Genomic DNA, 288,358 nt, shown 5'->3' on the forward strand with positions numbered 1-288,358 from the left:
GAGCTTGGGTAAGAATGGAAAGAGGGAGATGGGGCGTTATCTGAATGGTGCAGTGGGATCCAGAGGGTGTTTTTTTTTAGGATGGGGAAATGTGGGTGTGTTTGAAGGTAGAAGAGAAGGGCCCAAAAGGAAGTGAATAGTTGCAGATGGTAGTCAGGGAAGGGAGCGATTAGAGTGTTTTTTTAGTGAGAAGGAATGGGGTTGGAATTACAGGTAGAGGCGGTAGATTTTTTCAAATCAAGCAGGAGATTTCCTTTGAAGAGATAGCAGAGGATGATGGGGGTGGGAGAGAGCTGGGGATGTGAAGGGGAGATTTGGGACAGCTCTTACCTGATGATTTTGATTTTGTCAAGAGAGTAATTGGCAAGATCATCAGGACAAATTAAAGACCTGGATTAGTTCGTGGGGACAATGGGTATAGAAGGCTAGAATCTGACATATTGAAAACGTTACTTGAAACTTCACTGTCTGTGGTTCGGTAATCGGATTTTCCAAATTTCTGGTGAATTTGATCCCCAAATCTTCAAATTGAGCTGGGAACCACTCATTCTCAGGTTTGTCATTTTGAAAGGGTCTAATCTAATCAGTTCTAAAGTGGTTCACAACTTTGTCAAAATCAGCAAAGCCTAGGGGAAAGACCTCAGTCCTGGGAATCAGAGGACCTGAGTTCTAATTCTGGCTCTGCCACTGGTCTGCTGTGTGACCTTGGGCAAGACACGTAAGGCCCATTTCCTCCAAGAAGCCTTCCCTGACTAAGCCCTCCTCTCCTCTTCCCCCACTCCCTTTTGCGTCTCCTTAACTTGCTCTTCATTCATCCTCCCTCCCACCCCCCAGCACATATTTATATATCTGTATTTATCTATAATGTATTCATTTATTCATTCATTTATAATAATGTCTGTCTCCCCCTCCAGACTGCAAGCTCACTGTGGGTAGGGAATGTGTCTGTTGTTTGATCTTATTTTCCCAAGCGCTTAGTACAGTGCTTTGCACACAGTAAGCACTCAATAAATATGACTGAATGAATGAATGAATTTAGCTCCTCTGTCCCTCAGGTTTCTCATCTGTAAAAGAGAATTTAATAAAAGGGAATTTAATACCCATTGCTCCTCCTACTTAGAATGGGAGCACCATGTGGGACAGGGATTGTGTCCAACCTGATTAATTTGTTTCTACTCCATCACTTTTTTTTTGGCATTTACTATGTGCCAGGCACTGTACTAAGCCCTGGGGTAGTTACAAGCTAATCAGGTTGGACACAATCCATGTCTCACATGGAGTTCACAGTTTTAATCCCCATTTTACAGATGGGGTAATTTAGGCACAAAGAAGTTAAGTGACTTGCCCAAGTCCCACAGCAGATATGGTGGGACCAGGATTAGAACCCAGGTCTTTCTGACTCCCAGGCCCATGCTCTATCCTCTAGTCCATTCTGCTTCCCATGCTTAGAACAGTGTAAGCACTTAACAAACCATATTCCCTTCTTATAGTAACTCATCATCACCATATTCCCTTCTTATAGTACCTCATTTCTTCCGAGGCTAGCACAAGATTACACGAGCTCCCAAAATCTGCCCTTTTTTAAATCAAATCCTGTCGCATCTTTTTAATTCATTCTTAAAAATATTCACTGCTTTGTCAAAGGCTTCCAAACTGGTACATTTTCCTCAGAATTACTGCAAGAAGGCCTGCCCAGAGAGACCAACTGATGAGACAAAATATCCTTGCTATAGCACCCCAAATGAAGAACTGTAACAGAAGCCCTCCACCAGTTGGGGAATTTCAAATGAAATAACTGAGATGCAGTATCTGTAAACCCTGCATAAATCTTTTAAAAAGTTGGGAGAGAACTTCCAAACCCAGTAACCCAGATGGAGCTCACAGTCTTATTCCCCATTTTACAGATGAAGTAACTGAGGCATAGAGAAGTGACTTGCCAAAAGTGGTGTGGTATTCTCCCAAGGGCTTACGTAGCACAGTGCTCTGCACACAGTAAGCATTCAATAAATACCACTGAGTGATCTCCTAAGGGGAAAATTCAGATGTCAATCACTTTGTTACCATGGGTTAGACTGGAAGACAAGAGAATGGCTCCACTGCCAATGAAAGGGAATACGACCAAAAAGGGTGAAATGGGAGTCATGGCTTTGACTATCATCTATACGCAGATGACACACAGATCTACATCTCTGCCCCTGTCCTCTCCCCCTCCCTTAAGGCTTGCATCTCCTCCTGCCTCCAGGATGTCTCCACCTGGATGTCGGCCCGCCACCTAAAACTCATCTCCCTCTCAAGCCCGGTCCTCTCCCAGACTTCCCTATCACCATGGATGGCACAACCATCCTTCCCGTCTCTTGGGCCCGCGATCTCGGTGTCATCCTTGACTCGTCTCTCTCTTTCACCCCACACATCCTATCCGTTACCAAGACCTGCCGGTCTCACCTTTACAATATCGCCAAGATCCGCCCTCTCCTCTCCACCCAAATGGCTACCTTACTGCTACGGGCTCTTGTTATATCCCGGCTAGGCTACTGTGTCAGCCTTCTCTCTGATCTCCCTTCCTCCTCTCTCGCCCCGCTCCAGTCTATTCTTCACTCTGATGCCCGGCTCATCTTCCTGCAGAAACGATCTGGGCATGTCAGTCCCCTTCTTAAACACCTCCAGTGGTTACCTATCAACCTCCGCTCCAAACAAAAACTCCTCACTCTAGGCTTCAAGGCTTTCCATCACCTTGCCCCTTCCTACCTCTCCTCCCTTCTCTCTTTCTACTGCCCACCCCGCACGCTCCGCTCCTCTGCCGCCCACCTCCTCACCGTCCCTCGGTCTCACCTTTCCCGCCATCGACCCCTGGGCCACGTCCTCCCACGGTTCTGGAATGCCCTCCCTCCTCACCTCCACCAAACTAATTCTCTTCCCCTCTTCAAAACCCTACTTAAAACTCACCTCCTCCAAAAGGCCTTCCCAGACTGAGCTCCCCTTCTACCTCTACTCCCTCTACTGCGCCCCCTTCACCTCTCCTCATCTTAACCCTCTTTTCCCCCCATCTCCCTCTGCTCCTCCCCCTCTCCCTTCCCATCCCCTCAGCACTGTACTCATCTGCTCAACTGTATATATTTTCATTACCCTATTTATTTTGTTAATGAAATGTACATCGCCTTGATTCTATTTAGTTGCCATTGTTTTTACAAGATGTTCTTCCCCTTGCCTCTATTTATTGACATTGTTCTTGTCTGTCTGTCTCCCCCGATTAGACTGTAAGCCCGTCAAACGGCAGGGACTGTCTCTATCTGTTGCCGACTTGTTCATTCCAAGCATTTAGTACAGTGCTCTGCACATAGTAAGCGCTCAATAAATACTATTGAATGAATGAATGAATGAATGGAGTGACAGCCCCAGCCATGAACACCCACAGATTGTCCCAGATTGTATGGTTTTTGGCTTTTTGTCTCAGGTCTTAGAACTCTTATTTGGAAAGAACTGCACCTTTCTTAATTGCACTGCCCAGTCTGTGGTGAGTAACTCCTAGTTTTCAACATTCAAACTGTCTAAGACTGAGCTCCTTATCTTCCCTCCCAAAGCCCGTCCTCTCCCTGACTTTCCCATCTCTGTGGACGGCACTGCCATCCTTCCCGTCTCACAGGCCCGCAACCTTGGTGTCATCCTTGACTCAGCTCTCTCATTCACCCCACACATCCAATCCGTCACCAAAACCTGCCAGTCTCACTTTCACAACATCGCCAAGATCCTCCCTTTCCTCTCCATCCAAACCGCTACCTTGTTGGTAAAATCACTCATCATATCTCGACTGGATTACTGCATCAACATCCTTTCTGACCTCCCAACCTCCTGTCTTTCCCCACTTCAGTCTATACTTCACTCTCTGCTGCCCAGACTATCTTTCTACAGAAACGCTCTGGGCATGTCTCCCCCCTCCTCAAAAATCTCCAGGGGTTACCTGTCAACCTTCGCATGAAGCAAAAACTCCTCACTATTGGCTTCAAGGCTCTCCATCACCTTGCCACCTCCTACCTCACCTTCCTTCTCTCCTTCTACTGCCCAGCCCACATACTCTGTTCCTCTGCTGCTAACTTCCTCACTGTACCTCATTCTCGCCTGTCCCGCTGTCAACCCCTAGCCCAAGTCCTACCTCTGGCCTGGAATGCCCTCCTTCCTCACATCCGCCAAACTAGCTCACATCTCCCCTTCAAAGCCCTACTGAAAGCTCACCTCCTCCAGGAGGCCTTCCCAGACTGAGCCCCCCTTTTCCTCTGCTCCTCCTCCCCTCCCCATCGCCCTGACTCCCTCCCTCTGCTCCACCCCCCACACCACCTCATAGTACTTGTGTATATATGTACATATTTATTATTCTATTTATGTTATTAATGATATGTGTGTATCTATAATTCTCTTTATTTAAATAGATGCTATTGATGCCTGTCTACTTGTTTTGTTGCCTGTCTCCCCCATTCTAGACTGTGAGCCCATGGTTGGGTAGGGATTGTCTCTATATGTTGCCAAATTGCACTTTCCAAGCATTTAGCACACAGAAAGCACTCAATAAATATGATTGAATGAATGAACGAATGAATTGAGATAAGCATTGCCAGAGGGTGAGCTTTGCTGAATTTTTACAATCTTTCCTCCAAATGCTTGATATTTGTTATACTATCTTAGCTCCCCATATCTCAGCTATTATTCATTCTTCTTAAATCCTACTCATAGAGGTTGTACTGAGGTAAGCATCACTTTGACTCTTAATAGATAAATGTATTAGTATTAAAATATTTATTCATGCCAGTTTTCAAGTGGTATTTGTTAAGCACTTACTAGGTGCCAGACATTGTTCTGAGGTACTGCCAGACACTGAGGTACATATAAACTAATCAGGTTGGACACAGTCCATGTCCCATTTTACAGATGAGGTAGCTGAGGCATAGAGAAGATAAGTGACTTGCTCAAGGTCACACAGCAGATGTGTGGCAGAGCTGGAATTAGAACCTGGGTGATGCCATGTCAGTATTTTTGAATATATGCTTATTCAATTGTACATTCCTTTATTTTGACTATTGTATTTGAAGGTATCTTTGTACCTCATTCTCCACTTAAAGGGTAGGTTCATTGATTATTGAATTAATTTTCTGTTTAGATTATCCAATCGGATCATTCTAGGTCCAAAATCCAGCCACATCTCATTCTGCAAAAGTGTCCCTGGGCCTCTACTTTACGCGCTATCACAAGGATCCCAAAGGCAAGGCTTTGTCCTTTCATCAAAATTTCATGAGAAATAACCTTTGCTTTTTATGCAAGGCTTTCAAAAATGGAAAGCATTTCATTTTGATTTCCAATGTAAGTAAGAGTTGCAGGGGTTCTATCCTTTCACAACATTTCTAGAATCAAGCCCTTCCTCTTCATCGAAACTGCTAGCATGCTTGTGCAAACATTTGTCCAAGCACATGTTGACACTTCTGTCATCCTCCTCACTGACCTCCCTGCCTCCAATCTCTCTCTTCTGCAGTCTCTGCTGCTCAGCTCATTTTTCTAAAAAATCATTTTGTGCACGTCTCCCAGCTCCTCAAAAACCTCTGACGGTTGCCCTCGCATCTCTGCATCAGAGAGAATCAATCAATCAGTGGTATTTATTGAGCACTTACTGTGTGCAGAGCACTGTACTAAGTGCTCAGGAGAATCGTTTAGACGATTCCCTGCCCACAACAAGTTGACAGTCTAGGCGGGGAGACAGATATGTTCATAAGTGCTATGGGGCTAAGGGAGGCATTACTAAAGGGTGCCAATCCTAGTGCAAGGGTGACGCAGAAGGGAATGAGAGAAGGGGAAATAAGGGTTAGTCAGGGAAGAACTCTTGGAGGAGGTGTGCTTTTGAAGGTGGGGAGGGAGTAAATCTCTGTTGGGTATGGAGAGGGAGGGAGCTCCAGCCCAGATGCAGGACATGGATGAAGGGGAGGTAATGAGATAGATGAGATCTAGGTACTGTGAGTAGTTTGGCATCAGAGGAAAAGGAGCGTAGACTGGGTTATAGTAGGAAATCACGGAGGTGATGTAGGAGGGGTTAAGGTGATTGAGGGCTTTAACGTCTTTGGTAAATTCCTTTCCTTCCAATTTGTCACTCAGTCAGCTTTTCCCTAATCTCCTACTACAACCCAGCCTGCACACTTCACTCCTCTAACACCAGCCTACTCACTGTGCCTTGATGCCTTCTCTTTTGCCAATGACCGTGCTCACGTCCATCCTCTGGACTGGAACTCCCTTCTCCTTCATACCTAAAAGATTCCAACTGCGTTATATTGTACTTTCCCAGGCCCTTAGGACAGTGCTCTGCACACAGGAAGAACTCAATAAATACAATCGATTAATTGACCACCACTCTCCCCATCTACGTAATCCCCCTAAAATCATATCTTCTCCAAGAAGCTTACCCTAAACTTTCATTTCTGGATCCCTTCTGCATTATCTTTGCACCTGGATCTGTGCCCGCCCCTTAAACACCTTGATGATCACCTCATTCATTCATTCATTCATTCACTCACTCACTCACTCATAAATATTTATATTTATGAATTTATGAATATTTATGAATTTTTGAATATTAATAAATATTCATAAATAGTATTTATTGAGTGCTTACTATGTGCAGAGCACTGTACTAAGTCTTTGGAATGTAAAATTCTGCAACAGATAGAGACAATCCCTGCCCAATGATGGGCTTACAGTCTAACCGGGGGAGACAGACAAAAACAAGACAACATAATCACAACACTCCCAGCCCCACAATGCTAATCTACATAACCTTATACTCTGCTCCTTCCCCTGCCTGAAATTTCTTTTAATGTCTGTCTCCCTCATTAGATTGTAAGCTCCTTGAGGACAGGGATCATCTCTTACATACTCTCCCAAGCTTTTAGTTTAATGCTCTGTGTACACTAATGGCTCAGTAAATGGATTGATTGATGGCTTATTGGAAATCTGTTTCATGGCATCCAGTAGGCATTTGACTCAGCACCCAGGACTCCACTACCCCACACTGGCAGGGATGTCCTGGAATGCCATAGACTCACTGTAAATGACCAGGGCTTGTCTTGCCAGTGGGGAGCAAAGTTCTGTAGTTACCCCTGGTCCACACTCTGGGCTATTTCTATAGAGCTAAACACTTTTAAGAGGAGCTGCTTGGGCTAGGGCACCATGGGCCTGATAGTTGCAACTATCAGGCCTAGGTTCTAGTCCCAGCTCTGTCACGTTTCTGCTCCGTGACCTTGGGCAAGTCACTTAACTTCTCCATGCCTCAGTTACCTCATTTGTAAAATGGGGGATTAAATACTACTTCCTCTGACTTAGAGTGTGATCCCCCTGTGGGACAGGGACTGTGTCCAAACTGATTAACTTGCATCTACCCCAGTGTTTATAACAGTGCTTGTCACATGGTAAGCATTTGACAAGTACTGTTCTTTTTATTATTATTATAGTATTTAAGCACTTACTATGTGCCAAGCACTGTTCTAAACACCAAAGTAGATATAAAGCATTCAGATTGTCCCACGCAGGGCTCACAGTCTTAATCCCCATTTTCCAGATGAGGTAACTGAGGCCCAGAGAAGTGAAGTGATTCGCCCAAGGTCACATAGCAGACAAGTGGCGGAGCCAGAATTAGAACCCACATCCTCTAACTCCCAAGCCCGGGCTCTTGCCACTAGGCTTTGCTGCTCCTCTTAAGACTGGATAACAGTACAGAAATTAATATTTATAATAATAATGTTGGTATTTGTTAGGCACTTACTATGTGCAGAGCACTGTTCTAAGCGCTGGGGTAGACACAGGGGAATCAGGTTGTCCCACGTGGGGCTCACAGTATTAATCCCCATTTTACAGATGAGGTAACTGAGGCACCGAGAAGTTAAGTGACTTGCCCAAAGTCACACAGCTGAGATGTGGCCGAGCAGGGATTCAAACCCATGACCTCTGACCCCAAAGCCCATCCTCTTTCCACTGAGCCACGCTGCTTCTCTTAATTTATGTAATTATAATAATCACAACCTGCTCCTTTTCTGCCTACTGGTCAATACACATTGGTTTCCCCCTTGGTCTCTTCTCTCTGGAAGGGAGTAAAGCCTCTTCTGGACAGAGGCTGAGCCTCTGCTCCTAATGCTTATGGTCCTGTTTGGGCCCTGGGACCCCTTTCATCAGGTGGTTGACTATTTTGTACCACGTCTTAGCACAATGCTGGCTTCAGCTGACTTAAATTGGCCCCCTGAGCAGTAAACAATTCCTCCAGAATCCTCAGCTTTTCTTGGTGCCTTAGATGTCAGTCTATCTGCACGCCTCTTAGACAAAAGGGGTCTAACTGGAGACCTTTTAGGGGATTCAAAATCCCACCAGGCTCCAGAAGTCCTCCGATTTTCAAGGATGGGGCAAATACCATACTCACTGGGTGTTTTAGCAGTTATCTTTGGCCATGCTCTCTCCTTGAGATTACAAATCCTGAGCTGAAGGCATTGGTGAAAGTGCGAGCTTGAGGTGAAGAGTAAAGGTGATGTGGTGGGAAAGAGGGAGAAAAGAGTGATGGGAAGAGGTAGGAGGAAGTGAAAGGGAATAGTCAGTGCAGAAGCTTGCATCTGGATCTGTGTGGGACAGGTTCCACCTCTGATTTTTACCCACTGCCTTTGATATTTATTTCTAGCTCTTTATTCATTCATTCATTCAATAGTATTTATTGAGCGCTTACTATGTGCAGAGCACTGTACTAAGCGCTTGGGATGAACAAGTCGGCAACAGATAGAGACAGTCCCTGCCGTTTGACGGGCTTACAGTCTAATCGGGGGAGACGGACAGACGAGAACAATGGCACTAAACAGCGTCAAGGGGAAGAACATCTCGTAAAAACAATGGCAACTAAATAGAATCAAGGCGATGTACAATTCATTAACAAAATAAATAGGGTAACGAAAATATATACAGTTGAGCGGACGAGTACGGTGCTGTGGGGATGGGAAGGGAGAGGTGGAGGAGCAGAGGGAAAAGGGGAAAATGAGGCTTTAGCTGCGGAGAGGTAAAGGGGGGATGGCAGAGGGAGTAGAGGGGGAAGAGGAGCTCAGTCTGGGAACGCCTCTTGGAGGAGGTGATTTTTAAATAGGGTTTTGAAGAGGGAAAGAGAATCAGTTTGGCGGAGGCGAGGAGGGAGGGCGTTCCAGGACCGCGGGAGGACGTGACCCAGGGGTCGACGGCGGGACAGGCGAGACCGAGGGACGGTGAGGAGGTGGGCGGCAGAGGAGCGGAGCGTGCGGGGTGGGCGGTAGAAAGAGAGAAGGGAGGAGAGGTAGGAAGGGGCAAGGTGACGGAGAGCCTCGAAGCCTAGAGTGAGGAGTTTTTGTTTGGAGCGGAGGTCGATAGGCAACCACTGGAGTTGTTTAAGAAGGGGAGTGACATGCCCAGATCGTTTCTGCAGGAAGATGAGCCGGGCAGCGGAGTGAAGAATAGACCGGAGCGGGGCGAGAGAGGAGGAAGGGAGGTCAGAGAGAAGGCTGACACAGTAGTCTAGCCGGGATATAACGAGAGCCCGTAATAGTAAGGTAGCCGTTTGGGTGGAGAGGAAAGGGCGGATCTTGGCGATATTGTAGAGGTGAAACCGGCAGGTCTTGGTAACGGATAGGATGTGTGGGGTGAACGAGAGGGACGAGTCAAGGATAATCACTGAGTCATATTTTTGAGCCATTTTTGTTTCAATGAGCAAACAAACTTGTCAGGTGGAATATGAAGAAACATAGCACTCGCAAGGTTGCCAAGACCCATAGTTGACTATAAAGTTCTATGAAAATTTACCACCACAGCTCTTAAATCGCGTCAATATGATTAATGTTAATGACACTCAAATATGCTTGACAGGGATGGATGTCTGCACACAAGGCCACCACCATCTTAGCACTTTCTCCTGTCATTTCGTCCTCCTTCGACTTACTCTGCTCCTTTCCTGCTTGTAACCCCCCACCTGACTACAGCTGTGAGGACCTGTGAGAAGCTTGAGAGAGGAGGACCTGAGTGAATGGGGCGGGGTGGTGCCGTCTCCTTTCCTCCTAAGCCTACACTGCTGCCCAATCCACCCTGCCACAGTCCAGTCTATGGACTCAAAACCCCACTGTTGAGGGATGGGGCGAGAAAGAGACACCACTATAAGGAAAGGAAGACAGGAAAGGGGGAAGGCCAGCAGGATGATACCGGCTGAGAAAAAATACTGAAGCATGGGACTTGGGTGTTTGTTTTTTTATAAAGGGTATTTGTTAAGTTCTTACTATGTGCCAGGCACTATATTAAGTACTGGGGTAAATATAAGCTTAGACACAGGGGTAAATATAAGGTTAGACGCAGTCCATGCCCAACTGGGGCTTGCAATCTTAATCCTCATTTTACAGATGAGGTAACTGAGGCACAGAGAAGTTTAGTGACTTGCCCAAGGTCACACAGCAAACAGGTTTGTAAACCACTTTCCATGAATCTATTAAAGATTTTCCTTCGATAGCCTAATGTAGTTGGGTGTAGTTATGGTGATATCTAGAATTTGAATCCAAGGTACCGACTGCCAAACTAATTCTTATTCTATATTCTCACTCCAAAGAATGATCATCCTGTTCCTTGTCTTTTACCAATTCCCAATTTCCTCCTCCATGTGCTTACATTAAATAAGGAAATATAGATCAGAACTTTGCTCTGTGGACTCTAAACCATGAAAAGACTTTTGTTTATGGCATCTATATTTAATTAAGCAGATCAGCTGCAGCCCTTCTGTGAATGCTGGACTTTGTTTTGGACACCTTAATGGCAAATTGGCATCCAGGTCCAGAATGTTTTGCTTTTTCACACCTCTCCCTCCCTTTTCAGCCCCTTCCCACTCCCTCTTTCATCATCCTCTTCTCTCACCCCTTGCCTCTCTCCACTTCCCAGATGGCTCAGGCATCCTACCTCTAACACATCCTTCCTTCTCTGGGACTGCCAAAGCTATTCATGGACAGAATTGGTAGTACAGTAGAGGAAAAAGCAGGGTAGTTGAGTTTTTTGAGGAGGCTGTGGGGGATCCTCAGGAGTGGTAGGCACATTATAACTGGATGAAACAGCCCAGACCAGGAGCAAGAAAAATCTGCCCCAAGTCGAGGGGTGCAGGCCCTTGAACTCTCAATACCAAGGCAAACCTTTTCCCTGAAAATAGTGATAGATCAATCAAGAAAAACTAACACTAGGGACACTGTATGGGTGACCTCTCTTTTAGCAATAAAGATCAAAAGGCTATTCTTTTTCCACATGGTGATTAAGTAAACAAATATATCAACTCCGGAGGGGATGTGTTAGGACATCAGACGTGCCAATTTAGGTGGGACAGTCCCTCAATTTTAGGGTCTCTCAGGGCGTGAAACAAAGCAAAAAACCTAGAATGAATTCATTTAATCGTATTTACTGAATGCAGAGCACTGTACTGAAGCACTCAGAAGAGTACAATAGAATAATAAACAGACACACTCCCTGCCCACAACAAGCTAGAGTTAATAAAGGCCGGCTGATCTAGGTGTGCATTTCAGCCATTGGAAGGCGTCGTATAGGAATGATGAATTCCTATACTTAGATTGGGGTCGAGAGGTGGGAAAGGAGAGTTTGAAGGGAAGAAGAGAGAGTTTGCAGTCACTGAACCCCATGGGCTTGGCTGTCAGAGCAGCTGCAGTTGTCTGAACCTTGGCTGGTGTTGGGCGGTTGGGCCTGAGTGCACGGCTTGAAGTAGGGATTGGTGCTTGGGAGCCCCTGTGCTCTGGGACTCCGGTCTCTGTATTTTTTTAATGGTATTTCCTAAGTGCTTACAACGTGTCGAACACTGTTCTAAGCGCTGGGGCGGAGACAGGTTAATCAGGTTGAATACAGTTCCTATCCCACATGTGGCTCACAGTCTAAGTAATAATAATAATAATGTTGGTATTTGTTAAGCGCTTACTATGTGCAGAGCACTGTTCTGAGCGCTGGGGGTAGATACAGGGTAATCAGGTTGTCTCCCATGAGGCTTACAGTCTTCATCCCCATTTTACAGATGAGGTAACTGAGGCACAGAGAAGTGAAGTGACTTGCCCACAGTCACATAGCTGACAGGTGGCAGAACTGGGATTCGAACCCATGACCTCTGGCTCCCAAGCCCGGGCTCTTTCCACTGAGCCATGCTGCTTCTCCGAGCTAGTACTAAATCCCCATTTTGCAGCTGAGGAAACTGAGGCACAGAGACGTTATCCCACATGGGGCTCACAGTCTAAGTAGGAGGGACTGAGGCCCAGAGAAGTTAAGTGACTTGCCCAAGGTCACACAGCAGACCAGGCCCATGCTCTTTCCACTAGGCCGCCCTGCTCCCAGGCTATGGAGGCTCCGCCTCTGGGCCTTGAGAGAAGCAGCGTGGCGCAGTGGAAAGAGCACGGGCTTTGGAGTCAGGGCTCATGAGTTCGAATCCCAGCTCTGCCACTTGTCAGCTGTGTGACTGTGGGCAAGTCACTTAACTTCTCTGTGCCTCAGTTCCCTCATCTGTAAAATGGGGATTAAGACTGTGAGCCCCACGTGGGACAACCTGATTCCCCTGTGTTTACCCCAGCGCTTAGAACAGTGCTCTGCACATAGTAAGCGCTTAACAAATACCAACATTTATTTTTTATTTATTTGAGTAGTACAGAGCTCTCTCCTCCACCCATTATTTCTCCACCCTTCTGTTGACATTGTGGCACTTCCTGCAGCTAGAGAAGCAGCGTGCTCAGTGGAAATAGCACGGGTTGGGGAGTCAGAGGTCACGGGTTCGACTCCCACCTCTGCCACGTGGCAGCTGTGTGACCGTGGGCAAGTCACTTCACTTCTCTGGGCCTCAGCTACGTCATCTGGAAAATGGGGATGAAGACTGGGAGCCTCACGTGGGACAACCTGGTCACCCTGTATCTACCCCAGCGCTTAGAACAGTGCTCTGCACATAGTGAGCGCTTAACAAATACCAACATTATTATTGGAGCAGTGGAAAGAGCACGGGCTTTGGAGTCAGGGCTCATGAGTTCGAATCCCAGCTCTGCCACCGGTCAGCTGTGTGACCGTGGGCGAGTCACTTAACTTCTCTGTGCCTCCGTTCCCTCATCTGTAAAATGGGGATGAAGACTGTGAGCCCCACGTGGGACAACCTGATTCCCCTGTGTCTCCCCCAGCGCTTAGAACAGTGCTCTGCACATAGTAAGCGCTTAACAAATACCAACATTATTGTTATTATTAATGCAGGAGCCCCCACTCCCCCGCCTCCGGGGAGCAGTGCGCCTGCGCGGCCCCTTCGCTCCGGCTCCAAAATCCGGCTCCGGCTCTTCCTTCCATCCCTCCGCCTCGCCACCGTCCTGCAGGAGCCCTCCCCCCACCCCCCGGGTAGTGCGCCTGCGCGGTCCCTTGGCTCCGGCTCGCGCTCCGGCTCCGGCTCGGGATCCGGCTCCTGCTCCGGCTCCGGCTCTTCCTTCCTTCCATCCCTCCGCCTCGCCGCCGCCCTGCAGGAGCCCCCCGCCCCCCCACCTCCGGGGAGCAGTGCGCCTGCGCGGTCCCTTCTCCCCCGCCCCCGCCCTCGCTGCAGCATCTTCTGGCTGCCGGGGCGGAGCGGCCGGGCCTCCCGTTCCATCCTCCGTCCGTCCCCGTCCTTCGTCCCGCTTTCGGTGAGGATGGCGACGCCGCTGACGGACAGCGAGAAGCGGAAGCAGATCAGCGTGCGGGGGATCGCGGGCTTGGGCGACGTGGCCGAGGTGAGGAAGAGCTTCAACCGGCACCTGCACTTCACGCTGGTCAAGGACCGCAATGTCGCCACCCCCCGCGACTACTATTTCGCCTTGGCCCACGCCGTGCGCGACCACCTGGTCGGCCGCTGGATCCGCACCCAGCAGCACTACTACGAGAAGGACCCTAAGGTGAGTTCCGCCCTGCCCTGCCCACCATCGCCCTTGCCCCCCGGCCATCGTCCTTGCCTCATGTCTCCTTTTCCCCTTGCCATCGTTCCCTCCATCATCATCGTCCTTGTCTCATCTACCCCTCGCCCATCTCTCCCCTTGCCATCGTCCTTGTCTCATCGTCCCTCCTCCACCATCTCCCTTGTCTCATCTCCCCCTTCCCCTTGTCATCGTCCCCCCCTCCATCATCCTTGTCTCATCTCCCCCTCGTCCCTGTCTCCCCTTCCCCTTGCTATCGTCCCACCCTTCCCACCGCCCCCGGCCATCGTCCTTGTCTCATCTCCCCCTCGCCCATGTCTCCCCTTCCCCTTGCCATCGTCCCCCCATCATCGACCTTGTCTCATCGTCCCCCCTCACCATCATCCTTGTCTCATCTCCCCTTCGCCCATCTGTCCCCTTCCCCTTGCCATCGTCTCCCCCATCATCGTCCTTGTCTCATCGTCCCCCTTCACCATCGTCCTTGTCTCATCGCCCCCCAATATCGTCCCTGTCTCATCATCCCCCCTCACCATCATCCTTGTCTCATCTCCCCCTCGCCCATCTCTCCCCTTCCCCTTTGCCATCGTCCCCCCTCCACCATCGTCCTTCTCTCATCTCCCCCTCACCCATGTCTCCCCTTCCCCTTGCCATCGTCTCCCCCCCCCACCATCGTCCTTGTTGCCCCACCCCTCGCCATCTCCCTTGGTCCCCTCCCCATCGCCCGTGTCTGCCCTTCCTCCTGCCATCTCCCTTGTCTCCCCCTCCCCTCGCCATCGCCCTCCTTCCCTTCCCCTCGCCGCCGTCCTCTTTGCTGTGCGTCTGAGCCTCTCCCATTCCCCCGCCCCCCCTCCATTCCCCTGCTCCCCCAAAGCTCTTCTTCCTCAGATCCCTTCTCCTCCCCCGCCCTCCTGCGCGAATCCCATCCAACCCATCGATGCCCCAAACACCCTTACTGAAGGCACAAGCCTTATTGAAGGCCCATCTCCTCCAGGAAGCCTTCCCTGACTAAGGCCTACTCTCCTCTTCTCTCATCCTTTGTGTCACCCTGACTTGCTCCCATCTCCTCCAGGAAGCCTTTCCTGACTAAGGCCTTCTCTCCTCTTCTCTCATTCCTTTGTGTTGCCCTGACTTGCTCCCCGTAGTCATCCTCCCACCCATCCCCACCCCACATATGTGGGTGTATCTGTAATGTATTTATGTATATTAATGTCTGTCTCCCCTCTCTAGGCTGTGAGCTCATTGTGGTTAGGGCATGTGTCTGTTGTTATTGTACTCTCCCAAGTGCTTAGTACAGTGCGTTGCAGACAGCGCCGAACAAATGCGATTGAATGAAACACCGAACCCCCAGTCCATGCAGCTCCTTTCCCCCACTTCTTTCTCTCCTGCCACAGTTTCCCAAGGACAGCCAGCCAGGAAGTTGGCTTTTCCCAGGCTGTCTCCTTTCTCCTGCACAAAACTCTGAAAATGAGGTTGTCCCTGCCAAGATTAGAAAAGCAAACAAAACGCTCATATGGATCTGTATCAGAAACTAGAGGAAAGAGGACTGTAAAGTTGGTTGCAATTGCTCCCCAGGGGTAATCTTTCTTTAGGAACATTTATCTCTCTGTCCCTCCATGTCTCTAGCCACTGAAGTGCTCAGGGCAGTGCTAACGGGAAGCTTCCTTGAACCATATCAGCCTGTTCAAGGGCATATGAGTAGAGGAGAGGAAACGTTTGGGGATGGATTTTTAAAAAAATTTTTTGAGGGGGAAGGTGACGGTCCCTGGAAAGACCTCGTATAGGGACAGATGCTCTTTTTAATCCCACCCTTTTCATTTTTCTTAGTGCTATCACACCTGGACATTTTCTAGCTGAAGTTAAAATGGTCAGGGAATGTACCTGCTAACTCTGTTATATTGTGTTCTTCCCCAGCACTCAGTACAGTGCTCTGCACATGGTAAGCGTTCCATAAATATGATTGATCTGTATTCTGTGGGCTTCTGACCGCACTCCAGAACAGGTCCACCAATGTAGTTCCTTCCTCATTGTGCCTTCCTTCCCATTTTCTGTGGGAAGTTTTAAGGGAAGCATCCAGGTATGGGCGAACCCCTTAGGTGAGCGTGATGACATGCACAATCCAATGGGGTCTTTTGGCAAAGTAAGCAGAAACCACTCCTTCCAAAATTCGTGAATTACCAGCTAGGGAAGAGGACCGAAAGGAAATTGAGGAAGGGGAAATAGGAAGGTTTGTTTTCTTTCTAGGTGGCTGAGGTGTATTCCTGAGTAACTTTGCATCGACATTGATATGTTTTTAAAGGATCTGTCGCACTGACTTAGTGAAAACCAGTGAGGAAGGACATCCTGAAAATGAGATGTGGGAAGCCCCGCATATTTTGCAGTTCCAGTCCTGAAGTCTCTCTGCAGAGATTTGAAATGCCATGACGCTGCACAGAAAGAAACTGCGCATGGGCGGTCAAACTGTCCTCCTCCCCAGAGAGGAGCTTGTGCTCTTTTCAGGCTTTGGAGGATAGTGGGCTCAGTCACATTTTCCCACTTGTGCTTAGGGTGAAACTTTTGATTGTGGCCTCAGTCTTATCATCACAGAAGCAGGTGCCCAAGAAGTTGGGGTGGCATGCAGTGAGTTGCCGAGACATTTATTTGGCTCTGAAATAGGAGACTGAACAAAATGGGGATCCTAAAAGCAGTACAGATGTCAACCCCAAATCTTTTTTTTTTTTGTATGTGGAAATTAGGTTTTCCAGTCTGTTAAATGAGAAAAACCACTGCCCGGAGTCCCTATTTACTCTAATGTAGATTTCTTGGGGCTCTTTCTTTTCTAATTTGAAATGCCTTGAAAGAGAAGGCTCCGTGATGGCAGGTATCTCCCTTCTCTCTTAAAGAAATATCAAAGTCTGAACAAATGTTTCCTTTTGAGTTCAAGGGGAGGCAATTTAAGAAAATGGTAGATATGAACTCAGTGCTTTAAGCCTGCAAATCAAGGAAAGAAATTAACACACATGAATTTTTGCTGGAAGTGAAACCTATGCTCTTTTCAGTAGTATTGCATATGGTACGCAGTGTTCACTTGGAATGAGCCCAAGAGGCAAATTTAAAAGGAGTGGCTGCTTATTCAGTGAATTATGTTTATTGAGCACATACTGTATGCAGAGCACTGTACTAGGTGCTTGGGAGAGTACAGTATAACAGAGTCGGTAGGCACATTCCATGTCCACAAGGAATTCACAATCTAGAGGGGAAGACAGACAATATGCATAAAAAAAGAAAGATATATACATATATATGTGAGGCTGAAGTAAGGGTGAATAAAGGGTAGAAATCCAGTGCAGAGGGTGACAGAAGGAAGTGGGAGAAGAGGAAATGAGAACCTAGTCAGGGAAAGGCTAATTGGAGGAGGTGTGCTTTTAATAAGGCTAAGCTGCTCTTTTAGAACAACTAAGAAAGGACCTCAAAAATGAGATGTTAATACTTGTAATGACATGCTATAGTCTTCAGAGTTTTTGTGAAGCTACTGGGAAAGGTTAATTTTCTCCAACAGTTATGCCGTTTTCTACCTCTGAAGAAGCTAAAGGTTTCATTTCTTTTCCCTTCCCTCCCACTCAGGAATCCTCTCTCCCCCACATCCAATTTCTATTCTTCTTTACTCCTGCTAGTACTTGACTGCACGAATGCAGTGAGTCACCTATAGCTACACTAATGAATTACCTGCAGTAATGAGTACCTGCACTAATGAATGACCTATAGCATTATCTGTATCCTTGATTGAGCTTTTAATTAGCTGAACTCTAAATTATTTTCATTTAAAACTGGGGAAGGTCATTGAGGTCACTCAGAACAGGGAAATGTTCCACTCAATCCTTGTCCAGGATAAGGTGGTGGAAACAAGATATGTTTATCTTTGAAGATTTAGCGTTGGTATTGTATTCTTGCTGCTATTCCGTGGTGTGGGTTTTCAGGAAAAACTGAGTTCTGTGATACCTACTGATCAAAATTTTGCTGAGCAGTAAATTGGCAAATATAAGCACAATAGCCTAGTAGAAAGAATGCAGAACTGGGAATCAGGAGACCTGGGTTCTAATCCTGACTCTGCCACTTGCCTGCTTTGTGACCTTGGGCAAACCACCCCCTAAAGCACTTAGGTACTCACCCCACTTCTCTCCCCCAGAGTACATATGAACATAGTGTTTTATTCATCTGCCTCCCTTACCTTAATTATTTTAATGTCTGTCTTCCCTGCTAGACTGTAGGCTCTTTGAGGTCAGGAGTCAGGTCTATTTATTTTAGTACTTAGTACCCATCCTCTCTGCAACCGAATGCACCCTGTAAATATATGGAGAAGGATTCTCCGGGCTGGAAGCCCAGTGTAGGACAGGGACTGCGTCTGATCGGATTGCATTGTATCTACCTCATTGCTTGGCACATAGAAAGCACATAACTAATATCACAGTTATTATTAATGATTGTTGCATATAAGGATTAGGGACTGGATGATACTTTTAAGGAGTAGGCAGAATCTGGTAGCTATTTGTAGTGAGAACAGAATGCAAGATTGAGGGTCAAAACTGAGATATTGTGAAAATAGAGAAATAGGTACTGTTAGGAGAAGAGGGAAATAGGAATATTCATTCAGTTGCATTTATTGAGCACTTACTGCCTGCAGAGCACTTTAAGAGTCACATTCCCTGTGCACAGTGAGCTTACAGTCTAGAGTGGGGGAGAGAGACATCAATACAAATAAATAACAGATATGTACATAAGTGCTGTGGGGCTGGGAGGGGGGAAGAGCAAAGGGAGCAAGTTGGCAACGCAGAAGGGAGTGGGAGAAGAGGACAAGTGGGGCTTAGTTGGGGAAGGCCTCATGGAGGAGATGGGCCTTTAATAAGGCTTTAAAGTGGGGGAGAGTCATTGTCAGATTTGAGGAGGGAGAGCGTTCCGGGCCAGTGGCCAGACACGGGCAAGGGGTCGGCGGTGAGGCAGGCGAGATGGAGGCACAGTGAGATGGTTAGCACTAGGGGAGTGAAGTCTGCAGGCTGGGTTGTAAAAGGAGAATAGCGAGGCGAGGTTGGAGGGGGCAAGATGGTGGAATGCTTTCTTATTTCTGTCCTTCTGTTTGTACACTATTGTTGTACACTGGTGTTTACATCATTACCGATCATTTTCCCACATCCTCACTTTGGCCTGGAACTCCCTTCCTCTTCATATATGAAAGGGCATGTCAGAGAGAATATGTTTTTTATTCCTGCCCTTTTGTTTGTACACTATTATTGTACACTACTCTTGACATTACTGTGGATCTTTTTCCCCCATCCTCCCTCTGGCTTGGAACTCCCTCCCTCTCCACGTATGCCAGACCACCACTTTTCCCCACCTTCAAAGCTGTATGCAGCTCATGTCTCCTCCGAGAGGTCTTCCCCAGTTAAGCCTCCCTTTTCCCAACTCCCTCTCCCTTCTGTGCTATCTATGCACTTAAGATCTTAGAGGTATTTACCCTCTCCCCCCATTAACCCCACAACACTTATGTACCTACACATATTTTATTTCTATTGTCTGTCTCCCCCTCTAGACTGTAAGCTTGTTCTGGGAGGGGAATGTGTCCACCAACTCTGTTGAATTGTACTCTCCCAAGTGCTTAATTCAATGCTCGTGGCACAGTGAGCACTCAATAAATGCCACTGATTAATTGATATTTTTGAGTGAGACTCGCACTTATAATGTTCAAAATGTAGGCAGTTAATCAAAAGGGTTAGATAGCGGGGATGCCAGTTCAGATAGTGAAGTGAATTTAAGTCACAGCACTTCACTCTGCTGCATGTTAGGCAGAGGAACCGTCCTTCCCCCAAAAGGCATCCCCCTTCTGGGGACATGGAGGTCAAAAGAAAAAGGACAAATGCAAAGCAAGAGGGGGCTTATCCTGCTTGCTGGCTTTCCACTGCTTAATCCTGGGACTGGTTAGTTATAAATATATAGGCCATGACACAATCCAGACAGCTATTCCAAATTCATTAGAGACTGTCTAATCAGACCATGATAAGGCCATTTTTTCAATTGCAAGACTTGTGTAGAGTGACCAGTGTTTCTTTTTTTTTTTAATGGCCCTAGAAAATGACATAAATTCTCATTTTAGAAGATTATATCAAGAAATAACTCAATCTAGTTACCCTGGGTATAAAATTACTTATGTGTATTTGACATTTTAAAAAGTGGTAGCCTGGAGTAATAATCATAATAATAATGTTGGTACTTGTTAAGTGCTTGCTATGTGCCAAACATTGTTCTAAGCACTGGGGTTGATACAAGGTATTCAGGTTGTCCCCTGTGGGGCTCACAGTCTTCATCCCCATTTTTACAGATGAGGTAACTGAGGCCCAGAGAAGTGACATGCCCTTGGTCACACAGCTGACAAGTGGCGGAGCTGGGATTAGAACCCATGACTTCTGACTCCCAAGCCTGGACTCTTACCACTAAACCACACTGCTTCTCTAGTCATGCAGCTAGAGATCTGAGTTCTAGTCCTAGGCTTGAGCGAGAAATTCGAATGTATTGATTATAGAACCATGGTTTGTAAATCCAGTTTTGTGGTGGTGAAGATACCTTCACAGTGCTCTTTGCTTTTCTATCCTTCAATCTCCTCAACTGTGAAATGAGGACAACAATAACAGTATGCCCCTTCTCAGAGGTGTGGTAGCTATGTTTTGCCTGCCATTCCCATTGCATATATACTGTTCATGTCTCCCTGCCTCCACCTTGAAACCAGGGACCATATGTTCTACTTTTATTGTATCATTCTATGGTATTTATTGAGCGCTGTGTACAGAGGCTCTCAAAGAAGTACCATAATTATTGTACTGTGTGCTGTCAAGCAAATATCATAATCGTTATTGTAATTGCTCTTTTCCACAGTAGGCACTCAGTAAATACTGATAATGGTGATGTGAGAATTAATACAAATACTTTGGCAAACATCTGGCTCTGGAGAAAAGTTGACAGAGAGGTACATCTGGCTCTGGAGAAAAGTTGACAGAGAGGTACAGGCTTGGGGAAGTGGTGGGAAAGACCACATCGAGTGTCCTTAGGTTGTGCAATTCCCCTGCTGCCTATCCACTATCCACTATCCACTATTGGTCAGCGGTCTTAAGAAAAAGGAGGTATTATCGTGCAGTTGGTAGTCTGTTGCATTTGGGATTAAGTTCATGGATACTTGCAATGGATAACAAATTTGGGCTGTCTTAAACAGAAAAGTTAGAGGTAGAGCCCTCTCCTAAAAACAGAATGGCTCAGTGGAAAGAGAACTGAGCTCCCCTTTTCCCTCTGCTCCCTCTACCCGCCCCCTCACCTCTCCACAGCTAAACCCTCTTTTCCCCCCTTTCCCTCTGCTCCTCCCCCTCTCCCTTCCCATCCTCTCAGCACTGTACTCGTCCGCTCAACTGTATATATTTTCATTACCCTATTTAGTTTGTTAATGAGATGTCCATCGCCTTGATTCTATTTATTTGCTGTTGTTTTAATGAGATGTTCATCCCCTTGATTCTGTTTATTGCTATTGTTCTTGTCTGTCCATCTCCCCCAATTAGGCTGTAAGCCCGTCAAAGGGCAGGGACTGTCTCTATCTGTTACCGATTTGTACAATCCAAGTGCTTAGTACAGTGCTCTGCACATAGTAAGCGCTCAATAAATACTATTGAATGAATGAATGAATGAATGAATGAATGAATGAAAGTCAGCAGCTGTGGGTTCTAATCCTGGCTCCATCACTTGTCAGCTGTGTGTCTTCGGGTAAGTCACTTAACTTCTCTGTGCCTCAGTTACCTTATCCATTAAATGGGAATTAAGACTGGGAGTCCCACCTGGGATAACCTGAAAACCTTCTATCTACCCCAGAACTTAGCATAGTGCTTGGCACATAGTAAGCGCTTAAATACCATAATCATCATCAAATAAATATAGACCCACGATACAGGACATATCAATTGCTTAACTGCACCAAGTTTTTCTGTAATGTGAAGGTGGGCTTTTTCAATAATGCAGAAATCCTTGTTCAGGAAAATTGGAGGACTCGTGTCTGATGCTATGTGCATGTATTCATTGTTGTGCTGTACTCTCCCCAGCACTTAGTGCAGTGTTCTGCAAGTAGTAGACATTTAATAAATACGACTGTTCTCCCTATACCATGTAGCATTGTATCCAACCAGCTTACATCCGAAGTGGATCTCTAGTTTTGCCGCTGCACTGTGTGGATGCTGTGTAGTGTATATTTGCTTTTGAAGCAGTGTGGCTCAGTGGAAAGAGCACGGTTTTGGGAGTCAGAGGTCATGGGTTTGAATCCGGATTGGCCACTTGTCAACCGTGTGACTGTGGGCAAGTCACTTCACTTCTCTGGATCTCAGTTCCCTCATCTGTAAAATGGGAATTAAGACTGTGAGCCTCACGTGGGACAACCTGATTACCCTGTAAATCTTCCCCAGCACTTAGAACAGTGCTCTGCACATAGTAAGTGCTTAACAAATACCAACATTATTATTATTGTTATTAACTAAGGGTATTTCTTTACCGATAGTGAACTGAGATAATAGTGTGAAAAGAGGGAAATAACAGGTACACTGAGGCGAGTAAAATGTCTGCAAGTTCTAAAGCTAGCATTCAGTTCTGGGACATTAGGAATCACTTTGTGATCATCAGTTGTCTTTATTGAGACCTTTCTTGAGTGTGTAGCACTGTATTAAGAATTTTGGAGAATACAACCAACACAAGATACAGGATTGTGGTTTTCCTGGAACTTTCAGTGTAGTGACAGGCAACTGAGGTGATGTGAGACCGGACCACTTGTTCTCTGCTAAATGGTTTTGAGAGACAGTATCAGGATGCTTGAGATTATCTCTCAAAATTTCATAGAACTCCTTCGACGAAAGCCACTGTGTCATCAGACAAAGCTGCAAACAGTCAAAGTGGCCAGCATGGCTTTTGGAGACTGCAAGATGGAATGTTGAAAGTCCAAGACTGTGAGTCCTACGACAGAACATGCATCTAGTTTCCTGGGCAATTGCACCAGAAACAAATACGAATCAAACCCAACATCAAATGGCAGGGTAAGATTACCAAATAAGGAAGTCTTGGAACATAGTCAAGATAACCAGCTTTGAAGCAATGCTCGCTGCAGTACAGTTCTGCTGGACGGGACCTGTTAGAAGAACAGATGACAACAGGACACTTGAGCAGCTGCTCTATGGTGGCATATTCATTCATTAGTATTTATTTAGCGCTTACTATGTGCAGAGCACCGTACTAAGCGCTTGGAATGGACAATTCGGCAACAGATGCAAGCTGGGAGGTCATATAAAGACAAGCATAGTCTCAAACATGTCAATTTATTTATTGAGCACGTGCAGTGCAGAGTACTGTATTAAGTCCTTTACCCACATTTCTCTCATTTAACCCACATATTTGATCCGTCACCAACTCCTGCGGGTTCTGTCTTCACAGCGTCTCTAAAATACGCCCTTTCCCCATTATCCAAACTTTGCTATGCTGATCCAAGCACTTATCATATCCTGCCTTGACTGCGTCCTCCCTGCCTCCTGTCTCTCCCCACTCCAATCCATTCTTCACTCTGCTGCCTGGATCATTTTTCAGGCCTTGTCTGTCCACTTATCGAGACCCTCTAGAGGTTGCCTATTCACCTCCACATCAAACAGTAACTCCTTACTGTTGGCTTTAAGGCACTCAATCACCTTGACCCCTCCTACCATACCCTCCCTCTGGCCTGGAACCCCATTTGTTCATTCACTCGTATTTATTGAGAGCTTACTCTGTGCAGGGCACTCTGCTAAGCTCTTGAGAGAGTACAGTACAACAATAAGTGGACACATTCCCAGCTCGTAACGAGTTTACAGTCTAGAAGCAGGGAGACCGACATTAATATAAATAAATTACAGATATGTGCATAAGTGCTGTGGGGCTGGGAGGGGGGAAGAAAAAAGGGAGCAAGTCAAGGCCATGCGGAAGAGAGTGGGAGAAGAGGAAAGGAGAGACTTAAGGAAGTCCTTAAGGCTTTGAAGTGGGGGGAAAGAGTAATTGTCTGTGGGATTTGAGGAGGGGGGGCATTCCAGGCCAGAGGCTAGTAAACTAAAGAACAATGGTCAATTCCTGCTTAGGGAATGTACCAAGCACTATCTTGTGGTCATTTAGCATACTGCCAACTCTGTTGTATTCTCTCAAGTGCTCAGTACAGTGCTCTTTGAACAGTAAGCACTCAATAAATATGATTGATGAGATAAAAGATATCTTGGTTGAATTCACAAGTCTGAACAAGGACTTTTCATCACTGGGTCAATCCATCATGGTATTTTTTGAGCATCTGCTGTATACAGAGCATTGTAATAAGAGCTTGGAAGAGAACAATGAAGCAGCAGGGACAATCCTCCTTTAAATGAGTTTGCAATCCTTCCTCAATTATTTACAAATAGTGGGAGCAGAAGGGAGGACAAGGATATAACCAATAGTAGGAAGAGTATGGAAAGCATATGGATAATAGATGAATAACTGAGTGAATATTCATGAGGGCTCAGAAGGGTTTATCATATTGTAGCATAGGGGCCGGGAAAGCATAAAGTAATCAGGCATGGAGAAGAGGTTATATTGTCCATTGTTTGCTGGAATCCAAGCCCCCACAAATAGTATAGCTAATATATTGAAAAATATATGTTTCAGAGATTGGCTCCTAGGAAACATCAATTGATTAATTCAGTCAGTCGTATTTATTGAGCGTTACTGTGTGCAGAGCACTGTACTAAGTAGTTGGGAGAGTACAATACAGCAATTAACAGACACATTCCCTATCCACAATGAACTTTCAGTCTGGGGCAGGGAGACAGACCTTAATATAAATAAATAAATTACAAGTGTGTACATACTTGCTGAAGGGCTGGGAAAAGGGATGACAAAGGGAGCAAGTCAAGGTGATGCTGAAGGGAGTGCGAGAAGAGGAAAGGAGAGGCTTAGTCAGGGAGGACCTCTTGGAGGAGATGTGCGTTCAGTAAGGCTTTGAAGGGTGGGGGAATAATCATCTCTTGTATATGAGGAGAGAGTGCATTCCAGGCCCGAGGCAGGACATCGATGAGGGGTCAGTGGTGAGATAGGTAAGATCGAGACACAGTAAGAAAGTTGGAGGAGCCAATGGTGAGGAGATTTTGTTTGATGTGGAGGTAGTTGGGCAATCACTGGAGTTTTTTGAGTGGGGAAACACGGCCTGAATGTTTTTGTAGAAAAATGATCCAGGCAACAGAGTGAAGTATGGATTGGAGTGGAGAGAGACAGGAGGCTGGGAGGTCAGCAAGGAAGCTGATACAGTAATCCAGGCAGGACAGGTTGAGTGATTATATTAACGGGGTAGCATTTTGAGTGGAGAGGAAAGGGCAACTCTTAGCGATATTGTGAAGATGGGACCGACAGGATTTCGTGATGGATTGAATTAGAGAGAGGAGTCAAGGATAATGCCAAGGTTACGGACTGGTGAGACAGGAATGATGGTGGTGCCGTCTACAGTGATGGGAAAGTCAGAGGGAGGATAGGGTTTGAGTTGGAAGATAAGGAGCTCTGTTTTGGATGTGTTAAGTTTGAAGTGATGGGAGGACATCTAAGTAGAGATGTCTTGAAGGCAGGAAGAGACTGGAGGGAGGAAGAGAGATCATGGCTGGAGATTTAGTTTTGGGTATCATCCGCATAGAGGTGGTAGATGAAGCCATGGGAGCAAATGAGTGCTCTAAGGGAGTGGGTATAAATTGAGAATAGTAGGAAATCCAGAACTGAACCTTGAGGGACCCCCACAGTTAGGGGGTGGGAGGCAGAGGTGGAGCCTGCGAAGGAGACCGACCAGAGAGATAAGAGGAGAACCAGGAGAGGACAGAGTCAGTAAAGCCAAGGTTGGGTACTGTTTCCAGGAGAAGGGGGTGGTCCACAGTGTTGAAAGCAGCTGAGAGGTCAAGGAGGATTAGGAGGGAGTAGAGGCCATTGGATTTGGCAAGAATGAGATCACTGATGACCATTTGAGAATATGGTTTCTGTAGAGTGAAGGGGCCAGAAGCCAGATTGGAGAGGGTCAAGGAGTGGAATTTGAGACAGCAAGGGTAGACAACTCTCCCAAGGAGTTTGGAGAGGAATGGTAGGAGGGAGATAGGGTGATAACCGGAGGGAGCCATGGGATCAAGAGAGGGTTTTTTTTTTTAGGGCAGGGGAGATATGGGCATGTTTGAAAGCAGTGGGGAAGAAGCCATTGGAGAGTGAACGGTTGAAGATGGCTGTTAGGGAAGAAGTGGGGGGCAAGTGTTTTGATAAGGTGCAAAGGAATGGAGTCTGGTGTGCAGGTGGAGGAGGTGGATTGTGAGAGGAGGAAGGAGATCTTTTCTAGAGATAGTGCTGGGAAAGATGGGAGAGTTGAAGAGGGGGCAGGGGAGATTTTAGGAAGATCATGCGAAATTGATAATGTCAATTTTCTTAATAAAGTAGGTGACCAGCTCACTGAAGGCAAGGGATCAGAGGGGTCGGGGGCTTGACCAACTTGTCTAGAACAACTGGCGAGGGCAGTGGGCATGGGTGTCAATAAGGGTGGAGAAATAATTTTGCCGGGCAGAGTTAGAGCATGCAAGGATAAACTTGAAGTGGCCCAAGTCAGCCTGGTACTTAGATTTCTGCCAGCAGTGCTTGTGGCTTGTGCAGGTGATCCACGGCTGTGGGTTAGTGGTATGAGACTGACAAAGGGATAGGGGATCGGATGAGTTGAGTCCAGTAGAGAGGGTGGCATTGAGAACATCAGTTTGGTCATCGATACCTACAAGGAGCTCTGCAGTCATGTCACTGCAGTCCTGTTGGAACTGGAAACCAATGTAAATAATAAATGGGCATTTCACAGGTGGCCGTAATTTCCGCAAGGCCACAGGTCTGGGATCTAATGCTGACACCCCCCTGGTAATCTTAACTTCTCTGTGCTTCAGTCTGTAAAATGAACTGGGGCATCATTACCTGTTCTCCCTCCTGCCTAGATTGTGGGGCCCATATGGGACAGGGACCGTATCCGATGTGATTACCTCAATGAGTAATGAATAGTGAGTAAGTGTTTGGCAGGAAGGAAAAATATACACCATTGGGTGGGTGCAAAAAAGCAAGGCACATCAGGGCTCCAAAGGAACCCTCCAGGAGGGTTGGAGCTAAGATTGACTAGCTTTACTCCGTGAAGCCTAACTTCAATATATTAAGTAGGGTCCACATCCTGATCTTTCTGTGGAAACCAAAAGATGAGATTGTCGGGATTTTGGCATTCAAGGATTTAAAGACTGGCCATGATAACCTGCAGGAGGACCCTGAGAAAATCTCTTGCAAGGCCTTAGTTTCTCATTTGGAGTTGATGGTGACAGAAGTGCAAGGAGAAAAGGCACTGGGTTGGGTTGAAGAAAGCAGTGTGGCTTAGTGGAATGAGCACCGGCTTGGGCGTCAGAAGACCTGATTTCTAATATCGGCCCCATCACTTGTCAGCTGGCTAATCTTGGGTAAATGAGTTAACTTCTCTGTGCCTCAGTTACCTCATCTGTATAATGGGGATAAAAACTGAGCCTTTGGTGGTAAATGGATGGTGTCCAATCTGATTGAATCTACCCCAGTGCTTAGTACAGTACCTGGTGCATAGTAAGCCCTTAATACCATTAAAAAAAAGAATTAGGAGACGTGGTTTCAATCGATTAATGGTATTTGTGGATGCCCACTGTATACTGAGCACCATACTAAGTGCTGAGAAAAAGGCAATAGAAGAAGAAGATGACATCATGTCCATATTCCCAGTTTACAATCAGGTGGGGTACACAGACATAAAATAATTTACAAGTAGGTAGGTGTGCTAAAATAGTATAAAATGCAAAATGATATAGATAAAAGGATGACAAAAAGTGAGCCAGGGGTTGGAGGTAAAAGAGTAGAGAACAAGGCACTAAACACCAGGATTGATGCAAGAAAATCAAGTTGGGCACAGTTCCTGTCCCACCAGAGACTCACAGTCTAAGAAGGGAAAACAGTACCTGAAACGTGACTTTAAAGATGAGGAAACTGAGGCAATGGTCTGGAGTTTCTGTTTGATGCAGCAATTAGTGGGGAACCTTAGAAGGTCTCTGAGGAGTGGAGAGATAGGTGCAGAATGACATTTTAGTAAGATGGTCCAGGCAGCAGAGTGAAGTGTGGACTGGAGAGGAGAGAGGCTAGAGGTAGGGAGACTAGTGAGGAGGTTAACAGAGTAATCAACAGACGTACTGTGAATGTATGGACCAGTGAGTGTATGGCTGTTAGGATGGAGAAGCTAGGGCAGAGCTGGGAAATATGGAGAAAAATTACACAGGATTTAGTAACAGATTGACTCTGAGAGTTGGAAGAGATTGAGGAGTCATGGGTAATGTCAAGATTATAGGCTTTAAAAATGGAAAGGAATGGTGATGGCGTTGCCAAAAGTGATGGGAAAGATAGATGCACAAGAAGATTAAACAGGGAGGATAATTTAGTTTTTGACATACTGAGCTTGAGGTACCAGGTGTTTGCAGACAAGGGGACATGCAACAAGGCAGGTAAGAAGAGAGGTCAGCACTAGCTCCAAAGGATACCTTGCCCTTGATCTTATGGCTTTCACTCTGTGGCTAAAGAGACAGATGCCCAAAAAAGTGAAGGTATAATTCCTTCTGCAAGGGCTGTGCCCCTCTCAGGATCGCACCTGGAGAGTTTCCAGTACTCTACCAGTCTCGACTATGGGAAGGAGAGTCAAGCTGCGGCATACCCATCTCATTCCTAGCTTGGGCAGTGGCTAGCGAGTGGAAGGCTATTCGCTACAAGGCAGACCTCACCTGTGCTGGGCAGCAGTGGCATGGGAGAGAGTCGAGGGCAGAGACTCAAGTTTACTGCACGGAAGGAGTCAGTGGCTAAGCACTTCCATATTTTTGACCAAGAAAACGCTATGAATTCACTACTAGAATGATTTCAGATGAAGGTGGGCCCTTCTGGGAGAGATGTGTCCATGGCATCGCAATGGGTTGGAAATAACTCAAGCCATAAGACGAGACAATCAGGGCTGTACTTAGGCAATTTAGAGAAGCAGCATGGCCTTGTGAAAAGAGCGCAGGCCTGGGAGGCAGAGGTCCTGGGTTCTAATGACCTTGGACAAGTCACCTTACGTCTTTGTGCTTCAGTTCCCTCAACTGCAAAATGGGGAGTCAAGCCTGTTCTCCCTCCTTCTTAGACTGTAAGCCTCATGTGGGACCCGATTATCTTGTATCTCCCCCAGAGCTCAGTACAGTGCTTGGACCATAGTGAGTGCGTAAAAAATACTACACTGTCACAGGCTGCTTAGAATGCACAGCTCACTACAGTTTCACAGCTCTGTGGTATGTTCAGGGGAGAGCAAGGGAGCTTCCGTGAGGCAAATGACATTTTATGACCTGTCTTCATCACTTCTTGACATGCCCTCTTGGCATGAGTCCTTTTCGACACCTATTTTTGCTCTTTCTCAGACTGGATTGGGTCTAGGCAAGGAAAAAATGTCCTGATGGCACTAGGGACCTGCACTTCTCCCTCTCTTCTACCCCTTTCCATTTCAAGGGTACTCAGAGTAGCAGAGGAGATGCTTTTTATTTTCCACAGGCAGCAGGAGATGCCATTTGCTGCACTTAGAGAGGTCTGCCTGGATCAGTGTAACTCTTATATGTTGGAGAAATCCAGTATCGTACAACTATGCAAAGGATTTCTTAAGCAGTGAAAGCAGTGACCCAAGAATGATGATTTTAAAGCCATCTCTCAAAGTAAGGGTATCTGGAACGAGGAAGATGAACTGTGGAAACTAGATGTTTTTCATTTCTTTTGTTCAGAACTCAGTGTTTTAGTTTTGGTAAGTGATTTTTTTACATCTAAGGGTTTTTGATTGCTTTTGCCAGTAGCCTATTGTAATCACGCTGTGCCTTGCAGCACAGATGAGTTAGAAAAGGATTCCATTAAAGGACATTACTAGTGCTGCTCATTGAGGAGCTAAAAAAGGTCAGGCATGCTTGTATTGGACAAGAAGGTTGTGTTCTCTGTAGGACTCTCCTGTAACCCCAAGGGAGACTGGGAGTGGGATTGAGAGTTCAGTTTCTTAATTACCTTCTCTGGCATAGGTTACCGAAGGTTCAGAACAATAGGAAGGATGCCCACCTGCCTGCCCACCCCCAAGCCTGCCCTGGAATGACTTGGTCATAGCAGTCTGTAGTTGAAGATGTTTGGGGATTTTCGGGTATAAAATCTTATTCAAAATTTGGAGGAAGGTATTCACAAAGTTTGCAGTGTATCCTTGAATGCTCAAAAGCAGTCAATCATTCGTAGTTCCTGAGTGCTGACTGTGTGCAGAGCACTGTACTAAGCACATTATAGCAGAGTTGGCGACATGTTCCCTGCCTACAATGAATTTACAGTCTAGAACGGGGAGGCAAACATCAATATAAATAACTAAATTACAGCTATGTACATAAGTGCTGGGGGGCGGAGGGAAGGGCCAGGGTGAAGCAGAAGGGAGTGAGAGAAGAGGAAGTGAGGGCTTAGTCGGGGAAGGTCTCTTGGAGAAGCTGGTCCTCCAAGAAGGCTTTGAAGGTGGGGAGAATAAACATCTATTGGGATATGCAGAGGGCTTTGCATGCCAGAGGCAGGACATGGGTGAAAGGTCAAGGACGGGATAGACAAGATCGAGGTACAGTAAGTAAGGTTTGCATTAGAGGAGAAAAGTGTACAGACTGGGTTGTAGTAGGAAATCAGGAAATCAGGTAGGAGGGGGCAAGGTGATCAAATGCTTTAAAGTCAGTGGTAAGGAGTTTCTGCTTGGTGCAGAAGAAGTGGGTGGGCAGTCACTGGAGGTTATAGAGGAGTGGGGCAACATGGAAGAATGGTTTTGTATAAAAATGACCTGAGTGAAGTATGGACTGGAGTGGGGAAACGGAGGAGGTGGGAGATCAGCAAGGAGACTGATGCAGGAATCATGGCAGGATAGGATAAGTGTTTGGATTAAGGTGAGGAAAAGGTATAATTTAGCAATGTTGTGAAGAGTAAACCAACACCTCAATCTAATCTATCTCGCCACGCACCTTTTGCCCATGTCCTGTCTCTGGCCTGGAAAAGTCTTCCTCTTCGTATACAACAATTACTTTTCCACCTTCAAAAGCTTAATGAAGGCACATCTCTTCCAGGAGACCTTCCCTGACTGAGCCCTCATTTCCTTTTCTCCCACTCCTTTCTATGTCACCTGGATTTTCTCCCTTTATTCCCCACCTCTCTTAGCCCCACAGCGCTCGTGCATATCTGCAATGTATATATTTATGTCAATAATAATGTTGGTATTTGTTAAGCGCTTACTATGTGCAGAGCACTGTTCTAAGCACTGGGGTAGATACAGGGTAATCAGGTTGTCCCACGTGAGGCTCACAGTTAATCCCCATTTGACAGATGAGGGCACTGAGGCCCAGAGAGTGAAGTGACTTGCCCCCAGTCACACAGCTGCTGAGTGTCAGAGGTGGAATTCGAACCCATGACCTCTGACTCCCAAGCCCGGGGTCTTTCCACTGAGCCACGCTGCTGCTCAATGTCTGTCTACCCTTTTAGACTGTAAGCTCCTTGTGGGCAGGCAATGTCTGTTATGTTATTTTTGTACTCTCCCAAACATCTAGTTCAGTGCTCTGCACACAGTAAGTGCTTATTAAATATGATTGATTATTGACAGGTTTTGGTGACAGGTTGAGTATGTGGGTTGAAGGAGAGAGATGAGTCAAGGATAAAGCCAAGGTTACAGGCTCATGAAACAGGGAGGGTGGTGGAGGATCTACAGTGATGGGAAAGTGAGGGAGAGGACAGGGTTTGGATGGGAAAATAAGGAGTTCTGTTTTGGATATGTAAAGTTAGAGGTATCAGCCGGACATCCAAGTAGAGATGTTCTGTAGGCAGGAGGAAATGTGAGCCTACAGAGAAGCCAAGAGATCAAGGATGGAGATGGAGATTTGGGAATCGTCCGCCTAGAGATGGTAGTTGAAGCCATGGGAGCAAATGAGTTCTCCAAGGGTGTGGGTGTAGATGGGGAGTAGAAGGAGCCCAGAATCGAGCCTTAAGGGACTCACAAAGAGGGTGGGAGCCCACGAAAGAGACTGTGAAGGAGTGGCCAGAGAGATAGTGGGAGAACCAGGAGAGGACAGTGTCATTGAAGCCAAGGTTGGATAATATGTCCAGGTGAAGGGGGTGGTTCACAGGGTCAGAGGTAACTGAGAGTTCGAGGAGGATTAGGATGGAGTAGAGGCCATTGGATTTGGCAAGGAGATCCATTTGTGATATTTGAGAGGGTGGTTTTTGTGGAGCGAAGAAGATGGAAGCCAGATGGGGAGGGTCAAGGAAACAATTGGAGGAGAGGAAGTGGAGTCATTGGGTGTAGACAACTTGCACAAGGAGTTTGGAGAGAAGTGATGGGGGAGATGGGGCTATAACTGGAAAGAGCCGAGGGGTCAAGGGAGTTTTGTTTTTTGTTTTTTAGAATAGGGAGACAGGAGCATGTTTGAAAGCAGTGGAGAAAAAGCAATTGGAGAGTGAACAGGAAGGGAAGAAGAGAGTGTGTGGGGGGAAAGTGCTTTGATAAAATGCGAAGGGATGGAATTGGAGGTATAAGTGGAGGGGATTTTGAGAGAAGGCAGGAGATATATTGAGGTACTGCTGGGAAAGATGGGAGAAATAGATTTTAAAGTGGAGAGGGAGCTCATTATGGGCAGAGAATGTGTCTGTTATATTGTTCTCTCCCAAGCTCTTATTGCAGCACTTACTACTTATTACAAGCTCTTATTACTTATAATACGATTGACTGACTGAGAATGCAAAGGAATAGGAAACTAGGTACTACTGCAGGGCCCTAGGAACTTGAGCTTTCTGAGGTTTCTAGTTTATGTAATTCAGGTGATAGTGGGTTTTTGGCCATCCAACAGTGAGTGCCTCCTGGAAACATCATTTACTAATGATTTGCACTTCCTCAGCAGTTAGGTTAGGGTCAGATGTAGTGAGAGGATCAGCCAGATCCCTAAAATTAGGCCCAAATCTTGCTGGTAAATTAATCACTTCTTCCCTACACACCTTTCCATTTCTGCTCCCCACTGTTAGGAGCAGCGTGGCGCAGTGGAAAGAGCACGGGCTTTGGAGTCAGGGCTCATGAGTTTGAATCCCAGCTCTGCCACTTGTCAGCTGTGTGACTGTGGGCAAGTCACTTAACTTCTCTGTGCCTCAGTTCCCTCATCTGTAAAATGGGGATGAAGACTGTGAGCCCCACGTGGGACAACCTAATTCCCCTGTGTTTACCCCAGCGCTTAGAACAGTGCTCTGCATATAGTAAGCGCTTAACAAATACCAACATTATTATTTTCCTCCTCCCTGCAGATCCTAAATTCACCACTCCCTCTTTCTCTCCTTGGGCCTGCCCCTCCTCTCACCAATTTTTTTTTCAAATGTGCACCCCCCTCCAACCAGTGTTACTAGAGTCTTGGCTCAGATCCTCCTGGTGGCCGGAAGCCTGGGTCCCAACCTCACCTTCTTGCTCAAAGTGGCGGGGAACTGGCTCGGCTGTAATCACCGAGTTTGCACTCGGTCCCCCAGGATCTCAAGTTCCTGGTGGAGCTAGACATTTGTAGAAATGTCAACCCATTTGCATCAAGACCTGGAGCTCCTAGAAGACCCAGGGGAAGGGACTAGTCAGAGTAGCCCAACTCGGGGATTGGGGAGGGGGCTCCATAGACTGAGCGTGTGTGATTGGGGGTAGGAGGTTGCAGCCAGGTGGAGAATAGTGAGAGAGAAATAGCTCAGTTAAGGCAGCTCCAAGTAGTCTGGCCTTGGGGAAAGAGCATGAACGTGAGAGTCAGGGGAGCTGGGTTTAATCCCTGTTCTTCCACTTGCCTGCTATATGACTTCGAACAAGTCACTTAACTTCCCTGTACCTCATTTCTCTTGTTTGTAAAATGGAGGTAAAATACCTGTTCTCCTTTTCCTTGATCTTGTGCATCTCATGCCACTTGTCAGCTGTGTGACTGTGGGCAAGTCACTTAACTTCTCTGTGCTTCAGTTACCTGATCTGTGAAATGGGAATTAACTGTGAGCCTCACGTGGGACAACCCAATTATCCTGTATCTACCCCAGCGCTTAGAACAGTGTTCTGCACATAGTAAGCGCTTAACAAATACCAACATTATTATTATTATTTGGGACAGGTACTGGGTGTGATCTGTTTTTACCCCAGCACTTAGAGTGCATGGTACACAGTGAGCTCTTAACGTAAACCACAGTTCTTACTCTATGTCTGGCCATCGGGAGTGTTGTAGCTGGGACTCTGTAACCTCTTTCCGCTGGTTGCAATGTGAGGTTTGAGTGGGGTCATGCATTGGTTTCCAGAGGAAAACAGAATACTGGAGGTGAATACTGGAGGTGAGGGAGGCAGAGCAGGGGAGGAGTGGGCTGGATCAGGAAAGCTTCTGTCCAGGAGCAGGGCAGGGAATGAGGCAGTAGAGGATGAAGAGGGGTTTACAGCGTGTGTTTTACTTACCAGTAGGGCTCAACTGTTGTGTCAGGGCTGATTCTGGAATGGAACGTAGCTAATTGCATGCGTGTCCATGGACACTCATACCCCTGGATACAGCCATTCACATTTTCCGAAGAATGTAATCTGGCTGTATTATAGGAAATGCCTTTAGAGTCACATAATAGAGAAGATTGCAAGTTAACTGTTTTCTCAGCTTCATTTATTGGCACATATTTCTAAACAAACACCCAGGTTAGGCAATTACTCTTTTCAGACTACCTGTTTCCTTCCTCTGTGCAAGGTCTAGGTCACACCCTGGACATGGCTTTACCAGAGGCTTCCTCATTCATTCATTCAATAGTATTTATTGAGTGCTTACTATGTGCAGAGCACTGTACTGAATGCATGGAATGTACACTCTGGCAACAGAGACAATCCCTGCCCAGTGACGGGTTCACAGTCTAAACAGGGAGACAGACAGCAAAGCAAAAGAGAACATAACAAAAACAAGACAACATCATCAAGATAAACAGAATGAAGGAGATGTACACCTCATTAACAAAATAAATAGGGTAATCAATAATATATACAAATGAGCACAGTGCCGAGGGGAAGGGGGAAAAACAGAGAGTGGGGGGGAGGGGGAGCAGAGGGAAAGAGGGGGCTCAGACTGGGAAGGCCTCCCGATATTGATATTCACATCAGTGTAGCACATTTGTATATCCAGAAGGAATTAAATTAAACTCCAACTTCTTCAGTTGGACACTTCAGACCACAGTTTGTGGTTTGATGGTTGGAAGACATATAGACCCTCTGTGATCCCTCCACTACACAGCTCCCAGTGTCTTCATCTTTCTTTACCCTACAACTCTTTATCTCCACTCTATCCACACCAACCTTTACAGCACTTAATCATTGATTGTTTTTTCCAGTCACGATTCCACAAATATGTCTGTGGTCCCCAGTATCTGGAGTGCTCTTCTGTGTTTACCAATCAAGCTCCTTTTTTGTCCCTCATTATTATTATGAATAATAACAGCTAAACACTTCCTATGTGCCAAGCACTATGCTGAGGGGGTGGGGGAGCTACAGATATTCATATCAGAAATAGTTCTTGTCCTACAATAGGGCTCACAAATCTGAGGTGGGGAGAGCAGATATTCTCATTTTACAGATGAGGAAACGGAGACTCAGAGAGGGCAAGTGACTTGCCCAGAGTCACTTGGTAGAGCAGCAGAAATGGGATTAAAACCCTGGACTCTTAATTTATGTTCCCTTGCTCTTTCCACAAAGCCATGGTGCCCCTCAAAGCTTATTTGATATCCTATCCCCTCAGAAATGAAAGGAAGTCTGTGAGGTTTGAAATTACGATGATACTCATCAAACCTTACCAAACACTGTGCTAAAGACTGCTGTAGGTATAAAATAATTAGACTGACCAAGTCCCTGTCCCACTTGGGACTCTCAGTCTAAGAAGTAAGACGAGCAGATTTTATCCCCATTTTACAAATGAGGAGATTGAGGCACAGAGGTTAAAAATTAAGTGTAAGATCACACATCGGGCAAATCTCAGAGCTGGGACTAGAATCTAGGTCTTTCCACTAGGCAATGCTGTGGATCCCAAATATTATTCCGAGGTCCTAATTGCAGAGGCATTTTACAGCTGCAGAAAAGATAATTTGAGACAGGTACCCTTCTGCCCTGCCTCACATGGTGTATTGATTGGGCTGGGCTATTTTAACCCCAAATCACCTGTGATTGTGTGACTCTGTGGCAGTCTTCTGCAGCCAAAGTCATCACGGGTCAGAGGAGGACACCCGGGACTTTCAGGCTTAGTATTCCATCAGGAATAGCTTCAGCTATTGTGCTCCAGTACTGTCATGGTCACCTGTGTCTTAATAGCTTTTACCCTCTATGCGACATGGAAGAAAACACACTGGCTCAGGCCCTGCCTGCAAATGACATCGTGCACTCTCAGAGCAGAACCACAATTTACAAGCACCCTTTTTTATAAAAGGAAGAATAGAGAAGCAGTGTGGTCTCATGGATAGAGCATAAGCCTGGGATTCAGGAGGACCTGGGTTCTAATCCTGCCTTTGCTTCTTGTCTGCTGGGTGACCTCGGGGCAGTCACTTCACTTCTCTTTACCTCAGTTACTTCATCTGTAAAATGGCAATTAAGGCTGTGAGCCCCATTTAGGAAAGGGACTGTGTCCAACTTGATTAATTTATGTCTACCCTAGTTTATATCTACAGTGCTTGGCACATATTAAGCCCTTAAGAAATACCTTAAAAAAAAAGCAAAACCAGATGAAAGTATCAAGTGTAGGAATCTTGATGCTTCCTTAGCATGAAGTATAGAAGTTACAAGCAGCAACAGTAGTGAGGACAGAAGGGATTTTTTTAGCCAGAATCCTGGATTAAAAGCAAACTGTCCTAGTCTGCCCCTGATTTTCAATTTAGAATATATCTGAGGTTCAGAGTTGATCCTTTTGGAGGATCCAGCAGAAGGACTGGGAACCAGGCCTCTTTCTTTTCCAGAAACAAATCTAGAAGAAAAACCTTTTTCTCTGCAAGCCTGTGTAACTTTTCCCTCTGACCTCTTCCTTTTCTTTCTCCCCTCCAACTCCACACCTCTGCACCACACCCACTCCAAGTTGCTTGAGCTCCAGCTAATGTCATCAGGTAGGGAACCTGAGTGATTGACAAGGTCTTATAAATGAATCTTCTCTTCTGAAGGCATAGTTCTGGGTCCCCTTCTAATTCTCCATCTGATACCCACTGCCTCAGAGAACTCACTCACTCCTCTGGCTTTAACTACCATCTCTATGCAGATGATGCTCAAATCTACATCTCCAACCCTGTTCTTTCTCCTCTGCAGTCTTGTATATCCTCTTGCCGTCAAGACATCTCTACTTGGATGTTTCACTGACACCTCAAAGTTAACATGTGCAAAACAGAAAGACTCATCTTACCACCCAAGCCCTATCCTCCCGGGCACTCTCCCATCAGTGCAAAGAGCACCACTGTCCTCCCTCTCTCACAGGCTTGTAGCCTAGGCATTATCCTCAAATCATTTCTCTCTTTCAACCCACATATTCAGTCTGTCACCAAATCCTGTTGGTTCCAATAATAATAATAGCAATAATAATAATTACAGAATTTAAGCACTTACTCCATTCCAAGCACATTACTAAGCGCAGATCCCACATAGGGTTCCCAGTCCAAGTAGGAGGGAGAACAGGCTTTGAATCCCCATTTTGCAGATGAGGGAACGGAGGCACAGAGAAGTTTAAGTGACTTGTGCAAGGTCACACAGCAGTAAGTGGTGGAGCCGGGATTAGAACCCAGGCCTTCTGATACCATGAGGCCACACTCTTTTCCAGCATCACTAAAATTGCTCTTTCCTCTCCATCCAAACTGCTACAACTTGATTCAGGTGCTTAACCTGACCTACCTCGACTACTGTATCACCTCCTTGCTGACCTCCCTGTCTCCTGTTTTTCTCCACTCCAGTCCTCTTTCTACAAAACCATTCAGTCCATGTTTCCCCACTCCTCAGGAACCTCCAATGGTTGCCAGTCCATCTCCGCATCAAACAGAAACTTCTTACCATTGGCTTTAAAGCATTTCTGTGCTTAGAACAGTGCTTGTCACATAGTAAGTGCTTAACAAATGCCATCATTATTATTATTATTCAGTCACCTTGCCCCCTCTTATGTTTCTTCACTGATTTCCTACTATAAAATAGCATGCTCATTTTGCTCCTCTGCTACTCACTGCATCTTGATCTTGTCTTTCTCACCTTTGAAACTTTCCCACATCTTACCTCTGGCCTGGAACTCCCTCCCCCTTCATAGCTAATAGACCACCACTCTCCCCCTTCAAAAGCTTATTAGAATCACATTTCCTTCAAAAGGCCATCGCCGACTTAGCCCTTATTTTCCCTACTCCCTCTCTCTTCTTCATCTCCCTTGCAGTTAGATTAATACCCTTATTTGGCAAGAATGGTCCCCTTCCTGCCAAATCTACCGGCCTCCACTCCATCCCAATCATTCACCATCTCTGAGCTGCCTTTGACAGTGTCAGCCACTCCTTTCTCCTGGAATCATTATCCAACCTCAGCTTCACTGACACTGTCCTTTCCTGGTTCTCCTCATGTCTCTCTGGCTGCTCATTCTCAGTTTCTTTTGCGGGCTCCTCAGTCTCCCATCCCCTAACTGTGGGTGTCCCTTAGGGTTCAGTTCTGGGTCTCCTTCTTTTCTCTATCTACACCCACTCCTTTGAAAAACTCAATCGCTCACTCTGCTTATGCTGATGACACCCAAATCTCCAGCTCTGATCTCTCTCCCTCTCTGCAGTTTTATGTTTCCTCCTGCCTTCAAGACATCTCTACTTGGATGTCCTCCCATTACCTTAAGCTTAATATGGCTAAAACTGAACTTCCTATCTTCCCACCCAAACCCTGTCCTCCTTCTCACGTTCCCATCAATGTTGACACCATCTTTCCTGTCTCATAAGCCCTTAACTTTGGCATTATCCTTGATTCCTTTCTCTGGTTCAACCCACATATTTAAGTCATTACTAAATCCTGTCAGTTCTGCCTTCGTTCACAACATTGCTAAAATCTGCCCCTCCCTCTCCATCCATATTGCTACCACATTAATGCAAGCAGTTATCGTATCCCGCCTTGATTATTGTATCAGCCTCCTTGCTGACCTCTCTGTCTCCTGCGTCTCCATACTCCACTCTGCTGCCTAGATCATTTTCCTTCAAAAATGTCAATGAGTGACATGCCCAGAGCATTTCTGCAGGAAGATGAGCCGGGCAGCGGAATGAAAAATAGACTGGAGTGGGGAGAGACAAGAGGAAGGGAGTTAAGAGAAAAGGATGACACAGTAATCCAGCCGGGATATTATGAGAGCCTGTACCAGTAAGATAGCCGTTTAGGTGGGGAGGAAAGGGCGGATCTTGGCGATATTATAAAGGTGAGACTGGCAGGTCTTGGTGACAGATTGGATGTGTTGGGTGAATGAGAGAGCCGAGTCAAAGATGACACCGAGGTTGCGGGCCTGAGAGACGGGAAGGATGATCGTACCAACCACAGTGATAGGGAAGTCAGGAAGAGGACAGGGCTTGGAGGGAAGATAAGGAACTCAGTTTTGGACATGTTGAGTTTTAGGTGGCGGGCAGACGTCCAGGTAGAGACGTCCTGGAGGCAGGAGGAGATACAAACCTGAAGGGAGGGGGAGAGTACAGGGGCAGAGATGTAGATCTGTGTGTCATCTGCATAGAGATGATAGTTGAAGCCGTGAGAGCGGATGAGTTCACCGAGGGAGTGAGTGTATATGGAGAACAGAAGAGGGCCAAGAACTGACCCTTGAGGAACCCCAACAGTTAGAAGATGAGAGGGGGAGGAGGAACCTGCGATGGAGACCGAGAATGAACGGCCGTAAAGATAAGAGGAGAACCGGGAGAGGATGGAGTCCGTGAAGCCAAGTTGAGATAAGGTGTGGAGGAGAAGGGGATGATCTACAGTGTCAAAGGCAGCTGAGAGATCAAGGAAGATATGGATAGAGTAGGAGCCATTGGATTTGACAAGAAGGAGGTCACGGATGACCTTTGAGAGAGCAGTCTCGGTAGAGTGGAGGGGACGGAAGCCAGATCGGAGGGGGTCCAGGAGAGAATGGGAGTTAAGGAATTCTAGGCAGCGAGTATAGACGACTCGTTCTAGGAGCTTGGAAAGGAAGGGTAGTAGGGAGATGGGGTGATAACTGGAAGAGGAAGTGGGTCGAGAGAGGGTTATTTTAGGATGGGGGAGACATGGGCATGTTTGAAGGCAGAGGGGAAGAAGCCATTGGAGAGTGAGTGGTTAAAGATAGAAGTTAAGGAGGGGAGGAGGGAAGGGGCGATGGTTTTTATAAAGTGAGTGGGAATGGGGTCCGAAGCACAGGTGGAAGGGGTGGCACTTGCGAGGAGGGAGGAGATCTCCTCTGAGAATACTGCAGGGAAAGATGGGAAAGTAGGGGAGAGGGTTGGGGTGGGGAGGCAGAAGGGGGAGGGGTGACTGGGGAGCTCAGACCTGATTGTGTTAATTTTTGTGATGAAGTAGGTGGCCAGATCGTTGGGGGTGAGGGATGGGGGAGGGGGAGGAACAGGGGGCCTGAGGAGAGAATTAAAGGTCCGGAACAATTGGCGGGGGTGATGGCCATGGGTGTCAATGAGGGAAGAAAAGAAGTTTTGCCTGGCAGAGGAGAGGGCAGAGTTAAGGCAGGAAAGGATAAATTTGCAATGGATAAGGTCGGCTTGGTACTTGGGCTTCGCCAGCAGCGCTAAGCAGCTCGAGCATAGAAGCCTAGGAGGCAGACAGAGGCAGTGACCCAGGGCTGTGGGTTAGTGGAGCAAGAGTGGCACAGGGAAAGGGGGGCGAGAGAGTTGAGATGAGTAGAGAGGGTGGAGTTGAGAGCAGTAACCTGATCATCAAGAGTGGAAAGAGAAGACTGGGGGCAAGGTGGGAAGAGGTGCTTTTGGAGAGATGGATGGGCTCAAGAGAGCAGAGGTCTCTATGGCAGCCATTCAAAGCACCTACATTTATTTTTAGCACTTATGTATATTTATTTGTAAATGCCAGTATTCTGGCATTTCATTCTGGCATTCTTTTCATTCAGCCCATTTAATTGTATTTATTGAGCACTTACTGTGTGCAAAGCACTGTACTGCATGCTTAGCACTGTACCAAGTGCTTATTCTACTTCCTACTGGATCCACGTCCTTCTTACTCCTTAAGCTATTGGTTAATATTTTGTATGTCTAGCTCCCCTATTAGATTGTAAACTCCTTGTAGGTAGAGAACATATGCCTTGATTTTGTTCAACTTTCCCAAGCCCATAGCAAAGTTCTTTGTACTTTATAGGTGCTCAGTGATTGCCATCACCACTTTTACAGATATACATATTGTTCCTTTTAAATTGTTTGTCTGGGTTGCAGTTTAGTTTGTACATTTCTAGAGGACAAGGAATAGGACTGCGAAGGCCAGAAAGGGAGGTCATCACAGGGCACAGAGCTAGTAGAATGGAGCTTTTTAATCTCCCTCTACGTTTTGCCTGAGTCTTCCTCCCCAACCCACCCCCTATTCTGCATTTTCCCAGTGTCTGAATTCAGTGTCCCTGCAAGCTGTTTTTTTAATGGTATTTGTTAAGTGCTTATTGTGTACCAGAAACTGTATTAAGCTCTGAGGTAGATAAAGTTAATCAGGTTGGACACAGTCCCTGTCCTACACTGGGCTCACAGTCTTAATCCCCATTTTTACAGATGAGGGAACTGAGGCACAAGAGAAGTGAAGTGACTTGCCCGAGGTCACACAGCAGACAAGTGGTGGAGCCGGGATTAGAACCCAGGTCCTTCTGACTCCCAGGCCTGTGCTGTATCCACTTGGCCAAGCTGCTTCTCTTTTGCAGTAAATCATTGGTCCTTTCCAAAATTCTTGCTCCAGCTCTACAGAACTAAGCAAATCGAGGATGGCAAAACTAGTGCCGGAGCCTGCAGGTGGGAGTTGAACCCCAAAGATGGAGGTGGCACCCTTCATTGAGGGTAATCCCTTTTCTTATCATTCTAGTTTCTCAACTTCTAAAATGGTGCAAATTCTTTTTTTTCCCCTAAGCAATGCTTATTAAGCAAGGATTTTCCAAACAATTTTACTGAAAAGCAAGCCATAACCCATAGTAGGAGAATTCTTAATTGCTGCTTTGGAGTAGTGTATTTGCAGATATTTATTCACAGTGGGTGGCTGTGTCCTCATATCAATTAGACATTCTGGCAGTTTAGAAAGCATTTTGTTCAGTTTCACTTTTCTTTACCCCCTAGACCATCAGCTTGTTGGGGGGCAGGGAACATGTCTGTTGTAATCTCCCAAGCACTTAATACAGTGCTGTCCACATAGTAAGTGTTTAATAAATATAATTCATTAATTTATTAGCCAATTTGTTAGTGACCTGGCTAAATCTAAATTGAACTTGTCTAACCTTGGCTTCACTGACTCCGTCCTCTCCTGGTTCTCCACTTTTCTCTCTGGCTGTTCATTCTCAGTCTCCTTCGTGGGCTCCTCCTCCCCCTCCCGTCCCCTAACTGTAGGGTCCTTCGAAGTTCAGTTCTTGGTCCCCTCTATTCTCCATCTACACTCAAATCCCTTGGCGAACTGATTTGCTCCCACGACTTCAACTACTTAGAGATCTGTGCAGGTGACACCCAAATCTACATCTCCTCCCCTGTTCTCGCTCCCTCCCCTCAGACTCGCATCTCCTCCTGCCTTCAGGACATCTCTACTTGGGTGTCCTCCCGCCACCTCAGACTCAGCGTGTCCAAGACAGAGCTCCTTGTCTTCCCTCCCGTCACTGTAGAAGGCACAGCCATCCTTCCCGTCTCATAAGCCCACAACCTCGGTGTCATCCTTGACTCCTCTCTCTCATTCAACCCATATATCCAATCCGTCACCAAATCCTGTCGGTCTTACCTTCACAGCATCGCCAAGATTCGCCCTTTCCTCTCTATCCAAACCACTACCACATTAGTACAGTCACTCATCCTGTCCCGACGGGATGACTGCATTACCTCCTTTCTGACCTCCCAACCTCCTGTCTCTCCCCACTTCAGTCCATACTTCACTCTGCTGCCCGGATTATCTTTCTACACAGAAATGTTCAGGGCATGTCAACCCCCTCCTCATAAATCTCCAGTGGTTGCCTGTCCACCTCGGAATCAGACACAAACTCCTCACTATTGGCTTCAAAGCTCTCCATCCCTGTGCCCCCTCCTACCTCACCTTCCTTCTCTCCTTCTACATCCCAGCCTGCGCACTCCGCTCCTCTGGTGCTAACCTTCTCACTGTACCTCGTTCTCACTTGCCTCGACGCCCACCCCTGGGCCTGGAACGCCCTCCCTTCTCAAATCCGTCAGTCACTCTTTCCCCCATTCAAAGCCCTACTGAAGGCACACCCCCTCCAAGAGGCCTTCCCAGACTAAGCCCCACTTTTCCTCAGCTTCCCCTCCCTTTCATGCCACCACAGCTTACTCCGTTTGCTCTCTCCCTCCACCTCGACCCACATCACTTGTGTATATATGTATATACTCCATTCATGTTGATGCCTGTTTATTTGTATTGATGTCTGTCTCCCTGCTTCTACATGTGAGCCTATTATGGGCAGGGATTGTCTCTCTTTATTGCCGAATTGTACTTTCCAAGCGCTCAGTACAGTGCTCTGCACACAGTAAGCGCTCAGTAAATAGGTGAATTGAATTTGTCAGTTCTCGAAATGAATTCATTGACATCTTCCACATTTTGAGGCAATCTATAGTTGGCTGGAAAGAATTGTAATATTAATCTCAAAGATTTTATTATAACAGTGTTAAGAAAAAAGAAGGGCAAATTTAAACCTGAATGTTTATTTAACATTTTCTTTAGGAAAACATTTTCCAGGATGGACGTGGGCATTTACAGCCTTTGTGTAGTAAATATGTGTGTTTGAAATAATGAAAGAATGATTCTCTTTTTTCCACAGCGCATTTATTATCTGTCTTTGGAATTCTATATGGGCCGTACCCTGCAGAACACAATGATCAACCTGGGTCTCCAGAATGCCTGTGATGAAGCTATTTATCAGGTATAATTAAGCGGACTCTCACTTTAAAAGATAATGGGAACTGGAAACGGTGACCCAGAGAAGTGCCTGAGAGAAGGGACGGAGGCACCAAAGAGCAAAAGAAAACAGGTGTAGACTCCCTCATTGACGACTAGGATTTCTTTATCTGACCTCTGAGAATGATTGGAGGGGCGTTCTCACCATAGCTTCAGTTGCAGGACACCACCTGAACTGTTGGGTATCTGCATCTCCAATATCCCCACACCTTCTGCCCGAGCAGAATTTCTATTAAAGGTTCAAAGGAGATTGTCACCGTGGTTGGGGGGTTTTGGGTCATGGTTGGAGGTGGGTGATGTCGAACCAAGGGGGTTGTTTATCTTTTCCCCATTGGTGCTCCTGACAGCAGTGGTGGTGAAGGCATTGATTGAGCACTCTTTTAGGTACTAGGATGAATGCACAGTCTCGGTGGGGAAAGACTGACATTTAGAAAAGAATAAGAAATTATTGACAAAGTCTGGACAATAGGAGCACACAGGGGACAAGGATAATAATAATAATAATGTTGGTATTTAAGCGCTTACTATGTGCAGAGCACTGTTCTAAGCACTGGGATATACAGGGTAATCAGGTTGTCCCACATGAGGCTCACAGTCTTAATCCCCATTTTAGAGATGAGGTAACTAAGGCACAGAGAAGTGAAGTGACTTGCCCACAGTCACACAGCTGACAAGTGGAAGAGCTGGGATTCGAACCCACGTCCTCTGACTCCAAGCCCGGGCGCTTTCCACTGAGCCACGCTGCTTCAAAAGCAAATTTACAAAAGGAAGGGCAATAAAAATGTTAATGAACATCTAAACAGACCTTGCAGGGAGCGGTCATGGTTCTTTTAATTGTGATATTTGTTAAGTGCTTATTGTGTGCCAGGAACTGTGCTAAACCTTGGGGTAGATATAGGATGAGCAGATCGGAAACAGAGGTTATACTTAGTGGAGGGAGCCTCTGGGTAACCTCCCTAACAGGCTAATGTTTCCCAAGGCTAGCTCTGTGATCTCAGGTCTTCCCAGTTCCTGAATGGGAAGAAGGAGTGAGGCACCAGCAGTGATTGGCAGGCAGACAAAGGGCATTTGTAAAGAGCCGGGCTTGGGAGTCAGACGTCATGGGTTCCAATCCCGGCTCTGCCACTTGGCAGCTGTGTGACTGTGGGCAAGTCACTTCATTTCTCTGAGCCTCATTTACCTCATCTGTAAAATGGGGATTAACTGTGAGCCTCACAACCCGATTATTCTGTATTTCCCCCAGCGCTTAGAACAGTGCTCTGCACATAGCAAGTGCTTAACAAATATCAGCATCATTATTATTATTTGGAAGCCTAAAGAGGCCTTCCAGAGGCTTGAGCACATGGCGGCCTGGCTGCTCCATTGAGGGTTCTTGCTGAGTGCTCTAAAAAGTTCTCAGCCCTCTTCACTGGAATTCACATATTCCTGAGGCTTATCTAATGGTGGGATATTTGGAGAATTGGGATTCCTCCAAAAGTTACAGCAGCAGTTAAGAAAATGCTGAAGCAGAGTGCTGACTTGATAAGAGTATATAAAACATAATAAAAAGCTGCTTTTTATTATCTGTATAACCTAGCATGATTTTCCAAGTCACAACTCTTGGAACAACCCACCAGATTTGGGTTCATTTGATTGTTTTGTATTGTCTTCAGCAGTTTGTTATATCTTTCATTATCATAATATCATCAGGGATAATGTCCTCGGTGCTTTGCACACAGTAGATATTCAATAAATAGTATTGGCTTCCCATTCGAAAGCCTTGTATTTAAGTGCTTTGACTCATTATTAATCCTTGATTCTCTTCTATCGTCCATCATATTTCTGTTTTTAACGTGAACTGTCGAGCATGTTGTAGATCATAAAATTAGATGTGATTTCAGCCAGCAACTTCAAGGAATATTTGTGAAATATATCCCTGAAGTTCTAGAGTATCTTTCATAAGTTTTTATTTTGCCCATTAAAATAAATTTGTTCTTTTAATTAAGCTCCTTGTGGGCAGGGGACAGATCTACCAAATCTGTTATCTTGTACTTTCTCAATATGCACCTTATGCAGCTCTGCACACAGTAAGTGCTCAAAAGATATGACTGATTGAATCAGACAAATATTACGTTTTCTGTATTTTGATTGTGAGACACTCTGCCCAATAAAGCTGTGAAAATCAATAATTTGCAATGTGTAGTTAAAATGAATACTCGCAGGAAATTTTAGGAAGAATCAGTGACTTAGAACAACTCCAGAAAGTGAAATTGATGGTGGTCACTTTTCTGTCCGCAGTGTACACTGCGTAGGTTTAACATGTGCTGGTATGTTACATACATTTGGCATGACCATTCAAGTGAGTTTCTTATTATGTAAAAGTTTTCATCTTTATCACTGCACATATGTGGATGCTAGGTTAAGGGCACAGATCAACTAAGAGTTGGACAACTCCTTCCCTCGCACAGCATCTAGCTGCTATTTGCTATTATTGTATCCCCGTTCCTTAACACACAATGCTACTGGTGTCTTTGGGAATTCAAGAGGTACTTACTAGCTCATCCCAAAGCCCAGCTGCTGGTGACTAATTCACTGTACTTGCTTTTGGCCAGCTCTTTTCCCACTGGATGTATGAGGAGAGAGGTCTTTGGCTCCACTGCATAGCATGGCCTCTTGGTTTGGGAGAGAGGTTAGGAGGGAATTGCAAGTGGAGCAGGAAAGGTGCTCCTAGCTTCCTGGCTCCCTGGATTCTACCCTCCATGGCATATCCAAACAAGGCAAAAAGCAGATGCTGGTGGCACACTACTGGATCACCTTTTAAAAAAAATAGGCTTTTAGAGTATTTTACCAGTATTCCTGAGAGACAGTCAATAATAATCTCCTTTTGCAAAAGAGGAAAAGGAGATGCATGCACTTTCTAAAAGTTAAAATAAGATGATAATTACAATTCTAATATTTATACAGCACATACTATACACAAGTTTTCTACTAATCACTGGAGTAAATACAATGCAGTCACATCAGACACAGCTCCGTCCCACATGGGACTCTCGGCCCAAGAGAGAGGGAGATCTCGGACTGAATCCCCATTTTACAGTTGAGAAAATTGAGGCACAGAGAAGGAAAGTGACCTGCCTAACAGCAGACAAGTGGAGACCCATATCTTCTGACTGCCAGGCCTTGCTCTCTCCGCTAGCCGCACCACCTTCTCTCTACTGACTCTTTTTATTGTACATTTACGTTTTTCATTTTCACTCCGTTCACTCACTATTACTGCTACTCTGCAGCTTGTTTCTTTCCTCCCAAGCTAATCTTCTAGATGCATCTTGCTCTTGACTCTTCTGCTTCTGCTCCCACCCTCATGCTGTTCCACCAGCCTGAAACTGCCTTTCCCCTCTAATCTGACAGACAACAGCTTTCTCTACCTTCAAGGCACTCATAAAATCTCTCCTCCTCTAATAAAGCTTTCTTCACTGATTCAGGAACGGCCCTTCCATTCATTCATTCAATAGTATTTATTAATCGCTTACTATGTGCAGAGCACTGTACTAAGCACTTGGGATGTACAGTTCGGCAATAGATAGAGACAATCCCTGCCCAGTGACGGGCTCACAGTCTAATCGGGGGAGACAGACGGCAGAGCAAAATAGAACAAAACAAAAACAAGACAATATAAGCACGATAAATAGAATCTAGGGGATGTACACCTCATTAACAAAATAAATAGGGTAATAAATAATATATACAAATGAGGACAGTGCTGAGGGAAGGGGAAGGGGGGAGTGGGAGGAGCAGAGGGAATTGGGGGAGCTCAGTCTGGAAGGCCTCTTGGAGGAGGTGAGCTCTCAGTAGGGCTTCGAAGAGGGGAAGAGAGTTTGATAATAATGTTGGTATTTGTTAAGCGCTTACTATGTGCAGAGCACTGTTCTAAGCGCTGGGGGAGATACAGGATAATCAGGTCGTCCCACGTGAGGCTCACAGTTAATCCCCATTTTACAGATGAGGTAACTGAGACACAGAGAAGTTAAGTGACTTGCCCACAGTCACACAGCTGACAAGTGGCAGAGCCAGGAGTCGAACTCATGACCTCTGACTCCAAAGCTGTTTGATGAGCCCTCTGAGCCCTTTCCCTCACCTGTAAAGGAGTGAAGGGGAAGAATGAAGACAGACACTGAGAGGAAAAAGCAACAATTAAAACCCCAGCAAAAAATGAAATGTCAGTAAGCACACAGTCCATAACTGCTAGGAGGGAACTGTCCAATAGTCAGAGCCATCCTAAGTCCAAACTCTTAGCAATGTGCAGAGTTTAATGGAGGCTCAGGGTTCTGGGCCCAAGCTTCTAGCCTATTACTTTTGCCAGTCAGTCAATCAGTGGTATTTATTGAGTGCTTATTATGTGCAGAGTACTGTACTGAGCACTTGGGAGAGTACAACAGAATTAGCAGATACGTTCCCTGCCCATAACAAGCTTACAGTCTGCAGTCTCCATGCTTCGTGGCAAATGTCCCTGATGATGACTGGCCGGTAGGGAAGGTAGCATAGCCTAGTGGAAAGAGCTTAGGACTTTTAGAGAAGCAGCATGGCTCAGTGGAATGAGCCCGGGCTTGGGAGTCAGAGGTCATGGGTTCAAATTCCACCTCTGCCACTCGGCAGCTGTGTGACTGGGGGCAAGTCACTTCACTTCTCCGTGCCTCAGTTCCCTCATCTGTAAAGTGGGGATTAAGACTGTGAGCCTCACGTGGGACAACCTGATTACCCTGTATCTACCCCAGCGCTTAGGACAGTGCTCTGCACATAGTAAGCGCTTAACAAATGCCAACATTACTAGACTGTGAGCCCCCGCCAAGGATCGGCAATTATGTCTAATTGCACAAAGTAAGCTCTTACTACTACTGGGAGTCAAGAGACCCACATTCTGATTCCAGCTCTACCACTGAATTTTTGTCTGATCCCTCTGAGCTTGTTTCCTCAGTTTCTTCAGTTGTATGGTTTCCTCATCTGTAAAATGGGGATAAGGTAGATTACAAGCCTTGTCATATCAGTCAGGGATTGTGTCTGATATGATAACTGTATGCCTATCCCAGCACTTAGGATATAGTAAGTGCTTAATAAATACCATGATTAGTATAGTGTCTGGCGGAAAATAAGCGCCTAACAAAGACCATAATTGTTATGATTATCCGGCAAGTTCGATTTGGCCCATCTGTGGGGGATTGATCAGCATAAGTGCTGTTCTCATTTCTCTTGCCACCTGACTTTTTAAAAAAATTTTTGTTTAAATTATTATTTTAATGGTATTTGTTAGGCCTTGGTTCTTTCTGCTGTGCTACACTGTTTATCTACTAACTGCCTTCAAGCATTGGGGTCACTAGCGGAAATGGATCCGGGCCAGAATGCCAGATCATTCAATCAATCAGTTGATTGATCAGTGCTATTTATTGAGTACTTACTCTGTGCAGGGCCCTGTATGACTTATTTATTTATTTAAGCACTTCCTATGTGCCAAGACCTATTAAGCTCTGGGGTAGATAAAAAATGCAGAGAAGCAGCATGACTTGTGGAAAAAGCTCAGGCCTGGGAGTCAGAAGACCTGGGTTCTAATCTCAGCTCCACCACTCGTCTGCTGTATGATCTAGGGGCAGGGGTGGGGACAGGCAGTGGCTCGCCTCTCGGTGGACCACCAGGCACTGTACCAAGTGCTGGGCTAGATACAAGCTAATCGGTTTAGATACAGGCTCTGGCCCACTTGAGAATCAGTCATTGGGCAGGGATTGTCTCTATCTGTTGTCAAATTGTATATTCCAAGCGCTTAGTACAGTGCTCTGCACATAGTAAGCGCTCAATAAATATTATTCATTCATTCATTCAATAGTATTTATTGAGCGCTTACTATGTGCAGAGCACTATACTAAGCGCTTGGGATGAACAAGTCGGCAACAGATAGAGACAGTCCCTGCCGTTTGACGGGCTTACAGTCTAATCGGGGGACGTGACCCAGGGGTCGACGGCGGGATAGGCGAGACCGAGGGACGGGCCCTCTCCTTCCCCTCCTTCGAAGCCCATATCATTCGCCTCTACCACGCACTCCAGTTACTTGTCGCCGTCATCTACCGCCCTCCCGGTCCCACCTCCGACTTCTTCAACCACCTTGACCCCTTTCTCACCTTCCTTCTCTCCTTCTCTCTGCCCACTCTGATCCTTGGAGACTTCAACATCCATACGGATGTACCCGACGACTCCTCTGCCGCCCGCCTGCTATCCCTCCTCGACTCTGCCGACCTCCTCCTCCACCATACCGCGCCCACTCACCGACTCGGTCACATCCTCGATCTCGTCATCTCCTACCGCTGCACTATCTCCTCACTCACCAACTCTGAAATCCCTCTCTCTGACCATAACCTTCTCACCTGCCTCATCTCTCACACTCCCTCCCCCTGCAAATCTTCGCTACTGCCCCACAGAGACCTCCGCTCTCTCGATCCCATCCGTCTTTCCAATAGCATCTCGCCTCACCTTGCCGCCCTGTCCTCTCTTCCCACTCTTGACGAGCGGGTCTCCGCTCTCAACTCCACCCTCTCTACTCATCTCGACTCTCTCGCCCCCCTTTCCCTCCGCCGCTCTCGCTCCACTAACCCACAGCCCCGGATCACCTCCTCCGTCCGCCTCCTACGTTCCTATGCTCGAGCTGCTGAGCGCTGCTGGCGAAAGTCCAAGCACCAAGCCGACCTCACACACTTCAAATTTATCCTTTCCTGCCTTAACTCTGCCCTCTCCTCCGCCAGGCAAAGCTTCTTCTCCTCCCTCATCGACACCCACGCCCGTCACCCCCGCCGATTGTTCCGGACCTTTAACTCTCTCCTTAGGCCCCCTGTTCCTCCCCCTCCCCCATCTCTCACCCCTAATGATCTGGCCACCTATTTCCTCACGAAAATCAACACGATCAGGTCTGAGCTCCCCAAAGTCACCCCTCCGCCTCTCCCCTCCCCCCAACAACCCCCTCCCCTACTTTCCCATCCTTCCCTGCAGTATCCTCAGAGGAGATCTCCTCCCTCCTCGCAAGTGCCACCCCCTCCACCTGCGCCTCGGACCCCATTCCCTCTCACCTTCTTAAAACCATCGCCCCTGCCCTCCTCCCTTCCTTAACTTCTATTTTTAACCACTCAATCTCCAAGGGCTCCTTCCCCTCTGCCTTCAAACATGCCCACGTCTCCCCCATCCTAAAAAAACCCGCTCTTGACCCCACTTCCCCCTCCAGTTATCGTCCTATCTCCCTACTACCCTTCCTTTCCAAAATCTTAGAACGAGTCGTCTACAATCGATGCCTAGAATTCCTTAACTCCCATTCTCTCCTAGACCCCCTCCAATCTGGCTTCCATCCCCTCCACTCTACCGAGACTGCTCTCTCTTAGGTCACCCATGACCTCCTTCTTGCCAAATCCAATGGCTCCTACTCCATTCTGATCCTCCTTGACCTCTCTGCTGCCTTTGACACTGTCGACCATCCCCTCCTCCTCCATACCTTATCTCACCTTGGCTTCACGGACTCTGTCCTCTCCTGGTTCTCCTCTTACCTCTCTGGCCGATCATTCTCGGTCTCCTACGCTGGAGCCTCCTCCCCCTCCCATCCTTTAACTGTTGGAGTTCCTCAAGGGTCAGTTCTTGGCCCTCTTCTGTTCTCCATTTACACTCACTCCCTCGGTGAACTCATTTGCTCTCACGGCTTTGACTACCATCTCTACGCAGATGACACGCAGATCTACATCTCCGCCCCTGTCCTCTCCCCCTCCCTTCAGGCTCGCATCTCCTCCTGCCTCCGGGACGTCTCCACCTGGATGTCGGCCCGCCACCTAAAACTCAACATGAGCAAGACTGAGCTCCTCATCTTCCCTCCCAAGCCCGGTCCGCTCCCAGACTTCTCCATCACCGTGGATGGCACGACCATCCTTCCCGTCCCGCAGGCCCGCAATCTCGGTGTCATCCTTGACTCGTCCCTCTCGTTCACCCCACACATCCTATCCGTTACCAAGACCTGCCGGTTTCATCTCTACAATATCGCCAAGATCCGCCCTTTCCTCTCCACCCAAACGGCTACCTTACTGATACGGGCTCTCGTTATATCCCGGCTAGACTACTGTGTCAGCCTTCTCTCTGACCTCCCTTCCTCCTCTCTCGCCCCGCTCCGGTCTATTCTTCACTCCGCTGCCCGGCTCATCTTCCTGCAGAAACGATCTGGGCATGTCACTCCCCTTCTTAAACAACTCCAGTGGTTGCCTATCGACCTCCGCTCCAAACAAAAACTCCTCACTCACACAAAAACTCAGAGGCCACACTTGAAAGTAGCTGTGGGTGCAAGGGGGGGAAGGGGGGAAGGGTGGGGGGAGGGGAGGGTTTGGATGGGAAGGAGGTGGCGGGGCCCTGGACGGGGAGAGGGGGATGAGGGGTAGCGGTGGGACAAGAGGACTGGGATGGGGCATGGGTGGGGAAGAGAGAAGGGGGGAGGGGGTGAAGAGGGGGTTTGGTGGGGGGAAGAGAAGGGGGAGGGGGAAGAGGGGTAGCGCTGGTAAAGTGGGGTTCTAGGGCGGGAGAGGGGAGGGGGGGAGGAGACGGAGGAGAGAGGGGGAAAGTGCTGAGCGAGAGAGGGGAAGGGGAAGGGGAGGATAGGAAGGGGCGGGAGGGGGGCAGGGGGGAGGAGGGACATGGTGAGGTGGGTGGCAGCACTGACAACAATAAACAGTAATAAACAAAATCGGTAATAGAGCAACATGATACAGTATGATACAATATAGTCGTGTTAATAAAAGGGGCGATGATCAGGGTTGGGGGTAGACTCGATTAAGGGGCGACCTGATCAAATTCAAAGTCTGATGACAATAAACAGTAACAAGCGAGATCGCTAATATAGCAACATGGTACAGTAAGGCACACTACAATAGTGTTAATAAGCAGGCGATGACCAGGGTCGGGGGACGAGCCGACCCTACCCGATCAGACTCAAAGTCAAGCGGCCAGCGGCCGAGAGAGTCCCAGAGCTCGTGACCAAATAACCCTGTGGCAGCGGGGGGGGGGGGGGGGGGGCCTGAGGTTGTCCGGGGTGGGTGGCGGCCGTAGGCGGCGGCTAAGGTAAGGTAACATGGTGAGAACAAGGACGTCGTCGCCCAGGGCGGGGGCGGGAGAGATGAATCACCTCAAGAGGGAAGAGGGAGTGAGGCCTTCCCAAAATGGCCACCTCAGGCACAGTGGGGGCTTCCCAAAATGGCCGCCTCGGGCGGAGTGGGGGAGCGGTTGGGGAGCACAATGTCCCCGGGCCCGAGCAGGGGGACACAATGTCCCCCGAGGACACAATGTCCTTGGGGCCGAGAAGGGGAGCACAGTGTCCCCAGGATCGAGAAGGGGAGCGCAATGTCCCCGGGCCCGGGGGTGGGGGTGGACTGGAAGCTGGTGGCTGGGGGTCTGTGGGGGCGAAGATCCGTAGTGTCGGAGTTCCCGAGCAGGGGTGCGGAGGTCCAGGTTGCGAAAGGCTGAGGTGGGCGCGGGTCCGGGCGGTCCGAGGCTCAGCTCCCCGGTGGAGGGGGAGGAAGCGCAGATGAGTCGGCGAGCGGTAGGCGAAGGGGGGCTTGTCGGGAATCGGGGCCGGGCGGGCCGAGGCTGCGCCTCAGGGGAGCAGAGATCCCGAGCCCACGAGGTAATGGCTCCAAGGGTCCGGGCGATGACAAGGCTCAGCTTTCCGGGAGAGGGGGGTGGTCTCGGCGTGGATGAGTCGGTGGTCGGCGGCCAATAAGCCGCTAAAGTCGGCAGTCGGTGGCCAAAAGGCTGCTAAAGAGCTAGGCTGGAAACGGGGGGGCAGGCAGCCCAAGGATCCACCGCCTGGAAGGAGAGCTCCAGAGTCCATGTGGTGGTCGATTCGGCTGGGAAGAGGGGGCCTGGCGGTCTGAGACTTACCCCCAGGGGAGCAGAGATCCCGGGCCCACGTGGTAATGGCTCCAAGGCTCCGGGCGATGACAAGGCTCAGCTTCCCAGGGAGGGGGGGTGGTCTCGACGTGGATGAGTCGGCGGTCGGTGGCCAAAAAGCCGCTAAAGTCGGCGGTCGGTGGCCAAAAGGCTGCTAAAGAGCTAGGCTGGAAACGGGGGGCAGGCAGCCCAAGGGACCACCGCTTGGGAGGAGAGGTCCCGAGTCCATATGGTGGTCGATTCAGCCCCAGGGGAGCAGAGATCCCGGGCCCACGAGGTAATGGCTCCAAGGGTCCAGGCGATGACAAGGCTCAGCTTCCCGGGAGAGGGGGGTGGTCTCGGCGTGGATGAGTCGGCGGTCGGAATATTATTGAATGAATGAAGTCTCCCCAGTGGCACGGAAACTCTGGATCTTATGCAGCTATTGCCCACCTTCCACACCTGCATAGGCTGAGGAGGATGGGCAGCAGTTTGCTCTGACTTTCAGGTGACCTTCCCTGAACTTTGGAGCCCTAAGAACTTAGGGGCCAGGAAGCTTGTTTCTTTATTCTGGGAAGCTTATTCCGATTGCATTTGGGCTGGCTGGGAGAGGTGAACCCTTGAGTTAAAACTGAGAGAAGAAATATTTCACACCTTGGAGTATTTGGTAATTCTTTCCAGTTATACTGAACAGCTCTTTTATAGATTCTGTAGCCAACTTGGAGCACTGTTAGCATTCTGTAACAATTGAATAGACCTCATTGTTTCCTCAATATTGTATAAGCTCTTCTCAAACAAAATGTATCAACTTGCTTTAATTTGCATCTCTGCTAAAAGCGCACTCACCAGACCCTAACTACTGAAAGGGTAATGACAACTGTTCTTGTAACTGCCTGTTGACAAAACTATCCTAACTAACCTAAAATAGCACATGAGTGTCTTCAGTGCCATTCTTACATGTCGGAGAGGTTGCCTTCACTAACTACCCCCTCCCTCAACCTCTCCCCCCATCCGAAACTCCCGTGGTCCCCTCCGTCATACCTCCGGCCCCATTTCTTCTCATCTTTTAAAACCAGTTTTCCTTAGTGGTTTGCCAACTTCAACCATTCTTTGATGACTAGTTCCCCTCTGCCTGCACGTATACCCTGATTTCCTCATCCTAAAATCCAAAATAACCCCAAAAAACTTCATTGAAAACCACTGCACCACCCACCTATCACCTCATTTCTTTCTTTTCATTCACGTCCACACTCCTTGAGTGGGAAGCAGATTTCACTGCTTCCCCTTCTTCTCCTCCAACTCCCTTTTTGATCTCCTAGAATCTGAACTCCACTGAGACTGCTCTCTCAAGGTCCATGATGATCTACTTGTCGGGTCTAACAGACCTTAGAATGTCCTAATCTTCCTCAACCTCTTGATGGCCTTTGATATCGTGGACCAGTCTTTTCTCCTGGAAACACTATCTAGCTTTAGGTCTCCTGTTATCTCTCTGGCTGATCTTTTTCAGATACTTTTGCTGGTATCCCCCACTTCCCACCCATTAGCTATGGGTGTCACTCAAGGCTCTGCTCTGGGCACCCTGGTCTTTATACTCACTCCCTTGGGGAGCTCATCTGCTCCTATGATTTCATCTGCCTCCTCTCTGTGGATGACTCCCAAATCTGTTTTGCTAGCCCTGAACTCTCTCTTCCTTTGCAATCTCTCATTTCCTTCTGCCTCCAGGACATCTTTATATGGATTTCCTGTTGGCACCTCAAACACAGTTCATCTAAAACTGAACTCATCTTCCCTCCCAAATCCAGTTTTCCCTTCACAGTTGACACTACCACTCTCCTCCCATCGCTCAAGCCCACAACACTGGCATTGTCTTCATTCTTGTTCAGTCCTCATATTTAATCGGTCACCATATTCTGTCCATTCTTCCTCCACAAGACTTCCAAGACCTACTACTTTGTGTCAGAACGGTCCCCACGCTGGACCAGGCCCTCGTCGTATCCTGGCTTGACTACGACATCATCCTCTTCACTGACCTTTTAGTCTCCGTTTTTCTCTTCTCCCCTCCATTTGTCAGTCTGTGGCCTGGGTCATTTTTTAATACATCATTCCTATGCCTCAGAGCCTTTGATGGTTACTTATTCCTTTCCACATCAACCAGAAACTTCTGACCCTTGTCCTTAAGGTACTTCATCAGCTCTTTCCTTATTATTTTTCCACTCCCATCCCCCTACTCTACAGCTCTCACTCTTCATTCCTTTCAAGGCAACCTACTCACTGTGCCTTGCTCTCATCTCTCCCAACTTCACTCCGTTGTTGTTGCCCTTCTGGTCTGGAATTCCCTCTCCCAGACCACAGCTCTTGCTGTCTTCAAAGCCCTTCTGGAATTACATCTTCTTTAGGAAGTTACCCCTGATTAATTTGTCTTTCTCCCATATCTATCCCCTAACTGTCATCTTGGCACTCTCGTGCCAGTTATGTACTCAATGATATACTTGTACCCACCTCTAACACTTAATGTATTTGCTTAGTTAGCACTTAGGTACATACTCATTTTTCCTTTCTCTTCTTGTATTTGTAAATAATAAGCTTTTGATTGCCTCCCCTGCTGGAGTATAAGCTCCTTGAGGGAGGGATCATGTCTTATAACTCTGTTGTACTCTGTCAAGTGTTATGTACAGTGCTCTGCACATAGTAGTTTCTCCATATATTTGGTTAACTCACTGCCCATTTTTCCAAGTCCCTTTAGTTAGAATCACCTCCCACCTGCTTGGCTGTTTCAAAATTAGTCCACTTGAATGGTTTATCAGTATGACAACTAGTATCTTTGAGTTCTTAAGGTGTGTATAAGGGTTTACAGTGATTTGAAATATCTTAAGACAATTTCTGAAGTTGGGACAAGGGATATTTGCATTGAATAGGCTATCGAAAAGAAAAAAAAATGCTGCTTTTTATTCTTTGCAGCAATGAGATTAAATAATTTTCTTCTTTCTTTAGATAATCTATTGAATTCAGCATTGTGTTTATTTCTAGCTGGGATTGGACTTGGAAGAACTGGAAGAAATAGAAGAAGATGCTGGCCTTGGAAATGGAGGCTTAGGGAGATTGGCAGGTAATTTATTTCTAAATCCTTCAGCAGGTAGTCCTGCTCATTGCTGGACCGCCAGACCCTCTCAAATAGATTTTGATCAAGCTTGACTGTCTCCCAGAACAGAGAGAGGAGGGGAAGAGGGATGGGCCAAGTCAGTCGGTGCACTTCTGTTTGTTCTCCAAGTCTCCAGAGCCCCCAATCCTACAGGTTCAGTGGCCCATCCACAAACTCCACGTGGTGCACTCATGTCACTATGATCATCGAACTTTGTTTGTGCCAGGGAGATGAATAGGACTCTTCTGCCAGCTTTCCTATTAATCATTTTGAGTTTGGTCCAGCCCATGGAGCAGAACAAATGCTAGAAAATGAATATAAGTCCTGTGGGGAGCATCTAGAGCAGTTGCAGGATATTTTTACTCAAAACATTAGGTAGATGGTCATGGGTTTGAATGAACTTTCATGGTGTAGTGGATAGAGCATGGGCCTGGGAGTCAGAAGGCTCTGGGTTCTAATCCCTGCTCCGCCACTTGTCTGCTGTGGGATCTTGGGCAAGTCACTTCATTTCTCTGTGCATCAGTTACCTCATCTGTAAAATGGAGATTAAGACTGTGAGCCCCATGTGGAACAGGGAATGTGTCCAACCTGATTAACTTGTAACTATCCCGCCACTTAGAGCAGTGCTTGACACATAGAAAGTGCTTAACAAATACCTTCATCATCATCATCATCTTTTCTTTAATATTCATGAAGTGGTCTGAATTTTTCTTTAGTCTACAGTGGGTGGGGAGGAGCTGATTTGTATTGGTCAATACAAGGCTCTCAAAGGAGAGAGTTTGGAAGTGTCTCTACAATGAAAAAGGTTTGTTGTCCCCAAATTACCTAGAATCCTCATCTCTGCAGTCAAATCTCCCCAAGGTCTTAGAGCCCTAAAAAGTAGCTCATAATGGCCTCCGGTCTCCCTCCTGCTAACCTGTTTTGCCTGCATTTCAGGGTTTCATTAACTCCCATAGTGATGCCGAAGCAGGAAATTCAGGAAAAGCCCAGAGCCCACTTCACTTAACTCTTCCATAATATGTGTTCACCTATGTATTTTGGATAGATTGCTGTTGGGGAACTTATCTGAATGGACTGTGATGTCAGAAGAAATGGTGGTGAAAGTTAAGTCCCATGTACTGTAACATGAATTTTCAAGGACTTGACAAAAACATTACCTTCGGTGTTATGGGACAACAGAGTGAATTCTAATTCCTGTTTTCTTTCTCCTTATGAAACTGCAACTAGAGGGGAGTGTGTTTGAAAGTTGCAGCTGCCGAGGGGCCAGAGGCCCTCAGATTTGTCAGCTGTAGGGAGCACCACACTGTTCAGTAAAAACAAAGCTAATCTTTTGAGAGATTCCTGGTTGGGATCGTCCCAACTTCGATCTGAGAGATAAGCTAGGTTTTGTCATTCTTCAGGTTTTTGGTTTTGTTTTTTGTAGTATTTGTTATGCATTCATGATGTGCCAGGCACTTTACTGAACTATGGGGTAGATATGAGCTAATCAGATAGGGCACAGTCCATGTCCCACATGGGGTTCCCAACTTCTGTTGGGTAATGAGAAACTCCTTTTGTTTTGCTTTATTTTCAGCCTGTTTCCTGGACTCAATGGCCACCTTGGGTCTGGCAGCCTACGGCTATGGGATCCGTTATGAATTTGGCATTTTTAATCAGAAGATTGTCAATGGCTGGCAGGTAGGTGGGGCTATGCATAATTCCTTGTATCTATTTCCCTTTGTTGTACAGAATCTGTATCTTAAGCAGTTTGCCTAATTTTCCTTCTCTAGAAACTTAATTACCTTCAACAAAATGGAGAAAGGCAGGTTGAAGATTTAGATATATTCTTGTTTCATTAATTTACACACACTGTTGAACTATCAAGTGGAAGCCACCAGTGCATATGCCCAAACATATATGGGCATTTATATAGACATTATGGACATTAGTTGAGGAATGTCTTCTGAAAGAGGTCGGTTCTCAGGAGGGATTTCTAGGCAGGAGAGAGGCAGTAGTTTTATTACTTGTTTTCCATATCCCTGTCTTTCTTCTCCTTTTTTGTCTCTTTTATTCTCTTGAACTCTGACTTTTTCATTCTTTCTACTCTTCTGTCTTCCCTCCCTTCCTTTGCCAATGTACTTTTCTGGTCCTATTTGTTCATGGGGTAGCTTAGGAGAGTGAAAATGAGGGAGGAGGTTTGGGAGGTGGGGGTGAAGAGTAGAAGGAGATTTGGGGAGGTTGGAGAAGGTGGTGGAGGGATGAAGTTGGTGGGGTACAAGAATGGCAGTATGGGGGCAGTGAGGGAGAGAAATGGTCCATTGGGCTTTGTCTTCCCTCTCCTTTCCTATAGACCTCCATTGACTATTGGCATATGTGCAAGTGGCAAGACAGCCAGCCATTTTGAAGTCACAGATAAATATTTTCCTGTCATGTTAGTGACCAAATAAAGTTTTCATTTTAAGCAGTGTTTGTGTTTTTTTCTCTCAACCGCACACTGTAAGTACTTATTGGGCTTGAAGGAGTCAACACCTGAGCCCCTGGCCAACATGTTGATTTTTTCCTCATCTCATGTTTAAGGGTGAACTATCTAACATTTCTAATGTTTCACTCCAGCAGCCCACTGGGGACTTCTTAACTTTATTTATCCAAACAGTTCTTAACCCCAGTGTTTTTGACCTGCACAGTTTTCTGGTGTTGAGAAATTTTGTATGCTCACCATCTGCTAGTTTTGTGTGTTTGCTTGTTAGGTTTTTCTGGCAAACATTGTATCTGTTTTTATATTCTAAGTTATTTTCTTCTTTAAAAAAAACCGCAAAACAAGAAGTTAAAAATAATTCATTACTACCTTAGCTTTCTATGTTAGTATTAACCCAAATTCTGTTTGACCACTAATGATTTGATTTATGGGTGGAATTTTTTCAGATGTGCTTAAACGTTTAGGCCCCTTAGCATTTTGTATTGCATTAACAACATGGTTGCTGCAAACAGGAAAGAAAATCCAGGCTGCTGATTCTCTCTGGGTTTGGCCTAATAGAGTGTAGTGTCTGGGTGTATTGGCTAGCTTCAACCTTTGACAAAATGCTGGAAATTTTGTGTCTTCTGATTTTTGAGCATGTGTTGATGTCCCAGCCTATTCCAGCTGTATCTGGCCAACCTTGTAAAGAGTTCTACGGCCTGATCACCAGTTGCTGTTGGTAACCTGAGGCCAGCAACCCTAACAAGGCTTCACTGTTTCCTGCCTACTATATCTTGCTTCTGCTGGCGGCTGGGAAGTCACACTCCTGCCAGAACAATTGTCCCTTGGGTCTACTCTCCCAGGCAACTATTTTAGGGATATTGAAGGTTGTTATGGATCTCTGATTGGGCTCTTAGTTAAAACCATTTAAATGTATTAGGCCTCGCAGACAGTTCAGTGAAGGAATTGGAACCTGCCCTCTAGGATCTTCCTGAATTATTCTTGTTCTTGCTGTTCTTCTAGGTTGAAGAAGCTGATGACTGGCTGCGCTATGGCAATCCCTGGGAGAAAGCCCGTCCTGAGTATATGCTTCCTGTGCATTTCTATGGGAGAGTGGAGCACACACCTGATGGTGTTAAATGGCTGGATACTCAGGTTTCAAGATCACTTAGCTCTTAGAAAGGAAAGGAATTAAGGTGGGAAAAAGGAGACCTGTTGATTTGGGCTTGAAAACTGGTCTTTGCCTTGAGAGGTATTGTCATTTCAAGGTTTACCTTTCCAGATCTACCCCTTCTCCTCCACCCAAACTGCTGCTATTCTGGTGTGCTTACCCTGACTAGGCTACTGCATCAGCATGGCCTGGTGGAAAGAACCTGGGCGTGGGAGTCAGAGGACCTGGGTTCTAGTTCCAGCTCTGTCACTTACCCGCTATATGTGACCAAGGGCAAGTCACTTCTCCGGGCCTCAGTTCCATCATCTGCAAAATGGAGATTCAATATCTGTTCTCCCTCCTACTTAGAATGTGAGCCCCGTGTGGGATCTGAGTATCTTGTATCAACTCCAGCACTTCGTCTAGAAGCACTTAGAGAAGCAGCGTGGCCTAGTGGATAGAGCACCAGCCTGGGAGTCCGAAGGACCTGCGTTATAATCCCAGATCCACCGCGTATCTGCTCTGTGACCTTGGACAAGTCATTTCATCTCTCTGTGCCCCAGTTACTTCATCCGTAAAATAGGAATAAAGACCGTGAGCCCCACGTGGAATAACTTGATTAGTTTGTATCTACCCCAGTGTTTAGACCAGTGCTTGACACATAGTAAAAGCTTTACAATATCATTGTTAGTATTATTATTACTGTGCTTGGCACATAGTAAGTGCTTAATAAATATCACAATTATAATTCTCCATCTCCACGCTGCTACTGCATTGATCATCATCACAAAGCGTCACTTAGGGCCCACATCTCCCCTCCCCTCAGAAGCCCTCCACTGACTCCCAGCAAACCTCCCTCCACATTAAGGAAAGAATCCTCACCGCTGGCTTCAAGGCTTTCATCCGTATCCCCCCACTGTACTTATTTGACTGTTTTAAGAGTTAGGAGAGTTGAGCTATAGTCTAATGGTCACCATGGCCAAGCTAGCGAGGATTCTTGTCTAGTTCCATTTTGAAGTTCCATGTGCCACTATCTTGAGGTCCTAGGATTTATACAATCACTTTAGTTTCCAATTGGGGTTTTTTTTTGGGGGTCCCTAGTAAAGTCTCTTCGGCTTATGTTTAAAAATGATCCTAGTACTAATAAAAAACACTGAGCTGCAGCCAAAAAAGTCAATCAGATTAGAAACAGTCTCTCTTCCTCATGGGGCACATGGGCAGGTAGGAGGGAGAAGAGGTATCGAATCCTCATTTTACAGATGAGAAAACTGAGGCACAGAAACAGAAAGTAACTTGCCCAAGCTCACACAACACACAAATGGCAGAGCTGGGATAAGAGTCCAGCGTTTTGACTCCAAGTCTTATGCTTTTTTAAAAGTCCAGGTGTTTTGACTCCAAATCTTATGCTTTTTCCACTAGGCCATACTGTGTCTTAGTTCATTTGAACCTATTTAGTGATTCCAGAAACAACAAAGATTCAAGAACAGGAACACATTTTCCTTGGAAAGTTCCTAGGCCTGATAAGATCTTTCCAGAAACAACAGGAAAAAAATGTATAACTACATGGTGGGTAGGAGAGGGAATTTTCAAGTTGACAATATGCAATCATTATTATGACAGTGTCCAAAATACAGGGCAGGAGTCCAAGTTTAAAGTAGTTAAAAGCAGTGAGGGAGTGTTTAAAGAAGAAGCAGCGTGGCTCAGTGGAAAGAGCACGGGCTTTGGAGTCAGGGCTCATGAGTTCGAATCCCAGCTCTGCCACTTGTCGGCTGTGTGACTGTGGGCGAGTCACTTAACTTCTCTGTGCCTCAGTTCCCTCATCTGTAAAATGGGGATTAAGACTGTGAGGCCCACGTGGGACAACCTGATTCCCCTGTGTCTACCCCAGCGCTTAGAACAGTGCTCGGCACATAGTAAGCGCTTAACAAATACCAACATTATTATTAAAGATGAAAACTGCAGACATGGAATACATCCCATTAAGAAATTCAGTGAACACTTAACCCCTTCAGACCTTTGTTGACTTGAATTTTTTTCAGCCGTGAACATTTGTATTAGTGTTAGGTTAATGTGTAATCAGAACCTACATCTCTCCTTGTGAAACAAGGGTCTTACATATCTCTGCTCTGTCCCAGTATCCATGACTGAGAAAGCAATTGAAAGTGGATAGAAAACCCTGTCCAACCTTTAGAATATTAGGACAGTTGTGGAAGTTCTCACCAAAGACTCTTTGGCCCGAAATGGTCCGTGGAAATTGTGCCCTCTTTTTTTTTTTAAATGGTATTTGTTAAACACTTACTATGTGGCAGGCACTGTACTAAGTGGTGGGGTAGTTACATGCCAAGCAGGTTGGACACAGTCCCTGTCCCACATGGGGTTCACAGTCTTCATCCCTATTTTACAGATGAGGGAACTGAGGCATAGAGAAGTGAAGCTGACTCACCCAAGGTCACACAGAAGACTAGTGGTAGAACCAGGATTAGAACCCACGTCCTTTTGATTCCCAGACCCATGCTCTATCCACTAGGCCACGTTGCCTTCTCCAAGTAGTGGTTGACTAACATATTTTACTAATGATATTTTAAAAGTGTTGAATTCTAAATCTTTTTTCTTATTAGTGTATATTTTTATTGTACTCTGTACCTGTCATTCTTCCCTCAGATTTTGAATCCCATGTATATAAGGAACTGAGTCTAATTGATCTTTAGGTATTCTTAGTAATAATAATAATAATAATAATAATAATAATAATAATGGTTTTTGTTAAGTGCTTACTGTATGTCAAGCACTGTTCTAAGCGCTGGGGTAGTTACAAGCTAATCAGCTTGGACACAGTCCCTGTCCCACATGGGGCTCACAGTCTTCATCCCTACTTTACAGATGAGGTAACTGAGGCACAGGGAAGTGACTTTCCCAAGGTCACAGAGCAGACACGTGGCGGGGCCGGGATTAGAACCCAGGTCCTTCTAACTCCTGGGCCCGTGCTCTACTCACTATTGCTCTCTACAGTAATGAGGATATTTTAATAAATACCTTTGATAGCCTTGATAGGGCATATTATGTGCCAGGTGTCCTAGGAGATACACATCATTTGGAGTTAACAGTCCCTGTCACATGGTGTAAGACAAGAAAATGAGGAGGGTTGTAGACACAGAGAAACGAAGTGACTCACCCAGGTCACACATCAGGCGACCACCGAGCTGGGACTGGAGCCTAGGTCCGCCTGACCCCCAATCCTGACCATCAGGCCACGCCGTCTCCTTGCCTCCCTGTCTGCCTTGTAAGCATTTAAATTTTAGGGAGAAAGCACCTCTTTCCTGGCTATGTGGTTGCTGGCTTTGCCTCTGGCACAAAAAACCAAAGGATTCTTTCTCCTCACAGGTGGTGCTAGCCATGCCATATGACACTCCAGTGCCGGGCTACAAGAACAACACTGTTAATACGATGAGACTGTGGTCTGCCAAAGCTCCTAATGATTTCAACCTCCAGGAATGTACGTCCCATGTCCTTGCATTCTGATACCACAGATAAACGTAACCACTTTGCACTTTCTTCTTCTCTCCCTGGGGTCATCCTGAGCTCTTCACCTGCATGATGACTTTCACTTCTTACAGGGTGAAATCTGTCTCAGTGACTCTCAATCCAGAGCTGGATGTTCAGAGCCCGAAGAGATACTCAGAATTTTCACTACATTCCTCTTTCTCGAATGGAGATTCAGTGAATGCCCAAGGGTACCGGATCCAGAAGGGATACTCCTGGTGACATTCCAGGGGCCACTCAGTCCTTCATCCCACCTGAAATAGGCCCTGGAGCCTCTTAGGAGAGTCGAGCCCTGCGTACTGTCCTTGGAGCCCTAAAACCCTCCAGCTTTTCCCTTCCAAGGACCAGTAAGATTGGGACTCCCCACAGTCTTGCACTCCTTTGACCGCTTCTTGTTCCGCAAATAGGCACCCCTCCAGAATGACATGGGGATCTTGCAAGAACCTCGAAGGATCCCTCCCCTCCTTCAGTTTCCCCTCGAAAACAGGTCTCCCCAGCTCCCTGGAGATGACTGACCCTGTGCCACAGACAGGTTGGTTTTGAACAGATGAGATGAAAATATCGTTGACTAGGCAACCAGTAGCACAGAATTCCAATCCAAAGCGACTTTCCCTTTTATCACTTTCTCTTTTCCCCAGGACCCTTTTTACTTAATAGTAGCAATACTACTAATATATTATTACTATTATCGTTATTGTTTCCTGTTAGCGCCTCAGGGCACACCTCATTCTGGTCTATTCCCCTCTTCTCCTGGGGATTCCCAGGTTCCAGTGTGTTACCCTCTCCAGAATTGCAGAATCTAGGCATGTTTGTTTTCTCACCTACCACCTGACCTCTGGACCCCAACTTGGAGACTATTTCTCCCATAACCTGTCTCTCCAGGATCATTTACCCAAATGTTATGCTTCCCCCATCTGCTCCTCAAATGGCTGAAGGGTTACTTCCCTAGGTAATAATAATGCTGGTATTTGTTAAGTGCATACTATGTGCAGAGCACTGTTCTAAGCGCTGGGGTAGATACAGGTTGGTCCACATGGGGCTCAGACTTAATCCCCATTTTACAGATGAGGTAACTGAGGCACAGAGAAGTTAAGTGACTTGCCCACAGTCACACAGCTGACAAGTGGCAGAGCCGGGATGCTTTCCAAGTCCTCCCTTCTTATTGGCTTTGTTCTAGGGGGAGGCACCTCATAGTCCCTGGTACTTAATCCTTAGGGAAGAGGTCCCCAGCAGTGAATTTCCTCCTTTTAGGTATCTCCGTAGTTTCCCCTCCCTATTTCCTTTGAATGTGGGCCAGCTTTGTGTGCCCTGTTGGGCTTGGGGGACAAAAATTAGGTACATTTTGAAGAATGTTTTTGAAGTTTACGACTCCCTTTAATAAGCTCTGTATAACTTTCTCAGGGCCTCCAGAAGAGAAGCCCAAAAGATGCCCAAATAAAAGCATAATAGTAATTATGGTACTTGTTAAGCGCTTACTATGTGCCAACCCCTGTTCGAAGCACTAGGATAGGTACAAGTTAATCAGGTTGGACACAGTCCCTGTCCCACATGGGCTCACACTCTTATTCCCATTTTACAAAGATTTTAAGTGACTTGCTCAAGGTCACACAGTAGACATGTGGTGGAGCTGGAATAAGAACCCAGGACCTCCTGACTCCTAGCCTGTGCTCTATCCACCAAGCCATGCTGCTTCTCACTATAGTGATAATTCTGGTATATGTTAAACGCTTACTCTGTGCCAAGCGCCGTGCTAAGCACTGGGGTGGATACAAAGTAATCAAGTTGTCCTAAGTGGGGCTCACAGTCTTAATCCCTATTTTACAGATGAGGCAACTGAGGCACAGAGAAGTGAAGCAATTTGCCCAAGATCACATAGCAAGCAAGTGGTGGAGCCAGGATTAGAACCCATGTCCTCCGACTCCCAAGGCTGTGCTCTTGCCACTATACAGGACCAGGTTCAGAGAAGTAGAGAAATTTCTGTCTAGAGGTTCAGATTGAGCCCCTATCTTTTAGATTGTGAGCCCCCTGAGAGACAAGGACCACGTCTAATTCCCACCTGTTTATTCTTTCCCAGTGTTTAGTACAATGCTCTACACATTTAATAACTACTGTGTTTAATAACTACTGTTATTACTTTTCCAAGTCATCCTGGATGACATAGAGAGAGGGCCATGCTCATGCCCTCACTCCATCCAGTTTGAACTCAAGTTCTAAGGGAGCCATCCCTCCTCCCCCTTTTCCCTCAGTTCTAAGTTTTTTGTGGGAAGGGAACTTATCCTCCAACTCTGTTATATTGTACTCTCCCAAGCACTTAGCATGGCGCCCTCCACACAGTAAACAATAAATATTATTGATTGATTCTGAAATATTTGGTTACCCATGGGGTTGAGTAACTAGAGTTGACTGGTTGTCCCACGTAATAAGATCACTTTAATGTTAAACAAAATCACAAGTCATGATGTTTCATGAATATGTGCTTTCCCTTTCTCTAGTTAACATTGGGGATTACATTGAGGCGGTCCTGGATAGAAATCTGGCGGAAAACATCTCCAGAGTACTGTATCCAAATGATAATGTAAGTAACAGTTTTCTTTAGTGTTTATGTTGGTCCTTTTTTATGTAGTGAGGGAAAGGAAATAGTGATTTAGTGAATGAAAATCAAGTCTGCCCTAAAAGAGAAATCTTCACGTCTTTAGAAACTTCTTTCCTCTGACGACAAGTAGGAGTCTGATTTTTTCACTTGACTTTTGTAAATTAAGATAAGGCCAGAGTGGCGGGAGTTTAATCATGCTGTTTGTAAATGTAGTTTCATGTGAAGATTTCTATCAGTGGGGTGGTCAGAAATCTGTTTCTGCTTTTTAGGAGCTGCTCCTCAAAATCATTCTCTATTAATTATTAATTATTATTATTATGATTAACCTATTAAGATTTCCTTCCCTTTCCTACTCCAGTATCTGACAACCCATGGCACAGATTCCTGTTGATGTGGAACATAATTGTATTGTTGAGCTCTTAAAATTTTTGGAGAGAGCAGAGGGCTGAGCTCTTAAAGGGCTCGGCCTCTAGTCCTAGCCCTGCCTATGACTTTGTTTTATCTCCCCAGCTTTAAAATGGGTGGTACTTTTAAACGGCCGTAGAGTGCCCCAGTGTTTTACATTGACAGGTGCCCTGGCTATGTACTAAACCGGATTCTTCAAGTAAGCCTCATGATCAGTTGTCTTTTGGGGCTTTTATTAAGTATTCAAAGTTTTTTTCTTATGCAAAATATCTAAGAGGTGGCCTAAAAGAAGTGTCTTCTATCTGACATGCCATTTTCTTTTTAACATGATCAGAGAGCATTTGGCAGGTTGGTGCTTCCATGATTTCCCTCTGGCTCCTTAATTAAGTGCCACATTAAGTGTCCCATCCTCAATGGGAAGACCTGGATTCTCAAACTGGTTCCAAAGATAAGGATTTGGTGAAGGCAAGGGACTAGGAAGATCCTGGAAAATAGGTTTGGGTCTTGGGTCTGAGTCACTTTATTAAAGGTTGATTGTTTTTCCAATATGAGTCAACAGCAGTGAGGTGAGATGTGTGTCCTTCAGGAATGGGATTTGGTGGGAAAGGGAGAAGGCCCTAAGAGAAGGGGAGTGGGAGTGAGAGTGAAAAAGTAGAAGAAAAATCCAGAAACCAAAGAATTATGATCAGTGACTACTTTAAACCTGAGTAATGATTTGGAGAGGAGGTCAAACCAGTCATTGAGGTTGAATCTGGATGAGCTTTAGAGCCTACACCACCTTGTCCTTCAGCTATTCCTGAGATTCTCTAGGTCTTGGTCTCAGCCCAGGTCCTCTTCCAAAGTCTCAGTCGGGTTCTTCATTTTCCTCCAAGTCATCCAAACTAGAGTGGGAAGAGTAGCGGGGAGAGGGTGGATGGGGGAGTTGGGGAGACAGGAAAGAAAAGCAAGAGCTATAGCAACTGTTGACCTTCCTGCTCATCCCAAAGTTGTCCCCAGTGGGGAAGGGTGTCACATGAGAAATAATAACGATGGCGTTGGTTAAGCGCTTACTAGATGCCAAGCACTGTTCTAAGCGCTGGGATAGATACAAGGTAATGAGGCTCTCGCACGTGGGGCTCACGATCTTAATCCCCATTTTACAGATGAGGTCACTGAGGCCCAGAGAAATGAAGTGACTTGCCTAAGGGCACACAGAGGACAAGTGGCGGAGCCGGGATTAGAACCCATGTCCTGTGACTCCCCAGCCTGTGCTCTTTCCATGCTGCTTTAGTTTCCACTAGGTCAAGGTGACTAACTAGACCGAAAAGACATTACACACCAAAGGGCTCTAGGACATATTCATCCCAGAGCAAAATGATTTTAGGTGCTATGTGAGAGGAATATCAACAGTTTTAACCCAAGGACCAAATAGTGCACTACTTCTCAATGCTAAAAATTTTTAACTTAGCCATCCTGCCCTTGTTGATTTTGCTCCCTGTTGAAATTGGAGATTGATGGGGGTGGGGTGACCTGCCTGTCTAGTTTTTTGAAGGCAAGGAGCTCCGGTTGAAGCAGGAATACTTCGTGGTGGCTGCCACACTTCAGGACATCATACGCCGCTTCAAGTCATCCAAATTTGGTTGTCGAGATCCAGTGAGAACTTGTTTTGAAACATTCCCAGACAAGGTGGGTTTTTGCGCACTCTGTTCCCTGAGCTCCTCACCGTTGGCTTTAAAGCACTTAATCACCTTGTCCCCTCCTACCTCACCTCGCTACTCTCCTACTACAACCCAGCCCGCACATTCCTCTGATGCTAACTTTCTCACCTCAGTCTCGTCTATCTTGCCACCGACCTCTCGCCCACATCCTGCCTCTGGCTTGGAACGCCATCCGTCCTCATATCAGACGGATAATTGCTCTCCCTCATTTCAAGGCCATATTGAAGGCACATCTCCTTCAAGAGGCCTTCCGTGACAAAGCCTTCTTTTCCTTTTCTTGAATTCTCTTCTGCGTCGCCCTGACTTGCTTCCTTCATTCAGCCTCTCTCCCATCCCCACAGCACATATGCATGTATCTGTATGTAGCTGCACTTTATTTACTTATTTATGTATGTATATTAATGCCCATCTCCCCCTCTAGACCGTGAGCTCACTGTGGGAAAGGAATGTGTCTGTTTGTTGTTATATAGCACTCTCCCGAGGGCTTTGCACACAGTAAGCGCTCAGTTAATATGACTGCATGAATGAATGGGCGGTTACTCCTGCTCCTGTTTATCATTTCTCTGATGACAGTCCAGGCTTCTAAGATGCACAGTTTATGATATGCTAAGTTGTAGGAAAACTGAAGGCTGTTTCTTGATCAATTGTCTTTTGCGCCTTTGGTTAGGTATTTGATGCCCCTTTTTTCTTATGCATAATAGCTAAGAGGTTGACTAGGAAGAGAAGCTTCTATCTTATTGTTATGATTATTGTATTTGTTAAGTGTGGGAAGCAGCATGGCTGGGAGTCATAAGGTCATGGGTTCTTAATCCCAGCTCAGCCACTTGTCTGCTATGTGGCCTTGGGCAAGTCACTTCAATTCTCTGTGCCTCAGTTACCTCATCTGTAAAATGGGAAGTAAGACTGAGCCCCATGGGGCACGAGGTCTGTTTCCAACCAGATTTACTTGTATTCATTCATTCATTGTCATGTTTATTGAGTGCTTACTATGTGCAGAGCACTGTATGAAGTAGTTGGAAAAGTAGAATATGATAATAAACAGTGACATTCCCTGTCTGGACTAGGAGAGACAGACATTAATACAAATAAATAAAATTACAGATATGTACATAAGTGCTTTGTGGTTGGAAAGGGGAAGAGCAAAGGGATAAATAAAATTATAGATATGTACATAAGTGCTCTGGGGCTGGGAGGGGGGAAGAGCAAAGGGAACAAGTCAGGGGAACACAGAAGGGAGTGGGAGATGAGGAAAAGTGGGGCTTAGTCTGGGAAGGCCTCTTGGAGGAGATGGGTCTTCAGTAATGCTCTGAAGTTGGGGAGAGTGGTTGTCTGCCAGATTTGAGGAGGGAGGTCATTCTAGGCCAGAGGAAGGACGTGGGCAAAGGGTCGGTGGCATGAAAGGCAAGTTTGAGGCACAATGAGAAGGTGAGCACTAGAGGAGCGAAGTGTGCAGACTGGGTTGTAGGAGAAAAGTGAGGTGAGGTAGGAGGGGCAATTAAATCCCCTCCTTTAAAGCTAATGGAGAGGAGTTTTCGTTTGATATGGAGGTGGATAGGCAATCATTAGAGTGTTTTGAGGAGTAGGGTAACTTGTCCAGAATGTTTCTGTAGAAAAATGATCCAGGCAGCAGAGTGAAGTATGGACTGGAGCAGGGAAAGACAGGAGGCTGTGAGGTCAGCAAGGAGGCTCATGCAATAATCCATGTGGGATAGGATGAGTGATTTTACCAACAAGGAAACAGTATGGATGGAGAGGAAAGGGTGGATTTTACCGATGTTGTGAAGGTGGGACTGACAGGATTTGGTGATGGATTGAATATGTGGGTTGAATGACAGAGAGGAGTCAAGGATGACACCAAGGTTATGGGTTTGTGAGACCGAAAGGATGATGGTGCCATCTTCAGTGATGGGAAAGTCACAGGGAGGAGAGGGTTTGGGTTGGAAGATAAGGAGCTTTGTTTTGGACATGTTAAGTTTGAGGTAATGAGAGGACATCCAAGTACAGATGTCTTGAAGGCAGGAGGAGAAGCAAGACTGGAGAGAAGGAGCGAGATCAGGGCTGGAGTTGTCGATTTGGGTGTCATCTGCATAGAAATGGTAGTTGAAGCCCTGGGAGCGAATAAGCTCTCCAAGGGAGTGGGTGTAGATGGAGAATAGAAGGGGACCCAGAACTGAACCTTGAGGGACCCCCAAAGTTAGGGGCTGGGAGGCTGAAGAGCCTGTGAAGAAGACTGAAGATGAGCAGCCAGGGAGATGGGAGCAGAACCAGAAGAGAACAGAGTCAGTGGAAGCCAAGGTTGGATAATGTTTCCAGGAGGAAAGGATGGTCCACATTGTCAAAGACAGCTGAGAGGTCAAGGAGGATTAGGATGGAGTAGAGGCTGTTGGATTTGGCAAGAAGGAGATCATTGGTGACCTTTGAGAGTGAGGTTTCTGTGGAATGAAGGGGATGGAAGCCAGATAGGAGGGTGACATGGAGAGGAATTTGAGACATCGGATGTAGTCAATGTGCTCAAGGATTTTGGAGAGAAATGGTAGGAGGTAAATGGGGTGATAACTGGAGGGAGCTATGGGGTCATGGGAGGGGTTTTTTTTAAGATGGGGGAGACATGGGAATGTTTGAAAGCAGTTGGGGTAAAGCCATTGGAGAGTGAACAGTTGAAGATGGCTGTTAAGGAGGGAAGAAGGGAGTGGGCGATAGTTTTGATAAGGTGCGAAGGAATGGGGTCCGATGTGCATGTGGAGGGGGTAGCTTGTGAGAGGAGGCAGGAAGTCTAGGGAATCTGCTGGGAAGGATGGGAGAGTTGAAGAGCAGGCGAGAGAGCGGAGGGACTGAGGAAGGGGCAAGGGCAATTTTAGGGAGCTCACACCTGATGGTGTCAATTTTCGTAATAAAGTAGGTGGCCTGATCATTGGGGGCAAGGGATGGGGGAGGCCAGGTGGCAGGAGGCCTGAGAAGAGAGTTAAATGTCTGGAAAAAGTGGTGAGGGCAATGGGCATAGGTGTCAAATCAGGGTAGAGTTTTGCCAGGCAGAGGCGAGGGCAGAGTTAAAGCATGCAAGGATCAATTTAAATTGGACAATGTCGGCCTGATATTTAGATTTCACCAGCAACGCTCTGCGGCTCAGGAGCAAAGTGGGCAGACTGTTTAGGTGATCCAGGACTGTGGGTTAGTGATACGAGATTGACAAAGGCATAGGGGAGTGAGTGAGTTGAGTTCACTAGAGAGGGTGGTGTTGAGAACATCTACGTGGTCATCAAGGGTGAGTAGTTTGTGTATGGGGGCTAATGCCTGGCATGTAGTAAGCACTTAACAAATACCATTATTATTATTACTGTTCTGAGGGCTGTGGTAGATACAGGTAAATCAAGTCAGACACAGTCCCTGTCCCACATGAGGCTCACAGCCTAAGTAGGAGGGAGAACAGGCATCAAATCCCCATTTTACAGATGAGGAAATGGCACAGAAATGTCAAGTGACTTGCCCGATGTCACACAGCAGGCAGGTAGTGGTGCCCATAATCTATATTAATGCCTGTCTCTCCCTCTGGACTGTAAGTTCAATGTGGGTAGGGCACATGTCTACCAATTCTGTTGTTTTGTACTCTCCCAAGCACTTAGTACAGTTAGTAAACCTTCAATAAATACCAATGATTGATTGGTGGGATTAAAACCCAGGTTCTCTGATACCCAGGTCCATGCTCTTTCCACTAGGTCATGCTGCCCCCGCCATTTATTCTAGAATGTTCTGTGGCCTGAGTCCCAGTAGTGTATCCCTACTTCCCAGATGCCTGGAATTCCAGGGGGTCTTGGCAGCCCTCGCCATTTCTGCTGGACGTGTGAAACCCCTTCCCTAAGAAGTGCCATCCCTCCCTGCAGCAGTTATGCATTATGACTCTAAGCTTCTTGAGAACAGGGATCATGTCTACCAATTATATTGTTCTCGCCCAAGTGTTTAGTGCTGTACTCTGCACCGAGTAAGCACTCAGTAAATACCTTTGATTGATTGACTGATTGGTAGTCTGTCATTGAGACCTCATCTGCTCACCTTTATATGGATGGTTCCCATATCTACCTTATCAAACCTGGTCTCTCGCCTGCCTTGTAGTCCATTAATGAATTAATCGTATTTACTGAGCACTTTCTGTGCACAGAGCACTGTGCTAAGTGCTTGGCAGAGTACAGTAGAGTTGATAGACATGTTTCTTGCCCACAACAAGCTTATGGTCTAGAAGTAGACTTACATCTAGTTAATGTAGTCTTCCATTTCCTTCTGCCTCTACCCAAACCTCAGTACCGTCAGTTCTGCTATAAAAACATGGGCTTTCATTACACAATTAAGATATAATGCGGTAGAAGAAGTAGGAAATGTTCTTCCCACAGTATTTGTCTGTTCTGGAATAATGACCCATAAAGTTGGCTCCTGTAGATTCAGGTTAGGAAGAAGTGGTTTTGCGTATGTGCATGATGACAGTCAAGATACGATGCTGCTATGCTTCCCAGCCTCTTTTTCAGCTTGCTGAACTGTATTGTACAATACTTCATGCAACTTTACAGTACTCTCCCATTGTGGATGATAACTCCACCATCTCCCTGACCCTGATGGTGCCATCTTTGAGTACTCTCCACCCCTTCCTTCCACCTTCAGCATGTGTCTTAAATCCTGCCGGTTCTTCCACAAAATATTTTCCCGAAACCTCCCTTCCTCTCCTCTTCGGGCCACCAGTCTAGTCCAAGCTCTTGTCATGATTCAGTATGGTTATTGTATCAACCTACTTAGTGATTTCCCTGCCTTCAGTCTGTCCCTTCTTCAGTCTCTTCCACAGGCTTCCACTTAGAGTGCACCATTCACCTCCTCAAACACATTCAGTAACTACCTTTGTCTCTCCAAGGAAACACCTGGCTGTTGGATTCAAGGCTTTTCAGAAGGAATCAATTGATTAAGCGCTTACAGCTTGCTGAGCACTGTACTAAGCATTTGGGAAAGTACAATACAATACTACTGGTAGATGTGATCCCTGTCCACAACAAGTTTAGCCTTTAGGGCGAGTTCATAGTCTAAATCTCCTTAGCTTCCCACTTTCTTCTTCTGCTCACACCTTTCACTTCTCCTAAACTAATCTTTTACTGGGACTAGAACCCACATCCTTCTGACTCCCAGACCTGTACTCTGTCCATTAGGCAAAGCTGCTTCTCAGTCCATATGAGTCCTTTCATCTTTCCGTAATGTATATTAATCACTTTAATGTTCACTATTAAACCAAAAGGTACTCCAGGGGAGGATTGCAACTTTTATTTCTGATTGTTCCCAAGTGCCTATCGGGCTTTGCTAAACAGTAGGTGCTTAGTATATCCTGGCATCTGCAACACTGATCCTGACTGTTGATTAATTCCAGGTTGCCATTCAGCTGAATGACACTCACCCAGCACTCTCCATTCCGGAACTCATGCGCATTTTGGTGGATGTTGAAATGGTGGACTGGGATAAGGTAAGAACAGACTCAATCTCTGGAGGCAGGAGGGTTTTGAGCTGTTTAATTTTAATTTTTGCTAGGAGTGGTGTCCACTCCATTCTCTCTTCCTCCTTCCTCCCAGAACACCCCCCTGCACCCCTGTACACATAAATACATTCAACCAACTTGCCCAAACAGCAACATTTAGCCTAACTCTCATCAGTTGGCTCAGCCCCACCTCATCGTCTTAGAAGGAGGTGTAATGAACTCAAAGCCCCCGAGAAAGAGACAAGAAAGGAAAAGGGTGTATGAGCATTCTGAGAAATTTTTTGATCCTTGGAAATGAAAAAGATATTTTGTCAGTAAACCAGGAAAAGACCATACGTATGCTTTCTCTTAATGTGCGTCTTTTCTACGTGGTTTGGAAAATGCTTCTAGAGAATTAGGAAATAGTCTTCCAATAATGCAGTCTAGTTAGAAGAGATAACAGGTTTACACAGAATCAGATATAGCTGTGAACTATAATGCAAGTTTTCCTTAACATGGAGTTGGTTCATGAAGAACATAACCCCCCTAATTCCAAGAGAACTGAGTAGATTCCTAACAGGGATGACTCGAGGTATCAGGGATTCTGACACTTGAGAGGCGGTCCTTTTAGGTGTTTTGTTATCAGATTATTCATTCATATTTTTTCATGGCCTGGTTCTTGTGATCCTAGAAGATGCTGGATTTTGGACTTTCCTTTGTCCACATAGCACTGAGATCACTTGAGTTAGAGAGGACATTGAATTTGCAGTTGAAAAGAATTGCGCTGGATGTTTTTTCTTTATATCTAAAAATCAAAACACCTATATCCACTGGAATGGTTGCAGATCTGTAGGCATTTGATGTTTATTATTGGCTCTCATTTAGCTATGAATTGCTGTAAATACTGTGGGTGGTAGGAGAGGGAAGAGATAAGGGACATTAGTACTCCTCTGTTCAGACCTCTGCCACTCGAGAAGCTGTTAAGTTTGGGAGGGAACCTCGAGGGAGAATTGACAGTCAAATGGGAAAACGGAAAGAAACCATTTCCAGGGATCTGTTGGTGTGCTTTGCTTTACTGAATCTTGACTTGCTTAGGCTTCTGGGAAAAACAGTGGTGCCTCAGGGAGAAGGGGACACTTCTGCTTTTGTGCCTTAATATGTCCAAAGCTAAACTCCTCATTTCTCCAACCACCAACCAAATTCTCTCCTCCATATCATTTCTCCTAGCCAGAATTCCCTCCCCCGTCATATCCGACCACGCACAATCCTCCCCATCTCCAAAGCCCTTCTGAAATCACATCTCTTCTAAGAAGGCTTAATCTCCACTCTTCCATTTTCGCCCCCATCCAAATGCCACTTCAAAGTTTCCTCAGCCCCAAAGCACTTGGGTACTCACGTCCTCTTGTAAGTAGCTGTATATTCTATCAATAATTTAGTTTTGTTCTGTCTCCCCCGCAATAGTGTAAGCTTCTTGAGGCAGGGATCATGTCTACTAATTCTTCCAAGTTTTTAGTACAGTGCTCCGCACACAGTAAGAGGTCAATAAATGTGATTGATTGATTTCCTAGGCCTGGGAGATCACGAAGCGGACATGCGCATATACCAACCACACTGTACTACCTGAGGCTCTGGAACGCTGGCCAGTCTCCATGTTTGAGAAGCTGCTGCCACGCCATCTGGACATCATCTATACCATAAATCAGAGACACCTGGATGTAAGCTCTAGTTGCTCACCCAGGCATGCCCAGGAGGCTGGGGAAGATGAGGCAGTCAAACAGCTGTTTTAGATGGGTTAAGAATGGGCTGAGCTAGTTGGTGAGTAGATGTGAGTAGATATGCCCTTGGGTCTGCCCCACGCTCCAAAGTAGGATTTGGATAGGGTCACTGTAGTCTGAGCTTGGAGTTTCCAGCCCTCAGCGGGTAGAGGATTTTATTTCTGGAGCTCAATTCCCTTTCATCACAGTTGGAGCAGACAGATGCTCCTGAAGGTTGTTATGAGCAACAGCACCTGAACCACAGATAGCTGTAGAAATTCTTGACTTTTTTCTGGTTTTTGTGGGGTAAGGGACAGGGAGCATAAAATTAGAGTTAATGTGAGCCTCTAGCAGAAACCCTCAGGCCCTATTTAGGGAAGAAGCAGAAAACCCTCGGTCAGCTCCATGTCCATGGAGAGCCTGGGGAGGTCCTCATCATTCTCTATTCCTGGTAACAGAATGTGGCTGCCCTGTTTCCTGGGGATCTGGAGCGTCTGAGGAGGATGTCCATCATCGAGGAAGGGGACTGCAAGCGCATTAACATGGCCCACCTGTGTGTGATTGGATCTCATGCTGTCAATGGAGTGGCCAGGATTCACTCTGAAATCGTGAAGCATTCTGTGTGAGTGTTCAGGGAAGTGACTTTCAAATTCAGATTTGTGGTCTTGCTCCTGAGGTCTGAAGGCTTAACATCTTTATGCCTACAACCCTGTCAATCTGACTGTCCCGTAGAGCCTAGATGTAGGAGAAAATAAACTGGCATTAGGTGCTGACTAGCTCATTGGGGACTAGACTTTGGGATTACTGGTGGCTGTGGAACAGGGCAGGCACCTTAGTAGAGGCAAGTACCAACCCATGTCATAACCTGAGCCTTTGTTCTGGGGGCAGGGGGATTGTGCTTTGGTGGGTGTCCTGGCTCCAACACCCTGGGATTGATGATCCTGGTGAGGCTGGGCCCCAGGCAGCTAATCCTTTTTCGGTTTCACCTGCCCCACCTGGGGAGAATTTAATACAAGACCAGGGAGTTTGCACTTGATATACCTTGATTTCCCTTCTCTCACCACACCCGTCAACAGCAATAATAGCACTTATAGGTGGTACCCCTGCCCCCCAAGTGTAATGGGGAATACATAGACATTAATTCCAGCATAGTTCCTGGCCCATAGGAAGCCAGGTATATCTAAGATAGTGGGAAGGGCAGAAATATTGAACAAAGAAAAATATCAGGACTAAAAGAAGCAAGCCAAAAATAGCAATAGTTAATAGGTTTATTGCAGATTAGAGTGGAGAGTCTTCAGACTTCTCAATGCCCCATTCCAAGTGTCCTTGTCCAAACTACTCCAACTCCAGCTTGTGATGGGCAGCAGATGTGTCTGCTAATCAGAGTGCTGGACAACAGAAGTTACCCACCCAAGATGCGATTCATTTGGTGAATGTATCTAGAGTGATGTTTTGACTAGACAAAGTTAATGTATCTCCTCACATGCTTTTCTCCCTGTCCTTCCATCCAGATATTCCTTATGATGGAGAAAGCCTGTGTCCTTGGCAAAATTGAGATCCTGTTTCCTCCCTAAAGTTCTGCGCCCCAGCAGTTCATTAAATCCTTTCTGTGAGGCCATGCTCCTCAGTGGTGCCTCTAGAAGGGAGCTGGTGCCCTTTGAGGGATTGTTGGGAAGAGGCCTTTATTCTCTTAATCATTGCACTCTCCCAGGTGCTTAATATAGTGCTCTACACATAGTAAATGCCCAGTAAATACCATTGATTAGAGTATTTGTCAAGCACCTACCGTGGGTCAAGCACTGTTCTAAGTGCTGAGGTACCTACAAGTTAATCCTGTTGGATGCTGGTCCCTGGCCCCAGGGGGCTCAAAGTCCACATTCCTCTCACCCTAATTCCTGTTTTTGTTACCCTAATTCCAACTGTGTGGTTGGAATTTCATGAATGTTTCAGTTTTAAAGATTTCTACGAACTAGAACCTGAGAAGTTCCAGAATAAGACAAATGGAATCACTCCTCGGCGTTGGCTTCTTCTTTGCAACCCTGGACTGGCAGACATCATAGCAGAGGTGAGACCCAGAGTATGCTAATTCACATAATTGGTTCCCCTGCCTGGACTTCCAGGGAAGCAGACTGAGAATGAAACATGGATCGGAGGAGGTGATTTAATCCCACTGGGATGGTTGGTCCCTCAGAATATCAACTGAGAAAAAGCTGAAATCGGGAAAAGTACACCCTTTTTATCTTTCATTTTTTATAATTTTTCAATTGCTGCTTTCAAAAGAGCATTGTACACATTGAAATTTATGACTTCTGTAGCAGTGATTGGTTTTGGAAGTAATTACAAGCCATATTATGAAGTACTAATCACAGATATTTTAGAGAAGTGAGGTTGACTGAGTCTCACATTGATTCTTCCCATGGGGTCAAGCACCAACTGTCCAATATCCCAGCCTGTCAACAGGCCCATCTGCTTTCAGGGGCTTGGTAGGGCTCGATAGAGTTCGTGAAAGAATCCTGTCAAAAGTTCTTGTCTGGGCATGGTTAATTAAAACATAGTCATGGACCATTTTGGGGAGGTTCTTTTTTATAACCTTTCATGTCAGGAAGAAAAGGCATAATGGCACTAAAATTTAATCACTTTTGTATGTCCCAAGAAAATCGGAGAAGATTATCTGACTGATTTAAGCCAGCTGAAGAAGTTACTGCAGTTTGTTGAAGATGAATCATTTATAAGGGACGTGGCCAAAGTCAAACAGGTAATGCAATTCTTTGTGGGTGGCCCCCATTCATTGGGCTTAGCTATTTTTCACTTTCATTCTCTTGTATAATTAAAGGTCCAAGGCTTAAGGATTTGTGGTTGCATGGTTGAGTGCTGCTGCAGTGACAACATAGGGGAGCGAATCACAGTATCTTCTCACGCCTCAGAAACTCCTAATGGTTACCCATCCCTCCTTGAATCCAGCAAAAATTCCCCACTCTTGGCCTTAAGCCACTCAATTAAATCTGTCCTTCATATTTCTCTACTCTCTTCTCTTACTACACCCTGGTCACAACCTTGGTTCTTCCCAAGAAAACCTATTCTCTGTGCCTTGTTCTCATCTCCACTGCCAAACTCTTGCTCATGCTCTTCCCTTCACCTGGACCTCCTTCCCCTTTCAAAATCAGGGGGCCACAGCTCCTCCCATATTCAAAGAGCCATGTTGAAATCACAGGAAGCTTATCCTGATTTTTATTATTCTTAGAGAATTATTATCATTATTATTATCATTATTATGGTATTGTGGAAAGAGCATGGGTTTGGGAGTCAGAGGTCATGGGTTCGAATCCCGGCTCTGCCACCTGTCAGGTGTGTGACTGTGGGCAAGTCACTTAACTTCTCTGTGCCTCAGTTACCCCATCTGTAAAATGGGGATGAAGATTGTGAGCCTCACGTGGGACAATCTGATTACCCTGTATCTACCCCAGCACTTAGAACAGTGCTCTGCACATAGTAAGCGTTTAACAAATACCAACATTATAAAGTGCTTACTATGTGTCTAGCACTGTTCTAAGGCCTAGAGAAAGTACAAGGCCTAGAGAAGCAGCATGGCTCAGTGGAAAAGAGCACGGGCTTTGGAGTCAGAGGTCATGAGTTCGAATCTCAGCTCTGCCACTTGTCAGCTGTGTGACTGTGGGCAAGTCACTTAACTTCTCTGTGCCTCAGTTATCTCATCTGTAAAGTGGGGATTAAGACTGTGAGCCCCACGTGGGACAACCTGATTCCCTAGCACTTAGAACAGTGCTTTTCAAATAGTAAGCGCTTAACAAATACCAACATTATTATTATTATTATTACAAATTAAGGAGTTGGACACAGTCCGTCTCACATGGGGCTCACAGTCTAAGTAGGAGGGGGAACAGGTATTTAATTCCCATTTTATAGTTGAGAAAATTAAGGCACAGAGAAGTTAAGTGACTTGTCCAAGCTCACACAGCCAACAGTCAGCCAAGATGGCATTAGAACCCAGGTCCCCTGACTCTCAGGCCTAGGCTCTTTTCACTACGCCATGTTGCGTCTCAAGATTGATCCCTATTTTCTCTTGCTTAGCTCCCGCCTGCCTTTCAGCACTTCTGTGCCACCTTTGTACTAAAGTACTTTGGGAGACTGAGTACTTTTACACATATCTTACATACTCTGTTACATAAGCAGTAACTCAAGTACATATCCCCTTTTCCTGCTAATATCTACCTTTATTTTAGTGTTCAACTCCCCTCCAGATTGTAAACTCCTTGAAGACAGGGATCATGTCCTCTAATTCTATTGTATTCTCCCAGTTGCTTAATACGGTGCTCTACCTGGTAATAATAATAATAATTGTGGTATTTAAGTACTTACCATGTGCCAAGCACTGTACTGAGTGGTGGGGTGGATACAAGCATTTCGTGATGGACACAGTCCCTGTCCCACACGGGGCTCACAGTCTCAATCCCCATTTTACAGATGAGGTAACTGAGGTACAGAGAAGTTAAGTGACTTACCCAAGGTCACACAGCAGACAAGTGGCGGAGTCAGGATTTGAACCCATGACCATCTGCCTCCCAGGCCTGTGCTCTGTCTACTATACCAGGCCTTCAGTAACTACTATTTGTTGGTTGGTTAGTTGGTTAATTGAACTGTCAGGACAGAGTCTGAGAGGCCCAAACAGTTCTTGTCTGCTCCTTGGTTAATGCAGGGAGAGAGAAAGAGCTATCACTTTTTAAAAGGACTGTGGTAAATGTAATTGAGGTGTTTTTTTCTAAGTGAAATGGTGCCCAACCCAGCGAAGACCAGTGTTAAGAGCAGCAATTTGTGCTATTTTATTTTTTTTAACGTGTGGATATTGTCTTCAAGTCCAACATCTTGCTGCTGTTCTGGCCCTCGGAGAAAGTGGAGCTCATTGAATTTGCAACCTTGCATGGTAAAGATCGGTTATGGCCTTGAAGTAAAACGTGATACTGACATTCTTGCTCTTCTCTGGCTTGTGGATAATTGCCATTAGATATCCTCTAGTCAGATTTTCCATCTCGCTCTCTCTCTTTTACCCCGACCCTCTCTCTCCCTCTCTGCATACTCTGGTCAACTTCAATTCTGTTTCCAATTTTTTTTTCTGCTCCTATCCTGAAGTTTTCAAGAGCATATAATGAGACTCACCATCAATATATCGTGTCATTGGTCCATCCAGACTAGGATTCTGTCTTTGACAGGATCACCAAGATGCTTGGAGGACCCACCTAATGGTTATAAAAGGGTCACCAATAAACTTGGAAGAATCAAGTGATGATTTGCCCTCCTGGATACCCATCTTCAGGGTTAGGGACAGACATCCAACACTCCAACTTTTCCCCTTAATAGCACATTATGTACCCTTCGTCTGTGACTAAGCTATCTCTTCTAGAACCAATAATATTTTTTGCCCATACCATGTCCCATGGAAAGGAATTCCATGAAATCTCCCAATGGGTAAGGAAGTGTTTCCTTTTGATTGTTTTAAAGCTGCATTTAACTCCACCAATGAAACTTCCAGCCCATATATTTTTTTTAATCGTTCTCTGCCCTTTTGAAGTACACTGACCACCAAGGGCTTTCTTATTCCTTTTGGATTTCTTAAATGTGTCATTTCACCAGAGGTGATGGGACACAGCTCCTGTTCTCTGGTCTAACTGGAAATGTCAGCTGGGGTCTTAAAATCTGCCAATGAGTAGTAGTGAGGTCTATTTAAGTTCAAAGTTGCACTTGCCTGACATAGGATTTTAGGAAAAAGTAAAACTTTTCTTCCTCCTTCTTTTCTAGGAGAACAAGATGAAGTTTTCTGCTTTCCTAGAGCAGGAGTACAAGGTGAAAATCAACCCCTCCTCCATGTTTGATGTACATGTGAAGAGAATTCACGAGTATAAGAGGCAGCTCCTGAACTGCTTACATATCATCACGTTATACAACCGTGAGTCTTTTCTTCCTGGTAGCTCAGGCCAGAGCAACAAAGTAAACCTACTTTGGAGTTAAAATTAACCCCTGGGCTTGTCTGGAAGTTCTTTGCTGTCCAAGTAAATGATGTGAATCCCTTTTCAGGTTTCCTCCTTAAATTCCCCTTCTCTCCTAATCAACCATTCATTCAATAGTTCAATTCAATTCATTTCATGAATAATTCAATTCATTCAACCACCCCCCACCAGTTTCTGTTCCTTTCCCTCCCTGAATTTTGATCCACTCTTCATCACCCCACCACCCTCCAGTCCCATAGCCCAACTCAGAGGGAGACCCTGGATCCTACTTAAATAAAGGATTCTGCAGAGGAGAAGCTTTCTCAACCTCCGAATGAAATCTCTTATAGATATCCTTATGGTGCCTCATTACTTCTGGAATCCCACTGCCTCTTGCCTAACCTTGTCCCTTCCCTGTCACCCTTTCTTGCCTGCCCCTGTCCTTGTCTCTTTCCTTTTCCTGCCTGTTGCTTTTTCCTGCCCTTTGCCTGCCCCACCCCATGCTATGGTGGAAGGCATGAGGGGAGGAGAAAGGGAACAAAAGAAAGAACAGACAGAAATATGTGCTATCTGTTAAATAATTTAATGAGTGAGTGAATGAATGAGTGAATAGGATGCAGAGAGACTTGCCTCTTCGTCCCTTAGTGTAGTCCATAGTTGAGTTATCAAGGTTAGCTTCAGCTGCAGTCCAACCCTAAAGCACTGGTGCAAGTTGATGCCATTAATCACCTACACCACCACCACCCAAGCCCCGTAAGAGTATCCGCTCTAGGCCTTGTTAAAATGGGGCTTTTGGGTTTTTAGGTATGCCCTTCCTGCTCTCATGGACCTCCCTAATCCTTTTCAAAATCATGGCTGTTTCTAACCATGCTGGAAACGCCCATCGACAAGCAGGAAGGGCTGGTTCAGTTGCAGTAATTGATGGCTGAGGTAGGTGGCAAAAAAGCAGATCCGAGATCCCTGAATCTATTTTAGGGTATTTAGGTCCCTCTCATAGTTCTCCAACATTGAAGGCCAATCCTAACAAGGTTTGAATACTTCCCTGTAGATAAGAGAGTCTTCACTAGACCCTACTAAGCCTGTCACATAGGACATTCATTTTCTTTTCAACCAGTGCATCTTCTATGTATCATCCTGGTAACAGTTTTCCCAGTCCATTTTCTCCTCAGAACTACACAGAAGTAAAAGAAGTACAATCACGGCATTAGTTCCACTCCTTGACAGTGATTTCTTTCCCTGGGCAAGGATTTAAGGAATAGCAGTCATTGCTGTAGTGAGTAGGAGCATTTATTGAGTGCCCACTTGGTGGGGTGCCCATTATGGGGTGCTTGGAAATAGTCCATTAACTACTTTGGCAATATTGTCAATTCATCCAAATTGTGCTAAATGAGCTTCAGTCTGATGTGGCTTAAGCCAAATTAGTAAATTGTCAGGTGTGTTTTGGTAATAAAATGTTAAAGAACAACTTTAAAAGGAAACTGTATTGGGTAAAGTTTCCTAAATCCGTACCCAACTTCTTTTTGAGGGCAAAGTAATCAATCGATAAGTCCCTCATCAATGGCATATTCACTGCCCACTGAGTGACAGTTTTTCTCAGTCTTATAGGCATTTCCTTTGAAGGGAGAGGGTTATGTTTTTTATCAGCTGTGATTTAAAGTGACTCTAAAACTCTTTTTCAATCCTGTAGGGATCAGGAAAGACCCAGGCAAAACGTTTGTACCAAGGACTGTCATGATTGGAGGGAAGGTAATGTGTTTATTTCTTATGGGGTCCTGGCCTTAGTGGGGTGCGCTGGCTTACATATTAAGCAGAAGCTTGTTGGGTACCCATGAGCACCCCATTTTATGACAGAATGATGGGCTAATTCCTGTTTGGCTCTCCAAGAAGCACTTCTTTTCTATAGTGGTTCAGAGGCAGTGCATCTTCCCTGCACTGTATGTCGAGGTGCCACTTGGAACACTGAGACCTCAGAGTTGCTGTGCAATTCAGAACAAGCTTCCCTCAGCCATATTCCTGTCCTCAAGAGTTATTTTAAGGATATTTAAATAGCTGCCTTCTCATTCAGCTGAGTTGTGACCTCCTCCCCAACCAACATACACACTCTTGTCCTTCCCCCCCACGCCCACCTGCCTTTCTCCTCTTCCCAAAATAGTTCAGGAAAAGATGCATCAAGCACACCAAGCCAGCCTACCACATAGCACTGCCATTGGGTTCAGTTTGCAACCAAAGTCCACCAGGGAGTTGGGTTTAGAAGGCAGCCTCTTTGAGACAAGCAGATGGAAGGCCTCCAGCTGCTAATGAGGGTCAGCTGCAGACTTCTGGGGAACTATAGCTCCTGCTGTACCTGAGACAAAATGGTACCCGGATATCTAGCCGTGAGCTACAGACTGGATCCCATCACAGATTAATTACTGTGCAGTTAGAAGTCTTCACTTTTTGCTACAACCCCTCTTCCCTTCATTTTTGCCACTGAGTGACTGCATTTCTAGACTGGGGGGAGGCTGCCTGTCTTTGTGGCCCCCTGATTCATGAGTTGTGTGGAAATTTTGGGAAGGGTATATATTAATTGGGACTCTGTTGAGCTGCTCAGGCAGTTGTTCATTTCCGAACATTTGGGAAGCCTCGATAGTTTGCTGGGGTGACTTGCCTTTGTAGAGGCTGAGGGATTGGGCCCAGACTTGGGAAGCATGCCCTGCCTTTCTTGTGTCATAGGGCTTCTGTCATATGACTCAGTTTCTTGGTGCTTCATTTTGACATCTGTACAAGAATATAGCAGTGCCTTCCCTCTAGAGCCTCCTCACCCAGTAAAGAATTGAGATTGAGAGCCCTAAAGCCATTTTTTAAGGAGTCGTAGTCCATGCAAAAAGCCCATGTACCATTTTCTGTTGAGCTGGTTGGGAAAATGATTGTGACAATTCCATAAAAGTCTGGGAGGTCTCTGTGGAAAGTTGCCGGATCCAATTGGTAAACCCATGGAGAAACTCTTCCCATACAACTCTTCCTAACCTCCCCTCAGGGCCAGCGCTTGCTCTGGTCTTTCCTTTCCTCAACCCCTATCCCAAAAACCAGGATTGAGTCCTTGGGGCAGAGTCTAGGCACTGGTGCCCTACTGTCCTTGAAGCATGCTCTTCTGGGCCTCCCTAAGGACTCAAGCTGGGCAAGATTTCATAAGCTGAGAAATACAGAACTGATTCTAGTTAGTACTCACATCCTGGTTCTTGTCTCAGTGAGTGGCTCGGAAGAGAGGGAGGAGACCTGGAAGGGAGCTGCTACCCTCCGGCCCAGGTCTGCATCCGTCCCCGGCACTTCCAATTCTGCCCTCTCTCTTCCACCACCTCCCCTGCCAGTTCTGGCTGAGGCCAGAAGAGGGAAGGGGGGCTACAATTCAGGGAAAGATAGTTGGGGAGGTGACCGTGGCAACCACTGACTTGAACATACAAAAATCAACAAAAGATGAAGAACACCATCCTGTTTTGTGTGATGGGCCAGTCTGACTAGATTGGGGAGAATGGGGAAAGGTGCATTTGGGAGCTGCGTTGAGCATACTACATTTTAAATAGTAAGAAAAGGCAAGAAAAGAATCATGGGTGGAGGAACCTAGTGTAGGGGAAGAGGAGTTCAGGAGGAGGGGCAGGAAAACCAGGAAGTAGTGTAGGGGGAGAGACTGACAAAAAAAATAATGACAATGATGGTGAGGTGTTTAAGGGTTTCCTGTACTAAGGGCTTAGGATAGATGCAAGATAAATCAAGTTGGACCTAGTCCGTCTACCTCATCAGACTCACAGTCTAATTAGGAGAGAGAACAGGTATTGAATCCCCATTTTGCAGATGAGGAAACTGAGGCACTGAGCAGTTAAGTGACTTGCCTAAGGTCACAGAGCAGGTGGCAGAGCCAGGTTTAGAAACCAGGTCCTCTGACAACCAACCCTGGACCTTTTCCACTAGGCCAAGCTGCTTCCTGGAGAATCCTAAAACCTGGAAAGCTGAGCCCTGGGAAGCAGCATGGCATAATGGATAGAGCATGGGCCTGGGAGTCAGAAGGTCATGGATTCTAGTCCTGGCTCTTCCACTTGTCTGCTGTGTGGCCCTGGACAAGTCACTTCACTTCTCTGTGCCTCAGTTACCTCATCTGTAAAATGGGGAATTGAGTCTGCAAAGCCCCATATGGGACAGAGACTGTGTCTAACCTAATTTACTTGTATCTACCCCAGTGCTTAGTACAGTACCTGGAACATAGTAAGCACTAAAGAAATACCTCAATTATTGTTGTTGTTGTTATTATTATTATCATTATTATCTTTATTCCACCAGAAAACAATTTCTGCCATACTTTTGGTGACCCTCTTTTCTGACCCAGGATGATGCATTTTTTTGGTGCATGAAGGATGTTCTGGGAAATGTCCCACATACTGGTGAAGAGTAAAGCAATATTCATTATGGTTACAACCAATTCCCAAACTCTAAAAATTGTATTCTGTGGGATTTGCTTCAGGAATCCTGCATGTCAGTATTTAGCAGAGTGGGAAGCAGCATGTCTTAGTGGATAGAACATGGGCCTGTGAGTCAGAAGGACCTGGGTCCTAATCCCGGCTCCACCACTTGTCCGCCGTGTAACCTCGGGCAAATCACTTCTCTGTGGTTCAGTTACCGCATCTGTAAAATGAGCATTAAGACTGTGAGCCCCATGTGAGACAACCTGACTTGTCTGTGTGTACCCCAGCACTTAGTACAGGGTGTGGCACATAGTAAGCACCTAACAAATACCATTAAAAAATTATCACCTTTCCAAATCCACTAAAATGAAGCAGAACCTCTGATCTCCACTCCCAACAGCACTCGAATAGGACTTGTATAAATCGAATGCAATATCTAGTAATAAAGCCAACCAAACCTGAAATCTCTTATAAATAGTCTCAAACTCTATGAGTTACCTTTCTGTATTCCCATTTCTGTCGTCCCACAGGCAGCACCTGGCTACCACATGGCCAAAATGATCATTAAGTTGGTCACCTCCATTGGCGATGTCGTTAATCGGGATCCAGTTGTCGGAGACCGGCTGAAAGTGATCTTCTTAGAGAACTACCGGGTGTCCTTTGCTGAGAAAGGTGGGTTTGGAATGTCCCGGTTTGATGCTCAGCTGGGGTCCCCGATTGTGCTGGAGGCTAGTTGGGGGAAGTGAAAGGCTAGTTGGCAGCCTGCACTACCATCTTGTCTGAGGCTGCCTGAGATCCTACAGTTACTTGCCATCCTCTTCCCTTTTGGGGAGTAGTGCTTTGGAGAGGCTGGTGGCCACTCTTGAAGCCGAGAAGGCTGGCAGTTCCTTTGGGACACTCCCTGCCAAGCAGTTCCTCTGGGTCCACGTCCAGGTCCCAGCAGCATCAGAGCAGCTTTTTGATTATGAATGATTTTGTTACCATATCAGCCCGAGTCTGAGCTGCTCAGGCCACAGAATTTTCCAAGGGTACAGTTGAAGTACTTGGAGTAGAAGCGACGTGGGTGAGAACCCACCAGAGGAGCAGACTGAAGCACCTGCTTTCCCAGCTTCCACGGAGCTCTCTTGATTGGGGCATCGGCAGAGAGCTGCTTGCAACTCAGTTGCACCCTGGTCCTTGCCGGCAGCCACCCTCCTGCCTCTTTGGGGCTTGAGTCCCGGCCCCTTCTGGCTGTTGCTTGCCCAGGGGTCATAAGCCTGGCCTACCACCTCTCTGGGGGTTCAGTGAAGGAGCAGTGTGCAGGGGACTGTACATTCGCTTCTTCATTCCTGGGTGCCCCCAATGTGAAAACCTGCTGACATCATCTCCGACCTCAGGTTGTTCTGGGACTCCGTCTGCTTGTGGGCTGATTCCTCTCTCTTAAAGCCTGGGGCAGGGAGATGAGGGGAAGCATCTTTCCTCTTTTTTACCGTGCCTTGTGACAGATGGAGAAATACGATGGGAGGGTCTGGGGCACTGGGCTGTCCCTCAGTTTCAGTTCTCGGCTTGTCGGCTGCTTTGGGTCACTCTTTGTTTTCACTGCGGCTGTCTGACAGCAAGAATCCACAGACCGCTTTTGGTTTAGCTACGAAAGGGACCAGATTTGCAAAACTCTAATCCTGAGCCCGAGCATTTTACTAGGAGAGGGATCCGTTGTGCCTCAGAGGCAGAGAAAGTCATTTGTGTCTGCTTGTCCAGGTGCCAGATCCTGGGGCAGGATTTCATGTGGGAGGATTAAGGTGTGAATGCCCTGCAGGTCTTCGCAGTTGGATCTGCAAACCAGTCTGGGATTATCAGCCTTTTCTCTGCCCGAGTGGCTGGCAAAACCCAGAAACCCAGGCTCTTTTAATAATAATAATAATAATGTTGGGATTTGTTAAGCGCTTACTATGTGCCGAGCACTGTTCTAAGCACTGGGGTAGACACAGGGGAATCAGGTTGTCCCACGTGGGGCTCACAGGGATTAAGACTGCTCACAGTCTTAATCCCCATTTTACAGATGAGGGAACTGAGGCACCGAGAAGTTAAGTGACTTGCCCAAAGTCACACAGCTGGCAAGTGGCAGAGCCGGAGTTTGAACCCATGACCTCTGACAGAGCTGGGCCTTGTCCTGGCCAAAGATGCCATCTTTGGACCTGATTTGGGAGCAACATGACCACCGTCTACATGGGGATTCTGTCAGGTAGATTGGAAGAAGCAGAAAGACTGGCCACTTTTTTCTCTTTTCCTTTTGCCAGTAATTCCCTCAGCGGACCTGTCTCAGCAGATCTCTACTGCGGGGACAGAGGCCTCAGGCACAGGAAACATGAAGTTCATGCTGAATGGAGCCCTCACCATCGGTACCATGGATGGCGCTAATGTGGAAATGGCCGAAGAAGCTGGCGAGGAGAACCTGTTCATCTTTGGCATGAGGGTGGAGGATGTGGAGGCAGTTGATAGGAAAGGGTGAGTCCCTCCTCCTCCTCCTCTTCCCCCACTCTTCCCTTCCATCCTTCACATCCCCCATTCCATAAGGTCTGTGATTAGGAGCAACCTGAACCAAGTCAGATGGGGTTACAGTAGGGTAGAGGACAAGGCAGCTATGTGGGCATGAGGAGGAATGAATGGTTGTTCAGAAAGAGACTCAGAAGAGAGCTGGTCAGAGACCTCAGATGGGAGATTAGGTACTTCTGGGAAACAAGAGGAAGGAAAGGATGAGCAAGTCCAAATGGCAGTGTCTGGTCATGCCTGTTGGCCTTTCAGGGCCCTGTTGTGCCAGAAGGTATAGATAAATCATTTCACGCAACTGAAGCAAGACGCTGGCTCACCTTTCTGGTAATTAACCTGTCCTCCTGTTTTGGGAATGGGTTTCCAATGATATCTGCCTCCTAAAGATAGAGGTCTATTTGAGTGTATTCTCTCCTGAGAGGTCTTAGACTATGACCCTAAAAGTGGGGCCCTCACAGCAGTTGAGATGACAAGTGTTCATTCGAGAGAGCGTCGTCTTGATTTCCCTTGGGTCTGTCCCCTCCCAATCCCTGTCCCTTTTCCCTGTCTCCTTTCTCCTTCTTGTCCTTCCTGTTAGCTTCAGAGTGGGGAGGGGATGGAGCAACTCCTCTCACCTCTTGTCCCCTTCCAGAGCCCCCTGAGGGGAGGCTGGGTGCAGGAGTTCCTTTAACAATGAATTCAGAGGAGAGCCAACATCCCAAACTAACTCTCTTCCCCTCTTCAAAGCCCTACTGAGAGCTCACCTCCTCCAAGAGGCCTTCCCAGACTGAGATTCCCCTTTTCCCTCTGCTCCCTCTCTGCCCCCTCCTTCACCTCCCCTCAGCTAAGCCCCCTTTCCCTCTGCTCCTCCCTCTCTCCCTTCCCCTCCCCTCAGCACTGTGCTCATTTGGATATATTTTTATTACCCTATTTATTTTGTTAATGAGGTGTCCATCCCCTTGATTCTATCTATCGTGATTAAGTTGTCTTGTTTTTGTCCGTCTGTCTCCCCCGATTAGACTGTGAGTCCGTCAGTGAGCAGGGATTGTCTCTACCTGTTGCCAGATTGTACATTCCAAGTGCTTAGTACAGTGCTGTGCACATAGTAAGTGCTCAATAAATAGTATTGAATGAATGAATAATAATAATAATGTTGGTATTTGTTAAGCGCTTACTATGTGCAGAGCACTTGCTGGGGTAGATACAGGGTAATCAGGTTGTCCCATGTGAGGCTCACTGTCTTAATCCCCATTTTACAGATTAGGGAACTGAGGCACAGAGAGGTTAAGTGACTTGCCCACAGTCACACAGTTGATAAGTGGCAGAGCTGAATTCAAACTCATGGCTTCTGACTCTCAAGCCCATGCTCTTTCCACTGAGCCATGTAGCTTCTCCTTGGCCAGCTTGGGCTCAGGGCCAGTTTATCTGAGTTGGGGGTAGGGTCAGGGCTCTGCCTTCCAATGTGTTGGCTTGCAGTCAAACTGCCAAGCTGGACTGATGGGGCTTTTCGAGTACACTTTGCTCATGGGGGCATTGGTCCCTTCCCTCACAGCTGGGATGTGAAAATGTATGTGGGGTGGGGGAGGGCCAGTTTCAGGTCTAGCAAGGTTGAGAGGGCAGAATGGTCTAGTGGAAAGAACAAGGGCTTGGGAGACAGAGAGGACTTGGGTTCTAATCCCCGCTCTGCCACCTGCTTGCTGTATGACCTGGGACAAGTTTCTCCATGTCTGTGAGTCTCAGTTTCCTCTTCTGTAAAAGGGGAGTCAGTACCTATTCTCCCTCCTCCATAGAGTGTGAACCCCGAGTGAGACGGGGACTGTGTCTGACCTGATTGTCTTGTTTCTGCCCCAGCGCTTAGTACCTTGCTTGACCCATGGTAAGTGCTTAGCAAATGCCACAGTTCTTGTGTTAACTGAATAATAATTCAGGCAGGGCAGCTCTATTCTCAGGCAGAGAGAAAAAATTGTTGAGGTTCAGGCTTCTGTCAGTCTCTCTGCCTGATCCTGAAGGTATTCTCAGCCACATAATAATAACGTTGGTATTTGTTAAGCGCTTACTATGTGCAGAGCACTGGGGTAGATATGGGTAAGCAGATTGTCCCACGTGAGGCTCATAGTTAATCCCTATTTTCCAAATGAGGTAACTGAGGCCCAGAGAAGTGAAGTGACTTGCCCACAGCTGCCAAGTGGTAGAGCCGGAATTTGAACCCATGACCTGTGACTCCCAAGCCCGGGCTCTTTCCACTGAGCCACGCTGCTTCTCTAAAGCAGCTTCTCTTCACATCCATTGTAGAGACAGTCCTCTCCTGAAGATGATGTGTCAGAAACATCTCTCTGGCTTTCTCATTTAGGTACAATGCCAGGGAGTACTATGACAGGCTTCCTGAATTGAGACAGGTGATTGACCAGATCAGCAGTGGATTCTTCTCCCCCAAGGAACCCGACTGCTTCAGGGATGTTGTGAACATGTTGATGCACCATGACAGGTAAGGACGCCAGACGGTGTTTCATTTTCGGGGAACCTGGGAAGTTTCCATTTTAACATGGCCACCTCTCAGCCCTAGTCCCTGCTCCCTCTTTCCCTATCTAACTTTGTAGGTGCACAATCAAAACACTTGGCAGTTTCTTGACTCCTCCTGGCCTTTTGTAGACAGCTCATCTCTTCTGCATGCATGATTGTGGGTTTCCCGCCTTTGTCTTTCAGTGAGTGAGTGCAGGTAGACAGGGCTGGGACACCCAAGAACGCTGCAGGGACTCCAGGGAAAGGGGCTTGGGCTGCTCTCATTGGCCAAGCTAAGCCTAGACTGGGCCCCTGAAAGAAACAGCCTTGGGTGAAAAATGGTGTGTTTTTCTCATAGACACACGTGTGCAGATGCACACACACATATACACACTTCTTCCCTAAAATGATCTACATCCAAGATTTTCAATCCTATAGAGGTTTTGGGTTTCCGCCCAACTCCCCCTCTTTGAGTACACATCACAGAGCAAGTGCTCAATAAATACCATTGATTGATTGATCAAGCTTGAGGAGATCTGACTAGAATATCCCCTCAACAACAACAGTCCAGGTCCCTGGAATCAGCCACTGCTGTCCTCTGCTTGCTTTCTATTAAACTTCACTCCCGAGCCCCCATCTCTGTCCACTTTTCCCTTTGTTGGCTTCCCTAACCCGAGTCAGCCCCAACCTGTCTGACATTTCTTTTCCCAGATTCAAAGTCTTTGCAGATTTTGAAGCCTACTTGGACTGCCAGGCTCAAGTGGACCGACTGTATAGGGTAAGCCATCCCCACCGGGCCACGAGGCTGCCTTCCGGGTATCTCTGTGATTCCCCAGCACTGCATCCTGGGCTCAGGACATATAGCCCTTTCTCTCTGCCAGCTACCGACAGCTCCTGGTGCTCCGACGACAACTCCCTCATCCAGGCTTTTTCATGGGGCAGACCTGGTGGAACTTTGGCCTTTCTGTGGCCTTACCTTTACTTCATCTCTCTCCCTAGGCCTCATCTTAGCTTGTCCAACTGAACTCAAGTGCTCCTAAAACATGGGAGGGAGATGGCACTGGTCATTCTCTTCCTCTGTTGTGTGGGTGCAAGGTGACATGGTGCACTGGGGATTGTGAGATGAAAAGAAAAAATTGCTCCTCTGAGACCTTTTTCTTAATGGGTTTCTGTCTCCTCTGAGTCTGAGCTGGCCTCGGGAGGGCATCTCTCCCTCCCGCAGTCTTCACTGCTCTCTTTGCTTACAGCAAATAGATTCTCTAATAAGAAACCCATGTAAAACAGAGGGCTAAAGTGCCTTGATAGGATGACATGGGGATTAGTGAAGGACTGAGGTGGTTTTCTAGGAAGCTTTGAAGGTGGGAAGGGATGAAATTGGACAGGTGTGGGACGAGTGAGTTCCAGGCACTGCAATGGCCATGGGGAAGTTCATGTTTTAAGACCTGTAGCTTACTAATCAAATCATTTAGGAGGCCGACCAAGTTTATAGAGGGAGGAGATAGGGCTGTGGAACGCCAGGAGAGAGTCCAAGGTCTGGAACTATGGCTGGGGAACCTGCGAGGGAGGAACAATAGGAAAGGCAGGGTAGTAGGATAAAAGGGCCCTTCCCACCTCCAATCACATACAATGGAGATAGATGCCGGTTTGGTTTCTCACACCCACAGCATTGCCAAATCCCCGGTCTTGGAAGCATGTTAACAGCAGAGGCAGGTCCCCAGGCTGCCTGCTGACTGGCCAAATAACCCAGCTGAAAGGGGTCATTCATCTTCCCTTAGTCTGAGCAGCTGCTTCAGCTCAAATTGGGCTTGGAAGTCTTTATAGCAGGCTGGGCAAACTCTTCTGAGTGTTCCTTGCACAGCCAGCCAGCCTCAGCTCGAGGGGACATGGGTTTTCTCCAGCCCTCTCTGAGGACCTAGGGAATGGACTGTGTGTTGTCACTGGAAGCCAAGATTCTGAAACCTAGCGGGTGGGCAATGGGTGTCCAGCATCGGGCTATGCATAAAAGTGGAAGAATGCCGGTGCCCTGGTGGAACAAGCTTCTAGGAACTTCACCGTGACCGTCGGGGTTGATTTCTCAGCTTCACTGCAGTGCCACGAGCTGCCGAGCATCTGGCTGCCATAGCTCGGGCCTGGCAGCCACTTGTCCGAAAAATTCGTTCCCAGGTCCCAAGTGGCCTCCTCGCTGCCCAGTTACAATGTGCCAGGCAGCAATATTAGGCCAGGGAGTCCTTCATCCCCAGGCAAGTTAGCTGGGGTCATTTGTGAGAGCAAAATAGGGAGGGGCTAGGCAGCTGCCGCAAATGGCAGGGATACTGGCCCGGCCATCTGTGCCGTCTCCCTCTGGTCATCCCTCTCCCTCCCACACCCCCCACCGGAGCAGGGATGAACTCCCAGGCTGGTGGGAGCGGTCCCAGGGGTGAAGCATAGTGCCCGCTCCTTGGAGCAGCTCTGGAAGAGGACTTGGAACCATTTACATGCCTGGGAGACTCTTGGGGCTGGCGGGGGACCTAGGTACTAGGCCCTCTTGGCTCCCCAAAACCCATTCCCTAATCCCAGAGTACAGGTTTAGCTGGATTATTCCCCTTGACAAACCCAGAAGCAGCTTGTTTTGACCCTGCTGTAGGGCTAATTCCCAACTCTGCTTCTCTCCCCAGAACCCAAAAGAGTGGACCAAGAAAGTCATCAAGAACATTGCTTGCTCCGGCAAGTTTTCCAGCGATCGGACAATAACTGAGTATGCCAGAGAGATCTGGGGAGTGGAACCCTCAGCTGACAAAATGCCTCCTCCCAACATCCCCAGGGAATAAGCTTCTCCATCCTACCCAAGGGCTCGTGGTGACTGCCCACCGTCCACATGGGTTCTGGGTTCAAGTGCTCTCTCGTTTCTAGTTGGCTTTGCACACCTGCAGTTTGCATGCATTTTCCTGCCAGTGGATGGTCTTGTTCTTTCTAACCGCCAGGGCCCCGTGGAGGGAAGGGCCGGGGGGGGGGGGGGTGAGGCAGGGGGAGAGGAGGAAAGGCAGGAAGTTGTGGGGAGAGGCTTCCAAACCAGAAGATTCAAGCTTGGACGTTGCTGACAGAAGCAGTCCGAGCCTATGGGCCACAGACAGTTCTCAGGATGTCCAAGCAAGCACCCCGACCCAGCGGAAACAAGCCCCACAGAAATGTACATTAACGAGCAGAGGCAGCGAAGACTATTCTGCCTATTGAGGTCACTCAAGTAGCCCAAGCCGTGGCTGACCTTCAGGGCACTTGCAGATTTGATGTGCAGTGGAAGAGCGGCCCTAAGCTGCCTCTGGGGATGTGAGAAAGGCCCAGCTCCAGCCCCTCCTTGAAGGGTGCGGGGGGACCTCTCCAAAGGCCGGGTCCTCTATGCTACTGTCTGCTTGGCTTTCCCACCCAGACTTTGTGGGTTGGACGCAGGCGGCCTCGTGAGCCTAGAGTTTTTTCTCCTCTCAGAGTCAACGTCCCTTCAAACGCTTGCTGTCAGGAAGAAACGAAACCAGCACCACAAAGCCCCCCTTTAGCCTAGCACCACTGACTGCCGAAACCCAGCTCTAAGGCTTGGCAACTGTAGGATGTGGGACCCGAGATGATAGAACTGGCAAAATGGTGAGGGCCAAGGCAGCTTGATCGGTTCTGCTTTTCTGCCCCAGAAGCACAGCGTATCCCAGGGGCCAGGTACTATTTGGGGTGGGATTCCAAAGGCCAGTTGGAAGAGAAGGAAATGAAAGTCAATTTCTGCCTCTGTAGCCCATTGGGAGGGTAGGGACGAAGACACTTAAGGCACTTAGGCTCCTTCCCCAAGGTCCTTAGTGCTGCCAGGTTCCCCATCCCATGGTCTCTGACACCTCTGCATCCGGCGGGGTCTTGTAGACCGGCAGCTAAGTTAGATGAGCCAGCCAGCCCCTTTGAACAGAGAGGCTGTTTGGGGGCCTGAAGCCTGCCTCTTCACAAGACCCAAAGGGAAGCGGAGGCAGCTGCAGTCCATTCCCATCTTGGCAGGAGCCAGGGAGGCTGAAAAGGCCCAAGATCCCACGGTCAGATTACACCACCATGCCCATCAGTCTGTCTCCGTGCACTAGACGTTTGCGAGGACAAGGCCATCTACTGGGAAGGGGTAGTTTTGTCTCCTTTAATCAAGAGCTTAAACTAGACGAAGCTGTTTCCTGCTCTGCCAGCCTAGGATGGTGTTCACTTAGAAAAGAGCAGTTGCTCGCCCTGACCCTTTTCTGGCCTGCCCAAATCCTATTCGACTCCAAGACCCCAGCAGGGCTGCTGCCTTCCCCACCTCAGGCTGTTGGGGAGTCCAGTGTGCTGCTGCCCCGAAGGAATAGCTAGAAAGCGACTGGGGTCCCAGCAGCTGTCAGCGTTCAGTGCCCTAGGTGTCCACTTCAGCACCCTGCCACGGTCGTCTTCGCGGGGGGGGGGGGGGGGGTGGTCGCTGAGAAAAGAACTGCCTCTGCTGGAAAATGAATTGCAGACAGTCCAGCGCCAGTCCGACCTGGCTCAGCACTCCAAGGCGGTTGTGAATAACTCGGCAGAGCCCTGGTGAGGCCGTCAGACCTCCCGCACTGTTCTTCGAGTCATCTTGCCTGGGGACATGCTTGTCTTTGCCATAGCCATACCAGAGGGGTGTCCCCCAGTCCCGCTGGGTGCTAACCTTCTCTCCCCCTCGTTGTTTGTCCGGGACTAGTTGTCTAGCCGCATCCCCCATCCGCCCGTCATAGGACCTCCCCCCCGCAGGAGTTTCTGAGGGGTGACCGCTAGGGGGCCGAGTGCCCGGGACTCCCGCCCACCGCCTTGCTTGGTTCAAAGATGCAGCAGCACCGACTCTATGCCTTGTGAGGCAGGGAGGGCTTTGTAAAGCAGCCCCTCCTGGATGTGTCCAACCTGTGTCCACCAACATGTATGCCCATTATCTCAGTCCAGCAGAATGTGTGTATATGTGTGTGTGTGTGTAACAATTTACCCTGTTGTGGATCACTGTTACAGCCCTGGGTGGGCAATACTTATTAAACAATCCAACCACTAGTGGGGTGAATGAGGACTCCTGGTTCATGTTCCGGACACTGCCTTCGCTGTCGGCGTAAAGTAGGACCGGTTTGCTGGGCTACCTCACGAGCAGGGCAGGAGGCCCGGGAAACATTAATGGTTCTGCTATTATCCAGCTTAAGGGTAGGGAGAGTGCAGCTAGAGATCAGGACCCACAAACCTTTGGCTCTTCTGATGGTGCCCCAACCCCAAAGAATTACCGAGGGCCTGGAAATGCCCACCTTACCCTGGTTAGATATGAGGAACTCGGCCTCTGCCTCAGGACCCCCAAGGGGCCTCCCCGTAAATGTGACATCTGCCTTTTCCAAACTCCAGGATTCTTGTTGTCCTCTTGACTTTAAGCCTAGGCCAAACATCCGGAAAAGTTGGCGAGTGACTCGTACCAAGAATTCCATCATTTCCTTCTTGAAGGTCCAGCTGGAAGGGGTGACTTGCAGCCCCTCCTCTGGGGGAGCAGAGTACAGGCCATCACCCCACCCAAATCTGACCGGCTATGATCCCTTCGGAGACTCCTGCCCCTTCTCCCTAAGGGCAGAGGTGGAAGTCCCTGGGAGATGGGGTAAGGACCTTTCCCAGTAGCTCCAAACTCAATGCGTCTCAGCAGCCTTGGCATACAATAGGAGTAGCCAGTACTGCTGGGGGACGGGTCACATGAAAAGGGTTAGGGGACGCGGGAGTAGGAGAAAGTCTGATAGGGCTCACTTAGGGTACAAACATCAACAGACTCGGTGTTCCCATCGTAAGAACAGAAACTGCCCCTGTCCCTTGGGCTTGTCCAGAAGCAGCCAATCCAGGATTCCACTCCCAGCTTTACTGGGAGCTGGGAAAAGGAGAGGAGCAAGGAATGGGAGAACACCAACAGACACTTTAAACCAGATGAGAAGTGGCTAAAGAGTGAGAGCACTCTGGGTTGGGAGGCAAAAACTGCCTGAGGCCCAGACAAGCAGGGACTTTGGGGACCTGGCTGGGTAGGTTCCAATCCTCTGCCCCCATCACAAGGCTCTGCTCTCCCCTTAGCTCAAACTGGCTGATTCTGCTTTGGGTAGGAATTATGGAACCGGTTTGCCTTTTTCACAGGAGTCAGTTGCAACACTAAGTAATGGCTTTTGCACCCCAATGGAGCAGAGCAACATTATACACTTTTCTGGGTAACAACTGCCCACCAAACAACCCCACTCCAGTGCAGCCATCTGAGATGGTGAAAACCAGTGTGCACCGTGTTCCTGGAGTCCAATGCTTTTAGCCTGGCAAACCCAGAAGCAACCTTCCAGTGCGCTTTGCCAGCTCCCCACCACAGACTGCCTGGAACCCAGTGAAATTAGCCCCTGTACCCCTATTCTTTGTGCCTCGTCAGGCATGGAAAACCGCCGGGGCACGACTCTCGAGAAACTCCTTTCCATGCTCATCCCGGCTAAGTCCCCGCCCCTTTGTAGGCAGCAATAGACAATGACACTGCAGGCAAGGCTCTCGGCAGGAAATCGAAAAAGTGAGAGAGGAGGTCTTGATCATAGTTCGGTGGAGCCTTTCCAAAGAACCCTGGGCAATCACGGAAGGGGTTCACTATTTCGTGCTCTCAAAAGGGCCTGGATTCTTGCCTTGTACTTTCCCGAAACAGACAAGGTGGGGGTGTTGGGGCGCCTTCGCACCAATGGAACAGCGGCCGACGGCGAAGCAACCCACATCAAATTGTTTTATTCAAATTACACACTTGATTTTTTGGGAACATAGCATTTTTAGTTCAAAGCACGTTACGGGCTTGGTGTCTGGAATGTGGGTGGCGAACAACGGTCTCCATTTCATGCTTTCTGAGGTTTAATTTTCAATCATCTGTGGAAGTTTTGGACAGAGTTTGTATTTCAAAATGCATTTCTGCAGGGGTCGGATGAGAGCGGCAGCGGTAGGTGGAACACTGACCTGTTTTTACAGAGAGCCGAATTGAGTTCCATCCGTTGTCAGTATGTGAAAAGGCATTGTGGTGGCCCAGTGAGCTCCTAAGAACAGGTTCCGAACCTGATCCCACCACACTTCTACGGCAGAAGCTTATTCTCGTATATTATGAGTCTGCAGTTAGAACTCGGGTGCATGCTGATATATCAGGCTTCTCGATCAACGCAGAAGTACGGAATTGAACCTCCGAGGCTAAGGCTGCCAGGGCCCTTTGTGAACACTGGTACCTATCACAATCAGGTCTTGAATGCGAGGTGAGGGCATCCCACTACCCTGCCAGGAGTGACCAGCCCAACTGTACAGAATAGCCTTCCCCAAGATGGACAGAAAGCACCTGCTGTCCAAGGGCGGGAGGGATGAGTTTTAGCTCAGGACAATGGAAGCCATAAAATATGGTGGGAGGGGTGGAGGAAATCCAGTTCATTACCACTTGGAAGATCCCAGCCTTGAACTAGAAGGGATTCTTCTCTTGAAGAGCCATCAAACTTACGTGTCGAGGGAGGACTAATGGTTTGATGAGAAAATGACATATCAACCCCTCAATTTTCCCCTTAAATGTCTGGTCTGGGCCCAGTTTAGTCTTTCCTTTAAAAAAAGTTTCATGAATTAGTAGAGGAGGCTAGGCAAGTACTTAGGGGATTGGAAGGAGAAGGATGGGGGGAGGACAGAAAGTAAATCTCGAATAAATCCTTCATTATTATTTCAAATCCTGATTTTTTTTTCTCCCCTCCCATGTAGGCTGTTCGAGACCTCAGTCTCGGCTACCCTGGTCTCCTTGACACAGCCTAGGTTGGAGAAGAATTGATTTTAAAAAAAAGCCCTTCCTGTAGAAGCCACAGCAAGATGAGGAGGGGGAAGGGGCCACATACTCAGTAATTGGGGTGGTTCTAAACTGCCAACATTCACTAAAGGAAGCACTCGTGTGAGGAGGAAGCAAATAAGTCTGCCTTGGTTTTCTAGGCAAGTGCATGTGTTAGCTGAGGTCTACTCTGTTCACCTGCAGCTGTTCTGAAACTGGCTTCTCCCCACCCTCACTTCTGGACTAAGTTACAGAGAAGTCAACTAGTTGGGATCCACCCTCTCCAAGGGAAACCTGTGGGCAGAGACCGGGAATCCTGTGTGATGCAGATGCTGGAGCTGAGGGTTCAAGGATGGCAGATTGACGACCCAAAGGAAAAGAAAGGGAGGGGGGAAAACCAGTCTCCATGCTACCATGCAGATGGTCCTCAATGACGACGGTCTACATGATGCTCGTGCTCAGATTTTCCTAGAAATTCCCTAGGCAGGAAAAAGATACTTTTTTTAATCCGACAGGTTCAAACAGCAGTGGGAACAAAGCAGTAGTGAAACACTAGTTGCTCTCTGGCTCCTGACATCCAGCAAGCATGCAGGAGGCAAGTAATGCTTGTAGCTCTGATTTTGGGGATCTTCATTTCTGTTCAAAATGTTATCAATTCAGGATTTTCCTTTAGGTGAACTTCAAAATCACCAGGCTAGCAAACTGCTTCTGCTGTTCCTTGAAAGACTGCTCCTTTCCTGGTTACACTTCAGCTAAGGCTTTCTGTGCTATAATGACTTGCTTTCCCTATTCCTGTGGGACGCAGTAGAAGCAGAAGAAACTGAGAAGGGGTTAGTTTCCCCCAGTGACCTGGCTTTTACAGTTAAGGGGGTTGGGATGTGAAAGGATTCGGGTGTCACCGATTAGCCACAGCTCCTCTAAAAGGTGCAGACCATCGCGGGCCCTGTCGCCGGCAGAGAGAGCATCCTGGTCAGATAATAGGATCGGGAAAACAACTAGCCCATGGAGTTGGAGTCTGCAGAACTGACTCAGCTCATCAGTCTGTCCCACCCAGGTCTTTAAAATGGTTCAGCAGAGCAGGAGGAATGGTTGACATCTTCTGTCTTCCTCACACTGCCCTGTGGACCCACTGGTTCAGGCCTGGTTGGTCCAAGACTTTCTAACAGACTGCCTACCCTTTAGAGAGTTCCTACCCCGGTGGCTTTCTTGCCTGGCTGCAGCTCCCAGAGAAGGGGGACTTTATTTTTCTTATGGTAATTGTTAAGCGCTTACTCTGTGCCAGGCACTGTACTAATCACTGGGGGAGGTACAAGCTAACCAGGTTGGACACAGTCCTTGTCCTGTGTAGAGCTCGCAGTCTCAATCCCCATTTTACAGATGAGGTAACTGAGGCACGGAGAAGTGAAGTGACTGCCCAGGTTCTCACAGCGGACAAGTGGCAGAGCCGGGATGAGAACAGAGGTCCTTCTGACTCCCAGGCCCAAGCTCTAACCACTGAGCCATGCTGCTTCTCAAGGGCACCAGGATTACAGGGAGGGACTTGCAAGGAGACAAGCCTGGGGCTACCAGTAACTCAAAACAGAGCCATACAGGAAGCAGCATAACAAGAGTGGGAAAGAGGCTTTGTCTACTGAGAGTTTCCACATATATTTATAGAGTACGCATATAATGGGGTGAACCACTGCTCCTCTCTGCCTGTTTTCCACACACATCTGTCAGCCCCACCCGCAGGCCTGCACAAACTCCTGCAGATACGATGTCCTTCCCTTCCTGCTTCCCTCTCCCCGCAGAGAGTAGAGAACAGTGCACCCTCCCTTCTCACCCAGACCTCAGCAGAGTTAAAGGTCAGTTTGGTCAGTTAGTGTCAGGATGCAGATTTGGTGCAGGTTGGCTGGGGCTGGGTGCAATAAGCGAGCAGCGGCCACCGTATTCAGGATATCCAGGCTAACTACTAGCCTCACAGATTGGGAGCCCTTCCAGGGGCAGGGTCTGTGTCCATTTTCCACTTATAAATCTTTCCCAATGCTTAGTACTGTGCTCTGCGCACAGTAAGGACTTAATAAATATCATTACTACTCCCAATCACTTCCTTGCTTTCCCCCACCTTCTCCCTTCTTCCAGTTTTTGCCTGGCCAATGCCAATTTGGCCCAAGGGGAGGATGGCAGGGCAACTCCTCACCACTGGCTTTAAAGCACTCAAATAGCTCGCCTCCTCCCGCCTCACCTTGCTAATCTCCTACTACAACCCAGCCCACACATTTGGCTCCTCTAGTGCTAATCTTCTCATTGTACCTCAATCTCATCTCTCTCGCCACTGACCTCTTGCCCACATCCTACCTCTGGCCTGGAAAGCCTTTGCTCCTCAAATCCCACAATTACTCTCTCCCGCTTCAAAGCCTCACTGAAGGCACGTCTCCTCCAAGAGGCCTTCCCTGACTAAGCCCTCCTGTCTTCTTCTCCCTCTCCCTTCTGCACTGCCCTCACTTGCTCCCTTCATTCATCCCCCCCTTCCACAACCCCACAGCACAGAAGCAGTGTGGCTTAGTGGAAAGAGCCCGGGCTTGGGAGTCAGAGGTTGTGGGTTCTAATCCCGGCTCTGCCGCTTGTCTGCTGTGTGACCGTGGGCAAACCACTTAACTTCTCCTGGCCTCAGTTACCTCTTCTGTAAAATGGTGATTGTGAGCCCCAAGTGGGACAACCTACTTACCTTGTATCTACCGTGGTACTTGGCACATAGTAAGTGCTTAAAAAATACCACAGTTATTATTATTATTATTATATCTGCAATTTATGTATTTATATTTAACATCTGTTTCCCACCCAGACTGTAAGCTCGTTGCGGGCAGGGAAAGTGTCTGTTATGTTATTATAGAGTACTCTCCCAAGTGCTGAGCACAATGCTCTGCACACAGTCAGCGCTCAAGAAATACGACTGAATGAGTGAACGAATGAAAAGGGTCTTGCAGTTGATCTAGCCTGTCCAGTGGCATCTGGGGCGTTGGAGAGAGGTTTTATGGGGAGTTTGAGGCTGGTGCATTTAGTAAACATAGTGTTCCTGAGGTCTCCACTGCGGAGCTTGACGCTGACGTGACGAAGCCTACCAGGGTGTTCCCGCTGCAACCTTCACAGCCCTGCACCCCCCGTGCTGCCCTAACATAGCCTCACCTCAATATCCGTGGGAGCTCAGGACTCTTGTAGATGAATTTGTGTCTGTAGCCCAGGTCCACATGAAACGGAACAAACTGGACTTTGAAGTCACGGAAACTCCGAGATGGGGCGGCAATGTTGTAAAGCTGGGGGCAAGGGGAGAGAAGGAGATGGAGGAGAGCAAAAAAGGAATGAGGAGTCCGGCTTCACCACACTTCACCGGAGCCCGCTGAGGTGCCTTTAGTGATCTCTCATATGAGCCCCCCTCCCCAGTGAGCCATCTTGTAGTTTATCAGCCCTGTCTTGAAGGAGCTAAAAGCACACCCCAGAAATTTCTAAGGAACCTCCTCTTCCTCTCCCTCCCACACTGGGGCAGGGCAGATGGCAAAGCTTGGAGGGATCTTGTCTGGACAGTGCTGCTGCCAGATCTCTGGAATGCCACAGCAAAGCAGCCCCAAATAAGGGATGGCTAGGACGGGGGCTGGAGGACTCAGGGTGGTCTAGAGTCACCTACTTTAATCACTTGCCCAGGAAACTCCCTTACCCACCCAGCTTCGGTAGCTATCCGCCGGCCACCTCAAGGCCGATGACCTTACCTCCACCCCTTGCCCTCCCTGACCTCTCCTACCCACCAATCACGGCAGGACCTAACCTCCAGAATCTCCCACTTGAAGTTCAGCCACAACTTTAAACACTTCATGTTTAAACATTCACATCGCTCCACCTAACTTTCCCATCTCAGTTGACACCACCACCTTCCTCTCTGTCCCAGAAACCCCAACTTTGGTGTCATCTCTGACTCCATTCTTTCAGTCCTCACATTCGAACACTTGCCGAATACCACAATATTCTCTCTCCACCTAAATAACAATGATCGTGGTTTACGTTCTCATTTCTGGATTTAAGATTACTGTTCTGGCAACCTCACTCGTCTCCCAGCTCCACTCCTCATTTCCACTATAGCCTGTTCATTTTCCTAAATACATGTTTACCACACACATCTTCTCCCCGGCCAAAATCTTCAATGGCTCCCTTCTCCCTCAACTCAAGCAAAGATACCCAATCTCTTCAAGGCTCTCTTTGAACTCTCCCCATTTTACAGAGCAGCTTTCTTCTGCTACTCCCCAGCCCACACTTTGAGCTCCTCCTAAACTAACCTTCCCACCATCCCTTGATCTCATTTCTCCCACTTCTCAGCCAATGTTCATGCCCTCCCTCTACCTGGAACTCCTTCTCTTTCAAGTCAGGCAGACCACAGTCCTCTCCAGTTTCAAAGCCCTCCAGAAATCCCACCTCCTCTGGGGCACATTACCCAATTCAATTCCAGCATCACAGGTCACCTCATCCCAACTGTCATCTCGACTCTTTCTAAATTCATCCAGTCGCAGTATTCATGTACATATCAAGTCAGGTACATGACTACTGAAGTGCTTAAGTCATTAATTTCCCTGTCAATAAATGCAATTTATTGAGCATGCACCAGTGCCGAGCACTGCCCTAAGCACTCCCCTTACCCTCAACCTCTCAATGGGGATGCTGTGAGGGGCGAGATACAAAAAGCTGAGTCTCAGTGCTTGTCTGACAGTCAAAGAACTGTCCAAGGGTCTAATGCATGATTGTTACCATCTGTCTGATCCACAGGCAGATGGAAAAGCAAGGATCTTGCCCATTTCGTTCACTCATCCTGACAGCACTCTGTGCAACACCTCACCCATGAGGAAACTGAAGCATCTTGGTTACCATGAAGTGTGGAGGGGCAGAGCTCTTGGAAAAAATGTGCCTTAGAAAACCGCACAATCCTCATCCCTAGAGCCAACGTTATTACTTGCCACCAACTGAATGCCCTGAGCATGAGGCAGAGCCCTGCATGCTGCCCTCGACCCCTGCTTGGCCTCTCTCCTGCCCGGAAAAGGCCAAAGAACTGCTCCAACAGTTGTCCGAAGCCAGACAAATGCTTTGAAGCCCCCTGGGGCACAGCCCCTCCTCTGGACTCAACCCCAATAAAGACCGTGGGTCCAGGTCATCTTCCAGCTCCACCCATCAATCCCCCTGGTCTTTGTTTCCCTGTAGGGGACTCGATCAGAGAAGTCCCCGGGGATAGCTTCCTAGTCAGTCCCTAAGGTCGTAGATGAGGAGAGACAAGCCTAGTATACATTCTTTCTGCCCTCTCGGCCCATCAGCCCATTTGTTAACTAAATGTCTAACTGAAAACGTAACCTCATGCAGCTCTGGTGAGCAGCGCCCAGTGCCAGGGTATACACATTCAGCTGGGGTTTTTCACTCCCATCTTTCCCCCTCTGCTCCCCAGTGGTACTTCTCAAGCCCACTGTGCCAGGCACTGTACTATGTGCTAGGGTAGATACAAGATAATGAGGTTGGTCAGGGTCCCTGTCCCTCATGGAGCTCACAGTAAGCCGGAGGGAGGACGATTTCATTTCTATTTTACAGAGGTGACTGAGGGGCAGAGAAGTTAAGTGACTTGCCCCAAGGTCACATGGCAGACAAGTGGCAGAGCCAAGATGAAAACCCAGGTCCTCTGACCCCCAGGCCTGGACTCTTACCACCAGGCCAAGCAGCTTCTCAAACCTGCCCGTGGGAGCAAATGAGTGCCCCCATCCCAGCCAAGGTCACTCACTGGCAAATAGGAACTCCTTCAGAATGACTCCCTCATCTACAAACTAGCCAAGCTTTTTGTATTGGGTTAGGCTTGCTGATGCATTACTTGCAAGCTCAGAGAGTTGGTCACTGCAGCTTGGAATGTGCCTGAGAAGAGGCAGGTTCCAACAATAATTCCCTTAATAAAGCAGCCAGAGTCAGTATCCACTAATTCAATACTTGTCACTCTGAACTTGTGATGAATGGTCATTTCCCTCCAGGTAGAACAGAGCACCTTTGGTTCCGGAAGGTCACCGAGATTTTTTTTTCTTATGGTATTGGTTTAGTACCTACTATGTGCCAGGTACTGTACCGATTGAAACCGTCTGGTACGATCGCTCTGAAATCTCCCCTCATCCTCTCCAATCTCTCCTTCCTTCAGTCCCTTTCCCAGCAGTACCTCAAAAGGAGATCTCCGCCATTCTTTCAAAATCTACCCCTTCCACCTGCGCTGTCAACCCCATCCCTTCACACCTTATCGAACCACTTGCCTCCTCCCTTCTTTCCTCTAATCAAGATCTTCTACTGCTCGCTCTCCAACGGCTTTTCCCCTCCCAGTTTTCAAACACGCTCAATGTCTCCCTTATCCTAAAAAACGCTCTCCCTTTACCCCACAGCTCTCTCCAGTTATAGCGCCATCTCCTTTCTACCATTCCTCTTCAAAGTCCTTGAGCGAGTTGTCTACACCCACTGTCTCAAGTTCCTCTCTTTCAGATTCTCTCCTTGACCCCCCTCCAACCTTGCTTCTGTCTCTCTTCACTCCATAAAACTGCCTTCTCAAATGGCACAAATGATCTCTTTCTTGCCAAATCCAACAGCCTCTTTTGTCTAATCCTTCTCAACCTCTCAGCTACCTTCAACATTGTCGACCACCCACTTTCCCTGGAAAATTACCCAACCTTGGCTTGGAGGACACTGTCCTTGCCTGGTCTCCAACCTATCTCTCTCGCCTCTCATTCTCAGGCTCTTCCCCTGCCTCCAAGCCCCTTACTGTGGGAGTCCCTCCAGGCTCATTTCTGGATCTCCTTCTATTCTTCATCTACACCCAACTCCCCTGGAGAAGTCATTCCCTACCACGGCTTCAACTCTCATCGCTTAGCAGTTCTGCACAGGGGATGCAGCATGGGCCAGGGAGTCAGAAGGATCTGGGTTCTAATCCCGGCTCTATCACTTGTCTCTTGTGTGACCTTGGGAAAGTCAGTTGACTTCTCTGTGCTTCAGTCATCTCATCTGTAAAATAGGGATTGAGACTGTGTGCCTCACACAGACCATGGACTGTGTCCAGCCCAATTTGCTTATATCCACCCCAGCACTTAGTACAGTTCCTGGCAAACAGTAAGCACTTAAACACCATTATTATTCTCAAATCTACATCTCCAGCCCTGATTTCTCTCCTATGCAGTATCACATTTCCTCCTGCCTTTCGGGCACCTCCACTTGGATGTCCTGCCGACACCTCAAACTTAACATGACCAAAACAGAACCCATCTTCCCACCCAAACCCCATCTTGCACATGACTTTCCTGTCACTGTAGACAGCACCACCTCCCTCCATTTCTCACCAGAACGAAACGCTGGCGTTTTCCTCGACTTATCTCTCTCATTCACCCCAAAATAAATCCTGTCACCTTCACAACATCATTAAAATCCAGCCTTTCCTCTCCATCCAATCTGGCTATCATGTTAATCCAAGCACTTATCCCATCTCGCCTTGGTTAACGCATCAGCCTCCTGTCTCTCCCCCTCCAGTCCATACTTCCCTCTTCATATGCGACAGACGATCACTATTCCCATCTTCGAGGCCTTACTGAAGGCACAGCTCCTTCAAGTGGCCTTCCCTGACTTCGTCTTCATTTCCGCTTCACTCCCTTCTTCATCGCTCTTGCACTGGGATTTGTACCCTTTATTCACCTCTCCCTTAGTCCCACAGCACTTGCGTACATATCTATAATTTAAATCAAACTCTGTCTCCCCCCCAGACAGTAAGCTCGCTGTGGGAAGCGAACTTGTCTACCGACTGTCTGTGCTATAGTACTCTCCCAAGCGCTTAGTACAGTGTTCTGCACACAGTAAGCACTCAAATATGACTGACTGATTCTAAGTGCTGGGGTAGATACAAGTGTAACAGATTGGACACAATCCATGTTCCACAGGGGCTCAGAGTCTTAATCCTCAATTTACAGATAAAGTAACTGAGGCACAGAGAAGTTAAGTGACTTGCCCAAGGTCACACAGCAGACAAATGGCAGAACTGGCATTAGAACCCAAGTCTGTGCTCAATCCACTAGGCTTCTCAAGTTCCTACTTTTGGACCACCACCTAGCCTAGGCTTTATCAAGAAAGATATTCCTCTTTCACAGAGCAGTGACAATTTCCTACCCGAGGGATGGCTCCTGTAAACGAAACTGATCCCAGGGTTCGAATAGCCCTGAGAGTTTCCAGCGCACACACCTTTCTCCCAAGATGAAATGGAACAACAGGATCATCTTCAGCGTGAAGAATAAGCAACGAGCACGAAATGTATTTCACACTGGGGAGAGAACAAAATCCACATTAACAGATCAAAAAAAAAGATCAAATCAGAGGGGCTAATTCTACACAATGACTACAAGGGCCATGGGGGACAGGGCTTTAAACACCCCTCCATCAATTCCATGGGGGTTTTTTCATAGCCTCAAAACTTCATAAATCATCTTGCCCGCAGATGGCAACACTAATTGTTCTCAGGAATTTTTCTGGAAATGTCCAAACAGTAACACCAGTTCTATCCCAGCCAGCTGGAGAATAACACATTTCATCTCTGGCCTGGGGGGGGGGAAGCCCCCAAAATAAAACTGTGTATTCAGAGTAACAATGTTGTAATGGAATGTTGTTATGTCCCCACATAAGCTTAATGTGGGCAGGGAACGTGTCTATCAACTCTGTTCTGTCGTACTCTCCCAAGTGCTTCGTGCAGTGCTCTGCACACAGTGAGCATTCAATCAATACCACTGATTGGCTGTAGCATTAGATTTCTCTTTGTTTCTTCAGATTTGATGACAAAACATCAAACTGTGAACACAGATTAATTGGCAAGTTGACACCTGTTAGCTCTTGTGAAGTACCTGTTTCCCTTTGTTACCATTTCACTATTTTGATTGTTGCTATTCATGGAATACTTGGACTCACTTGTGCAATTCGAAGGTGGATCTGAATATATGACAGGTTTGATTTGGAAAACGATGTAATACTGATGGCACATGCCCCCAAAGAAAAGGGGTTCTACTCTGTACACTCAAAAATGGACCAGCATCAGGTGATATAAGGACGCCAAACAAGGCTAAAATTAGAAACATTTAGTCTTCAAAGATATATGCTGAAGGTTGTGGGCAGGGAGAGTGCATCTTTCCCCCAAAAGTATTAATTGAGCACTTACTATGTGCAGAGCACTGTACTAAGCGATTGGGAGAGTTCAGTATAACAGAGTTGGTACACACGTTCCCTGCCCAAAACAGGTTTACAGGCTAGAGGGGGAGAGAGACATTAACACTCATAAATCAGTGCTCAGAACAGTACTTGCCACATAGTAAGCACTTAAATACCATAATTATTAAATAAATTACAGATATGCACATTAGTGCTGCAGGGCTGAGGGAAGGGTGAAATCCAGGTGCAAGGGAAACGCAGAAGGGAGTGGGAGAAAAGGAATTGAGGGCTCAGTCAGGGAAGGCCTCTGGGAGGAGATGAGCCTTCAATAAGACTTTGAAGGTGGGCTGGGTGATCGTCTGTCAGATATGAAGACCGGGGTTTCAGGCCAAAGTCAGGATGTGAGCAAGATGGACGAGATCGAGGTGCAGTGAGTACGCTGGCATTAGAGGAGTGAAGTATGCGGGCTGGGTTGTAGTGAAAAATCAGGTAGATAAGGTAGGAGGGGACAGGTGGCTGAATGCTTTAAGGGTGATGGTAAGGTTTTTCCGTTTGATGCAGAGGTGGATGGGGAACCACTAGAGGTTCCTGAGCAGTGGGGAAACATGGACTGAGCTGTTTGGTTAGAAAACTGATCTAGGCAACTGATTGAAGTATGGACTGGGGTTGTCGGGAGAGACAGGAGGCAGGGAGCTCAGCAAGGAGGTTGATGCAGTAATCAAGGCTGGATAGGATAAATGCTTGGATTAACATGGCAGCAGTTTGGATGAAGAGGAAAGTGCGGATTTTAGCAATGTTGCGAAGGTTGAACTGATGGGATTTGGTGACAGACTGAATATGCGGGTTGAATGAGAGAGATGAGTCAAGGATAGCACCAAGATTACGGGCTTGTGAGATAGAAAGGACGGTGGCTCAGGATGAGGGGACTACCACTGAACCTTGCTCATAGCAAAAGAGAGAGACACATCTTCACACAAGTTTGGTTTTTTTTGTTCTATTTGCCAGAGTACAGAAGTGTACAACAGGCCAAAAATATCGGTAGGTTCAAAAGCGGTATTGATAAATTCATAGACCACTACAGAAATTGGTGGTGGTTCAGAAGGGAAAAGTTAGGGATGCTCTATAGTTGATTCTGTATATAGGATCTTACTGCTAACATTCTCCTGTACACACCTTCCACCACTTTAGTTGTCTCCCCCCTCCCTCCAGGCTCATATCTCCTCCTGCCTTCAGGACACCTCCACCTGGATGTCCGCCCGCCACCTAAAACTCAACATGTCCAAGACTGAGCTCCTTATCTTCCCTCCCAAACCCTGTCCTCTCCCTGACTTTCCCAGCACTGTGGACAGCACGACCATCCTTCCCGTCTCACAAGCCCGCAACCTCGGTGTCATCCTTGACTCTGCTCTCTCATTCACCCCACACATCCAATCCATCACTAAAACCTGCCGGTCTCATCTTCTCAACATCGCCAAGATCCGCCCTCTCCTCTCCATCCAAACCACTACCTTGTTGGTACAATCTCTCATCATATCCTGACGGGAAAACTGCGTCAGCATCCTTTCTGATCTCCCAACCTTCTGTCTCTCCCTGCTTCAGTCTATACTTCACTCTGTTGCCCAGATTATCTTTCTATAGAAATGCTCTGGGGATGTCACACCCCTCCTCAAAAATCTCCCGTGGTTGCCTATCAATTCTTGCATGAAGCAAAAACTCCTCTCTACTGGCTTCAAAGCTCTCTATCATATTGCTCCCTCCTATCTCACCTCCCTTCTCTCCTTCTACAGCCCAGCCTGCAAACTCTGCTCCTCTGCTACTGCTCACCTCCTCACTGTACCTCGTTCTTGCCTGTCCCGCCAGTGACCTCTGGCCCATGTCCTACCTCTGGCCTGGAATGCCCTCCCTCCTCACATCAGCCAAACTACTCTCTTCCCCCCTTCAAAGCACTACTGAGAGCTCATCTCCTCCAGGAGGCCTTCACAGACTGAGGCCCCCTTTTCCTCTGTTCCTCCTCCCCTCCCCATCACCCTGACTCCCTCCCCCTGCTCTATCCCTCTTCCCCACTCCACAGCACTTGTGTATATTTGTACATATTTATTATTCTATTTATTTTATTCATGATGTGCATGTATCTTTAATTCTATTGATCTATTTTGATGTTATTGATGCCTGCCTGCTTGTTTTGTTGTCTGTCTCCCCCTTCTAGACTATGAGCCCGTTGTTGGGTAGGGACTGTCTCTACCTGTTGCCTAACTGTACATTCCAAGCGCTTAGCACAGTGCTCTGCACACAGTCAGTGCTCGATAAATACGATTGAATGAATGAATAAGTGAATGTTGTTGCCATTCATCTAAATTCCCTGCCTGTAGGTGGCTATGCTCGAGCTATCTTCTCCCTTCCAAGGGGCTGTGATAACGTATTCAGGTCCTTACGGCTTATAGAAACTATAACCTATAGAATCTTAAAAAACTTGATCTAACACAGTTGGAGTGATGTGGCTGTTCCTTGAACAATCTTTCATTCTTCCAGTGCCTAAAGCTGACACAGCTTGCTAGTTCGGAGGCCACTGCTCAATGAATTGGCTGTATGAGCATTGTGAGCTCGAAAAATACTGGGTGATAGTCAATCCAGACCATTCTCTTCACAAAGCTGCCAAGATCCGTATGCCCTTCAGGATTGCATAGCTCCTGAAATAGCTGATCCTAGGACTGTCTCATCCCATTTGGGCTTTAAATCCTCCTACTGCCTGGGAATACGGGTCCAATTGGTGGGCTCAGTGAGACAAGTTTTGCTAACTGCTTTATTCAGTGGTATCAGAATAGAAGCAGTGGTCAGCATAAAACCAAACACCCTCCCTGACTCCAATTCCTAAATTTCTAGAAACCAAGGAGTAGAAGAGCAATGAAGGGCAGTTTGAAAAGGAGGAGGAGTTACTTACTTTTCATCGTTTGCAAATTTAATTCCACTGCTTGTGATGGGATCGAGGAAAAACCAGTCAAATCCAGGAAAATATCTATATATCTGAATAGACCCAAAAGAGGAAGTTACTATTAGATTAATTTACACACCACCCACACCTCTTGGTGTTATTCCAGCACCACCCCCAACAAAATGCCAAAAGAAGGGCTTTGAATGGCCACTGAAAATCTGGTTTCTGAGGCCCTTTACCCAATCAATCAAATAACTAAATGAAGCCATTTCCTAGATGCACATAGTAAAGTTGGTCTGATTCTCAGCTCGCTTAAAATCACATAAAGAAAAAAAAACCGCCACAATGAGCTGCTTTGACTCCCACCCAATATCACTTCAAAACAATTCCTGATCAGCCAGGACTGAAGTTGGCTGGTTTGTCAGCCTGAGAGACCGCCTGGACCAAAACTCATCCCCACCACTGTCCCCTTTTAAAATTCTCCTCGGCTGGAACAATCAGTAAGGCAGAACCAGGTGTTAATGAGAAGCTAGTGGTCTCTCTAGGTCAGATTCTACTGGGGGCACTGCTGGGATGGCATGCAGATGAAACATCCAGCTTCTTGGCTAGAGAAGGAATTCCAGGGGCCCCTAGGACCCGCCCTCTAGATCGACAGGAAAATTCATGAAAGTCTCTACTTGCCACCGAAAACGGGTGACTCTTTGCTTCTTCACGGATATTGGTAAATGGAGATTCCAAGATCAGAGCATCTGGAGGAGTTTCTGAAAGAGGGGAAAGGGACAAACAGGAAACAAAGAGCAACCTAAGCCTTGGAAGATGAGGAATTAAAGATAGGAGTAGTAATCCTGGGATATATTGGGCAACCACTGGGTTCAATATATTTAAGCCGACAGAAAAGTAAAAAGAAGCCTGAGACATTATCCCCGCCCACCAGGAGTACAAACTCTCTTACAGGGAGATAGACCTAAAATATTTACAAATAGGGTAATTAGAATAATTTGTCTATTCAATCAACCATACATATATACACAAAAGTGTTATGGGAAGGTATGCAAAAATATGGTGCTAGGTGGCTGAGGGATTTGACATGTCTATGGATGTTAGGGAATTAATTAGGGAATGTCTTGTGGGAAAAGGTGGAATTTTAAGGCTTTTCTAGGTGAGAAAGTTAGGGTTGGTCAGTTAAGGGACAGAGGAATCCAGAATGGTGGAACAGAACAAGTGAGGGGCCAGAAGTGGGAAAGTCAAGAGCCCAGAACAGCTTGAAGACTAGCTTTGGAGGAATTAAGAGAGTGAGCTGGAAAATAGCAGGTAGAGGAGGCCTGATATGGAATACTGGCGGGCAGGGAGGAGGGGAGAGAGTGGGAAAGAAGTTTTTGCTTTGATGTGGATGGAAATGGGAGGGCATTGGAGGGATTTGACAAGTGGGGAGATGAGTGATGCTCGCAGAAGATGATCCGTGAAGTAGTGTATCATAGATTGAAGCACCAGCTATTTTTCAGACTTTCAACTCCCTCTTCCCTCTGCTACTCCATCTCTTGTCCCTAATTACCACGCTACCTATTTCATTAAAAAAATTGAAACCATCAGGTGTGATCTCTGTAAAATCTCCTTAGTACCTCTCCAGTGCCACTCTCCTCCTGTCCCCTCTTCAACTTTTCCATCTCAAGAGATCTCCTGCCTCCTAGTAAAATCAACCTCTTCCACCTGTGCCTCAGACCACACCCTTTCCTACCTCATTAAAACACTTTCCCCCCTAACTTTTTCCCTCCCTGACCATCATCCTTCCCTACTGCTTTCAAATACACCTACATATCCCCTATTTTTTTCCAATACCTTCCTTGACCCTATGATTCCCTCCAGTTATCACCCCATCCTCCCTCCCACCCTTCCTTTCCAAACTCCTTGAACGAGTTACCTACACCTGCTGCCTCCATTTCCTTTTCTTCAAGTCTCTCCTTGAACCCCTCCAAAATGGCTTCCATTCCCTTCACTCCACAGAAATGGCCCTCTCTAAGGTCACCAATGACCTCCTTCTTGCCAAATCCAGTATACTTTATTTCATCCTATTATTCCTAGACCTGTTAGCTGTCTTCGACATGGTGGACCACCCCCTCCTCCCAGAAACATGCCCTGACTTCAGCTTCCCCGACACTGTCCTCTCCTGGTTCTCCTCGTGTCTCTCTGGCAGCTCCTTCTCAGTGCTTTTCATAGGCTCCTTCTCCACCTCCCACTCTCTCTAACTGGGAGTTAGCTTCAAGGCTCAGTTCTGGGGTCCTTTCTGTTCTCTACCTACACCCCACTCATTGGGGCTTCAACTATGATCTCTACGTAGATGATTTCCAATTAGCCCTTCCAGCCCTGACCTCTCTCCTCCACAGTCTTCACATTTCCTCCTGCCTTCAGGACATCTCTACTTGGATGTCCTGCTGACACCTCAAACTAAACATGTCCCAAACAGAACTCCCTATATTCCCACCCAAACTCTGCCCTCCTCTTGGCTTTCCCATCACTGTATAGAGCACCAGTCAGTCATACAATTCATTCACTCCTTCAGTAGTATTTATTGAGCACTTACACTGTACTAAGCACTTGGGCATGTACAATACAACAGTAATAATAATGTTGGTATTTGTTAAGCGCTTACTATGTGCCGAGCACTGTTCTAAGCACTGGGGTAGATACAGGGTAATCAGGTTGTCCCACGTGAGGCTCACAGTTAATCCCCATTTTACAGATGAGGTAACTTAGGCACAGAGAAGTTAAGTGACTTGCCCACAGTCACACAGCTGACAAGTGGCAGAGATGGGATTTGAACTCATGACCTCTGACTCCCAAGCCCGTGCTCTTTCCACTGAGCCACAAGTAGTTACAGTCCCTGCCAATAATGAGTTTACAATCTAAAGGGGGGCAGACAGACATCAGTACAAATAAATAAAATTACAGATACATACATAAGTGCTGTGGGGCTGGGAGAGGGGAAGAGCAAAGGGAGCAAGTCAGGGTGATGCAGAAGGGAGTGGGAGATGAGGAAAAGTGGGGCTTAATCTGGGAAGGCCTCTTGGAGAGGTGCCTTCAATAAGGCTTTGAAGATGGGGAGAGTAATTGTTGGGCAGATTTGAGGAGGGAGGGCATTTGTGGCCAGAGCAAGACGTCAATGGTGAGACAGGTGAAATTGAAGCACAGTGAGAAGGTCAGCAGTAGAGGAGCAAAGTGTGCAGGCTGGGTTGTAGGACAGAAGTAAGGTGAGGTAGGAGGGGGCAAAGTGGTGGCGTGCTTTAAAGCCAGTGGTGAAGAGGTTATGTTTGAGACCGAGGAGTATGGGCAGACACTGGAGGTTCTTGAGGAGCGGGATATGTCCTGAACATTTTTGTAGAAAGATGATCCAAGCAGCAGAGTGAAGTATGGACTGGAGCGGGGAGAGAGAGGAACCTTGGAGGTTGACAAGGAGGCTGATGCAGTAATCCGGCAGTATAAGATGAGTGACTGTATTAACGTGGTAACAGTTTGGCTGGAGAGGACAAGGTGAGTTTTACCGATGTTGTGAAGGTGGGACAGACATGATTTGGTGATGGATTGAATATGTGAGTTGAATGAGAGAGTGGAGTCAAGGATAACACCAATGTTACGGGCTTGCTAGACAGGAAGGATGGTGGTGCCGCCTACAGTGACAAGAAAGTCAGCGGGATGACAGAGTTTGGGTGGGAAGATAAGGAGCTTTGTTTTGGACATGCTAGGTTTGAGGTGATGGGAGGACATCCAAGTAGAGATGTCCTGAAGGCAGGAGGAGATGAGAGACTGGAGAGAGGGAGAGAGATCAGGGCCGGAAACGTAGATTTGGATATCCTCTGCACAGAGGTGGTAGTTGAAGCCATGGGAGCAAATGAGTTCTGGAACTGGAACCTGGGCCCACATCTTCAGGGTCTAGAAGCTGTGGCCCATAAGGTTCTTGGACATCATCATGACTCCCCGCACCACACCCTCTAATGATCCCATTCCTGTCCTTCTTTCCCACCTCCATCATAAAGCCCCATCCCCTGCATCACACCCTGTCATTTTACCCCTCACATCAATCTCTCTTTGAGTCTCTCACTCCATCCAAATGCAGCCTATGGAAGCCCCACTTAATCAAGGACAATCTCCCTTTTACCCATGACCTCCTTCTGACTCACCTGCTCTTCCTCTCTGCCATTACTGAAACCTGGCTCAATCAGACGATACTGTTCCTCTCTCGCCAGTGAGTCTCTCCTACTCCTTCTTCTACTTCCCCCACTCACTGTGAAAGGGGAAGTAGTTGCTCTGTCTCCTGTCCCACAGTGCCCTTTGACACCATCCCACCAACTCCATTTCTCTCTTTCTATTCTTTCGAAGCTCACATTATCCAACTCTTCCACCCACATCAATTACCAGTTGCTACTCCCCAGCTCCACTAATTTGGAGGCAATTTTGATGCCTCCTCTGCTTCTCTCCTTTTCCAGTCCTACACTGACCCAAGGGGACGTCAGTATCCACGAGGATGTTCCGATGATCTCTCAACTGCCTCCTTCCTCTGGCATTGCTCAACTCTGACAACCTCCACCTCAGCCACTCACCAATCTGGACCCAAACTGAGTCTCATCACACTAATCCTAGTTGCTACCCTCACTAACTCTGAAATTTGACTCTCTGACCACAGCCTCTTTCCCTGACTTCTCTCCCATGTCCTCGGTCCCCACGCAGAGACTTCTCATCTCCTGAACCCCCTTCACTTACCCTAGGCTTCTAGGCCCCATTTGGACTCCCTACCCATCCCTCCCTTTTCCTGAGGCACCAATCGACGCCCTCAACTCTGTCCTCTCCACTGAACTCAAATCCCCCGCATCCCTGTCCCACTGTCAATTTTAACCAGCTAAACCCCAGCCCTGGATCAGTCCACATTCTGCTTCCTCCACTCATGAGCTCATGCAGCCAGTTTTGCTGGTGGAAATCTGGGCATCAGGCCAACCTCGTCTATCTTAAACTCATTCTCATCTGCTACAACTCTGCATTTTTCTTTGCTCAGCAACACTACTTCTCTTCCCTTTATTGACTCCCATGCCCTTTGCCCATACCAATCAGTCAACGGTATTGAGTGCTTACTGTGTGCAGAGGACTGTACTAAGAGCTTCTGAGAGTACAAAAGAGCTGGTAAACACATACCCTGACCCCAAGGTGCTAAGAGTCTAGAGGGGAGACAGACATTAAAATAAATAATGGGTAGGTACATAACTGCTGTGGGGTTGAAGGTGGGGTGGATATCAAGTGCTTAAAGGGTGCCCCTCTAGACTGTAGGCTCTTTGTGGGTAGGGAAAGTGTCTGCTATATTATTCTCTCCCAAGTGCTTAGCATAGTGCTGTGCACACAGCATTCAATAAATACCACGGATTGATAGATTACAAATCCATGTGCAAGGGTGATGTAGAAGAGAGAGGGAGTAGGGGGAATGAGGGTTTACTCGGGGAAAGCCTCTTGAAGGACAAATGACTTTAATAAGGCTTTGAACGATTTCAGACTTTTTATTCCCTCCATAAGCCCCCAGTGTCCCCAACTGCTCTACTCTCTTCCCTTTGATAACCCTACTTTGTCAGACAAAACTGAAATCATCAGGCGTGAAGTCCCCAAAGTCTCCAGCTCCTTCTTGCCCTCCCATCTGATCTCTTATGCTTCCTGGCTTGATTTCTCAGGAGAAATTATCATGCCTGCTTTTGAAATCTTCCCCCTCCATCTGTGCCTCAGACTACAGTCCCTTGCACCTTTTAGAAAAACTTGTGTTCACTTTCTTTCCCCCTTTCACTGCTCACTGTGATGGCTTCTTCGCCTCTGTTTTCAAACACGCCAACGTGTCTCCCATCCTAGAAAAACTCTCTCAACTCCACTGCATCCTCTGGCGGTTGTCCTTTCTCCCTCCTACCAATCCCCATCCAAACTTCTTGAGTGGACAGTTTACATCAGCTGACTCCACTAACTCCACTACCTTGAACCTCTACAATCCAGCATCTAACTCCTCCACTCCAATCAATCAATCAATCAGTGGTACTTACTGAGAGCTCATGGTGTACGGAGCGCTGTACTATACGGATGGAAGAGTACAATACAATAGAGTTAGCAAACACGTTCCCCGCCGACAATGAGTTTTACAGTCTAGAGAAGGAGACAAACATCAATATGATTAAGTAACATATAAGAAGCGCTAGATCACCTCCACGGTCCACTTCCTTCACTCCTGTGCACAAGCCTGCTAGAGGAAATCTAGGTATCAGGCCTAATTCATCCACTTCAAGTTCACCCTTGCATGCTTTTAACTCTGCCTTCTCTGGGCAAAATTATTTCTAATTCCATACTGACATCCATGTCCATCATCCTCGCCAGTTGTTTCAGACATTTACCTCCCTCCTCAACCCTCCTGTCCCTGCGCCTCCCCTATCCCTTGCCCCAGTGACCCGGCCACCTACTTTATTGATAAAACTGACAAAATCAAGCATGATCTCCCTAAAATCTCTCCTGCCCCTTCCCAGTCCCTCCCTTCTTCTGTCACGTCTTCAACTCTCCCATCTCTCCCAGCACTATCTCTAGAGGAGATCTCCTGCCTTTTCTTAAAATCCAGCGCCTCCACCTGCATATCTGATCCCATTCCTTCACACCCTTTCAAAACACTTGCCCCTTCCCTTCTTCCCTCCCTAACTGCCATCTTCAACTGTTTGCTCTCCAATGGCTTCTTCCCCACTAAGTTCAAACACGCCCATGTCTCCCCTACCCTAAAAAAACACTCTCTTGACCTCATGGCTCCCTCCAGTTATCATCCCATCTCACTCCTACCCTTCCTCTCCAAACGCCTTTAGAGAGTTGCCTACACCCACTGTCTCACGTTCCTCTCCTCCAATTCTCTCCTTGAATCCTCTCAAATCTCTTCCTTGCCAAATCCAACAGCCTCTACTCCATCCTAATCCTCCTGGGCCTCTCAGCCTTCATTGCTGACCAACCCCTTCTCCGCAAAACATCATCCACCTTGGCTTCACTGATGCTGTCCTCTCCCAGTTTTCCTCCATCTCTCTGGCTGCTCATTCTCGATCTCTTTCAGGAGCTTCTCCTCTGCCTCCCACCCCTTAACTGCGGGTGTCCCTCAAGGTCCAGTTTTGGGTGTCTATCTATTTCAACTACATCCCTCCCTTGAAAAAACTCATTTTCTTATATGACTTCAACTACCACCTCTACGTGGATGATACCCAAATCCACATTTCCAGCCCTGATTTCTCTCCTTCTCAGCAGTCTCGCGTTTCCTCCCTACCTTGAAGACATCTCTACTTGGATGTCTCGGTGCCACCTCAAACTTAATATGCCTAAAACAGAGCTCTTCACCTTCCCACATACACATACTGAGGAGGTATAGGGCGGTACATAAGTACTAGAGATGACTGATGGGTTTGTATGACTTGAAAGGGAGGGAATGAAACAAGCAAGGCAGGTTAGATAGGGTGTGCTTTGAGGAGGGCTTCTGAGTGTAGTCAGGACTGTGGCTTGCAGATTAGGGGAGGGAAGGACGTCCACAGGGATGGAAATAGGAGAGTTCAAAGTAATGAACAGTAGGAAGAACGACGACAGCAGGTTGGAGAGTAGCTAATCAAGAGAGCACAGCGGTAAGGGGGAGGGAGTTGGTGGAGTGCCCTAAAGTCGACTTTGAGGAGTCTGTGCACAAACGTGGAGGGACTCGGGATGCAAGTGGAGGGGTCTGATGAGTAGAGAATTGTGTGTCCAGTGATATTTGAAGCGATGATCCTCAAAGCAGCATGAAGTTCAGCTAGTACAGGACAGAGGCTGGAGGCAGGGAGACCTGAGAGGGAAGCTGATATAAAAGTCAAGTTACTCTAAGACCAAAGCTTGTCTTACAGGGTGGTGGGGGCTGAGTGGAGAGGGTAAATGCTCAGTGAATACCATCCATTGACTGAGGAAAGAGGTAGGACTGGGAGATGTATAGGAAGAACCACAGGATTTGGCAGCAGCACAATGAAGGGGAGAACAAAAGTGTGGCGACACATGTAAGGAGGTTGTGATTTTGTAGGACAGGCAGGAGTGCTGATTGTGCTGAGACAATTCAGAAGGGAAGATGTGTAGTTTGACTTTTAGACATGTGGAGCCATCCAAGTGGAGATGTCAGGAGTTTGCAGGTTAGATGAAAGCCCCAGGCTAGAGAGGGAAATGTGGGAGTCTTCAGCATAGAGGTGATAAGTGAAGCCAACGAGCAGGTGAGGTCCCTGAGCGTGTTGGGGCAGAAGGGGCAGAACAGGGGACAGATGAAAACCCTGACAGATGCTGACAGGAAAGGAGAAAGAGGAAGAAGAGGAGCCAGCTAATGAAACCCAGAAAAGTCAGTGAGATAGGAGGTGAATTAGGCAAATTCTGTGTCAGCAAAATCAAGATGTTTCAAGGAGGAGAATATAGTCCCAGGTGAAAGGTGGTTGAGAGGTCAAGAAAGATTAGTAGCATCCAGATTAGCGTCTTAGTAGCGTCTAAATCATCAATGACTTAGAGAGTACAGTCTTGGTGCACCAAAGAGGTCGAAAACCTAATTGAAGTGGCTCAAGAAGAGCTGTAGTGGAGAGGAAGTGAAGGCAGCAGGTGTGATCCATTACAGGAGTTTGGATAGGAATGGGAAGGAGATGGGATAATAGCTGAGGGAGTTGTGGGATTGGGAAAAGGCTTTGTAAACATGGCGGGGGCCGGGGGGATCTTGGGCATGTTTGAAGGCAGATAGGAAGGAGCTAAGAAAGTGAGAGGTTGAAGGTAGTGATGAAAGAGAGGAAAATGAAGGTAAATGCTTTTAGGAGAGAGGTTAGAGGGTCAGAGGTACAGATGGGTGGGGGGAGACCTCTTGAGAAACAAAAGGGAAGCATGAGAAAGGAAAGGCAAGAAGATTAAAATAGAGTTGTGAGGAGGTGATGGGAAAACTTTGAGATGTTCTCTCCTCATAGTAGCAACTTTGCCAAAAAATTATTATGATTAGTTTTTTATGGAATTTGTTGAGCGCTTTCTACATGCCAAGCACTGAACTAAGCACTGGGGTAAATACAAGATAGGGAGCAAGGTAGGTAAGGACAAGGGGGTGGGAGCACTGGGGGTTTCATGAGGGAGTAAAAAGTTGGGAAGATGATGGGGGATGTGGGCATAGGATTTGAGGGAGTTGGGATTTATGGAGAGAGCAGAGTTGACAAAGACACACACCACCCCCATCCCTTGCACTCCTCCACCCATCCTTAACCCCCTTCCCAGGCCCCCTCCTCCCCATACACCCAGGCACCTCCTCAATTAATCAATAGTACTTACTGAGCACTTACTGTGTGCAGAGCACTGTACTAAGCACTTGGGAGAGAGTTGGTAGACATGTTCCCTACCCACAAGGAGCTTACAATCCACAGGGGGAAACCAAGACATTACAATAAATTATGGACGTATTCATAAGTTCTGTGAGGCGGAGGGTGGGGTGAATATCAAATGCAGTCCTGGCTCTGTCACTTGTCTGCTGTGTGATATTGGCCAAGTCACTTCACTTCCCTGGGTCTCAGTTACCTCATCTGTAAAATGAGGATTAAGACAGTGAGCCCCATGTGGGACACAGTCCAACCTGATTAGCTTGTATCTACTGCAGGACTTAGAACAGTCCTTGACACAAAGTAAGGACTGAACACCACCATCTTCATTATCATTATTATTACTATTGCTAATAATAATGTCAGGTGAATATAAAATAGGCCTATGCAGTTACATATCCAGTGCATAGGCAAGACAAAAGGGAGAGGGAGGACAGGAAAAGAGGGCTTAGTCGGTCTCTTGGAGGAGATGGGATTTTAATAAGGCTTTGAAGGAGGGGAGTGTGGGGGTCTGTCGTCCGTGGACAGGAAGGGAGTTGCAGGACAGAGGGAGGACGCGTGCAAGGGGTGGGCAGTGAGGAAACTGGTGTTAGAGGAGTGGAATGTGCAGGCTGGGATGGAGTAGGAGATTAGACAGACCCTGACCCATAGGTAGTCTCACCCAGAGACACATACACAAACAATGCAGGGTTTAATCACAGCCTTGGAACAGTGAAATACATGACTCCATCATCCACCAGTACATGTCTGCCCAGATTTACCTAGCTCTTACTCTGTAGCACAGTACAATAGCAGAACAAGAGACAAGCAGCATATTTAGAGGTAAGAGACTTGCCAGTAGCCACGGTCACAATGCAATGCAGTCAGACAAGCATCCTCACCTCGTTCACAAAGCCGCCTTACTAAATTTGTTGCAACTCTGGAGATAAAGGAGAAAGAGTTTAAATCAATCATATTGAACAATCAATGGTATTCAACAATCAATGGTATTTATGGAGAGTTTACTGTGTGCACAGCACTTGTCTTAAGCACCTGGGACGGTAAGCTCGTCTCTAGACTCTACGCTCGGTATGGGCAGGTATTGTCCTTCTTTATTGCTGAATTGTACTTTCCAAGCGCTTAGTACAGTGCTCTGCACACAATACAAGTTCAAAAAATGCGATTAAATGGACTGGCCAAAGTACAGTACAAGTTGGTAGACACTTTTTCTCTTCCCACAGGGAGGTTACAGTCTAGAGAAAAATCCCTAGGGGAAGGCACAAGTTTTCTTTCCCGACTCCTCTCCCCGCTTACTCTCCTCCCTCTCTCTTTTTCTTTCACACGAAAGAGGTGTAACCTGGGACCTCGAAGGTGGGAGGCACTAATAGCGGGGAATTCAGGAAAAAAGTTAAATTTCAACAAAACGATTGGATTAGTCCTGAAATGCCTCTCTGTGCCTCAGTTTCCTCACCCCAAAATGTGGATAAAATATCTCCTCTCCTTCCCTCAGACTGAGAGACCCATTTGGGACATGGATTGTGTCTCATCTGATTAACTTGTATCTAACCCAGTGCTTAGGACAGTGCTTGGCACATAGTCTTTAAGGAACATCATTTATTACCATCAGTCCAACATAGCTAATAAACAGCACTTATAATAATGTTGGTATTTGTTAAGCGCTTACTATGTGCAGAGCACTGTTCTAAGCGCTGGGGTAGACACAGGGGAATCAGGTTGTCCCACGTGGGGCTCACAGTCTTCACCCCCATTTTACAGATGAGGTAACTGAGACACAGAGAAGTTAAGTGACTTGCCCAGAGTCACACAGTTGACAAGTGGCAGAGCTGGGATTTGAACCCATGACCTCTGACTCCAAAGCTCGGGCTCTTTCCACTGAGCCATGCTGCTTCTCTGCTTCAAATGACAGGATCATTAATAGAAAATGAGATACCAGAGATGGATGAAATTCACATAAATCTCACACTCTGGGCTGAAGTTTGAGATACTCCAAACACAGGATATATTTGCAAAAGTCAATAGTATTTACTGCACACTTGCTCTGGGCGGAGCACTGTGCTAAGTGCTTGGGAGAGTTGAGTTGGCAGACATGGTCCCTAACCGAAATGAGATTACAGTCTTGTGGAGGAGAGAGACACTAAATTAGAGGAAGGGGAGAAATAATGGAAAATTCACATTTGTTTTATACTTACATGCAAGCTCTCATTTTGCCTACTCCTTCCTTTTCCGTCGCCCTTACACTTGAACACGTATGCTTTAAGCATGTGATATTCACCCCACCCTCAGCTCCACAGCACTTATGTAGATGGCTGTATTTTGTTTTCATTTAAGTTCCTTAGGGCAGGGAACAAGTCTACGAATTCTGTTGTATCAGCACAGTGCTCAGCATACAGTAAACGCTCAATAAATACCATTGACTGATATGCCCAGTCAATTGCTAACCAACAAGTGTGGGTCAGTGCTTAAGTTCCAGGGAACTACTGAAGTAGTAGCTGGCGAAGACCTAAATGGGGGAGACGAGTGATTAATCGAGACAGGCTTTCTGGAGGAGATGTGATTTCAGAAGGCCTCTGACACCCAAAAGAACAGAAGTCGGCCAGATATCTGCCAGAGAGATGGCAGGGATGGATGAGAGAGTGGATGGAGGGGTAGGAGGGAAGTGGGGAGGTGAAGGGGAGGTTTTTGGTGAACTCTCCACCCCTGATGGTTTCAGTAATAGTAATAATTAATGATAATTATGGCATCTGTTAAACACTTACTATGTGCAGGCAAACACTGCAGTTGGATACAAGCCAATTCTGGTCTCAGGTGAGGCTCATAGTCTCGATCCCAACTTTACAAATGCAGCAACTGAGGCACAGAGAAGTGAAGCGACTGGCCCAAGGTCACACAACAAACAACTGGCAGAAGTGGGATTAGAACCCATGACGTTCTAACTCGCAACTCGTGCTCTCTCCACTACACCAGGCTCCTGCTTCTTCAATACTGCCACTAAGTAAGTAGTTGGCAAGGTCATCGGGGTGAGAGGGGAGGGAGGTCTGGGTATTTAAGGAGAGAGTTAAGCCCGGAACAATTCGTGGGAGTCAATACAGGAGAAGAGGTTGTATTGCTGGGCAGAGTTGGGATTAGGAAGGATTAGAAATTGAAAGAAAGCATGAAGGGAACAAGACTAACTGCTTATTGCTAATAGTCTAGGTGATAATTCGTGAAGAAAGGGATGACAGAAGGGCACAGCAGCCGCCCAGAAGTGTTTAATTGTGGATCAGACTGACTGCGGCAGAACAGATCCCCAAAGCCTCACAATGACAAACGGCAAGCACAAAAGCAAAGATGATAATTCTGATGCCACCTAAAGCTAACTGCAGGGTCAATATCAACTGATCAATCAACAGTATTTATTCAGCACTTACTCTGTGCAGGACAGTCTACTAAGCACTTGAGAGGGTACAACAGAATTACCAGACAAGCTTAGTCTAGAGGGGGAGACAGACATAATATGAATGAATACATTTACAATGTGCAATTTAAACATATATATATAAGTGTGGTGGGGTTGGGGTGAGAAGCAGCATGGCTCAGTGGAAAGAGCCTGGGCTTGGGAGTCAGAAGTCATGCGTTTGAATCCTGGCTCTGCCACTTGGCGGCTGTGTGACTGTGGGCAAGTCACTTAACTTCTCTGGGCCTCAGTTCCCTCATCTGGAAAATGGGGATTAACTGTGAGCCTCACGTGGGACCACCTGATTACTCTATATCTACCCCAGCGCTTAGAACAGTGCTCTGCACATAGTAAGCACTTAACAAATACCAACATTATTATTATTATGAATATCAAATGGACAGAGGTAACAGACGGAAGTGCATAAATGACACAGAAGAAAAAGCCCACTGGGGAAAAGACAGCTTAATCAGCAAAGCTCTCTTGGAGGAGATATAAAATAATGTTGGTATTTTGTATAGCGCTTACTATGTGCAGAGCACTGTTCTAAGCACTGGGATAGATGCAGGATAATTAGATTGTCCCACGTGAGGCTCAGAGTCTTCATCCCCATTTTACAAATGAGGGAGCTGAGGCACCGAGAAGTGAAGTGACTTGCCCACAGTCACACAGCTGACAAGTGGCAGAGCCATAACCTCTGACTCCCAAGTCCGGGCTCTTTCCACTGAGCCACGCTGGTTCCCATACTAAGATATGACCTTAGTAATGCTTTGAAAGTTACCAGATTGGTCCAGTGGTGTGGTGTACATGGAGGGGAGGGAGTTCAAGGCTAGGGGGAGGATATGGAAGAGGGCGTTAGCGGCGAGACAGTCTTACCAATCATACGTAACCCAGGACACACATAAGGAGGGTGGACATGCCAAAAGGGAAGTGACTGACATGGCACAGGCTCCCGGGCGGCATGCACGTGAACTGTAGGCACTAAGACTCCGGGCCGGGCTACGGGACACGCCATCGAGAGGACTCGATTTGGCCAGGAAGCCCGGTTCTGCGGAACCACAGGCTCCTTTGGCTGGCTCAGGGGAGGGGTCTTGGAAATCTGGGCTAAGAGATTTAGAACGGGGGAGCCTGAATTTTCCACAGATGAGACTGGCCTGGGTCTCTGCCAACAGATATCCATTCCAAGCATCAAACGGAGAAAGTGTACCGTGGAGGCGATCCAGGGTTGGGGACATCGATGGTGGGACAGGGATGCAAGGAAGTTGAGTTTGTCAAAGAGGGCGGAGTTGTGTATCAAGAGAGTCATGAGAGAGGAGGATGGGTAGGGAATCCAAAAGGGGCATGGTGGGCTGGGACAAGTAAAGGAGCTCAGGATATCCAAAGTCTCTGTGTGGGGACAGAGTGTGCGCAAGAGAAGCAAGGCCAAGTGGACAAGAATCAGTATAGAGCACCAGCCTGGGAGTCAGAAGGTCATGGGTTCTAATCCTGGCTTCGCCACTTTTCTGCAGTGTGACCTCGGGCAAGTTAGTTCACTTCTAAGAGCCTCCGTTACCTCATCTGTGAAATGGGGACTGAGGCTATGAACCCCATGTGGGACAGGGACTGTGTCCAACTCAATTTGCTTGTATCTACCCCAGTATTTAGCACAGCGCCTGGCACATAGGAAGTGCTTAACAAATATACTTATTATCAAAAAGACAGTTGAGGTCAGCGAGTCTGATTTCAGAGCTAGTGAGGTTAGCGATGGTAATGATTAATGTGATGAAACTCAGTTGTGTCCAAGTTGGTGAGCGGATGAGGTGGGGTGGAGCAGGAAGTCATCAGAGTTGATCAATGCCAGAGGAAAGAGGCCAATGGGGAGATCATCAAGAACATCCACAAGGATAATGAAGTCCCCAATGATCAATGTCGGAGTTAGGTGTCACTGGAGCTTGTCAAACATCACCAAGAGATGCATTTAGTTTCAAAATCTTGCAGGTACTAATTGTTGGTCTCCAGTGAATTTTGTGTGCCCCCAAGATCCTGGCCTTGGGTAAATGGATGGCTGAGAAATAAGGAGTTGGTCAGTCATAGAACTGGTTACATTTAAAAGGCTCATACTAAAGCTCCGATTTTACATTTTCAAATGGTATTCCTGCACCATTCAGCCATTAATGATAAATCATGCACCATAGCTAATTGGAAAAGCTGCCAAGTTTCCAGACTGATATGGACAGAATATCGGCCCAGGGAAAAACCTGTGCCCAAGGAAAGGTTATCCCTTAAACTGTACATTGGGGGAGGGGTCACCTTTATCAGCTTGCTCTGAGGGTGGTAGTCTTACCCGGTGCCCAGGGAGTGGCCCCATATATAGAGTGGATTGTCACCACTTCTTGCTTTTATCCAGTCGAAAACGTGGAGGGCATCGTAGGTCATTCCCCGCTCTGTGGGAGTCCCCACCGAATCTCCCCAGCCTGAAACAAAAATTGGGGGAAGGAGTGAGACCAAAATTGACATTGGAAGAGCTGCGCGTCTTTAAAACATTTGTCCAGAAAAATGCCTAAGAAGGTTTTAGGCAAAAATGTGAACTCCTTGGGCCCAGAGCAGCAGGGTAGCAGAAAGGAAGACGTGTGCTATGCACACAGTCGGGACCAAAATCAGTGCATATGGGGGTAGGGGAGGCATGATGAGCAGCCTGCCTATACCTCCAAATGATAGTTCCGGATAGGGTCCAGCCACCTCATAACCTTTCCTTAGCTTCAGTTATCCCACGCTCCTGCAAGCTGCCCAGCAGATTCTGTGAGTTTAGGAAACAAAAGACACAGGAGCTGGCCAGTGGCCATGGCCCTGACCACCCTCACTCGGGAATGTCGAATTCCAGGGGGGCCTCCCAGCTGTCCTTTTCAGGGTATGGAAATCACTAAGCAAAGGGACTGACTGAAAAGGAACTTCTTTCTCACACACTCACAGCAGCACAGAGCCTCTAGTTGTCCAAAGTTCCAAAACGCCTCTACCTCTTTCTGCTGGACTCCCTAGATCTTCAAAATGTGCCCATTTCAACTCCTTAGGGGAGCTAAACTTCTCAGTATAACTCCTTTTTTAATGGTATCTGTAAAGTGCTTACTTTGAGCAAGGCATTGTACTAAGCATGGGGATAGATACAAGATAATCAAGCCGGACACAGTCCACATTCCACATGCAGCTGACAATCTTAATCCTCATTTTACAGATGAGGTAACTAAGGCACAGAGCAGTTGAGTGCCTTGCCAAAGGTCACATAGCAAACAAGTGGCAGATTTGGTATTAGAAGCCAGGTCCTTTTGACCTCCAGGCCTGTGCTCTATTTCCTAGGCCATCTGCTTCTCAGATCTGGCACTCCTTGCCAGATGGTGGGGAGAAAAACCTCTCCCCCTTCCTGGTGTCTCTGTGAAGGGTTCCGTCCCTAAAAATTTGCATCCCTATTCACCCTTCCTTTCCCCACTCTCCCACCTCCTTTAATCATCATATTATCAGAGCCTAGAACATGCAGCTTCTGCAACACCCTAAGTCCTTTAATTTAATAGCATATAACAGCTCAGAGCAGATATCCGTAACCTGGTCTGCTTCTCGGTCTAACAGAATACCTAACTCTCCCCTGGGGCAACCGAGCCTGCTGGAATGCTAGCTGCTCCCAACCTGTTCATAAAGCCTATGTTAATGAAGACTGACCTATTACAATGAGTGAAAATGACAAAAATCAACCGCTCCGTGGCATTTATTGAGTGCTTACTATGGGCAGAGCACCATACTGAGGCTAATTTTAGCTCAGGTTTGGCCTGTTGACTTTCTTGCCTAGCACAATTGCTGAAGGAAAAATTATTTGACACAGGTGTGTGTGTGTGTGTGTGTGTGTGTGTGTGTGTGTGTGTGTATCAAACTGCTTTCCTATTTGGGATCCAAAGCACTAACCAACTTTCCAACGCTTCTAGAAAGGCAAGGAAGCTAGGCTGGTGAGAGAGGTGACAAAGAAGAAGGGGGCTGAGGAAAGGCAGAACAGGAATTCTATCTCAGCTATTTAATAAGTTCCTCACTAAAAGCACCATTGCAAGTATGTGAATAACTGGTCTCTATTACAGATAAAAACTCACTCAACTTCATGTTTAGTTACTATGGCTTTTACAGAGTAGCAAAAGTAAAACAAGTGGGGCTTGATTGACTTCTATAAAGAAAAAGGTAAAGTTGTGTGAGCCTTAAAGCAAATTTCTTTATCCTTCTCTCCAGAGCCATAAACAGACTCCAAGAGAGGTCAAATGCGGTTGAATTTTTGAGCAATTCAGCAATGAGTCATCATCAAAAGCTCCAAAAAAAGTCACAAGGTTTTGAAGGAGTTACGTAAGCTGCATTCACAGGAGTTAGTGCAGTAAAGCTTGCAAACTAGATTCTGGAATGGTGACAGGCATCCTACATTGCAATGGGCAAAGCAGCCTATTTATGAGCCTGGCCCAACAAAGGTTTCCATCAAATTCCCCATTCTGCCCTCAGCCTTTCTAGAACCTGACAGCCTGCAGGACTCTACATATGTAGTTGCGCTTAACGCAAATCCTACGAATGTCCATGGAAAATTCCATGAGAGGGGGTGGGAAGGTTATAGAGGCTCCCATCACTTTCAGGGATGGACCTTGGGGTTGGTCTGATTATTCAAGGAGACAGGGGAAGTCAAAGCAACTTACAGAAGCTCCACCATCCCCTCAATGGTGGGATGCTTCATTCCTGCAGGAAGAAAACTACGGACAGCCTCTGGAGTTTAGAGACATACAAAGAGTTATTCCCCTGCAACAATCATAAATAACATGCAAAATGGCAAAGCGTAGAGTATTTTCAAGGGATCACAGAGGGCTTAAAAGATGGCTTTAAATACATACAAACTGAGCTTAAACAACAGATAGACAAGGTTTTTAACCTTGGTTTGACTGACACTGATTTTCTCCTGGTTCTCCTCTCACCTCTCCAGCCATTCTAGTTCCCCTTCTCATCTCACTTTTACACTCATTCCCATTTTGAGTTTATCCAGTCTAATGGCTTCAACCATCACTTCCACGCAGAAGACTTCCAAATCTACCTGACTAGCCTCAACTTCTCACCTCCTCTGTAATTACATATCTCCCTCTGCCTTCCGGACATATCTATATGGTTGTCCCGCGAACACAGTAGGCTCACTGTGTCTAAAATTAGTCTTCTCATCTTCCCTCCACCAAATCTTCCCATCACAATGGACATTACCATCCTCTCTAGCTCTAAAGCCCCCAATTTTGGCATTATTATCCTCCCACATACCATCTACTGCTAAAATATGTTGGTTTTCCTTCACAATATTTCCCCAATCTGCCACTTCCTTTCCATCCAAACATCCACTACTTAGATCCAAGCCCTTACTATATCCTAGCTTGACTACTACATCAACCTCCTCCTTAGCCTCCCTGCCTTCAGTCTCTCCCTTCTCCAGCCCACACTTCTTTCACTACACTTCTTCCCACTCCTCAAAAACCTTCAATGGGTACACAGTCCTCTCTGATTCAAACAAAAAGTTCCAACCAGTGGCTTTAAGGCCTTCCAATAGCTCTCTCCCACTACAGCCCGGGCTCACACTCTTCACTGTTCTCAAGTTAACCCGTACCTTTGCTGTCATCTTTCCTGCTCACAACCTTTCTCCTGCCTGGAACTCCCAATCTGCTTCAAATGCACTTGCCCACGAGCCCTCTCCATCTTCAAAGCCCTTATGAAATCTCATCTCCTCAGAGAGGTCTTCCTCAATTAATTTTTGCTTCTTTCCAAGATACATCCCCTTAATTACAATCTCAGCACTTCTATGCCATCTGTACTCTTGTTTACATAACCATTTTTGGCATTTACTTATATATCGCCTTACTTATCCTATTCCTTAAAAACTCCTTTGGTTGCTGTCCCAAGGTGACCCTGGGGTAGTGACCATCTCAAGGCCAAATGCTATCTCGTGACCTCCTGGGCCAGCAGGTGGAACTCGGAAGTGAGGGTGGGATAACGGCCCCGCAACCAAAACTACTAGATTGACAGCCCAAGCTGGGAATACAGAAGGTGTCCCTCGCCCCCATGCCAATCGAATTAGGTATGGAGGAGGGGAGAGATTGGATAAACTGAAGCAGGAAGCTGGAATGCCTAGGAGCACAGGTAATAAATACGTGCAGCATCTGACCTTCTGGGCAGAGGATTGAGACGCAGCAGCCGGCAGTAAGTCGCCTCTGTCCAGAGTATCCCATCCAGCTGAACGTTCATAGGTGGGAGCTAGGGGCTTCACCATGGGTGTGTAACGCATAAGTGGATTCCCCTCAAGTGGGAAGTACTCGTGGGTGGGAGCTAGCTGCCTCACCATGTGCGAACAAACCGTAAGTGAATTCTGCCTGGGTGGGACCTGGGTGCTCTGTCTCATGCGAGTAACATACAAGTATATTCCTCCCGTTAGGGAAGCATTAGTATCACCAAATAATCGTATTCCTCCCAATAGGGAAGTTCAATTTGCTGCATCTAAATAATCAAATAATTCAATTCACCCCAGGGAATAAATTTTGTATAAAGTTATGCTTTCTACCCCGGTTTCTCTCTCTCTCTCCCTCGCTGCGCCAATTCCCGAATGAACCCGTCCCCGGGTGTCAGCTGCATACCCACTTTTCTGTCCCCATTGCTAGACTGTAAAGTCCTAGAGGGTAAGGATTGAGTCTAATTGCTTTATTGTACTCTTCTAAGTGCCCTAGTGCCTACTATGGTGTTCTGCTCACAACAGTTGCCCAAGAAATCCTTTCAATATCCACTTTTTTCCTTATTATAACAGTATCTCTTAAGCACTTACTATTTTCCAGGTACCGTACTAAGTGGAGGGGAGCAGGGGAGAGGGTAGATACATGATAATCAGGTTGGACACACTCCATGTCTCACAGGGGGCTCACAGTCCAAACCCTCATTTTACAGATGAGGTAACGGAAGCACAGAGAAGTAAAGTGACTTGCCCAAGGTTACACAGCCACCAAGTGGCAGAGCTGGGATTAGAATCCAGGTCTTTATGACTCTCAGGCCGGTTGCTTCTCAGATTGTACCTATCTAGAAGTTTCGTTCTTTTTTGTGAGCTTGCTAATACAATATTCATTCCACGTTCATTAACATGCTTATGAAGCGTAATTTCAAAGTGATGTCTGTGTCTTAGCTGAATCATTAATGTTGGTGAAACAGATGGTGCTCTTGGGCTATGGCCCATTGAAGAAGTTGGTTTTTTTTCTGTTGACAAAAGGAGTGCATGACATTTCAGAACTGCAAAATTGGTGATCCTATATGCTGCAGCCTAAAGCCAATGCCAACCACAATTGATTGGCAGTAAGTAGCTGCCATAAACTACAGCCATGCGGATGTTGGCCTCGTGCCATCATAAAGGATGCCCTGATCTAAAACCAAGAGGCTTTACTTGAGAAGCAGCGTGGCTCACTGGAAAGAGCACGGGCTTTGGAGTCAAAGGTCATGGGTTCAAACCCCAGCTCTGCCACTTGCCAGCTGTGTGACTTTGGGCAAGTCACTTAACTTCTCGGTGCCTCAGTTCCCTCATCTGTAAATTGGGGATTAAGACTGTGAGCCCCACGTGGGACAACCTGATTCCCCTGTGTCTACCCCAGCGCTTAGAACAGTGCTCCGCACATAGTAAGCGCTTAACAAATACCAACATTATTTATTACTTTGTCTCTCATGGTAAACAAAATCCTTCTGATAGCTTACAAGCTCCACTGCAAAATTTTAATCATTCTTCTCGAATCATTCCAGTCACTCTTTAAACCATTTTCAGAAACAGAAAATCACATCTCTTTCGGGACCAGAAAAATATGGCAACCTTCTCTTTCAGAAGGAATAACTGCATTTTCAAATATTCATCTGCCCAAGGGCATGGGAATCTCCAGCAAGAGGTCTCTCTCACACTGTTTGGTTCTGGTTTTTCATTGAAGAACAGATCCTGGTAACGGATTTTTGACGGTTCTGCAAATTTTGGTGTCCAGGGTTTTTCTTGCTTACATAGCATGAAATGCTCTAAATGTGGCAAAATATTTTGCTGAGCAGCCTGTGGGTGGGCTAGTTGATATTTTAGACAATTTCTAAATCCCAGTAAAAGGTGCCTGACTTGTTTCACTTAGAAAAGGAAGGAAAATGCTCATGGAAAGGGACAGAGTTGAGGAGGGATTCCTCTCTCTAGAATACACTTCCCTGGCCAGGTGGAATTAAGGACTGGAAAACAGTCAAGATTTGTAACAGTCACAGACATTTTAAACCTACCCTAAATATGATACAACTGAACAAACAACGATACAGCGCATAGAAAGAATTCAGTTTCTTATAATTGCTCCAGAAAAATGAGGAAATTTCCTGGTAAGTTCTTGCCCTCTTCACAAATTGCTTACTCAGAATGAAATGCCCAAAGTAAAATGAAATGTAAGAAATGCAGAGGTCTGGATTCTGAGAGAGTCAAACACATCCAACGGTTTTTATTTTAAATGGTATTTGTTAAGTGGCTTACTATGTGCCAGGCACTGTACTAAATAGATATAAAATAATCTGTTTGGACACATTCCCTGTCCCACCTAGGGCTCACAGTCTTAATCCCCATTTTATAGATGAAGTAACTGAGGCACAGACAAGTTAAGTGACTTGCCCAAGGTAAGTGGCAGAGCCGGGATTTATAACTCAGATCCTCTGACTCCCAGGCCCATGCTCTTCCCACTAGGCTACATTGCTTCTCTGATCTTCACAAAAGGAGCTCATTCTTAAGAGGTAAACAAGATAGAAAGTGATTCAAAATAACCATATTGGCAGGGTAGCTATGATAATGCAAAACGATGGCACAAAAGCCAATAAGGTAGACAGACTATAAGCCGTGGGCATTTAAAATTGAACGGCAAATCCATGGCAAAGAAGGGAAAGCTGTACTTCCTTTTTGCTGACAACTAAAATTTGACGAAGGTTTGGATGGCCACCATAGAAAGGATAGTTAGCGCTCAAGGTTCTGTCTTCTGAAAAGATTTTGGGTTGGGTTGCATGTAAAGAAAAACAGAAAAAAGAGTTTTCTACATTACCAATAATGCAGGCGGAGAATGCACAGAGTCCTGCAATATTGGTATTTCTACCCAAGGCTGATGCCCATTTCCCCCCTAAATGCAAACAGGTGCCTCAGAAAACCAAATCTAGACAAAGGCAATCTTCCCTGGGAGCAGAGAACGAGGCTATCAACATCAGACACTTAAACATTACTTCCAAACACATCTTACCTCGGTAATCAAATGTGACTACATGGTAACCAAGGGAACTCAGAACCTGCAAATTGAAAAGAAACATTTATGTAGATATCCAAGCATCTTTATAACAGCCTTTCCATTTACCTAAACTTATCTATAGTTTTCGTCTTTGTGTCCTGTCCACAGGACTGTCGGCTGGCTGACAAGATCCACAGTTCACTTCAAGCCTTTCACACTAATGCTGTCATCTCTCAACTGCCTAAAGGCGAGTGCCAAAATGCTAGTTATTTTCACCTCTGAGGAAGAGAAAAGAGAATGGCCTCAGATTCCAGTCCTCAAGTCAGAAGCAGGGAGGGCAGGGCAATGGGGATGATCTGGAAGGCCTCCCAATGGGCCACATTTTCTAGGCTCATGACCTAGAAGGCAATCTCATAACAGCTAATTGGGTGGACTGGGGGACAGAAAACATGAATTCACTGACACCTCATTTCTATTTTTAAATTAAGACTCAGCAATATTCAGAGTTTAGCTCCAATCACATCAAATTAGGACCAACTGTGCAGCAACCCACTGACAGCAACACAAGAAAACATTAAACTTAAAAACAAACGAAATACTGTCATATGGTCCCATTTTAAAGTAAAATTAGCACACACACACTCTATTTTCTTTCTAACATATCTAAACTTTCTCCTAGGAGAGGCAGAGAAAACAGAATTACTTATCTTTCCACCCAAACCTCGTCCTCTTGCTGACTTTCCCACAACTGGAGGTGGCACCACAATCCTTCCCAACTCATGAGCCCGGAACGTTGGTGTAATCCTTTTCTCCTCTCATTCAACCCACACCATTAATCCATTGCTAAATTCTGTTGGTTTCACCTTTACAACATTGCTAAAAACCACCCTTTCCTCTGTATCCAAACTACTTCCATCTTAATACGATCACGTGTCTTATCCCGCCTCGATCATCCAGACTCCTCTCTCTCTCCACTCCGGTCCACACTTCACCCAGATGATTTTTCTATGAAAGTAATCAGGACATGTTTCCCCACCCCTCAAGAAACTCCAGTGGTTGCCCATCCACTTCCTCCTCTCTCGCCCCGCTCCAGTCTATTCTCCACTCCGCTGCCCGGCTCATCTTCCTGCAGAAACGATCTGGGCATGTCACTCCCCTTCTTAAACACCTCCAGTGGTTGCCTATCAACCTCCGCTCCAAACAAAAACTCCTCACTCTAGGCTTCAAGGCTCTACATCACCTTGCCCCTTCCTACCTCTCCTCCCTTCTCTCTTTCTACTTCCCACCCCGCATGCTCCGCTCCTCCGCCGCCCACCTCCTCACCGTCCCTCGGTCTCGCCTATCCCGCCATCGACCCCTGGGCCACGTCCTCCCGCGGTCCTGAACGCCCTCCCTCACCTCCGCCAAACTAATTCTCTTCCCTCTTCAAAACCCTACTTAAAACTCACCTCCTCCAAGAGGCCTTCCCAGACTGAGCTCCCCTTCTCCCTCTACTCCCTCTACCACTCCCCCTTCACCTCTCCGCAGCTTAACCATCTTTTCCCCCCATTTCCCTCTGCTCCTCCCCCTCTCCCTCAGCACTGTACTCGTCTGCTCAACTGTATATATTTTCATTACCCTATTTATTTTGTTAATTTTGTTAATGAAATGTACATCGCCTTGATTCTATTTAGTTGCCATTGTTTTTACGAGATATTCTTCCCCTTGACTCTATTTATTGCCATTGTTCTTGTCTGTCTGTCTGTCTCCCCCGATTAGACTGTACGCCCGTCAAACAGCAGGGACTGTATCTGTTGCCGACTTGTCCATTCCAAGCGCTTAGTACAGTGCTCTGCACATAGTAAGCGCTCAATAAATACTATTGAATGAATGAATGAAATAATAATAATAATTATTGTGTTTGTTCACTGCTTTCTATACCCCAGGCACTGTACTAAGCACTGGGGAGGATGCAAGCAGATCGGGTTGGACACAGTCCCTCTCTCGAGTGGAGCTCACAATCTCAATCCCTAGTTTGCAGATGAGGTATTTGAGACACAGAGAAATAAAGTGATTTACCCAAGGTCACACAGCAGAGAAGTAGTGGAGCTGGGATTAGAACCCATGACCTTCTGACTCCCAGGTCCGTGCTCTATCCACTATACTTCAAACAAAAACTCATCATCTACTTTAAAGCACTCAACCACCTTGCCCCCTCCTACCTCACCTCACTACTCTCCTATGAGAAGCAGCGTGGTTCAGTGGAAAGAGCCCGGGCTTGGGAGTCAGAGGTCATGGGTTCGAATCCCGACTCTGCCACTTGGCAGCTGTGTGACTGAGGACAAGTCACTTAACTTCTCTGGGCCTCAGTTCCCTCATCTGTAAAATAGGGATTAACTGTGAGCCTCACGTGGGACAACCTGATTACCCTGTATCTACCCCAGCGCTTAGAACAGTGCTCTGCATATAGTAAGCGCTTAACAAATACCAACATTATTATTATTATTACTACTAGAACCCAGCCTGTAAACTTTGCTCCTCTAATGTTAACCTCACTGTACATCGATCTCGTCTATCTCGACGCCGGCCCCTTGCCCATGTCCTGCCTCTGGATTGGAACCCCCTCTCTCCTCAAATCCAATAGACAATTACTCTCCCTCCCCTTTAGAGCCTTTATTGAAGGCACATCTCCTCCAAGAGGCCTTCCCTGACTGAGTCCTCCTTTCCTCCTCTCCCCCCCCTTCTGTGTCGCCCTGACTTGCTCCCTTTATCCATCCCCCCTCCCATCCCCACAGCACTTATGTACATATCTATAATGCATTTAGATTCATGTCTGTTCTTTCCCTCAAGAATATAATCTTGTTGTGGTCAGGGAATGTATGTTCATTGTTATATTGTACTCTCCCAAGCACTTAGATCAGTGCTCTGCACACAGTAAGTGCTCAATAAATACAACTGGATGAATGAATGACCCCATTCACCCTTCCAGACCCAGAAAGAACAGTGTCATGTGATGACACACCTCACCCCTTCCCATCGATTCCTATAAGTGGGAAGCAGTATGGCCTGGGAATCTGAAGGTCGTGGGTTCTAATCCTAGCCCTGCCACTTTGCTGTGTGACTCTGGGCAAGCCACTTCTCTGGGCCTCAGTTACCTCATCCGTAAAATGGGGACTAAGACTGTGAGCCCCATGTGGGTCAGGGACTGTGTCCAACCCAATTTGCTTGTCTCCACCCGAGTGCCTAGTACAATGCCTAGCACATAGTGCTTAACAAATACCATAATTATCATCATTCTTACTATTAATTATTCTCCTTCTTCCCATTTTTGGTATTGTTTCATTTTCAGTTCATCAGCTTCCTGAGGCTAGGGACAGTCTTGCTCTAATTTTTAATTCCATATGTTTACCCAACTGTGGAAAGAAGGGATTCTGCCACACTAACTCTCTTCCCCTCCTCCAAGAGGCCTTCCCAGACTCAGCTTCCCCTTTTCCCTCTGCTCCCTCTCTGCCCCCCCTTCACCTCCCCTCAGCTAAGCCCCCTTTCCCCCCATTTCCCTCTGCTCCTCCCCTCTCCCTTCCCCTCCCCTCAGCACTGTGCTCATTTGTATATATTTTTATTACTCTATTTATTTTGTTCATGAGGTGTACATCCCCTTGATTCTATTTATCATGATTAAGTTGTCTTGGTTTTGTCCGTCTGTCTCCCCCAATTAAACTGTGAGCCCGTCAATGGGCAGGGATCGTCTCTATCTGTTGCCGAATTGTATGTTCCAAGCGCTTAGTACAGTGCTCTGCACTCAATAAATACTACTGAATGAATGCCCTTGGTTTGTCTAGAACCTATCACCTTCAGGTTTCTCTGGGGTGGGCGGGGGGGGTCCCTTATTTCTGTAATGTGGGATTTGGGGAAAAACTTCATGAATGCACTGTCTACACCCTCCATGATCTTGAAAGGGCCAACCCTGCTCCCTTAACCTGGAGAACCCTAACACATTTCAATTGCTGATGTCCAGTGGACAAGTTACACCCCTTGATAATGACTAGATTTTAAGCTTGTTATGGGCAGGAAACATGTCTGCTAACTACGTTGTATTGTATTCTCCCAAGCACTTAGTACAGTGCTCTGCATACATTAAGTGCTCAAAAATACCACTGACTCGTTGATCATGGGCTCCTCCTCTGCCTCCCACCGCCTAACTGTGGGTGTCCTCAAGGTTCAGTCTTGGGTCTCCTTCTAATCTCCATCTACACCCACTCCCTTGGAGAATGCACTTGCTCACATGGCTTCAACTACCTCCTCTATGCGGATGGTTTCCAAATCTACAACTCCAGCCCTGATCATTCTCCCTCTCTGTGGTCTCACATTTCCTCCTGCCTTCAAGACATCTCTACTTGGAAGTCCTGACATCACCTCAAACATAACAAGTCATAAACAGAACTCATCTTCCTATCCAAACCCTATCCTTCCCATCACTGTAGATAGCACCACCATCCTTCCTTTCTCACAAACTCAAAATCTTGGCATTATTTTTGACTCCTCTCTCTCATTCAACCCACACGCTCAATCACTAAATCCTGTCAGTTCAATCCTCACAACATCGATAAAATCCACCTCTTCCTCTCCATCCAAACTATCACGTTAATCCAGGCACGTATTCTATCCCAATTTGATTACTGTACCAGCCTCCTTGCCCACCTCTCAGTCTCTGGTCTTTCCCCACTCCAGGCCCGACTTCACTCTGCTGCCTGGATCATTTTTCTACAAAAAAGTTCCAGCCACGTTTCCGCACTCCTCAAGAACCTCCAGGGATTGCCCATCCACCTGCGTGGCAAAAAGAAACTCCTCATCGCCGGTTTTAAAAAACTCAATCTCCTTGCCCCCTCCCACCTCACCTTGCTACTCTCTTATTACAGTCCAGCCCACATACTTCACTCCTCTCACCAACCTTCTCACTGTACCTCGAACTTGTCTATCTACCCATCGGCCTCTTACCCACACCCTGCTGCTGGCCTGGAACGCTCTCCCTCTTCTTATCCGACAATTACTCGCTCCCCATCAAAGTCTTATTTAAGGTACATCTCCTCCCTCAAAAGGCCTTCTCCACCTAAGCCATCTTTTCCTTTGCTTCCAGTCCCTTCTGTGTTGTTCTGACTTGCTTCCTTTACTCATCCCCGCCTCCCCGGCCCCACAGCACACATGTACACATCCATAATTTATTTCTTTATAGAAATGTCTGTCTCCCCCTCTAGACTGTAAGCTTGCTGTGGGCAGGGAATGTGTCTGTTATACTGTTATACTGTACTCTCTCATGTGCTTAGCACAGTACTCTGCACACAGTAAGTGCTCAAAAAATACAATTGATTGGTTGAAGACCAGAACTACAAACAAAGCTAGTGATGATCTGGAATTCCAATTCCAATTTCCATCACCACCTCAGAAATGGTGCTGCTTAAAACCTTAGCTGCCTTCTAGAAAGGGGCCCAAAGGACAGCAGATCATGTAAGTATCTGAAGTATTTCAAGTATTTGAAGAAGCTGGCCAACAATGGCAAGTGAAGGACAATTAAAATCTATTAAAAAGTCTACTAGGGGATCATATTGTACCTTCTCCCTTCATAACTAAATGAATAACTGTACCAGAGATGGTCCCAGCTCTCTTGCTTGACCATAGAATTGGCAGAGCCAAAGGGAGATCACAACACGTGAAGGAATAAAATTATTCTTTCCCTAGTAAGAACACGCTCAACCTCTTGGTAGCTTTTCCCTTGTTCACCCTTCCCATTTTACTTAGGAATCACTGGTGATTAAAATTACAGCACAGAACACCTGATAAACATCAACAATCCCCTGAGGAGTTAATCTGTCTGTCTTGAATCAAAAGAATATCCCTATGCCTGGTTTACTCCTAATACATTTAAATTCCAATTCCAATTTCCAACACCACCTCAGAAATGGTGCTGCTTAAAACCTTTGCTGCCTTCTAGAAAGGGGCCCAGAGGGCAGCAGATCATGTAAAGTGATCAAGTTCTTCTGAGTCAATCCAGAAGTGGCACTTTAAGGGACCTAATGAGTGCTAGGCACCGTATTCAGCACCTGGGAGAGCACAACAGCAGCAAAACACACAGTCCCTGCCATCAAGGAGGTTAAAATCCAGTGGGGGACACAAACAAAATTATTTACAGACATTGAAAGCTACAGGAAGGGCAAGTACAAAGTTGGAATTAGAACATACTCCTTCAGGGTGAAATAGCTGAACAAGTAATTGAGTGCACAAATAAATATTTAAATAGTGTAGAGGTAAAAATATACATATATGCACAATTGCTGAGCATAGGGACTCGCAGGGATATAGATGTGAAGGGTGGGTGATGGCTGGACATCGATCAATGGTATTTATTTATTAAATGCACCATGGCCTAGTGGAAACAGTACAGGCCTAAGCATTTGATATTAGTCTCACCCTCAACCCCAGAGCACTTACATATATATCTATAAATCATATATTATAAATTATTTATTTATATTAACATGTGTCTCCCCCTGTAGACTTTAAGCTCATCATGGGCAGGGAACCTGCCTACCAACTCTGTTGTACTGTGCCCTCTCAAACGCTTAGTACAGTGGTCTGCACCCAGTAAGTGCTCTATTAATACCATTCATTAATGATGATGGGAGTTAGAGGGTCTGGGTTCTAGGCCTGGCTCTATCAGTTGCCTGCTGTGTGATCTTGGGTAAGTCGCTTAACTTCTAGGTGCCTCCAGTTCCCACAACACCCAAATGGCATGAGAGCAGATGAGTTTTCCAAGGAAGTGGGTATAAATGGAGAATAGAAAGTGAACCAGAACTGAGCCTTGAGGGATCCACTGAGGAGAGAGCAAAAGAGAGCAGCCGGAGAAGTAGGAGGAGAACCTGGAGAGGACAGTGGTAGTGAAAACCATAATAATGTTTTCAGGAGACGGGGATGGTCTACCGTCAGTGTCAAGGGCTGCTGATAGGTCATGGAGGATTAGGATGGAATAGAGATATTACCGTTGACTTCAGAGAGAGCAGTTTCAGTGGAACACAGGAGTTACATGGGCCTGCTTGATAGTGGAGTAAAAGCCACTGGAAAGTAAGCTGTTGAAGACGGTGGTTGAGAAGAAGAGAGGAGACAAGTGTTTTAATAAGGTATGAAGGGATGGGATGAGAGATGCAGGTGGGGAGAGTAGATTTGGAAAAAAGGTGGGTGATCTCTTGAGGGATGGATGGCTGGAAAGAATACAGTGTCCGGCAAATAGTAAACGCTTAGCAAATGCCATTTAAAAAAAATAAAAACAAACAAGAGAGTAGACAAAAGGCTGGAAGGAGACAGGATTAGGAAGTGAGGAGGTGTTAGGGAGTACGCTGCTTTATTGTTTTAATTTTGTCCATGAAATAGATGACAAGGAAAAAGAGAGGGAACTGGGAGTTTAAGGAGAAAGTTAAAGTCAAAACCAGTTGGTGCAGGCGAAGGGCTTGGGAGTCCATAAGGGAGGAAAAGTAGTGTTGCTAGGCAGAGACGAAGGACAGGATAGAGTTACAGCAAGCAAGATGGATGAGGTCGACCCGATACCTGAACTTCCTCAAGCAGTGCTCCGAAACTTGAACACAAGAATGGAGGAAATGGACTGTGGAGGGCTGGGGGTTGATGGTGGAAGATCAGTGGAGGAACAGGAGTGTCAACAGCTTACGTTTAGTACAGAGGGCGGCATCCAGGGCACGGATTTGTGCAACGAAAAAAGAGGTTGGATAGAATGACTAGAGGCATGATGGTCTGGGATAATTGGAGGGTGTCAAGGGACAGACTGTTTTCTGGGGAGGGGTTGTGTGGGAGAGAAGGCAGCTGCCAAGGTTGTGATTGGAGAGAAGAATTTCAGAGTTGGCAAGGTAAGAGATCAGTTCAAGTATGTATCCAAGTTCATGAGCAGGTGATGTGGGGTGCTCAGTAAGCTCAACATCATCACCAGTAGTATTTACTGAGTGCTTACTATCAATCAATGGTATTTTCTGAGCACTTACTATTGCAGAGCACTGTTCTAAGTGCTTGGGAGAGTACGATATAACAGGATTGGCAGGCACGATCCCTGCCCACAACAAGCTTACAATCTAGAACAGAATTGAGAAGTGAGAGGAAGAGGTTGGCTGAGAGGTAATGAGGAACATCCACGTGGCTACTGAGATCCCTGAAGCTCAGTGAAGGTATGGAGGAAAGGAAGAATGTGAGAAAGGCATCAAAATGGTTCAGAAAATTGGAGTTTGGGTCTGGGGAACAGTAGAAAAGGGTAATCATTAACTGGAGTGAATGGGTATGATAGAGGCAGATATGATATGATGATATGGACTTAAAAGGAAGAGAAAGAACATAGGTGGAGAACATAGGATGAAGCAAAAGTGGCTTTGGTGGACAAGAAACAGGTCAACTCCTGTGTCCAACTTGATTAACTTTTATCTACCCCAGAGTTTAGAAGAGTGCTAGATCCTTAGTAAGTACTTAAATACCATTTTAAAAAAAGAGAAAAAAAAACCCATTTTCCCCCTTTCCCAATAAGTCTTAGGGAGCAGGAGAAGATCAGGTCCCCTCAGGCCTCCTTATACTCTGCTGCTTCTATTATCTGCTTTTTTTTTTATTCGATCAATGGTATTAGCAGAGCACTGTGCTAAGCACTTGGGAGAGTACAACAGAATTAGCAGATACATTCCCCGCCCGTAATAAGCTTACGTCTAGATGGGAGACAGACATTAACATGAATAAGTAATTTGTACTATATAATTTAAAGATATGTACATAAATGCTATGGGGTTGGGGTTATATCATGTCTCTCCCCACTGAGATTGTAAGCTCCTTGATGGCAGGGACAGTGTCTACCAACTTTCCATACTGTTCTCTCCCAAATAGTACAGTGCTCTGTACACTTATACTCAGTAAGTGCTAAATCCCCTTAATTGATTGATTGAGAGAGAGGAGGGGGGAGACAGTATCATCTTGGGAGAGTCAGGAGGAGAAGGAGCAGGAACAGGTTGAAGATGAAGAGGAGTTTGCCAACACAGAGCCAAGAGGGTTCCAAAGAGCACATGGCTGGGGCTGGCAGGTGGGGGAGGTGACCAACAACCTACCTCTTACCAAATCTAATGGACTCGATTCTGTCCTAATCCTCCTTGACCTCTCATCAGACTCTGTCACTGGAGACCACTCTCTTCTGGAAATACTAGCTAACCTCTGACACTGTTTCCTGGTTGGGCTCTCACCTCTCTGGCCGTTCCGTCTCGGTCTCTTTCACTAGCTCTCCTTCTGCCTCCCAGCCCAACTCCTGGGCCCCTCAGGCTTAGTTCTGTGTTCTCTTTTTTCTCCCCTCAATTTATGGCCATTCCCCAGGGGTGCTCATTCACTCCCACTGCTCCAACTACCTCTCCAGCCCAGGCCTCTCTTCTTCCTTGAAAATCAGCATTTCCTGCTGCCTTGAAGACATCTCTACTTGGATGTCCTACTGAAACTTCACGCTCAACATGCTCAATATTGAACTTCTCATCTTCACTTCCACTGAATTCTTCATCTGTTGACCACCATCCTTCCCGTCTCTCAAACCTACCCTATCTTGGCTTTAAACCTTGGCATTATCCCAGACATCTGTCTCTTTCAGTCAACCCCCAAATCGTGTTAGTTCACATCTGTTCAAATCGTGTTTGTCACATCTGTAGAATCCAGCCCTTCCTCTCACGTCAAACTACCATCCGACTAGTCATCGCAGTTGTCGTTTCTCATCTCCACTACTGCATCAGTTACTTCACATACATCCCTGCCTCCAGCCTCTACCCTCCCCGGTCCATACTTCACTCTCTTGCCCAGATCGTCATTCCTCAAAATCCTCCATTTACTGCCCATTCCTTTCTGTATCAACATGAAACTCATGACCAATGGCTTTAAAGCAATCAAGCAGCCCTCTACCCCTATTTATCCTCACTCGTCTTCCACTACAACCCAGATGGCCCATTTCATCCATAATAATGACGATAATAATAATAATAATGATGTGTACTCTGCCTGACTTCTAGTTTTGTTATTTATCTCCCCCTTTTAGACTGTGAGCCTGTTGTTGGGCAGGGATTGTCTCTATCTATTGCCGAACTGTACCCTCCAAGCGCTTAGTACGGTGCTCTGCACACAGTAAGCGTTCAGTAAATGCAATTGAATGAATGAATGAATGTTTAGCGCTTACTATGTTGCCGGTACTATACTATGTGCTGGAGAAGATACAATTCAAGCAGATCAGGCACAGTCCATCCCATACTGGGCTTACACTCTACTACGGAGGGAGTACAAGTATGGGATCCCCACTTTAGAGATGAGGAAACTGAGGCACTGAGGAGTTAAATGACCAGCGCAAGGTCAAAGAGCAGGCAAGGAGCAGAGTTAGAATCCAGGCCCAAGATTTTTCCACTAGTTCATGCTGCTAATTGCCAACCTACTCGTTGCCCTTTGATCTCATCTCTTTCACCACTGATCTCTTGCTCATTTCTTCCCTCCTGCCAGGAACCCCCTTCATATCTGGCAGGCCCCTACTTTCCCCATCTTCAGAGCCCTACTGAGATCACTTCTCCTCCAGGAAGCCTTTCCTGGCTAACCTCTCATTTCACCACCCTATTTTCACCACCTACTGCATCACCTACGCACTTGTATTCTCACTCCCTAAGCACCTACTCATCCTGTCCCCTCCCCTGCACTAATGTACATATCTTGAAAATCTGATTTCCCCACCCGTAGCTCATTTTAGTGGGTCTTCCCAACTAAACTGTAAGCTTCTTGAGGGCACAAATTGTGCCTACTAACTGTACTGTACTTTCGCAAAAATAACTTCTCATCTTCCTACACAAACCCTGACATCCCAGTGAATTTCCCTTCACTGAATACAGCACCACCATGCTCCCCGTCTCACAAGCCCGTTCATAATTCACTCTACTGCCTGGATCAGTGTTCCTTCAAAACCATTCAGTCCAGGTTTCCTCACACCTCAACGGCTTCCAGTGGTTGCTCATCATAGAAACTCCTTACCTTTGCCTTTAAACTATTTTATCACCCTCCAACTCTGCCTACCACACAGGTCATTCCACTAATGCCAACATACTCACTGCTGAGTATGAGGGAGTGGGGAGGGGTAAGAAGGGAGTTACCCACTGGGCAATAATCAAGGGGGAAGAATCAGGAGACTCAAGAGCCAGGTAGAGTTAGAAGATGACCTTGGGAGGAACAGCTCTGGATTCTGTGTCCCAAGGAATCAGAGAGAACAGAGCTCCCCAGATACCACAGCCCACAAGTCAATTACCACAGGAATTGGGGAATCAACTAAAATTGAGGGCTAATAAAAAAAAATGTTGGTATTTGTTAAGCCCTTACTATGTGCAGAGCACTGTTCTTCAGCGCTGGGGTAGATACAGGGTAATCAGGTTGTCCCACATGAGGCTCACAGTCTTCATCCCCATTTCACAGATGAGGGAACTGAGGCCCAGAGAAGTTAAGTGACTTGCCCACAGTCACCCAGCTGACAAGCGGTGGAGTGGGATTCGAACCCAAGACCTCTGACTTCCAAGCCTGTGCTCTTTTCACTGAGCCACGCTGATCAAGTCCATACCAAAAGGCTATTGGAATCTTTGGAGCCTAATTTTTATATTGAAAAAAAAATACAGCCTTCCCAATCGATTAGGGAATAAACTCACTGCTTTAAATATTTCTGTCTAGATATTTTGTCAACATTTATCATATTTACTCTTTCATATTCTCAATCAAAGGATGCCAAAAATAATATCTTAGAAAATATAATTTTTGAATGAGTTCTCTTAGCTTCATGAAAGTCTACATATCTCCCACTGTTCTGGGAGGAAGGCTCTTACAAGTAAGTATTTTAGGCCTAAGATGTGTCTACCTACCTATGGTCATTCCTCTCCTACTACAATCCAGCCCACACACTTTGTTCCTCTAACATCAACCTAATCATTGTACCTTGATCTCATCTCTTCCGCCTTCCCTCCTATCTGGAGCTCCCTCCCCTTTCATATCTGATTGACCACCATTTTCCCCATCTTCAAAGCCCTTACTAAAATAATACCTCCTCCAAGAAGCCTTCCCTAGTTAACCTCTCATCTCCCCACCCTATTATCCCTCCCTCCTTTACCATCCATGCACTCGAAGCCCAACCCGTTAGCTTTCGGGTCTGTATTCTCCCCGAAACCCCACTCCCATAGCACGTACGTACACATCCTTGCACTCTGTTGCTTTCCCTACCCGTACTTTATTTTAATATCTGCCTTCCCTGATAGACTGTAAGCTCCTTAAGGGCAGGAATTGTGTCCTCCTGGTCTACTGTACTCTCCCAGGGGCTTTAGTACAGTGCTCTGCAGAGAGTAAGTGCTCAATAAATACCAGCGATTGAGTGTAAAGAATCAATCAGTGATAAAGAGGACCGTATTAGCCAGTCTGTGTTCTGTTTTGGGGGGAGCTTTGTTTGACTTCAGATTATCAAAAAAAATTGGGGATTCCAAAGATCTCCGGGAAAAATAAAATAGAAAGTGCTCTGAATTCATAATATATTTATATAGCTGCCACAACTTTTCAACACTCCCACGGAGAGGACAACTGATTATTCCCCAATGGCGATAAAAACAATTATTAGCTCATCTATGCAAATAGCCAGTCTACTCTTCCTAGAGAGAACAAATAAGAGTGCTTCTTACCTTGTAGAGCTCCACTCGGTGGTCCCCTCCTCTAGAGAGCAATTGTACAAGGGAGGGGAAAAAATTAGTAATAGCATATTAGCTTTTTTCCAAAGATTCCTATCTATAAATTATATACCACTTCTTTATATCTCCCCCTCTAGACTGTAAGTTTGTTGTGGGCGGGGAACGTGTCTACCAACTCTGTTGTACTGTACTCTCCCAAGTGCTTAGTACAGTGCTCTGCACTCAGTAAACACTTAATAAATACCATTCATTGATGAAGTGATGGTTCAATCTAATCTATTCGCTGCCTTGTTCTCATCGGTTACTCTCTTTCCCATGGCCTGGAATTCCCACCCTTTTCAAATCCAACAGACCACAGCGGCACCCCCGCCATCTTCCAAACACATCTCCTGTAGAAGGCCTTCCTTGCTTAAATTCTACTCTCCCAGGTTATTCGGGCTACTTCACCACTTCTGTCTCACCTAACCACTTAAGTACTCACAGCCAACGATAGCATGTATTTACATATCTTAAGCATCCATATCATTTGTCGGTAAGTTTGACACAGTCTCTCTCTTCCACTAGTCTCTAAACTCCTTGAGGAGCTATAACTTGGAGAAGCAGCGTGGCGCAGTGGAAAGAGCACGGGCTTTGGAGTCAGGGCTCATGAGTTCGAATCCCAGCTCTGCCACTTGTCGGCTGTGTGACTGTGGGCAAGTCACTTCACTTCTCTGGGCCTCAGTTCCCTCATCTGTAAAATGGGGATTAAGACTGTGAGCCCCACGTGGGACAACCTGATTCCCCTGTGTTTACCCCAGCGCTTAGAACAGTGCTCTGCACATAGTAAGCGCTTAACAAATACCAACATTATTATAACTTTGTCTGCAACTTTATTGTACTCTCCCAAGTGCTTCTTTCAGCAGTCTCCAGCATTCCTGCAAGGATTCTGAGGTCTAAATTTCTTAACCCAGATGCCAGAGGCTTATCCACAAACCTCTGTTTTCATGATAATGACCTTTGGTGACTAGGAAAATCTCCTAGCCTTAGTATCCCCCGAGAGGGGAGGACCCCAGACTCATCATGGAGGCTCTTGAAGTCCCGAGGAAGTCTGGGAGCCAGGCCCAGCTTCTGACATTCAGCCCGACGCCATCATATCACGCTGTGTGGGCACACCACATAACCCCATGACATTACTCAAAATATTTTGCACTCCTCCTTGCCCAGGTGCCACTGACCTACATCCTGCTATTGAATCACTTCCTACCCTCCACCACCCTGGAGGCAAGCCAGACAGTAAGGGTGGCGGGGCAGAGACACCCTTACCACAGTGGCTGGTGACCTGAGGCAAACCCTTACCTTGCTTAGTCTCAGACTGGTCCCACTGGAAGCCCTTGACAGTATTTCCCTGACCCAGTCCCAGCTAATTAATTCACAGCTAAGTTTCTGAATGATAGCTGTTACCCAGGAATATAAGAACATAAGAAATGTCATTATTGGATCAGACCCAGCCTAGTCTTCTGTCTGCAACTATGGCAACAGGTCATTTGGAAGGGACAGGTCAATGTTTACCTCCGGACATCACTAGTAATGTTTACGGAGGACCATCCCATCATGGCTACATGACCAACTTTCCTTTCAGTAACACATTTTGGACTGTTTGCCCAAGAATAAGACCATGACACAGCAATGCATTAAATACCAGCTGGCGATGTAGTTGAAAAACTGCTGTGGAAGGTTTCCGGAGTTTGTCTGCTAGAGTCTTTGATGGGCCAGAAATATGCGGTCTGGCATCACCATCAGAGGCTGCAAAATAGAATCCTAACGTACTCAGTTGTCACCTGGGCTGCTGCAAATCACAGTCCCAGGAGCTCAGGGGATAACCAAGTGAATAACCAATGTGATGCATGGGGTGCCCAAATCCAATCCCACTTTGTGCTAGATCCAAGTGGCCCCCAATTCTTAGGACTGGAAGAATGCACAGGCCAGCTCCTCTAATTGCATTTTTACACGTCTGAACCCTTGCTTTGTCCACCCGATACGGTGATAGAAGACGGATGATGGGGTCCTGACTACAATCCCTAAACAAGTTAAGCAAAAAATCCAAATGATAAGGTTCAATTCAGCCACCTCATCGTTGACTATGAATCGGATGCTCCAGTTGAAAAAAAATTAACGTGGAAAGAAGCTGACTATGAGTTTGGGGGAGGTGGAGATTTGGCAGAAGAAAGGACCCTAAGGATAGGTAATGCTTATGTTATGCAATTTGTCACCTAAAAAAAGAGGGGGATCTTTTTTTTGGTCCTGACTGATGACAGCCTGAAGAAAAGAAGAGGAGAGTCACATTCTTACCAACTATCACATTTCTTTTCCTTCTGAGTTGGTCTTGCTTGTCATATGACTAACAGTTCGTATGCAACTTCAATAAAATGCACACTTCCTGGAGCATTTTTAGAAAGCAGAAAGATCTATTTGTAGAGAACAAAAAAAGGGGAACTTCTGCAACTTCTCCAAGACAAAAGAGTGAAATATGCAGTGCATAGATGTTTAATCCAGCCCCCTAAACTCCGACCTACATCTCACCATGGTGTAACATCTACATTTAGGAGAAGGAGCATGGCTTAGTGGAAAGAGCACAAGCCTGGGAGTCAGAGATCCTGGGTTCTTATCCTGGCAAGTTGCTCTGCCAATCGCTCGCTGTGTGACCTTGGGCAAATCACTTAACGTCTCTGTGCCTCAGATTCCTCAACTATATAATGGAGAGTGCCCTTTTCTCCCTCTTATTTAAGACCGTGAGACCCCTAGCAGGACAAGGACTGTGTCTGATCTAATTAAGTTGTACCTACCCCAGGGCGTAGAACAGTGTTTGACACATAGTAAATGCTTAACAAGTGCCATAAAGCAAAACCATAAAACAAATTTAAGGGAGTGCCTGAAAGGGGCTAGGTTTTCAACTGAAGCACCATTTTGCGTGGACAAGCCCTGGAGGAATCTGGAAAAACTTGGACAGTGAAGACCACAGTGGCTGGTGGTTCACAGTGCTACCGCCCAGGGTTGGCAACCTACTGAAGTCACTCGTACTATAAATGGGTGCATACAAAAATCTTGCACCCTTCACAATGCGCTACACCTTTGCCCACCTACTCACCCGTAGCACTTTGCTGCACTAAATAGAAAGATAAAGGAGAAAGAAGCCCAGAAGCTTCGAGAGCAGGCAATTACTCTTTCTCACTGAGGAGAAAGCTCACCTACAAAGAATATCAATCCCTTATGACATCAGTTTAATCACAGCAAATTGCAGGAAAGGATTTGGGAAAAAGAAGAGGGGGTTTCCTAGGTGGGGAAGTCATTTCGAAGTATAGATCAAGTGTTATAAGGGTTAAGATGCAGAGCGCTCAGGCTTCGTTGGGAAACTTGGGGCAGGATCCAAGAATAGAGCCTGAGTTCCCCAAGAGGGTTATGTTCAGCAAGGGGAATATAGGCCTGGAAGCCCAGGAGGGCCGAGGCATGGGAAGAACCACAGAATAGCTACGTGCAGGGAAGTGCAAAGATTTCAGGGGAAGAAGTGGGAGGGGGAACAGGAGAGGTTACCCCTTGGAAAACATATTAACTTCAGAGAAAGGTGACTCGGTACCAGATCTAAGAGCTGTCACATAATCAGTTCAAGTGTTACTATTAAACCTCTAGGTAAGTGAAAGCAAGTTATTCCCACCTATGTCAGACCACTGCCCTCTCCACCTTTAAAGACTTGTTAAAATCACTTGTCCAAGAGGTCTTCCCCAACTAAGCCTTCATTTCCCCTAACTCTCCCTCTGTGTCACCTACACACTTGGATCTGTCTGGGGAGGGACCATGCCTAACAATTCTTTTATACTGCGTTCTCCCAAGCATTTAGTACAGTGCTCTGCACACAGCAAGTGCTCAATCAACACGATTGACTGATTTTCCCAAATGACCCTCAGCCCTACAGCACTTATTTACATGCCCGTAATTGATTTTAATGTCTGTCTCCTCTCTAGACTATAAGTTCTATATGTTCTAGACTATATAGTTCTATATAGTTCTAGACTATAAGTTCCCTGCCTGGTGGGCAGGAATGGGTCCACCAACTCTGTTATACTTTTCCAAGTGCTTAGTATATTCTGCAAACAATAAGCACTCAATTAATTCCACTGACTGATCACTTGTGTGACATGGGGTGGAACTCCCAAAAACAGGAGAAAGTACCTCAATGACAGTGGAGAGGGGAGGGATTGTTTATTCTCACCCAAGCCTCGGTAACCAGATCTGGGGAGCAGGAGTGACTAGATAAGACTCCGGATGCTTCTCACGCCGTTTGGAGGTGCGATTCTTGCCAGTTGTGGTACAGCAAATTATAGGGGACAACTTCAGGGGGACATTAGTGTGAGACCCTAAAATCACTGCTAGAAAAAAAACACGTAAGGGTCTCTGGGATACCTCTGGGTGTCCCCAAAGCAAGAGAAAAGGGTATTCAAGTCCTCAGGAAGGCAAGGGAGACCCCCTAAGCTGTCACAGAGCCTCAGTGGTATGTAACTAGTAGGGATGAGAGAGTGCAGGCTGCCTTAAAGAAAACCCATTGTCATTATCAACCAATCAACAGTATTTATTGAGCACCCACTATGTAGGAATCACTAAATTAAGAGCAAGGGAGAATACAATAAGAGATAAAAAGATACCCACTTAGCTGGGAGACAAACTCAAAATAAATTACATAAGAAGAAGAATGGAAAGATAGATACCCAGGTGAGAAGATAAGAAGATGGGCTTAAACAGAAAAGTACATAAATTGATATAAGGGAATGCTAACTCTCTTCCCCTCTTCAAAGCCCTACTGAGACCTCACCTCCTCCAGGAGGTCTTCCCAGCCTGAGACCCCCTTTCCCTCTGCTCCCCTTCCCCTCCCCTCCACCTTCTGCTCTTCCCCCTTTCCCTCAGCATTGTGCTCATTTGTATATATTATTTATTACCCTATTTATTTTGTTAATGAGGTGTATATCTCCTTCATTCTATTTATCTTGATGATGCTGTCTTGTTTTTGTTTTGTTTTGTTCTGTTTTGCTTTGCTCTCTGTCTCCCCCATTTAGACTCTGAGCCCGTCTCTGGGCAAGGACTGTCTCTATCCGTTGCCGAATTGTACACTCCAAGTGCTCAGTACAGTGCTCTGCACATAGTAAGCGCTCAATAAATACCACTGAATGAATGGATGAATAAGTGTGGAGGTGATACAAAAGGTTGTTGTTGAGAGAATATGCACTAGGAAGAAGAAAATTAATTGGGAAAAACTTCTGGGAGACTTTGAACTCCTCTGGAGCACTCATTCACTCCCACGGCTTCAACTATCACCTCTATGGAGATGATACCTAAATCTACATCACCGGCCCTGATCTCTCTCCCTCTCTCTAGTCTCGCATTTCTTCTTGCCTTCAAGACATCTCTACTTGGGTGAGCTCCCACCACCTCAGACTTAACATGTCTAAACCAGAACTCTATATCTCCCCACCCAAACCTAGTCCTTCCCCTGATTCTCCCATCACTGAAGATGGCACCACCATCCATCCTGTCTCACAATCCAGTAAACTTGGCCTTATCCTTGAATCCTCTCTATCATTCAACCCACATATTCAATCCATCACTAAATCCTGTTGGTACCACTTTCGCATCATCACTAAAATCCGCCCTTTCCTCTCCATCCATACGTTAATACTCATCCTAACCTGCCTGGATTACTGTATTAGCCTCCTTGCTGGCCTCCCCACTCCAGTCTATACTTCACTCTGTTGCTGGGATCATTTTTCTACCAAAATCATTCTGGACATGTCACCTCGCTCCTCAAAAAACTCCAGGGGTTGCCCATCTACCTTGGTATCAAACAAAAACTCCTCTTCGTTGGCCTTAAAGCTCTCCATCAACTTGTCCCCTCCTACCTCACCTCACTACTCTCCTACAATTCAGTCGCACACTTCAGTCCTCTAGTGCTAACCTTCTCGCTGTGCCTTGATCTCGCCTTTCTCATTGCAGGACCCTAGCCCATGTCCTGCCTCTGGCCTGGAACCCCCCTCCTCAAATCTGACAATTACTCCCCCCCAGTTCAGTCTTGTTGAAGGCCCATCTCCTTCTCCAAGAGGCCTTCTCAGACGAAGCCCCATCTTTCCTCATTTCCCACTCCCTCTGTGTCATCCCGACCTGCTCCCTTTGCTCTTCTCCACTCCCTGTAAGCTTGTTGTTGGCAGGGAATATGTCTGTTTATTGTTGTACTGTACTGTCCCAAGTGCGTAGTACAGTGCTCTGCACACAGTAAGCGCTCAATAAATACAACTGAATGAATGTGGAGAACCCTGTTGTGGCCAATTTGAATGGGAAAACAATCCCAAGCAAGAGAATGGGTGTGAGCAAGAGGTCTGAAGCTAGAGAGTCAAGAATGTGGCATGGCATAATAAGAATAATCATGATTGTGGTATTTGTTAAGTGCTTATTATGTACGAAGGCACTGTACTAAGCGCTGGAGTGGATACGAGCAAATTGAATTGGACACAGTCCCTTTCCCACATGGGGCTCACAGTCTCAATCCCCATTTTACAGATGAGATAACTGAGGGAGAGAGAAATAAAGAGACTTGCCCAAGGTCACACAGCAGACAAATGGTGGAGACGGAATTAGAACCCATGACCTTCTATCTCCCAGGCGCATGATCTCTCCACGGCCTCAGGCTTATCTTGAGAGGAGTAGAGAGAGGGAGCTGAGGTGAGGAGGGAGAAAAAATGAAAGACAAAAGAGAGCAGAGATGGCACCTTAAACCCAACAGTCAGGAGTTCCTACTTAATGTGGAAAGAAATGGCTAACCAGTGAAGATTTTGGAGGAGTAGCTAACGGCAGACAATGTTTTAAAAAAATGATCCTGGCAGTAAAGTATGGTCTGGAGAGGAGAGAGACTGGAGGCAGGGAGATCGGTGAAGGGGCTCATACCGTCAACATAGTGGTTTGGCCGGTATATAAAGAGGACCTGGGACAGGGTAGTGGCCAGAGTTTAGGTGGAATGGAAGGGCCGAAATACGCAATGCTGTGGAGGAAAAAATGCTATCTCAGACAACAGTAGTAGAATTTACATTCATTCATTCAGTCAGTCTTATTTATTGAGCACTTACTGTGTGCAGAGCACTGTCCGAAGCGCTTGGAAAGTACAATTCGGCAATTTGCTACTAGTATTCCACTGCAGTTCAACATAGAACTGAAAAGGCTCATGTTTAAGTTTTCTAGCCATGGTCATTTTTCATTAAGAATACGACCTCATTAATATCTTCTGCTTGGCTCAAGTGTACCCGTGATCCACAAATACGGCCCAGAGATGCTATACCTATTAAAGCTGCACTTCTCAGCCTGCTGATGGATACCTGGACTTTGGAGGCTGCCCTGAGAATCCTCCAGGATGGGATGGGTAATGTATCATTTGTACCGACTGAGCACTCTAATAGGGCTTGGGGAAACTTTAAAGGTAGTAAGAGACCTGAAACCTAATCTGAAGATGCATATAACTTGGAGAAGCAGAGTAGCAGGATGCCTCTGAAGCCTGGAAAAACTGAAATGTTATCCCTGAAGTGGAACTAAGTGGTACACATTTCCAAAATCATTAATCATATCTACTCAGAACAATCAGTCAATCCATCGATGAGACTTATCGAGGACTTACTATGTGCAGCGCATTGACCTAAATATGTCCTTGAGAGAGAAGAATACCACAGATATGGTAGGTAAAATTCCTGCCCTCAAGAGGCTTTTAGTCTAGCGAGGGAGACGCATTCAAATAAATGACAGCTAAGGGAAGTGGTAGAAAACAAATGCATGGACTTGAGTGCTGTGAGGCTGGGATGGGGTTGGGAGAATATCCAAGTGCTTAAAGATGTTATGGGACATGGGAGGGGGGAGAGAATCAAAATGCTTAAGGGGCACAGACACAAATGCATACGTGGTGACCCAGAAAGGAGGGCAAATAGGGAAATGAGGGGTTAATCAGGGAAGGCTTCTGGAGGAAATGTGATTTTAGTAAGGCTTCAAAGCTGGAGAGATTGGCGGTCTGTCCTATGTGAAGTGGGAGGGACTTCCTTGACAGTGAGACAGACTAGATCAAGGTACAGTGAGTAAGGCTGGTGTTGGAGGAGTAAAATGTGCAGGCTGGGTTGCAGTGGGTGATTAGAGAGAAGGAGCATGGCTTAGTGGAGAAAGCATGAGCCTGGGAGTCAGAAGAAACTGGGTTCTAATCCCAGTTCTGCCACCTGTCTGCTGTGTGACCTTGGGCAAGTCATTTTATTTCTCTGTGACTCAGTTAGCTCATCTGTAAAATGGGGGTGAAGACTGTGTACCCCACGTAGGCCATGGATTGTGTCCAACCTGATTACCCTGAATATACCCCCGAGCTCAGAACAGTGCCTGATACATAGCAAGCACTTACCGAATTCCATAAGGTAGGAGGGAAAAAGCTGATTAAAACAAATGATCAGTAATTTCTGTCATCTATGATGGATGGGCAAATATTGGATGTTTTTGAAGAGTGGGGTGACATGGACTGAACTTTTTTTTTTTTTAGAAAAATGATCCTAGCAGTAGAGTGAAGAATCAACTGAAGAGGGAAGAAAATGGAGGCAGGAAGGTCAGCAAGGAGGCCGACGCAGTAGTTAAGACAGGTTAAGATAAGCGCTTGGACCAGCATGATAGCAGTTTGGGTGGAGAGAAAAGGGCAGATTCTAGAGATGTTATGAAGGAAGTCTTGACAGGCTTTGGCAACAGACTAAATATGTGGATTGAATGAGAGATGAGTTGACGATAACAATAAGGAAACCGGCTTTGTGAGAATCAGAGGACTGGCGAGGTTGTCTACAGTGATGTGAAAGTCAGTGAGAGGACAAGATTTGGGTAGTAAGATGTGAAGTTCTGTTTGGGACATGAGGTCTAGGAGGCATATCAAGAGATGTCTTGAAGGCAGAAGGAAATGCGGGACTGCAGGGAAGGAGAGAAGTCAGGGCTGGAGGCGTCAATTTGGGAACCATTTATATAGAGATGGTAGTTGAAACCACGGGAGTGAATGAGTTCTCCACAGTAGTGGGTGTAGATGAAGAATAGAAGAGGACTCAGAACTGAGTCCTCAAGGGCTCCCACAGTAAGAGCGTGGGAGACAGCAGGAGCTGGAGAAAGAAGAGACTGTAAGCTCACTGTGGGCTGGGAATGTGTCTGCTATATTATTATACCCTAATCTCCCAAGCACTTAATACAATGTTCTGCACAAGCATTCAACTAATTATTGATTTGAGAAAGAACAGCCAGGGAAAGAGAAGAACGAGGAGAGGGCAGTGGCAGCGAAAGCCACCGTTTAGATGTTCACAGGAGAAGGGGGTAGCTTCAAAGGCAGCTGAGAGAATGAGGATGGAGTAGTGGCCGCTGGATCTGGATAGACGTAGGTCACTGATGAATTTGAGAGGGCGGTTTCAGTGGAGTGAAAGTGGAGGAAGCTAAAAGAGAACTGGAGGAGTGGAAGTGGAAGCAGCAGGCCTACAAAACTCTCTGAGAGAGTTTGGAGAGAAATGGAAGGAGGGAGATGTGGCAATAACTGGAGGGAGCTGAGCGCTTTTTTTTTGGATAGAGGACGTATGTGCATGTTTGAAAGGGATGAAGAAGAAGCTATTGGAAAGAGAGAGCAGTTGAAGATGGTGGTCAAGGAGAGAAGAATCCCACTAGCTGGCTTGACACTGGAGACTGGTTTGCTCCATGCTAAATACGGATCCAAATATGGAATTCCTCATGGAAATTACTTTAAAAAACTATGCCAGTCTCATGCACCTCAATTTGTCACTTCTCACAATTCTTTCACAGTAAAACAAAATGAATGACATCCTGGGTGAGAGCTTTAGCTAACACCTGCAATAAGGACACCAAAGAATGCTTGGAGGAACTGGATAACAGCTCTCCTTCTTGACATCCCTATTTCTGATTTTAAATGTACCTCTATCCCCTCAAAACCACCCCCTTTAAAAACCTATCATGGACCCTCAGTTATTAAATTATCCTTACTCCATTTGAACTGTCAGTTTCTGACTGAGGTAATGAATGAGCCACTTCTTGATTTATGAAAATGAATGTTTCTTTTTTTTGGAACCTCAAAGAAACATTTCTTATGTTTTAATGAGTTGAGATGACACTTTCAAATAATGACTGGAACATTTTGCCTATAAAATATCCATTTTAAATAGACACAGAACATAAGTTACCCATAATGCTTCCAAAGCAGATACTGGGCAAGCTGATATACTTAGGGACTGAACTGCAGAGGATGAATTACACAGTTTTTCGAGCCCAAGGCTGAAAGCCAGAAAAAAGTGATTCGCCTTGTTGCCGGTCTGCCTGGGACCTATCCTGAGAGAAAGACTTGGAGGCTGATTTTCCTTTGCATTTCAATAGATCATATTTATTGAACACTTGCCGTGCACTGATTCACTGAACTAAGCACTTGGGAAAGTACAATATAACAGAGTTGGTACACACTGCCCACCAATTCTGTGAATAAATTAAAGCTATGTACATAAGTGCTGTAGGGCACTTTTCCATTTCACTTCACTTATTAACTTCATTTTCCCCTTTTCTTCTGCATGCTCACTGTTCTACCTTCCCCTTCACGACACTGGTTTGAACGGCACAACCACCTCAGATTTTACCCTTGTGGGATCCAGCATGTATGTGGCCTGGATGTGCACAGACCTCTTTTTGCAGACTAGGTATGAAGACATATTAACTCACAGCCGGCATCCCCTACCCCAACTCCACATCATTAACGACAGAACTTAGTTCTCCCTTCAGTCTTTACCTAGTGCCTGCATTTCCATGTAAGTAGAGAATTATAGGATGATTGGCAGCCAAAGCATCCTCATACCACGTTTGGTCCTTTCCCTGAGCATCCTTCCACAAAGCTGCAGGAACTGTGTGCCTGGAAACAAGCAGAGATGGTGAGAAGTGAGAAGATCTTAAAAAACAAAAACAGAAAAACAACTGACTTGGTTTTATTTGGTTACTTCAAAGGTTAGTTATAGTAATGAGTATCGAAAACAACAAATTAAACATTCCCTCTTTACATTTCCTGGTACTTTAACAGGCCAACATTTCTAAATGAGGCCTCAATACCAAATCACTGAGTTACAACTTGGGGGCATCTTCTGTTGTTTCCGCTAGTGCGTTTGCAGAAGGCATTTTTCACCTGCACTTGATAAGAAACCAAATGAGAAAGACACTTTCGGAAAAACAGTAATTCAAAATACTCTGGCTATCAATCTCCCTCCCTGGCATCCATGGGTATTTCCAGTGGATGCCTTCTTGACAAAATGCGGAAGCTCCCAGGGACAGGCCGGCTGCTTCTGACCAAAATACATGACAGTGGTAAATCCACCTTTAGCTACTGTCAGAATTTTTTCTGGGAACATCCTTTAAATCAAAGCTAATTTGCTGGGATACTGTATCATAACAAAAGTTACCCAGACAAAACATGAACCAGGGAGTGTCTCAGCACACTTGATGAACAAGGTAATAAATTCAGCCATGTAAGGTTTCCAGAACAGCTGGCATTTAGCCTGAAGTCGCATCATTCAGTGAAACATGCATACATTTCCTGATGGTCCAAAGATTATTGAGGCAGAAAAGTGGGAGAACCAGTGCAAGGCATAAAAGGGCAGCTGATGGTCCATTCTCTGCTGGACAAACATCGGAGTTCCCTTTGCTGTGCTGTTGCATTTTCTATTGACCAAAACTGTCTGAAGATCAAGGCCGTGCTGTCAGTCAGCCTTCTGATGGTCAGGCTGCTCACGATTTGGCTTTCTGCTTCTTGGCCTAGCAATGCATCACTGATCTGCCTAGGTAACAAAATGGTATGAGCTGTTAATGCACTATGAATGTGCCTCACTATGCTACAGGGACATACAAATCTCAATTAAACATCTCCCGCTGTACCTGACCTGAAGTGAAATACTGTGCTGCTTCACACTGCTACCCTTAAACTGGCTTTGCCACTGGGTTTGCAAAGCACCACTTTTTGAGGCAATCTAGTTGTATGAACTTTCAATATCCTTCCAGCTTCTTTATGCTGTGTATATAGGCCTAGTTTATAGCCGAGGAAACCCCTATCCAAACGGTACTCTCCCAGTAACACCCCCAAAACAGATTTCTGGGACTTTTCTTTGTAAATAGATGTGAGCCTCCCTTTTCACCTGCAGAAGTGAAACAGTGTGACCACAAAGAGCAAGGGCAACAAAACTAAAATGCCAGAAATAAAGGGGAAAACAGGCTATATCTGTTAACTAAATACTTGAGAGACAAGGCAATACAGTGCATTATGTTTGGGCCAAAGTCTCCCAGAAGAATTCTTCCATACTTGAAGTACGTGTGAACAGTATAAACCTCAGCTAAGACTCAGGAACATCATGGAAACTGCTCCCGGAGTGCGTTGCCAATCCTCTCAATAGGAAGCATTGGATTCTCTTAACTGGAAATCTCTCCCCCTCATTCTCAAGTCTCATTCTGCCTAATTCAACAGAGGTCCTACAGGAAAAATGTCAAGGTTATCTCAAGTTACTTGTCAAATGCTCTTTTCCTTGATTATTTCAAGATGATATGCAGCAGAGTAAAAAAAACACCTAAGTAAAAGGACAAATAATGACCTTTGGCATTTAGAAAAAGGACCACAGTTAAGTTGCAGTATAGAAGATCCTCCCAGAGCTAAAAGATCATCTGCAGGGCTCCTGCTCAAAAACCATAGAGTCATATTATAGCTATTTCTTACCACACTCCAATGGTTACCTCCTCTTCAGGTTGTAAGTAATAATTGCAGGTATGATTTAGCCCTTGATCCTGTGGCTTTTTCAAGTCAATGAAATAAGGAACTCTCACTGTAAGAGACAAAAAAAAAAGGGTTTAGTGTGCAGGGAAGCTCGTAAACTTTGTTTACTCCTTCTCAATGGTCTACACCCTACCTACTTCTCCTACTACAAATCAAGGTGCTTGACTGGAGCATGCAATTACAGAAAAAAATTGAGAAATGAAAGGATTCTGGTGGAAAGAGGGTCTGGAGAAAATGAGGCCATTTGGCAAATGTGAAGTAGGCATTTGCTCATGAAATGGTTGTTGTGCAGATGGGACAGGGGAATGAAGCAAATAAATGATATGCATGTGCAAAGGGAAGGGAGGAGGGAGGGAGAAAGGAATGGAGAAAGGGAAGGAGGGTCAGAGGAAGAAATGAACTGAATTTACTGAGTGCTGTACTACGTGCTTGGGAGAGTGCAATATAACAACATAACAGACACATTCCCTGCCCACAACGAGCTTACAGTCTAGAGGGGGACAGACATTAATATAAAGAAATAAATTATGGATATGTACATGAGTGCTGTGGGGCATGGAGCGGAGGATGAATAAAGGGAGCAGGTCAGGGTGAGGCAGAAGGGAGCGGGAGAAAAGGAAAAGAGACCTTAGTCAGGAAAGACCTCTTGAACAAGAGGCTAGAAGAAAGACTGATGAGAAAGAGGCCAGCTAATCTGAGAAGAATGAAGAGGGAGAGCTGGGGTAGAGTGGGAAAAGAAAGAGAATAAGGAGACTGAGGACCTTAAAGCCAATGGTCAGATGCTTCTATTTAGTCTGGGAGCCCCAGGTGGGACAGGGCCTGGGACGACCTGATTATACTGTATCTACCCCAATTCTTAGAACAATGCTTGGCATATTGTAGGTGCTTAATATCACAATTATTATTATTATTATTGGGGAGAAATGTAAAGAACCACACTTGAAAAACTCACCAAGCAGCAGAACGAGGTACGGACTGAAGAAATCACTGGATCAGGGAAGGGGCTGAGTTGGTAGTCAAGGACAGACAAAATGAGTGCTTGGAGCAGCTTGATAGCCATTTGGATGGAGAGAGAGGAGAGGACACTGGAGATGGTTTGGATAAAAACTGAATTAGGGGGCTTTACAGAGAGGGAGGAGTCGAGGATAATGGACAGGGGTGTGTGCTTCGCAAACGGGGAGGATGGAAACAACGTGACTGGAGCAAAGGAGCAGCATGGCCTAGTGGAAAGAGCAGGGGCCTGGGACTTGGCAGACTTGGGTTCTAATTTTGGCTCCACCCAGTGCCTGCTGTGTGACCTGGTGAAAATCACTTAAGTTCTCCGTGCCTAAGTTACCTCACTGGTAAAATGGGGATTCAATATCTGTTCCCTCTCCTACTTAGAATGTGAACCCCATGTGGGACAGGGACTGTGTCTGACCTGATTATCTTGTATCTTCCCCAGCATTGAGAACAGTAAGCACTAAATGGATGCCATAGAGACTGATTACCAGAATTGGAAAGTTTAGTGGAGTTCTATGAAGGGACTCCTGCCAGGAATACTGTTTCAGGAAGATGTCCTGGTATCAGGTCTTCAAGAACATTTCAAGGGAACCTAGTTCAAGAATTCACAACCATCTGGATTAGCGCTACACCCACACTCATATCTACATATCCACTTTTTCCTCCTACCTGTAATTATTTTATGACCCTCTCCCCCACTGACTTTAAGCTTCTTGGGTGGGCAGGGAGAGTATTTAAAAAGGTAAGAGAAAATGATTTAGAGCACTTAATACAGAGCTTTCCACAAAACAGGGGATCAGTAAATATCAGTTGTTTACTGTATTCTAATGAACAGAGGCGAGGTGGGGGTGAGGGACCCCAGACTGCATTGGCTCACGAAGGGAGGGGAGGAGCAGCCCGACTCCACCCTAAGGCCAGAGAGCAAGGGCCCGGCCTTCCTCCTCCTGCCACCCCACTCAGAGGCTTTTGCCCCGCGGCCCAGAGGGCCAGAGGGATGAGACGAGGAGCCGAGGCTGCAGAGGTTGAAGCACCATCAGAACCCACGGCACGCCTCATTTATATCTTCGCAAGCAGGTGTCTGCCCATCCATTCCTGATGCCCCAACCACTGTCCTTCCCCTCCCACAAAGGCCACCTCTTAGTCCTTGGCGTCAGCTTGTTGAGGACTCTCCTCAAGGCCAAATGACCTACTCCTACATATAATGTTCTTGACAGTCTTGGTTCTATGTCTCTCTCCCCCTGCAGACTGGAAGCTCCTCATGGGTGGGGATCACATTAATTCACTCATTCATTCGTATTTATTGAGCGCTTACTGTGTGTAGAGCACTCTACTAAGTGCTCGGGAAAGTACAATACAACAATAAACAGTCACATTCCCTGCCCACAAAGAGCTCATGGTCTAGAGTGCGGGAGACAGGCGTCAATAAAAATAGGGCTGGGAACAAGGAAGAGTAAAGGGAAACATAAAATGACAGATACATATGTAAGTGCTTTGGGGCTGGGAGGGCAGAAGAGCAAAAGGAGTGAGTCAGGGCAATGCAGAAGGGAGTGGGAGATGAGGAAAAGTGGGGTTTAGTCTGGGAAGGCCTCTTGGAGGAGATGTGTCTTTTGGAAGGAAGGAAAAGTGGCTGTCTGTGATATTAGAGGAGGGAGGGGAATCCAGGCCAGGGGAAGGACATGGGCTAGGGGTTGGCGGCGAGACAGGTGAGGTCAAGGCACAGTGAGAAGGTTAGCACCAGAGGACCAAAGTGTGCAGGCTGGACTGTAGGGGGGGAGCAAGTTGATGGAGTCCTTTAAAGCCAACGGAGAGGAGTTTTTGTTTGATACTGAGGTGGATAGGCAAACACTGGAGATTTCTGAGGAGCAGGGTGATGTGTCCAGACGTTTTCGTAGAAAAATAATCTGGGCAACAAAGTGAAGTATGGACTGGAGTGGGGAGAGACAGAAGGCTGGGGGATCAGCCAGGAGGCTAATTCAGTAATCCAGGCAGGACAGGATGAGTGATTGTACCAACATGGTAGTAGCATGGATGGAAAGGAAAAAGTAGATTTTAGTGATGATGTGAAGGTGGGATGACAGGATTTGGTGACGGACTGAATATGTGGGTTGAATCACAGAGAGGCGTCAAGGATAACGCCAAAGTTATGGGCTTGTGAGACAGGAAGGCTGGTGGTGCCGTTGGGGGAAGGCAGGGTTTGAGTGGGAAGATAAGGAGCTCTGTTTTGGACAGGTTTGAGGTGACGGAAGGACATCCAAACCGAGATGTCCTGAAGGCAGGAGGAGATGCAAGACTCGAGAGAGGGAGAGAGATCGGGACTGGAGATGCAGATTTGGGTGTCATCTGGGAGCGAATGAGTTCTCCAAGGAGGTAGGTGTAGTTGGATAATAGAAAGGGACCCAGAACTAAACCTTAATAGCACCTTGTGGGATTCCAGGACAGAGGCAGCTGCAAAATTCCTGCATTGTGATAATGAAAAGTCCAAGGCTATCCACACTGCCAAGAAATCAAGAACATCTACACATCAATAGGGACACTGGTTCTAATCATGACATCATGAGATCTCTGAAGAGTGACTAGAGGCTCCAGCCTCTTCACAGACAAGAAGAGAATCACGAAGAGACACAAACGATATTTACAAATTCTCCTCAGCCTGCCTTCCACTGTTGAAGACCTGGGCCCACAAAACACAGAAAAAGAACACACCCAAAGATATGGCACTGGTCCCAGCTGTGGAGGACATCACCACAACAGAGTCCTGAAAAATGGCTGGACTCCAGACCCTGACCCACAAGCAAGGAGTGGTGCACTATATAGGAACTTACACAAAATCTTCTTCAACACGTGGAATGACGAGACGCCACCATCACGATCTTCAAGAAGAAAGACAAAAGACTGTCTGTGGCGACACCCATCAAGGCCTCCTCTGTTGCTCTCATTTCCTGGCAAGAATCCTAGCTAGAGTTCTTCTATACTGGTTTCTGACGCACGTTACTGCCCACATAACCTCAGAATCATGCTGTGGTTTGAGACCCCAGCTTAGTATATCGGACACAATCTTTGCAGCATGTTAAAACTGGAAGCATCCCCTGAGACTTCCACATGGTTTTCTAGACCTTGTAAAAGCACTATACCCTCCCTTGAGAGCTGGATTCTGGAAATGGCTTAGTAAAGTTGACTACTTTGAGAAGTTCATTAAGATTCTGAAACTGCTTTGTAAATGGCATGAACTGGTCACGTCAAAGATGGGGGTGTGTCTCCTCACTCCCTTAATCTGCTCCATCAGCACCACGTATGAACCACACTCAACATCAAGTGGTAAATTAGGATCACAAACAACAAAATCCCGGCCCTGAACTACATTTCCCTCAATCCACCTTTGCAAGTGGGACATGTGAGAAATATAAACATCAAAAAAAGGCCCATTTTAGTTGCTACTATATCAGTTGAAATTGGGCAGCTGAAAACAAAGCTGAGAGGAGAAATCGTTTGAGGAGGCAATAAAACAACGCTAACAATATGATGGCATCTCAGTTTAACACTAAGAGACAACTGTGGGAGACAAGAGCCAAATGGTGCACTGCAGTCAAAAAAAGGAGTGGTTCTTTTTTGAGAAAATCATTAGAGAGAGAAATCCAAGGAAAAATAGTGCCATGCCCTGCCAAAAATGAACACGAGAAACAACAAAGGACGCTGTGGTAGGGACTGTGGGTCCTGCAGCCACACACCCACCCCAAAAAGTGAGTTTTCTTTTTACTTGTGTTTTCAAGTATGAAGAACAATGTATATACACACACACACACACACACACACTCATATTCTTTTTCTTTCTGTCTGTCTCTCTCTCCTCCCCACCCCAACCCCCAGTAGTTCTGGATAGGTTAAAGATCCCAGGTTTTTCATCCCCAAGTTTCATGTTCTAAACCCACCTTTCTCACTTATTACCTAGAATGATCATTGGCAGCTGTACCCAGAAGGGTGAACTAAAGTGATCAAACTTAATTTTCACTTGAAATACCCACTCCCACACACCAAACCTGGATGCTTCTTTGCAAGTCTCATCTGAACATTTTCTTTCTCTCCGCTTTCTTTTTAAAAGCTTAAAACTACATATTAGGTTACTTCACTTTCCATACAGAATACATAGAACTGACTTTGGAAAAGGTGCACAGCATGCATATATAGTATCTTCAAAAAAATTAAGACCTTTTTCATTTTTTAAACTATTTTGAGCTCTTAGTATACAGAATAAAATGGGAATCATCAAGTACTAAATTTACAGTGTGTTGGTATGTCTCAAGAAATCATCTGGTCCAGTGAAAATTAAGTTTCTGGGGCATTTCTCCACTCTTTTTCTGCTCCAGCCAAAACTAGACCAACTGTAGAAACAGACATTTACTCATCTGGGAAAAACAGATGCACCCAGGCATAGAAGCATCACTTATTTATATGGATATACATTCAACTGAAAATAAAAAGTTTGATTATTTTTTTTTTTTTTAACAGAGCCTAAGCATCCTCCCCTGCCCCAACCTAACATTCTGATTTGGGTTTTTTTCTTTCTTTTTTATTCTTAAACAATGGACAAATGGTTGCAGGTTCACTCACCAAAATTTAAGAAAATCAGCTTGGCCTGGATCCCAGGACAAAGTTTAACAAGAAATGGAATGGCGAGATATAGTCCCAAAGACCAGATGAGCAGCTTTCGGAATCTGAACCACAATCCTTTCCTTCTGCAAAAGAAAAGCAATTAAAGCTTATAACACTCAAATAGCTGGTTATTAAAATAATGAAAAAATGATCAAATCAGACATTATTTCCCCATATAAAATGCTGCCGACATTGAACTCAGGTTTTTAGCTATGGGACTCAAAATAATGGATATCTGAATCAATCTTTCCATATTAAGTTTCAGTGGGAGCCAAAGCTCTTCTTCAACCTCCCAATATCAGTTCTAGCAAGCATGGGTGACAACTCCATGGGTCCAGGAGACTGGGGCGGAAGGTTTCTGCCCCATTGGTCATGGAACTAAGGAGGGGATGATGATAATAATAATACTAATGGTAATCATGGCTTTTAAGCACTTACTGTGTGCGAAGCACTGTACTAAATACTGGATCTAGACATAATAATAATAATTAAAACAAACACATTGTAGCATTTGTTGAACATTTACTATGTTCCAAGCACTGTCCAGAGTTCTGGGGTAGATACATAATAAAATAATGAAAATAAGAATAATGATAGTATCATTTGTTAATCATTAACTATATGTCAAGCACTGAGGTGGCTACAAGACAATCAGGTTGGATACAGTTCCTCTCTTATATGGGCTCACAGTCTAAGCAGTAGAGAGAACAGGTAGCAAATCACTACTTTGCAGATGAGGAAACTAAGGCACAGAAGTTAAGTGACTTGCCCAAGGCAAGTGGCAGAGCTGGGAGTAGAGCCCAGATCCATTAAGTCCCTGTCCCACCAAGAGTCCCTGTCACACATGGTGCTTCCTGGGCAGCTGACTCCACCCCTCTCAGCTAGATGGGGGCAAAGGTGGAACGCAAACTTGTCCTATTGCGCTGGCAGGGCTTCTCACATGCTCACCAGCTTTCAGGCCCGGGCCTGAGGCTCCGCTATTCCCCATCCTAGAGCCCAGCAAGAACAGGGCAGGGGTTGGACTGTGCGTAGGTTCAGTGCAGGGGCTGAGTGGTGGACGTAGGGCGTGCCAACGTCCATACCCAGCCACTGCCCTGGAGATGCCAGCCACAGCAATGGCAGTGCCTCTAGCTGAGCTGGTCTGGTGCTCAGCTAGAAGAGGTGGGCAGAAGCGGAAGGCGGATACATTCTCCCTTTGTCTCCTTCCTCCTCTCCGCTCCCACTCCCTCCCTATTCTCTCTCCCACTTCCACTTTTTCTTCTCTTTGTCCCCACAAAATTACCCATCTAAGTCAACACCATTCCATCCCAGAAGTCCACACACTAGTGTCAATCTAGAATCTTTGCTACCATCAAAACTCTCACACTAGGTCCACTGCCAAATCCTGCCATTTTTCCCTCAGACCTTCCCCTTTCTCTCTACCCAAACTGCTCCTATCTTGGCACAAGCTCTGGCCCCGCCATCGCTGGGCAATCAGGCTCCAGTCTCCCAGGCTCCAGTTTGTCCTGTTCTCCAATCAATACGACAGGCAGCTGCCTGGATCATCTTCCTGAGGCATCACTTGGCCCTCCACACCCCCTTCTTCATAACTCCCCACTAACTCCTGGGGTGTCTCTTCACAACTGGCTTCAAGGCTCTGGCCCTGAAGTACCTATCTCCTCTCTTCTCCCACTATTCCCCAACTTGCTGTCCTTCCGAGCCAATCTTCTAGCCATACCTCCATCTCAACTCCCGCACTCACAGCACCCCCTAGCTTGGGGCTCCCTCTTTCCACAGTTCTCATCGCTTTCAAATCCCTCCCTGAATCCACCTCCTCCAAGAAGCTCCCCCCAATTAATTTCCCCACACCCTGATCCCCATCATCCCTTCGATCGGCCCTAGCACTGAAGAATTTACACCAGCTTAAGCACTCGTGTATATGTCCACTTTATTCATCTTTTACCTCTCTCTAGCTGTAAATATCTTAGTTTGTCTTCTTCATTAGAGTATACACTCCCTGTGGGCCAGGAGTGTCTCATTCGTGTCTCATACAAGGGGCTAGTATGGTGAACTGTACTCCATAATTGCTAATAAACATAATTGAAGTATAATTGCTCCTGTTACAATTACCACCAGCACTAATCTTCTCTAGCAAACGGACTAGATCAGGGTACTGTAACTGATAGCTTAGGACCCCTTCTTGGCCCTAAATATCGCTCTTGAGCTGGGCAGAAGAGGTGAGATGTTTAAAGTCACCCAAAACCTTGGAATAAGGGGGAAGCCCTCCAAATACCCAACAAAATGCAGTGCCATTAGATTAGGAGCCCCTCTGGGTATCTTGTAGTTAGTCAATCATATTTATTGAGTGCCTACTATGTGCAGAGCACTGTACTAAAGCACTTGGGAGAGTACGATATAACAGTAAACATTCCCTGCCCACAACAAGCTTACGGTCTAAAGGGGGAAACAGATATTAGTATAAATAAATTACAGAAATGTATATAGGTTCTGTAGGGCTGTGTGGGAGGATGAATAAAGAGAGCAGGTCAGGGTGACGCAGAGGGAGTGGGAGAAGATGTTGTGAGGCTGTACCTCTCAGGGGTCAGGACAGAATTACTGCTTAACAAATTCCATTTAAAAGAAGAACACGGGGGAGGCGAGGGAAGTGGTTCAAAGGGTCAGTCAAGCAATTGTATGTATTGAACACTTAATGTGTCCTAAGCGCTAGGGAGACTACATTATAACAGACACATTCCCTGGCCACAGTGAGTTTACAGTCTGGTGGGGAGACAAACATTAATATAAACAAATACATTACAGATATGTATATAAGTGCTGTGGGGCTGGGAGGAGGGATGAATAAAGGGAGCGTGTCAGGGCGACGCACAATGGGGTTGAAAAAAAGGAAAAGAGGGCTTAATCAGGGAAGGCCTCTTGGAGGATATGTGCCTTCAATAAGGCTTTGAATGGGGGTGGGGGAAGTAACTGTCTGTCAGATATGAGGAGGGAGGGCATTCCAGGCCAAAGGCAGGAGTTGGACAAGAGGTTACCGGCAAGGTGGGCGATCTGGAGGTACAGTGAGATGGTTCACATGAGAGGAGCGAAGTGTGCGGGCTGGGTTGTAGGAGAGGTGAGGTGGAAGGGGACAAGGTGATTGAATGTTTTAAAGCCAATGGTGAGGGGTTTCTGTTTGATGCAGAAGTGGATGGGCAACGACTGGAGGTTCTTGAGGAGTGGGGAAACATGGATTGAATGATTTTGTCAAAAAATGATCCCAGCAGCAGAATGAAGTATAGACTGGACTGGGGAGAGACCGGAACCTGGGAGGTCAGCAAAGAGGCTGATAGAGTAATCAAGGTCGGAAAGGATAAGTGACTGGATTAACATGGTAGGAGTTAGGATGGAAAGGAAAGGATGGGCTTTAGCAATGCTACGACGGTTGAACTGGCAGGATTTAGTGACGGACTGAAAATATGGGTTGAATGAGAGAGAGGAGTCAAGGATAACACCAAGGTTACAGGCTTGTGAGACAGGAAGAATGGCGGTGCTGTCTACAATGATGGGAAAGTAAGGAGGAGACCGGGTTTGGGTGGGAAGATAAGGAGTTCTGTTTTAGACATATTAAATTTGAGGTGTCGGGAGGACATCCGAACAGAGATGTCTTGAGGCAGGAGGAAATGTGAGACTGCAGAGAGGAAGAGAGGTCAGGTTGGAGATGTAGATTTGGGAATCATCTGCATGGTGGTGGTAGTGGAAGCCACTTAAGTAAATGAGTTCTCCAAGGGAGTTGGTGGAGATGGAAAATCGAAGGGAACTCAGAACTGAACCTTAATAATAATAATAGTATTTGATAAGCAGCTATTATGTTACTATGTGCCAAGCATTCTACTAAGCGCTGGAGTGGATACAAGTGGATATTAGGTTGGACACTGTCCAACGTGGGGCTCAGAGTCTCAGTCCTTATTTTACAGATGAGGTAACTGAGGCAGAGAGAGGTGAAGTGACTTGCCCAAGGCCACAGAACAGACCAGTGGCGGAGCCGGGATTAGAACCTTCTGAGTCCCGGGCCTATGCTCTATCTACTACACCAAGCTGCTTGAGGGACAACCATAGTCAGGGGGTGGGAGGCAGAAGAGGAGCCCCTAAAGGAGACTGAGAATAAGCAGCCAGAGCGATAGAGTATCAGTAAAGCCAAGGTTGAATAATGTTTCCATGAGAAAGGAATGGTCGACATAGTCCAAGGCAGCTAAGAGGTCGAGAAGGATCAGGATGGAGTAGAAGCCACTGAATTTGGCAAGGAGATGGCTGGTGAATTTTGAGAGGGCAGTGTCTGTGGAGTAAAGGGGATAGAAGCCATATTGGATGGGGTCAAGGAGAGAATTGGAGGAGAGGAAATGGAGACAGTGAGTGTGGACAACTCACTCAAGGAGTTTGGAGAGGAATAATAGGAGGGAGATGGGGCCATGGGAAGGAGTCGTGGTGTCAAGGGAGGGGTTTTTTTAGGACAGGAGAAACATGGGCATTTTTGAAAGCAGTGAAGAAGAAGCCCCTGGAGAACGAACAGTTGAAGATGGCAGTCAGGGAGCAAAAGAAGGGATGGGGCAAGTGCTTTGATACTGCATGAAGTAATGGGATCGGATTTGTAGGTGGAGGGCATGGATTTTGAGAGAAGGCAGGAGACCTCCTCTAGAGATACTGCTGAGAAAGATGGGAGAGTTGAAGAGGGGGCAGGAGTGGGGAGGGACGGGGGAGGCCACTTGTTTGCTGTGTGACCTTGAGCAAGTCACTTAACTTCTCTGGGTCTCAGTTCCCTCATCTGTAAAATGGAGATGAAGACTGTGAGTCCCATGTGGGACTGTGCCCAACCTGATTGGCTTCTATCCACCTCAGTGCTTAGTACAGTGCCTGGCACAAAGTAAGTACCTAATAATGCCTCAGTTTCCTTATCTGTAAAATGGGGATGAAGACTGTGAGTCCCACGTGGGACTCTGTTCAACCTGACTGGCTTCTATCTACCCCAGTGCTTAGTACAGTAGTTGGCACAAAGTAAGTACCTAATAAATGCCATTTAAAAAAAGTCACTTCACTTCTCTGGGCCTCAGTTTCCTCATCTGACAAACAGGGATGAAGACCGTGAGTCCCACATGGGATAGGGACTGTGTCCAATCCGACTGCTTGTACCCTACCCTGGCGCTTAGCACAGTACCTGGAACCCAGTAAGCGCTTAACAAATACCTGAATGATGATGATGATGATGATGATGATGATGATGATGAGGGGCGGGAGAGATTTGAGGGAGATCACGCCTGACAGTGTCAGTTTTCTTTATGAAGTAGGTGGCCAGGTCACGAGGGGCAAGGGATGGGGTAGATGGGGTGGAGGGACAGGGAGTATGAGGAGAGAGTTAAAAGTCTGCAACAACTGGCAAGGGTGATGGGCACAGATGTCAATAAGAATGGAGAAATAATTTTGCCAGGCAGAGTGAGGGACGGGGCTAATATCTGCCAGTGCCAGCCTACCATGCTGCCCTCTTTTTCCTTCCCCTACTGCGAGAAACTGCTGTTGCTATGAACCAGCTGAATGACCCAAAGATGCCCCATGTCCTCTGGGGCTGTTAAACCAAGTAGTCCTGGGGTGGGGCTAATAGGGGAGAAGCGTTGGCCCAAGCCAGGCCAAAAGTAAGCTTACCCCATATTGCCCTCGGCAAAGCAACTGCTCAAAGATTTCACTTTGTTCAGCTCTCCTGCACACCCAAAAACAATGTCGATCCCTTGGCTAGAGTCATCCAGTCTGGCCTTGTTCCCCTGGCACGAATCCTGCCTTTACCTTGTATTATTAATAGTAAAAAAGAATAATAATGATAATTATTATGGTATCTACTAAGCGTCTATTAGGTGCCAACCAATGTACTGAGCACTGGGGTAGATACAAGACCATCACATTGGACACAGTCCCTACTCCACATGCTGTTCAAGGAGGAGGGAGTAGGACGTAATTTCTATTTACTGATGAGGAAACTGAGGCACAGAGGTGTTAAGTGACTTGAGAAGCAAAGTGGCTCAGTGGAAAGAGCCCAGGATTGGGAGTCAGAGGTCATGGGTTCTAATTCCACCTCTGCCACTTATCGTATCACTTTGGGCAAGTCACTTAACTTCTCAGTGCCTCAGTTACCTCATCTGTAAAATGAGGAGTAAGACTGTGAGCCTCACGTGGGACAACCTGATCACCCTGTATCTACCCCAGCGCTTATAACAGTGCTCCGCACATTATTCATTCATTCAATAGTATTTACTGAGCGCTTACTATGTGCAGAGCACTGCACTAAGCGCTTGGAATGAACAAGTCAGCAACAAATAGAGACAGTCCCTGCCGTTTGACGGGCTTACAGTCTAATCGGGGGAGACAGGCAGACTAGAACAATGGCACTAAACAGCGTCAAGGGGAAGAACACCTCGTAAAAACGATGGCAACTAAATAGAATCAGGGTGGTGTACATCTCATTAAACAAAATAAATAGGGTGGGAAAGATATATACAGTCGAGCGTACGAGTACAGTGCTGAGGGGGTGGAGTGGGAGAGTGGGAGGAGAAGAGGGAAAGGGGGGAGAAGAGGATTTGGCTGCGGAGAGGTGAAGGGGGGTGGAGGGAGCAGAGGGAAAAAAGGGGGGAGCTCAGTCTGGGAAGGCCTCTTGGAGGAGGTGAGTTTTAAGTAGGGTTTTGAAGAGGGGAAGAGAATTAGTTTGGCGGAGGTGAGGAGGGAGGGCATTCCGGGACCGCTGGAGGACGTGGCCCAGGGGTCGAAGGCGGGATAGGCGAGACCGAGGGACGGCGAGGAGGTGGGCGGCGGAGGAGCGGAGCGTGCGGGGTGGGCGGTAGAAAGAGAGAAGGGAGGAGAGGTAGGAAGGGGCAAGGTGATGGAGAGCCTTGAAGCCTAGATAGAGGAGTTTTTGTTTGGAGCGGAGGTTGATAGGCAACCACTGGAGTTGTTTAAGAAGGGGAGTGACATGCCCAGATCGTTTCTGCAGAAAGATGAGCCGGGCAGCAGAGTGAAGAATAGACCGGAGCGGGGTGAGAGAGGAGGAAGGGAGATCAGAGAGAAGGCTGACACAGTAAGGTAGCCGTTTGGGTGGAGAAGAAAGGGCGGATCTTGGCGATATTGTAAAGGTGAAAGCGGCAGGTCTTGGTAATGGATAGGATGTGTGGGGTGAGCAAGAGAGAGGAGTCAAAGATGACACCAAGATTGCGGGCCTGAGAGACGGGAAGGATGGTCGTGCCATCCACGGTGATAGGGATGTCTGGGAGAGGACCGGGCTTGGGAGGGAAGATGAGGAGCTCAGTCTTGCTCATGTTGAGTTTTAGGTGGCGGGCCGACATCCAGGTGGAGACATCCTGGAGGCAGGAGGAGATGTGAGCCTGAAGGGAGGGGGAGAAGATGGGGCAGAGATGTAGATCTGCGTGTCATCTGCGTAGAGATGGTAGTCAAAGCCGTGAGAGCGAATGAGTTCACCGAGGGAGTGAGTGTAAATGGAGAACAGAAGAGGGCCAAGAACTGCACCTTGAGGAACTCCAACAGTTAAAGGATGGGAGGGGGAGGAGGCGCCCGCGAAGGAGACCGAGAATGACCGGCCAGAGAGATAAAAGGAGAACCAGGAGAGGACAGAGTCCATGAAGCCAAGGTGAGATAAGATGTGGAGGAGGAGGGGATGGTCGACAGTGTCAAAGGCAGCAGAGAGGTCAAGGAGGATTAGAATGGAGTAGGAGCCATTGTAAGTGCTTAACAAATACCAACATTGTTATTATTATTAAGGTCACACAGCAGGTAGAAGCAGCGTGGCCTAGTGGATAGAGCACGGGCCCAGGAGGCAGAGGGACTGGGTTCTAATCCCGGCTCCGACACTTGTCTGCCGTGTGACCTCAGGCGAATCACTTCACTTCTCTGGGCCTCAGTTACCTCATCTAGAAAATGGGGATTAAAAGTGTGAGCCCCACGTGGGACAACCTGATTACCCTGTATCCACCTCAGCGCTTAGAACAGTGCTTGGCACATAGTAAGCGCTTAACAAATACCACAATTATTATTATTATTATTAGACAAGTAGTGGAGCTGGGATTAGAACCCAGGTCCCCTGCTTGCCAAGACCATGCCCTTTCCATTAGGCTACACCGCTTTCATTCATTCATGAATAGTATTTATTGAGCACTTACTATGTGCAGAGCATTGTACTCAGCACTTGGAATGCACAATTCGGCAACAGAGACAATCTGTACCCAATGACGGGCTCACAGTCTAATCGGGAGAAAGTGATTATGATTATGAGTCCAGAACAGTGCTTGACACATACTAAGCACTTAAATACTATCATTATTGCGCTTCCCTCCTCTCTGTCCAGCATGCACAGATACCCTGGGAGAACTAGACTCAGAGGCCGGTAGCCATTTTTGGGGAGGAAGATAGGGAAAGTCAATCTTCTAACACAAGAAGAATATGTTTCAACTAGCAAAAGGAAAGCACACTTTCTACAGACCCACACTTTACTCCATCACCAGCTACACAACTACACAGTGCTCCACCGTCTACTGCAAACCCACAGAGCTCCTTCAGTTGCACACCCAGTGTTCCAGCTTTACACGGGATAGTCACGGTTATCAAGCAGCATGGCTTAGCGAAAAGAGCCCGGGCTTGGGAGTCCGAGATCATGGGTTCCAATCCTGGCCCCACCACTTATCTGCCGTGTGACCTTGCAAGGCACTTCACTTCTCTGTGCCTCAGTTCCCTCGTCTGTAAGATGGGGATGAAGACTGTGAGCCCCACATGGGACAATCTGATTACCTTGTATCTACCCTTGCGCTTAGAACAGTGCTTGGCACATAGTAAGCGCTTCACAAATACCATTATTATCGTCCTCCAGCAGCTGTACATCCACAGTGCTCCTTCAGTTGCACACCCATATGGTGCTCTAGTTATATACCTACACAGTGCTCCATCACCAGTTTCACACACACTGCTCCATCAGTTGCAAACACAGTCTTTCACCCTCAGCTTCAGGCCACAATCTTCCATCAGCTGCACACCCACAGTGCTCAACCATCTGCACACACAGTGCTCCATTAATTGCACACCCATAGTGTTCTAGTTGTACACACAGTGCTCCTCCACCATTTGCACACAAGCAGTGTTCCATCAGTTGTAACTTTGGGACAGTCACTTCACTTCTCTGTGCCTCAGCTACCTCATCTATAAAAGGGGGATTAAGATTGTGAGCCCCACATGGGACAACCTAATTACCTTGTATTTACCCCAGCGCTGAGAATAGTGCTTGGCAAACAGTAAGCACTTAACAAATACCTATTATTATTATTATTATTATTGTTAGCACAGAGCACTCTACCATCCACTGCCCACCACGTAGCGCTCCACCATCCATTGCACACACTCAGGCAGCCAAGCTCGCATCTATTTATAACGACACTCGGAATTATTCCACCACCAAAACACTCGATGCCACTAAAATCAACAAGATCCTAGCTACGGGCAGGGAAAAGTGGCTGTTAACTCGGTCGTATTGTTCTCTGCACATACTAAGCGCTCAATAAATACCACTGACTGATTGATTGACTGATTCACAGAATAAGATGATCTAGTAAAGCTAATGTTCCCCTGCCTCTTTTGGGAAGCTATATCAAGTGAAATATTACCTCACCTTCCTTTTGCAGAGCAGCTGTTATTGGAAAATGTATACCTCTTATCTAGCAAGGTTCTATTTAACTGTAACCGGCTCCAAGGTACGGTGCTGAAGATCAGAGGGAGATAAGTAGGTTGAAGTTACTCTGATTATCAAGCAGCTAGAAACTATATATATCCAGTCTACCAGAATGCATATATTCACTATGAGTTTGGCTGGGACTCCAGTAGGGAGATAAACACACCTGACAATCAATCAACCAACTGTATTTATTCTGTGCTTACCACGTGCATGGCACTGTACTAAGCACCGGGGAGAGAACAATATAACAGTTGGTAGACACGTTCCCGGCCCACAACAAGCTTACAGTTTAGCGGGGGGGACAGGCACATATACAAATAAATTACAGATACATATATATGTAAGTGCTATGGGACTGAGGGTAGGGATAAATAAAGGATGCAACAGCGATGCAGAAGGGAGTGGGAGAAGAGGAAATCAGGAGGAGATGTGCTTTCAATAAGGCTTTGAAGGAGGGAAGAGAAATCGTCCCTCGGATATGAAGCAGGAGGGCGTTCCAGGCCAAAGGAAGGACACGGGCGAGAGGTCGGTGGTGAGATAGACGAGGCCGGGGTATAGTAAGTTGGTTGGCATTAGACAATCCCATCTGGAATGGAGCCTGGATTTCTGGTGTTTGCGAGAAAGGAACTCACGGGAGAACAAGGTCACGCTGTGGGCAGGGCACGTGTCTACCAACTCTGTTGTACCGTACTCTCCCAAGTGTTAAGTACAGTGCTCTGCACTCGGTAAATGCTCAAAAAATGCCACTGATTAACTGATTTCAGTGTCCTTCACCTTGCCTTGCGTGGAGGTGTGTTTGGTTGCCAAATGATGGATGACAAGGAGAGATTAGACAACAGGGACAGAGGAAGAGCACAGGGCAGGGCGATCACTTTCTTGGCTACAGCCTTATTTCCTCCCGTCTCTGCTGTGGCTTTGTAGGTCACAGGAACCATGTTTGAGGTGGGAAGATAAATGGATCAATCAAACCATCAAATTTATTGAACGTTTACAGTGTGCACAGCACTCTACTGAGCCCTTGGGAGGGTACAATATAACAGAATTGGTAGACTTGGTCCCTGCCCACAACGACCTTACAGCCTAGAGGGAGAGACACACATTAATATAAAAATATCAATTAGGGATATGTACACGGTGCTGTGGGGCTGAGGGTGGGATGAATAAAGGGTGGAAATCCAAGTACTAGGGTGACACAGAAGGGAATGAGAGAAGAGGAAATGAGGGCCTAACCGGGGAAGGCCTACTAAAAGAGATGTGATTTTAATAAAGCTTTCCGGATGGGGAGAATGATTGTCTGTCAGATATCAAGGAGGAGGGAGCTCCAGGCCAGAGGTGGGACGTAGGTGAGGGCTCGACGGCAAGGTAGATGGTGCTCCAAGGTAGATTGGAGGTAACCCAGATGAAATTAAGGTTTAGTTCCAAGATACAAGATACAGATGTGGTAACTTCGATTTCATTTCTTAAATCTCCACTGCCTAATGGCTGTTGCCGATTTGTTTGCTCCTTCCCAGGTAAGGGAGACTTAAGATGCTGACTCCAATATGCTCTATACAACCAGTAATTTTTTTAATTTCCTTTCTACAGAGAGGGTGGCCTCCGCCTTCTGTCTGAGCAAACTCAACAACTCTGGGGAAAGAGCTTTCTTCTTTAACTAGTGACTGAACCCACAGGGGTGCAGGTCTGCAGCCAGCCCCTGCTTCCCTTCAAAAAAAAAAGTCTCCCATGCCTCCTGGGGATTCAAATGTGTTAAAATGAGGGTTGGCAGCAGTGAATTATCTGGGTCATTTCATGGTGCACTAGTTGGAGCTAGCCAAGAAAGGATGGCAAGGCGAAACAAACTATGTCCCCCTTTTTTCCAGGAGAGGTGCCTCAAGGGGAAAGTTGTCCTAAAAAGATGTTTTCTGAGTCAGGGAGGTAATACCATCCATAGAATTTGAGGATTCAATCCCCAGCTGGTACTTGATCAAATCCTGTGCGCTCACAGGGCTGGGAGAGGCTCTACTAGGAGCAACAGTACGCATTAGCCGCCTATGTGCAGAGGACTATGCTAAGTACTGGGAAAGAATATTTGGGGGAGAATTGGAATCCAACTCAAAGGTGCCGCAAAAGCTCAAAGTCCTGGTTCCCCAAGGGCTGCCATGATCACCCCCTCCTGCTAGAGGTGTAAAAAGCTGGCTGAGGGAGCCACAGAATAAGAGCCACAGCAAAATCCCCTTGAAATTGACAAGAACCATCACTGCCATCCTGAAGCATCTGCACAGAATTCATTCAGGGAGGAGTCACTCCACGCAGCTTCAGAGATACAAAAGAATTTATCTCCTAAAAAAGTAATGAAAAACCAAAGAAACACTTTCGCCTCCCCAGAGCAACTGGTCATTTTCGAATCATTTGTTAGTGAACCAGAGAAAGCAAATTTGAGAGATCTCCAGCTCATTCAGGGAAGTCAGTCAAGGTCGCTGATTGTGGTTCAAATCCCACTCTCCCCCACTTCCCCTGCCCCCCATTTTTCTCTCTCCTTTCCCTCACCCTTCTGACCCCTTAGAGGGAGGGATTTTGGTCTGGAGTGGGTATTCTTTACCTTTCCCCAACCAGCCAACCCATCAGATCACCAAGTCCCACCTCAGAAGGGTGGAGGTGGGTTCGGGTGGGTTTTCCGGCTTCTGTTTCTGCCCTCTGAGTTTGTTGGCCCTCCATCACATGCTATTCCCACCCCTCAGTCTTGGAGGGCTATGTGGAGCCCAGTCTCGCTCTTCCACCTCCTCCACTCTTGATACCAAGCTGCATTTTACGTCGGGAGCCCCGTGTCGGACAGGGATCGTGATGCTCTCAGCACTTAGTACAGTGAATTTGTTTTAGTATTTGTTTTGAGCTTACGATGTGCCAGGGTAGATTTGAGCTAACCAGGTTGGATGAAGTCCCTGTCCCAGATGGGGCTCACAGTCTGAACCCCCATTTTACAGTTGAGGTAACTGAGGCACAGAGAAGGTAAGTGACGTGCCCATGGTCATGCAGCAGACAAGAGGCGGAGCCAGGATTGGGCACAGACGACACAGAAGGGAGAGGGCGTGAGGGGGATGAGGGCTTAATCGGGGAAGGCCTCCTGGAGGAGATGATGGTCCGCTGTGTGTGCAGAGGGGGACGGAGTTCCAGGACATCACTCTGCCATTGCACAATTCTGCCCAAACAGGGCCCACCCATGCTGTCTGCACCTGACAGGGAGTGCAGGGGACCCCAGCAGAGGACAGGAGATAAACAGGCTTCCCACTCCACTGTATTCTATTCCCCATACCAACTAGTATAGAGCTCTGCACAGAGGAAACACTCAAAAAGCATTGATTGAATACAAATGCTTAGTTAAATAAACTGTCCACTGAAAACTCTCAGGATATTAGACATTAAAATTTTTCATCATGGTTTGTTTGGGTGGATGTCCATTCTCTTTGAAACTTTGCTAAATATCTGGCAGTTGAAAGTAATTCGCAATCGTCTCAAACAGTCAATCAATCAAGTGCATTTATTGAGCCCTTACTGTGTGAAGAGCACTGTACTAAACCCTTGGGAGAGTGCTGTGAGGCTCACGTGGGATAACCTGATTACCCTGTATCTACCCCAGCACTTAGAACAGTGCTCTGCACATAGTATTCTCTTAGGTCACCAATGACCATACTCAAATTTGATGGGCTCTTTGTCCTAATTCTCCTTGACTTCTCAGGTGCCTTCAGTAGTGCTGATCATTCTCTCCTCCTTGAAACTGTTCTCATTTGTATATATTTTTATTACCCTATTTATTTTGTTAATGAGGTGTACATCCTCTTGATTCTATTTATTGCGATTAAGTTGTCTTGTTTTTGTCCGTCTGTCTCCCCCGATTAGACGGTAAGCCCGTCAATGGGCAGGGATTGTCTCTGTTGCCAAATTGTACATTCCAAGCACTTAGTACAGTGCTCTGCACATAGTAAACACTCAATAAATACTACTGAATGAATGAACATAGTAAGCGCTTATCAAATACCAACATTATTATTATTATTATTATTATTATTACAGTAAAGTGACTACACACAACCCCTACCTCAAGTAGCTTACAATCTAGTGGAGGGATACAGACATTAAAACAAATTAAAGGTAGGGGAAGGAAATAAGTAGAAGGAAAATATACAGTAGTTATGGGGATGGGTAAGGGATTAAATGTTCAGGGGATAGAACCAAGAGCGTAGGTGATGCTGTAGAGCGAGAAAATAAGATATGTACACTTTACTTGATGGACATACTTTATGGTATTTGTTAACCCCTTAATATGTGCCACACATTGCACTAAGCACTGGGGTAGTACATGCTAATCAGGTTGGACCTAATCCACGTCCCCCATGGGGCTCACAGCTTTAGTTCCCATTTTATAGATGAGGTAACTGAGGCACACAGAAGTGAAATGCCTTGACCAAGGTTACGCAGCAGATAAGTAGTGGAGCTGGGATTTGAACCCCGGCCCATGCTTCTTCCACTAGGCCACACTGCTTCTCTTGCCTGTGTTAGAGTTTATGCTCCTCCTGGGCAAGGAACATGCCACTTCATTATTTTGTGCTTCCCAAATACCTGATACAGTGCAATACACCAGGCTGGTGCCGCTAAAAAGCCACTTCTATTATCCTTCCGACCCTCAGCCATACCCACTCAATGCTCTGCCCCAACTGAAAGCTGACACCTCTCTTAATTATATCCTTATGGATATAATTTCTTTGGCTAATTCAAAGACCTTCCTGACCCCATCTCTGTGCCTCTTATTAAAGTCCTTTCCCCCCTCCCCTCTTCTTCTTTCCCAGACCGCTCCACCTCCAGTGGCTTTTTCCCTTCTGCTTTCACAAACGCCCATGGATCCCCAGCTGTCGCCCCATCTCCCTTCTGCCACTCCTTTCCGAACTCCCCGAACAAGTAATTTACACATTTTGCCTCCACTTCCTCTCCTCGACCCCCTGCAATCTGGCTTCGGCCTCCTCCGTTAAATGGAAGCTTTCCTCCCTAAGTTCGCCAAAGGCCTCCTCTTTGCCAAATCCAATCGATACTGCTTCATAATAATAATAATTTTTATGACTATTTATTAAGCGCTTACTATGTGCCAAGGACTGTTCTAAGCTCTGGAATAGATACAAGGTAGTCAGGTTGTCCCACGTGGGCCTCACAATCTTAATCCCCATTTTACAGATGAGGTCGCTGAGGCCCAGAGAAGGAAGTGACTTGCCCAAGGTCATACAGCAGACAAGTGGCAGAGGCAGGATTAGAACTCATGTCCTCTGACTCCCAGGCCCGAGCTCTATGCACTATGCCCTCGAGCTCTCAGCAGTCTTTGGTACTTTGGGCCACCCGCTTCTCATAGAACCGCTATCTAATCTTGATTTCACTGACCCTGTCCTCTGCTGGTTCTCTTCTTAACTCTCTGTCTCCTCCTTCTCGCTTTCCTTCACCAGTTCCTCTTCTGCTTCTCATCCCCAAATTGTGGGGGTGGTCTCCATGTACACCCATTCCCCTGGGGAGCTAATCCACTCCCACGACTTCAACTACCATCTCTACACGGATGACTCACAAATCTCCAACTCTGATTTCTCTAAATTCTCGCATTTCCTCCTGCCTTTAGAACATCTCTACTTCGACGTCCTGCCGACATTTCAAATTTAACGTGTCCAAAGCAGAACTCCTCATCTTCTCACCCAAACCCTCCGCCCGTTGACTCTTCCATAACTGTAGAAAGCACCACCCTTCTTCCTGCCTCAGAAGTCCACAACCTTGGCATTATCCTCAACTAATCTCTCTCATTCAACCCACACATTCAATCTCTTACCATATCCTACTGGTTTCACCTTCACAACAATGCTAAAACCCACCCTTTCCCCTCCAAACTGTTACCGTGTTAATCCAAGCGTTTATCCCACCGTCTTGATTACTCCATCAGTCTCCTTGCTGATCTTCCTGCCTCTTGTCTCTCCCCACTCTAGTCCATACTTCTCTCTGCTGCCCAGATCATTTATACAAATTAATCATGTTGGACACAGTCCCTGCCCCACACAGGGCTCACAGACAATCTCCATTTTTTGGTTGAGGTAACTGAGGTACAGAGAAGTGACTTGCCCAAGGTCATACGGCAGGCAAGTGGCAGAGTTGGGATTAGAACCTAGGCCTTTGCTCTATCCACTGATCCACGGTGCTTCTCAAGAAACTCCACTGGTTGCTGCTCATCCACCTTTGCTTCCAAAGACATTCCTTACCATTAAGCCCGGCCCACGTACTTCACTCCTCCAGCACCAGCTTGCTCACTGCGCCTTGATCCCATCTATCTCGCCAACCACCCCTTTTTCCCATGCCCTACCTCCTCCTCATCCTCTATATATGACAGACTACTACTCTCCCCTCCTTCAAAGCATTATTATAATCCCATCTCCCCTATTAAGCCCTCTTTTCCCTTATGCCCTCTCCCTTCTGCATCAGCTTTGTCCTTAGATCCGTACCCTTTAAGCACTCCACTCTCAGCTCCAGAACCTTCATGTACACATCTGTAATTGATGTATATTAATGTCTGTCTCCCCCTCTAGACTCTAAGCTCCTTGTGGACAGAGAACATGTCCATGAACCCAGTATTCTCCCAAATGCTTAATACAGTGCTCTGCACACTGTAAGTGTTCAATAAATAACACTGATTGTTAGGTAACATGGGGCCTGCCAACAATGAAAAACAGCTAGCAGTAGTCCTCAAGAATATTCAAAAATATCATTAATTACTAATTGAATGTTGCAATACCTGTAATTTCAACTCATCATGGAAACACCTGTGCTTCCCACACCTGTGCTGAACATAAATTAAATCAATATTAGTGGTCAATGGAATATGCAAGCACTACTATGACTTTTGAAACTTGGTCCCCCAAAGCCTCATCATAGATTAAACTAATTCAGAACCAATTTTTCATGAAAGGATTGGTTCCTGAACTAAAGCTCCAACTAAAGTCATTCATTCATTCATTCGATCCTATTTTTTGAGTGTTACTGTGTGCAGAGCACTGTACCAAACGCTTGGAAAGTACAATTCAGCAATAGCGAGAGACAATCTCTGCCTACACCGGGCTCACAGCCTAGAAGGGGGGAGCTGGACATTAAAACCCCAAATTTACATCTCCGGCCCTGACCTCTCTCCTTCCCTGCAATCTCGCATTTCCCCCGCCTTCAAGACCTATCTACTTGGGTGTCCTGCTGACACCTCAAATTAAACATGTCTGAACTGAACTCCTTATCTTCCCATCAAAACCCTGTCCTTCCTGTGTCTTTCCCATCTCTGTAGACAACACAACTATACTCCCGACCTCACAAGACCGTAACTTCAGTGTTGTCAGCTCATCTCTCTCATCACCCACATATTCAAACTGTCACTGAAACCTGTAGGTTTAACCGTCACAGCATTGCTGAAATCTGCCCCTCCCTCTCCGCCAAAGTGCTAATTCAAGCACTTATCCTATCCTGCCGTGGCTACTGCATCTGCCTCCTTGCTGACCTCCAGGCCTCCTGTCTCTCCTCACTCCAATCCATATTTCCCTCTGCTGTACAAATCATTTGTCTACAAAAATGTTCTGTTCATGTCTCCCTTCTCAAGAACTGCCCACCCACCTCCGTAAATGGAAACGCTTTACCATTGGCTTTAAAGCACCCAATCAGCTCACCCCACCCATCTCCTATTTCAACCCAGCCCACACACTTCGCACTTCCAGGGTCCGTTTATTCACTGGGCCCTGATCTTGTCTATCTTGCCACTGACCCTTTCCCACGTCATCTCCCAGACTAGAATTCCCTCCCCATCCATATACACCAGACCACCACTCTTTCCACCTTCAAAGCATTGCTAAGGTCACATCTCCTCCAAAAGGCCTTTCCCGATTAAGCTCTCTTTTCCCCAGCTCGCTCTCCCTTCTGCACCGTCTGTGCATCTTAAACTGGGTTCTTTAAACACTTGATATTCTCCCTACACGCAACCCCACAGCATTTATGTATGTATTGTTGAATTATATATTATAAATCACTTATTTATTCATATTAATGCTTGTTTCCTCCCAGACTGTAAGCTCATAATCGACAGGGAACGCATCTGTTAGTTCTGTTGTAATGTACTCTCCCAAGCACTTAATATAGCAAATAGTAAGTGCTCAATAAATACAATTGATTGATTGGTTTTCTCCCTTTTACTTATGCACTCCCTTCCCCCACCCCACCCAGAACTCATTTTCCTCTTCGGCTCACCTTCTCCCTATATCTCAATCTCATATTTCCCATTTCTGTCTCCTTGCTTCAGTCTTTTCTCCGGCCAGGAACTTTCTCCCCACTGCAAATCTGCCAAATCACAACAAACCCCATCTTCAAAGCCTTCATTCATTCGATCCTATTTATTGAGTGCTTACCGTGTGCAGAGCACTGTACTAAGCCTTTATGGAACCCATCTCCTACAGAAGCTTAATTTTTCTCTTCCTCCGTCACACAACTCCAATTATCACATACTACTTATATAACATACAATATGTACTACGTGTGTTGATGTCTATAAAATGGGTCCCTCCATGTTATTTTGTGCATAATAATGTTGGTATTTGTTAAGCGCTTACCATGTGCAGAGCACTAAGTGCTGGGGGAGATACAGGGTCATCAGGTTGCCCCACGTGAGGCTCACAATCTTCATCCCCATTTTACAGATGAGGTAACTGAGGCACAGAGGAAGTGAAATGACTTGCCCACAGTCACACAGCTGACAAGCGGCAGAGCCGGGATTTGAACCCATGACCTCTGACTCCCAAGCCCGGGCTCTTTCCACTGAGCCACGCCGCTTCTCTAAAGAATAAAGAATTCCCCCAAGGTTTTTTTTGCTTTTCAAAGAACTGAAGTAGCAATTCTCTGTATACAGTCTTGTTTTTTATCTGGGTTACACTAGGCCTGATTTTGGAAATGTTTGAAGAAAGTTGCCTAGATCAACTCCCTTATCTCACTCCACCCACACGCACATCCAACAGTGCCGAAATAACTGAGCCATTACGGAAGCACCGTGACCTAGTGGAAAGAGCATGGGCCTGGGAGTCAGAGGACCTGGGTTTTAATCCTGGCTCCACCATTTACCCACTATTTGATCTTGGGCAAGCCATTTAATTTCTCTGTGCTTCGGTTGCCTCGTCTGCAAAATGAGGATTCGAAACCTGTTCCCTCCTGCTTAGACTGTAAGCCCCAAGAGGGACCTGATTATCTTGTATCTACTCCAGCTCTTAGTGCAGTGCTCACCATACAGTAAGCGCTGAACAAACGCCATTATAACTATTATCATTTCCACTTTAGCATTTACGCATCACTTGTGGGCTCACAACCACCTTGTGTAAACACTGGTTTTCGGATTCTACTTTATAAGGCACTCACTCATCCACATATCTATTTCCCATTTTATTTTTCCTCCGACTTGCACTTATTCTGTGACTCTCTCTCCCACTAGATTATACTTATGAAATGGCTGGCTGAAATGCCAGATAGTTAATTACAGGAAACCTCTCCAGTTCACACAGAACTGCTTACAACAGAGTGTTGATGGGTATTGGGGAAATTTCTGTTGAAGTGTTCAACCTGTGCAGTGAGATCTAGCGTTTACGATGATATGACTAGGCTAGGCACTAGATTTCAGTCTTTAGAGTGGACGGTGTCCTTCAAAAACGTTCTTGTTGTCCTTGAGGCAAACTGCTGCCCCTTGGCTTTATCTGACATAGTTGGGGTCTTGGTACGCTAGACTTTTCTTAGTGGAGTTCTTGAGGTTGGCCTATGAATTAAGTTGATAATGTATGGTCTCTGGCATTTGCTGGGCCTCAATGTCATTTTCAATTAACCAATTTTGGTGTTTTATCTTGGTAAAGCCAAAATCCTTTGTAGCTTTGTGGTGTAAGGCATGCTCAATTAATGATCAATTGGTCGCAAGGTCAGAATATTAGAGTCAGGAGCCCAAACCCTTTTCTGGTCAACTCTCCATGTTTAGCCGCCAGAATCAAGCTCACGAGTTGAGCTTCTTGTAAGTGGTTTTCTATGGCAGAGCTGTAACCATTCCAGCTCAAATCTCATTCTGGTCAGGCAGCACGAACGTTTCTCTCATAGAACAAGTGACAATGCCATCTTGTCCATCGCACTACCTTGACGATGAGTCACCCTTGGGGAACAATAGATTATCCTCATCCTAAGACTTAAGAACTGAGTACCTGTGGGAAGGAACTGATTAGAGCCAGAAACGTTTTGCGGCAGCTGACACGACCATTATCCTTGCCATCTGTCAAGTCTGCAAATTTTGTCAAATAACATCGACTCTTCCCCCCTTTCAATCTGTTGCCAAATACTGTCTGTTCTTCCTCTATAGCATTTCCAGTACCTACCTCTTCTCCATTCAAACTGTCACTCCTCTGTTTCACGCATTTGCTGTACCCCCACTTCACTACTTCATCAGCAACCTCACTAACCTCCCTGCCTCCAGTTTCTCACCACTTCAGAACACATATCCCTTTACTGTCTGAATCATTTTTTCCATAATATCATTTTGCACACCTCCTCACTCTTGAATCATTGTCTATTCCTCTCCACAGTACTATGAAGCAAATCTGACTCTCTGAAATAGAACCACCTATTTGGCAAATTCCCCAGGAGGAGATGAGGTTTTCAAGGCTGTCTTACCAAGAGACTATATTCCCTTCCTCTACTGCTAGAGAAGAGGTGGTAGGGTGGAAGGAGGAGTCTGGGTGGGACTCCTTCTGTCACGGGGCTATCTACCCAGAGACCACCTATTTACCCACAAATTTTGTGGAGACAGATTACACCTATTTATCCCCAATTTTCCTGTAGCTGGAAGTAAGGAAAAAAGCCATGGGTGGAAACAAGCCAGTTAACTTCTCTGTGCCTCAGTTTCCTCATCTGAAAAATGGGGATTAAGACTGTGAGCCCCACGCGGCACAACCTGATTACCTTGTATCTATCCCAGAGCTTAGAACAGTGCTTGGCACAGACTAAGCACTTAACAAAACCATCATTATTATTCATGGAGAAGCAAAAGAAAAGCTGCAGAAGAAAGGCATATTTTCTGCTTTCCCTGCCACTTGTTTTACTGTCTACTTCAAAAGGTACTGAAATTCCACCAGCTTAAACTACGTGGGTCACCTCCGAACTGCTCTCCACCCCCACCTTTCACATCTTCTGATATTTCTTTTTCCAGAATTTTGGCTTTTGCTATGGAAAGATCCCGAGACTGGTAGTTAGGAGTTGTGAGAAACAGAGCACCTGCTGCCATGAGAAGCAAGATACAACAGATGTTGAGTGTCTATTAGTACATATTTCCTGGATTCAAAACTCATACCAAAGACTGGAACTCTCTTGCCCTTCACCTTTAACATATCACTGCTCTCCCCGTTTTCAAAGTCACATCTCCAAGAGGTCTTTCCTGATCTCCTCATAATCTGTCGGTCAACTGCCCGGTAATATTTCTACACCATCTAATCACTTGGGCTTTCACATATCCCCATAGCACTTGCTTGCATATCTTCATCTGATCTACAATTTATTTTGACACCCCCTCTAGATTGTAAAACTCCTTGATGGCAAAGAGCAAGTCTACTAGCTATGCTGTACTCTCCCAAGAGCTTAATACAGTGCTCGGCCCATAGCAGACACTCAAATATTACCAATTGAATCCTTTTTGAACCTCTGTTCTTTCCATCCTACACAATTTCCTGTGGTAAAGAATGACAAATGTTCCCACCTGCTGGGTGGAGGAATCTTCTTTTTGTGTTGAACCTTCTACCATGCTTAAGCTTTGGAGAGTGCATTCCTCATCCTAGTGATGAGATTTAGCTAGGAGAAATTCTGTGTTTACCCGATCCATTCCCCTCAGGATTTTGCAAAAACCAGTTAGGTCCTCTCTTGGCCTTCAACATAAAGAGCTCCATCCCCAGCTTCCCAAACATTTGGGTTGTCTTCTCTGACCCTGCTCCAGCTCCAGTATGACGAGGAGGTGCACCCTTGTCTGATCTGGGAGCAAAACAACGTCTTTTGTTTTATTTTGTAGACTCAGGCCAAGCCAAAATCAAACACTGTGACCTTTTGTGAACAGTGGATTTGCTCTGCGCAGCAACATCATGGAGCAGCCCTCGGGCCTTTTTCACAGACCTTACAAAGCACTGGACACTATCAGCATTTTTAATTTATTCTAGTTAGGAGTAATGGTATTTATTAAGTATCTACTGTGTACAAAGCCCTGGGAGAGACTACCCAGGTGGAAAAAAGGATATTACCACCCAACTTTCAAGTAGCTCACAATTTGAAAGAGAAGGGTTGGTGGGGGGGGATAGGGACTAGCAAGGACAAAGGGACACAACATTCAAACAGAACAAAATAAAAAAAGAAGTCGGGTTCTGTGGCTCAGAGGAGCAGCGGTTTGGGTTCTTCGCAGCTCCAAGTCCAATAATCCCCACCACAACCACAGTGGCCACCAAAACTACGACAACTGCGACATTCTTCTCAAAACTCAAAATTCTGGTCAGATCAGCATTAGTCTCATTCCTTTGATGAGTGGCAGGGTAGTCCAGTGGAAAGTGGATGGGAAATAATGGTCTGGGGATCAAACACTCAGGCAGCTCTCCCCACCCCTACCTGACTTCACTAATTTCTTACTACAACCGACACACAATAACCCACACGCTTGACTCATCTAACACCAACCTACTCACTGCACCTTGATCTCATCTCTCTTTTTCTTGCCGCCCAACCCCTTTCCCACATACATCCTTCCTCTGGCCTGGAACTCTCTCCTCCTTCATATCTGACCGGCCACTACTCTCCCCATCTTCAAAGTTCTATTAAAATCATATCTCCTCCAAGACTATCCCCTCATTTCCCCATCCTATTCACCTTCTACCCTGCACCTTCTAGACCCTCGGTTCTGTACTCCTTGAAGCCCTTTGATGCTCATCTCACTGAAGGGACGTTCTTCGGAAAACAAACATCTATCTAGATATCATGCAATGCCATGTCAGAAGAAATGTTTGTGTGTACCCATGCTGCATCAAAGCACACTAGTTATATAGCAAGTTTTTCTTAATGGGAGATTTAAGATCACCACCTTAGGCAATGACCAAAATAACTATTTTGTTATGTTTGAAATCCAATACGAAAGTCCAGGACGGGCAGGTCCACACTGGAGCTAGGGAATCCATAGGAGTTGAAGAAACTGATTCCATCTCCTAACTTATCTCATTGTAACTGCACTTACACAGCTAAAGCATACAGATGGTGGAATAATTTGTTAATCTAGGCCATTCACATGGCCAGTCCAAATAACTCAGGCCAAAAAATAAATATGCCTCTGCCTGAATTACCTAGATTGCTCAATTTGACAACTAATTCAAAAGACTCTTGATCAATCTTTCATCTAGAAGAAACATGCATGGCCCAGTTAGAAGGAGCACAGGTCTGGGAGTCAGGAGACCTAGGTTCTAGTTCATCTATAAATCAAATTCATTGAGTGCTTACTGTGGGCACAGCACAGTACTATTAAGTGCCTGGGAAAGTTCAATCCAATAGAGTGGGTAGACATAATCCCTGCCCTCAGTCCAGAGAAGATGACAAACATTAAAATAAGTTATGGATAGGGTAAATGGCAGGTGAGGATGATAATGACCACTGCGGGGAGTATCTATTGTGGGCAAAGCACTGTACTACGCGCTTCAGAAAGCACAACACAATCGAGCTGGTAGACATGATCCCTGCCCACAAGAAGCTCCCTGCCCACAAGAAGCTTACAGTCTACCAGGGGAGAAAGACAAGAAAATAAGTTAGAGATAGGGGAAATAGCAGAGTGTGAGGATAATAATGACCACTGTGGGGAGAATAATCCTGCCTCTGCCACATGCTGGCAAGTCACCTAACTTCTCTGTTGCTCCACCTCCTAATCTGTAAAATGACATGGTCCCCAGGTGGGGCCATGACTGGGTCTGATCTGATTGTATTGCATCTACTTCAGTGCTTAGAACAGAGCTTGCCACTTGAAAAATACTAGAATGATCATTACTACAACCTGACTTGGTTGTAACAGTCCTTATCTCTGTCTCAGGTTACAGAGCATGTGCAACTCCATTCTCTCTTCTGCAAAACAAGATTATTACCACTGACCTTCTGGAATCTGATAGAATGCTCTAAAAGCCTATTTTCTGAAATGATCCAGTATGCTACTGACATCTGCTTTTTGCCTTGTTTGGATTTGCCAAGGAAGGCAGGATCCAGAGAGCCAGGGAAGCTGGAATAACCCTTCCTGCCCAACTTCTAACTCTCTCCTCACCTCTCTCCCAAACCAGAAGGCCATGCAGTGGGGCCAAAGACCTTTCCCTCCACACTGCCAGTGGGAACTGAGCTGTCCAAAAGCAGGCAAGGTGAATTAGTGGCCAGCGTGAGCTTTGGGATCAGCTCCTATGTATCTCTGGAATTTTCTAAGTCCTGTTTTAGATATTAAGAAGAGCTCGCACTTATTTAGCTCCTCTCTTTGAATCACCAATCAATGATTTCAATAGTATTTACTGAAAACTTGCTACATCCAGAGCACTGCATCAAACGCTTGGAAGAGAATACAACAGAGTTGGTAGACATGATCCCTGCCCACAAGAACCTTACAGTCTAGAGGGAGATGGACATTAAAATGAATGACAGACAGAGGAAATGGGAGAGTACAAGGATAACAAGATCATAAGGTCATATTTACACTACTACTAAAATTAGCATCTCCACCAACCAGTCTTAAACAGGAATAAAGGTGAACATGCATAGTAAACTCAACCTCCTTATAAGGACTGGATAAATAAAACTGGTGAAGAAAAACAGTAATGAGAACAGTTAAGCTGGGATTAGGGGTACAGGAAGAGAGAAAATTTATTTCACCCCAAAATGTAACCTATTTTATTTTGAAGGATACAAACAGAAGCACTAAGTGTCTTCTAATGTAATTTACCAAGATGAGAAACCAAGCCTGGGAAATGACATTTCAGGGTTAAATGTTTTTTCTACTCTGATGCCTTAGTCAATGTAGCCCTTGTTCAAATTTCCTAACTACTTCAGTGTGAACTGAAAATGCTGTAATGTGGCAGCAGTAACGCATTGTTATTTATATTCTGAGAACAGTCTCCTCTATGTAGATGCATTCCAAAATTCCCCCAAAAGGAAAGCCTGCTTTTATTAATAAATACTTTATTGTGCCACCCACCTACCATTTATGAGTTCACAATTTGTGAAGCACCAAAACAAAATTTAGCATAACTTTCAGGTGATTAATTGTTTTGGAGGAAGAAAGAGAATGTTTTGACAAATAACATTCCCTTCCCACAGCCTTAACCTTTAATATTACCAACTGTGTTATTTGATAACAATAATAATAGTACGTTAAGCACTTCCCATGTGCCATTCATTCAATCATATTTATTGACTGCTTACTGTGCAGAGCACTATACTAAGCGCTTGGAAACTAATTCGGCAACAGAGAGAGACAATCCCTACACAACGGGCTCACAGTCTAGAAGGGGGAGACAGACAACAAAAAAGGTAGACAGACATCACTACCATCAAAATAGATAAATGCACATCATTACTAAAATAGAGCAGTAATACATACACATATATACAAGTGCTGTGGGGAGAGGAAGGGGATAGAGCAGAGGGAGGGAGTAGAGGGAAAGGGATGGTTCAGTCTGGGAAGACCTCCTGGATGAGGTGAGCTCTCAGTAGGGCTTTGAAGAGGGGAAGAGAGTTAGTTTGGCAGAGGTGAGGAGGGAGGGCATTCCAGGTCAGAGGTAGGATGTGGACCAGGGGTCTATGGCAGGACAGGCAGGAACGAGGCCCAGTGAGGAGGTTAGCGGCAGAGGAGCAGAGTGTGTGGACTGGGCTGTAGGAGGAGAGAAGGGAGGTGAGGTAGGAGGGGACAAGGCGATGGAGAGCTTTTAAGCCAAACATTGGCAAACCAAATCAGAAACCACTGCCAAACCAGAAGCTGGGGTAGAAACGAGACGAACAGGTCCAACACAGCCCGTCTCACACGGGACTAACAGTTTAAGGCAGAGGGAGAGTATGCAATTAACCCCCCAATTTTCTAATGAGGAAACTGAAGTACAGAGAAGTTAAGTCACACAGCAGACAAGTGGCAGAGGTGGGTTAGATGCCAGGTCCATTGACTTCCAGACCCATGCTTTTCCACTAAGTTAATCAATCAACGGCATTTTAGCATGTACTGTGTGCAGAGGATTTGGGGGAAGTACAATACAGAGTTGGTAGCCATGTTTCCTAACGATCAATATATTAATACGGGCATCTCTATCCAAAATGCTACCACATTAATCCAATCACTCACCCAATCCCGGCTTGATTACTACTACGTTGGCCTCCTCGCTAACCTCCCTGCCTCCTGTCTCTCCCCACTCCAGTCCATACCTCAATCTGCTGGCTGGAACACATTTCTACAGAAATGTTCAGTCCAAGTTTTCCCACTCCAGAACCTCCAGTGGCCGCCCATCCACCTTCGCATCAAACAGAAACTCCTCACCTTTGGCTTTAAAGCACTCAATCACCTAGCCCCCCTCCTACCTCACCTTGCTACTCACCAACTACAACCCGGCCCTCACACTTCACTTCTCTAATGCCAGCCTTCTCTCTAGATCTCATCTATCTCATCTCTCACCTTTCGCCCACGTGCTGCCTCTGGCCTGGAGCACCCTTCCTCTTCATATCCAACAATTACTCTCCCCTCCTCCAAAGCCTTACTGAAGGCACATCTCCTCCAGGAGGACTTTCCTGACCAAGTCCTTCTTTTCTCGTCTCCCACTCCCTTCTGCATCACCCTGAATTGCTCCTTTTATCCATCCTCCCTCCCAGCCCTACAGCACTTATGTACATATCTGTCATTTATTTAATGTCTCTCTCCCCCTCTAGACTGTAAGCTTGCTGTAGGCAGAGAATGTGTCTGTTTACTGTGGTATTGTACTCCTCCAAGGCCTTAATACAGTGCACGCAGTAAGCGCTCAATAAATACAGTTGAAAGAATGAACGAATAATTTCTCTCCCCCGCGTCCTCAAAGTCTTACTGATGGCACATCTCCTTCAAGAGGACTGTCCTCTTTTCCTTTTCTTCCACTCCCTCCTGCATCGCCATGAGTTCCTCCTGTTATCCATCCTCCCTCCCAGCCCTACAGCACTTATGTACCTATCCATTATTTATTTATATTAATGTGCCTCCCCCTCTAGACTATAAGTTATTGTGAGCAGGGAATGCATGTTATATTGTACTCTCCCAACTGCTTAGTACAGTGCTCTGCACACAGTAAGCACTCAGTACATAGGACTGTCTTGCCTGAACTTTAAAACTCAATATGTCTAAAACTAAGCTCCTTATTTTCTCACTAAACTAACTCCTCCATCAACAAAAAACAATTAATGCTATTTAAGGAGCACTTGTTGTGTACAGAACACTGTCCTAGGCATCTGAATGAATATAATGGAATAAGTACACACCATTCCTGTCCTCAGGTAGTTTACAAGTGTGGAGAGGAGAAGGACTAACATTCAAATAAATTACAGGTAGGGGAAGCAACAGAGTAAAAGTATATGTATATAAGTACTGTAAGAAAAAGGGGTGAATACCTAAGTGCTTACTCATTCATTCAATTGTATTTATTGAGTGTTTACTGTGAGCAAAGCACTGTACTAACTGCTTATGGGATAGGACTCAAGTGGCTTGTTGACACAATAGGATGGGAAGCAGTGTGGTCTAGTGGACAGAGTACCGGTCTGAGAGCCAGAAGAATCTGGGTTCTAATCCTGGCTCCACCACCTGCCTGCTGTGTGACCTTGAGCAAGTCACTTCACTTCTCTGGGGGACATGGACTGTGTCCGGTCCACACAGTAAGTGCTTAACAAATACCATAATAAAAAAAGAATAGGATGGGAAGATGAGAGATTAGCCGGGGCAGCACTGCTGGAGAAGAAACAATTTTAGCATAAGGCTTTGAAGATGGGGAGAATGGTGATGTTTTGGGTATGAATGGGAAGGGAATTGAAGTAAGGAGGGAGGGCCTGGGGCAGGGTCGACTTCAAGATATATGAGCATAAATCAGAGTAAGCCTGTGTTAGCGGAGGAGAGTGTGCAGGCAAGGATTGAGAGACTGGAGGCAGGGAGTTCAGAGAGGAGACTGATGCAGTAGTTGAGATGGGATATGACAAATGCTCAGATCAGCTTCATAGCTGTTTCCATTGACAGGAAGGACAGATAATACCAAAACTGCATGCCTGAGACTAGGATGTTGAGAAAGTCAGGGGGAGAAGAGGGCTTAGGTGGGAAGATAAGGAGTTCAATACATTACCACCATCCTCCTTGTCCTAGAAGATTGCCACATTGGAACCATCCCAACCCCGCCACTTGTCTGCCGTGTGACTTTGGACAAATCACTTAACTTCTCTGTGATTTAGCTTCTTCATCTGTAAAATGGGGATTCAATATCTCCTTAGACCGTGAACTGTATGTGGGCTAGGGTCTCTGCCCAACGGGATTACCCTGCAACCTCCCTAGAGCCTAGTAAGGTGCTTGGCACAGAGTAAGTGCTTAACAAATGCCACAAAAATTATTAGACCTCCATCTTAGATCTCCAGTCTACACTAACTGCATCGGCCTTCCTCCGATCTCCCCCATTCTCTGTCCATACCATTCTACCCTCTGCTGCTTGGATCATCTTCCTGACACATTGCTCTGAACGCATCACTCCGCCTCTCAAAACCCCCCGTCTCCCCTGGCTACTTATTTCTCTCTCCATCACTCAGGAGCTCTTGACCACTGGACTCCAAGGCTCTCTACCACTTTACTCCTTCTATACATCTATCTGATCTCTTCCTCCAGTGCACCCCAACTCTCCCTTTCCACTTCCCCCATGCCAACCTTCTTTTATCGATTACCGATAAAAGTTGTCACTGATAGTATCCACTGGTAGAATAGACAGAGTAGGGAAGATTCCTACTCTTTAATATTGTAATACTTTCTTTAGCGCTTTCTACTTGTCAAGCAGAGTACTAAGCTCTGGCATAGACACCAGATAATCAGGTCCCACAAGGGGTTCGCAGTCTAAGTGGGAGGGAGTACAGGTATTGAATCCCCATTTTGTAGATAAAGGAACTGAGGCCCTGAGAAGTTAAGTGATATGCCCAAGATCATACAGCAGGTAAATGGCAGAGCAAACCCAAGTCTTCTACCTCCCAGACCTGACCTCTTTTCCACTAGGCCATGCTGCTTCTCTAGGAAGTCAGAAAGTTAGGAACAAAACTAGCAGAAACATGAAAATAAAATCTAAATTTCACTGATATATATCGTGGCTATTAGTTGATGTTAGAAACCAAAGCAACTTTTTGGGGCTTGCTTCTAACATGGAGTACTAACTTAAAATTTCTTCAGTGATATTTCAAGAACTGACGGCAGTCCTCAAAATTAAATATGACGTGTTTTCCATTTTTTAATAGCTCAGTAGGAACATTTCAAATCACGTCGTGGTTGTGTTTATTACAGGAACTCTTCTGGCAGGGTGAGTAGCTATTTGACATTCACAGGTAAAATGCAATCAATTTGGAGACAAATTGATTCTAAACTCAACATTTAAATGATTCAGTAATACCAGAAATAAAGATAAGCATGTGAGCTATTTCTCAGTCCTGATTTCACTTATTTTTTGTGGTCCTTCCCGCCTTTTCTGATTTCTCTTGAATATTTCAAAAGGAAATCAGAAAAAGAGGAATACTCTCTGGCCAAGTTCCACAATGTGTAATGCCAACTTCCTAAATTTTTTATAGATATGGAAAACACAAACCCAAAGAGGCTGAAGATACTAATCAGCTCCTGATTAGCCAAACTTACCCCTTCTTAAAAATAACAAGACTTAAAATGATATTCTAAGAAGGTTCCAAGTCTTGATCTCCATCTGTCTGGATGTGAGAATTACAACAATTTCCCTGCACAGTTGTAGGGTCTCATGAGGTGACACACAACCACATTACAGACTGAACCTCTGGGATCATTTACTTACTGGGATTTAGAAAAGGACATGGATCTGAGCATTTTGGAATTTAACAACCCTGCTTAACAGTAGAGGAACCATAGTGTGCAGAGCTAAATGTATGGGGTGAAAAATTCAGGAACTAGTCACTGTTTTCATTATTTAAACTGGAAAGAATCAAGTTAAATTTCAAAAAAATTCAAGTTTTATTTCAGCTTTGACTTATTCGAGTCACACAGGATTCACAAGGGTTTCTTCAGCATCATTACTACGTTCTCATGTTAACAAAGGACTCAGATGGCTAAACATCACAGATAGCCAATAGCATAAACAGCCATTCGGGTATCAGACTCCAGCATCCATCTCAAACCTATTACCCAAATCTTGATTTTAAAGTCGACTGCAAGTTACACAAGGAATCACCAAGATTAAATACTTATTCTCCCTCCCCACCCTTGGACTGTGAGTCCCATGTGGGATAGGACGTGTCTGCTCCGACTGCATAGGCTCCTGCGCCTATTAAGTCGTATGAACTTAAATACCACAGTTTCCATTTCAGGTACAGATGAACTCCAAGTTTTGAACCACCCGCCACACACAATATGTGCCACATTGATTGCTGATGTGGCTTGGGATCCACTGGTTCCTACCCCAACGTTCTGCTCAACCAATCCATGGAAGTCCATTTCCTCCCACCTCTTGCCCACTGACCCAGTTCCCTTCCCGCTCTCTCCTGTTGGGAGGAGAGAATTTGAATTTGTCCCTCTCCCGTCACGCTCTAGTATTTTGAAACTGGTACCGTATGCAGTGCTGTGGTCACCACAACCCCACCCTAGGCAACATGGGTTGTCACCGCCACCAAAAGCCATGGTGAACGCTGCTGAAAGCCATGAGGGCTGCTTAAAGCAGTTGGGATGCTTGCTTATAGCCGTGACATCGAGCAAGTTTTTCCCAGCCTTGGGCCAGGTACCTAGCAGATCCTCTATCACCACAATTGTGTCCCATGTGAACCCGTGAGGCTTCAACTATCACCTCTACACAGATGACACCCAACTTTACATCCCCTCCCCTGTTCTCTCTCCCTTCCTCCAAGCTCGCATCTTCTCCTGGCTTCAGGACATCTTCACCTGGATGTCTGCCCGCCACCTAAAATTCAGCATGTCTAACAGTGAATTCCTTACCTTTCCTCCCAAACCCTATCCTCTCCCTGACTTTCTCGTCAATGTGGACGGCACTATCATCCTTCCCATCTCACAAGCCCACAGCCTTGGTTTCATCCCTGACTTCGCTCTCTTATTCACCCCATATAACCAATCCATCACCAAACCCTGCCGGTCTCACCTTCACAACATCACCAAGATCCACCCTTTCCTCTCCATCCAAACCTCTGCCTTGTTGGTACAATCTCTCATCATATCCCAACTGGAAAACTGTATTAGCATCCTTTGTGTTCTCCCAACCTCCTATCTCTCCCCACTTCAGTCTCTACTTCACTCTGCTGCCCAGATTATCTTTCTACAGAAATGCTCTGGGCATGTCACTCCGCTCCTCAAAAATCTCCAGTGGTTGCCTATCAACCTTCGTATCAAGCAAAAACTCTTCACTCTTGGCTTCAAAGCTCTCCATCACCTCGCCCCCTCCTACCTCACCTCCTTTCTCTCCCCTACATCCCATTCCACACACTCCAAACCTCTGCCGCTAACCTCCTCATTGCGCCTCATTCTCGCCTGTCCCATGGTGCATCCACTTCGGTACCACACAGAAACCTCTTACCACCCACTTTAAAGCTCTCAATCACCTTGCCCACTCCTACCTTACCTCTCTGATTTCCTACAACACAGCCCAAACACTTAACTCCTCTAATGTGAACATACTGGCTGTAACTTCATCTCGTCTATCTAACCACGCTGACCTCTCTCACATGTCCTGCCTTTGGTCTGGAACACCCTCACTCATCATCCCCTTCAGAGCCTTGTATTAAATGCACATCTCCTCCAATAGGCCTTCCCTGATTCAGTCCTCATTTCCTCTTCTCCTCCTCCCTTCTGTGTCAATCTTGCAGTAGGATTTGCACTCTTTAATTCACCCCTCCTCCCTCAGCCCCACAGCATTTATTCATTCATTCATTCAACAGTATTTATTGAGCGCTTACTATGTGCAGAGCACTGAACTAAGCACTTGGAATGGACAATTCGGCAAAAGAAAGAGAAAATCCCTGCCCAATGACAGGCTCACAGTTTAAACAGGGGAGACAGACAGCAAAGCAAAAAGAACAAAACAAGACAACATCATTGAGATAAATAAAATCAAGGAGATATACACCTCCTTAACAAAATTAATCGGGTAATAAATAAAACATACAAATAAGCACAGTGTGGAGAGGAAGGAGGAAAAGCAAAGGGTGGGGGGGGGGTGGAAAGGAGGGGAGGAGAGGGGGAGCAGAGGGAAAGGGGGGCTCAGTCTGGGAAGGCCTCCTGGAGGAGGTGAGCTCTCAGTAGGGCTCTGAAGAGGGGAAGAGAGTTAGTTTGGCAGAGGTGAGGGAGGGCATTCCAGGACAGCAGGAGGACGTGGGCCAGGGGTCGTCGGTGGGACAGGCGCGAATGAGGGACCGTGAGGAGGTGAGTGGCAGAGGAGCGAAGTGTCCGGGGTGGGCAGTAGAAAGAGAGAAGGGAGGTGAGGTAAAGAGGGGGCAAGGTGATGGAGAGCTCTGATGCCAAGAGTGAGGAGTTTTTGTTTCGTGCTAAGGGTGATTCATTCATTCAATAGTATTTATTGAGTGCTTACTATGTGCAGAGCACTGTACTAAGCGCTTGGAATGAACAAGTCGGCAACAGATAGAGACAGTCCCTGCCGTTTGATGGGCTTACAGTTTAATCGGGGGAGACAGGCAGACAATGGCAATAAATAGAGTCAAGGGGAAGAATATCTCGTAAAAACAATGGCAACTAAATAGAATCAAGGCGATGTACATTTCATTAACAAAATTAACAAAATAAATAGGGTAATGAAAATATATACAGTTGAGCAGACAAGTACAGTGCTGAGGGGATGGGAAGGGAGAGGGGGAGGAGCAGAGGGAAATGGGGGGAAAGAGGGTTAAGCTGCGGAGAGGTGGAGGGGGGGTGGTAGAGGGAGTAGAGGGAGAAGGGGAGCTCAGTCTGGGAAGGCCTTTCGGAGGAGGTGAGTTTTAAGTAGGGTTTTGAAGAGGGGAAGAGAATCAGTTTGGCGGAGGTGAGGAGGGAGGGCGTTCCAGGACCGCGGGAGGACGTGGCCCGGGGGTCGACGGCGGGAAAGGCGAGACCGAGGGACGGTGAGGAGGTGGGTGGCGGAGGAGCGGAGCGTGCAGGGTGGGCAGTAGAAAGAGAGAAGGGAGGAGAGGTAGGAAGGGGCAAGGTGATGTAGAGCCTTGAAGCCTAGAGTGAGGAGTTATTGTTTAGAGCGGAGGTTGATAGGTAACCACTGGAGGTGTTTAAGAAGGGGAGTGACACGCCCAGATTGTTTCTGCAGGAAGATGAGCCGGGCAGTGGAGTGAAGAATAGACCGGAGCGGGGCGAGAGAGGAGGGAGATCGGAGAGAAGGCTGACACAGTAGTCTAGCCAGGATATAACGAGAGCCCGTAGCAGTAAGGTAGCCGTTTGGGTGGAAAGGAAAGGGCGGATCTTGGCGATATGGTAAAGGTGAAACCGGCAGGTCTCGGTAACGGATAGGATGTGTGGGGTGAACGAGAGAGACGAGTCAAGGATGACACTGAGATCGCGGGCCCGAGAGACGGGAAGGATGGTCGTGCCATCCACGGTGATAGGGAAGTCTCGGAGAGGACCGGGTTCGGGAGGGAAGATGAGGAGCTCAGTCTCGCTCATGTTGAGTTTTAGGTGGCGGGCAGACATCCAGGTGGAGACATCCCGGAGGCAGGAGGAGACGCGAGCCTGAAGGGAGGGGGAGAGGACAGGGGCGGAGATGTAGATCTGCGTGTCATCTGCGTAGAGATGGTAGTCAAAGCCGTGAGAGCGAATGAGTTCACCGAGGGAGTGAGTGTAAATGGAGAACAGAAAAGGGCCAAGAACTGACCCTTGAGGAACTCCAACAGTTAAAGGATGGGAGGGGGAGGAGGCGCCAGTGAAGGAGACCGAGAATGACCGGCCAGAGAGATAAGAGGAGAACCAGGAGAGGAGGGAGTCCGTGAAGCCAAGGTGAGATAAGATATGGAGGAGGAGGGGATGGTCGACAGTGTCAAAGGCAGCAGAGAGGTCAAGGAGTATCAGAATGGAGTAGGAGCCATTGGATTTGGCAAAAAGGAGGTCACAGGTGACCTTAGAGAGAGCAGTCTCGGTAGAGTGGAGGGGACGGAAGCCAGATCAGAGGGGGTCCGGGAGAGAATGGGAGTTAAGGAATTCTAAGCAGCGATTGTAGACGACTCGTTCTAGGATTTTGGAAAGGAAGGGTAGTAGGGAGATACGGCGATAACTGGAGGGGGAAGTGGGGTCGAGAGCGGGTTTTTTTAAGATGGGGGAGACGTGGGCATGTTTGAAGGCAGAGGGGAAAGAGCCATTGGAGATTGAGTAGTTAAAAATAGAAGTTAAGGAGGGGAGGAGGGCAGGGGCGATGGTTTTAAGAAGGTGAGAGGGAATGGGGTCCGAGGCGCAGGTGGAGGGGGTGGCATTTGCGAGGAGGGAGGAGATCTCCTCTGAGGATACTGCAGGGAAGGATGGAAAAGTAGGGGAGAGGGTTGGTGGGGGGGGAGGGGAGAGGCGGAGGGGTGACTTTGGGGAGCTCAGACCTGATTGTGTTGATTTTTGTGATGAAATAGGTGGCCAGATCATTGGGGGTGAGAGATGAGGGAGGGGGAGGAACAGGGGGCCTAAGGAGAGAGTTAAAGGTACGGAACAATCGGCGGGGGTGACGGGCATGGGTATCGATGAGGGAGGAGAAGAAGTTGCAACCTCCGGAGGTTTATGAGGAGGGGAGTGACATGCCCAGAGCGTTTCTGTAGGAAGATGATCTGGGCAGCAGAATGAAGAATAGACTGGAGTGGGGAGAGACAGGAGGAAGAGAGATCAGAGAGAAGGCTGACACAATAATCCAGCCAGGATATTATCAGCGCTTGTACCAGCAAGGTAGCAGTTTGGATGGAGAGGAAAGGGCTGATCTTGGAGATATTGTGAAGGTGAGACCGGCAGGTGTTGCTGATGGACTGGATGTGTGGGGTGAATAAGAGAGCTGAGTCAAGGATGACACCAAGGTTGCAGGCATGAGAGACTGGAAGGATGGTACTGCCGGCCACCATGACGGGGAAGTCAGGGAGAGGACAGGGTTTGGGAGGGAAGATGGGAGCTCAGTTTTAGATATGTGTACACATCCGTAATATATTTACTCATAATAATGCCTGTAACCCCTTCTAAGCTGTAAGGTCACTGTGGGCAGGGAATTTGTCTACCAACTCTGTTATATCATACTCTCCCAAGCGCTTAGTACGGTGCTCTGCACATAGTAGAGAAGCAGCGTGGCTCAGTGGAAAGAGCATGGGCTTTGGAGTCAGAGGTCATGAGTTCGAATCCCAGCTCTGCCACTTGTCAGCTGTGTGACTGTGGGCAAGTCACTTAACTTCTCTGGGCCTCAGTTACCTCATCTGTAAAATGGGGATTAAGACTGTGAGCCCCATGTGGGACAACCTGATTCCCCCGTGTCTCCCCCAGCGCTTAGAACAGTGCTCTGCACATAGTAAGCGCTTAACAAATACCAACATTATTATAGTAAGCGCTCAATACGACTGAATGAATGAACTTGCCCCACCTTCAAAGCCTTATTAAAATCACATCTCTCCCAAGAAGACTTCTAAGACCAACTCTTCATTTCCCCTACTCTCCCTCCTTTCCGCATCACCCTTGCTCTGGATTTGTCCCCTTTATTCACCCCACTTCAGCTCCACAGCACTTATGAACATAGCCATAATTCATTTTAATGTCTGTCTTCCCTTCTAGACCCTAATCTTCTTGTGGGCAGGGAACGTGTCAACCAGCCCTGTTATACTGTACTCTCCCAAATGCTTAGGATAACGCTCTGCACACGGTAAGCACTCAATAAATATGAATGATTGACTGAAATGTGGTCGGGAAGGAGGGAAACTGAAATGGTCAAGGGAGGGGAGTTGGTTGGCTCAGAACAGGAACATTGGGCAACACGGAAATAGTGACATTTTGGCAGTGAGAGTAAGAAAAACGTAAAGTTTTATATATTTTTAGAAGGTTTAAAAGCTTAATCTGGGAAGAAAGCAGTCTGTAGATAAAATTATATATGTATGCATGCATCGAGAAGGCTTTATCTTCAAAGACAACTGAATATAGTACATAGAATGTTTTTCCATTAGGCATGTTTTTCTCTATACATTTTGGATAAAACTTTTTTAGGGCAGGCTCTTCCAACATTGCATGTCTTACAGCTAGTTTTGGCACTTACTAAGTGCTTACTATAGGCTGTGCTGAATGCTGGGGTAGATACAAATGTTACTGATCAGATACAATCCCAATCCCACTCAAACTATTACCTAACACTGTTATGTCAGAGTAAGGACAAATGAAAGGCCTACTGATCATTTTGAACTCAATGACCCATGTTCTCCTAAAAACAGAGAGAAGGATTATGTCAGAAGCCTTTCATAATTCTAACACTTCACATAAACTAACCTTTCTGGCATTTCAACAAACTAATGCAGCGGGGGCTGTGATAAAACTTCAAAATCAACCCTACTCCAGCAGCTCTGAAAAGCAATCATTTTCAAAACACTTGCCATTACAATTAGGTCATCATCATCATAATAATAATAATGCTGGCATTTGTTAAGTGCTTACTATGTGCCAAGCATTGTTCTAAGCACTGGGGTAGATACAAGATAATCAGGTTGTCCCTTGTGGGGCTCACAGTCTTAATCCTCATTTTACAGATGAGGCACAGAGAAGTTAAGTGGCTTGCCCAAAGTCACACAGCTGACAAGTGGCGGAGTTGGGATTAGAACCCACGACCTCTGACTCCCAAGCCTGTGCTTTTTCCACTAAGCCACGCTGCTTCTCCTAGTGAAGCTCGAGGCATCTGTAAATCCCCTATGATGAAAAACAACCCTTGTCCAGCTGTGGAAAATGCCTCATGTTGTGAATATTTCCTGAACATAGCAAAAGCAGGAGAAGAGCTAACCATTATACCTAAACAAAAATGCATTAGTCCTTCACAAGACTGGCCTTTCTGACTGCTACGGTCACACAATACAGTGCTGCCTGGAAGCACCTCTTACACAGCCCTAGCCACACACCCCACAGGACCAATTTGCTAAAGTACCCAGAATCCAGGGTCCCCAACCCCACTGGCAGCTTGGAGTATAATTCTGTTGAGTTGTCTACACTGTCTGCCTCTATTTCCTCTCCAATTCTCTTCTTAACCCCCTTCAGTCTGGGTCCCCGACAATGTCACTGCACAGAAGCTCCCCTAATGTCACTATTCAGTGAAGGACCAGTCAAGTGACGTTATCAGAGTCCCCATTCTCTGCTTACAGAAGAAAAGTGATGGTCTGTAAAAACACCAGGCACTTTTTAAGCGACGGGCATAGACTTAAAGCTCACCATGTGGCATTAAAGAAACTTGATGCATGCACTGATGGCACCTGTCGGCAGTAGTCTGACCTTGAAGGGGGGCTTTGGGACCATCTTCTAGATTCTACAACCAAGAAAACTGAAAAAAAAATCCAACTGTATACTGTCTCCTCCTTCTCCTCTTTCCAGCATTTTCCCCCTAATCTTGTTGCAGAATCTGCCCAGAGAGAAGCCCCAATCATTTAAATTGTGAGTCCCAAATAGGGCAGAGACCCTATCCAACCTGATTAACTTGTACCTGCCCCAGCGCTTACAACGGTTCTTGATACACAGGAAGCACTTAAACACCATAATAATATTAATAATCTGTGAGAAATTGTTGGGCCAAACTAACTTTATTACATTCCTTTGGTTCCATTTCATAATGTGTTTGTTGCAAGTAATCTCACCAATACTTTATTAGCAATTAGCAACTTTTTAAAAATCTGGCCAGCATATGAACGTATGTCCCATTCATCAGGCCATCTATGTGTCCAATTTAAGTAGCAGTGAACTTCAGTAAGAAGTTTTCATATCCTTTTCCATCTTCAAAGACCTCCTGAAAAGTCTCCTCGTCTAAGGGGCTTCCCTGACTAATAACCACTTCTCATCACGTCTTCCCAAAATCTCCACCCCAGTGTATCTTGATTTTTTCTCTTTTTTTTTCATATTTTTTTCCATTACCAACTGTATTCATGACTTCCCTCCTGATTCCACTGGATGGATACAACTTGTGAATACCATCATCATCATCATCATCATCTCAGACTTTAAGCCCCTTACTGGCAGGGATCTCGTGTCTCTTCCTCTTTATTATTCTCCCCCAAGCACTTCATATGGTGCTTCAAATGGAGAGGGCAATCAAATACTCTTGAAAATGATCCGTCAACTCCAGGTCCTACAGTCTTAATGTTACAATCTCCAAAGCGATCCACTTTAGGGAGCTGAACTGTAAATTTAAAGCTCTTAGACTAACAAATTTACAGCTCAAATAATAATTCAGCATTTCCAAGAGCATTACCTAGAACTCTCAAGTCATCTCATCGCTTAACTCTGACCAATATGATGACGCTTCATTAATTTAATTCATGGCATCTGGTAGCAAGGCAAGTAATAGAAGTTTCTTTATTTTGGCAATAAAAAAACTTAAGCACGCTTTTCCTTCAGTTCCCATTTACGATGGTCTTTTACCAATATTTTTTGAAAATTTGTTGATGGCTTCTCTTAGGCATCCCTGCGGCATCTCTTTTTGTACAGATTCTCTGCAGGACGGTACCAGATCACAAGTTTTTGAGAAACCAAAGCTGACTCTGACTCTGACCTGACTCTGTTTTGTGGGGGGGTTTTACTACACAATCTGGCCACAATTTGTGCATCATTTAACATTTTAGCATCCCAATGATGCTAATGTACCAGTTGCTTTAATGAGTGATGCTAGATGAGGTAAAGCCATTGCAAGAGGTTATGATGAGAGCTTTCTTTAAAAATAAAGATTAACCTAACTCCTCCCCCCAGTCAAATTTTCAATTCAATCTGACATTTGAAGGGTCTTTCTGCATCCAATTGTTAGCACGTCTCAACTGCATTTTCAACGAATCAAGAAAGTGAAATTGAAAAATGGGTTGCACTGAAAATCTAACACTCTGCATGGACTGCAAAGATTTCAAGTGAAATGTCTGGTAAAAAATGTGGGAGGGTGCCAAATAAACAGGTTGAAGTTTTTCTTAAGGGAAAATGCATTACCACAAAAAGTCACAGGCTGAGCCCCATAAGGGACAGACAGGATGTCCATCCCGATTATCTTTTACCAACCCCAGTGATCGATACAGAGCTTGGCATAAAGGAGACGCTTAACAAATATCACAATTATTATTATTACTGTATCTGCAGAATGCTCTAGATTAACGGAGCACTAGAGGACCTAGGGGGCTAACATTTTCTACCAACATTCTGAGCAGTAAATGTCAAGTCTTTAGACAGAATACAGGAAGAAATGGTGTTTAATTTATGGTAGGAAGCTTTCAGGGGAAAAAAAAAAAACCTGAAGTCAAAGTCAGATTTCTGGAAAATCTCCAACTTTGGGTGACGCTGCATTTATATGCCTTTTGGTATATACTTGAGGACGCTTTTCAGAGACAGCCCTAACCTTATAGGAATCCATAACAATTAACTGGGAGGGGGAAAAAGAAACATCGTCACAAATGACTGTCTGCCCGCTTACTACAGAAATGCAAGTTATTAAATATTTTAAAATCGTTTTGAATGAAACCCATTAAAATGAACACATTTTCAGTTGTATAACAGGGAATCATATTTAAACCTAGATTAATGAGAAGCATTATATAAACAAAACAAACACAATATTAAAGTTATTTTTATGGTATTAAAATCATTTTAGCAATCAAGACCGATAAAAAAATGCCAAGAGAAGAGAAACGAGTAACCTTTTAAAAACATCCTGATTGTCGTTTTAGAAACGTAGCTGTGGAACTGGGAAAGTGCTGTTATTGGAGGAGGAAGATTTAGGAGATGAGATGATCGAGAAACGGGCAGCCCTTGCCCCGGCCAACACCAAGGATGGGCAGCGGCCGATGTATAGGAGTGGGGTTGAAGCGGGCAGAGGGATGATGGAGAGGCTGGAGGTGGCCCCAAGCCCCAAGCTTTTCAAGACCCTGTGACGTGCGGGTTTCCCCACAAAGGAAGCTCCTACCCAAAGCGGCAACTCCGCTACCCCAACCTAAAGCTACCCCCAATCCACCCAGCAGTAAGGGGGATAGAGGGTGGCGAGAGCGAATATGAGAATATATGTGTGCGTGCATTTATACGCCTACACACACACCCACTCTAAACGCTGGGCAGGCTACTTCTGGTGATCAGAAGTTAAAAAGGATTCATAGACACAAGCCTGGCACACATTACTAAGCCGCACACCAGGCACGACTACGCTGGGGCAAATATCCGATCAGGCCGGTGCTGGACCTCAGCAGCCCCTTCCCTTCCTTGGGTCCCAATCGCCAACCAGGGGTCAAAAGCCACAGGCACTGTGAGTGTGAGCCCTATACAGGACAGGGGCTGTGTCCAATCTGATTAACTTCTATCTACCCTGGCGCTTAGTACAGTGCCTGGCACACAGCAAGCGCTTAAATACCATTTTATTTTATTTTTTTTTTTTAAAAAGGGCAGCATCGCTGGGCTCATGGCCGAGCACATGTAGGAGACAGAGCAGCAGAGAGGCCACGGTAAGCCTGAATGTGCAGAAGAGGTATGATATAGCAAAGTCCCGCAATTCCTCCCTATGCATTCCTGCATTACTTCAAGCCCACCTCCCTAGATAGGGCTCACTCCCCGTGAGCGGACCCGATCTCTTCTCAGAGCCGGAGCACACTGTGAGAGAAGCTGCGTGGCTCAGTGGAAAGAGCCCGGGCTTGGGAGTCAGAGGTCATGGGTTCTAATCTCGGTTCCGCCACTTGTCAGCTCTGTGACTTTGGGCAGGTGACTTAACTTCTCTGGGCCTCAGTTACCTCATCTGTAAAATAGGGGTGAAGACTGTGAGCCCCACGTGGGACAACCTGGTCACCTTGTACCCCCCCCAGCCCTTAGAATAGTGCTTTGCACATAATAAGCGCTTTACAAATACCAACATTCATTCACTCATTCACACCATGCTGCTGGCACACCGGGACCACCTGCTGCCCCCACTCGGCACCTGTGCTTTCCCTCCTAGTTCGGTGTGGAGTCTGGCGCAGCTGTGGTGAAGCGAGCCTTAGGGCTTCCAAATAATTCATGCCGGTTTCATGTTCCGGTGAGTTCCACGAATTCCATGGCCAAATGGAAAGAGCCTGGGGGTCAGGGGATTTGGGTTCCAATGCCAGCTCTGCCAACTGCCTGTTGTATGACCTTGGGCAAGTCCCTTCACTTCTCTGTGCCTCAGTTTCCTCCTCTGTCAAATGAAATACCTGGTCTCCCCCTTAGGCTAGGAGGCCCCTGTGGGAAGGGGGGCAGAGTCTGACTTGATTAGCTTGTTTCTAGTTCAGCAGTGAGTACAGTCCTTGGCAAATAGTAAGCACTTGAATACTATTATTACAATTATTTCATTCTTTCTCCAATGGTAAGGATCCAAACAATGGTGTTGGTGGGAAAGGAACATCAGGACTGCCCCTCCAAGCAATGATTCTCTCCTTGTCTTTGCTTTTCATTTTTGATACTTGTATTTTTAAACTGTACCCTTTATCTGTAATGTATTTCTCCTTTGTGCCCGTCCTCCCACTCCCTAGATTGGAAGTCCCTTGTATGAAAACAACCATCTTCGATAGACCTTGTATCTAACCCCATGTTTGGAATAGCTGGGATTCGAACCCATGGCCTCTCTGGCTTCCAGCCACATTCCATTTCTGGTGGACATTTTGCTGCTGCTCATGTGAGCTCAGGCTTTTGGAGTTCCTGAGCGCTTAATGCAGTGCATTACAATCACCGTAATGCACATCCCCTTTACCTCATCCCCTTTCCCTCTGCTCCCCCGGGACCACCCTCTGCTCCCCCCCTTCCCTTGCCCCTTCCCCTCAGCACTGTGCTCATTCGTATATATTATTTATTACCCTATTGATTTTGTTAATGAGGTGCACATCCCCTTGACTCTATTTATCTTGAGGATGTTGTCTTGTTTTTTTTTTGTTCTGTTTTGCTTTGCTGTCTCCCCCGTTTAGACTGTGAGCCTGTCAATGGGCAGGGATTGTCTCTATCTGTTGCCAAACTGTACATTCCAAATGCTTAGTACAGTGCTCTGCACATAGTAAGCACTCAATAAATACTATTGAATGAATGAATATTGTTTTGGAACATAATAAGCACTTAATAAATAAGCACTAACAAACAGTAATAACCCCAAACTTATTAGATATTGACCAGGGGTGGGTTGTATCAGAGTACTTGATGACCAGAACCCAATTCATGGTCCTGAACCCAGAACTAGTAAATCATGTGGAGCTCCCCCCAACCACCCCAACTCTCTCTGTGCTGCTCGTTGCCAGTGCAGCACAATGTGATGACATCGTTACATCACTCTGCCCACAGTCACAATCCACAGGGGACACCAGGCTACACTACTGCTATTCTAAGAAGAAAAAGAAGAATAGCGATATCTGTCATGTGCTTATTATGTGGGAAAAGGCAACTGCAAACCACTTCCGTATTTTTACAAGAAAACACTATGAACATATTACCAGAACAACTGCAGATGGAGAGTGGGGGGCTCCGGGAGAGATGTGTCCACTGAGTCGCTATGGGTCAGAGATGACTCGGCAGCAAGAGATAAGCTTATTATGTGGCAAACACTGTACTAAGCACTGGGGTGGTTGCAAGACAATCAGATCCCACATGGGGCTCACATTCTAAGTAGGAAGGAAAACAGCTATTGACCAGCCCTGAGGAATTAAGTGAATTGCCCAAGATCACATAGCAGGTGAATGGTGGAGCCAGGACTAGAACCCAAGTCCTCTGACTCCCAGTGCTTTGGCTCAGTCGAAAACAGTTTGGTCTAACAGAAAGCAAGGTCCAGCCTGGTGCTCTTCCTGCTAGGCCATACTGCTTCTGACTAGGCCATGCTGCTTGGAGAACTCATTCTTTCCCACTACTTCAACTTCCCAAATGGATGATTCCCAAATCTACCTTTCCAGCCCTAACCTCTCTGCTACCTGATTGTCTGCAGTCTCGCCTTGCCTCCTGCCTTCAAGACAACTCGGCTTGGATGTCCTGTTGACATCTCAAACTTGACGTGTCCAATCAATCAACTTTTTTTTATGGAGTGCTTACTGTATGCACAGCACTGTACTAAGTGCTTGGGTAAGTACAATACAACAGAGTTAGTACACACAATCCCCATCCTCGTAGAGTTTATAGTCTAGAGGGAATCAGGAACTGATCTTCCCACCCAAACCCTATCCTCTCCCAAACTTTCCAACCACTGTACACACCAGCACCATCTTCAGTCTCACAAACCCAAAGCTTTGGCATCATCCTCAACATCTCGCTCAAACACACATATTCAATCTGTCACCAAATCCTGTCAGTTCTACCATGACATTTCTAGACTCTGCCTCTCCCATCTAGACTGTAACCTCACTGTGGGCAGGAAATGTTTCTCCCAACTCTTGTATTGTACTCCCTGCCCACAACCGAGAAGATCCCTAGCTATATCCACCACTCTGCCAAGAGAGGCAGAGCCAAGGAGGGGATGTGTTCTCTCTGTCTCCCCAAGTACTGGCAGAGGCACACAAATCATTCGTTTGCTGCCTGAGGAAAGTCTCAAGGCTTAACCACTACCTACAGCCCTGGATCACCCGCACAGTCTGCTCCTTCACTCTTCTGCGGCAGAGTGCTGCTGGTGGAAATGTAAATATCAGGCAGACTTCGTTCACTTCAAATTTATCCTTGCATGCTTTAACTCTGCCCGGCAAAGGTATTTCTCCACCCTTATTGTCACCCATTCCCATCAGCCTTGTCAGTTGTTCCAGACATTTAACTCCCTCCTCAGGCACCCTGTCCCCCACCCCCCATCCCTTGAGCCCAATGACCTGGCCATCTACTTCATTAAGAAAACTGACACTATCTGGCATGATCTCTCTAAAATCCCCCCTCCTACCCTCTCTTCAACTCTCCCATCTTTCCCAGCAATATCTCTAGAGGAGATCTCCTGCCTTCTCTCAAAATCCACCCCCTCCACCTGCGCATCTGACCCCATTCCTTCGCACTTTATCAAAACAAACACTTGCCCCCACCCTTCTTCCCTCCCTAACAAGCATCTTCAACTGTTCGCTCTCCAATGACCTCTTCCCCACTGCTTTTCAACGTGCCCATTTCTCCCCATCCTAAAAACGAAAACTCTCCCTTGACCCCACGACTCCCTCCAACCATTCCTCCCCAAACTCCTTGAGCGAGTTATCTACACCTGCTGTCTCAAATCTCTCTCCTCTAATTCTCTCCCTGATCCCCTCAATCTGGCTTCCATCCCCTTCACTCCACAGAAACCACCCTCTCAAAGGTCACCAATGATCTCCCTCTTGCCAAATCCAACGGCCTCTACTCTGACCTAATCCTCCTCAACCTCTCAGCTGCCTTCCACACTGTCGACCATCCCCTTCTACTGGAAACGTTATCCAATCTTGGCTTCATTGACACTGTCCTCTCCCGGTTCTCCTCATCTCTCTGGCCGTTCATTCTAGGTCTCCTTTGCGGGCTACTCCCCCGCCTCCCATCCCCAACTGTCGAGGTTCAGTTCTGGGTCCCCTTCTATTCTCCATCTACACCTACTCCCTTGGAGAACACATTCGATCCCAGGGCTTCAACTATCACTTCTAAGCAGATGATATCCAAATCTGCATCTCCAGCCCTAATCTCTCTCCCTCTCTCCAGTCTCGCATTTCCTCCTGCCTTCAAGACACCTCTACTTGGACATCCTCCCATCACTCAAGCTTAACATGTCCAAATCAAAACTCCTTATCTTCCCACCCAAATCCTGTTCTCCCCCTGACTTTCTCATCATCAACCACCATCCTTTCTGTCTCACAAGCCCGTAACCCTGGTGTTATCCTTGGCTCCTCTCTCTCTCATTCAACCCACATATTCAATCCATCACTAAATCCCATAGGTCCCACCTTCACAACCTTGCTAAAATCCACCCTTTCCTCTCCATCCGAACTGCAACTACATTAATACAATCACATTAATACATTACTGCATCATCCTCTTGTTGACCTCCCAGACTCCTGGCACTCCCCACTCCAATCCATACTTCACTCTGCTGCCTGAACCATTTTTCTACAGAAACATTTTGGCCATTTTCCCCTCTACTCAAGAACCTCCAGTGGTTGCCAATCCTCCTCCACATCAAACAAAAACTCCTCACCATTGGCTTCAAAGCACTCAATCACCTTGCCCCCTTCTATCTCAATTTGTTACTCTCATTCATTCAAACGTATTTATTGAGCACTTATTACATACAGAGCTCTGTACTAAGTGCTTAGGAAAGTACACTACAACTCTCCTAATGCAACCCAGCCTGCACACTTCTCTCCTCTAATGCTAACCGTCTCACTGTGCCTCAGTCTTTACTATCTCGTCGCTGACCTCTTGCCCTTATTCTGTCTTTGACCTGGAATGCCCACTCTCCTCAAATCCGGACAGATAATTACTCTCCCCTCCTTCAAAGCCTTATTGAAGGCACATCTCCTCCAAGAGGCCTTCCCTAACTAAGCCCCCCTTTCCTCTTCTCCCACTTTCTGTGTCACCCTGACTTGCTCCCTTTGTTTGTCCCCTTTCCAGCACCACAGCACTGATGCACATATATGTAATTTATTTCTAGTAATGTCTATCTCCCCACCGTCGTTGTGGGCAGGGAATGTGTCTGTTTATTGTTGTATTCTCCCAAGCACTTAGTACAATGCCTGCATAGTAAGTGCTCAATAAATACGACTGAATGAACGAATCCAGGCTAAACCCATCCCTGCCCCAACCCAGCTCAAAGACAAAAGGAGGTAAAAGACAAAACTATGCCAAGCACTCAAACATTAAGTACAACAACACAACAAGGAATGACCTTTTTTGTGCCCAATATGGCTGGGATGGGCTCTTTCAGCCACACACGCATTCATGGACGAACTTTACGGTCAGTGATGTCTTCAGATATGAAGGACAACTAGCTCTACACCCATTTATATCTTTACCCTGTTTTTGTGCTTCCATCGGCTGCCCCTACCAGACCCCAGAAAGCAGCCTTGGCTGGCGGTGAAGATCCTGGAAAGGGGAGGGCGGTTGTGAGCCCCGAGTAGCTGCTGGCCTGCAGTCCCTCCAGAGATTTAAAACAGCTTGACCAACAGATTCACAGAGTTGCAATGCAATGAGGTCGTGAGGGCCAGTCCAGCTCATAGTGGACTGCTGGCAAGAGACTGGAAACTGGACACCCAAAACTCCTATTTGCAAGCATGACAGACACACTGCACCATCACAGTACTCACACAATCTCCCATACACAACCCCACACAGCTGTGTGCTCTGCTCACAGTAAGCAATCAATGACTGACTGAATGATTGAATTCCTGTCACCCTAGCTTCAGCCCAAAGAAAAGCGATGATTTGGGGTATTCACTTTCTAACTGCAAACATGCACTGTAGTGGTGTGGATACCTAATAAACGGTCCACATACACCCAAGGCAAGGTGGACACTTCCAAGCACAGAGTCTGCCCCTGCATCCCCCTGTCCAACACACACACACACTTCCCCATCAGGCTCTTCCTCTCTGGGACCCAGGAAAAGATGGGGTGGGTAGTATCCCCAGCTCAAGGCTGCTGCTGATCTATTTTGAATCTGTTCTCGGTGGCCTGCTGGCCACAGCAGATGTAGTTCTGCCCGGGTCTCCCCCTGCAGACCACAGTTCACAGCCAAGGATTTGGGGGGGCAGAGGAAGGGGAGAAAGGGTCGGGTGAGGGGGTGATCTTCTGCACCCACTGACCCGCCAAGATTGGTGAAAGAGCAGGAAAGGAACATGGTAGGTAGGGATCTCAGAAAAGTTGTTTTCTGACTTGTACACAGACTTGATCCTGGTTTGGGAAATAAATTTTGCATCCAAAAGAAATAAAAAGAAACCAGAGAGTGCCCTGCAGCTGGATGTTCAGGGACCTCAACAGCCCTGGCTTGTCTCCCACAGCTCCTCAGCTTACAGTTGATCAGAATGTAAAAGAGACCCTGGGCGACCCACTTCCTCCTCTCCCTGCGAGTCACAGGGCTCTCTCCCCTTCTCCTCCAGGCATCCCACTCTTTATGTCCTGGGAAGTCCAAATTAGTTGAGGACTCACCAAAAGGAGCTTCCAGCCAGAGGCTGAGCCCAGAGTCACCCTGAACCAGGCTGGTGAAGGTTGAGGCCAGTCCTCTTAGCCCAAGTTCTTGGGCTTCAGTCTTTGCATTAAACTGGCCCAGTTGGAGGACATGTTCTTTCATGCCCTGAACTTTCTCTGCACCTCAGCACTTTCCTGAGCCACAAGGATGCTCAAATACTAATGATGAAATACACTTCCACATGATGTGCCATCTTCTATTATAATTCCACACAACTCCTCCTAGGTGCATCTCGTAAAACGTGTTTCTGAGTGCACAGCCACCTACCTTTTTTGTCCGCTCCACTGGAGGAACTAGTTTTGCTATAAGGAGTTCTTCCTTGTTGAGAGTCTGCTTATCATCATCAACTGTATTTACTGATCATTTACTGTATGCAGAGCACTGCACACAAAGTGTTTGGGAGAATACAACAGAGTTGGTAGGCATGTTCCCTGCTTTCGGTGAGCTTACAGTCTGAGGGAGAGGTCACACACAAGCAGAAGTTGTGTATGCATCTGGGGTGGGGGGCGAGAGAATGGGCAGTAGTACCCCCCCACCTAAACCCAACCTCTCTCTTTTCTAAGCTCTCACATACAGGGTTCTTTTTCATTTCCAACTCCAGGATCAAAACAAGTCACTTTGAGACTCCTGGGCACAGAGTTCTGTCACTGGGAGCCACTCATTCCCTCTTGTCTCAATACACAGCTCCTCATCGTCAGCACCTTGTGGGTAGGGAATGTTGTGCCTCTGTGTTGTACTCTCCCAGGTGGTTAGTACAGTGCTTTATATATAAGAGACACTCAAACTGATTGAGAGGGAGAGATGGCAGAGACCGGAAGTGGCTTTAGAAGCAGCATGGCTCAGTGGAAAGAGCCCGGGCTTGGGAGTCAGAGGTCGTGGGTTCTAATCCCAGCTCCGCCGCTTGTCTGCTGTGTGACCTTGGGCAAATCACTTCACTTCTCTGGGCCTCAGTTAACTCATCTATAAAATGGGGATTAAGACTGTGAGCCCCACGTGGGACAACCTGATCACCTTGTATCTATCCCAGTGCTTAGAACACTGCTTGGCACATAGTAACCACTTAAATACCATCATCATCACCATCCCCAAAGCTCCCCAGATTTATGGTCCAGGGGCTAAAACATGCATCTCGGGAACTACCTAAGGTCCCGACGAACATGCTTCCAACCCTAAAACAGGAAGTCCAGGCTTTTCAGAACTTCTAAGTATTCAGAGCAGCTCAAAAAATGTCTGCATTTCCACAAAGACTACCTGGGGCAGCCAGGGCCTTCTAGGCTTTCTCTACTGCAGGAGCCCTGAGGAAACTGTCTTTTCCCACCCTGCAGGTAGTCCCATGCCTGCCCACTCCTCCCTCATACAAATATAACCAGTCAGTCCCAAATGATCTTCATTGTGCAAAGTCTCCCACACTTGTTAGTTTCCGGCTTAGTAGCTTAAAAAATGAAAAGCAGAAAGAAAATCATCTGAGGTCTGTTCTTTAGCAAACCTCCAAACAATCTTCCCTCACCTTGAGAGGAAGGGTCCTACTCAAACGCCGGCCCCTTTCTCTTCACTCCTTACCAAACTTGAACATAAATGAGGTTTTTCTATTACATCTGATTGATCCTCACACCAATTTTTTTAAACTAATCCAAGATGCTCTTATACAAAAGAAAAGAAATTCAGTAACTACTGATCTGGGATGACTCAACCGCTGACCCGCAGGTGTACAGTTCTAGATCCTATTCTGCTAATAGATTCAGTAGTATACTTTCTCATTTCCCTGCCCAGAAATCTGACAGATTGGCCTTTAGGGCAAGCTTGGCTACCAATACCCACTATTTTATTTTATGGTATTTGTTAAGCGCTCACTATATGTACCAGGCACTGTACTAAGTGCCAGGGTCGACACCAGACAAACGGGTTGGGCAGGGTCCCTGTCCCCCACAGGGCTCAGGGTCTTAATCCCCATTTGACTGAGGCACAGAGAAGTGAAGCGACTCGCCCAAGGTCACACAGCAGGCAGGTGGAAGAGTGGGGATTCGAACCCAAGTCCGTGCCCTTTCCAAAAGGCCACGCTGCTTCTCCCCCGATTAGACGGTAAGCCCGTCAAACGGCAGGGACTGTCTCTATCTGTTGCCAACTTGTTCATTCCAAGCGCTTACTACAGTGCTCTGCACACAGTAAGCGCTCAATAAATACTATTGAATGAATGAATTCTCGTAATCGGAACATATAATGATCGCCGCAGACGAATAAAGATCACTCAACGGACCCAATCTTACAACCTTTAACCTTTAAGACTGGAAGAGCAGAGCCAAAGCCGCCTTGGCCTTTTCTACAACGGGGAACTATCCCGGGTCCCCGAAAATAAGGCGGGAGGGCGATTTGGAGAAACCCGCCGCGTGAAGTCCGCGTTCATTCATTCGATTTACTGAACGCTTACTGTGTGCAGAGCACTGTACTAAGCTCTTGCAACGTCCAATTCGGCATCAGAGAGAGGCCATCCCTGCCCAACAACGGGCTCACGGATGCATCCACGGGGCAGGTCCACCACCGAATCATTCTATAATGACAATGTTGGTATTTGTTAAGCGCTTACTATGTGCCAAGCACCGTTCTGAGCGCTGGGTGGATACAAGATCCCTCCACCCTTGCAGCTTTTAAGGCCAAACGGTCCCCGCGGCCCCGACGACGGGGTTTTTCTATTAGGGCGGGCACGGTGCGGGCCGGACGCGGAGCAAATCCGGAATCCGGGAGCGCATCCCGGGCACCAACCTGCACCGTGCCCGACCCCCCGGTGCCCGGGCTCCCTCTGGCCAGCTCTGGAGCTCGAAGGGCCTGGCACCCGTCGTCCCCGACCCCCCCGTGGGGCCGCCAACCCTGTTGGCCCCGAGCCGCGGCCGCCCCTACCTGCTGAGGGCCCGCTTCATGGCCGAGCCCGGCTCCCGAGCCCCCGGGCCCGCCTGGTGCAGGTGGCGCTGCGGGCGGCAGTCCGGGTCCGGCGCGGCGGGGGCGGCGGCCAAGCGCTCATGCTCCACGGTCACCGACTCGTTGCGCTTTCTCATCCCGGGCCGAGGCCCCCCAGCCTGCCGCAGTGGACGCCTCGGCGAGCCGACCCTGAGCGCTGCGCTCCCGCTCTGCCGCCGGCCGCCCCGCCCCGCCCCGCCCCGCCCCGGCCCGGCCCGGCCCCGCCTCCGGCCCGGCCCCTCAGGAGCCGTCGCCATCTTGGGGCGGGACCGGCCCGGCCCAGGCCTAGGCCTGCCTTCTGTCATCGTGCGGGAAAACCCCGGTCCTCCTCCTCCTCCCTGCCCTGCCCTGCCCCACTCGGGGAGCGGATTGTGTATTTGTGGGTCTCTTCTATATGTGTTGTACATATATACGTGTAGATGTCTTAGCGCGGGGGGACGGGAAAGATGTCAAGCACGAAACTCCCAGAGGTGATTTCCTGCGGCCTACCCCTTTCCCTCTGCTCGTCCCCCCTCCCTTCCCCTCAGCACTGTGCTCATTTGTATATATCTTTATTACCCTATTTATTTTGTTCATGAGGTGTACATCCACTTGATTCTATTTATTGCTGTCTTCTGTCTGTCTCCCCCGACTAGACTGTAAACCCGTCAATGGGCAGGGATTGTGTCTATCTGTTGCCGAATTGTACATTCCAAGCATGTAGTACAGTGCTCTGCACATAGTAAGCGCTCAATAAATACTATTGAATGAATACTCCACTTAGGCCTCAACCCCCCGCCCGGTTGGACTGAGGAAGAGTCTGGAAAACCCTGTCCATCTTGTCCTCCCTTCTCCATGAGAAGGAGCGAGGTTTAGGGGCAACAGCCCAGGCTTGGGAGTCAGAGGTCATGGGTTCTAATCCCCGCTCCGCCACATCATCAGCTGGGTGACTTTGGACCAGTCACTTCACTTCTCTGGGCCTCAGTTCCCTCATCTGGAAAATGGGGATGATGACCGAAAGCCCCACTTGGGAGACCCTGATGACCTTGTATCTACCCCGGCACTTAGAACAGTGTTCGGCACATAGTAAGTGCTTAACAAATACCAACATTATTAACACCTCCCCTCAGCTAAGCCCCCTTTCCCTCCTTCCCTCTGTTCCCCTCTCCCGTCCCCTCCCCTCAGCACTGTGCTCATTTGTATATATTTTTATTACCCTATTTATTTTGTTCATGAGGTGTACATCCCCTTGATTCTATTTATCGTGATTAAGTTGTCTTGTTTTTGTCCGTCCGTCTCCCCCGAATAGACTGTGAGCCCGTCAGTGGGCAGGGATTGTCTCTATCTGTTGCCAAATTGTACATTCCAAGCACTTGGAACAGTGCTCTGCACATAGCGCTCAATAAATACTATTGAATGAATGAATGAATGAATATTCTTTCCGCTGGTCAGTATAGTGTTTTGCACCTAGAAGGTGTTTGATACGCATTATTGCTAATATTGCTAGAAGATACTAGTGAAACTGCTCCAACTGCTCCAAGAGCTGGTTAAGCTTTTTAAAGTAGGTCCAGGTCTCCCAACCATAACTGAGGTTAAATGATCTTCAGTTATTCACCCGATGATGGGTGTCAACAAGTCTAGAAGTGATGAAGCTGTGGGTCACAGCACTGAGAGATTATTCAGGGAAGCTTTGTAAGAAGGCTCATGTTCCGTCTACTTCACATCTCCCTGATTCTCTCCTTCTCCTCCACACAAGCTGCTCCTGCCCTGGTAGAGGCCTGCTCGTTGTGGGCAGGGAATGTGTTTGTTATATTGTTATATTGTACTCTCCCAAGTGCTTAGTACAGTGTTCTCCATTCAGTAAGGGCCCAGTAAATGCCACTGACTGATTAATTGATTATAAGCTCTGCTCATACTGTGGTTAGACAATTGCATGAGCCTTCTCACCGGTCTCCTGCTGCAGATTCTCCCCTTCTACAGTCTATACCACACACTGCTTCATGGATCGTCTTTGGGAAATATTAGTCAGCCTACAGCTCTTCTCTCCTAGAAGAGCTCTATTGGCTTCCTGAATCTCTCCACATCAAACAAAAACTTCTCACAATCAGTTTCTCCACTATTTGGCCCCACCTTACTTATCTGCTGCCTTCACCCACTCTTCTCCAGCTCCAGCTGGCTGCCTGCATTCCTTCCAAGCCAACTTTTTAGCAGTGCTTTGCTCTGGATTCTCCCACCTCCATGACCTTGGCTTGAGCTCCCTCCCTCCCCACATCAGGCAGACCACAGCTCTCTGAAATCCCACCGCCTCCTACAAACCTCCCCCACATCACCTCCCAGCACTGTGACCCACAGCTTCATCGCTTCCAAACTTGCTCACACCCATATCAGCATTCACTGATATACTTGCATTCAATTATTCATTTTGACTACTTTGACAGTATGTATTTTTATACTTGCCTTCGTAATTGTAGTGTAAGATCCTTCTGGGTAGGTACTGTATTATTTCTTTATTCTGTACATCTTCAGTGTCAAGGGGAAGCAGCGTGGTTCAGTGGAAAGAGCACGGGCTTGGGAGTCAGTGATAATGGGTTCTAATCCCTGCTCCACCACTTGTCAGCTGTGTGACCTTGGGCAAGCCACTTAACTTCTCTGTGCCTCAGTGACCTCATCTGTAAAATGGGGATGAAGACTGTGAGCCCCATGTGGGACAACCTGATTACCTTGTATCTACCCCAGCGTTTAAGAACAGAGCTTGGCACATAGTAAGTGCTTAACAAATATGAACATTTTTTTTAAGTATGGTGAATGGCACAAAGTGGGCACTCTGAAAATATTACTACTGATATTGCTTCTCAACAATCTTGCAGCATGGCCTCGTGGATAAAGCAAGGGCCTGGGAGTCAGAAGGGTTCTTATCATTATTATTACTATTATTATTACTATCTTCAATTTATGTTTGAAGTTTGATGCTCTCTTAACAACAATCCATCTTACTGCCATCTGAGGATCATGGTGACTTTCTGGATTCTGTTTTCTCTTTATCCACCGGTACAGTGTTGCTCAGCATACTGCGTAGGTAGCAGAATTCATTGACAGCTTTTCTGTTGTTGCCAAGGGAAGTCATTTGTTGTGTGTAGGCGTTCCTAAGTGAGGGACTGAAACGTGACTTCCATTTTCTTCAAACTTCTTGTCAGACTGCAGTGCTGCACAGTACCTGCAAATGATTCATAATTCATTCAATCATATTTATTGAAAGTTTACTGTGTTCAGAGCCCTGTACTAAGATCTTGGGAGAGTACAATATAACAATATTTCTACAACAACAACAACAGTTCTACGCAAACGCTGTGGGCATGTCACTCCCCTCCTCAAAAACCTCCAGTGGTTGCCTATCAACCTTCGCATAAAGCAAAAACTCCTCACTCTTGGCTTCAAAGCTCTCCATCACCTTGCCCTCTCTTACCTCACTTCCATACTCTCCTTCTACAGCCCACCCCGTACACTCTGCTCCTCTACTGCTAACCTCCTCACAGTCCCTCGTACGTGCCTGTTCCATCGTCGACCCCGGCCCACGTCCTACCACTGACCTGGAATGCCCTCCCTCCTCACCTCAGCCAAACTAGCTCTCTTCCCCTCTTTGAAGCCCTACTGAGATCTCACCTCCTCCAGGAGGCCTTCCCAGACTGAGCCCTCCTTTTCCCTCCGCCTCTTCTCCCCTCCCCATTCCCCCTGCTCCCTCCCTCTCTCCACAGCACTTGTGTATATTTGTATATATTATTTACTACTCTATTGATTTTATTATTAATTATATTTGTATATATCTATTATTCTATTTATCTATTTTGATAGTATTGATGCCTGACTACTTGTTTCGTTTTGCTGTCTGTCTCCCCCTTTTAGACTGTGAGCCCGTTGTTGGGCAGGGATTGTCTCTATCTGTTGCCGAATTGTCCATTCCAAACGCTTAGTACAGTGCTCTGCACAGAGTAGGCGCACAATAAATACTACTGAATGAATGAATAACAATAAATAGACACATTCATTATGATGTGCATGTCTTCTTGGAAAAGTGTCTCCATAACACAGTTATCTGCAAGTACCGGTCTTGAAACACTGACTCAAAGAGTTTTGATGGTTTACGCTTAACCTATTGAGGAAGAGTTCTCCCCATTTTCAGAGCCCTTCCCAAATCACATCTCTTCCAGGAGGCTTTATGATAGTCACTAAAGCTAGTCCCGCACTTTAGAGGAAGGGGAGAGGAGAAAGTGAAACCAACTCCTTGAGACAACCTTCCCTTAAGGAAGACTGATTGGATTAAGTACCAAGGGCTAATTAGGGGCTACCACCTGGAACTCTGCCAGGGGAGGAAAGAGGAAACTGGCTAACTAGATAGAGAAGAAGCTTGCCACCCATTCTGGGGCAGAAGGCTTTAAGCCGCAACTTGAGGGACACAAAATGCAGCAGATGGTTCAGAGTTGTGATTTTGGTTTTCTGCTTATCTAGTTGATAGAGCATGATTCCCTGTTTCTTTCTTTCCCTGGTGGATGGGAAAGTTGGGCCCACAAAATGGATTCCAAAAGCTAAGATGGAGTTGACTGGTTTGGGGTCAGTTTCCGTAGTAACTACCCCAGCACTTTGATTGCTGTCTTGACACTTCATATAAGCTATCAAGTGTGAAGCAGCATAACGTAGTGGACAGAGTATGGTCCTGGGAGCCAGAAGGTCATGGGTTCCAATCCTGGATCCACCACTTGTCTGCTGTGTGACCTTGGGCATGTCACCTAACTTCTCTGTGCCTCAGTTACCTCATTTGGAAAATGAGTATTGAGACTGTGAGCCCCATGTGGGACAGGGGCTGTGTCCAACTCAATTTGCTTATATCCAACCCAGCGCTTAGTACAGTACCTGGCACATAGTAAGCACTTAACAAATACAATCATTATTATTATTAATAATAACTGCAATTATTTTTTAACTTTTGTTTATTAATCGATTGATTTATCTGTCTGCCTCTCTTCCCCATTAGATAATAGGTTCATTCCATGGAATTCATTGAGTGCTTACTCTGTGCAGAGCACTGTACTAGGTGCCTGGGCAAGTACAAAACAATAGTTGGTAAATACAATACCTATCCAGAAGGACCTTACAATTTAGTAGGGGAGATAGACATTAAAATAAATTATACATACGAAAAATGAGAGAGTATAAGGATATGTACATAAGTGATGTGGGGCTGGCGGTAGGTGAATATCAAGTGCTTAAGGTGTACAAATTTAAGTGCAAAGGCAACATAGAAGCGGTGGCCAAATATGGGAAATGTGAACTTAGCCACGGAAAACACCTTGGAGAAGATGTGAGGTGAAATCAAGTGGAGGGACCATGTCTTCTACTTTCACTGATGTTCCCCAAACCTAATACCGTGTTCTAAACATAGCAGGTGATCAATAAATATTGCTGATGACAATCAATCAATTGTATTTATTGGGCACCTTCTAAGTGCAGAACACTCTACTAAGAACTTGCCAGAATATAATATAATAGGTAGACCTGTTCTGTGCCCAAAAGGAGCTAACAGTGTTGGGGGTAATGGAGAGAAAAAGGTTATTGTACTAACATGGTAGTGGATTGGACGGAAAGGAGAGGGCAGATCTTGTCAATGTTTTGAAGGTGAGACCGGCAGGCTTTGGTGACAGCTTGAATATGTAGGTTGAATGAGAGAGCGGAGTCAAGGACAACACCAAGATTATGGGCTTGTGAGACGGTAAGGATGGTTGTGCTGTACAAAGTGACGGGAAAGTTTGGAAGAGGACAGGGTTTGGGAGGGAAGATAAGGAGCTCAGTCTTGGACATGCTGAGTTTGAAGTGGTGGGAGGACATCCAAGTGGAGATGTACTGAAGGCAGAAGGAGATGTGAGCCTGGACAGAGGGAGAGAGAACAGGGGAAGAGATATAGATTTGGGTGTCATCTACACAGATAATGATAGTTGAAGCCTTGGAAGTGAATGAGTTCTCCAAAGGAGTGAGTGTAGATGGAGAATAGAAGGGGACCCAGAACTGAACCTTGAGGGACCCCAACAGTTAGGGGATGGGAGGGGGAGGAGGAACTCTTAAGGCGTTTGGTCAACTCTCTTCTTCTTAACTGTGTCCCTGAAGGGCATTATCCCTTTCAACGGCACATTCAGTGTCATCAAATCCTGTCAGTTCAACCTTCACAGCATCACTAAAACCTGCCCTTTCCTCTCCATCCAAACTGTCAGCACATTAATCCAAGCACTGATTTTATCTTGTCTTGATTACTGCACTGGGCTTCTTGCTGACCTCCCTGCCTCCTGCCTTTCCCCAGTTCAGTTCATACTTCAGTCTGCTGCCTGGATCATTTTTCCCCAAAATGGTTCAGTACCCGTTTCCCCGCTCTTCAAGAACCTCCAGCAGTTGCCCGCCCACCTCCACATCAAAGAAAAACTCCTTTCCATTGGCTTTAAAGCGCTTGATTAGTTTGCCCCATCCTACTTTGCCTTGTTACTCTCCTATTATAAGTCAGCCAAAATACTTCACTCCTCTATTGCCAGAATATCCACTGTACCTCGATCTTGACTGTCTCACTAGTAAGGCCAGTCGGGGCTGACGGCCCACTGATGGATTCTCATCAAGGCTCCCCCGTTTAGACTGTGAGCCCGTCATTGGGCATGGATTGTCTCTATCTATTGCCGAATTGTACATTTCAAGTGTTTAGTACAGTGCTTGGCACATACATCCCCTTGATTCTATTTATCTTGATGATGTTGTCTTGTTTTTGTTTTGTTCTGTTGGCTCTATCTCCCCCCTTTAGACTGTGAGCCCGTCATTGGATAGGGATTGCCTCTAACTGTTGCCCAATTGTCCATTCCAAGCGCTTAGTACGGAGCTCTGCACATACATCCCCTTGATTCTATTTATCTTGATGATATCTTGTTTTTGTTTTGATTTGCTTTGCTGTCTCCCCTGTTTAGACTGTGAGCCCGTCACTGGGCAGGGATTGTCTCTAATAATAATAATAATGTTGGTATTTGTTAAGCGTTTACTATGTGCAAAGCACTGTTCTAAGCGCTGGGGTAGATACAGGGTAATCAGGTTGTCCCCCGTGAGGCTCACAGTCTTCATCCGCCTTTTAAAGATGAGGGAACTGAGGCACCGAGAAGTTAAGTGACTTGCCCACAGCCACACTGCTGCCAAGTGGTAGAGATGGGATTCGAACCCATGACCTCTGACTCCCAAGCCCGGGCTCTTTCTCCTGAGCCCCGTTGCTTCTCTAACTGTTGCCGACTTGACCATTCCAAGCACTTAGTACAGGGCTCCACACATAGTAAGCGCTCAGAGAAGCAGCGTGGGTCAGTGGAAAGAGCCCGGGCTTGGGAGTTAGAGGTCGTGGATTCTAATCCGCTTGCCAGCTGTGTGACTTTGGGCAAGTCACGTAACTTCTCTGGGCCTCAGTTCCCTCATCTGGAAAATGGGGATTAAAACTGAGCCCCACGTGGGATAACCTGATCACCTTGCATCCCCCAGCGCTTAGAACAGTGCTTTGCACATAGTAAGCGCTTAACAAATACCACCATTTTTCTTTCAATAAATACTATTGAATGAATGAATGAATGAATAGTAGGCCCTCCATAAATACGATGGATTGAATGCATGCATGAATGAATGAGTACCGCAGACCGGCGCGCATGCTCGTTCGCTTGGGCGTTTTGACCCTCGCTGCCTCCCGTAGCGGAGCCGGCGGCGCGCGCAGGCTCCCTATTGGCTGGTGCGGCTTTGGCGCCAAGGGGGCGCGCGCGCGCGAGGGAGGGCGTTCGGCGGTTGGGGCCGGCGGCCATGTTCGGTGAGAAGGCGGTCGACTTGATCCGTGAGCTGCAGCGGGCCCCCGACGGCCAGCTCCCCGCTTACAACGTAAGGCTGCAGGGCCGCGGGGAGAAAGAAGCGTTAGGAGGGGCTCAGTCGGGGGGCGGGGAAAGGGGAGGAAGCGGCTGAGGAGGGAGCTTCAGTTGGGGACTGCACCCCGGCCGTGGCCAGGTGGCAGGCGTCGTGTTTCCCGCGGCAGCGGGCGAGACGTGAGGAGAAAGTGGCCGCGGAGGCCAACCGGCGTTTAATGACGGTATTTCTTAAGCGCGTACTATGCGCAAAGCGCTCTTCTAAGCACCGGAGGGGTTACAAGGACAGGTTGTCCCATGAGGCGCTCACAGTTTTCATCCCCATTTTCCAGGCGAGTTCATTGAGGCTCAGAGAAGTGAAGTGACTTGCCCACAGTCCCCCAGCTGACAGGCGGCGGAGTCGGGATTCGAACCCATGACCTCTGACTCCCAAGCCCGGGCTCTTGCCACTGAACCACGCTGGGCTCGGGCCACAGTTTGACAGTCAATGGGCGGTACTTAAACTGATAATAAATAATAACGTTGATATTTGTTAAGCGCTTACTATGTGCCAACCCCTCTTTTAAGCGCTGGGGCGATATTGATGACATTTGTTAAGCCCTTACTATGTACCGAACTCTCTTCTAAGCGCTGGGGTAATAACGATGACATTTGCTAACCGCTTACTGTGTGCTGAATACACTCTTCTAAGCGCTGGTGGAGATACACGGTCATCAGGTGGGCCCACGTAGGGCTCACAGTCTTCAGCCCCATGTTACAGATGAGGTCACCGAGGCCCAGGGAAGTGAAGTGACTTGCCCAAGGTCACACAGCTAACAAGCGGATCCGAGGTTAGAACCCATGACCTCTGACTCCCAAGCCCGGGCTCTTTCCATTGAGCCACGCTGCTTCTCAGTATATAGTATTATTTATTTATGTGACTGTTTTGTAACTTTGTAGGAGCAGTAGGACCTAATGAAGAGAGCCCAGGACTGGGAACAATAATATTAAGTTTAATATTAATATTAAGTACTTACTGTGTGCCATATACTGTACTAAGCTCCGGGGTAGATGCAAATTAATAAGGTTGGACACGGCCCCTATCTCACATTGGGCTCACCGACTAAGTAGGAAGGAGGACAGGTATTTAATCCTCATTTTACAGTTGAGGAAACTGAGGCACATGGAAGTTAAGTGACTTGTCCAAGTTCACACAGCAGACAAGCGGTGGAGCCAAGATTAGAACCCAGGGCTTGTGACTCCCAGGCCCATGCTCTTTCCACTAGGCCACACTACTACTTGTTTTGTTTTGCTGTCTGTCTCCTCTTTTTAGACTGTGAGCCCGTTGTTGGGCAGGGATTGTCTCTATCTGTTGCCGAATTGTACATTCCAAGCGCTTAGTGTAGTGCTCTGCAAATAGTAAGCGCCCAATAAATACGAATGAATGAATGAGAGGTAGGTTCTAATTCCTGCTCCACCACTTGTCAGCTGCGTGACCTTAGGCAAGTCACTTCTCTGCCTCAGTTTCCTTATCAATCAGTGGTATTTATTGAACACTTACTGCTTGCATGCAGAACACTGTAATAAACTCTTGGAAGTGTACAGTTCACCAGAGGCTGTAGGCCTTTTCCCTGCCCATCAGAGTCTTACAGGCTAGAGGGGGAGACTGATATTAAAATAAATTAGGACCAAGGCACTTTTGTTCTCCCTCTTAGACTTCAGCCCTTGTGGGATTTGATTGTCTACATCATTGCTTAGTACAGAACTTGGCACCACAACTATTATCATAACAGTAAATACCCTGCTTAGTAAAATTTAAAATGGTATAATTTTTTTTTAAAAGACATTGTTGATTTGAAGATAATTGAGTACCTGAATATGCACAAACTTCTTTTGAGATCGTTCAGTATGGTATTGTAAATCACGGAGACACAATCTAGTTATCTTGTGATAGCATGGTTTTACAATATCAGCAAGCAACATTCCCTCCAATTAAATTGTGCAGCACATGGCCAGTTTAGAGGAGAGGAGATTCAAAGGCTCCAGTGGTTCCAGGACTTAGTGTTACCTAAAGTGCAAAAGATGTAATTATGTGCTATTCTTCTGTAGTATTTGGTCCCAAAAGTGAAGATTAAGTTTGGTAGTTTGCCAAGTTTGTCTTAAGCCTGTTTTAAAAAAAAATCTTTGTTTTTAATATGTGGTCCTCTCCAAGGCTGTGTGTCTTTGCTGTAAACAGTTCAAGCTTTCACTTCCAGTATTCTGCATTGTGACACTTTACCTAATTTTATTTAATGCAGAACATTGTTTTGCAGTGTAATTTCACTTACCCTTCCCTTGTGAGCAGACCTATTTAGTGCTCACTGGCAGCAGTTTGGTTCCTGCAGGCTGGATCACAGGTTTCCTGTGCCTCCTGGTTTGCTACTTCTGAAACTTTTGGATACAGATCAACCCAGTACTCTGAAAGGAAAGTCAGTTTTGTTGGAAGTCTCCTACTTGGGTAATTCCAACATTATTTTTAGACATCAGAGAGCAAAGATGTAGCCAAGAAGGATGGTCATCTCTGTTTGATCAAACCTCTGGGTTATATGAGGTTCTATTGCAATATCAAAGAAATTCATTTTTGATCATAATTCCAATTATGGAAAGGGAAAAGCACAAGAAGTCAGATCAAGCTAGGTAATGACAAATACATTGACCTGCACGCTGATTGTTTGGATGGAGAGGAAAGGGTAGAATCCCATGTTTTCAGACTTTTGACTTCCTCCTTAAATCCCCTGTTCCTCCACCCCCTGCCCTATCTCTTGCCCCTAGTGATTATGCCACCTGTTTTATCGATGACGTTGAAACCATCAGGAGTGACCTCCTTAAATTGCCCCTCGCTCCCCTTCTTGAATTCTTTCATCCTTCCCAGCAATATCTCAAGAGGGTATCTACCATCTTCTCTTAAAATCAACCATTGTGCCTCTGACCCCTTTCCTCCACACTTTTGTTAAAAACACTTGCCCCTTCTTTGGACTGCTCTCTTCAACGCCTCACTCACCAATGGCTCCTACCCCAGTGCTTTGAAACATCCTGTGTTTTCCCTATCCTAAAAAAGACCCTCCCTTGAGCACATGACTCCTCTAGTTATCTCCTTCTTACTATTCCTTTCTAAATGTTTTTGTAGAAAAATGATCGAGGCAGCAGAGTGAAGTATGGATTGGAATGGGGAGAGATAGGAGTCGGGAGGTGAGCAAGGAGGCTGATAGAGTAATCAGGTGGAATAAGATGAGTGGTTGGCTTAACATGGTAGCGATTTGGATGGAGAGGAAGGGCAGATTTTAGCCATGTTATGAAGGTGGGACCGACAGGCTTTAGTGATGGATTGAATATGTGAGTTGAATGAAAGAAAGAAGTCAAGGATAATGCCAAGGTTACATACCTGTGAGACAGGAAGGATGGTGGTGCTGACTACAGTGATGGGAAAATCAGGGGAAGGGCAGGGTTTGGATGGGAAGTTAGAAGTTTCATTTTAGACATGCTAAGTTGGAGGTGATGGGAGGACATCCAAGTAGAGATGCCTGGAAGACAGGAAGAAATGCAAGACTGCAGAGAGAGAAATCAGAGCTGGAGATGTAGGTTTGGGTTATCGTCCGCATAGATGTGGTAGTTGGAGATATGTGAGCGAATGTGTTCTCCAAGGGAGTGGGTTCAGATGGAGAATAGATGGGGACCCAGAACTGAACGTGGAGGGATCCTGACAGAGAGGAGGTGAGAGGCAGAGGAGGAGCCCATGAAAGAAACTGAAAATGAGGAGCCAGAGAGATAGAGCCAGGAGGGGACAGTGTCACTGAAGCCAAGGTTGGATAATGTTTCTAGGGGAAGGGGGTGATTAACAGTGTCAAAGGCAGCTAAGAGGCTGAGGAGGTTTAGGATGGAGTAGACACCATTGGATTTGGCAAGAGGGAGGTCACTGGTGATCTTTGAGGGGCCGGTTTCTGTGGTGAAAAGGGGACGGAGGCCAGATTGGAGGGGGTACAGGAGAGAATTGGAGGAGAGGACCTTGATACATTAGTGGGTGTAGGCAGTTTGGTCAGGGAGTTTGGAAAGGAGGGAGATGGGGCGATAACTGGAGGGAACCATGGGATCAAGAGAGGGTTTTTTTAGGATAGAGACATAAGCATGTTTGAACTTAGTGGGGAAGAAGCCATTGGAGAGCAAATAGTTGAAGATGGCAGTTAGGGAAGGAAGAAGGGAGTGGGCAAGTGCATTGATAAGGTGCAAAGGAATGGGGTTGGATGCGCATTTGCAGGTGATAGATTTTGAGAGAAGGCAGGAGATCTCTAGAGATACTGCTGGGAAAGATGCAATAGTTGAAGAGGAGGCAGGAAGGACTGGGGGGAGGCAGGGGAGATTTTAGGGAGATCATGTCTGATAGTTTCAATTTTCTCAGTAAAGTAAGAAGAGATGGTAGAGTTAAAGCCCGTAAGGAAAAACCCGAAGTGGACAAAGTCAGCCTGATGTCTATATTTCCACCAGCAGGGCTCTGCGGCTCATGCCCAAGAGTCAAGGAGGAGGTCTGTGGATGTGATCCAAGATCATCAAAGTGATGGGGTAGTGAGTGAGTTGAGTTCAGTAGAGAAGGTGGTGTAGTTTGGGTATGGAGGCTAAATGGGACACGATCAGTTGAGAACATTGGATTGGGTCAAAAAATCAGAGGTCTCTGGGGGAACAGCACAGATTTGCAGGGAAAAAGTGTGTGGGAGAGAAGGCAAGTGAGGAGGATGTGGTCAGATAGAGGGATTTCGGAGTTGGTGAGGGTAGAGATTATGCAGTGGCTAGAGACAGTGAGATCTAGTGTATGTCTAAGTTGGTGAGTGGGCTAGGTGGTATGGAGCAGAAAGTCAGTGGAGTTGAGGAGTGATAGAAAGTAGGCAGCGAAACAGTCACCTGGAACATCTCTGTGGTTATTGAAGTCCCCAAAGACCAAGATAGGGATGGAGAAAGAGAAGTAAAATCAGAAAGGGATCAAAAAGGTTAAAAAAAAGTTGGAGGTGGAATGAAGCGGGTAGTAGATGACCATTACTAGAACCTGGAGTGGGTTTAGGGTAGAGGCAGATGATATGGCCTTTGAAGAAAGGGAGAGAAAGGGATGGGGGAGGTGGAATGGTGCGAAAGTGGCAGTAGGCCTCAAAAAGGAAGCCAACACCTCTTTTCCTAGTGAGTCGCGGGAGTGGGTGAAGATGAGGCCCCCCGGGAGACTGTATCATCTGGGGAGGACCAGGTTTCAGTGATGGTGAGGAGGAGGAGGAACAGGTCAAGGATGAAGGGAAGCTGTCCCATAATATGTGTGTGGAGGGGTGAGGGGGATTCTGCAGGTCACACTAAGTTAAGGCTGTGGGGGCAGGTTCTTGGGGGAGGGATGGTCTGAGGGGTGGAAAGGTGTTGGATGGGAGTGTGTTGATAGGGGCCAGTGCGGGGAAAGGGGGACAAGGGGTGGTGGTGGAATGGGACTGGAGAGAGGAGTGGGGTTGGCGAAAGGGGTGGGAGGAGGAGGGGGAGACGTAGTGGGAGAGGAGCATTGAGATGTGTTTACTGCGGGGTGGGGAGAGTGAAAGTCATGGAGGGGTTAGTGAAGTTTAAGCATTGTGGCTGAGGTGAAAGACAGCATAAACTACTTAATCAACACTGTACTAAGCCCTGGGTTATATACATGATAATCAGTTCAGACACAAGTCCTTGCCGGCATTGAGTAAAGTCTGAGTAGGTGAGAGAACAGATGTGGAATCCAATTTTATAGATGAGAAAACTGAGGCTCAGAGAGATGAAGTGACTTACACAAGGTCACACAGCAAGCAAGTGGCAGAGCCGGGATTAAAAGATTAAAACTTCGAAGCGTATATCCTAACCTGCCTTGATTACTACTTCAGCCTCCTTGCTGACCTCCGGTCTCTCCCCATTCTAGTGCATACTTCACTCTACTCCCTGGATTGTTGTTCTAAAAAGAGTTAAGTCCACACATCTCCACTTCTCAAAAACCTCCAATGATTGCCAAACCATTTCTGCATCAAATAGAAACTTCTTACCATTGGCTTTATAAGGCACTCAATCAGCTCTCCTCTTCCTACCAAACCTTGCTAGTCTCCTCCTACCACCCAGCCCGCACATTCCCAAACGCCTCATTTTACCTCATTCTCATCTGTCACTCTGATGACCCCTCAGACCAGAAAGTGGAAGGCAGAGGAGGAGCCCAGGAAAGAGACTGAGAATGAGCAGCAAGAGAGATGGGAAGAAAACCAGGAGAGAACAGTGTCAGTGAAGCCAAGGTTGGATAATATTCCCATTAGAAGGGGCTGAGTCAAGTTTGGACTGGGGAAAGGAGAGCCTGGTAGCTTGGTGGTCTTTGAGGAATTGATGCAGGAGTCAAGGCTGACCCATGGAATGGAGGAAGCACCCTAACCCCCCTGATAATTTCTTCAAAATGTAAATTATTTTTCTACCCTTCTTGCAGGAGGGAGTGGAGCTTTGTTTCTGCTTGAGTCTTCTTCCTCCCTTAAAGCATGAGTGGAGAGAAATAGGTGGATCCTGGAAAAGTTGTGGAGTAAAAACTAGCAGAATTTCATGTCAGATTAATTATATTTTACTTCTGCGGCATTTTCCCAAATGCCCAGATACAGTGCCCTTCATACAATAAGTTCAGTAAATGCTACTGTTAGATTCCTAAATTTTTTTTCTCACCACCTGGCAAGAAGGGTCATAGATAACTAATGAATGTTCTGAATAGCTGTGGTTCTATTTCCGTTTGAAGTTCAGAATAGCCTTGTGACTGAATTAGCTTTCAAAGTAGTGTTGTTTTTGACGGCCTCTGTAAATAAATGAAAATTAAATCCCATAAAAGAAGTGGGGTGGCTTGGAATTAATGACCTTGAAGCTGTATTAATTTACCTGTTTTAGGAGGATGGAATCAGGCAAGTTCTAGAAGAGATGAAGGCTTTATATGAACAAAATCAGTCTGATGTGTAAGTTCTTTTATTTCAACTTTTTTTAACATCGAAACTAAAACAGCATAACAAACAAGTTTGGGAGACATGGGACCCATATGCCAATGACATTTTCAAATTTTATTGATTTAATGATACTAATACTAACATAACCAACTGGGTAAAATAGGGAAATTCTTCATATTGAAAAATTAGTCCAGACCTAAAAAAAGTCAGGCTGCAGACAAGTGAAACTTTCCAAACCTTTGAAAATCTGCCACGGGTATTCAGCTTATTGTGCGCTGTGTCATTAAGTGCCTTACTAATTAACCAGTTTTATTTATTGAAAGCTTTCTGTGTGCAGAGTGCTGTACTAAGCGCTTGGGAGAGGACAGTGTAGCAATATGACAGAGGTGGTAGATACATTCCCTGCCCACAGTGAGCTTACAATCTAGAGGGGGAAACAGACATTAAATAAACAAACAAATAAATTACAGGCATGTACATAAGTGCTGTAGGGATGAGGAAGGGATGAATAAAGGGAGCAAAGCAGGGTGATGCTGAAGGGAGTGGGAGAAGAAGAAATGAGGCTTAGTCAGAGAAGGCCTCTTCTCAAAGATTTTGATAATAATAATGATGGCATTTGTTAAGTGCTTACTATGTGCAAAGCACTATTCTAAGCACTGGGGAGGTTACAAGGTGATCAGGTTGTCCCACGGGAGGCTCACAGTCTTAATCCCCATTTTACAGATGGGGCAACTGAGGCAAAGAGAAGTTAAGTGACTTGCCCAAAGTCACACAGCTGACAAGTGGCTGAGCCGGGGTTTAAACCCATGACCTCTGACTGCCAAGCCCGTACTCTTTCCACTGAGCCACGCTGATAATCATAGGCTATATCATTGTCCTCTCCCAAGTACTTAGGACAGTGCTCTGCCCCCGTTAAGTGCTCAGCAAATGTGATTGATTAAGAATGAGTGTTTTTTGCCCGGAAAATGTTTTCTGGATGAATAATTTCTCAAGGTTTATCCTGACCCCATAGAAAGTTATGGAGGTTGAAAATGTCAATATGTTCAAGAAATGTTTTGAGTAGTCCAAAATCAATGAATATTTGATCCATTAAATGGTCCAGTAAGGGTTTAGATATGCTCATAGGTCCATGATCGGGAGGTATGAAACTAATCATGAGAGTAGAAATAGGGAGGGCAGCTTTCCGAGAAGCAGCGTTGCTTAGTGGAAAGAGCCTGGGCTTGGGAGTCCAGAGGTCATGGGTTCTAATGCTGCCTCTGCCACTTGTCTGCTGTGTGACCTTGGGCATGTCGCTTAACTTCTCTGTGCCTCGGTTCCCTCATCTGTAAAATGGGGATTAAGATTGTAGCCCTAAGTGGGACAACCTGATTACCTTGTGTCTTGCCAGTGCTTAGAACAGTGCTTCACATAGCGCTTAACAAATACCATCATTGTCATCATTATCATTATTATTATTAACTCTCACTGCTCTTCCAAGCATCATTTGGTTCCTGTATGGGGAAAATACTGGTCGAATGGGTTAAGCTCATCCAGATTGCATTCTTTTTTGTGCTTTTCTACTTGGTAGTTTTTTGTACGTTGTGTATTATACATTTCCCTAGACAAGTTTAATCCAGTAGGTTAATAATAAAGAAATTTTCAAGTGTTTTTATAATTTGAATGAGAGGTGACCTCCTAAAATGTACAGCTCAAGGGATAATCTTTCCTTGGGCATGGGGTTTTCCCTGGGCCTGTATTCTGTCCATTTTAGTCTGGAAACTTGGCAACTTTACCAATCAACTGTGGTGAAATAGTCACTGGTTTTTTTCCACTGAAAGGCCCAAGGACAATTCAACCATCTCCTCTGGGTACCACTGGATAATGTTGTTATTGCCATGGTATATTAAGTGGTAATTGATCTAATTGATAACCTTTATCTCAATGACATCACCATGACCCTTCAATTCCCCCCCACACCCGCCTTCGACACTGCCCTCACAGTCTTCACCTCCCCCACCGCCACTGCCACCCAACTCCTCTCAGCCCCTTTGCTGTAATACCCTTGTCCTAGTGCCACTCCCCACCTCCCCACACGCAGGCCTTTTCTCCTGCTTCCATCCAACCCCACCCACCCCCTCCCCACCCCATCCCTGTCCTCTTGTCCCAGTGCCAATTCATTCATTCATTCAATAGTATTTATTGAGCGCTTACTATGTGCAGAGCACTGTACTAAGCGCTCGGAATGAACAAGTCGGCAACAGATAGAGACAGTCCCTGCCGTTTGACGGGCTTACGGTCTAATCGGGGGAGACGGACAGACGAGAACAATGGCAATAAATAGAGTCGAGGGGAAGAACATCTCATAAAAACGATGGCAACTAAATAGAACCGAGGCGATGTACATTTCATTAACAAAATAAATAGGGTAATGGAAATATATACAGTTGAGCGGATGAGTACAGTGCTGAGGGGATGGGAAGGGAGAGGGGGAGGAGCAGAGGGAAAGGGGGAAAAGAGGGTTTAGCTGCGGAGAGGTGAAGGGGGGGTGGTAGAGGGAGAAGAGCTCAGTCTGGGAAGGCCTCTCGGAGGAGGTGAGTTTTAAGTAGGGTTTTGAAGAGGGGAAGAGAATCAGTTTGGTGGAGGTGAGGAGGGAGGGCGTTACGGGACCGCGGGAGGACGTGGCCCAGGGGTCGACGGCGGGATAGGCGAGACCGAGGGACGGTGAGGAGGTGGGCGGCGGAGGAGCGGAGCGTGCGGGGTGGGCGGTGGAAAGAGAGAAGGGAGGAGAGGTAGGAAGGGGCAAGGTGATGTAGAGCCTCGAAGCCTAGAGTGAGAAGTTTTTGTTTGGAGCGGAGGTTGATAGGCAACCACTGGAGTTGTTTAAGAAGGGGAGTGACATGCCCAGATCGTTTCTGCAGGAAGATGAGCCGGGCAGCGGAGTGAAGAATAGACTGGAGCGGGGCGAGAGAGAAGGAAGGGAGGTCAGAGAGAAGGCTGGCACAGTAGTCTAGCCAGGATATAACGAGAGCCCATAGCAGTAAGGTAGCCGTCTGGGTGGAGAGGAAAGGGCGGATCTTGGCGATATTGTAAAGGTGAAACCGGCAGGTCTCGGTAACGGATAGGATGTGTGGGGTGAACGAGAGAGACGAGTCAAGGATGACACCGAGATTGCAGGCCCGAGAGACGGGAAGGATGGTCGGGCGGGTCGTCCACGGTGATAGAGAAGTCTGGGAGAGGACCGGGTTTGGGAGGGAAGATGAGGAGCTCAGTCTCGCTCATGTTGAGTTTTAGGTGGCGGGCCGACATCCAGGTGGAGACGTCCTGGAGGCGGGAGGAGATGCGAGCCTGAAGGGAGGGGGAGAGGACAGGGGCGGAGATGTAGATCTGCGTGTCATCTGCGTAGAGATGGTAGTCAAAGAGTGAATGAGTTCACCGAGGGAGTGAGTGTAAATGGAGGACAGAAGAGGGCCAAGAACTGACCCTTGAGGAACTCCAACAGTTAAAGGATGGGAGGGGGAGGAGGCGCCAGTGAAGGAGACCAAGAATGACCGGCCAGAGAGGTAAGAGGAGAACCGGGAGAGGACGGAGTCCGTGAAGCCAAGGTGAGATAAGGTGTGGAGGAGGAGGGGATGGTCGACAGTGTCAAAGGCAGCAGAGAGGTCAAGGAGGATCAGAATGGAGTAGGAGCCATTGGATTTGGCAAGAAGGAGGTCATGGGTTACCTTAGAGCAGTTTCGGTAGAGTGGAGGGGACAGAAGCCAGGTCGGAGGGGGTCTAGGAGAGAATGGGAGTTAAGGAATTCTAAGCAGCGATTGTAGACGACTCGTTCTAGGATTTTGGAAAGGAAGGGTAGTAGGGAGATCGGACGATAACTGGAGGGGGAAGTGGGGTCAAGAGCGGGTTTTTTTAGGATGGGGGAGACGTGGGCATGTTTGAAGGCAGCGGGGAAGGAGCCATTGGAGATTGAGTGGTTAAAAATAGAAGTTAAGGAAGGGAGGAGGGTAGGGGCGATGGTTTTAATAAGGTGAGAGGGAATGGGGTCCGAGGCGCAGGTGGAGGGGGTGGCACTTGCAAGGAGGGAGGAGATCTCCTCTGAGGATACTGCAGGGAAGGATGGGAAAGTAGGGGAGAGGGTCGGTGGGGGGGAAGGGAGAGGCGGAGGGGTGACTTTGGGGAGCTCAGACCCGATTGTGTTGATTTTTGTGAGGAAATAGGTGGCCAGATCCTTGGGGGTGAGAGATGGGGGAGGGGGAGGAACAGGGGGCCTAAGGAGAGAGTTAAAGGTCCGGAACAATCGGCGGGGGTGACGGGCATGGGTGTTGATGAGGGAGGAGAAGAAGTTTTGCCTGGCGGAGGAGAGGGCAGAGTTAATTCTCTCCTAGACCCCCTCCAATCTGGCTTCCGTCCCCTCCACTCTACCGAGACTGCTCTCTCTAAGGTCACCCGTGACCTCCTTCTTGCCAAATCCAATGGCTCCTACTCCATTCTGATCCTCCTTGACCTCTCTGCTGCCTTTGACACTGTCGACCATCCCCTCCTCCTCCATACCTTATCTCACCTTGGCTTCACGGACTCTGTCCTCTCCTGGTTCTCCTCTTACCTCTCTGGCCGATCATTCTCGGTCTCCTACACTGGAGCCTCCTCCCCCTCCCATCCTTTAACTGTTGGAGTTCCTCAAGGGTCAGTTCTTGGCCCTCTTCTCTTCTCCATTTACACTCACTCCCTCGGTGAACTCATCCGCTCTCACGGCTTTGACTACCATCTCTACGCAGATGACACGCAGATCTACATCTCCGCCCTGTCCTCTCCCCCTCCCTTCAGGCTCGCATCTCCTCCTGTCTGCGGGACGTCTCCACCTGGATGTCGGCCCGCCACCTAAAACTCAACATGAGCGAGACTGAGCTCCTCATCTTCCCTCCCAAACCCGGTCCGCTCCCAGACTTCTCTATCACCGTGGATGGCACGACCATCCTTCCCGTCCCGCAGGCCCGCAATCTCGGTGTCATCCTTGACTCGTCCCTCTCGTTCACCCCACACATCCTATCCGTTACCGAGACCTGCCGGTTTCACCTCTACAATATCGCCAAGATCCGCCCTTTCCTCTCCACCCAAACGGCTACCTTACTATTACGGGCTCTCGTTATATCCCGGCTAGACTACTGTGTCAGCCTTCTCTCTGACCTCCCTTCCTCCTCTCTTGCCCCGCTCCGGTCTATTCTTCACTCCGCTGCCCGGCTCATCTTCCTGCAGAAACGATCTGGGCATGTCACTCCCCTTCTTAAACAACTCCAGTGGTTGCCTATCGACCTCCGCTCCAAACAAAAACTCCTCACTCTAGGCTTCGAGGCTCTCCATCACCTTGCCCCTTCCTACCTCTCCTCCCTTCTCTCTTTCTACCGCCCACCCCGCACGCTCCGCTCCTCTGCCGCCCACCTCCTCACCGTCCCTCGGTCTCGCCTATCCCGCCGTCGACCCCCGGGTCACGTCCTCCCGCGGTCCCGCAACGCCCTCCCTCCTCACCTCCGCCAAACCGATTCTCTTTCCCTCTTCAAAACCTTACTTAAAAATCACCTCCTCCAAGAGGCGTTCCCAGACTGAGCTCCTCTTCCCCCTCTACTCCCTCTGCCATCCCCCCTTTACCTCTCCGCAGCTAAAGCCTCATTTTCCCCTTTTCCCTCTGCTCCTCCACCTCTCCCTTCCCATCCCCACAGCACTGTACTCGTCCGCTCAACTGTATATATTTTCGTTACCCTATTTATTTTGTTAATGAATTGTACATCGCCTCGATTCTATTTAGTTGCCATTGTTTTTACGAGATGTTCTTCCCCTTGACGCTGTTTAGTGCCATTGTTCTTGTCTGTCCGTCTCCCCCGATTAGACCGTAAGCCCGTCAAACGGCAGGGACTGTCTCTATCTGTTGCCGACTTGTTCATCCCAAGCGCTTAGTACAGTGCTCTGCACATAGTAAGCGCTCAATAAATACTATTGAATGAATGAATGAATGAATGAATGAATGAAAGCATAAATTTGAAGTGTGTGAGGTGGGCTTGGTGCTTGGACTTTCGCCAGCAGCGCTCGGCAGCTCGAGCATAGGAGCGTAGGAGGCGGACAGAGGAGGTGATCCGGGGCTGTGGGTTAGTGGAGCGAGAGCGGCGGAGGGAAAGAGGGGCGAGACAGTCGAGATGAGTAGAGAGGGTGGAGTTGAGAGCGGAGACCTGATCATCGGGAGTGGGAAGAGAGGACAGGGCGGCAAGGTGAGGAGAGATGCTTTTGGAAAGACGGATGGGATCGAGAGAGCGGAGGTCTCTGTGGGGCAGTAGCGAAGATTTGCAGGGGGAGGGAGTGTGAGAGATGAGGCAGGTGAGAAGGTTATGGTCAGAGAGAGGGATTTCAGAGTTGGTGAGGGAGGAGATAGTGCAGCGGTAGGAGATGACGAGATCGAGGTGTGACCGAGTCGGTGAGTGGGCGCGGTATGGTGGAGGAGGAGGTCGGCAGAGTCGAGGAGGGATAGCAGGCGGGCGGTAGAGGAGTCGTCGGGATGGACGTTGGATGTTGAAGTCTCCGAGGATCAGAGTGGGCAGAGAGAAGGAGAGAAGGAAGGTGAGAAAGGGGTCAAGGTGGTTGAAGAAGTTGGAGGTGGGACCGGGAGGGTGGTAGATGACAGCGACAAGTATCTGGAGGGGGTGGTAGAGGCGAATGATGTGGGCTTCGAAGGAGGGGAAGGAGAGGGAGGGGGGAGGCCAATCCTCATCCCCCTCCCCCTACACTGGCCCCCGTCAACTCACTCCCATCCAAACCCTCCCCACCCCTCATGCCGTCCTCCCCAACCACACTCCCCCCTCCACAGCTGCGGTCAAGTATGGCCTGTGGACCACCCCCCACTCCATCATGGGGAAGCTCCCCTTCATCCTTGACCTGTTCTGTATCAGTCACGCCGCCTCCTCACCATTGACAGTGTCCCCTACTGCTCTCTCCAGAGGGGACGGGGATTAATTAAAGAGAACAAGTCAGGACAATGCAGAAGATAGTTGAAGAAAAGGCAAGGAGGACTTAGGGAAGGCCTGTTAGAGGAGATGTGCCTTCAGTAAGGCTTTGAAGGAGGGGAGAGTAATTGTCGGATATGGAGAGGGAGGGTATTCCAGGCCAGAGGCCAGGAGATGAACGAGAGGTCGGCGGCGAGATAGATGACATCAAGGTACAGTGCGAAGGTTCGCATTAGAGGAACGAAATATGAGGGCTGAGATGTAGGGGAGTAGCGAGGTGAAGTAGGAGGGGACAAGGTGATTGAGTGCTTTAAAGCTGATGGTGAGGAGTTTCTGTTGATGCAGAGGTGGATGGGCCACCACTGGAGGTTCTTGAGAAGTGGGGAAGCATGTTCTGAATGTTTTTGTAGAAAAATGATCTAGACTGCAGTGTGGATGGGAGCGGAGAGAGACGGGAGGCTAGGACATTAGCAAGGAGGCTGACAGTCATGGAGATGGGATAGGATAAATGCTTGGATTAACACTGTAGCAGTTTGGATGGAGAGGAAAGGGTGGATTTTAGCGATGTTCTGAAGTTCTGAACCAACAGGATTTAATGATGGACTGAAAATGTGGGTTGAATGAGAGAGGTGAGTCAAGGATAATGCCAGGGTTACGGGCTTTGAGACAGGAAGGATGGTGGTGCTATCTACAGTGATGAGAAAGTCAAGGTGAGGAAAGTTCATCCTGCTATCTCTCCAGCCTTCAAGTGGAAAAAAGCCCTTCATTCTCTGTCCCTGGGGTTTTAAACCCCTGCCCTTTGCTCCTAGCCTGCTTTTGAGGTGATGGCCTCAAAGCTGTGATTCTGCACGCCCCCTACCCTCTGTCATTTATCCAGCCTTTGTCTTGGATGCAAGCTGAAAGGTCTGGAAGCCACAAAACAAATCTTAGAAATCACCCATGTAGTGGAAGCCTTAGTGTGTGAATCTAAAGAATAGCTTGGTGGATTGGCCAGACTAATACAGATCTTTATAACCTGTGTATTGAAAAGACCACACAAAATGTAAATAAATCTGACTCTTGACAGGCCCCCCAAAAGATTTAGAGCTGATCCCTTTCATGTTAATTTAACAGGCAAAAATCTTTCCAGGACCTCTGGTTGCTAAATTATTTGGGGAAATGTAGAACACCTATTGCACTGTTGAACATTTTTTACAAGTATAGGTTTCATAAAATGTAGAGACATTTTCTTTTGTTTTTCAAAGAGATACCCCAGTAGTAGTAAATATATAAAATACTTAGATTGCTCAATATGTGAGGTCAGTGATCATGTCTACACTATGGTACTGTACTCTTGCAAGCAGTTAGAACAGCGCTTGGTACATAAATGCTATTTACTGAATATGACTTCCATCTTGGTTATTGGACTCTCTCAAGTAGTTAGCAAGCACTCAGTAAACACCATTGATTGATTCTTTTTTAAACAACACCAATCAGTCCAGATAGAAAAGGTGCATGGAACTAATTTGGTGCTATTGAAAAAGTAAGACCTTTGGCAGGTAACTCACCTTAGTTTTTTGGCAAAGTCCTCCCGAGAGGTGTCAAATTATACTTATGATGTGGATAGACTGGTAACTTTAGAAGAATAAAAATAAGTCCAAAGTCATTACTAATGAGTGACAATTAACTTTGAAAAATGGGAAAATATATTTCTTTGAATTTTTGTGTGCTAAAAATACTATGGTCTGCTTTTTCCTTTTGAATTTTCATGATCAGAAATGAAGCTAAATCAGATGGAAGAAGTGACCTGATTCCAACCATCAAATTTCGGCACTGTTCCCTGTTGAGAAATCGGCGCTGTGTTACTGCGTACCTGTGAGCTTTTCCGTAAAACTACACCTGTCTTTCTAAGTACTTTTGAGTGGGAACTTATTTATTATTATGTTATTAAACAACTATTTGCTCATGTCCTCTTAGTAGGTTCAGTGTAGAAGGGGCAAGAGGCCAGAAGGAAAAGGTAGCTTAGAGTAACTTTGTCTTCGAACGTTGTGTTAGTTCCTGTGGCCCATCCAGGCTAGAACTCTAACTGTGACATGACATCAAAGGATGCAAGGAGGAACAGTGTGTTGGTTGTCCTTGGCTGCTAAAATTTCCTAGATTTGCCCTCTAGTGGCCTATAGCTCCCCCTAAAAACCAATTTTAATTTATGAACTGTGTCAAAACGATTAACGGGCTATTATAGTTCTCATAACTTCTTAATGTTCTAGGTATGACCGGTTGCTTCGGATCCGAGCGCTCAGATGGGAATATGGCAGCATATTGCCAAACACTCTACGGTTTCATATGTCAGCTGAAGAAGTAAGCCAGCGGCATTGTTAATGATTCATGATTTTTTTTTTCCTTCGGTAATTCAGAACCAGGATTCAGGTTACGTGGTGCTAGAACAGGGATTGGCAACTTTTTGGTGCAAAAGAGTCGAACAGTCATTCAGACACACATTCAGCGAACTTACTTGTGAATGTAATGGTTTAAAATGTTCTCGCTCCTGCTTCCCCCAGTGCCCGCTTGACGTTGGCTGAATCTGATAAACATTCTCCTCTTCCCTTCGTGGGGCACAGGTCTACTTGGTTCTATAGGGCCGTCATGTTCAATAGTATTTATTGAGCGCTTACTATGTGCAGAGCACTGTACTAAGCGCTTGGGATGAACAAGTCGGCAACAGATAGAGACAGTCCCTGCCGTTTGACGGGCTTACAGTCTAATCGGGGGAGACGGACAGACAAGAACAATGGCACTAAACAGCGTCAAGGGGAAGAACATCTCGTAAAAACAATGGCAACTAAATAGAATCAAGGCGATGTACAATTCATTAACAAAATAAATAGGGTAACGAAAATATATACAGTTGAGCGGACGGGTACAGTGCTGTGGGGATGGGAAGGGAGAGGTGGAGGAGCAGAGGGAAAAGGGGAAAATGAGGCTTTAGCTGCGGAGAGGTAAAGGGGGGATGGCAGAGGGAGTAGAGGGGGAAGAGGAGCTCAGTCTGGGAAGGCCTCTTGGAGGAGGTGATTTTTAAGTAAGGTTTTGAAGAGGGAAAGAGAATCAGTTTGGCGGAGGTGAGGAGGGAGGGCGTTCCAGGACCGCGGGAGGACGTGACCCAGGGGTCGACGGCGGGATAGGCGAGACCGAGGGACGGCGAGGAGGTGGGCGGCAGAGGAGCGGAGCGTGCGGGGTGGGCGGTAGAAAGAGAGAAGGGAGGAGAGGTAGGAAGGGGCAAGGTGATGGAGAGCCTTGAAGCCTAGAGTGAGGAGTTTTTGTTTGGAGCGGAGGTCGATAGGCAACCACTGGAGTTGTTTAAGAAGGGGAGTGACATGCCCAGATCGTTTCTGCAGGAAGATGAGCCGGGCAGCGGAGTGAAGAATAGACCGGAGCGGGGCAAGAGAGGAGGAAGGGAGGTCAGAGAGAAGGCTGATACAGTAGTCTAGCCGGGATATAACGAGACACTTGTCATTATATTACACTGCACAGGATGCAGTGGGCATTGTCTACCAACTCTGTTGTGTTGTACCCTCCCAGGTGCTTAGTATAGTGCTCTGCACACAGTAAGTACTCAAAAAATACCACTGATTGATTGATGGATGATGTCATTGAGTCATATAGCGGATTCCTATTACTGCCAACGGGGTAAGAGAATGAGTAAAAAAGCTGTCGTGTGCCAGATTGCCACTGGTGAAGGTTAGTCCCTTATCTCTTTCCTCCCAATCCCTTGCCCCCAGGAGGGGAGAAGGGAGAGTGCTCAAGTGACTGGGCATGGACAGCAGTGGTGTGGCCCCTTCCTGGACCCACCAGAGGGTGACAGGAGCCTCACAGCGTGTCCGCCAGCGTTCAGCAGTGAGATCTCGAGGGACCGGAGAGCCCTGTTCTTCTCTTTTGGAGCAGGACACCATTCCTCCCTGCTCCACTGCCTGAAAGGGTTTCAGCTCTCCTGCTCTGGTGTTGGGGTTAGGGGAAAGCTACCTGGGTCTTCATGGTGTGTATTCAGGCCCTGCTTCTGTTTTTTCTGCTCTTGCCTGCAGCACTCCCCCACCCCTACTGCCCCCCGACATGCCAGGGACACTCAGCCCCTTCCTTCCCAGCCAAAACAACTCTTGCTGAAAGGGAGGAAGAGCACTCACCCTGGACAGTGTCCTAAAGCCTATAAGCAGAGTGCTGCACTAAGCACTTGAAGCAACACACCCAGCTAACGAAGCAATGTTTAAAATGATTTTCCAACATAAATCAAATAGGAATTATGCTCAAATGAAGTCCTAATTATGGGACGTTCCAATCCAAAAACAAGGAAGCGCAGGTGTAAAAAAGCCTGTAGTACCTGTTGTAATATGGCCCAATTTGGGAAGCAAATTGATTGGATTTTTTTCATGTTCTGCTTTTTTAAAATCATTGTCCTGTTTTCAAAGAGGTTTTCCTATTTCTTGTGTTTCCTCCCTTTGAATATCAGTGTTCCTCTTAAAAAGACAGTCTGACATTACTCTTTCACCTTCCAATCTGGTGACATACTTCTTTGTCCACACTGTCCCCTCTATTATCAGATTTGCTTTTTACTCTTCTGGAAGTTTGCTTCTTTCGAAAGCTGTCACCCACTGCCCCATCAGAAGTCCCATCTGTGAACCCACCCCACTTCTAATAATAACTGCTAATTTACCTAGGTGAAAAGGCACCTTACTCAAAAACTGTACTTTTTACCTTGTGTATTTCATTTCTTGAAGGTCCCAGGGCAGATCTGTGTGCAGTTAAGATGACATTCCATTTTAGCGTTTGCGGACGCTGTATTATCGCTAGAGATTTGACAGAAGTGTAATCCAGTGTCTGTTTCAGTACTGGGCACGCTGTGGACAATTGGCAAAGTGCTTTTTGATTTTGATGAGATGGGTATTTTATGTTTTCAGATGCAGTGGTTCAATCAATATAAAAAGTCTCTTGCTACCTACATGAGATCACTGGGTGGAGATGAAGGACTGGACATAACTCAGGATATAAAACCTCCTAAAAGCCTGTACATTGAAGTGAGTGTGCTTTTTGAAATGTTTGGGGATTATTCTGACATAAGATCTCATTGCGAATTCCAGGCCTTGGAGGGAGTGAGCATTGTTCCCCAAAAGACTGTGGAATAAGGTTAGCATTTTCTTTAGATGACCAGAAGAACTACCAAGGGTCAGCCATAGTGGCTCCTGGAGAATCCAGCTGTGACATTTTCCTGTGAACGTGGCTGCTTACTGGAGTCTTAAATTAAGACCTAGAAATTCCAGCCTCTAGGCAGTTTGCTCCATCTGAGGATTAGCGAAGGGCAGAAAAAGGTTTGCCATTATCATGCAACCAGAGGGAGGTTCTAAGGAGAACCATGATTCTTCTCCTCCAACCCGCTCATGAGACACTGAATTCCAGGTAGCCGACTTTCCTCAGGTCTAAAAATCCAGGGCTATCTCTCTCCACGGTCCCTGGCTCAGGTTCCAACTCCCTCAGATCTTGTGTTCCCAATGGGACCCTCAGGAGCAGCTCGGCTTTTTTGATGCTCTCTCCATAATTTGTGGCACTTGGGCTCCTTTTTACCAAGATTAGAGATGTTTGTTCTTTTCTTCAAGGAGATTTATTTTTGTTTAAACTCTTTCCTTTAGAGAAGGCAGAGACTAGTTAGTGTCTATCATGCAGTGTACTTGGCCTGGGCATTTTATTGTTACAGACCCTCCCAGAAAAAATGAACAAGAAGAAATTAAACAGATTACTTGCTGAATGTATACAAACCCAGAAAATAGACCAAATGTATTATTAATATTAAAATAAGCGCAGCTTTATTCACCAAAGAATCGAGGACAGTTTGTCAGGAAGGAGTGAGCCAGAGACTCTAAAGGCCATTCCAAGAAATATTTCCAGCAAAGTTTTATTGTGAGATTAGGTGACCTTGTCTAGAGAAGGTTATTAGATAGCAGCAGCACCACAGGAAAGTTTGAGGGCAGGGCCATGACTATTTTATATTCCTAGTTCCTCTTTTCCAAGGAGCCCAATAAAAACTGCCTTAATCTCTCTCTCTTTAAAATTGTTTTTGTTAGGTGCTTAAGCACCTCAGTCTTTGAACACTTGATATTCTCCCCACCCCCAACTCCACAGGACTTGTGTACATAACTTAATTATATATTTTGAAGTTCTTGTTCATATTAATGTCTATCTCCCCCTCTAGACTGTAAGCTCATTCTGGGCAGGGAAAGTGTCTGCTAATTCAATTGTATTGTACTCTCCAAAGCGCTTAGTACATTTCTCTGCACATAAGTAAGCCCTCAGTAAATTTGATTGGTTGGTTGATTTCTTACTATGTGCCAGGCACTGTACTAACCCCAGTCTTAAGTCTTATCCCCATTTTACAGATGAGATAACTGAGGTACAGAGAAGTTAAATGACTTGCCCAAGATCATGCAGCAGACAACTGGTGGAGCCAGGATTAGAATCCTGGTCTTTTCTGACTCCCAGGCCTGTGCTGTGTCTACCAGGCCATGCTGTCTTGTCCTGGATGTTTCAGATAGACATGTCGTGGACCCTCCACTTCTGACAGTTCAGGGTGACTATATTGTTATAGTATGACACTGCCTAATTTATATAACTTTGGATGCTTGGGAATAATGTAAATTGAGTTTGATCTCAAACAGCTTGAAATTAAGACCTGGGTAGACCTTGAATGTTCGTCCAGTCAGTCATTCAGTCCATGGTATTTATTGAGTGCTTACTATGTGCAGAGCGTTGTACTAAGCACTTGGGAGAGTGAAATGCAGTAGAGTTGGTGGTCATAATCTCTGCCCTCAGAGGTCTAATGGGGGAAATGGCAATTACAAAATTATATATGGGGCAGGTGACAGTATATAAGGATTTAAGTACGTAAGTGCTGTGGGGGTTGGGAGTGGAGTGTGAGTATTTAAGAGATACAGACGCAAGTGTCTGTACCGTACTGTTAGTGCCGTAAGTACGGTAGGTGATGAAGGTCTGCAGGTGATGCAGAGGGAAAGCGGATAGGGGAGATAAAATGAGATCCAACATCTGTTCACTGCTGCTGTCTTTTATTTTTAAACATGTGCCGGATTTTGCATTATTAGCCACATCACAGAAACAACCTTAAAACAACTAGAAGGGTTTCAAGATGAGTTACATAAAGGAGGGAAATGATAGAAGGGTTTCAAGATTAGTGGCATAAAGGAGGGAAAGGAGACTTTTAACTGGGCAAGCGGTATTTTTTATGGCTGTACGTCTGTTCAGAGAGGTATTTTCTGACTGAATGTTTGAACTTCTCCCTACCTTTCAGGTGCGGTGTTTAAAAGACTATGGAGAATTTGAAATTGATGACGGTACCTCAATCTTATTGAAAAAGAACAGCCAGGTATTTTTAAAATTAGGTCACATTTTGTGAAAGTGTGTTTTGTGGGAATAGCATTTTTCCAGGGGAAGTACAGGATGTATTTCTCAGAGCGCTAAAAGTCACTCCCCTTTGGCACTGAGGTGCCACTCCATTGGACCTCTGTACCGGTAACATTTATCGAGTGCCCACTTGGTGCCGTGCCCTAAAGTAGATGTTTAGGGAATGCAGAATAAAGAGCTTACACGGAAAAGGGGAAGACAAACAGCTAGAGAGGATAAAATAAGTTGTTAGGGGAGCATATATACTTGAGTGCTGAGGATGGATATGAATAAGTTTATAAGTGCTAAAGTGAACTGATGGACTTGTATGATTGGGGAAATTAGTCAGGGAAGGGTTGTTGGAGGAGGTGTGATTTCCTCAGGACGTTATCCACCTTTGACTTCACTGACTCGGTCCTCTCCTGGTTCTCCTCTTATTTCTGGCCGTTGATTCTCAGTCTCCTTCGCGGGCTCCTCCTCCCCCGCCCATCTCCTAACTGTAGGGGTCCCTCAGGGTTCAGTTCTTGGTCTCCTGCTAATCTCCACCTACACTCACTTCCTTGGAGAACTCATTTGCTCCCACAGCTTCAACTACCATCTCTATGCGGAAGACCATGTCCTCCCCTGTTCTTTCCCCCTCCCTCCAGACTCGCATCTCCTCCTGCCTTCGGGACATCTCTACTTGGATGTCCTCCCTCCACCTCAAACTCAACATGTCCAAGACAGAGCTCCTTATCTTCCCTGCCAAACTTTTTGGTCACTGTAGACAGCACAGCCATCCTTCCCGGCTCAGAAGCCCATAACCTTGGTGTCATCCTTGACTCCGCGCTTTCATTCAACCCACACATCCAATCTTTCACCAAATTCTGTCAGTCCCACCTTCACAACATCGCCAAAATCTGCCCTTTCCTTTCCATCCAAACCGCTCCCACATTAGTACAATCACTCATCCTATCCCAACTGGATTACTGCTTCAGCCTCTTAATCTCCTGCCTCTCCCCACTTCATCCATACTTCACTCTGCTGCCCAGATTATCTTTCTGTAGAAACATTCAGGTCATCCAGCCCCCTCCTCCAAAATCTCCAGTGATAGCCTATAAACCTCCGTAGCAGACAAAAACTCCTCACGATTGGCTTTAAAGCTCTCCATCAACTTGCCCCCTCAACCTCACCTCCCTTCTCTCCTTCTACAGCCCAGCCCGCAAACTCGGCTCTTCTGGTGCTAACCTTCTCACTGTACCTAGATCTCACTTGTCTCGCTGCCGACCCCTGGCCTGGAACGCCCTCCCTTTTCAGATCCACCAATCACCCTTCCCCCCCTTTTCAAAGCCCTACTGAAGGCACACCTTCTCCAAGAGGCCTTCCCAGATTAAGCCCCCTTTTCCTCAGCTCCCCCTCCCTTCCATGTCACCACAACTAGCTCCTTTTGCTCTCCCCTGCCGCCCCACAACACTTATGTATATATATAGTTCTATAATTCTCTTTATATTGATGCCTGTTTACTTGTATTGATATCTGCCTCCCACCCCTCTAGACTTAAAGCCCATTATGGGCAGTGATTGTCTCTCTTTATTGCTGTATTGTACTTTCCAAGCACTTACTATACTATTAGCTGTGCACATAGTAAGCGCTCAATAAATATGATTGAATGAATGATGAATGAATGAATTTTGGAAGGCTTTGAATGTGGTCTTTGTGATGTGGGGAGGGAGGGAGGGAGAGAGATCCAAGCTGAGGGACCAGCATGAGCCAGGTACAGCTAGATGGTTGATTTGGGAGAATTGAATGCAGCAAGTTGAGAAAAAGGTGAAGAGAGCAGATAGGTATGGTGATGTGGGCTGAGTGATGCTTTAGGAAGATGATCCGTAAAGCCATGTGAAATAGATTAAAATGGGGAGGGGCTGGAGGTTGGGAAACCAGCAAGAAAGGAGAGCCGCACCTCTCTCTCATCCTCTTGTGGCACGTATATATTTTTTATTACCTCATTTATTTTGTTAGAGGTGTACATCCCCTTGATTCTATTCATTGTGATGTTGTTTTGTTTTTGTTTCGTTCTGTTTTGCTCTGCCGGCTGTCTCCCCCGATTAGATTGTGAGCCCATCACTGGGCAGGGATTGTCTCTATCTGTTGCCGAATTGTACATTCCAAGCGCTTAGTACAGTGACTCTGCATGTAGTAAGCACTCAGTAAATGCTATTGAATGAATGAGTGAAAGAGAGATGAGGATGAGGTACAGTCAGTAAGTTGGCATCAGTGGAGCGAAGTGTGCAGGCTGGATTATATTCATTTATTAAGTCGTATTGAGCGCTTACTCTATGCAGAGCACTGTACTAAGCACTTGGGAAAGTACAATACAGTAAGACCAAAAGATTTTATGAGGTGAAGGGATAGGGTCAGATGTTCAGATAGAGGGGGTGGATTTGTAGAGCAGGTGAGCAGTCTCCTCAGGAGACAGCTGGGAAACAGGAGTAGGATGTTGCGGGGGTGATGCACTCAATAAATAATGTTGATTGATCAACTGATTGAATGAGTTAGGGGGTCCCAATATAAGGGCCAGATTTTGAAAGCAGATGGTAGATCATTTTTTGAGGGATGGCTGAGAAGGATATGAGAATGGATGTAAGGGAGAGGGATGCTTCAGAGAATTCAGGCTGAGGATGTAAATTTTGTTCCCATAGTTGGCAACATTTTGGGGGTAAGAGAAGGGGAAAGTAGACGCTCTGGCGCCTCAGGCGGGAGTAAGGACTAGAGTAGTTTTGTGGGAGCAAAATGAGGGAAGACAAGATGATAATTGAGGGTGAATTTCCAGTGGTAGAGGTCAACCTGGTGCCTGGATTTTTGCCAAGATCGGGCTCTATCCCACTTGCAGGAGAGGAAAAAGTGTAGTCTGGAGTTCTTCGCAGTTTGAGGGTTGGTGATACTGTGCTGATGGCAGGACAGGGCGTTGAGGTGGTTGAGTTTGTTGAAAAGGGCAGTTGTTGAAGACATGCATTTTTGCATCAAGGGAGTCAGGAAAGGGAGAAAAACGTTCAGACCGTGTCCCCCCATTCCTCAAGAGACTCCAGGGGATGCCTATCCATCACCACATCAAACAAAAACTCTTCACCAATGGATTTAAAGCACTCAGTCACCTTGCTCCTTCTTCTCATTACTCTGCTACTACAACCCAGCCCACACACTTCGCTCCTCTAATGCTCATCTTCTCACTCGATCTTGTCTGTATCACCTCTGTGGACCTCTGGCCCACTCCTGCCTCTGTCCTGGAATGCTCTCCCTCCTCATATCCGACAATTACTCTCCCTCACTTCAGAGCCTTATTAAAGGCACATCTCCTCCAAGAGGCCTTCCCTGACTAAACTCCCCTTTCCTTTTCTCCCACTCCCTTCTGTGTCGCCCTGACTCGCTCCCTTTATTCATCCTCCCTCCCAGCCCCACAGCACTTATGTACATATCTGTAATTTATTTATATTAATGTCTGTCACCCCCTCTAGGCTGTGAGCTCCTTGTGGGCATGGAATGCATCAGTTTATTGTTATACAGTAGTCTCCCAAGCACTTAGTGCTTTACAAACAGTAATCAATAAATACAGTTGAATGAAGGAATGAGTTCAGGGTGTCTAAATTTGCTCACAACCACCTTCTGTCAATAAGGTTCCTGTTAACCCTTCAAGAAAGGAAAAGAACCCACCTATCACCCTGGTATAATTACCAATCCAAGAAAGAGATGACACATCAAGAGGTCCACAACAATGTGATTTACTGGCTCGCTCTTACCCTGGCGTAGGAACCAATGGATTCCGTTTACCAGAGCAAAGACCACTGAACCCTTTGATCTTTATTCACTCCCTCCAACACTCCTTGCCCCTTCCCAGTTCTTCCCTTAAGGTGAGCTTCCTCACCTCTGACATCATTCTGGGTTGTCTGGGGCATTCCTGAAATGTGTCCACATTTCGGGATGTCCCCTGTTTGGGAGTCTCTACAGTGCTTGCAAAATGGCCAAGGTTGGGTCAGCTAGTATGACGTTCTTGCACTGATTGTCCAGAGGGAAAAGAGGGGAAGTTTTTCCTGCCCCTTCAATGTTGCCAATATCAGTAATTTTCCTGGTGGCTATAGGATTATCTGTTCATGTTGTGGTCCTATTGACCTTTCTCCATTATGCTTGAAACTGCCCCAATCCCATCATCTTTTTGTATTCTGTTTACTACTTTGTGGCTCCTGGTCCTGGAACCTTTTCTTTTGTGCTGTTGCCAGGAACTGTCTGTCCCATCCCTTTCTCTTGGTCCTTCCACTATTCCCCATATGTGCAATTTGAGTAGCCCAGCATTGGTTCTGTGACTCCTCAACCTCAATGCCACTCTCCCTGACACTGAAGAACAGAGGTTTCGGGGTGGAGAGAACAGTTTTTCAGGAAGGGGGGATTTGAATTAGTTGGAAAGGAAATGGGTTTTGTGGGGTTTTTGACTACCTAAAGTAAAAAATAATTTTTCCTTTAATCAGAGCATGAAATGGATTAAAATTTTTTCTCTTTTTCTCCACAGCATTTTTTACCTAGATGGAAGTGTGAACAATTAATCAGGCAAGGCATTTTGGAGCATATTCTGTCATAGTTATGACCGAGAACATTCCTTCATCCTGCAGTACTTTGTTCAGTTCGCTGCTCTTCTGCCCTATTTCATTGCCAGACTTCTACAAATTAGCAAAGGCAACTTGCTTTTCCTTTGGCTTTTGGTGGATTTGTGGGGCACATGCTCTTGGTTAATTCTCAAGAATAATGTAGTTTTTAAGTATATCACTTGTTCTTTTGTAAATGTATAGTCATGATCTTTGTTGTGTAGCATCCCAGATTATATTCTGACTAGAATAAATTATTTTGCTTTTATATCCATGTTATTTTGCTATAGCTGAAGGTAATTTGTTTTACAGGAAAGGGGATGGCCAATCTTCCATTTTCTCCTGCAAGCAAAAAAAACTATTTAGATGCTAAATGAACATTTCAGGATGGGATAAATTGGCATCCTTTTAAAATACCAATTCCATAAGTCAGTGCAATTAGTAACTTAAAAATCTTTGACTATATCTAATGAGAGAATAAAATAGCTTAATTTTTACATGTACAGAGGGAATTTAGGGATGCTATTCTTGGGTTGCAAAGCTATAGTTTCTGTAACAGATATTCAGTTCTCTCACAACTGAGTTTTTACATTATTTGAAAATGTCTTTTCAGTAGCTACATGTGACAGTGTGATTTTTAAAAATTCTGCTGATTGAACTATTGAACAGTAGTTCCCCAGTACAATAAATTAACAAGAGTCTCTAGACTGTAAGCTCCTTGTGGACAGAGAACATGTCTACCAATTCTGTTGTACTCTCCTAAGCACTTACTACAGTGCTCTGCACAAAGTAAGCACTCAATAAATACCATTGATGAATTTTAAAAAGTCAGACATTTTATTTTCATTATTCTCTCAGAAATACGATGGACTTGTAATTCCTTTTTCTTTTCAGACTATTCTATATGTGAAACAACTCTCATAGCTTTAATTGGATACTTTTTTACCTAATCTTATCCAAAATAGATTGCTTACAAAATATTCATTTTCCCCTCAAGGAGAATAATTTTAAAAGAATATGATACATGCAACATATGGCCTCATATCCTTTTAATTTAAAACAAATTATTTTTAAATGTCCAAAGTGCCTCCTTTTACTGGCCCTAGATTATTTGTTCCTCAGAAATTTCACTCTAAATGTCTTCCCCACAGATCTCAAAGAATTAAAAATTATTGTTTAAGATTGTGTGCAAAAGGAATAAAGCAATGAGTACTTGAAAAATTTCGGTAAATTTAGGTGTTTGAATTTTGTTTCTCAAGAATTTTGCAGTTCAGTGTGGAGACTGGTATTTTTCACCGGATCTCACAGGGCACCAGGAATGGAAATTGCAAGCTTCTTTCTTGCCACAGACCTGGCCACAAAGTAAAGATTTTAAGGGGAAATCTATTTATATGACCTGTCGATCACTTTTGGCTGGCTCAGCTGATCTGTAATTTATTTGTATTGATTGTATTATTTGTCTCCCCCCCTCCCTCTAGACTGTAAGCGCCTGTGGGCAGGGAATGTGTCTTTATTGTTGTATTCTCCCAAGTGGTTAGTAATGTGCTCTGCACACAGTAAGTGCTCAGGAAATAAAATTGAATGAGTGTATGAATGAATGATGGACATAGGCCAATTTCAGCCGATATTGGGACAGGGCATGGGGGTGAGCAGAGAAGGGTTGAATTGGGAGCCCAGAGTGGAGAATGCTCTTGGAATCCATGCTCCTAAACCGAAGAGGCTTCTACTTTGGTTTTTGGGCCAATGAAGACACGTAGAGAAAAGGTAAGTGGATAATGCTAGTTTTGGGGTAGCCCAGGTTAAGGACCAATACTAAGATTGGGGTTTGGCTGCAATTATGGATTATGTGGTATATGCAATTATGCAAGTATGATTTTGGATTAAAATATTTCCTATCCATTGTTACTGTTAGTTTACAGAGTCCCAGCTGGTAGAGATTTAAGATTCTGACTTGAATATGAGTCTACCAGGTGAGCATGCGAGAGGAGTCCAATGTACTGTGCCTGGCAGGAGAGTGAAGCCAGCCAGAAGTTTATTGATGGTCAGGTCCTCAATCCTGCTAAAATAGGAAAAGCCCACTTGAACTAGATTATTAGACGGCAGGGAGGGAGGACAGGAAAATAATTATAATGATATTTGTCAAGCGCTTACTATGTCTCAGGGCACTGAACTAAGCACTGGGGTGGATACAAGCAAATTGGGTTGGACACTTCCTGTCCCACATGGGGCTCACTGTCTTAATCCCTATTTTACAGATGAAGTAACAGGCCCAGAGAAATCAAGGGATTTGCCCAAGGTCACACAGCAGATGCGTGGCAGAGCATTAGGACCCCAGTCCTTCTGACTCCCAGGCCCAGGCTCTATGCACTAGGCCATGCTGCTTCTCAAGAAAGGAAGGGAAAGATAAAGAAAAGGAGAGAGTGAGAGCGAGGCAGGAGCAGGTAGGAAGGTGGAAGAAGAGGAAGGAAAAAAGCAACTGAGCATGAAAGGAAGCTACAATTTTAGTGTCATGCCCTGGGAATAATATCAATATAAAGGGGCTTTGAACTCTAGGAGCTAGGTGGAGAGGCTTTTGCCAAGCGAGCGTGCTAGCAGTTTGAGATATACCTAAGGACAAGCTACAGTTGACAGTTTTAACTTTAACTTTACCTTGTATCTACCCCAGCGCTTAGAACAGTGCTCGGCCCATAGTAAGTGCTTAGCAAATACCATCATCATTATCAACCAGGGAAGCGCAATGGACTAGTGGATCAAGCAGGCCCTGAGATTCAGAAGAGCCTGGATTCTAATCCCAGCTCCGCCACCTGTCTGCTGTGTGACCTTGGGCAAGTCGTTTAACTTCTAGGGGGCCTCAGTTGCTTCATTTGACAAATGGGGATTGAGTGAGGCCTGTGCTGGACAGGGACTGGGTCCAACCTGATCAACTATTATCTACCCCAGCGTTTGGTACGATTCCTGGCACATGGTCAGAGCTTAACATAAGGACAACCGCTTGTTGTGACTTGACGGGAGCGCTCAGTAGAGTGCTCTGCACACAGTAAGCACTCAATAAGTACGATTGAATGAATGAATGAATGAAGAGTCCGCCGACAGGGCATGCGCAGTAGGGCACGCTAGAGAGCGTGTCCACACATTGCTCCTGCGTAGGAGAGTGACGCCTGGCGGAGATTTGTGGTCGGTACCTCAGTCCCCCAAATAGGGAAAAATATTAAATTTAAATGTAATATTAACATTCAGAAAAAAGCAATCCAGCTGCAAACAAGCAAGCACAGAAGGAAGTAAAAGTTTTAGTATCACACCTTATTGTAGAATCAATATAAAGGAGAAATGAACTCGCGGATTTGACTGGGGAAGCTTTTTGGCAAAACAGCGCCTTAATAATAATAATAATGTTGGTATTTGTTAAGCGCTTACTATGTGCAGAGTACTGTTCTAAGCGCTGGGGTAGATACAGGGTAATTAGGTTGTACCAGGTGAGACTCACAGTCTTAATCCCCATTTTACAGATGAGGGAACTGAGGCACCGAGAGGTTAAGTGACTTGCCCAAGGTCACACAGCTGAGCAGTGGCAGATAATAGCTTGGGGTCTCTTCAAATCAAGTGTCGCACTTCAGCCACAGCCTTCCTCAGCCAGGTGAACGATCTAATGTGGAGGAGAGGAGAGCGCGCTAGAGACGCCCTGCGTAGGAGTGAAGCCAGCCAGGACTTTTGGGGGGTTCGGGGCTTCGCCCCCCGCCTAAATAGGAAAAGTCCATCCGAACTTGATTCTCAGGCAGTGGAAAGAAATACAGAAAGGGAGGGAAGGGGAGAGGAAGAGGGAGAAGAGAGAGAGAATGCTTGGGGGAGGGAAGAAGAAAGGAAGGAAGAAAAAAGCAATTTAGCAGCAAAACAAGCATGTACGGAAGGAAGTCAAAGATTTACTATCACAATTTACTGTACACAGCGCTCAATAAATACGATTGACTGACTGAATGATTCCCAGAACAAGCCTGTCACCAGGTGACAATAGAGAGGCACGGCCGCCCAGAAAAAGAGTTTAGTGCCACAAGAGGGCGGTTAGAGAGGCGCGGCCTCCCAGGAAAAAGTCTAGGGCCACAAGAGGGTGATAGAGAGGCGCGGCCGCCCAGAAAAAAGTTTAGTACCACAAGAAAAAATAAAATTTTTTTTAAATGGTATTTATTAAACGCTTACTATGTGCAAAGCACTGTTCTAAACGCTGGAGAGGATACAAGCAGTGTGGCTTCGTCGAAACAGCACGGGCTTGGGAGTCAGGGGTCAGCGGTTCTAATCCCCACTCTGCCACTTTATCAGCTGTGTGGCTTTGGGCAAGTCACTTAACTTCTCGGTGCCTCAGTTCCCTCATCTTTAAAAGGTGGATGAAGACTGTGACCCCCACGTGGGACAACCTGATTACCTTGTGTCAACCCCAGCGCTTAGAACAGTGCTTTGCACATAGTAAGTGCTTAACAATTACCATATTATTATTATTATTATTACAAGGTAATCAGGTTGTCCCACGTGGGGCTCACAGTCTTAATCTCCATTCTACAGACGAGGGAACTGAGGTCCAGAGAACAATAATAATAATAATTATGGCATTTGTTAAGCGCTTACTATGTGCAGAGCACTGTTCTAAGCGCTGGGGTAGTTACAGGGTAATCATATTGTCCCATGTGGGGCTCACATTTTTTTATCCCCATTTTTACAGATGAGGTAACTGAGGCCCAGAGAAGTGAAGTGACTTGCCAAAGTGCAGTGGGGATTTGAACCCATGACCTCTGACTCCCAAGCCCGGCCTCTTTCCACTGAGCCCCGCTGCTTCTGTAGAGAGAGGAGTCAAGGAAAACGCCAAGGTTGAGGGCTTGTGAGACAGGAAGGGTCATTGTGCCTGGGGGAGGACAGAGTGTAGGTGGGAAGATACAGAGCTCTGTTTTGGACATGTAAAGTTTGAGGTGACGGGAGGACACCCAAGTGGAGATGTCTTTAAAGGCTGGAGGAAATGCAAGGATGGAAGGAGGGAGAGAGATCAGGGCTGGAGATGGAGATTTATCCACATAGAGGTGATAGTTGAAGCCATGGGAGGGAATGAATTCTCCAAGGGAGTGGGTGTAGATGGAGAATAGAAGGGGACCCAGAACTGAACCTCGAGTGATCCCCACATTTAGGGGGTGGGAGGCAGAGGAGAAGGCCGCAAAGGAGACTGAGAATGAATGGCCAGAGAGGTAAGAGGACAACCGGGAGAGGACAGAGTCAGTGAAGCCAAGGTTGGAACTTCTCTTTGCCTCAGTTCCCTCATCTGTAAAATGGGGATGAAGACTGTGAGCCCTACGTGGGACAACCTGATTACCTTGTATCTACCCCAGTGCTTAGAACAGTGCTTGGCACATAGTAAGTGCTTAACAAATACCAACATTATTATTATCTTCCAGCAGAAGCATTGATCAACAGTGTCAAAGGCACCTGAAAGGTCGAAAAGGATTAGGATGGTATAGAGGCCATTGGATTTGTCAAGAAAGCCATTCATTCATTCAATTGTATTTATTGAGTGCTTACTGTGTGCAGAGCGTGTACTAAGTGCTTGGAAAGTACAATTTGGCAACAAATAGAGACAATCCCTACCCAACAACAGGCTCACTGTCTAGAAGGGGGAGACAGGCAACAAAACAAAACAAGTAGAGAGGCATCACTACCATCAAAATAGATAGAATTGTAGATAAATGCACATCATTAATAAAATAGAGCAAATATATACAAGTGCTGAGGGGAGGGGAAGGGGGTAGAGCAGAGGGAGGGAGTAGGGTCGATGGGGAGGGGAGGAGGAGCAGAGGGAAAGGGAGGGCTCAGTCTGGGAAGGCCTCCTGGAGGAGGTGAGCTCTCATGAGGGCTTTGAAGAGGGGAAGAGAGTGAGTTTGGCGGAGGTGAGGAGGGAGGGCATTCAAGGCCAGAGGTAGGACGTGGGCCAGGGGTCGACTGCGGGACAGGCGGGAATGAGGCCCAGTGAGGAGGTTAGTGACAGAGGAGCAGAGCGGACGGGGTGGGCAGTAGAAAGAAGGAAGGTAAGGTAGGAGGGGGCAAGGTGATGGAGAGCTCTGAAGCCAGTCATTAATCCCCGCTCTGCCATTTGTCTGCTGTGTGACCTTTGGCAAGTCACATCACTTCTCTGGGCCTCAATTACCTCATCTATAAAATGGGGATTAAGACTCTGAGCCCATATGGGACAACTTGATTACCATGTATCCACCCCAGCCCTTAGAACAGTGCTTGGCACATAATAAGCACTTAACAAATACCATAATTTGTTAAGAGGGCGGTTTCTGTGGAGTGAAGTGGACAGAAGCCAGATTGGAGGGGATCAAGGAGAGAATTGGAGGAGAGGACCTTGAGACGGCTGGTGTAGACAACTCGCTCAAGGGGTTTGGGGAGAAATGGTAGGAGGGAGATGGGGTGTTAACCGGAGGGAGCTCTGGGGTCAAGAGAAAGTTTTTTTTAGGAAGGGGAGAAATGGGCATCTTTGAAAACAGTGGGGAAGAAGCCACTGGAGTGTGAATAGTTGAGCATGGCTGTTAGGGAGGGAAGAAGAGAGGGGATGAGAGTTTTGATAAGGTGCGAAAGAATGGGGTTGGGTATATTATTATGTGCAGGTGAAGAGGGTGGATTTTGAGAGGAGGCAAGAGATTTTCTCTAGAGTTTTTTCTTGTAAGGATTGGAGAGTTGAAGAGGGGGCCAAAAGAGGGAGGGACTGAAGAGGGGCAGGGGTGATTTTAGGGACCTAGCACCCGATGGTGTCAATTTTCTTAATAAAGTAGGTGGCCAGGTCACTGGGGACAAGTGATGGTGGAGGTGGGGGGGACGGGGGCCTGAGGAGGGAATTAAATATATAGAAAAACTGGAGGGGGTGATGCTCATGGGTGTCAATAAGGATGGAGTAATAGTTTTTCTGGGCAGAGTTAAAACATGCAAGGATAACCTTCAAGTGGACAAAGTCAGCCTGATATTTAGATTTCTCCTAACGGCACTCTGTGGCTCGAGCACAGGAGCGAAGGAGGCCGGTTGTGCAGGTGATCCAGGGCTGAGGGTTACTGGTATGAGATTGATGAAGGGATAGGGGAGCTAGTGAATTGAGTTCATTAGAGAGGGCTGTGTTGAGAGCATGTATTTGGTCATCCAGGGAGGGTAATTTGTGTATGGAGGCTAAGTGGGGCATGGTCAGGTGAGAAAATTGGATTTGGTTCAAAGATCAGGGCTTGATCGTGGAATAGTGCAGACTAATGGGGAGGAGAGGAGTCAAGTGTCAAGGTTATGGGCAGATAGTGGGATTTCAGAGTTGGTGAGGGTAGAGCTGTGCAGTGGTTGAGATGTTGAGATTGAGAACTCATGGTCTCACTGGCCCTTGGCTTCTACTACCATCTCTGTGCAGATGATTCCCAAATCTATTTCTATATCCCCGCTCCAGTCTATTCTTCATTCCGCTGCCCGGCTCATCTTCCTGCAGAAACGCTCTGGGCATGTCACTCCCCTTCTTAAAAACCTCCAGTGGTTGCCTATCAACCTCCGCATGAAACAAAAACTTCTCACTCTAGGCTTCAAGGCTCTCCATCACCTTGCCCCCTCCTACCTCTCCTCCCTTATCTCCACTGCCTACCCCGCATGCTCTGCTCCTCTGCCGCCCACCTCCTCACCGTCCCGTTCTCGCCTGTCCCGCCGTCAACCCCTGGGCCACGTCCTCCCACGGTCCTGGAATGCCCTCCCTCCTCACCTCTGCCAAACTAATTCTCTTCCCTTCTTCAAAGCCCTACTTAGAGCTCACCTCCTCCAAGAGGCCTTCTCAGACTGAGCTTCCCCTTTTCCCTCTGCTCCCTCTGCTGCCCCTCTGCCCCCCCTTTACCTCCCCTCAACTAAGCCCCTTTTCCCCCCCTTTCCCTCTGCTCCTCCCCCTCTCCCCCTCCCCTCAGCACTGTGCTCGTCCACTCAATTGTATATATTTTTATTACCCTATTTATTTTGTTAATGAGATGTACATCACCTTGATTCTATTTATTGCTATTGTTTTAATGAGATGTACATCCCCTTGATTCTATTTATTGCTATTGTTTTTGTCGGTCTGTCTCCCCCAATTAGACTGTAAGCCTGTCAGTGGGCAGGGACTGTGTCTATCTGTTGCCGATTTGTACATTCCAAGCGCTTAATACAGTGCTCTGCACATAGTAAGCGCTCAATAAATACTATTGAATAAATGAGTGAATGAATGAATGAATGACTTCTCTCCCTCAGCCTCGGATTTCCTCCATCCTTCAAGATTTTTCTACCTAGATGTCTCTACCTTCACAACATCGCTGCTCCTTCTGCTCCCTCCCTGCTCCCCCTTCACCTCCCCTCAGCTAAGCCCCCTTTCCCTGCTTTCCCTCTGCTCCTCCCCCTCTCCCTTCCCCTCAGCACTGTGTTCATTTGTATATATTTTTATTACCCTATTTATTTTGTTAATGAGATGTACATCCCCTTGATTCTATTTATCGTGATTAAGTTGTCTTGTTTCTGTCCGTCTGTCTCCCTCGATTAGACTGTGAGCCCCTCAATGGGCAGGGATTGTCTCTATCTGTTGCTGAATTGTATATGCCAAGTGCTTAATACAGTGCTCTGCACATAGTAAGCATTAAGTAAATATTATTGAATGAATGAATCGTTAAAATCCACTCTTTCCTCTGCATCCAAACTGCTACCAGGTTAATCCAAGTACTTATCTGCTCCTGCTTACGATATCAGTCTCCCTGCTGACCTCCCTGCCTCCTGTCTCTCCCCACTCCAGTCAATTCTTCATTCTGCTGCCCAGATCATTTTTCTACAAAAAATTCAGGCCACATTTCCCCCTCCTCAAGAACCTCCAGTGGTTGCCCATCCAACTCTGCATCAAACAGAAACTTCTTATCATTGGATTAAAGCAGTCAATCACTTTGCTCCCTCCCACCTTGCCACTCTCCTACTACAACCCAGCCTGCTCACTTTGCTCCTCTAATGTCAACCTTCTCACTCTACCTCTATCTTGTCTATCTTGCTGCCGGCCTCTCTCCCACATCCTGCTTCTGGCCTGGAATCTACTCCTTCATATCCGACAATTATTCTCCCCCCCGTAAATCCTTATTGAAGGCACATCTCCTCCCCTGACTAAGCCTTCTTTTCCTCTTTCCCCACTCACTTCTGCCTCACCTCGACTTGCTCCCTTTATTTATCGTGCCCTCCAAGCCCCACAGCACTTATGTACATATCTCTAATTTTATTTATTTATATTAATGCCTGTCTCCCCCTCTAGACTGTAAGCTCATGGTGGGCAGGGAATGGGTCTGTTATATTGTTATAACAGTATAACACGAGAAGCAGCATGGCTCAGTGGAAAGAGGATGGGTTGGGGAGTCAGAGATCATGGGTTCAAATCCTGGCTCCGCCACTCAGCTGTGTGACTTTGGGCAAGTCACTTGACTTCTCTGGGCCCCAGGTCCCTCATCTGTAAAATGGGGATTAAAACTGTGAGCCCCACGTGGGGCAAGCTGATGACCTTTTATCCTCCCCAGTGCTTAGAACAGTGCTTTGCACATAGTAAGTGCTTAACAAATACCAACATTATTATATTGTATTCCTCCAAGCATTTAGTACAGTTCTCTGCACATTGTAAGTGCTCAATAAATACAATTGACTGACTAGAATCAGTTTAAAGGAGATTAGAACCTGTGAAGTTGGATGAGGAGGCTTTCACCAAAATAGAGCTATAGAAGCTTGAGCTACGGTTAAAGAGAAACACCACCTCCTGCCATAAATTTTATTGGTCAAAGAAGTGTCTCATGAGGCTTGGCAACTTTGAGTCCACTGAAGGAATGTTCCACGCACTGTGCCTGTGCAGGAGAGTGAAGCCAGCCAAAATTTCATCAGTGGTCAGGTCCTCAGTTCCCCTAAATAAGAAAAGTCCAGCCAAACTAGATCATCTTGTCTTGTCTAGTCTTATGCTGTCGAGTCGTTGCTAACCCATAGCGACACCACGGACACATCTCTCTCAGAATGCCCTGCTATCCATCTGCATTCCTTCTTGTAGTTTATCTATAGACTTTTCTTAGTAAAAATATGGAAGTGGTTTACCATTGCCTCCTTCCGTGCAGTTAACCAGAGTCCCCTCCTTCGATTCTCTCCCATGCTGTTGCTGCCCAACACGGGTGAGTTTTGACTTGTAGCAGATTGCCTTCCACTCGCTAGCCACTGCCCAAGCTAGGAATGAAATGGTTAGGCCCCTGCTTGACTCTCCTTCTCATAGCTGAGACTGGTAGAGTACTGGAAACTCTCCAGGTGAGACTCTGAGGTGGAAAATTTTCAGAGTGTGGAAATAAATAAGAAAAAAGAGACAGAGAGAAAGAGAGTGAGAAAGAGAAAGGAGGTGCACGGGCAGAAGGGAAGGAGGGAGAAAGAAGGAAGGAAAAAAGGAAGAAAAAAGAAAGAAAATAAATCAAGGAATAAGGCAAATAAGCATGGAAGACAATAAAAACTTTTATTATTACATCCTACTGTAGAATCAACATGAAGTAGATTTGAACTAGCAGATTTGGCTGGGGAGTGGAGATCTGCAGGGCAGAGAGCTGTGGGAGAGGGCTAGGGCAGAGGGCTGGGCAGAAAGAGGCCTGGAAAGAAAGAGGGCTAAGGGAAAGAGTGATGGGGAAAGGGGGCTCAGGGAAAGAGGGCTCAGGCACAGGGGGTTGAGTGTCAAAGTGTTGGGGAGTTGAGAGCTGGAGAACAAAGAGATTTGGAGCAGAGAGCAGGAGGCAGAGAAATGGGGGCAGAGAATGGGGGGAAGAGAACAGGGGCCAGAGAGCAGAAGGGCCGTGAACTGAAGGACAGGGAATTGGAGGCCAGAGGGACAGAGAACAATGAGACAGAGAGCAAGGGGACAGAGGGCAGAGAAACAGAAAGAATGAGAGGCAGGAAGATGAGGGGCCAAGAGCAAAGGGGCAGAAAGCTGGGGGGCAAGCAGCTGAGGGACAGAGAGTAGGGGAGCAGAGATCCAGGGGGCAGAGACGGGACCAATGACAGGGAGGCAGAGAAAGGGGATCAGAGAGCTGGTGGTCAGAGAGCCCAGGGGCAGAGAGGCGAGAGACAGAGAGCCAAGTGACAGGGAATTGATGAGCAGAATGTTGTTGGGCAGAGAGTTAGTGGCCAGAAGGCTGTGGGTTAGAGAGTTGATGGGCATAAAGCTGAGGTGCTGAGAGCAGGGAGGCAGAGAGTTGAGGGCAGAGAGCTTGGGTCAGGCAGCTGGGATGCAGCGAGCTGGGAGACAGACAGTTTGGGGGCATAGAGCTAGGGGCAGAGAGCTTTGGGGCAGAGAGCTGGGGGGTAGAGAGCTGGGGAACAGAGACTTAGGAGGCAGAGAGCTGAGGAGCAGAGAGCCGGGGCTCAGAGAGTTGGGGGGCAGGGAGTTGGGGGGTAAAGAGGGAGCAGGGAAGGTGAGGAACAATGAGTTGGGGGGCAGAATGCTGAGGGGGAGAGAGCAGTGAGCAGAGAACAGGGGTCAAAAAAGCAGGGTGGAGAACAGGGGGCAGAGAGCTGAGGGGCAGAAAGCAGTGGGCAGAGACTGGGGTCAAAGAATAGGGGGCAGAGAACAGAGGGCAGAGAGTTGAGGGGTAGAGAGGAGAGCGGGGCAGAGAATAAGGGTCAAAGAACAAGGGGGCAGAGAGCAGGATTGCTGGGGCAGACTGCTTGGGTCAGGTAGCTGGGAGGCTGCAAGCTAGGAGGCAGAGAGCTTTGGGGTAGAAAGTGGGGCACAAAGAGCTGGGGAGCAGAGAGCTGGGGTCAGACAACTGGGAAACAGGGAGCTGGGGGGCAGAGAGCAGGAGGACCGAGATCAGGGAATAGAGAGCAGGAAGGCAGAGAACTTGAGAGCAGAGAGCAGGGGACAAGAAACCTGAAGGGCAGAGACCTGGGTGACAGAGAGTTGGGGCCTAGAAAGATAGGGGATGGAGAGGTGGGGAGCATAGAGGTGGAGAGCCGGGAGCTTGGGGGCAGAGAGTTGGGGGGCAAAGAGCTGGGGGACTGGAGACCAGATGGACAAAGAACAGGGGGACAGAGAAGAACAGAGAACAGAGGGACAGATAACCGAGGGGTGGAAAGCTGAGGTACAGAGACCTGAGACATATAAAAGGAAGAGATCTGAAAGAGAGAGCTGAGGGCGAGAAACCTGAGGGGCACAGACCTGTAGGGCAGAGAGCAGGAGGACACAGAATTGAGGGGCAGAGGGCTGAGTAAACGCTCAATAAATACGATTGAATGAATGAATGTGCACAACCCCGTTCTAAGCACTTGGGAGAGTACTATACAACAGAGTTTACAGACACTTCCTTGCCCACAGTGAATTTACAGTCTAGAGGGGGAGACAGAAATTAATATAAATAAATAATTTAGAGTGCTATGGCAGGGGTAGAGCTTTTTTTTTTCTTATGGTATTTGTTAAGCACTTGTTATATTTCAGACACTGTTCTAAGCGCTGGAGCAGATACAAGCTAATCAGGTTGGACCTCATCCATGCACCACATGAGGTTCAAAATCTTAATCTCCATTTTCCAGATGGGGTAATTGAGGCACAGAGAAGGTAAGGGACTTTCTCCCAAGTTCACATGGCAAACAAGTGGCAGAGCTGGGATTAGAACTCATGTCCTTCTGACTCCCACTAGGCCACGCTGCTTTTTGTGCATTACAATCATAGGTTATCTTTTTTTTATGGTATTTGTTAAGCACTTACTCTGTGTCAGGCACTGTACTAAGTGCTGGGGTAGATACAGGTTAATCAAGTTGATCTCCAAGGTTGCCTGGGCACTCTATCAGACGTACCATCCTCAAAGCGAAGGGGTTGGATTACTCTCCTCCATGGTGCCGCCTCCCACTCTTCATTAATATATTTAGAACAAAGTCTGGAAACACATTGTGGAACCTCCTCTTTTGTCCTTCTCTACCCTCTGGGAGCCTTTCCCCTTCAGGCCAGTGAGACCCATCTCTCCTAGGTCACTTATTTTGGGGGGACAGAAAGGGCTAAATGTTGAAAGCAAGCCTGACAAGAACAGCCATGGAGGGGCTAACTTGTGGATACAGGAACCATGGAGGTAGCCTGGAACCAGTTAATTACAGACCAGGTCGTCTTCAGTAGAACCAATCAATCTATCAATCGTATTTATTGAGCACCTACTGTGTGCAGAGCAGTGGATAGAGCATGGGCCGAGGAGTCAGGAAGTCAGGGATTCTAATCCCCGCTCTGCCACTTGTCTGCTGTAATAATGTAGGTATTTGTTAATACTTTTGGTTAATAATGTTGGTATTTGTATTGTTTGGTATTTGCTGTGTGACCTTGGGCAAGTCATTTCACTTCTCTGTGCCTCTGTAAAATGGGGATTAAAAACGTGAACCCCAAACCTTGTCCAACCGGATTTGCTTGTATCCACTGCAGCGCTTAGTAAAAAGCGTTTAACATATAACATAATAATAATAACACTAAGCACTTGGAGAGTAAACTCTAAGAATATAACAGAGTTCTTAGACACATTCCCTGCTCACAATGAGCATGCAGTTCAGAGGGGAAACCAGACCAACTCCACATCCTCACCACGGCAACTGATCAGGCTCAGAAGCAAGGGGGTAATGATTTTGATGACAGCCAAATCTCAGTTGTGTGGCTGTCAATTGCATGTAATAATAATAATAATGTTGGTATTTGTTAAGCACTTACTATGTGCAGAGCTTTGTTCTAAGCGCTGGGGTAGATACAGGGTAATCAGGTTGTCCCACATGAGGCTCAGTCTTCATCCCCATTTTACAGATGAGGGAACTGAGGCATAGTGAAGTTAAGTGACTTGCCCACAGTCACCCAGCTGACAAGTGGCAGAGCCAGGATTCGAACCTGTGACCTCTGACTCCCAAGCCCGTGCTCGTTCCACTGAGCCATGCTGCTTCAAATTCCAGGCCTGTGCAGTTTGGGCTATAGGGGCCAAAAGAGAGGTGAATGATTTCACACCGCTCTCTGGTGACGTTCTAGGGAACATTTTTTAATGGTATTTCTTAAGTGTTTTCTATGTAACGAACACTGTTCTAAGCGTTGGGGTAGGTACAAGTTAACTATGTCGGATACAGTGGGCAATGAAACTGTGAGCTGCAGGGTGGCTTAGTGAGAAGCAGCGTGGCTTGGTGGATAGACCATGGACCTGGGAGTTAGAAGGAACTGGGTTCTAATTCTGACTCCGCCGTATGTCTGCTGTGGGACCTCAGGCAAGTCACTTATTGTCTCTGGGCCTCAGTTACCTACCTCATCTGTAAAATGTAGATAAGAGTGTGAGCCACAAATGGGGCAGGGACTGTGTCCAGCCTGATTAACTTGTATCTACCCCAGTGCTTAGAACAGTGCTCGGCACATAGTAAGTGCTTAATGAATACCTTATCATTATTATTATTATGTGGGACAGAGAGTTTGTTGGTGGACTCTGTTAATCAATGAGTCATATTTATTGAGCACTTACTGTGCTAAGAGCTTGGGAGAGTACAGTTTAACAGAGTCGGTGGTCACATTCCCTACCCACATCAAGCTTATAGTCTAGAGGGGGGAAGCAGACATTGATATAAATAAATAAAATATGGATATGCACATAGGTGTTGTGTGACTGAGGGAAATCAAGGGTGCAAATCTAAGTGCGAAGGGGACACAGAAAGGAGTGGGAGAAGAGGAAATGAGAAAGTGATGTGCTTTTAATAAAGCTTTGGAGGAGGGGGGAAGAGTGATCATTTGTTGGATAGGAAGAGGGAGGGTTTTCCAGGCCAAAAGGAGGATGTGGGCTAGAGATCCGTGGTGAGATAGATGAGATGAAAGTATAGTGAGTAGGTTGGAATTAGAGGAGCAGAGTATGCCAGTCAAGATGTAGTAGGAAATCAGGGAGGTAAGGTACAGGGGAGGCAAGGTGATTGAGCGCTTTAAAGCCGACGGTGAGGAGTTTTTTTTGATGCGGAGGTGGGTGGGCAACTGGTGGAGGCTCTTGAGGAGTGGGGAAATATGGACTGAATTGTGCCTCAGTTACCACATCTGTAAAACGGGGAGTAAGACTACATTCAGACCGTGGGACTTTGACTGTGTCCAACATGATTAGCCTCTATCTACCCCAGGGCTTAGTACAGTGCCTGGCACGTAGTAAGCACTTAACATGTTCCATTAAAATAAAAGATAATAATAATGTTGGTATTTGCTAAGCGCTTACTATGTGCAGAGCACTGTTCTAAGATCTGGGGTAGATACAGGGTAATCAGGTTGTCCCACGTGAGGCTCACAGTTAATCCCCATTTTACAGATGAGGTAACTGAGGCCCAGAGAAGTTAAGTGACTTGCCCACAGTCACACAGCTGACAAGTGGCAGAGCCGGGATTCAAACCCATGACCTTTGACTCCCAAGCCCAGGCTCTTTCCACTGAGCCATGCTGCTTCTCTTAAAAAGATCCAAGCAGGATAGTGAAGAATGGACTGGTGTGAGGAGAGAGTCTTTTAGGCAATAAAGCCCTGTTTACCTGAACCCCCGACTCCTTTTGCTGACTAATAGGTGGATCTGCATGGCCCGGTTCCTAGTGGATAGAGCACAGAGCTAGGAATGAGAAGGACCTGGGCTCTAACCCCATTCTGCCATTTGTCTGCTGTGCGACCACGGGTAACTCACTTCACTTTTCTCTGCCTCAGTTACCTCATCTGTAAAATGGGGATTAAGATTGTGAACCCCATGTGGGACATGGACTGTGTCCAACCTGATGATCTTTATCTACCCCTAGCACTTAATATACTGCTTATCACATTGTAAATGTTTAACAAATGCTATTAAAAAAAGAAATTCTGGATAACATCACTAGTGACCACCTTCTTGCCAAATCTAACGGACTCTACTCCGTCCTAATCCCCCTCAACCTAAATTGTCTTTGACACTGTGGACTCCTCCCTTTTACTGGAAACTTTATCTCGCCTAGTCTTTTCTGGACCAGTTCTCTCCTGGGTCTCCTCTTACCTCTCCAGTTGATTCTTCTCAGTCTCTTTCACAGCCTCTTCCATCTTCCCCCCGCTAAATTCTCCTCTATCTAACTTTCCCATCACAGTTGAAATCATTCTCCTCCACCCCATTTCTCAAGACTGTAAGCTTTCTTTTACCCTTGACTTTTCCCTCACTTTCAATTCCCGTGTTTAGTCTGTTGCCAAAACCTCTTGGTTCTTCTCCCTTAGTATTGCTAGAATCTGTCCCTTCCTCTCCATCCACACTGGAGAAGCAGCATGGCCTAGTGGCTAGAACACGGGCCTGGAAGTCCAAAGGACCTGTGTTCTAATCCTGGCTCTGCCACATGTCTGCAGTGTGACCTTGGGCAAGTCACTTAACTTCTCTGTGTTTCAGTTACTTCATCCGTAAAAAATGGGGATTAAGAGTGTGATCCCAATGTGGGATAGGGACCAGGCCCAATGTAATTAACTTGTATCTTTTCCAGTGCTTAGAGCAGTGCTTGGCACATAGTAAGTGATTAACAAGTACCATTATTATTATTATTATTATCCAAAAGGCCATCACTCTGGCCCAGGCCCTTGTCATATTCTGCCTTGACTACTGCATCAGCCTTGTCACTGATCTCCCTGCCTCCAGTCTCTCCCCTCTCCAGTCCAATCAATCAATCAATGGTATATGTTGAGTAGACAAGACTATGTGCAGAGCACTGTACTAATCACTTGGGAGAGTATAATACAACAGAATTAGCAGATATATTCCCTGACTATAACGACCGTACAGTATAGAGGGGGAGTCCATTATCTAGACTGTAAGCTCGTTGTGGGCAGGGAATGAATCTGTTTATTGTTGTATTGTATTCTCCCACGTGCTTAGTATAGTGCTCTGCACACAATAAATGCTCAATAAATACCACCAAATAAATGCATGAATGGATGAATACTTCACTTTGCTACCCAGACCATTTTTCTGCATCTTCCATCTCCTCCAAAACCCCCAGGGGTTGCTCATTCCTCTCTGTATCAAGCAGAAACCCCTAACCATTGACTTTAAATTACTCAAACAGCTGTTTCTCTCCCTCCCTCACTTCTCTCCCACTACACTTCCCTTTGTGGTCTTCATTTCTTGCAAAGCTTCTTTTCATCTCTCCTGTTGCCCCTTCTTTCCTGAACTCTCTCCTCTTTCACCTCACTGCTCACTGTTCTCCCTTTAGACTAAGCTCACTGTGGGCAGGGAATGTGTCAGTTATATTCAATAATATTAATAATAATAATAATAATGTTGGCATTTGTTAAGCGCTTACTATGTGCCGAGCACTGTTCTAAGCGCTGGGGTAGACACAGGGGAATCGGGTTGTCCCACGTGGGGCTCACAGTCTTAATCCCCATTTTACAGATGAGGTAACTGAGGCACCGAGAAGTGAAGTGACTTGCCCAAAGTCACACAGCTGACAAGTGGCTGAGCCGGGATTCAAACCCATGACCTCTGACTCCAAAGCCCGTGCTCTTTCCACTGAGCCATGCTGCTTCTCTTATTGAGCGCTTACTATGTGCAGAGCATTGTACTAAGCACTTGGAATGTACAATTCGGCAGCAGATAGAGACAATCCCTGTCCAATGACGAGCTTACAGTTGAAACAGGGGAGACAGACGGCAGAGCAAAACAGAACAAAACAAAAAGATAACATTATCAAGATAAATAGAATCAAGGAGATGTACACCTCATTAACAAAATTAATAGGGTAAAAATAATATATACAAATGAGCACAGTGCTGAAGGGAAGGGGGAAGGGGTAGAGCAGAGGGTGGGGGGAGGGGAGGGGGAGCAGAGGGAAAGGGTGCTCAGTCTGGGAAGGCTTCTTGGAGGAGGTGAGCTCTCAGTAGGGCTTTGAAGAGGGGAAGAGAGTTAGTTTGGCAGAGGTGAGGAGGGAGGGTATTCCAGGACAGCGGGAGGATGTGGGCCAGGGGTCGATGGCAGGATAGGAGAGAACGGAGGACGGTGAGGAGGTGGGCGGCAGAGGAGCGGAGCGTGTGGGGTGGGCAGTAGAAAGAGAGAAGGGAGGTGAGCTAGGAGGGAGAAAGGTGATGGAGATCTTTGAAGCCAAGAGTGAGGAGCTTTCGTTTCATATGAAAGTTGATAGGCAACCACTGGAGGCTTTTGAGGAGGGGAGTGACATGCCCAGAGCATTTCTATAGAGAGATGATCCAGGCAGCAGAATGAAGAATAGACTGGAGTGGGGAGAAACAGGAGGAAGGGAGGTCAGAGAGGAGGCTGACACAGTAATCCAGCCAGGATATTATGAGAGCTTGTAGCAGCAAGGTAGCAGTTTGGATGGAGAGGAAAGGGCAGATCTTGGTGATATTATGAAGCTGAGACCGGCAGGTGTTGGTGACGGATTGGATGTGTGGGGTGAATGAGAGCTGAGTCAAGGAGGACACCAAAGTTGCGGGCCTGTGAGATGAGAAGGATGGTCATGCCGTCCACAGTGACAGGGAAGTCAGAGAGAGGACAGGGTTTGGGAGGGAAGATAAGGAGCTCAGTTTTAGACATGTTGAGTTTTAGGTGGCGGGCAGACATCCAGGTGGAGACGTCCTGGAGGCAGGAGGAGATACGAGCCTGGATGGAGGGGGAGAGAACCGGGGAGGAGATGTAGATTTGGGTGTCATCTGCGTAGAGATGATAGTTGAAGCCATGGGAGCGAATGAGTTCACCAAGGGAGTGAGTACAGATGGAGAACAGAAGAGGGCTAAGAACTGACCCTTGAGGAACCCCTACAGTCAGGGGATGGGAGGGGGAGGAGGAGCCTGCTAAGGAGACCGAGTTGAACGGCCAGAAAGATAAGAGGAGAACAGGGAGAGGACGGAGTCGGTGAAGCTAAGGTGAGATAAGGTGTGGAGGAGAAGTGAGTGGTCGACAGCGTCAAAGTCAGCTGAGAGGTTGAGGAGGATTAGGATAGAGTAGGAGCCATTGGATTTGGCAAGAAGGAGGTCATGGGTGACCTTCGAGAGGGTAGTTTCGATGGAGTGGAGGGGACAGAAGCCAGATTGGAGCGGGTCCAGGAGAGAGTTGGCTTGACAAGCACCTTTCTAAGCGCTGGGGTAGATGCAAAATAATCATGGCCTTCATCCACCTCCACCGCCCACTCTACTTACTAGTCATGGTCAGCTATTGCCCCCCAGGCCCCTTCTGCAACTTTCTGAGCCATTTTGATCCCTTTCTCACATTTCTTCTCTCTTTCTCCAACCCTGCATTGATCCTTGGGAGAACTTCAATAACTAAGTAGTTAAAATGAGTGCGCTTTTATACGGAACAGTGACTGCTTTGTCAATTCTCAGGTAATCGTGAAGAAACCAAGGCACAACCAAGTGCAGTGACTTGCCCAAGGTCATTGCAAGAAGGTGACAGAGTGGAGATTTGATTCCAGTGGGCTCCTCTCTCTCTCCCTAGAGCCCCAGGCTTGAAAAAAGGGGCAAAGGATGGGGAGGAAGGTAAATGCTTTATGAGCAGTTGTGTGGCTCAGTAGAAAGAGTCTGGGCTTGGGAGTCAGAGGTCATGGGTTCGAATCCTGGCTCCGCCACTTGTCAGCTGTGTGACTTTGGGAAAGTAACTTCACTTCTCTGGGTCTCAGTTACCTCATCTGTAAAATGGGGATTGAGACTGTGAACCCCACGTGGGATAGGGACTGTGTCCAACCCAATCAGCTTGTATCCACCCCAGCGCTTAGTACAGTATCTGGCACATAGTTAAGCACTTAACAAATACCATAATTATTATTCAGCCACTATTCCTGCTGCAGTGCCGCCACCTTCGTTTGCCTTCATCGTTACCATCAGAAGGATCTGGGTTCTAATCCTGACTCCACCACTTGTCTGCTGTGTGACCTCGGGCAGTCACTTCACTTCTTTGTGCCTCAGTTACCTAATATGTAAAATATCAAGCATATTGTAAATATTTAATATTAATTAAGTATTTAATATTTACATTATGTTTATTTATTTACAATAGGTAAAATGGGAATTAAGACTGAGAGCCCCTTGTGGGACTGGGACTGTGTCCAACCTGATTAGCTTGTATCTACCCCAGCGCTTAGAACAGTGCTTGACACATAGTAAGAGCTTAACAAATACCATTACTATTATTATTCTTATTACAGTAAAATACAGTTGGGAGACACTTTCCCTTCCCATAATGAGTTTTTCGGGTCCTTTATTTCCTCGGACAGAGTCGGGGCCCACCAGAGAAACTGATTCTCTGCTTCCCCTGAGTGCCACCACGATCCTCCTCTCCAGTGTGGTCCCGTCCTACCACCTCCGAGAGAGAACTGTGCTCTTCACACAGTAAGCGCTCAACATATATCATGGATTGCCTGCAGGGTCAGGAAGATTCCCAACCCTCATTCCCAATCCCCATGTGCTCTCACATGGCCCCTTGAAAGGTGGAAAGGGAGGAGAGACACAAAGGACTTGTTTGGGTCACAGACCCATAAAATCTGCTCACCTGGAATCAAAATCCTTGTCCCGCCCCACCACACACACCTTTCCCTACCCCTAATGAGCAAAGCCAATTTACCATGGCCCCCTCTGAAAATGGCTTCCCCTCCATGAGAAGCCACAGAAGCACTGAAAAAGTATTGCTGCTGCAGAGAAGAAACCCCAATCGACCAAATATTCCCTCTAAATACCCAACAACATCCAGCATTCTCTCGTGCTGGGAAATCTAGATTTAGCAGATTTAGCAAAGCCACATTCGCCAGCTTCTAGAACAGGTTTCATCAGCCTCACCAAAAAGCAGTGTGGCCTGAGAGAAGCAATGTGGCCTGGTGGCCAAAGCACGGGCGTGGAAGTGGGAAGCACCTGGTTCTAACCTCGGCTCTGTCACTTGTCTGCTGTGGGACTTTGGGCAAGTCACTTAACTTCTCTATGCCTCAGTTCCCTCATCTGTAAAATGGGGATTAAGACTGTGAGTCCCATGTGGGACAGGGACTGTGTCCAACCTCATTCTGGCACATAATCAGTGCTTAACAAGTGCCATAAAAAAAAAAATCACCTCACATCACCTGGCAAGACTGGATGATGGTAACACATTATGCTCAGATATTATAAGTAAAATAGAGGGACTATTAATAATTTACTGTTTTGGTTGGTAAAATCAGAGATATTACTAATGCTAATCATGTCATTCTTTGTTTTCTATGTTTAAGGAAGTAACAAAATGATTATCAATTAAAACAGCATTTTTAAAGTACCCAAGGCTGTGGGAGGCAGCAGAGCCCACTGGAAAGAACCCGGAACCGGGGGTGAGAAGGTATGGGTTCTAATCCTGGCTTTACCTCTTGCCTGCCAAGTGACCTTGGACAAGTCATTTAGCTTCTCTGTGCCTCAAATTCCCCACTTGTGAAATGTAAATTAAACTCCTGTATTCTCTCCCCTTTAAATTCTGAACTCTTTGTGGAACAGGAACTGTGTCTGATCTTAGTGTATTGTATCGACCACACCACTTAGAGTGTCCGGCCCCCTTATTCATTCATTCATTCATTAAATTTATTGAGCGCTTACTGTGTGCAGAGCACTGTACAATTCGGCAACAGAGACAATCCCTACCCAACAATGGGCTCACCTTAGTAAGCACTTAACAAGCACACTAGCAACAACAATATTACGATTACCATCATCATCTTTATTATATTATTAATAATAATAACTACACAATACAGGCAGTATATTGTATAAATATATAATATAAATATATTCAAAATATAAGTAATATAAATATATGAACACTATATAAATACCATAAATACTGATAACAGTCATTATTATTATTACTATTAGAAGAGCTTGGGTGACATCTTTTAAATCTAAAGCTACCCTCTAGGAATGCCTGGAAACTTCATGTTCCAAACAGAGCTACTCTGGAAGGGAACCAACCTGGCCGATGATGTCACATTGGTCACCAAGTTACAGTTTTCCTGGCACACAAGATTGTAGCTGTCAACAGACAGGCTCCGATTCGTCACTCATATCATTCCATCTACAGATGTGCATTCGAAGGGTCGACTTGCTGGATCCCTCTTGTTTTTTCAGGCCTAATCAGGTTTCAGTTGACTAGTTATTTTTAAATTTCTTTTTTCCCCCCTTGTTGAAAGATGTTTTTGCAAGATCTCTTTCTGGCCATCCTCATCTGGCCTGCCGTCTTGACGGAAGAGAGCCACTGTTTCTATGACAGAGATCTATGGGCCAGAGTTGGATGGGAAATTCTTCCAGAAGAAATGGACAAATTGAAGCTTCCACCTCACCCTCCAACTTACTGTTTGCCTTATCTGCTGAAGAAATTCTGCTGCAGTTTTTCCACCTCCAATTTCTCCAGCTGTTGTATGCAGTTCCTCTGTACTCTTTTTACAAGCCTGGGCTTTATCCTGCTTGCTCTATCTATACTTTATCTCTGGACCAAATGGAAGCAGCATGTGAAGAAGGTGAATTAGTGACTTGAATGATAGGTGAAAATAAATATGTAGATTGGATGTGTATCTGCCCATGGCACAGATCGAGAATGCAAATTTATAATGCCAACGCAAACCAAACTGTGCAACTTTGTTAATGAGAAGTTAACCTCCCATTTTGGGAGCCTGTTTTATGGTGGAATTTATTAAGTAACTTACCGTGCTCCAAACACTGTGTTAAGTGCTGGAAGAGGTGAAAGAAAATCAAATCCATCAGTGATATTTGTTGCAAGCTAACTGTTTGCAGAGCACTAGATTAAGCCCTTGGGAGAATACAATGCAAAAGTGTTGTTAGACAAGGAGCTTTCATTCTAGCAGGGAGGATCAAATAAGTTCTTAAATATTAGACACTGGGATTTGAAGTACTTAGAACAGTGCTCTGGGCACAGAACGCTATTAATAAATATGATTGAATGAATGGAGGGAGTTTGTCCCCCAACTCTGCTTCTCCTCTCATTATCAGTCTTGGAGGGTTTCCTCATTTCTTTGAGGCTGTGGCTGGGAACATGGACCCGATTTTAGGAAATGAAATAATTTTACAGATGAGGAAACCTACCTAAGGTTACATAGTAGGCAACTGGCAGAACTGGGTTTAGAACTAGCTTGGCTTAGTGGATAGATCCCAGGGCTGGGAGTCAGAAGGACCTAGGTTATAATCCTGGCTCTCCACTTGTCTTCTGGGTGACCTTAGGCAAGTCACTTGACTTTTCTGTGCTTCAGTGGGGGCTCCAGGACTTGGCCCGTCCTTTACTGCCAGGGCAGAGATAGAGGTCCTGCCTTTGCTGACATCCTTCTCCCTCTCTGTATGCCCATGATGACCTCCAAGATGTCTGCAGGGAGGACAGAGGGATGAGTTGACAGGGTGGGAACCCGGCCGACCAGGCCCCTCGCTCTCTGGTCCTGAGGCCCGGATGGTTTGGCTCTGACTCTGGCCCGGTTTAGTGCTTCCTGGGAATGGCAGCATTCCCTGCTGCTCATTGGAATCTGGTGGCATTTACCCTGCTGCTCATTGGAGTCTGGTGACATTCAGCAGCGGGGAAGAAGGGGGCCTCCTCAGATGTCTCCCCCTTCACCTGATCGGCCTCTCTGCATAAGTGTTTTGGGGCTTGGATGGGGGAAGAGCAAAGGGACCAAGTCAGGGAGATGCAGAAGGGAATGGAAGATGAGGAAAAGTGGGGCTATCCCACATTGGGCTCATATTTTAGGGAGTGGGATAACAGATATTTGTCTCCATTGGACAGATGAAGAAGCTGAACTCTCTTGTATTCATTCAATCATATTTATTGAGCGCTTACTGTGTGCAGAGCACTGTACTAAGGGCTTGGAAAGTACAATTCAGCAATAGAGTCCATCCCTGCCCACACCAGGGTTACAGTCTAGAATTACCATCACATCCTTCAGTCAGTCAGCTAGACCCCACAGAGGCTGCTGGGAAAATCACCATCACACTGTACAGTCAGTCAGCCAGCCAGTCAGTCAGCTATGCCACACAGAAGCTACTGGGAAAAGCACCATCACATCAGTCAGTCAGCCAGCTATGCCGCATGGAGGCTGCTGGTAAAAGCCCCATCGCTTTGTTCACTCATTAATCATATTTGTGAAGTCTTAAATTAAATGGCTGAGTCTGGGATACCCAACTTGTAAAAGTCAACTTAATGGCTCTCTCCACTGAAAGCCCGTTTTTCATGATTTGGGAGGACTATAAAATACAGACTAACGAAGGGATCTTGTGTTCAGCGATCTTCTCACTGTTTTCACCCATCCGCACGCAGACTCTGCCGTGTCTGGAAACCGCCTCCTGTCCTTATCTTTCTTGAGGGATCTAAAAGCTGTAGAAATGAGGATTTCCCAGTGTGCTCTGTATTCCTTCTCGGGTGCCAATTTTTTATCTGCAGAACTTGAGGTGGATTTCAATTATAATTTGATATTTGGTACTTAGTGTGCAGTAATGTTCGAGCTTTTTTCAATCGTTACTGTCGTCTCCAGGACAGGGCATGCCAGGTTTCTCTGGAGGACTGGTGAAGACTTCATCATCAAACAACTCGAGGGTGATTGGCTGCTCCTGGTGTAAACTGCACATTTCTCTCACATCATCACAGAGATCATCATATGTCATTGGCACAACCAAATTGGTGATCAAAATGTCTCCATTACAGTGTGTCTTTATTCGAAAGTCTCTGAGATTCATTTTCGATCCCATCCTGCTCGGCATGGCATCAATCTCGGCATCCTCATGCAAAAATATACTTTTTCTGGTGGGGGTCCTTTGGTTATCCAGCAACTAGTCAGGGCAAGCAACAGCCTCTATGTACTTGGGGCACAGCCGGGGTCCTCATTTCTGGACCTCATGAATTTCACAGCTGACTCACCTGCTCCCCGGGCAGCCACGGCAGCGACCGGAGCTCAGGAACATCCCTGAATGCTTAGTACCATGTTCTTCAGACACTAAGAGCCCAATCAATATGAATGATTGATTGACTGAGGCACAGAATATTTAAGTGACTTGCCCAAGATCATATAACAGTGCAAGTAAAGCTTGGATTTGAACGTATGTCTCCTGACTCCCAGGCCTGTGCTTGTCTATTAGGTCAAGCTGCTCATGATTCATTCATTCATTCATTCACTCAATCATATCTATTGAGAGCTTACTGTGTGCAGAGCACTGTACTAAGCTCTTAGGAAGGTACAATACAGCAATAAAGAGAGACCATCCCTGCCCCCAACTAGCTCACAGTCTAGAGAGGGAGAGATAGATATCAATACAAGTAAACAGAAATCAACATCTCCACCTGGATGTCCGCCCGCCACCTAAAACTCAACATGTCCAAGACTGAACTCCTTATCTTCCCTCCCAAACCCTGTCCTCTCCCTGACTTCCCCGTCACTGTGGACGGCACGACCATCCTTCCCGTCTCACAGGCCCGCAACCTTGGTGTCATCCTTGACTCTACTCTCTCATTCACCCCACACATCCAATCCGTCACCGACACCTGCCAGACTCATCCTCACAATATCGCCAAGATCCGCCCTTTCCTCCTCATCCAAACTGCTACCTTGCTGGTACAAGCTCTCAGAATATCCCGACTGGATTCTTGCATCAGCCTCTTCTCTGATCGCCCATCCTCCTGTCTCTCCCCACTCCAATCTATTCTTCATTCCGCTGCCCGGATCATCTTTCTACAGAAACACTCTGGGAATGTCACTCCCCTCCTCAAAAACCTCCAGTGGTTGCCTATCAACCTTCACACAAAACAAAAACTCATTCTTGGCTTCAAAGCTCTCCACACCTTTCTCCCTCCTACCTCACCTCCCTTCTCTCCTTCTATAGCCCACCCCGTACACTCCACTCCTCTGCCGCTAATCTCACGGTACTTTGTTCTCACCTGTCCCACCGTCGACCCCTGGCCCATGTCCTAACACTGACCTGGAATGTCCTCCTCACATCTGCCAAACTAGCTCTCCCCTCTTCAAAGCCCTACTGAGAGCTCCCCTCCTCCAGGAGGCCTTCCCAAACTGAGCCCTCCCTTTCCCTCTGCCCTTCCTCCTCTCTCCACTCTCCCTACTCCCTCCGTCTGCTCTTCCCCCTTCCCCTCCCCACAGGACTTGTGCATATTTGTATATTTTATTACTCTATTAATTTGATTAATGATGCATATATATGATTCAATTTATCTTGATGGTATTGATGCCTGACTACTACTTCTGTTTTGTTGTCTGTCTACCCCTTTTAGACTGTGAGCCCCCTGTTGGGCAGGGATTGTCTCTATCTGTACCCAAATTGTACATTCCAAGAGCTTGCACATAGTAAGCACTCAATAAATACAGTGAATGAATGAATGAATGAAATCAAACTGTAGATATATAATAATAATAATGTTGGTATTTTTTAAGCGCTTACTATGTGCAGAGCACTGTTCTAAGCACTGGGTAATATAGGGTAATCAGGTTGTCCCATGTGAGGCTCACAGTTAATTTCCATTTTACAGATGAGGTAACTGAGGCACAGAGAGGTTAAGTGACTTGCCCACAGTCACACAGCTGACAAGTGGCAGAGGCGGGATACATAAGTGCTGTGGGGTGGGGTTTATGATGGTGTCCAGGCTCCAATTAATTCAATTCTTCCCAGGTAACAGGTTTCTTGGATGTAGAGAGAGAAGTATAGTGTTCCAACCCCCTTCCAGGACACCCTCCTCATCCATCCTCCCTTAGGGACTCTGGCTTGTCCCCTGAGGCTACCTACAGGTGGATAAGAGATATTAGTCACCTAGAGTACTAGAAACATGCTTAGGAGAAGCAGTGTGGCTCAGTGGAAAGAACATCGGCTTTGGAGTCAGAGGTCATGGGTTCGAATCCCGGCTCTGCCACTTGTCAGCCGTGTGACTGTGGGCAAGTCACTTAACTTCTCTGTGCCTCAGTTACCTCATCTGTAAAACGGGGATTAAGACTGTGAGCCCCACGTGGGACAACCTGATGACCCTGTATCTCCCCCAGCGCTTAGAACAGTGCTCGGCACATAGTAAGCGCTTAACAAATACCAAAATTATTATTATTATTACAAGCTCCTTTGGGGCAGGAAATGTGTCTGTTTATTGTTATATTGTACTCCCCATGTGCTTAGTACAATGAAGTTTTCAATAAATATGAATGACAGACCGAAAAACAGCTGCAGCGTGACTTTTTCGTCCCCCTCCCCAGGAACCAGCCCCGATTGTCCCCCTCTGCCCCTGAAGGGGACTCCATCCTGTCTTGCTTTCAGCCTCCATGGAGGGAATAAGAAAAATACCCACAGCCCGAGGCCTCCACAAACTCCCAAGAAGACTGGGGGCTGCGGGTGAGCCCTGAACGCTGAGCCCTGAGGGACCTGACATCCTGCTCCTCTAGGCGGTGCTCCCTATTGATTTTGTTTTCATTCTGTGTGGGTGTCTGTGCTGTTTTAACATTCATCATTCTTAATCCCTTCTTCCCCATGAACCAACTGTGCCTTCTCTCTCAGAACTGAGTACAGTACTCTGCTCACATAAATGCCTTAATAAATACTATTACTAATACTAGTAGGTAGGAGGAAATCACACTGGTCACAGTTCCTATCTCACATTGGACTCCCATTTTAGGGAGTGGGGTAACAGGAATTTTTTCCCCATTTTACACATGAGGAAGCTGAATGCTATGTAGTACTCTTCCATGAGTTTAGTACAGTGCTCTGCAAACACTAGGAGCCCAGTAAGTATGATTGATTGATTGGCTGACGCACAAAATACTAAAGCAACTTGTCCAAATTCACACAGCATGATAGGGAGCAGAGCTTGGATTTGAAACTAGGTCTCCTGATTCCCAGGCCTGTGCTTATATCCTAGGTCACACTATTTCTTCCCAGTTATGTTTCCTGGATGTAGAGGGAGAAGTAGAGTGCTCCACTCCCCTTCCAGGATGCGCTCTTCTGGATCCTCACACATTATATAATAATAATGTATTATATAACATTATTATACTCTGTTGCTCCCCTCTCCCTGTAATTTAGTGTCTTTCTCCCCTGCTAGACAGTAAGCTGCTTGAGGGCAGGAATCATGTCTACCAACTCTACTGTATTCTCCCAAACAATCAGCTCACCCACTCCTACCTTACCTCACTGATCTACTATATCTCAACCCGCATACTTCAATCCTCTAATCCCAGCCTACTTGCTGTGCCCCACTCTCATCTATCTCTCCACCAAATCCTTTCCCACATTCTCCCCGAAATCTGGAACTCCCTCTCTTTCTGTATTTGCCAGAAATACACCCTCCCCACCTTCAAATCACTGTAAAGCCACATCTCCAAGCAGCTTTCCCTGTTTAAGCCCTCTTTCCCCAGCTCCCTCTCTCTTATAATAATAAGAAGAATTGTGCCATTTGTTAAGCACCTACTATGTGTTAGGCACTGTACTAAGTGCTGAGAGGGAATAAAAGCAAACTAGGGAAGACACAGCCCTGTCCCACAATGGGCTCACAGTCTTAATCCCCATTTTATGGATGAGGTAACTGAGGCACAGAGAAGTGAAGTGACTTGCCCAAGATCATACAACAGACAAGTGGTGGAGCCAGGATTAGAACCCATGTCCTACTGACTTCCAGGCTTGTGTTCTTTCCATTAAGTCATGCTGTTTCTCCTTACGCATCAGCTATGCACAGAGATTTGGGACATTTGAGCATTTGATATTTATCTCAACCCCACAGCAATTATGTTTATGTCTTTAAATTATATATATATAATATTTATTTATATTAATGACTGTCTCTACCTCTAGACCGTAAACTTATTACACTCAAGGACGTCTGCCAACTCTGTTGTTTTGTATTCTCCCAAGCACTTAGTACTGTGCTCCGCACAAAGCAAGTTCTCAATAAATACTGCAGATGATGATGACTTAATACACTGCTCTGCACAGAGTAAGTGTTCAGTCAATACAACTCCTTGGTTGATTTTAAAAGAAGCCCAAATGACATACTTTTAACGGACACAACAATTTCCTCAGGTTTAATCTCATAAAATAGACAGTGGAATAAGGTACCGGGGGTGGGGGGTGTCCATCCAATTAATCGACCGTTCAATGAATAGATTTGAAAACTTATTCTACAGAGAACGTTGCACCAAAGAGTTAGGAGAATACTGTACAATTAACAGACATGCTTCCTGCCCTCAAGGAACTTGCAATCTAGTGAGAGAGACAGATGTGACAATTATTATACAGGAAGGGGAAAGTAACCTATAAATTCTGTTCATAAGTGCTGTAGGAGGTGGGTACTTAGCGTGGCTCAGCAGAAAGAGCCCAGGCTTGGGAATCAGAGGTCATGGGTTCAAATCCCAGCTCCACCACTTGTCAGCTCTGTGACTGTGGGTAAGTCACTTAATTTCTCTGTGCCTCAGTTACCTCATCTGTAAAATGGGGATTAAGTCTGTGAGCCTCACGTGGGACCTGATTACCCTGTATTTACCCCAGCGCTTAGAACAGTGCTCTGCACCCAGTAAGCATTTAACAAATACCAACATTATTATTATTATTATTAGAGTGCTCAGTGGATGAGGGCTCAGTGCATCAGTAACACAGTCCTGAGGGAAACAGCACTGGGGAGGGTTGTGGCCTGTCAGATGTGAAAGGGGAGGGGGTTCCAGAAGAGGAAGAGGGAGAAGGCTGGGGGGGGGTGACAAGGGAGGATTAGGGAGCTTCTGTGGAAAGAAAGATCAGATAGTAAGGAGAATGTCCCTGGAAGTTTGTGGGGCATAGTGATAATAATAATTATAATAATGTTGGTACTTGTTAAGCGGTTACTATGTGCCAAACACTGTTCTAAGCGCTGGCATAGCTACAAAGTTATAGGTTGTCACACACTTGGTGCTCACAGTCTTGATCCCCATTTTCCAGATGAGGTAACTGAGGCCCAGAGAAGTGAAGTGACTGGCCCAAAGTCACACAGCAGACAAGTGGCGGAATCAGGATTAGAACCCATGACCTCTGATTCATTCATTCATTCAACAGTATTTATTGAGCGCTTACTATGTGCAGAGCACTTTACTAAGTGCTTGGAAAGTACAATTTGGCAACAAATAGAGACAATCCCTACTCAACAACAGGCTCACAGTCTAGAAGGGGAGAGACAGACAACAAAACAAGTAGACAGTCATCAATAAGATCAATATAAAGAATTACAGATACATACAAATCATTAATAAAATAAATAGAATAATAAATATGTACATATATACACAAGTGCTATTGGGTGGGGAGGGGGGTTGGGCAGAGAGAGTAGGGATGATGGGGAGGGGAGGAGGAACAGAGGAAAAGGGGGGCTCAGACTGGGAAGGCCTCCTGGAGGAGGTGAGCCTTCAGTAATAATGTTGGTATTTGTTAAGTGCTTACTATGTGCAGGGCACTGTTCTAAGCGCTGGGATAGAGATACCGGGTAATCAGGTTGTCCTGCGTGAGGCTCACAGTCTTCATTCCCATTTTACAAATGAGGTAACTGAGGCACAGAGAAGTTAAGTGACTTGCCCACAGTCACACAGCTGCCAAGTGGCAGAAGGGGGGAAGTGTGTTAGTTTGACAGATGTGCGGAGGAAGGGCATTCTGGGCCAGAGGTAGGACTTGGGCCAGGCGAGAATGAGACACAGGGAAGAGGTTAGCAGCGGCAGAGGAGCGGAGTGTGCGGGCTGGGCAGTAGAAGGAGAGAAGGGAGGTGAGGTAAGAGGGGGCAAGGAGATGGAGGGCTTTGAAACCAATAATGAGGAGTTTTTGCTTGATAAGCAAAACTCCTGGAGAGTTTTGAGGAGGGGGGTGACATGCCCAGAGCGTTTCTGTAGAAAGATAATCCGGGCAGCAGAGTGAAGTAGAGACTGAAGTGGGGCGAGACAGCATGTACCCAATTCCCTTAGGAATCTCTTCTCACAGTACAGAATACACACTTTCACAACACTGGCCGCCTCATTTAAAGACAACTCATTCTACACACGCGCTCACACAGACACAAGGGTGCACCCAATCCCTCATACAGTCCGCTTGGCACTTTAAAACAGAACCCAAATGTTCTCCCGTCACTGTCAGCGACTTCCCTTCAGTCAGCGGAGGCTAAGGGGCCTCTAACACTCTTCTTCCAGGAACTTAAAGTATCAGGTTGCAGCAGGAACCGTCCATCTTAGGCAAACACTGATTCTTCAAGCAATTCTTCACGAGACGACAGTTTGGTACCGGCAACTTAAACTTAGTGCCAACAGGAACATACACTTCTCAGATTGAACTTCCCTTCAGGGAATTTATTAATACTTATTAATAGTTTCCTTAATAGGCAACTGATTTACCTATTTGCGTGCAGCGGATTGAACTTCTCTTCTGGGAGGTCCAGCCTCGCTCCTTCTTTGTCCCCGTTTGTTTCTCGTCCGAACCCCAAAGTCCCACTCCTGACACCAAATTACGATGTACCCTGTAGAAGGGGGTTCGTCTGTGGGCACTCAGATCCAGATGCAGAAGAATGAAACAACAGACTCACTGGGGTTGGCTACAAAAACGATGGCTTTAATGTGTAAATCTACGAAAAAAAACTCTGACTTGAATGCAAAGACCTATGAAAAAAGCTATAAACCAACAAAAAAAGCTACGGATCAAATGCACAAAACATACCCAAACCTCGAACAAAAGGTATCACATCTCTTAGGGTCCCAGTGTCTCGCTCCACGCATGTACCAGCCCCTATACCATACGGAGAGGTCCTCGAACCCCTTTTCCTCTCTGGTACTCAGCGGGTCCCTTATGGAGCCTCGAACCGGGCGTCCCCAGGGAGGCCAAACATGCTCTAAGCTGTCCTGGTCTCCCCTCCGGGTTGCAAGGAGCAGCAGTTGGCCCAGGCACACATGGCTTTTATTGAGGGGGGCGTGGAAATGGAAGCGTTCATATTCCCCTGACCAACCGGGCAAGCAAACCATAGCACCGCCGTGTTTTGGAAATGATTACCTGCCAGTAACGCCTTTACATGGAGCTTCTTCCACCCGGACCCTAATCTACATACGCATCTTGCATGGAAATGACAGTCAGGGAAGGTTTTGGGAGAGATGTTTAGTCCCTGTGAAGTGCAACCTTGGGCCACGTCTACAAGCTGTGGCCTCTAACTACAAGTCCAGGGTTACCCACACATAAACCACTAAGAGCATGTAACAGTGCCTGGATAAAAGGGGAAATGGTGGTCCTCTCTGAAATGGAGTCGGTTTGGCTCACTCTGGTCAGGCAACTGTGTACAAATCTCAGGCTGGTCTCACATCTATCCACTAGATCATGCCGCTTCCTACAGCCTCTGAACTAGATACAGCTATAGTGTACTTTCCCAAGTACAGTGCTCTGCACATAGCAATACTACTATTAACCTTGATAAAGGTGGCATTGGTTAAGCACTTACTATGTGCCAAACACTGTTCAAAGCACTGGGGGAGATACAAGATAATCAGGACTGACACATCCCTGTCCCACACAGGGCTCCCAGTCCAAGTAGGAGGGAGAACAGGCACTGAATCCTCATTTGGGGCAACCGAGGCAGAGGGGTTAAGTGACACACCCGAGGTCACACAGGAGGGCCGTTGCGGAACCGGAATTAGAAGCCAGTAAAACCGCTAGGGTAGGGAGAAAGAGAGCCAACGGACTGAAAACCAGAGGTCCAGCTAGAGGAAAACTGGGGTTATGTGGGTGGTCTCCAAGAGGAGAGGGCAGGATGGCCCAGTGGCCACTAGGGCAGGAACCTACTTCACCTCTGCCTCCTCCTCCAACTCTCTCTTCACCAGGAGGGTGGAAACTGCTCTGAGGTAGAGTTGGAAAAGGAAATGATCTCTTTGCAAGGCAGCCTTTATATGAGATATCAGTTAGCCTTAGCCCGATGTAAGATCACAGGCAGGGAATGTGTCAACCAATTCTATTGCACTGTACTCACCCCAGCGATTAGCACCCTGATAGGTCACTTTTGAGAATGTCTGTTCACCTGCCACGGTGCCATTATCCTCAAGCAGGCTTCGGCCTTTTCAAACACTCCCCTGGAATTAATTCACATACAACGTTTCCCTCAAATGCAAATCCTCGGAGGCTGAGAGTTCCCTGGCAATCTGTCCAGACTTCACTTGCACGATCACCCCTGGGTACGAGTCGGCCGATATCTGACAGAGTCTGAGTTCTGACTGAAGGCTCATCCACTTTCCACACATCTGTAGAGCTGAACTCTGGGATGAATTCACTGATATCTGCGAACTTGGGATCTGAGTGAACATTTCTCCACTGTCGTTGCATTTGCAGGTTTTCTCTCCAGTGTGAATCCTCTGATGTGCAATTAGATCTGCGTGCCACACTGTTCATGTTCGTAGGGCTTCTTTCCGGTAGGAACTTTCTGGTGTTAACAAAGGCTTATTTTTGGTAAATCCTCTCCCACATCCGTGACACCCATAAGGCTTCTCCCTGGTGTGAATGCTCTGATGCGCAGCTAGGTCTAAGGCTCGAAAGAAGGCTTTCTTGCGCTCGTTCTATTTGTAGAATTTCTCCCTGGTATGAAGTCTCCGATGCCTGTTAAGACTGGAGAATCGATTAAAGGCCTTCCAGCATTCGCTGCATTTATACGGCTTCTCTCCGGTGTGAATACGCTGGTGTTTGCTCCGGGCCGAGCAGTCGCTGAAGGCTTTCCCACAAGCATTGCATTTATAGGGCTTCTCCCCGGTATGAATCCTCTGATGCACGGTGAAATAGGTGCGACGTCTGAAAGCTTTTCCACAAACGTCACACTTGAAGGGTTTCTCCTCATTGTGGGCTTCCTGATGTCTGAGAAAGACTGATGGCCAAAAAAAGCCTCTCCCACATTGGTGGCATATATAGGGTTTCTCGCTGGTGTGAATGCACTTGTGTTTTCTCCACATCGAGCAACTGCTGAAGACTCCCTCACATCTGTTGCATTTATAGTGTGTCTCTCTAGCGTGAAGCCTCCGATGTGTCGTGAGGGCTGAGAGTTGACTGAAGTCTTCGCTGCATTCACTACATTTGTAGGGCTTCTCTACAGTGGGAATCGGCTGATGGTTACTGCGAGCAGTGCAATGGTCAAAGCCTTTCCCACAGCCATCACATCTGTAGGGTTTCTCGCTAGCGTGAAGTCTCTGATGGGTCATAAGAGCTGACCAACTGAAGGCCTTTCCGCACTGGTCACATCTGTGAGGTTTCTCTTCGGTATGATCGCCGAGGGTTGACTGTTGAATGAAGGCTTCCCCATACTCATGACACTTGTAGGATCTCTCTCCCATTTGGAGTCGCTGGTGGATGAGAAAATGGGAGTGGCAGGGCACGGCTTTTCCGCACACGTTACAGCTGTGGGCCGTCTCCTCTCTGGGGGATGTGTCGTGGACGTCTCTGACGTTTATGAAGTTCCTTGTCCTCCCACCCCTGGGACAACTGCGGGAACTTTCGAACATGCCCTCTTTTTCATCGGTTTGTGCCACTGGACAGTTCCGTTGGGGACTCCAGGGGACTGCCCTGCCTAAATCTGCTTCTTCGGAAACCTCCTCTTGCAAAAGGATCAGCTTTTTGGTCTCAGCTTCGGTCTTGCAACCTGGAACAAACAGAGAGAAAATGAAAAACCAAAACAAAAAACAAAAAGACATTTGTTTTTGGTACTAAGCTCCTGAGAGAGTTCAAAAGAACAATAAACAGAGGCATTCCCTACCCACACCTTAGCCCTGGGAAAAGTGCAATACAACAGAACAGAAAAACAATGTGTCAGTGAATTCCAGGTGTGTGTTACTCGCCCAAGTGCTTAGTACAGTCCTCTGCTCACAGTAAGTGCGACTGATTGATTGATTTTGCTTTTGGCTCAAGGCAGGGAACTGAGGGACAGGCACTATGGTCCAACCTAATTAACTAGTATCTACTCTAGCACTTAGAACAGCGTTTGACACACAGTAAGTGCTTAACCAATACTATAAAGAAAAAAAGAAACGGCATACACCCAGCAACAAGTTCAAAATGCACCAGGATTCATTCATTCATTCATTCATTCATTCAATAGTATTTATTGAGCGCTTACTATATGCAGAGCACTGTACTAAGCGCTTGGAATGAACAAGTCGGCAACAGATAGAGACGGTCCCTGCCGTTTGACGGGCTTACGGTCTAATCGGGGGAGACGGACAGACAAGAACAATGGCAATAAATAGAGTCAAGGGGAAGAACATCTTGTAAAAACAATGGCAACTAAATAGAATCAAGGTGATGTACATTTCATTAACAAAATAAATAGGGTAATGAAAATATATACAGTTGAGCGGACGAGTACAGTGCTGAGGGGATGGGAAGGGAGAGGGGGAGGAGCAGAGGGAAATGGGGGGAAAAGAGGGTTAAGCTGTGGAGAGATGAAGGGGAGGTGGTAGAGGGAGTAGAGGGAGAAGAGGAGCTCAGTCTGGAAAGGCCTCTTGGAGGAGGTGAGTTTTAAGTAGGGTTTTGAAGAGGGGAAGAGAATCAGTTTGGCGGAGGTGACGAGGGAGGGCGTTCCGGGACCGCGGGAGGATGTGGCCCAGGGGTCGACGGCGGGATGGGCGAGACCGAGGGACGGCGAGGAGGTGGGCGGCAGAGGAGCGGAGCGTGCGGGGAGGTTGGTAGAAAGAGAGAAGGGAGGAGAGGTAGGAAGGGGCAAGGTGACGTAGAGCCTCGAAGCCTAGAGTGAGGAGTTTTTGTTTGGAGCGGAGGTCGATAGGCAACCACTGGAGTTGTTTAAGAAGAGGAGTGACATGCCCAGATCGTTTCTGCAGGAAGATGAGCCGGGCAGTGGAGTGAAGAATAGACCAGAGTGGGGCGAGAGAGGAGGAAGGGAGATCGGAGGGAAGGCCGACACAGTAGTCTAGCCGGGATATAACGAGAGCCCATAGCAGTAAGGTAGCCGTTTGGGTGGAGAGGAAAGGGCGGATCTCGCGATATTGTAAAGGTGAAACCGGCAGGTCTCGGTAACGGATAGGTTATGTGGGGTGAACGAGAGAGACGAGTCAAGGATGACACCGAGATCGCGGGCCCGAGAGACGGGAAGGATGGTCGTGCCATCCACGGTGATAGGGAAGTCTGGGAGAGGACTGGGTTTGGGAGGGAAGATGAGGAGCTCAGTCTTGCTCATGTTGAGTTTTAGGTGGCAGGCCAACATCCAGGTGGAGACATCCCGGAGGCGGGAGGAGATGCGAGCCTGAAGGGAGGGGGAGAGGACAGGGGCGGAGATGTAGATCTGTGTGTCATCTGCGTAGAGATGGTAGTCGAAGCCATGACAGCGAATGAGTTCACCAAGGGAGTGAGTGTAAATGGAGAACGGAAGAGGGCCAAGAACTGACCCTTGAGGAACTCCAACAGTTAAAGGATGGGAGGGGGAGGAGGCGCCAGCGAAGGAGACCGAGAATGACTGGCCAGAGAGGTAAGAGGAGAACCAGGAGAGGACGGAGTCCGTGAAGCCAAGGTGAGATAAGATATGGAGGAGGAGGGGATGGTCGACAGTGTCAAAGGCAGCAGAGAGGTCAAGGAGGATCAGAATGGAGTAGGAGCCATTGGATTTGGCAAGAAGGAGGTCACGGGTGACCTTAGAGAGAGCAGTCTCGGAAGAGTGGAAGGGACGGAAGCCAGATCGGAGGGGGTCCAGGAGAGAATGGGAGTTAAGGAATTCTAAGCAGCGATTGTAGACGGCTCGTTCTAGGATTTTGGAAAGGAAGGGTAGTAGGGAGATAGGGCGATAACTGGAGGGGGAAGTGGGGTCAAGAGCGGGTTTTTTTAGGATGGGGGAGACGTGGGCATGTTTGAAGGCAGAGGGGAAGGAGCCATTGGAGATTGAGTGGTTAAAAATAGACGTTAAGGAAGGGAGGAGGGCAGGGGCGATGGTTTTAATAAGGTGAGAGGGAATGGGGTCCGAGGCGCAGGTGGAGGGGGTGGCACTTGCGAGGAGGGAGGAGATCTCCTCTGAGGATACTGCAGGGAAGGATGGAAAAGTAGGGGAGAGGGTTGGTGGGGGGGAGAGGCGGAGGGGTGACTTTGGGGAGCTCAGACCTGATTGTGTTGATTTTTGTGAGGAAATAGGTGGTCAGATCATTGGGGGTGAGAGATGGGGGAGGGGGAGGAACAGGGGGCCTAAGGAGAGAGTAGAGAGGATGAGTAGATCTGCCTGGGCTGACCAGTGAACTTGCCTGGGTCGACCGGTGGATCTACCTGGGTCAACTAGTGGACACGCCTGGGTTGACCAGCAGACTCACCTGGATCGACCAGCAGTCTCGCCTGGGCTGACCAGCGGACTCACTTGGGTCCGCAAGTTGCAAACCTGAAGTGTTCCCTCCGTATTCAGGGTTACGGCACAAGGGTACACCGGCTGTGCAGAGAACCTTGAAAATACCGTAATCCATTTACACAGACTACACGAACGGACCCAAGATTTCATCGACAATATGATCTCGCCACCCCTGCCCAAATGGTCCCACGTGGGCAATTATGGCAGATGGAATGAAGCCCCTTTTCACCCCGACTCTGACCCAAGAAGGTAGAGCCCTTACCCAGTGATGTGAGATTTTCATAGTTTTTGAGCATCACATCCTGGTACAATTTGCGCTGCCTTGGGTTCAGAAGCTGCCATTCCTCAAGGGTGAAGGTCACGGCCACATCCTCGAACGTCAACGCTCCCTGAAAGGTCATGAGACTCCCTGTTCAGTTCCCACCGTCCCCCGTACAAGCCACCCTCCCCACCCCCGCAGTGAGGGGTCAAAGGGGCAACACAGGGGCAGGAGGCAGCAGGGAGGTTCTATGATGTTAGGGGCTTTAGGCGTCAGGAGGGGAGGGAGAAGAACTAAGATCATGAGGTCAAGAAAATGTGGATCAGAGGAGAATATGCTAGTCCTGAGCAGAGGAAATATGGGGGAAGCAAGGAGCTGAGAAGAGTACAGTGATTTGGACCCAGAATTCTTTCATTCAATCATATTTATTAAGCCCTACTGCATGCAAAGCACTGTACGAAGCTCCTGGGAGAGTACAACAGAACAATAAACAGATGCATTCCCTGCCCACAACAAGCTCACAGTCTAGAAGGGGGATGACTCGAAAGACCTCAGGTGGGCAGAAGGAACAGGGGTTCAGGAAGGGCAGAAGGAACAGGGGTTCAGGAAGGGCAGAAGGACCCACGGCTCACCTGAGGCCTGGTTTCTTCAAGGGCGGCAGCCGCTGCCTCGTCTTCCAGGCTCGTGTCCTGGGGAAGAGCAGCTCCCCGTGGAGCTGGCGGAGCTGAGGGAGCAGACAGTTACCATGGGTGAGACCGGTGTCCCCCACTAGGCTTGGATTCCCTCCGTCCTTAGATGTGTTTAATTCTGATGAAATCCCACCGAGGTAGGGGAGGTGCATGTGAGGCAGAAGAATGGTACGGAATCTCGCGAGCAGAAAGGTTGCAGTTAGAGAGAGGTACAGAAATACTCTGTCCCCTCCCTTCTTCCCTTCCGAACCGTCACCTTCAACGGTTCACTCTCCAGAGGTATCTTCCCTCCCACTTTCATACACCCCCAAGTTTCTCCTACTCAAAAAGACCCCCTCAACCCCGGCTGTCCTATTTGGCTCCCCCCCACCACCTGATCTCCCTCTGCCTCCACTTTCTTTCCTCAATTCCCTCCTTGACCCACTACAAGCCAGTTTCTCTTCACCGCCATCTCCCCGATTTTTTTTTAATATTATTCATATTACTATAAATATTACTATGCGCTAGGCACTGGGATGAGGGTTGGGATAGATACAAGTTAATCAAATCAGGTTGGACACTTTCCACTAACTGATCAGTCGACTACCGATTGCAAGCTACGGATAGAGAGAAATTGGTGGGGTTGAGAGGTTCGAGTCTGGCAGGGGGAAAATGGAGACGATGCAGTAAGAGGAAAGACACAAGAAGCAGCGAGCACCCGGAGATATGGCTGTGAGCACCAGAACGGTTGTCCGGAGAATGGAGTGGCGCTCTGGGCTGGAGAAAATTGAACTCGGCACCTTGTGACGAAGAGCTGCCACAGGGAGCCGCAAGTGACTTTGGGGCTCCTCCCGGTAGGGAGGCTGCAGCCTCCACAGGCATTTCCTGGGCGGGAGTGGAAGCCGGGACCTGGGGGCAATCAAAATTGTACAATCTCAGTTATTTCTTTAGATAACTGTCTCCCATTCCAGA

General features: G+C 46.7%; 6 protein-coding genes and 1 non-coding gene across 8 annotated transcripts in view; 3 read left to right on the plus strand and 4 right to left on the minus strand.

The window, feature by feature from the left end:
* The first annotated feature begins 13,594 nt into the window (after positions 1-13,594).
* Positions 13,595-96,797, plus strand: PYGB (glycogen phosphorylase B). Its single transcript, XM_029071759.2, has 20 exons — positions 13,595-13,943; positions 44,087-44,188; positions 57,157-57,235; positions 58,842-58,945; positions 60,726-60,857; positions 64,234-64,345; positions 66,885-66,967; positions 68,912-69,055; positions 74,483-74,575; positions 76,135-76,281; positions 76,779-76,942; positions 78,271-78,385; positions 78,974-79,075; positions 82,129-82,276; positions 84,004-84,062; positions 87,280-87,421; positions 89,026-89,233; positions 91,605-91,739; positions 92,465-92,531; positions 94,408-96,797. Exons 1-20 carry the CDS (start codon positions 13,701-13,703, stop codon positions 94,558-94,560), a joined length of 2,532 nt encoding a protein of 843 aa, XP_028927592.1. The 5' UTR covers positions 13,595-13,700; the 3' UTR covers positions 94,561-96,797.
* Positions 96,798-98,475: 1,678 nt separating this feature from the next.
* On the minus strand, positions 98,476-215,490 carry ABHD12 (abhydrolase domain containing 12, lysophospholipase). Its single transcript, XM_029072139.2, has 13 exons — positions 215,251-215,490; positions 164,973-165,097; positions 159,309-159,414; positions 157,347-157,466; positions 146,498-146,528; positions 133,791-133,836; positions 126,827-126,956; positions 121,952-121,989; positions 112,372-112,451; positions 111,700-111,782; positions 107,808-107,886; positions 102,720-102,847; positions 98,476-100,033 (listed from the first exon to the last, which is right to left on the minus strand). The coding sequence occupies exons 1-13, from the start codon at positions 215,403-215,405 to the stop codon at positions 99,982-99,984; spliced, it is 1,173 nt and encodes a 390-aa protein (XP_028927972.1). The 5' UTR covers positions 215,406-215,490; the 3' UTR covers positions 98,476-99,981.
* A 7,619-nt stretch (positions 215,491-223,109) lies between these two features.
* GINS1 (GINS complex subunit 1) lies at positions 223,110-250,374 on the plus strand. 2 transcript variants are annotated; one of them, XM_029072413.1, is made up of 7 exons: positions 223,110-223,212; positions 230,106-230,170; positions 238,876-238,974; positions 239,367-239,457; positions 242,046-242,162; positions 244,442-244,516; positions 249,071-250,374. In XM_029072413.1, the coding sequence occupies exons 1-7, from the start codon at positions 223,138-223,140 to the stop codon at positions 249,137-249,139; spliced, it is 591 nt and encodes a 196-aa protein (XP_028928246.1). In that variant the 5' UTR covers positions 223,110-223,137; the 3' UTR covers positions 249,140-250,374. The 2 variants fall into 2 exon arrangements, with proteins under 2 accessions (XP_028928246.1, XP_028928247.1); XM_029072414.1 differs by lacking the exon at positions 242,046-242,162.
* Positions 250,375-259,349: 8,975 nt separating this feature from the next.
* Positions 259,350-259,487, minus strand: LOC114814442. The gene has a single exon (XR_003762240.1). It is a non-coding gene; the product is annotated as a small nucleolar RNA SNORA7 (small nucleolar RNA).
* An 11,639-nt stretch (positions 259,488-271,126) lies between these two features.
* LOC114814294 (testis-expressed protein 50-like) lies at positions 271,127-273,843 on the plus strand. The gene is made up of 2 exons (XM_029072329.1): positions 271,127-271,643; positions 273,657-273,843. The coding sequence occupies exons 1-2, from the start codon at positions 271,317-271,319 to the stop codon at positions 273,690-273,692; spliced, it is 363 nt and encodes a 120-aa protein (XP_028928162.1). The 5' UTR covers positions 271,127-271,316; the 3' UTR covers positions 273,693-273,843.
* Positions 273,844-281,767: 7,924 nt separating this feature from the next.
* LOC114814190 (zinc finger protein 431-like) lies at positions 281,768-286,860 on the minus strand. Its single transcript, XM_029071651.1, has 2 exons — positions 286,722-286,860; positions 281,768-283,762 (listed from the first exon to the last, which is right to left on the minus strand). The coding sequence occupies exons 1-2, from the start codon at positions 286,858-286,860 to the stop codon at positions 282,693-282,695; spliced, it is 1,209 nt and encodes a 402-aa protein (XP_028927484.1). The 3' UTR covers positions 281,768-282,692.
* Positions 286,861-287,346: 486 nt separating this feature from the next.
* Positions 287,347-288,358, minus strand: part of LOC114814191 (zinc finger and SCAN domain-containing protein 31-like) — a 1,878-nt gene continuing 866 nt past the window's right edge. The window contains exon 2 of the mRNA XM_029071652.1: positions 287,347-287,442. Within this exon, the coding sequence (XP_028927485.1) occupies positions 287,347-287,442 (96 nt within the window). The remainder of the gene's footprint in view (positions 287,443-288,358) is intronic.

The sequence above is a fragment of the Ornithorhynchus anatinus genome, chromosome 9 (genome assembly GCF_004115215.2).
Source record: "Ornithorhynchus anatinus isolate Pmale09 chromosome 9, mOrnAna1.pri.v4, whole genome shotgun sequence".
Taxonomy (NCBI): Eukaryota; Metazoa; Chordata; class Mammalia; order Monotremata; family Ornithorhynchidae; genus Ornithorhynchus; species Ornithorhynchus anatinus.

Bases quoted from the DNA above. Each gene is read 5' to 3' on its own strand.
- PYGB (XM_029071759.2), top strand. From the start codon at position 13,701: ATGGCGACGCCGCTGACGGACAGCGAGAAGCGGAAGCAGATCAGCGTG. The intron at 69,056-74,482 runs GTGGGTTTTTGC...GATTAATTCCAG, and splicing joins TTGAAACATTCCCAGACAAG to GTTGCCATTCAGCTGAATGA. The intron at 91,740-92,464 runs GTAAGGACGCCA...TTCTTTTCCCAG, and splicing joins ATGTTGATGCACCATGACAG to ATTCAAAGTCTTTGCAGATT.
- LOC114814294 (XM_029072329.1), top strand. From the start codon at position 271,317: ATGTTTTTGCAAGATCTCTTTCTGGCCATCCTCATCTGGCCTGCCGTC. The intron at 271,644-273,656 runs GTGAATTAGTGA...TGTCGTCTCCAG, and splicing joins GGAAGCAGCATGTGAAGAAG to GACAGGGCATGCCAGGTTTC.
- GINS1 (XM_029072413.1), top strand. From the start codon at position 223,138: ATGTTCGGTGAGAAGGCGGTCGACTTGATCCGTGAGCTGCAGCGGGCC. The intron at 230,171-238,875 runs GTAAGTTCTTTT...TTTCATGATCAG, and splicing joins GAACAAAATCAGTCTGATGT to AAATGAAGCTAAATCAGATG. The intron at 239,458-242,045 runs GTAAGCCAGCGG...TTATGTTTTCAG, and splicing joins TTCATATGTCAGCTGAAGAA to ATGCAGTGGTTCAATCAATA.
- ABHD12 (XM_029072139.2), bottom strand. From the start codon at position 215,405: ATGAGAAAGCGCAACGAGTCGGTGACCGTGGAGCATGAGCGCTTGGCC. The intron at 121,990-126,826 runs GTAAGACTACCA...CTTTATCTCCAG, and splicing joins GGCCACTCCCTGGGCACCGG to AGTTGCAACAAATTTAGTAA. The intron at 107,887-111,699 runs GTAAGTAACTCC...TTCTCTCCCCAG, and splicing joins AAATTTGCAAACGATGAAAA to TGTGAAATACATTTCGTGCT.
- LOC114814190 (XM_029071651.1), bottom strand. From the start codon at position 286,860: ATGACCTTTCAGGGAGCGTTGACGTTCGAGGATGTGGCCGTGACCTTC. The intron at 283,763-286,721 runs GTAAGGGCTCTA...TGTTTGTTCCAG, and splicing joins TGAAAATCTCACATCACTGG to GTTGCAAGACCGAAGCTGAG.